Raw genomic sequence first — 288,358 nt, 5'->3', positions numbered from 1 at the left:
GATGCTTGTGGATGTCTGATGCTTGTGGATGTCTGAGGCTTGTGGATGTCTGATGCTTGTGGATGTCTGATGCTTGTGGATGTCTGATGCTTGTGGATGTCTGATGCTTGTGGATGTCTGATGCTTGTGGATGTCTGATGCTTGTGATGCTTGTGGATGTCTGATGCTTGTGATGCTTGTGGATGTCTGATGCTTGTGGATGTCTGTTGCTTGTGGATGTCTGTTGCTTGTGGATGTCTGATGCTTGTGGATGTCTGATGCTTGTGGATGTCTGATGCTTGTGGATGTCTGATGCTTGTGATGCTTGTGGATGTCTGATGCTTGTGGATGTCTGATGCTTGTGGATGTCTGATGCTTGAGGATGTCTGATGCTAAGCATGTCTGATGCTTGTGGATGTCTGATGCTAAGCATGTCTGATGCTTGTGGATGTCTGATGCTTGTGGATGTCTGATGCTTGTGGATGTCTGATGCTTGTGGATGTCTGTTGCTTGTGGATGTCTGATGCTTGTGGATGTCTGATGCTTGTGGATGTCTGTTGCTTGTGGATGTCTGTTGCTTGTGGATGTCTGTTGCTTGTGGATGTCTGATGCTAAGCATGTCTGATGCTAAGCATGTCTGATGCTTGTGGATGTCTGATGCTAAGCATGTCTGATGCGTGTGGATGTCTGATGCTTGTGGATGTCTGATGCTTGTGGATGTCTGATGCTTGTGGATGTCTGCTGCTTGTGGATGTCTCATGCTTGTGGATGTCTCATGCTTGTGGATGTCTCATGCTTGTGGATGTCTGATGCTTGTGGATGTCTGATGCTTGTGGATGTCTGATGCTTGTGGATGTCTGATGCTTGTGATGCTTGTGGATGTCTGATGCTTGTGGATGTCTGATGCTTGTGATGCTTGTGGATGTCTGATGCTTGTGGATGCCTGCCGCTTGTGGATGCCTGATGCTTGTGGATGTCTGCTGCTTGTGATGCTTGTGGATGTCTGATGCTTGTGGATGTCTGATGCTTGTGGATGTCTGATGCTTGTGGATGTCTGATGCTTGTGGCTGTCTGATGCTTGTGGATGTGTGATGCTTGTGGATGTCTGTTGCTTGTGGATGTCTGTTGCTTGTGGATGTCTGATGCTTGTGGATGTCTGATGCTTGTGGATGTCTGATGCTTGTGGATGTCTGATGCTTGTGGATGTCTGATGCTTGTGGATGTCTGATGCTTGTGGATGTCTGTTGCTTGTGGATGTCTGACGCTTGTGGATGCCTGCCGCTTGTGGATGCCTGATGCTTGTGGATGTCTGCTGCGTGTGATGCTTGTGGATGTCTGATGCTTGTGGATGTCTGATGCTTGTGGATGTCTGATGCTTGTGATGCTTGTGGATGTCTGATGCTTGTGGATGTCTGATGCTTGTGGATGTCTGATGCTTGTGGATGTGTGATGCTTGTGGATGTCTGATGCTTGTGGATGTGTGATGCTTGTGGATGTCTGTTGCTTGTGGATGTCTGTTGCTTGTGGATGTCTGATGCTTGTGGATGTCTGATGCTTGTGGATGTCTGTTTCTTGTGGATGTCTGATGCTTGTGGATGTCTGATGCTTGTGGATGTCTGATGCTTGTGGATGTCTGATGCTTGTGGATGTCTGATGCTTGTGGATGTCTGTTGCTTGTGGATGTCTGTTGCTTGTGGATGTCTGATGCTAAGCATGTCTGATGCTTGTGGATGTCTGATGCTTGTGGATGTCTGATGCTTGTGGATGTCTGATGCTTGTGGATGTCTCATGCTTGTGGATGTCTCATGCTTGTGGATGTCTGATGCTTGTCTGATGCTTGTGGATGTCTGATGCTTGTGGATGTCTGACGCTTGTGGATGCCTGCCGCTTGTGGATGCCTGATGCTTGTGGATGTCTGCTGCTTGTGATGCTTGTGGATGTCTGATGCTTGTGGATGTCTGATGCTTGTGGATGTCTGATGCTTGTGGATGTCTGATGCTTGTGGATGTCTGATGCTTGTGGATGTCTGATGCTTGTGGATGTCTGATGCTTGTGATGCTTGTGGATGTCTGATGCTTGTGGATGTCTGATGCTTGTGGATGTCTGTTGCTTGTGGATGTCTGTTGCTTGTGGATGTCTGATGCTAAGCATGTCTGATGCTTGTGGATGTCTGATGCTAAGCATGTCTGATGCTTGTGGATGTCTGATGCTTGTGGATGTCTGATGCTTGTGGATGTCTGATGCTTGTGGATGTCTGTTGCTTGTGGATGTCTGTTGCTTGTGGATGTCTGATGCTAAGCATGCCTGATGCTTGTGGATGTCTGATGCTGTGGATGTCTGATGCTTGTGGATGTCTGATGCTTGTGGATGTCTGATGCTTGTGGATGTCTGATGCTTGTGGATGTCTGATGCTTGTGGATGTCTGATGCTTGTGATGCTTGTGGATGTCTGATGCTTGTGGATGTCTGATGCTTGTGGATGTCTGATGCTTGTGGATGTCTGATGCTAAGCATGTCTGATGCTTGTGGATGTCTGATGCTAAGCATGTCTGATGCTTGTGGATGTCTGATGCTTGTGGATGTCTGATGCTTGTGGATGTCTGATGCTTGTGGATGTCTGAGGCTTGTGGATGTCTGATGCTTGTGGATGTCTGATGCTTGTGGATGTCTGATGCTTGTGATGCTTGTGGATGTCTGATGCTTGTGGATGTCTGATGCTTGTGATGCTTGTGGATGTCTGATGCGTGTGGATGTCTGATGCTTGTGGATGTCTGATGCTTGTGATGCTTGTGGATGTGTGATGCTTGTGGATGTGTGATGCTTGTGGATGTGTGATGCTTGTGGATGTCTGTTGCTTGTGGATGTCTGTTGCTTGTGGATGTCTGTTGCTTGTGGATGTCTGTTGCTTGTGGATGTCTGATGCTTGTGGATGTCTGATGCTTGTGGATGTCTGATGCTTGTGGATGTCTGATGCTTGTGGATGTCTGATGCTTGTGGATGTCTGTTGCTTGTGGATGTCTGTTGCTTGTGGATGTCTGATGCTAAGCATGTCTGATGCTTGTGGATGTCTGATGCTAAGCATGTCTGATGCTTGTGGATGTCTGATGCTTGTGGATGTCTGATGCTTGTGGATGTCTGATGCTTGTGGATGTCTGATGCTTGTGGATGTCTGCTGCTTGTGGATGTCTGCTGCTTGTGGATGTCTGCTGCTTGTGGATGTCTGCTGCTTGTGGATGTCTGCTGCTTGTGGATGTCTGATGCTTGTGGATGTCTCATGCTTGTGGATGTCTGATGCTTGTGGATGTCTGATGCTTGTGGATGTCTGATGCTTGTGATGCTTGTGGATGTCTGACGCTTGTGGATGCCTGCCGCTTGTGGATGCCTGATGCTTGTGGATGTCTGCTGCTTGTGATGCTTGTGGATGTCTGATGCTTGTGGATGTCTGATGCTTGTGGATGTCTGATGCTTGTGGATGTCTGATGCTTGTGGATGTCTGATGCTTGTGATGCTTGTGGATGTGTGATGCTTGTGGATGTCTGTTGCTTGTGGATGTCTGTTGCTTGTGGATGTCTGATGCTTGTGGATGTCTGATGCTTGTGGATGTCTGATGCTTGTGGATGTCTGATGCTTGTGGATGTCTGTTGCTTGTGGATGTCTGTTGCTTGTGGATGTCTGATGCTAAGCATATCTGATGCTTGTGGATGTCTGATGCTTGTGGATGTCTGATGCTTGTGGATGTCTGATGCTTGTGGATGTCTCATGCTTGTGGATGTCTGATGCTTGTGGATGTCTGATGCTTGTGATGCTTGTGGATGTCTGATGCTTGTGGATGTCTGATGCTTGTGATGCTTGTGGATGTCTGATGCTTGTGATGCTTGTGGATGTGTGATGCTTGTGGATGTCTGTTGCTTGTGGATGTCTGTTGCTTGTGGATGTCTGATGCTTGTGGATGTCTGATGCTTGTGGATGTCTGATGCTTGTGGATGTCTGATGCTTGTGGATGTCTGATGCTTGTGATGCTTGTGGATGTCTGATGCTTGTGGATGTCTGTTGCTTGTGGATGTCTGTTGCTTGTGGATGTCTGATGCTAAGCATGTCTGATGCTTGTGGATGTCTGATGCTAAGCATGTCTGATGCTTGTGGATGTCTGATGCTTGTGGATGTCTGATGCTTGTGGATGTCTGATGCTTGTGGATGTCTGATGCTTGTGGATGTCTGATGCTTGTGATGCTTGTGGATGTCTGACGCTTGTGGATGTCTGCCGCTTGTGGATGCCTGATGCTTGTGGATGTCTGCTGCTTGTGATGCTTGTGGATGTCTGATGCTTGTGGATGTCTGATGCTTGTGATGCTTGTGGATGTCTGATGCTTGTGGATGTCTGATGCTTGTGGATGTCTGATGCTTGTGATGCTTGTGGATGTCTGATGCTTGTGATGCTTGTGGATGTGTGATGCTTGTGGATGTCTGTTGCTTGTGGATGTCTGTTGCTTGTGGATGTCTGCTGCTTGTGAATGTCTGACGCTTGTGGATGCCTGCCGCTTGTGGATGCCTGATGCTTGTGGATGTCTGCTGCTTGTGATGCTTGTGGATGTCTGATGCTTGTGATGCTTGTGGATGTCTGATGATTGTGGATGTCTGATGCTTGTGATGCTTGTGGATGTGTGATGCTTGTGATGCTTGTGGATGTGTGATGCTTGTGGATGTCTGTTGCTTGTGGATGTCTGTTGCTTGTGGATGTCTGTTGCTTGTGGATGTCTGTTGCTTGTGGATGTCTGTTGCTTGTGGATGTCTGTTGCTTGTGGATGTCTGACGCTTGTGGATGCCCGACGCTTGTGGATGCCTGATGCTTGTGGATGTCTGCTGCTTGTGATGCTTGTGGATGTCTGATGCTTGTGGAATTCTGTTGCTTGTGGATGTCTGTTGCTTGTGGATGTCTGATGCTTGTGGATGTCTGATGCTTGTGGATGCCCGACGCTTGTGGATGCCTGATGCTTGTGGATGTCTGCTGCTTGTGATGCTTGTGGATGTCTGATGCTTGTGGATGTCTGTTGCTTGTGGATGTCTGTTGCTTGTGGATGTCTGATGCTTGTGGATGTCTGTTGCTTGTGGATGTCTGTTGCTTGTGGATGTCTGACGCTTGTGGATGCCCGACGCTTGTGGATGCCTGATGCTTGTGGATGTCTGCAGCTTGTGATGCTTGTGGATGTCTGATGCTTGTGGATGTCTGTTGCTTGTGGATGTCTGTTGCTTGTGGATGTCTGATGCTTGTGGATGTCTGATGCTTGTGGATGTCTGATGCTTGTGGATGTCTGATGCTTGTGGATGTCTGATGCTTTTGATGCTTGTGGATGTGTGATGCTTGTGGATGTCTGTTGCTTGTGGATGTCTGTTGCTTGTGGATGTCTGACGCTTGTGGATGCCTGCCGCTTGTTGATGCCTGATGCTTGTGGATGTCTGCTGCTTGTGATGCTTGTGGATGTCTGATGCTTGTGATGCTTGTGGATGTCTGATGCTTGTGGATGTCTGATGCTTGTGGATGTCTGATGCTTGTGGATGTCTGATGCTTGTGATGCTTGTGGATGTGTGATGCTTGTGGATGTCTGATGCTTGTGATGCTTGTGGATGTGTGATGTTTGTGGATATCTGTTGCTTGTGGATGTCTGTTGCTTGTGGATGTCTGATGCTTGTGGATGTCTGATGCTTGTGGATGTCTGATGCTTGTGGATGTCTGATGCTTGTGGATGTCTGATGCTTGTGGATGTCTGATGCTTGTGATGCTTGTGGATGTCTGATGCTTGTGGATGTCTGATGCTTGTGGATGTCTGATGCTTGTGGATGTCTGATGCTTGTGGATGTCTGATGCTTGTGGATGTCTGCTGCTTGTGGATGTCTGATGCTAAGCATGTCTGATGCTTGTGGATGTCTGTTGCTTGTGGATGTCTGATGCTAAGCATGTCTGATGCTTGTGGATGTCTGATGCTAAGCATGTCTGATGCTTGTGGATGTCTGATGCTTGTGGATGTCTGATGCTTGTGGATGTCTGATGCTTGTGGATGTCTGCTGCTTGTGGATGTCTGATGCTTGTGGATGTCTGATGCTTGTGGATGTCTCATGCTTGTGGATGTCTCATGCTTGTGGATGTCTCATGCTTGTGGATGTCTGATGCTTGTGGATGTCTGATGCTTGTGGATGTCTGATGCTTGTGATGCTTGTGGATGTCTGATGCTTGTGGATGTCTGATGCTTGTGGATGTCTGATGCTTGTGATGCTTGTGGATGTCTGATGCTTGTGGATGCCTGCCGCTTGTGGATGTCTGCTGCTTGTGATGCTTGTGGATGTCTGATGCTTGTGGATGTCTGATGCTTGTGGATGTCTGATGCTTGTGGATGTCTGATGCTTGTGGCTGTCTGATGCTTGTGATGCTTGTGGATGTGTGATGCTTGTGGATGTCTGTTGCTTGTGGATGTCTGTTGCTTGTGGATGTCTGATGCTTGTGGATGTCTGATGCTTGTGGATGTCTGATGCTTGTGGATGTCTGATGCTTGTGGATGTCTGATGCTTGTGGATGTCTGATGCTTGTGGATGTCTGTTGCTTGTGGATGTCTGACGCTTGTGGATGCCTGCCGCTTGTGGATGCCTGATGCTTGTGGATGTCTGCTGCGTGTGATGCTTGTGGATGTCTGATGCTTGTGGATGTCTGATGCTTGTGGATGTCTGATGCTTGTGATGCTTGTGGATGTCTGATGCTTGTGGATGTCTGATGCTTGTGATGCTTGTGGATGTCTGATGCTTGTGGATGTGTGATGCTTGTGGATGTCTGATGCTTGTGATGCTTGTGGATGTGTGATGCTTGTGGATGTCTGTTGCTTGTGGATGTCTGTTGCTTGTGGATGTCTGATGCTTGTGGATGTCTGATGCTTGTGGATGTCTGATGCTTGTGGATGTCTGTTTCTTGTGGATGTCTGATGCTTGTGGATGTCTGATGCTTGTGATGCTTGTGGATGTCTGATGCTTGTGGATGTCTGATGCTTGTGGATGTCTGTTGCTTGTGGATGTCTGTTGCTTGTGGATGTCTGTTGCTTGTGGATGTCTGATGCTAAGCATGTCTGATGCTTGTGGATGTCTGATGCTTGTGGATGTCTGATGCTTGTGGATGTCTGATGCTTGTGGATGTCTGATGCTTGTGGATGTCTCATGCTTGTGGATGTCTGATGCTTGTCTGATGCTTGTGGATGTCTGATGCTTGTGGATGTCTGACGCTTGTGGATACCTGCCGCTTGTGGATGCCTGATGCTTGTGGATGTCTGCTGCTTGTGATGCTTGTGGATGTCTGATGCTTGTGGATGTCTGATGCTTGTGGATGTCTGATGCTTGTGATGCTTGTGGATGTCTGATGCTTGTGGATGTCTGATGCTTGTGGATGTCTGATGCTTGTGATGCTTGTGGATGTCTGATGCTTGTGGATGTCTGATGCTTGTGGATGTCTGTTGCTTGTGGATGTCTGTTGCTTGTGGATGTCTGATGCTAAGCATGTCTGATGCTTGTGGATGTCTGATGCTAAGCATGTCTGATGCTTGTGGATGTCTGATGCTTGTGATGCTTGTGGATGTCTGATGCTTGTGGATGTCTGATGCTTGTGGATATCTGTTGCTTGTGGATGTCTGTTGCTTGTGGATGTCTGATGCTAAGCATGCCTGATGCTTGTGGATGTCTGATGCTGTGGATGTCTGATGCTTGTGGATGTCTGATGCTTGTGGATGTCTGATGCTTGTGGATGTCTGATGCTTGTGGATGTCTGATGCTTGTGATGCTTGTGGATGTCTGATGCTTGTGGATGTTTGATGCTTGTGGATGTCTGATGCTTGTGGATGTCTGATGCTAAGCATGTCTGATGCTTGTGGATGTCTGATGCTAAGCATGTCTGATGCTTGTGGATGTCTGATGCTTGTGGATGTCTGATGCTTGTGGATGTCTGATGCTTGTGGATGTCTGATGCTTGTGGATGTCTGATGCTTGTGGATGTCTGATGCTTGTGATGCTTGTGGATGTCTGATGCTTGTGGATGTCTGATGCTTGTGATGCTTGTGGATGTCTGATGCGTGTGGATGTCTGATGCTTGTGGATGTCTGATGCTTGTGATGCTTGTGGATGTGTGATGCTTGTGGATGTTTGATGCTTGTGGATGTCTGATGCTTGTGGATGTCTGATGCTAAGCATGTCTGATGCTTGTGGATGTCTGATGCTGTGGATGTCTGATGCTGTGGATTTCTGATGCTTGTGGATGTCTGATGCTTGTGGATGTCTGATGCTTGTGGATGTCTGATGCTTGTGGATGTCTGATGCTTGTGGATGTCTGTTTCTTGTGGATGTCTGATGCTTGTGGATGTCTGATGCTTGTGGATGTCTGATGCTTGTGGATGTCTGTTGCTTGTGGATGTCTGTTGCTTGTGGATGTCTGATGCTAAGCATGTCTGATGCTTGTGGATGTCTGATGCTAAGCATGTCTGATGCTTGTGGATGTCTGATGCTTGTGGATGTCTGATGCTTGTGGATGTCTGATGCTTGTGGATGTCTGCTGCTTGTGGATGTCTGCTGCTTGTGGATGTCTGCTGCTTGTGGATGTCTGATGCTTGTGGATGTCTGATGCTTGTGGATGTCTGATGCTTGTGATGCTTGTGGATGTCTGACGCTTGTGGATGCCTGCCGCTTGTGGATGCCTGATGCTTGTGGATGTCTGCTGCTTGTGATGCTTGTGGATGTCTGATGCTTGTGGATGTCTGATGCTTGTGGATGTCTGATGCTTGTGATGCTTGTGGATGTGTGATGCTTGTGGATGTCTGTTGCTTGTGGATGTCTGTTGCTTGTGGATGTCTGATGCTTGTGGATGTCTGATGCTTGTGGATGTCTGATGCTTGTGGATGTCTGATGCTTGTGGATGTCTGATGCTTGTGGATGTCTGTTGCTTGTGGATGTCTGTTGCTTGTGGATGTCTGTTGCTTGTGGATGTCTGATGCTAAGCATATCTGATGCTTGTGGATGTCTGATGCTTGTGGATGTCTGATGCTTGTGGATGTCTGATGCTTGTGGATGTCTGATGCTTGTGGATGTCTCATGCTTGTGGATGTCTGATGCTTGTGGATGTCTGATGCTTGTGGATGTCTGATGCTTGTGATGCTTGTGGATGTCTGACGCTTGTGGATGCCTGCCGCTTGTGGATGCCTGATGCTTGTGGATGTCTGCTGCTTGTGATGCTTGTGGATGTCTGATGCTTGTGGATGTCTGATGCTTGTGGATGTCTGATGCTTGTGGATGTCTGATGCTTGTGGATGTCTGATGCTTGTGGATGTCTGATGCTTGTGGATGTCTGATGCTTGTGATGCTTGTGGATGTCTGATGCTTGTGGATGTCTGATGCTTGTGGATGTCTGTTGCTTGTGGATGTCTGTTGCTTGTGGATGTCTGATGCTAAGCATGTCTGATGCTTGTGGATGTCTGATGCTAAGCATGTCTGATGCTTGTGGATGTCTGATGCTTGTGATGCTTGTGGATATCTGATGCTTGTGGATGTCTGATGCTTGTGGATGTCTGTTGCTTGTGGATGTCTGTTGCTTGTGGATGTCTGATGCTAAGCATGTCTGATGCTTGTGGATGTCTGATGCTGTGGATGTCTGATGCTGTGGATGTCTGATGCTTGTGGATGTCTGATGCTTGTGGATGTCTGATGCTTGTGGATGTCTGATGCTTGTGGATGTCTGATGCTTGTGGATGTCTGATGCTTGTGGATGTCTGATGCTTGTGGATATCTGATGCTTGTGGATGTCTGATGCTTGTGGATGTCTGATGCTTGTGGATGTCTGATGCTTGTGATGCTTGTGGATGTCTGATGCTTGTGATGCTTGTGGATGTCTGATGCTTGTGGATGTCTGTTGCTTGTGGATGTCTGTTGCTTGTGGATGTCTGATGCTTGTGGATGTCTGATGCTTGTGGATGTCTGATGCTTGTGGATGTCTGATGCTTGTGATGCTTGTGGATGTCTGATGCTTGTGGATGTCTGATGCTTGTGGATGTCTGATGCTTGAGGATGTCTGATGCTAAGCATGTCTGATGCTTGTGGATGTCTGATGCTAAGCATGTCTGATGCTTGTGGATGTCTGATGCTTGTGGATGTCTGATGCTTGTGGATGTCTGATGCTTGTGGATGTCTGTTGCTTGTGGATGTCTGATGCTTGTGGATGTCTGATGCTTGTGGATGTCTGATGCTTGTGGATGTCTGATGCTTGTGGATGTCTGTTGCTTGTGGATGTCTGTTGCTTGTGGATGTCTGTTGCTTGTGGATGTCTGATGCTAAGCATGTCTGATGCTAAGCATGTCTGATGCTTGTGGATGTCTGATGCTAAGCATGTCTGATGCGTGTGGATGTCTGATGCTTGTGGATGTCTGATGCTTGTGGATGTCTGATGCTTGTGGATGTCTGCTGCTTGTGGATGTCTCATGCTTGTGGATGTCTCATGCTTGTGGATGTCTCATGCTTGTGGATGTCTGATGCTTGTGGATGTCTGATGCTTGTGGATGTCTGATGCTTGTGGATGTCTGATGCTTGTGATGCTTGTGGATGTCTGATGCTTGTGGATGTCTGATGCTTGTGATGCTTGTGGATGTCTGATGCTTGTGGATGCCTGCCGCTTGTGGATGCCTGATGCTTGTGGATGTCTGCTGCTTGTGATGCTTGTGGATGTCTGATGCTTGTGGATGTCTGATGCTTGTGGATGTCTGTTGCTTGTGGATGTCTGTTGCTTGTGGATGTCTGATGCTTGTGGATGTCTGATGCTTGTGGATGTCTGATGCTTGTGGATGTCTGATGCTTGTGGATGTCTGATGCTTGTGGATGTCTGATGCTTGTGGATGTCTGTTGCTTGTGGATGTCTGACGCTTGTGGATGCCTGCCGCTTGTGGATGCCTGATGCTTGTGGATGTCTGCTGCGTGTGATGCTTGTGGATGTCTGATGCTTGTGGATGTCTGATGCTTGTGGATGTCTGATGCTTGTGATGCTTGTGGATGTCTGATGCTTGTGGATGTCTGATGCTTGTGATGCTTGTGGATGTCTGATGCTTGTGGATGTGTGATGCTTGTGGATGTCTGATGCTTGTGGATGTGTGATGCTTGTGGATGTCTGTTGCTTGTGGATGTCTGTTGCTTGTGGATGTCTGATGCTTGTGGATGTCTGATGCTTGTGGATGTCTGTTTCTTGTGGATGTCTGATGCTTGTGGATGTCTGATGCTTGTGGATGTCTGATGCTTGTGGATGTCTGATGCTTGTGGATGTCTGATGCTTGTGGATGTCTGTTGCTTGTGGATGTCTGTTGCTTGTGGATGTCTGATGCTAAGCATGTCTGATGCTTGTGGATGTCTGATGCTTGTGGATGTCTGATGCTTGTGGATGTCTGATGCTTGTGGATGTCTCATGCTTGTGGATGTCTCATGCTTGTGGATGTCTGATGCTTGTCTGATGCTTGTGGATGTCTGATGCTTGTGGATGTCTGACGCTTGTGGATGCCTGCCGCTTGTGGATGCCTGATGCTTGTGGATGTCTGCTGCTTGTGATGCTTGTGGATGTCTGATGCTTGTGGATGTCTGATGCTTGTGGATGTCTGATGCTTGTGATGCTTGTGGATGTCTGATGCTTGTGGATGTCTGATGCTTGTGGATGTCTGATGCTTGTGGATGTCTGATGCTTGTGATGCTTGTGGATGTCTGATGCTTGTGGATGTCTGATGCTTGTGGATGTCTGTTGCTTGTGGATGTCTGTTGCTTGTGGATGTCTGATGCTAAGCATGTCTGATGCTTGTGGATGTCTGATGCTAAGCATGTCTGATGCTTGTGGATGTCTGATGCTTGTGGATGTCTGATGCTTGTGGATGTCTGATGCTTGTGGATGTCTGTTGCTTGTGGATGTCTGTTGCTTGTGGATGTCTGATGCTAAGCATGCCTGATGCTTGTGGATGTCTGATGCTGTGGATGTCTGATGCTTGTGGATGTCTGATGCTTGTGGATGTCTGATGCTTGTGGATGTCTGATGCTTGTGGATGTCTGATGCTTGTAGATGTCTGATGCTTGTGATGCTTGTGGATGTCTGATGCTTGTGGATGTCTGATGCTTGTGGATGTCTGATGCTTGTGGATGTCTGATGCTAAGCATGTCTGATGCTTGTGGATGTCTGATGCTAAGCATGTCTGATGCTTGTGGATGTCTGATGCTTGTGGATGTCTGATGCTTGTGGATGTCTGAGGCTTGTGGATGTCTGATGCTTGTGGATGTCTGATGCTTGTGGATGTCTGATGCTTGTGATGCTTGTGGATGTCTGATGCTTGTGGATGTCTGATGCTTGTGATGCTTGTGGATGTCTGATGCGTGTGGATGTCTGATGCTTGTGGATGTCTGATGCTTGTGATGCTTGCGGATGTGTGATGCTTGTGGATGTGTGATGCTTGTGGATGTGTGATGCTTGTGGATGTCTGTTGCTTGTGGATGTCTGTTGCTTGTGGATGTCTGTTGCTTGTGGATGTCTGTTGCTTGTGGATGTCTGATGCTTGTGGATGTCTGATGCTTGTGGATGTCTGATGCTTGTGGATGTCTGATGCTTGTGGATGTCTGATGCTTGTGGATGTCTGATGCTTGTGGATGTCTGTTGCTTGTGGATGTCTGTTGCTTGTGGATGTCTGATGCTAAGCATGTCTGATGCTTGTGGATGTCTGATGCTAAGCATGTCTGATGCTTGTGGATGTCTGATGCTGTGGATGTCTGATGCTGTGGATGTCTGATGCTTGTGGATGTCTGATGCTTGTGGATGTCTGATGCTTGTGGATGTCTGATGCTTGTGGATGTCTGATGCTTGTGGATGTCTGATGCTTGTGGATGTCTGATGCTTGTGGATGTCTGATGCTTGTGGATGTCTGATGCTTGTGGATGTCTGATGCTTGTGGATGTCTGATGCTTGTGATGCTTGTGGATGTCTGATGCTTGTGATGCTTGTGGATGTCTGATGCTTGTGGATGTCTGTTGCTTGTGGATGTCTGTTGCTTGTGGATGTCTGATGCTTGTGGATGTCTGATGCTTGTGGATGTCTGATGCTTGTGGATGTCTGATGCTTGTGATGCTTGTGGATGTCTGATGCTTGTGGATGTCTGATGCTTGTGGATGTCTGATGCTTGAGGATGTCTGATGCTAAGCATGTCTGATGCTTGTGGATGTCTGATGCTAAGCATGTCTGATGCTTGTGGATGTCTGATGCTTGTGGATGTCTGATGCTTGTGGATGTCTGATGCTTGTGGATGTCTGTTGCTTGTGGATGTCTGTTGCTTGTGGATGTCTGATGCTTGTGGATGTCTGTTGCTTGTGGATGTCTGTTGCTTGTGGATGTCTGTTGCTTGTGGATGTCTGATGCTAAGCATGTCTGATGCTAAGCATGTCTGATGCTTGTGGATGTCTGATGCTAAGCATGTCTGATGCGTGTGGATGTCTGATGCTTGTGGATGTCTGATGCTTGTGGATGTCTGATGCTTGTGGATGTCTGCTGCTTGTGGATGTCTCATGCTTGTGGATGTCTCATGCTTGTGGATGTCTCATGCTTGTGGATGTCTGATGCTTGTGGATGTCTGATGCTTGTGGATGTCTGATGCTTGTGGATGTCTGATGCTTGTGATGCTTGTGGATGTCTGATGCTTGTGGATGTCTGATGCTTGTGATGCTTGTGGATGTCTGATGCTTGTGGATGCCTGCCGCTTGTGGATGCCTGATGCTTGTGGATGTCTGCTGCTTGTGATGCTTGTGGATGTCTGATGCTTGTGGATGTCTGATGCTTGTGGATGTCTGATGCTTGTGGATGTCTGATGCTTGTGGCTGTCTGATGCTTGTGGATGTGTGATGCTTGTGGATGTCTGTTGCTTGTGGATGTCTGTTGCTTGTGGATGTCTGATGCTTGTGGATGTCTGATGCTTGTGGATGTCTGATGCTTGTGGATGTCTGATGCTTGTGGATGTCTGATGCTTGTGGATGTCTGATGCTTGTGGATGTCTGTTGCTTGTGGATGTCTGACGCTTGTGGATGCCTGCCGCTTGTGGATGCCTGATGCTTGTGGATGTCTGCTGCGTGTGATGCTTGTGGATGTCTGATGCTTGTGGATGTCTGATGCTTGTGGATGTCTGATGCTTGTGATGCTTGTGGATGTCTGATGCTTGTGGATGTCTGATGCTTGTGATGCTTGTGGATGTCTGATGCTTGTGGATGTGTGATGCTTGTGGATGTCTGATGCTTGTGGATGTGTGATGCTTGTGGATGTCTGTTGCTTGTGGATGTCTGTTGCTTGTGGATGTCTGATGCTTGTGGATGTCTGATGCTTGTGGATGTCTGTTTCTTGTGGATGTCTGATGCTTGTGGATGTCTGATGCTTGTGGATGTCTGATGCTTGTGGATGTCTGATGCTTGTGGATGTCTGATGCTTGTGGATGTCTGTTGCTTGTGGATGTCTGTTGCTTGTGGATGTCTGATGCTAAGCATGTCTGATGCTTGTGGATGTCTGATGCTTGTGGATGTCTGATGCTTGTGGATGTCTGATGCTTGTGGATGTCTCATGCTTGTGGATGTCTCATGCTTGTGGATGTCTGATGCTTGTCTGATGCTTGTGGATGTCTGATGCTTGTGGATGTCTGACGCTTGTGGATGCCTGCCGCTTGTGGATGCCTGATGCTTGTGGATGTCTGCTGCTTGTGATGCTTGTGGATGTCTGATGCTTGTGGATGTCTGATGCTTGTGGATGTCTGATGCTTGTGATGCTTGTGGATGTCTGATGCTTGTGGATGTCTGATGCTTGTGGATGTCTGATGCTTGTGGATGTCTGATGCTTGTGATGCTTGTGGATGTCTGATGCTTGTGGATGTCTGATGCTTGTGGATGTCTGTTGCTTGTGGATGTCTGTTGCTTGTGGATGTCTGATGCTAAGCATGTCTGATGCTTGTGGATGTCTGATGCTAAGCATGTCTGATGCTTGTGGATGTCTGATGCTTGTGGATGTCTGATGCTTGTGGATGTCTGATGCTTGTGGATGTCTGTTGCTTGTGGATGTCTGTTGCTTGTGGATGTCTGATGCTAAGCATGCCTGATGCTTGTGGATGTCTGATGCTGTGGATGTCTGATGCTTGTGGATGTCTGATGCTTGTGGATGTCTGATGCTTGTGGATGTCTGATGCTTGTGGATGTCTGATGCTTGTAGATGTCTGATGCTTGTGATGCTTGTGGATGTCTGATGCTTGTGGATGTCTGATGCTTGTGGATGTCTGATGCTTGTGGATGTCTGATGCTAAGCATGTCTGATGCTTGTGGATGTCTGATGCTAAGCATGTCTGATGCTTGTGGATGTCTGATGCTTGTGGATGTCTGATGCTTGTGGATGTCTGATGCTTGTGGATGTCTGAGGCTTGTGGATGTCTGATGCTTGTGGATGTCTGATGCTTGTGGATGTCTGATGCTTGTGATGCTTGTGGATGTCTGATGCTTGTGGATGTCTGATGCTTGTGATGCTTGTGGATGTCTGATGCGTGTGGATGTCTGATGCTTGTGGATGTCTGATGCTTGTGATGCTTGTGGATGTGTGATGCTTGTGGATGTGTGATGCTTGTGGATGTGTGATGCTTGTGGATGTCTGTTGCTTGTGGATGTCTGTTGCTTGTGGATGTCTGTTGCTTGTGGATGTCTGTTGCTTGTGGATGTCTGATGCTTGTGGATGTCTGATGCTTGTGGATGTCTGATGCTTGTGGATGTCTGATGCTTGTGGATGTCTGATGCTTGTGGATGTCTGTTGCTTGTGGATGTCTGTTGCTTGTGGATGTCTGATGCTAAGCATGTCTGATGCTTGTGGATGTCTGATGCTAAGCATGTCTGATGCTTGTGGATGTCTGATGCTTGTGGATGTCTGATGCTTGTGGATGTCTGATGCTTGTGGATGTCTGATGCTTGTGGATGTCTGATGCTTGTGGATGTCTGCTGCTTGTGGATGTCTGCTGCTTGTGGATGTCTGCTGCTTGTGGATGTCTGCTGCTTGTGGATGTCTGCTGCTTGTGGATGTCTGATGCTTGTGGATGTCTCATGCTTGTGGATGTCTGATGCTTGTGGATGTCTGATGCTTGTGGATGTCTGATGCTTGTGATGCTTGTGGATGTCTGACGCTTGTGGATGCCTGCCGCTTGTGGATGCCTGATGCTTGTGGATGTCTGCTGCTTGTGATGCTTGTGGATGTCTGATGCTTGTGGATGTCTGATGCTTGTGGATGTCTGATGCTTGTGGATGTCTGATGCTTGTGGATGTCTGATGCTTGTGATGCTTGTGGATGTGTGATGCTTGTGGATGTCTGTTGCTTGTGGATGTCTGTTGCTTGTGGATGTCTGATGCTTGTGGATGTCTGATGCTTGTGGATGTCTGATGCTTGTGGATGTCTGATGCTTGTGGATGTCTGTTGCTTGTGGATGTCTGTTGCTTGTGGATGTCTGATGCTAAGCATATCTGATGCTTGTGGATGTCTGATGCTTGTGGATGTCTGATGCTTGTGGATGTCTGATGCTTGTGGATGTCTCATGCTTGTGGATGTCTGATGCTTGTGGATGTCTGATGCTTGTGGATGTCTGATGCTTGTGATGCTTGTGGATGTCTGACGCTTGTGGATGCCTGCCGCTTGTGGATGCCTGATGCTTGTGGATGTCTGCTGCTTGTGATGCTTGTGGATGTCTGATGCTTGTGGATGTCTGATGCTTGTGGATGTCTGATGCTTGTGATGCTTGTGGATGTCTGATGCTTGTGGATGTCTGATGCTTGTGGATGTCTGATGCTTGTGATGCTTGTGGATGTCTGATGCTTGTGGATGTCTGATGCTTGTGGATGTCTGTTGCTTGTGGATGTCTGTTGCTTGTGGATGTCTGATGCTAAGCATGTCTGATGCTTGTGGATGTCTGATGCTAAGCATGTCTGATGCTTGTGGATGTCTGATGCTTGTGATGCTTGTGGATGTCTGATGCTTGTGGATGTCTGATGCTTGTGGATGTCTGATGCTTGTGGATGTCTGTTGCTTGTGGATGTCTGATGCTAAGCATGTCTGATGCTTGTGGATGTCTGATGCTGTGGATGTCTGATGCTTGTGGATGTCTGATGCTTGTGGATGTCTGATGCTTGTGGATGTCTGATGCTTGTGGATGTCTGATGCTTGTGGATGTCTGATGCTTGTGGATGTCTGATGCTTGTGATGCTTGTGGATGTCTGATGCTTGTGATGCTTGTGGATGTCTGATGCTTGTGGATGTCTGTTGCTTGTGGATGTCTGTTGCTTGTGGATGTCTGATGCTTGTGGATGTCTGATGCTTGTGGATGTCTGATGCTTGTGGATGTCTGATGCTTGTGATGCTTGTGGATGTCTGATGCTTGTGGATGTCTGATGCTTGTGGATGTCTGATGCTTGAGGATGTCTGATGCTAAGCATGTCTGATGCTTGTGGATGTCTGATGCTAAGCATGTCTGATGCTTGTGGATGTCTGATGCTTGTGGATGTCTGATGCTTGTGGATGTCTGTTGCTTGTGGATGTCTGATGCTTGTGGATGTCTCATGCTTGTGGATGTCTGTTGCTTGTGGATGTCTGTTGCTTGTGGATGTCTGATGCTAAGCATGTCTGATGCTTGTGGATGTCTGATGCTAAGCATGTCTGATGCTTGTGGATGTCTGATGCTTGTGATGCTTGTGGATGTCTGATGCTTGTGGATGTCTGATGCTTGTGGATGTCTGATGCTTGTGGATGTCTGTTGCTTGTGGATGTCTGATGCTAAGCATGTCTGATGCTTGTGGATGTCTGATGCTGTGGATGTCTGATGCTTGTGGATGTCTGATGCTTGTGGATGTCTGATGCTTGTGGATGTCTGATGCTTGTGGATGTCTGATGCTTGTGGATGTCTGATGCTTGTGGATGTCTGATGCTTGTGATGCTTGTGGATGTCTGATGCTTGTGATGCTTGTGGATGTCTGATGCTTGTGGATGTCTGTTGCTTGTGGATGTCTGTTGCTTGTGGATGTCTGATGCTTGTGGATGTCTGATGCTTGTGGATGTCTGATGCTTGTGGATGTCTGATGCTTGTGATGCTTGTGGATGTCTGATGCTTGTGGATGTCTGATGCTTGTGGATGTCTGATGCTTGAGGATGTCTGATGCTAAGCATGTCTGATGCTTGTGGATGTCTGATGCTAAGCATGTCTGATGCTTGTGGATGTCTGATGCTTGTGGATGTCTGTTGCTTGTGGATGTCTGATGCTTGTGGATGTCTGATGCTTGTGGATATGTGATGCTTGTGGATGTCTGTTGCTTGTGGATGTCTGTTGCTTGTGGATGTCTGTTGCTTGTGGATGTCTGATGCTTGTGGATGTCTGATGCTTGTGGATGTCTGATGCTTGTGATGCTTGTGGATGTCTGATGCTTGTGGATGTCTGATGCTTGTGAATGTCTGATGCTTGTGGATGTCTGATGCTTGTGGATGTCTGATGCTAAGCATGTCTGATGCTTGTGGATGTCTGATGCTAAGCATGTCTGATGCTTGTGGATGTCTGATGCTTGTGGATGTCTGATGCTTGTGGATGTCTGCTGCTTGTGGATGTCTGCTGCTTGTGGATGTCTGCTGCTTGTGATGCTTGTGGATGTCTGACGCTTGTGGATGCCTGACGCTTGTGGATGCCTGACGCTTGTGGATGTCTGCTGCTTGTGATGCTTGTGGATGTCTGATGTTTGTGGATGTCTGTTGCTTGTGGATGTTTGATGCATATGGATGCTTGATGCAGATTGCATGTCTGCTGGGGTGACAGCGTCAGTACAAGTCAAGCTCTAAGTTGGTGTGTGCTGGGACGGGCAGTGTCAGAACTGGTTGCCTCGGGAAAAATACAAGTTCTCCCTGTAAATAAAGAAAGAGGAGGTGAGAAAGGAGGGTCCGGCTTGGAGCTGGGAAAGAGGCTGAAAGGGAGGGGAGAATGCATGGAGCGCATTCCAATGAAGTCTGTTGCGAGGCGTGGGGGGTGGGGGAAGGGAGCTGGCTTATGGTGTGTCTGAGCAGCCTTTGATGTGCGAGAGAGTGGCCGTGAAAGCATATGGTGTGTGTGAGCAGCCTTTGATGTGCGAGAGAGTGGCCGTGAAAGAAGTAAACAGCAGGCATGTAATTAGGGGGGAGGAGAAGTCGCGCTGGGGTGAATACCCGAGGCCAAGCTGCCCGCGGGAGGGAGGCTGAGGGAAAATACATGCAAGGCAGGCGGCTGGGGGCATGTGCACGCGCTTTTTCACGGGCACTGCAAGGAATCGCCACGATTCCTTGCAAGTTGGTTAAAGACTGTTTAAGCCCCCATAGTCTCGCAAGCTCGATGCGCATGCGCATCGACAGGCGAGACCTAAAAAGCAGTAAAAACTAGTCCAGAGGTCCACAATATTAATAAATGGCCTTGAATAATATAGCTTATATGCTACTGTAATATTAACCTAAGGTACACCAACTTTCCATACAGCGGTAACTATGGGGGTTTCAGGGACTTGCAGGTATGGCTAGACTTACTTCACTCTGTTTGGCTTGGCACTCTTGCCCATTGTTGGCCGAAGTCTGTAACAGTGGCGGTATGCAACCAAAGGGGGGTGGCAAGGCATGGGGTGGGAGAAATGAAAATAAAAAAGCACATACCTGGGTACAGCTGGCCACCGCCTCTACTCTGTCCTCTTCTATTCTGGCTCCCGGCAGCAGGAAGCATCCGTGCTCCTATACTTCCATACCCAATCACGACGCCAGCAAGTCAGCAGCGTTGTGATTTGTCTGAATGCCCTAGTTTGGCACTGAGACAGGGAATTGGAGCCTGTACATGTTCCCCACCTAGGATGTAAAACACAGCCAGGTGGAGAAAACGCTAAGTGTGAATGACTGTTTGGCTGGCCCAAGACGACCAGCCAAACAGTCATGCACACTTAGAGAGTGCCCACCACTCCTTCCCCCTGCTTGGGCCAGCCCAGCCCCGCATGAAACAAACCAACCGAGCCACTGCAGTACAGAAAAATAAAATGATAATAACATTGCGTTATCATTTTTTTTTCCTATTTGAACTGCTCAGAGTGCAGTGAGGTGACACTTTTGCGCCTTAGCAGAGAAGCTGCTGCTGGTAGGGAAAGCATGTTGATAAACCAAACACAAATGCCAAGCTCCAAAAGTGACAGATACCTCATTTCTACTTCTATGTACTATTAAAATCGAAAATGGATAGCAAGCTGCAATATCCAGTATACTAGAAATAAGTCTGCTTAGTAGCGCCCTATTGAAGAATCAGTGCGTTTTCTGATCAGATGCCAAATTTCAGGGAAACAAAGCAATTGATGGCCAATATGTGAAGGCTGTCTGGAGTGAGATGCTTGATGAGACAATAAGAGTCCCCAGGCACCTGTCTATGACGTCTGGCTATCTACCTGTTCATGGGCAGGCAAGAACATGGTTTCAACCAAGTAACCCTCAAATTATCTCTAAGGGGATCAGTAAATGAGAGCAATGTCTCAAATACTGCTTGCCCAGGCTATGGAATTTCTGTCAAAACATGTTTTAGACTCATTGGAGGGTCACTGTAATTTGAGGACTTTAACGGTCCTCCGAACCACCACTGCAAATGAGGCACTTTCTTCCATTAGGGGGGCCATGTGGTGAGTCAATCTCTGTCTAAAAGGAGATGTCAAGCCTGCTGTTATGTTGTAAATTAAGGTGTAATGCATTTATCAGTGTAATGAGGTGAAAGCAACTATCCTATTCATCATCATTATAAATATCCTTTGGTGTACCCTATTTTGACGCAAGGTCAGAGTCAAAAACAGACTGGAGCCTCTGCCTATGGGTGTGATGCATTAGAGGCACATGGTTGCGAGTCAGAGTGCATTACAGAAGGCTATGATCTTGTAATTTCATAGTGCTACATCAATTAAGCTGTCAGTCGGGATCCAACATTGGCATCAACACTGTATCCTCTACCGGTGTCGGCACCCCGTGAGGGCCTATTGTGATCTAGGCCTAGGGTGGAAGTCAATATCGAAGTTAGTACAGGCTCACTAACGGGTCCAAAGGGGACAGACTGTGCCATGGAGGACCCGCCATCAGTATCCCGATTTGAGGTCCCTGCTGATCTGTGGGGCCCAAAGATATGCCCAAGGGAGCTGGAAGCACACTGAAAAGTTGCAGTATGGTCTTTGAGGGCCTCAGTCTCCTTCTGGATCAACGACGGCCAAGGAAACTTGGAGCATGTTGGAATCAACTAAAGGTTCAACTCAATGTCCAGTGACATCAATGGAGTCCGACTGATATCTTGATACCTTGGTGCCTTCTTTGTGAAGTCGGAGTGGCTGGATTGGGTCTAGTCCTGCCTCACTTCTGCTTGGTGGCGTTTGTAGTTGGACTTTGACTTACAGGAGGATTTTGAGCCGGAAGTGGAACAGTTACAGGAATGGCCCTGTGACCGAGACTTGATCTGCAATGTGGAGTGGGATCTACATAAAGGCCATTACTATTTCTTGTGTTCAGCAACATTCAACTTTGCATCCATCTTGAATTACCTGGGGAGCATGAGGGTGCACTTAACACATAACTTCAGTTTGTGTCCTGAGACCAAGCACTACAGTCACACCTCGTGGCAGTCCATGACGGACATCTGCTTCCTGCAGTCGCGTCTCAGCTTGAATCCTGTCATTTTCAATGGGAACATCGTTCACTAGAACACTGTGGATATCTTTTGGAGGCCTCTGAAAAATTGAAGCCGAGCTCCAGATCCTCATCGGAATGCCTGGAAAGAAAGGAACTGCCATCATTGCAAAGGGTTGACTTTTAAATGCGGTTCTTCTCCTTCACTCCAGGGAGGTAGGGAGGTATGGAGTCAGGGGGAAGCTGCATGAGACCACGTAGTGTTGTCCAGAAAAACTGCTTCACAAATCTGTCTCTGGTCTGGCCCTTGGGGGGGATATTCTGAGATGAGGAATCTGTGTTTAGAGGTATTTATAAGAAGTGGGGAACTCCTCATACTGTTCTATTGAAAACAACATTTTGTTATACATCAGGGATACTGGCTCGCTGATCATCCCATTTCAAAATTAATCTCTACAATAGATCTTCACCTACATTCTGGCTTTCACCACGGTTTTTGCCTAACATCTGGACTTGCAGAGTGTCTTTCCCTGATGGTGGAGTGAGGCATCTGAAAAGGGCAGCAGAACCAGTTTACTGCCACTGCTGTTTAACATTTACTACTGTAGATTCTCATTCTGACAATAGAGCATATTTGTAGCATGAGCATCGATGAAAGTTCCCTTGCATGAAAATCAACACTCCTGTACGTACTGGACGAGGGGTCGGCCTGCCGCTAGACACGCACGCTGAAATTCGACCTTCGGTACGCCAGTGAGCGTCCATTCGGCCAATACAACTGGGGCTCTCTCTCCCTTATTATTTGGTCCCCCTGTCCTTTGCCCCTGAAGGTATACTACACATCAGTGTGATATATTTAGGGTATGGTATAATTTACATGCACCTTACGAAATTCCATGATATTTATGACAGTAAAAGGACATGAAACATGTTGACATTCTCCCTTTTAAAAACACCACCTAGTGCTGGAGTGGATCATTATATTTATAACTAGCCAGACTGTACGTATTTAACCATAAAATAGGAACCCAGTCATTGAATAGTAATTAGGTTTCTTTTAGTTATTTTTTACTGCACATTCCTTTGACCAGTCTACTCACATTTGTTTCACACACACCACCACACCTCATCCTTCACATCGGCAAAAACAAAAGAACTATGGAAAAGAGCCCCCCTGCTGGGCCCATTGGGGATTGCAATGCCGGCCCAACGAGGAGCTGCCAGAATATGGAGCAAGACACCCCTTGGGTGTGTGAGGGGCCCATAGCTCCAAAGGGAGCATATCCCCTCCCACCTGCCCTCGGGCAGCCTTTGACCTTCTCTCTTGACAGGACACTATCTGTGGGGTCATGAAAGCAGTATCTTTATCTGCCCATCCCTCCTTTTTCAGATTAATAAAAATCAACAGCTGTGAGAAAGTGCCCTCTTTTTGCATGTTTGCCCCCACTTTTTGCTGAACTGCTGATGTACTTTGATGGAGTGTGCCCTGGGCTCCTGCCAATCAGCTACCTAAGGCCTATGTTCTTTCCCTAAAACTGCATTGAAGACCAAACCCAATTGGCACTCTTTGGCCACAGGTCATTCCCTGGTAAACGGTACCACAGGTACCCAGGGCACTGTGACCAGGGAAGGCCTGTAAGGGCTCTCTCTTGTGCCACCCTTAGAGGTCATGTCCTGACTGAGTGGCTGCTTTCAGCTGCCACCACCAGACATGTTTCTGGACCCCTGGGTCGAGAGCCTGTTGCTCTCCGAGGCCTGAAACAATGCACATCCTGGGACGAGGTGCCAAGCCTCCTCCCCAAGGATGGACAGGGTGCACGAAGGGGAAGCTTCAAAGGCTTGCTGCCTTTGTGAGCTTCTCCAGGCCACATGCTGCTTCCAGCAACTGGTCCCCACTAGTTTTGACGCACAAGTTACGTACCTTCGGTAACGATATATCTGTAAGAAACAGTAGTTAGTATTAGATTCCTTACCTTAGAATACCCCCAGGCGTCAGACTGGATCTGGAAACTTTTGCGTAGCAGTACCCTTGCGTGTCGGTAGGCGTCGTCTGCGGCTCCGCGTCCGTCGTCGGCGCCGAGATGACGTCGCCAGAGTACTTAGACGCCGCCCTCGCGCGCTGACGTCAGTTCTCATACACAGCTTTTCCGCGGCAGAAAACGCCGAGCCATGATAAAAACCAACACTGGTGCCATAAAAAACTACGTCCCTAAAAGGGGATGACCTTAACCCTAGATATCGGTTCGCAGAACGGGGAAGATGGGTGGGGTGGTAAGGAATCTAATACTACCTACTGTTTCTTACAGATATATCGTTACGGAAGGATAGTAACTTGTGGATCTGAAAGAAACAGGTTAGTATTAGATTCCTTACCTTAGACTAGATACCCCAGCAATACCAACCCGGGTGGTGGGTCTGCGAACCCATGTACACCAGAAAGTCTTGGAGAACGGAACGGCAGAAAAAGCCATCTCTTCGGACTTGGCTGTCCAGGCAGTAGTGTCTTGCGAACGTGTGCAGTGAGGCCCACGTAGCTGCCTGACAGATGTCCTGCAAGGGGACTCCCCGGCCCAGGGCAGTGTAGCCGCCGTGGCCCGTGTGGAATGGGCACAAAGCCCCACAGGAGGCTCCTTTCGGGCCAAAGAGTAACAAGCCTTGATGCACAAGACGACCCATCGAGAAATGGTTCGCTTGTGCACCGCCCGTCCCTTCTTAGCGCCCACGTAACCAACAAAGAGTTGGTCATCCACCCGGAACTGGCGTGTGCGATCCAGATAGAATGAGAGCGCACGTTTTGGGTCCCGACGGTGGAGCCTCTCTTCCTCTTACGAGGTATGCGGAGGCGGAAAGAAGGTGGGCAATGTGATGGACTGCCCGATGTGGAAGGCTGTGACTACCTTGGGCAGGAAAGAGGGTCGCGTCCGCAACACAACTTTGTCCGGATGGACTGAAAGGAAAGGAGGCTTAGAGGAAAGGGTCTGGAGCTCACTCACTCTCCTGGCAGAGGTGATGGCAACCAGGAAAGCGATCTTCAGAGTAAGGAGGCGAAGAGCACAGTTATGAAGTGGGAGCGCACATCAGAAAAGTAAGAACAAGGTTCAAACCCCACTGAAGCATCACGAAAGGGACTGGAGGAAACATATGGGTGATGCCCTTTAAGAACCTATTTACAATGGGGGACTTGAACAAAGAGGGCTGATCAGGTAGCCTTAAGAAGGTGGAAATGGCCGAGAGGTAGCCCGTCAGAGTGCCCAGAGCAGAGCCCTGCTGGGCAAGTGAAAGAAGAAAGAGGAGTACCTCTGAAAGAGGGGCAGAAAGGGGATCCGCAGCCTTTGCTGTGCACCATGCCAAAAACTTGTTCCACCTGCAGGCGTATACCGATTTTGTGGAGGGACGCCTGGCTGCCAGAATGACATTACAGACTTCAGGAGGCAAGTCAAATGGCCTCAACTGCCGCCGCTCAATCTCCACACATGTAAGTGGAGACTGGACAGGTTCGGGTGGAGGACCGTCTCCTGCTGCTGCGACAGAAGGTCCTCCTGAAGAGGCAGACGAATCAGGGGATCGACAGACAGGCTGTGTAGCTCGGGATACCAGAATCTCCGTGCCCAGTCCGGAGCCACAAGGATGACTTGGGCCCGGTCGCGCCTGATTTTCTTCAGCACTCTGGGCAGAAGTGGTATAGGTGGAAAGGCGTACAATAGACCGCAACTCCACTCGCGACGAAAAGCGTCTCCGAGCGAGTGTCGCCTTGGAAATTCCAACGCGCAGAACTGATGACATTGCACGTTCTCTTCTGGCGAATAGATCTAACCAAGGCTCTCCCCACAGCTGAAAGAGGCCTTGCGCCACGTCCGAGTTCAGATGCCATTCGTGATCCATCATGCACCGACGGCTGAGTTCGTCCGCCCTGGCGTTCAGTGAACCTGCCAGGTGTTGAACCACCAGGGTCACACCCTGATGTTCTAGCCACTGCCAGAGGCGCAGAGCCTCCTGGCATAGAGTCCACGACCCCACCCTGCCCTGTTTGTTGCAGTATCACATGGCGGTGGTGTTGTCCATGAACACCTGCACTACATTCCTCCGGACATAGGGGAGGAATGCCTTCAGTGCAAGTCGGATCGCCCGCAGCTCCAGAAGGTTGATATGGAGCTGGTACTCCGCCGGAGACCAGAGGCCTCTGATCTCCGCCTCTCCCATGTGCCCTCCTCAACCCTGGAGGGACGCGTCCGTCACAACTACGTGCTCCGGTTGGGGTAGGGAGAGGGATCTGCTGCTGACCCAATCGTGGTCCGTGAGCCACCACTGCAACTGTCTTGCAGTGCCCTCCGAGATCAAGAAATGGTCGGACAAGTTGCCCTGATGCTGGGCCCACTGAAACTTCAGGTCCCACTGCAGAGCCCGCATCCGTGATGCACCAGAAGGATGCAGGAGGCCATCAGCCCCAGAAGCCGCAGCGTCAACCTGACCGAGACTCGGGATAAAGGCTGAAAGATCGGAATCAGAGCTGTTCGGGAGGATAAACCCGAAACTGGGCCGAGTCTAGAGCCGCTCCGATGAAGAGGAGCTTCTGAGAGGGGCACAGATGTGACTTCGGCACATTGATGGAGAACCCCAGCAGGTGCAGGAGGTCGGCCGTAGTCTGGAGGTGGCTGACGACTCTCTGGGGCGTGCCCGCCTTCAACAACCAGTCGTCGAGGTAGGGGAAGACTGAAACCCCTAACCTACGCAGATGAGCTGCGACCACCGCCATCACTTTCGTGAACTCCCGTGGGGCGCTGGTAAGGCCGAAGGGGAGCACAGTAAACAAAGTGCTCGTGGCCTACCGTGAACCGCAGGTAGCGCCGGTGGGCCGGCAGGACGGGGATGTGGAAATAAGCGTCCTGCAAGTCCAACGCTACCATCCAGTCTTCTGGGTCCAGGGCAGCTAAGACCTGAGCCAGCGTCAGCATCTTGAATCTTTCCTTCCGGAGGAAGCCGTTGACGTTCCGCAGGTCCAAGATAGGGCGTAGGCCCCTTTTGCCCTTCTTGGGAACCAGAAAGTAGTGGGAGTAACAACCACACCCTACTTCTGGCCCAGGAACGCGCTTGATTGCCCCCTTTGCCACGAGGGCCGTAACTTCCTCTCGCAGAAGATTCAAGTGATCCCCCGACACGCAGTGGTACTGCTGTGGCATGGCTGGAGGGGTTGCCTCGAAGGGGAGGGAGTAGCCTCTTCGGACGATTTGCAGCACCCACCTGTCTGATGTGATGTCGCGCCAGTGGAAGAGGTGATGCGAACCCTGCCCCCCACTGGCGTCTCGTGGGCCTGAAAGCTCGGACTAGGAAGGCTTTGAGGCAGATGCTGCAGGGGTGGATGTGGACTGGCCACGCCTTTGTCCCCGGGCACCGCCACGGCGGTTACCACGTCCGCCACCGCGCTGGATGTTAGTCTGCGCCCGTGGCTGGCAGGACGTGTGGGGGCGCCCCTTCCTTGGCCACGAAAGGGGCGAAAGGCAGCAGATTGCTGGCGCGGGGCCGACAGACCCAAGGACTTGGCCGTAGCCCTGGAGTCCTTAAAGCGCTCAAGCGCACTGTCTGCCTTGTCGCCAAAAAGGCGACAGCCATCAAACGGCATGTCCATAAGGATGTTTTGGACATCAGCCGAAAAGTTGGCGGACCTCTGCCAGGCATGGCGACGAATCGCCGCCGTCGTTGCCATTGCTCTACCTAGCGAGTCCGTGGTATCCAGGCCACATCTGATGGAGTACCGTGCCACATCTCGACCCTCCGCAAGGGCTTGGGCGAGTTTAGTCCGGGCCTCCTCCGGACATTGTGGCAGCACGTCCGCGACCGTGTCCCACAGAGAGTGGGTATAACGGCCCAAGAGGCACGCGGTGTTAACGGACTGCAATCCCAAACTCAGGGAGGAGAACATCTTCTTGCCATATTGCTCTTACCTCTTGGATTCCCGATCGGGGGGAGCCGTCGGGAATGTGGTCTGGGAGTTAGAGGCCTGGATAACCAGGCTCTCGGTGGTGGGGTGGGTGGACAGGAAGCAAGGGTCGCCGGGGCCGGGGTCTGGCTACGTTCCTATCTACAGGGGTACCAGTAGCGGGCCTGGACCAGGTGGCCAGAAGAACATCAAACAAGGCCTCATTAAACGGCAACAGAGGCTCCGAAGAGCTTGCCTGCGGTTTAAGGACCTCAGTGAGGAGGCTAGTCCTCATGGCCGCGACGGGGCGCTCAAGGGATGAGGCTATGGCTGCCCGCGTCAACACCACACTATAGGCTGCCCCCTCCTCCATAGCCACAGTAGGAGGGGAGACAAAACCAGTGTCTGGCGAGGTTTCCAGACCACTGGCGTCCCCTAGCTCGCCTGTCCAGTCCTGATAGAGCTGACACTCATGTGCCAGAGGGTCCTCAGACCCCTCCCAATCTGCCTCGCCACCCATCTCCTGGTATTCAGGGTCAAAAGATGGGGCCGGATCAAAGAAGTAAAAATCTCCCATCGGCGTAGATCGACGCTGCTTCGGCGCCAGAACTGGACTGAGGGGGGGACTGGGAATGGCATCGACCGTGGTCAGGCCGGGGGCGACACCCTAGCAGCCGGCGCGGTCGTAAGGTCGACCGGCGACGACCCGGATCCGGTGGAGTCCTGCGGCGCCAGGACCGAAGTCGCCGACGGCACTGGGGCCAAAGCACCCGGCCCGCTTGGGCTCCCCGTCGGGGCCGCGGGGCCCGAAGGCACCACGGAACCCGACGGAGGAGGGAGCGACCTCATGGCCGAGAGGAAGGCGTCGATCTCCTCCGGCGTCGTGTTCTGCCCAGGGACCGGCGGGTATGGAGCAGGCCGCGATACCTGCGGCTCCGACGGAGCCGCGTGGGCGGTGTCACCCGAACCCCCGGCCGCGTCGCGTGAGCGTCGGGGGGAGTCGGAAGAGCAATTTCGCCTCTTCGACTTCTTGTGCCTCTTACCTGAGGACTTGGAGCTCGAGGAGTGGTGTCGATCCTCCGAGCCGTGATGACTCCGGCCCCGCGACCGGTCCCTCGACCTCCTCCCGGACCGGGACCTCGAACGGCGCGGGGCCGACTGCCGGAGCTCGAGGCGCCCGCCTAGCCTTTGACGTCAAGGCCCAGCAGTCGGGTCACGACTTGTCTTCGTGGTCGGGCCCCAGGCAATGAAGACACCGGAGATGGGGGTCGGTAACCGACATCAGCCGGTTGCAGTCGGTGCAGGGTTTAAACCCGGGCATCCCTACCGGCACCGTCGGAGTCGTTCGACTTCGAAAAAGAAGTTTAAAAAGATCAAAAAGTTTAGTCAAAAAATGACTAAAGAGTACCACTGTTCCCGGATCGGCGCTTGCGGGCGTGGAAAAAATAGGAATGGACGTCAGCGCGCGAGGGCGGCGTATAAGTACTCCGCCGACGTCATCTCCGTGCCAACGACAGATGCTGAGCCGCAGACGACGCCTACCGATGCGCAAGGGTACTGCTACGCAAACGATTCCGAATCCAGTCTGACGCCTGGGGGTATTCTAAGGTAAGGAATCTAATACTAACCTGTTTCTTTCAGATCCCCACTTTGGGTGGGAGAATCGGTGGGAAAACCAAGAGAGGAAGGGAGGTGTGCCCACCTCTGCCAACTCCACCCCTCAAGTGGGGGATGGAAGGTGAAGCACAACTCTCAGTCCCCACCATTTTGAGAGTGAGGCATATGCCTGCCTCCCACTGAACGGTGGCATAATAGGGGGTGTACCCACCCTAGGGAAGGTACACCCATTGCTCCCAACCTTTTACCTACCTGTAACGCCATTAAATCTAGTATTTAGGAGCACCCCTGAAACTTGCTTCCTCAGACAAGAAACTACAAGAAGAAGGACCGAACAGCCGTGCCAAAGCTAACAAGAGGAAGACGCCTACTGACTTGGCCCCTGCCCTACCGGCCTGTCTCCACCTTGAACCTGCTGAAGCAAAACTCCAAGTGGTGGTTGCACCCGGAAGAACTTCCTCCCCGATCCTGCAGTGTGTTTGCAATCCGGAAACTCCCCATTGAAGGCTAGAGGGCGCCCAATGCCAAAACAGTACTGTACACCCAGCCACCCCAGTGCTGCTGAGGGTGCACCTTTTGTGCTGGGTTGACCCCCCATTTCCCTTGAGCTTTAGTCCAGGAACTTTGCTCCCACAATTCTTTGTCCTGCTCGTCAGCAGCCACCAACCGGAGGCCCACTATCACCCATTGGGCCTCAACACTCTGCACCAAGCCCCCCTAGTGCCACTGAGGTTGTAACAAGAGTGCATCCTTGACTCTGGGGCACCCCTGAGTCTATCCCCAGAATACCAACTTCCACAACCGAATACTTACCTTTGAACCGATAACCCTAAGTTCGAGGCATATGAGCTGCAGATTCTACACTTTGCATTAGATCGCCACCTGGTGTTGGGCTTGGATGATTGCATGTTGTTATTGTCTTGGAAGAAGTCTTTGTAGTCACGAGATGGGTGTCTCCTCCCTTGGACGATAGTGAGCATTAGGCATCAGCTCTATCCTTAGATTGTTTTTTTCCGCCACTGAGTTCGGATGCAACTTTTCCGCTCCGGCTCGAAAATCTACTTTTCAAAGACTTCGACGCGCAAAACTTTCTAAAAACAAACTTTAACTTCAATATACAGACTCGACCTCATCACTTCGATTCCGGTCGTCGACGCGGGTCGCTGGGCCTACCCACGTGGTGAGGCCAGCAACTCATGAAAAGGACACCATTCAAAAAATGCCCCATGGGTGGAGCAAAATTTCCACACAGCAACCATCACGAGGTGTGTAACCTGCGTTAATCACCGGAACACGACAAGTCGGGCCGCACAGCTTGTGCGTCCTTTCGATCCCGGAAGACCATTCGAGATCGGACGGCCCATCGACGCGACATGCAGAGATCAGCTCCGGAACCGGTGGATATCTTTGACGAAGGTCCATGTGTCCCTGAGGAAGATTCCGATGATCTCCAGAACGTATCTGAGGCAGACGACTCCGATGATTCCATACTATCAGGTCAACGTGTGAGTACGACTGCCCCTACCCCATCCCCAACACATAAACCAAAGGCTAAGGTCAAAACTCCGCCTTCGGGCCCAGTCGAGACCGAGACATTGCTTCGAAAGCCCCGCCATTGAGCCCGGCTCCGAAGAAAATATTAAAGCCTTCTGGTAGCTCCATACCGAGCAAACCGCACATGCCGATACTACCAGCTCCCTCGGCACCGAAACCGAAAGAAGTCCCGGTTCCGAAAAAGACTCCGAAACCGTTGACTCCTAAAGACAAGACGGCACCAAAACCAATGAAGTCTGCTTTCACCCCAAAGTCTTTGGTGCCGAAACCCACAAAGCCTGCTTCCGATACCTCCAAGCCCTCGAACCAGGCCTCAACTCCGAAAATAATACCGTCGGTGCCGAAAAGTACGCCACAGGACTATACAACAACTCCTAAGGCTAAAGACAAGCAGAAACGAGGCCCGGAGCCGAAAAAAACGGCGCAAAAAGCAATTTCTATAGAAGAAGAACTTTTTAGACCTGATCCTTTGCAAAAGAGGATATACATAGATCCAGAAACAGGACATGTTTCCACCACACAGGAAGAGGAAGTCAGATACAGCACCTACACCTCCAGTGCCTGTCAAGAAGTAGGACTCTGCCACATCTCCTATGCACCCTTCTTCTCCTGTATCTCCATCTCCTGCTCTCCCTTTAAACATCACACCTCAAACTTCTCCTCCTCATTCTCCACAACATACAACTCCTCAGGATGCTGATTATGATCAGTATAGCATGGGGGGAGGGAAAGACCCAGATGAGCCTTTTCCCTACCCAACAAGTTCACCAGACTGGGAGTATCCAAACCCACAGGATATACCAGATATTCCTGACCCACATATATATCCATTTAAACCTTCTCCTCCAGGAGACAATATTGGGTTTGGACACTTAATTAATAGGGCTGCCATCTATCACAATGTCACCATGCATTCAGAGGAGGCAGAAGAGGATTTTTTACTAGACACTTTTGAACAACCCCAAAAGTCTGTGCAAATACTGCCAATGATTAACGGAGTCATTAAACATGCCCCAGAAGCGTTTAAAGATCATGTACGAGCTAGAATCATAAACCCAAGGATAGAGAAAAAGTACAGAGCAGCTCCTGGGGATCCTGCTTACATTAAAGGACAGCTACCCTTAGACTCACAAACATCAGGCGAAGCACCACCTCCTGATAAAGAATCAAAGATCATAAATGCTTCAGGGAAAAGAATAATTGCCCAAGCTAGCAATGCATGGCGCATTGCTAACACACAGGCTCTCCTCGCAAGATACGACAGGGCTCCCTATGATCAGCTAGAGAAGCTCTTACAACATCTACCTGACCGATATAAGGCACAAGCAGATGACCTCATACAAGAGAGTAAGCTTATATCAAATGCCTCCATTAAATGTGCACTAGATGTAGCAGGCACTGCATCCAGAGCAATAAACACCAGTATCCTCCTTAGACGTCACGCGTGGCTACACATTTCAGGATTTAAGCAAGAGGTACAGACTACTATCTTAAATCAACCATTCAACCAACAACAATTGTTTGGTCCAGAAGTAGACACAGCTCTTGAAAAAATGAAAAAAGACACTGGCACAGCCAAGTCTATGGGAGCTCTGCAGTCCACCCAAGCAAGAGGCTCCTTTTGTCGCTCCTTCTACAGAGGAGGCTCCAAACAAGCTGGAGCAGACAATTCGGCTTTCTTTAAAACAAATACACAAACATCCTCTAATAAAGGATACTTTAGAGGGGGCTACAGAGGAAATAACAATAAGGGAAGAGGTCAAGGTAACAACAACAATCGATCCTCTTCCACCACTAAACAGTGACTTCCTTCAGCTCCCCCAACAGCATACCACTCCTGTAGGGGGGAGATTAACACAGTTCCTACCTGTCTGGAATTTCATCACAACAGACAAGTGGGTAAGACAGATTATTCAGTATGGTTACTGCCTAGAGCTTACAGCTACCCCACCAAATATACCACCCAGACACAGGATGGGGAGCTCATCTGCTCCACCACACAACTCAAGGAAGATGGACCGCTCAACAAAAGGTGCTCCACATCAATCACCTAGAGTTGCTGGCGATTGAACTGGCACTAAAGTCCTTCCAAGTACACATACATAACAAAGCTGTCTTAACCTCTTGGATGCTATGGGAATTCCCCTGCTGTGCTGGGATTTCGTGATCCTCATTGGTTCATGACGAGCTGGGCTCGTCATGAGCGTGCGAGGAGGCTACTGCATGACGAGCCCAGCTCGTCATGAGCGTGGAAGGGGTTAATCCGAACGGACAACATGACAGCCATGTATTACATACAGAAACAAGGAGGCACACATTCCCTGCAACTGTCCCAGCTCGCACAAAATATTTGGAGATGGGCCATTCCACAAAAGATATATCTGATTGCAGAACACCTTCCAGGAGTTTACAATCAGATGGCCGATCTGTTGAGTCGACAGACACAACAGATTCACGAATGGGAACTACATCTGCAAGTTCTTCAACCATTCTTTCACAAGTGGGGTCATCCAGACATAGACCTGTTTGCCACATACGAAAACGCAAAATGCCCAACCTTAGCCGCCAGGTTTCCACACCCGTTGTCCGAGGGCAATGCGATATGGATGAACTGGTAAGGCAGATTTGCGTACGCTTTTCCGCCAACCTTACTAATACCACTAGTGGTACGCAAGCTCAGACAACAGTCTCTCAAACTGATCCTGGTAGCTCCCACATGGGCACACCAACCGTGGTTCACCACACTGCTAGAACTCTCTCTAGTTCCACACCAAAAACTGTCTCTGACACCATCCATGCTAACGCAGAACCATGGAGACATCAGGCATCCAGATCCAAGTCAACTGAATCTGGCGATCTGGCTCCTGAAGTCTTAGAGTTTGGTTACCTTAACCTCCCACCAGACTGAATGAATATCATTAAAGAAGCCAAAAGACCTACTACTAGAGCTTGCTATGCTGCTAAATGGAAAAGATTTGCCATTTACTGCAATAATAATCAAATTGATCCTTTGGATGCTTCAATCCAAAATATTATCTGTTACCTTCTCCATTTACAAAGATGTAATCTGGCTTATTCATCTATACGTTTACATCTTGCAGCCATTGCCGCATATCTACAAAATAGACAATATATGTCGTTGTTTAGAATACCAGCAATAAAAGCTTTTATGGAAGGATTAAAACGAATTATTCCTCCTAGGTTACCACCCTCTCTAGTGTGGAACCTAAACATTGTTCTTACAAGGCTCATGGGACCCCTTTTGAACCTTTACACAAATGTGAATTACAATTTCTCACATGGAAAACAGCTTTCCTTGCTGCTATTTCCTCTCTTAGAAGAGTTAGTGAGATTCAAGCTTTCACTATACAAGAACCATTCTTACAATTACACCGTAACAAGGTGGTTCTAAGAACTAATCCTAAATTCCTTCCTAAAGTAATTACTCCTTTTCATGTAAACCAATCTGTTGAGTTACCAGTGTTTTTTCAAAACCCAGACTCTGTTGCAGAGAGAGCTTTACACACACTAGATGTCAAAAGAGCTCTTCTCTATTACATCGATAGGACCAAGTCCTTTCGCAAAACAAAGCAACTATTTGTAGCTTTCTCTCCACCACATAAAGACAACCCCATTTCTAAATCAGGAATTGCAAGGTGGATTGTTAAATGTATACAAATATGCTATCACAAAGCAAAACACACATTAACAGTTCATCCTAGAGCGCACTCCACACTTAAACTAGGAGCCTCCATGGCTTTCTTAGGAAACATTCCCCTAGAAGACATCTGCAAGGCAGCAACATGGTCAACAACACACACCTTCACTAAACACTATTGTGTTGATGTGCAAGCCAAGCAGCAAGCTGCAGTAATGTAATGTAAAAAATATTTGTAAAGCGCAACTAACACCTGGCGGTTTCTTGGCGCTCAAGCATGGGGAGACAGACAGTCCGCAGGGCGAAGAGCGTTAATTGTAAGCATTACAAAACAAATGAGTTATAAGAAGAGACCTGAAACGGGTGTAGGGGGAAGCAAGTCCTATGCCTAAAGGGAGTGTATTCCAGAGGGAAGGAGCAAGGAATGAGAATCTCAGTCATCCCGGTTTCTTACGTTTAAAAAACGGGACCTTAAGTAGGGCCAGGTGGGAAGAACGGAGGTTGCGGGAGGGAACATATGGGTGCAATAGTGAAGAGGTAAAAGACAGGCCCATGCCGGCCAGGGACTTAAAAATAGTGCAACCTAATTTGAATTTACAGCGCTCAGAGACGGGAAGCCAGTGGAGGGATTTTAGCAAAGGACGGACGTGATGGTGCATAGGTTGATGGTAGATAAGACGTGCGGCCTGATTCTGGACAAGTTGCAGCCTCTTGGATGGATGGATGGATGGATGGATGGATGGATGGATGGGTTTTTATATAGCGCAATATCACCGCCAGGTCTCAAAGCGCTTTGCATTGGGAACCCGTCCTGGTTTTTCCCTGTGAGATAGCCCCTTACTGGGTATCCCCAAGGTGAAAGCCAGGCATCCCGCCGCGGGGGGCCGTAGTGGAGATTAAGCAAGCTATTGCCCAGAGTTGCAGAGTGTGAACCTGTGATTCGAGTAGGCACCGAAGCGAGAATTACCGAGTCCGTGGACATTTTGGGCTCAAGACCCTGCCGGGAATTGAACCCTGGTCCCGGGTCTGATCTCAGCGTCCGGGTCTGCCTCCTCTAACCAGTGAGCCACACTTCTCCACTCCAGCCTCTTCAGTTGGTAGGCCGGAATGCCAACATAGAGGGAGTTGGCGTAGTCTATCCTAGAGATGACTAAAGCTAGCAAAACCAAGGTAAGAGCCTCAGTGGTCAGGAAACGAGCAATTTCGAATTTTCCGTAACTGAAAGAAACTGGAGGAGACTACAGCATTGATCTGGGGTTTCATCGTGAGGTCGTTACTGATGATAACCCTCAGACTTTTTGCTGAGTCGACTGGACTGGGGGGGGGAAGGCCCAACCTCGCGGGCCAAAAGATGGATTTCCATGGGTTAGCAGCCCCCCCGACAAGGACCAACTCTGTCTTGTCGGGGTTAAGTTTGAGGTGGTTCACCCCCATCCAGTCACTGATGTGACAGAGGGTAGACTGAAAATTGTCAATGGACTGGTCCGAGGCGTTGATGTCAAAGACCAGCTGGATGTCATCCGCGTAATTAAACGCGGTGACATTGCTACCTCGTAAGGATCGAATAAGGGGGGTCAGGTATAAATTAAAAAGGAGAGGGGATAAGGAGGAACCCTGCGGGACGCCACATGTCAGCCCGACCCTAACAGCAGAAAACTGAGAAAGCCGAACCGCCTGGTGGCGGTTGCTCAGAATGGAGCGAACCCAGTCAAGGGCGGTACCCTGAATGCCAGCCTCCCTGACACGGTCGACCAGAAAATCATGGTCGACCGTGTCAAAGGCGGCCGACAAATCCAGGAGCACCAAAGCCTGACTGATGTTAGAGTCCGCCCCTCTCCGCAGTTTCTCCATGACTGAAAGTATAACTGACTCCGTAGAATGGGCGGGTCGAAAACCGGCCTGTTGGGAGTCGAGGAATTGTGAGTGTTCAATGAATGAGCTCAGGGTGTTAGTGACATGAGACTCAAGAACTTTGCTGAGGTAGGGAAGGAGGGAAATGGGCCGAAAAGAACAAGTTACTTACCTTCGGTAACAATATATCTGTAAGAAACAGTAGTTAGTATTAGATTCCTTACCTTAGAATATCCCCAGGCGTCAGTCTGGATCCGGAAACTTTTGCGTAGCAGTACCCCTGCGCGTCGGTAGGCGTCGTCTGCAGGCGTCTCCTGCGGCTCCGCGTCCGTCGTCGGCGTCGTGCGCCGTGATGACGTCGCTGGAGTATATAGACGCCGCCTCCGCGCGCTGACGTCAGTTCTTTGTACATAGCTTTTCCGCGCCAGAACACGCAGAGCCATGTGAGAACCAACACTGGTGCCATTTGAAACTAGGGCCCTGAAAGGGAAGTCCTTAACCCTAGGTATCAGTTCGCAGAACGGGGAGGATGGGCGGGGCGGTAAGGAATCTAATACTAACAACTGTTTCTTACAGATATATCGTTACCGAAGGTAAGTAACTTGTTCATCTGAAAGAAACAGGTTAGTATTAGATTCCTTACCTTAGAATAGATACCCCAGCAATACCAACCCCGGTGATGGGTCTGCGAACCAATACAATCCTACACCAGAAAGTCCTGGAGGACCGAACGGCCAAAGAAGCCATCCCTGCGGACTTGACTGTCCAGGCAGTAGTGCCTCGCAAAGGTGTGCAGCGAGGCCCACGTAGCCGCCTGGCAAATGTCCTGCAAAGGGACTCCCCGGCCCAGGGCAGTAGTAGCCGCCGTGGCCCGAGTGGAATGGGCCCTCAGCCCAACAGGAGGCTCCTTCCGAGCCAAAGAGTAGCACGCTTTGATGCACAGAACGACCCACTGAGAGATGGTCTGTTTATGTACCGCCCGTCCCTTCTTCACACCCACGTAGCCAACAAACAGTTGGTCATCCACCCGGAACTGGCGTGTGCGATCCATATAAAATGAAAGCGCACGTTTTGGGTCCAGACGATGGAGCCGCTCTTCATCCTTTGAAGGATGCGGAGGCGGGAAGAAGGAGGGTAAGGTGATGGACTGCCCGATGTGAAAAGCAGAGACTACTTTGGGCAGGAAAGACGGTCTAGTTCTCAGAACCACCTTGTCTGGATGAATGGACATGAAAGGAGGTTTGACAGAAAGAGCCTGGAGCTCACTCACTCTCCTGGCAGAGGTGATGGCAACCAGGAAGGCCGTCTTTAAAGTCAGGAGACGGAGAGGACAGGAATGAAGTGGCTCGAAGGGAGCACACATCAAGAAGGTCAGAACCAGGTTCAAGTCCCACTGAGGCATCACAAACGGAACAGGTGGATACATGTGTGTGATGCCCTTCAAGAATCTTGTCACAATAGGGGACTTGAACAAAGAAGGTTGATCAGGCAGCCTCAGAAAGGCCGAAAGGGCAGAAAGGTAGCCCTTGATAGTGCCCAGAGCAGAGCCCTGCCGGGCAAGAGAAAGAACAAAGAGGAGAACCTCAGAAAGAGGGGCAGAAAGAGGATCCACAGCCTTTGCTGTGCACCATGCCACAAATCTGTTCCACCGGCAGGCGTATACCGACTTCGTGGAGGGACGCCTGGCTGCCAGAATCACATCACAGACTTCAGGAGGCAAGTCGAATGGCCTCAACTGTCGCCGCTCAATCTCCACGCATGGAGGTGGAGGCTGGACAGGTTCGGGTGGAGGACCGTCCCCTGCTGCTGCGACAGAAGGTCCTCCTGAAGGGGCAGGCGGATCGGGGGACCGACTGACATGCTGAGTAGCTCGGGATACCAGTATCTTCGAGCCCAGTCCGGAGCCACAAGGATGACTTGGGCCCGGTCGCGCCTGATCTTCTTCAGCACTCTGGGCAGAAGCGGTATAGGCGGAAAGGCGTATAACAGACCGCAACTCCACTCGCGCCGAAAGGCGTCGCCGTGCGAGTGCCGTCTTGGAAACTCCAACGCGCAGAACTGATGACATTGCGCGTTCTCTTCTGTGGCGAATAGATCTAACCAAGGCTCTCCCCATCGCAGAAAGAGGCCTTGCGCCACGTCCGAGTTCAGACGCCATTCGTGATCCATCGAGCACCGACGGCTGAGTTCGTCCGCCCTGGCGTTCAGAGAACCTGCCAGGTGTTGAACCGTCAGAGTCACGCCCTGACGTTCCAGCCATTGCCAGAGACGCAGGGCCTCCTGGCAAAGGGTCCACGACCCCACCCCGCCTTGTTTGTTGCAGTACCACATGGCGGTGGTGTTGTCCGTGAACACCTGCACTACACTCCCGTTGACAAAGGGGAGGAATGCCTTCAGTGCCAGACGAATCGCCCGTAGCTCCAACAGGTTTATATGGATACGGGACTCCGCCGGAGACCAGAGGCCTCTGATCTCCGCCTCTCCCAAGTGGCCTCCCCAGCCCTGGAGGGACGCGTCCGTCACAACTACGTGCTCCGGCTGGGGAAGGGAGAGGGATCTGCCGCTGACCCAATCGCGGTCCGTAAGCCACCACTGCAGTTGTCTCGCAGTGCCCTCCGAGATCAAGACATGGTCGGACAAGTTGCCCTGATGCTGGGCCCACTGAAACTTCAGGTCCCACTGCAGAGCCCGCATCCGCCACCGGGCGTGATGCACCAGAAGGATGCAGGAAGCCATCAGCCCCAGCAGCCGCAGCGTCAACCTGACCGAAACCCGGGATAACGGCTGGAAGATGGGAATCAAAGCCTGTATATCCCGGACCCGCCGTTCCGGTGGATAGACCCGAAACTGCGCCGAGTCGAGAACCGCTCCGATGAAAAGGAGCTTTTGGGAGGGACACAGGTGTGATTTCGGCACATTGATGGAAAACCCCAGCCCATGCAGGAGGTCTGCCGGCATCTGAAGGTGGTGGACGACCGTCTGGGGCGAGCCCGCCTTCAACAACCAGTCGTCTAGATAGGGGAAGACTGAAACCCCTGATCTGCGCAGATGGGCTGCGACCACCGCCATCACCTTTGTGAACACCCGTGGGGCGCTTGTAAGGCCGAAGGGGAGCACGATAAACTGAAAATGCTCCTGGCCTACCGTGAACCACAGGTAACGCCGGTGGGCCGGCAGGACAGGGATGTGAAAATACGCATCCTGCAAGTCCAACGCTACCATCCAGTCTTGCGGGTCTAGAGCAGCCAAGACCTGAGCCAATGTCAACATCTTGAACTTCTCCTTCCGGAGGAAGCCGTTGACGTCCCTTAGGTCCAAGATAGGACGCAGGCCCCCTTTGTCCTTCTTGGGTACCAGAAAGTAGTGGGAATAGCAACCACACCCTACTTCTGGCCCAGGAACGCGCTCGATGGCCCCCTTGGCCAAGAGGGCCGTAACTTCCTCCTGCAGAAGTGTCAAGTGGTCCCCCGACACACGGTGGTTCTGCGGTGGCATGGCTGGAGGAGTGGTCTCGAAGGGGAGGGAGTAGCCCCTTCGGACGAGCTGCAGCACCCACCTGTCCGATGTTATCGTGCGCCAGTGGGAGAGGTGATGGCGAACCCTGCCACCCACCGGCGTCACATGGGCCTGAAAGCACGGACTAGGAGGATTTAGAGGCGGACGCTGCGGGGAGAGGTGTGATCTGACCTCGCCGCTGTCCCCGACCGCCACCACGGCGGTTCCCACGGCCGCCGCCGCGTTGAGAAGTCTGTTGCGGCGCGTGGCTGGCAGCACGTGTGGGACCGCCCCTTCCGTGGCCACGAAAGGAGCGAAACGAACCTGTCTGCTGGCGCTGGGTCGAGAGACCCAAGGACTTGGCCGTGACCCTGGAGTCCTTGAAGCGTTCCAGCGCGTGGTCCGCTTTGTCGCCAAACAGGCGACTGCCATCAAACGGCATGTCCATCAATGCAGACTGGACATCTGCCGAGAAATTGGCGGATCTCAGCCAGGCGTGGCGACGAATCGCCACCGTCGTGGACATCGCCCTGCCCAGTGAGTCGGTCGTATCAAGACCACACCGTATGGAGTATCTTGCTGCGTCTCGGCCTTCAATCATAGCCTTGCCGAGCTTAGCCCGTACCTCCTGCGGGCATTCAGGCAGCAGTTCCGCGACCGTATCCCACAGAGAGTGGGTGTAGCGGCCCAAGAGGCACGCGGTGTTGCAAGACCGCAGTCCCAGACTCAGGGACGAAAAGACCTTCTTACCATACTGGTCGTACCTCTTAGATTCCCGGTCGGGCGGGGCCGACGGGAATGCGGTCTGGGAAGTCGAGGCCTGGATCACCAGGCTCTCAGGGGTGGGATGGGTGGACAAGAACTTCGGGTCATCCGTACACGGACGGTGGCGTCTGGCCACGTTCCTATCAACAGGCGAACCTGAAGCGGGCCTGGACCACGTGCCCAAAAGAACGTCAGTTAAGGCCTCATTGAACGGCAGCAGTGGCTCCTGTGGGCATGACTGCGGTTTGAGTACCTCAGTGAGGATGTTAGTCCTCACGGCCGCGACGGGGAGCTCAAGGTGTAAGGCCTTGGCAGCCCTCATCAACACCACTGCCCCCTCCTCCGTAGCCACGGTAGGAGGCGAGACAAAGCCAGGGTTGGGGGAGTCATCCAGACCACTGGCGTCACCCAAGTCACCTGTCCAGTCCACATCGTACTGACACTCGCGGGTCAGAGGGTCCTCAGACCCCTCCCACTCCTCTCCGCAATCTACATCCTCACCATATTCGGAGTCAACAATGTAGACCGGCTCCCCGGGGTCAACAGGCCCCATCGGCGTCGGGTTCGACTCCGCGGCCGGAGTCGGAGAGGGAATGGGGGCGGCGCCGCCCGGAGCCGGCGCCGGAGCGCCGGCCGGAGACGGCGCCGGAGACCCGGCGCCGCGGGTTGCCCCGATGGAATCGGCGCCGGAGAGGCCGATTGACCAGCCGGCGTCGACCCTGAAGGTCCCTGCGGCGCCGGGGCCGGAGCCGCCGGCGACGTCGGGGCCGGAGCACCCGACGGCGTCGAGGCAGGAGCACCCGAACCGCTAGGACCCCCGGACGGGACCACCGGGCCCGCAGGCGCCGTAGGCCCCGTCGGAGGAGACAGTGCCCTCATGGCCATGAGGAACGTCTCTATCTCCTCGGGCGGGAGACAGTGCCCTCATGGCCATGAGGAACGTCTCTATCTCCTCGGGCGACGCGCCCTGCCCAGGGACCGCAGGGTATGGAGCAGGCCGCGTTGGCGACTCACGCGGAGCCGCGGGGCCACCCGAACCCCCGGCCGCATCGCGCGAGCGTCGGGGGGAGTCGGGGGTACGATGACGACGCCCCGACTTCTTATGCTTCCTACCTGAGGAACCAGAGGAATGGTGACGACTCCCGGAGTGCTCGTGACGGCTCCGCGACCGCTCCCTCGATCGCTCCCTAGACCTCCGTCCGGACCGGGACCGCTCCCGACGCGGGGCCGACACCCGGAGCTCGAGTAGCTTGCGGGACCGCTCCCATCTAGCTTTAGTCGTCAAGGCCCGGCAATCGACGCAGGCGTCCACGTCGTTGTCCGGGCCCAGGCACCGGAGGCAGAGTCGGTGATGATCCGTGACCGACATCGTGCGGTCACAGTCGTCACAGTTCTTAAAACCGGGCATCCTACCGGCACCTTAAGAGTAACAGAAAGATTTAAAAAAACTTTGGTCAAAGACCGGAGTACTGCTCTTCGGATCTGCGCTAACTGGCGCGGAAAAAAGAAGAACTGACGTCAGCGCGCGGAGGCGGCGTCTATATACTCCAGCGACGTCATCACGGCGCACGACGCCGACGACGGACGCGGAGCCGCAGGAGACGCCGCCTACCGACGCGCAGGGGTACTGCTACGCAAAAGTTTCCGGATCCAGACTGACGCCTGGGGATATTCTAAGGTAAGGAATCTAATACTAACCTGTTTCTTTCAGATTTACTCAATCAATCAATCAATCACAGCATTTATATAGCGCACTACTCACCCGGAGGGTCTCAAGGCGCTAGGGGAGGGGGGGTCTGCTACTGCTCGAACAGCCAGGTCTTGAGCTGTTTCCTGAAGGTGAGGTGGTCCTGGGTCCGGCAGAGGTGGTTCGGGATGGAGTTCCAAGTCTTGGCAGCCAGGTAGGAGAAGGACCTTCCTCCTGTGGTGGCTCTTCGGATGCGGAGGACGGCGGCGAGGGCGTGGCCGGTCGATCGAAGTTGGCGTGTGGGAGCGTAGAAGTTGAGGCGGCTGTTGAGGTATCCTGGGCCTTGGGTCTGCCGTGGGTTTTTTAAGAATGGGCACAACCTCTGCAACTTTAAATGAGCTGGGAACCAGGCCAGAGGAGAGAGAATTATTCAAGAGCGCCAAAGGGGGGGGTAGGACAGGCTGTGAAAGCCTCGCGGAGGATCAGCAATCAGTGGGGGATCCAGAGGCAACCTTATTTAAGAGACCTAGGAACTCCTCCTCCGAAATTGGAGGGACATGAGTCAGCCGCTGAGGGTTAGGAGAAGGCAAGAAGGAATCAAACCTAGGGGAGTTGGGCGGGGCCAAGGATGAAATGCTATTTTTAATATTAGCAATTTTATCCACAAAAAACTGGTTGAGGGAATCGCAGAGCGCACGGGAAGGGAGAGGTTTAATGGTAACCCTGTCTGGGTGTGACAGCTCCTCCACAATGGAGAAGATATCTTTGGTTTTGGTGGCCGAGTCGACAATCTTTTTAGAGAAATAGGAGGTCTTTGCTTGTAAGACCGCTGATTTATACTCTTTAAGCAGGGTCATAAACCGCAGCTTCGTGTCAGGAGTATAGCCTCGTCGCCAACGACGCTCAGCCTGCCTGAGTCCAAGCTTTAGGACTTTAAGGTCCTCAGTGAACCACCTTTGTGCGTCGTGGAGGCGCTTAAGTTTGATCTGTCTAAAAGGGGCAACGACGTCACTGGCTGATTCAAGCCAGCACGTTAGGGCAGAGGCTTGGGTATCAATAGAATCGGAATTGGGGGAGGGGGGGTAGAGGTTCTGAGTAGGGTAACAAATCTGCTAATGTTGGCCCTATTCCAGTTCCGGGCCGAGAGGTTACCTTCCAAAGCCCTACTAGGGCAGGAGGTAACCATGAAAGAAAAGGAGATTATGGAATGATCTGACCATAGGCAGGGAGAAATGAGAGGAACAGAAATATCCAGGTTGGAAGTCCAGACCTGGTCCAGGACGTGACCTTTAATGTGAGTCGCTGAGTTTATATGTTGAAGGCAATTCATGCCGGATAAAAGATCAGAAAATGTAACAGAACAGGCACTCTCCTTCCCATCGAAGGGCCAGTAATTGAAATCTCCCAAGACTAAGATTTTTGAATTATTAATAACTAATTGAGAGAGCAGGTCACCGAACATAGTCGGGAAATTGGGCATGGACTGAGGGGGGCGGTAGGCTAGAACACAAATGAGAGGTGTCGCTGGGGATTCCAATCTCAGCAGTAGGCCAAGCTGTCCTTAAAACTCTCTTTCAAACTACTGCAACAGACTCAGGTGACCACCGCTAGGGGAGACACTGCTGCACAATCGATGCGATGTGTAGAATCTGCGGCTCATATGCCTCGAATGGAAAATGCTACTTACCAGTATGCATCTGTTCTTGGCATGCAGAGCTGCAGATTTTTACACGCCCTCCCGCCTCCCTGGGACCTGTATCTGTTCCAGTTTTATCTTAATTAGATATACACGCATGGACATCCTTTCCTTCTTTCTACTGACTCCGTCATTTCCCATCATGGCGAAAACCAATCTAAGGATGGACCCGATGCCCATGTGCACTATCGTCCAAGGGAGGAGTCACCGATTTGGTGACTACAAAGACTTCTTCCAAGATGACAACAACATGCAATCATCTGAGCCCAACACCAGGTGGCGATCTAATGCAAAGTGTAGAATCTGCAGCTCTACATGCCAAGAACAGATGCATACTGGTAATTAGTATTTTCCTTTCCTCCATAGAATAACATTGACTGTTTAAAATCGGTGAAAAGTTTCTAATTGTGGAGTTGGAAAATCTATGAAACCCTTTAAAACTGTAATTAAATAACAAAAATGCTTTTACTTACCTGTTTCCAGAAAATGTCCCAGTGTGGTATCCAGGTATACTGCACTGTGTAAGAAAAGTAATCTGTAAAGTAATCTACTTGACATTCTACTAAAAAGCCAATACAAAGTATGTGTACAGTATTTCAAAGCACTGCATTACTAGTAGCTCTACTGTAATCAAATCAAAGTACATAAACAATTGCAAATCAAACTGTTTACAACCTGTATTATTACTGCAAAGTACTTATCACTTACCTGTGTCATGCTTGCTTGGTTCTAGGAAATAAAACAACTAAAATAATATTTTTACACAAAACCAATTGGTCTGAAGTTCAGTCTTAACGAGTGTGTGATATCATTTGCTGATTGAGTGTGTACAACACATGCTTAACACTGCCCTCTGATAAAGCCTTACTGTTCGACCACACTACCACAAATAGAGAGTAAGGTGCTATCTCTTTTTACCTCTGCTTACCTTTGGGGTTTCACTGGACTCTGTGCACACTATACCTCACTTTGGTACAATATATACAGAGCCAGCTTCCTACAACAACTCATCCATGGTGCCACAGAACGCATTACAAGGGCACGTCCAGGAGAGAAGCATATGTGGCTTATACTGTGTTCACACAACCATATCCACCAAGCATGTGAGGGGAAGCTCATCTGGACTTTCCTTGAAGAAAAAAACTTCTGGTGTGATTTTACCCAGTCAAAGAGTTCATACTTGGTCAAAACATCAGTGCAACAAGATGGTCACGCTCTCAGTTAATCTTGTTTAACAGACATCGCAAAAAAACACAAGGAATGAGGCAGGACTTTGGCCTTTATTAATACTTTAAAAAAATGCAAAGAACAAGTCAACTCTTAAATTTACACACAAACCAACAAAAATATATATATATATAAACAAAGCTTTCGACGACTGCTGCAGCAGGTCATTCTCTGACATATTGATTATCAAGTTCCCACAGTTTTCTTAAGGCCCAGGTTTCTTTCTGCTCCAAAACGAACCTCCATACTTAACGACACAGCTCCTACCTGAGGAGATGCCATCACACAAGCTCCAACCAAGATAGCCCCATTGCCAAAAGATACAGCAGTTTCTGTGGCCCAGTTTGTTTCTGCTTTCAGTTGTTTTACACCTGGTCGTGTTTAGAAATAGCACAGGGATTCTGGTCTTTTCTAGTTGATTTGTTGATGTTAATCTATTTGATGTAAATGTCACAATGATCCCCACCACAACACGTGGCCTATAGGTCATCAGCACAGAAGGGCATGCACACTTTAGGCATCCCTGACAATGATGAGGTGAAGCTGGATGGTGAAGGTCTATGCTATACACCCCTCAACCTTCAAAGTGGATATGGGAGCGAGTTTGACACCGTACTGTTGGGGAAACAATGTGTCTGGTCTGAAATGGTGTGTCCCTCACTAAACCTGGACTGTCCCTATCAATTGATGCTCTGACGCAAATCCTCAGCTCACTTCCCCAGTACACAAACTCTAAAACGTTAGCGCAGGAAAGGACAGGGCCAAAAGTCGTTCCTGCATCCTCTCATAGGCAGGACTGGCCTGGGCCAACCTTAAAGGATGTTTCTGTGGAAAAGGAGTAATTTTGTATCAGAACCTCTAGAATCTCTTTCAAACAGGTGGGAGATTTGAGACCCGTCACCCCAGCCGGGCCCTGCAATCCGTGTTTACCAAGGACACGTAGGGGCTTATTTACAAGTCCCTTGTCCTGCCGGTACATCACTTTTTCCATATTAAAAGTGAACCACTGGTGACACAAGGGGCTTGTAAAAAAGCCCCATAGTGTTTAAGATGTCAAGACCCACTTCTACGACAGTTTTAGAACTGTTCCCAATTCAGCCGCTAGATAGCAGGAGCATGCTAAACATGCAATTCCATAACCAGTGGCGTAGCTAGGCACTTGGCCTCTAATGGCGGTCCCTGCCGTTGCTGCCCTGCGGCTGCGCTGAAGAGCAGGGGGAGGGGGGTGGGGTTGGTGGGTTTGCTGGACAAATTTTCTGCATTTTCCATCCCCGCAGCAAACTCATGTAAGAGTGGGAGGCATTCTGCCACCCCCAAAACCTGTGCCAACTGGGGCGCCTCGCACCCCTCTTCCCTCCTTTCTACGCCACTGTCCACAACACATTCTGGGCAAAAGATTTTGGGTTCCTTTGAACAAAGGCTTTCATATGGGAAAGAGAATGGTGTGGTATGATTACGCTTAAGTAGCTTACTACCACGACATGGATCTGGGATGGGTAGCAAACCACTGCGTGGGAGACCGGTGTGGTTGCTAATCTCTGAAGGCAAATGGGGCTTTTTTGCCCTAACTCCTGTCACATCTTTGATGAAGGACCAGAAACCTGTCTTTCCTCAGTCCTGGGAATATTTAAATCACAGTGAATCTGGTGGAAAAGAAAAGTCCCTAAGAGCAACAGCGTCACTGGCAAGTAACCGGGTGCTTCCTGTGAAACCACTCGAGGTAGCCCTTTGGGACACAACAGGGTGGAGTCTGAAGGACTGCCGCAGTTTCCACATGAACACCTTTATGTATCCCCTGAAACATGTTTTGCAAGGAGCTGTCAGGTACGCACAGGGCATGCATGGGGTCAGAATAACACGTGTACGCAGTCTCTGAAGGGTGCCGAGATACCCTTCAGAATCCATGGATACAAGCTGATCTAATACAGTCAGAATAGGTCTGCATCAGTGATCAACTTACAGGACAGCCCTGTAACCGTGTGTTTCTCCAGTGGTGCTGCCTTTTTCGGATTCACAAGCGGTTCATTTTTAGCTGATGACAACATACCAAGGAGGGAGAGCTAGCACACACATCAGAGGTTCTCCTTTCCTGTGTTTTATAAACAAGGAAGAAAGTCAAATCTGAAACGGGGTTGCTTCCGCACAGGCTGTTTTCAGGTGTGGACTGACTTGCATCTGCTCTGAGCTTCTGGCCGGAAGCTCCCATTTCTGCCTGTGCCCTTATCCCGCCGGGATGGGTGAACGATACTTGCAAACAGATATATTAGTATTGTCTGTCTTGATGTTGAATGTTGTCTTATTTTTGTATCTACACAAAATGTCTGGTGATTGTGCCTCAATAAACATGTGGTTGCCACACTGGTGTGACAGGACGCTCTATCTTGTCAGTGCATGGCCCTGGTGTAAATTAAACCAACTGGGAGTGAAGACGGAGGGATTATTGGTGATGTGGGAGAGAGTGACTGGAAAGGTGGGCAACCATGCGGAGGGGGCGTGGTCAAATAATATGGAGGAGCAGCAGACTTTGGAGGGTGAAATGCACTTAAGGGAGTCCGCTTTGGGTGGGAGTGTGGTGGCAGCAAATCTAGGAGTGGCAGCATTCCATTTAGGAGAGTGGTATGATACCAATATGACTGCCAAAATGATGGCAACTTTGAATACAATCAACAAACTTATTTACAAAGAGAACAGAAATAGACATCTGTAAATTCTTAGCAGCCAGGAACTCCCTCCGTCTCCCACCATGTGGCTTCATGCAGGTCCCTGTGATGAGAGAGCAGGCTGAGACTGCCACTGGCCTTCTAAAGGTAGTCAGGAGCCCCCAGGCCCCCCTTCACGGTGCCCTTTCTGTGGCAGGGAGTTTCAGCTCTCTCTCCCTCTTGCAGATCTGCTTTGTGCTGTGTTTGAGTCCCATCTTCTTGCTGGACGGTCATACTGCGGATCCCGGCAGCAACCCCTGCTTGCGCTCTCTCCTGGGGCAAAGCGGTGGTCTCGAGAAGAAGGGAACTGGGTAGGTAGGGCAATGGGGACTGGTAGGTCTTTGGGGGACAAGGAAAAGGTGTGTTGCTTTTTAATTTCTCAGATCAATGTATTTCTCTCCCTGCAAAATGGGGGAAAAGGTGAAAAATCATTTCATCATTATTGACTATTAGTATTATCATAATTACATTTTAACCGGTCACACCACAATTACACCACATCATTGTTAATCTTCCTAGATATATCCTGTAGACACACTTAAATTCAAAAGACTTGCTGATATGTTAACTGACTAGCAGTTAGTCGTTAGATTGCACATCTAAAGTTTATTTTGAAGTATTCCAATGCATTTACTCATCTCCTGTTCGTTGTACTAATGCAGCCGTTTATTTCATGTTGTTTTATTAACTGTGTATTACAAAAAGGGGGGGAGAAGAGGGGCCAAGGAGCTAATCAAGGTCCAGTGTCCATGCTCCTAATGTCTTACATAATATCAAAGGGAACAGTGTTCCCCCCTTTGATATTTTATTAACTGTGCCCTTTAATGCAAAATATTACTTTCATATCATCACTGAGCTCATGGAAAGGAAAACGATACTCACCGGTAACCGCAGTTTTGCAATTTGACACTATTCTAGGATCGCATGTTGGGCATTAATATGTTATCTTAGTAGTTGCATCCAGGAAAACATGTTGAGAAAAAAAAGGTTGATTTCGACAAGGCAAAGTTTATGCGACTCTCAATCAATATTTACTGTAAGCCGAATGGCCCTCAAGATCTGGCTGTTCGAATAAGCCTCTGGGGCCAGCAATCGCCTAGATACCCTGTCGAGGGATTAGCTGCGCTTTATAAATCCTGATTGATTGATTGATTGATTGATTGACGATGCCCGATGCCCAGCCATGTGGCTATCACATTACGTTTCTATTTTTTTGATCGTGCTAGGAAGCAAGCTTCAAGCTCAAATTTTTATGGTGCTGTGTAGTCTGTTAATATTTCTTCCATTCTTCTCACAGATCTTGAACACTCGATAAGGTAGGTAATACTCCTTAACTTCACTGCTAAGGCAGACATGGTTGTGCTTCGGTCTAAAATGACTTCAATCTGTAAAACCATTTGTTACAAGTAACTCTATTCCTTTACAGCATGAATCCATTCTAGATTTGCAAGAGGCACGTTGATTGCAAAGCAGCCACACTAGTTGGCAGGCTTGCATCAAGTCACAGTAATAGCAAACCGATATATTAGTATTGTTTGCCCTGATGTTGGATGTTACCTTATTTGGTTTTCCACACAAAAATGTCTAGTGATCATGTGCCTCAATAAACATGTGGTTGCCGTGCATATATCTAACAGACACACGTTTTCATGAGAAATACCATCCTGTTGAACTTGGTTGTCAAAAAAGTAATGTTTCGTGAACAGGCTCCAGCCTGACAGATGTTAAGGACATGCACTCCATATGTCAATGCAGTAGTAGCAGCTTTAGCCTTGGTGGAATGGGCTCTCAGGTCTGCTTTTTAGCCAGTGCGTTGCAGATCTTAATGCAAAGGACTGTCCATCTCAACATAGTCCTCTTCTGTGCAGCCTTCCTTTTCTTTGCATCAGAAAACCCCACAAAAAAGCTGATTGTTCATCCAATGTTCCTTAGTATGATTGATGTAAAAGTTTAAATCTCTTCCGGGGTCCAACCTATGAAGCCTTTCCTTCAGTTTTGAGGGGCGCAGCAGGACAAAGTTGGCTGGGAGAGTGATGGACTGCCCAACATGGAAAGGAGTCATGAAATTCGGCAATAAGGCCGCACAAGTCCTCAGCACCAGCTTGTTCAGAAGAAAAAGTGGTGTAGGGCAGTTGTGCCTATAGAGCCTGGAGTTCACCCACACGACAAGCTTAAATGATTGCCATTAGGAAGACTGTCTTTAAGCTCAGAAAATGCATTAAAAAATCTGTGCATTGGCTCTAAGGGAATAGACAGGAGAAATGTCAAGACCTAGTTAAGGTCTCACTGTGGCAACACAAACAGTTTAGAAGGGAACACGTGCGTTAAACCTTTAATAAACTTAAACAAGGCTGGTTGGTGCGGCAAACGCAAAAAGGCCAAAAGGACAAACAAATAATCTTTAATAATGGCCACTGCAAGTCCTTGCTGGGCCAAAGACAAAACAAGCAATTAAACATCTTGGTCGGCCACAAATTTGTTCCCGTGCCCAGCGTATATGGACTTCATACATGGAAGCTTGGCAGCAAGGATGCCATCCACAACCTCGGATGGTAGATTGAACGCAGTCAACTGCTGCTGCTCAGTCTCCAAGCATGGAGCACTAGATTTTGGAGGTTTGGGTGCAGGACTCTGCCCTGCTGCTATGACAGAGATCCTCCTGAAGTGGTAGTCTGGTCAGGGGACAGAGGCTCATCCCCAAAAGTTCAGAGTAGCACAATTGGCTGGGGCCAATCCTAAGCTGCTTAGATGACTTGAGCCAGGTTGGAGTTAATCTTCTCCAGAACTCATAGCAGGAAAAGCAGAGGCAGGAAAGTGAACACTCCAGCAGGCAGGCATCTCCAATCAATGGTTTTTGTGAGAACTGCAAACGATTTGTCTGACTGCATTTTTGGCGGTCGTGAAAGGTCTAGCTAGGGTTCTTCTAACTGTTGGAAGATGCCCTGTGCCAGCTTGGTATGCAGATGGCATTCATGATTTGCCAGCTGCCCTGGCTCAGCTTGCCCAACCTGGCATTCAAGGATCAGGCCAGATGGTTAATGATCAGTGAGATGCTCTGACAATCCAGCCACCTCCAGAGGCGTTGAACCTCTTTACACAGGACCCAGAACCCAACTTCACCCTGCTTGTTGCAGTACCACATGGTGGTGATGTTGTCCGTGAGAACCTGCACCAACCTTCCCTTGATGGATAGCAGGAAGCCCTTCAGTGCCAGATAAATTGCCTATAACTCTAACTGAATGACATGGAGCCAGGTTTCTGCTGGAGACCAGAGTCCTTTGATCTAAACTTCACCCAAATGGCCTCCCCAACCCATCAGTGGCACATTCATCACCACTGTCCGCTCCGGTTGAGGACGAGAGAGGGATCCGCTACTGGTCCAACTGCGGTAAGTAACCCCCACTGCAGTTTGCCTGCAGTCTCCTCCGAAACCTTGATGGCATTTGTCATGTTCCCTAGGTGCTGGGCCAACTGGGACTTCAGGTTCCACTGTAGACCGCATATGCCACCTGGCATAGTCAACTTTACCTGGCATAGTCAACTGGCAGGCTGAAGGAGGCTACAGGCCAAGAATCCTCTGAGCTGCCTTCATCGAGATCCAGGTCCAACATCTGGATCATAGCCCAAATATCCTGGTCTCATTGCAAGGGAGAGAAGGCACAGAACTGCACAATGTCAAAGACCGCTCCTATACAGGGAAGAATCCGTGAAGGAGTCGAGTATGACACTGGTTTGTTGATAGAGAACCCCAACGATGTCAGGAAGTTCACTGCTGTCTGGAGGTGGTCCGCCACCGACAGTGGTGAGCCTGCCTTCAACAGCCAATTATTGAGGTCAAAGAAGACTGGTATTCCAAAACTCCAAAGGTGGGTGGGGACCACTGCAATCACTTTCGTGAACACCTAAGGGGTACTAGTGAGGCCAAAGAGGAGCAGGGCAAACTGGAAATGTTCATGGTCTACCTTGAACAGCAGATAACTTCTGTGGGACTACATGACATACAAATGTGTTCTGCAGGTCCAAGGCCACCATCAAGTTGCCTTGATCTAGGGCAGACAGAACTTGGGCCAGCATGAGCATTCTGAATTTGTCTTTATGTAGGGAGGCTTTTAGAGGGTGAAGATCTAAGATATGCCAACGCCTCCATCCTACTTTGGCACAAGGAAATAATGAGGGTAACCAGCCGCCCCAAATTCCGAGTCTGTAATCCTCTTGATGGCTTCTTTGAAGCTCTCACACCTTTGTAGGAGAAAGGTGAGGGAGGGCAGAAAGAAACAGTAGGGCTTAACCATGATGAATGGTTTGAAGGACCCATCTGTCGGATGTGATTGACGGCCACCCTAGAAAATAGTACTGATTTAACCTCCCAAAGGGTCACAGTATGCCACTGATGGCAAACTGAAGCAGCTTGGAGGGTATTGCCACCGAGAAGGGGGGACTGATGCCCTTGGTGACCTTCATGTTGCCTGCCAGATCCACTTCCCTCACTTCAAAAAAAAAATTGCTGACTGCAGTGGGGGCTATGCAAACCTGTGTTGCCTGTACAGCTACCCCAAACCTGTGTTGCCTGTACACCTACCCCCCTGAAGTAGTCCCAGAGTTTCCTAAACGTATGAGGAAACTGACAGCAGCAGAAAGACCAAGTGAGTGTGCTGTGGCCCTACTCCCTTTACAACATTTTAATGCAGAATCAGCTTTCTCGTCAAATAGGTGTGAGCCATCGAAAGTCATATCCTCTAGTGAGGGTTGCCCTTCTCCCAAAAAAACTTTAGATCGCGTCCTCTATTGGTGATGGAGCACCCCATTGGGACCAACCACTCTGCCGAGACAATCAGTAGTATTAAGGCCAGCATGAATCACGTATTTGACCGCGTCTTCACCATCTTTAATGGTTTGAGCCAAGGAGGCCCTAAGGTCTTCTGGGACTGGCAAGATCTCATCATTGGATATGTCCCAGAGGGGGTGCTTATATCGCCCTAAAAACAAACAGCACTGATTGGCCTCAACATTAGTTTTCCAAACACCTCAATCCTCTTCATAGGGAATGAATTGCGGTTAACGTTGCTGGTAGAAGCCAGAACCACCAGACACTCTGGAGTGAAATGCTGTTGTAAGGGAAATCTATGGCATCTATCTACCTGCCTATTCATCAGCGGGCAAGAACAGGGCATAGATAAAGTGACCATTAAGGTATCAGTAAAGGCTTCATTGAGCTGTAACAAGGGCTCAGTTGACGCTGCCCCAGCTGCTCTGTAAGGACATTTGCCTTGACTTCAGCAGAAGGCAGTTCTGGATCCAGGACATCGAATTACCACAGCAAAGGAAGCACTCCCTTCTCTTCCGGAGCCAAGAAGCGGATTCAACTCTGTATCAGGGCAGATATCAAGCCCACTGGGCACCTGTAACTCCATGGAGAGACTATCATCATACTGTGGGGGTGAATCATCTCCAGGGAAACATCCTTTACAATGGAACCGTTACAACGCGGTACCGTTACAACGCAGGATTTACAACGAAAGTCGTTACAACGACTTTCGCTGGAGGGCGCTCTAGGATTGGGGATAGTTTAAATTACTATCCAACACCTTTCCTACTATCCACGGGGACTGGAGTTGGAATAGTAAATTAAACTATTCACTATCAAGCGCCCCCCAACGCAAGTCGTTGTAACGACTTGCGTTGTTAAACCTGCGTCGTAAAGGTACATATTGTAACAGTACGCGTTGTACCGTCATACATCCTCATCTCCATCCCCACCATCATCATCTTTGGGTGGTAGCAAGGTCTGGTCAGAATTGGAGACAAAAAGACAATGGAGCCTCCGAGGATGCCTCCATGGTAGTGGAAACTTAGAATTAGACTCAGGTTTTATGATGACCAGGTGCCCCGTAATTGATTCAGAGAATGACTTCAGTCGGAATTGAGTCAAAGCCAGTTTGGGATAAGATATTTGAGTCAGCGCTGATGGCATCACCACCTGCATTGATTAAGGATGGACCGATGCAGGTCTTGGAGCTGGTGTGGAAGTCTACATCAGAGTAGGTGTAGAACCAGTGATGTGTTCATTGGGTTCCGATGGAGACAAGGATGGATCCACTAGTGGTAATCTGACTGAGGGCCCTTCCGGATTCTTGGAGTGTGAATGTGCACCAGAGGTGGCTGGAAGAAGGCCAAAGATATGCAGGGTAGCCTTCTTAATGGCTGCAGCATTACTGATGGCTTAAGGAACTCGGGCATATTGGGATCACTTGCAGAATTAGCTCTTCAATCGGAGATCAGGAGTGAGCTCAAGGGGCACTTTGAAGTCCTTGCGACTTCTATTTTGATAAAGCTGCATGATGAGGTTGAGTTCACTTAGTTTCTTATGCTTCCACTTGGATTTTGACTTACTGGAGGTCTTTTACCGCAAATAAGACTTCTTGTGGGTGCGGCCTTGGAAGTGAGAATCCATCTGTGCATTAGACTTGGAGCAACAGTGGGACTTACTCGACGCCCATGACTTAGTCCTGCGTTCGGCGATTGCTTCGAGTCTCGAATCACCTTCAGGCGCACTGTTCGCACAACTTGGAATTGTGTACCGAGCCCAAACATCAAGACACACCTAATGCAGGTTCATAACTGTCTCTTTTCTGCATTCACAGCCCGTAGTTGTAGGAGTGGGCATAGTTTCCTTGCACACTGGCATTCATTTTTGGGAGTCGTCGAAAGACTGACAAAAGTGGGAGTGGTGCTCTGGAACCACATTCGAAAGGGCAGAAAGAAAGGAACTGGCATTGGCACACAGCTGTGGTACTTAGCAGCTCCGCTCTGTTACTTACAGAGAAGAATGGAAAAATGTTTCCTGGTTCCGTCTAGAAGAGCCAGGGGAATAATCAAAAGGCGAGGAATCTGCAGTTAGACATACCCATCAGAAAAAAAACCTCTCCTGTTTAGTTTAAGCCACTTCTTTAACTGTAAATATGTTGGCCTAATTATTTCTTCCATTGTTTGGATGTTAACTGTAAATGCCAATGGCTACAAACATTGTATTCCCTTGATTGTGATGTTCTGAAATTTATTAAAATATTCATTTTCAAAAATCAGTCATTTAGCTTGGGGTACACATACACAGGCTCTCTGTGTAAATATGCTACCACCAATTGATAATCACAACAGGTAAAACAACGTAAAACAAGGAATCTATCATATTTGCTGCTACCATAAATAGCAGGAACATTCGCCGGTTTGGATGCTTGGTAGGTTGTGAAGTAATCTCCTACTTTTAGCAGTGAGATAACATTCTACTGCTTTATTATGAATTAGTCCTGGCATGTTTTAATGTGCTTTCTTCTTTTTGCTAGTGAAGTAAACACATTAAACTAATTTTCTTGCTTGCTTAAGATAACTCTTCAATATGGTTAAAGTCTTGTCAGATCTGTCACCCAGCCATTCTATAATCTTATCATTTGCTTACAAAATAGGAAATAACTGCATTTCCTCATCTAAAGCATGCAGTTGTCCTTAGTTACATCTGAGCTTCTATCGCCGGCTTGTGGGGTGTCAATGTGCCTGGGATATGCTAGCTTCAGCCCTTCTATCTCTATAACTCTGGCTAAGGCTCCTTTCTCAAAGGGGTTATCTTTGGGACAGTGAACTAGACTGACCTTGCACGATGAATGGTTAACACTGTTAAGTGGGAGACCTTTTATGGGGTGGAATCCTTTATGGTGGAGTGTCACCTCTCTAAGAATGTTTTTCTGATGCAGTGACGCCAAGGATCTTGCTATTGTTTATGATTTGCCGGTTATACCCTAAGGTACATGCCCTCAAAGGCCATATTAATGATCTGGGCCAGTAGTTTAGGTTTCAATCCTATTACAGAGAACCACAACTCTATAGGAGTCCAGCCCAAATGGCTAGGCCACACCCACTCTGAATGGCTATACAGGCATCCTTATACGGTAGATGCCTTGTTGGGTGATACAGGTGCCCACCACTATCTTCCTTTCTTTGATAATAATGTGAGCCTTCCTCCAGTGCACTTCTGGGAGTTATCTTCCCACTGTAGCACTAAGCAGCCCCAGGCAACTCTCTCTCACATCTAATCTTTTACTCCTCTTATAATGTGGTATACTGTTAGTTAGACTTGAGTTAACTAACCTCATTCACGCTGTAGTACGGGTTCCCATTTATTTATTTATGGGCTTGTAACGCGCCGGAATCACACCCGAAGGTGTATCTCCGCGCAGTGCTGTTGAGTGAACAGGTCCAACTGGCCCTAATTCTAAAATAGAGTTGTCTTAAGACCTTTCCTGAAGGCTTGATGACTCGAGCACTGTCTAAGGGAAAGGGGAAGGTTGTTCCACAAACGAGGTCCCATAACAGAAAGAGCGCGACCTCCCTGTCTGGTCTTATTGTGTCGTGGAATCTGTAGTAACAGCTGATTGCTAGACCTCAAGTTACGGGAAGGGCGGTGGTGGACACATTTTTCGGCCAGATAGTGCGGCCCTAAATTATGAAGACTTGTGCACCACACAACAGATCTTAAATTCCACCCGTTTCCGGATGGGGAGCCAGTGGAGCACTTTGAGAAGGGGCAAGGAAGGTGTTCTGGGGGGGGGCATTGATCACCAGGCGTGCCGCGGTGTTCTGTACAACCTGAAGTTTGTTGAGCACTCCTTCATTGGCTGCTAAAAGTAGGCCATTGCAATAGTCCAGGCGACTCAGTACGAGGGCCTGGACCAAGGTCTTTCTAGTGCCGTCAGGGAGAAGAGGAAACACTTTCCGAAGGAGGCTGATGACATGGAAGCAGGATCCCGCCGTGATGTTGGCATGGTGAGCAAGGGTGAGGTCGTGGTCTAGACGGACCCCCAGATTTTTCACCACTTGTTTGGGGGAAGGGGCTTTTCCCAGACTTGTGGGCCACCAGTCAGGGGTCCACAAGATTTTTGCCTCTCCAAACAGCATGACTTCCGACTTTCCCACATTGCACTGGAGAAAGTTCCTGGCCATCCAGCTGGCGATCGCAGTCATGCCGTTAGAGAAAGCTTGCCTTATCTCCGGGGTGAAGGTTTTAAAGGTAAACAGCAGCTGCGTGTCATCAGCGTAAGAGATGGGTAAAAACCCAAAAGACCTCATGATGTCGGCCAGGGAAGAGACATAAACATTAAACAGCGTAGGGCTGAGACAGGAGCCCTGCGGGACTCCTCTAGTAATGTTGGTAGAAGTGGAACTGAAGGGGCCCATATTAACCTTCTGGGTACGCTCTGCAAGAAAGCTGGTGAACCAAGCCAGGGCAGATTTGTCTATGCCGATCTCCTTTAGTCTGGTTAGGAGAATGGCATGGGATATGGTGTCGAATGCTGCGGACAAGTCCAACAGCACCAACACCACAGACAAACCCCTATCCAGAGACATGCGTATAGCATCCGTGACAGAAAGAAGAGCCGTCTCGGTACTATACCTAGGTCTGAACCCTGACTGAGAGTGGTCCAGACAGCCGGTCTGCTCAATGAAGCTGGAAAGGTGGTGGTTGACATGTTTCTCCATCAATTTGCCGACAAACGGCAAAAGGGAGATAGGCCTCAAGTTGGTCATGTCCGACCAAGGGATGGAGGTGTTTTTCCTGATGGGCTTGACCATGGCCTTTTTCCACTCCAGAGGGACCAATCCTTCAGAAAGAGAACGATTAATCACCATCTGAATGGTGGGACTGAGAACATTCCCAATAAGATGCATGACACGGGCGGGTACAGGGTCCACTGGGCTGCCCGATTTAATTGTCCCAATCAAAGAGTTGACCTGATCCAGGCTGATCTCAGGAATAGAGGACAGTACAGAAGGGCTAGGTCCGACTGTTCCGAGCTGAAGGCTGGGAGAGGGATCATTGATATCAACCGAAGTGATGGATTGAGCAATATTTTGATAAATTGCATCGATTTTATTGGCAAAAAACCCAGCAGTATCATCACACAGTTTTTGGGATAACGTCTCTGGGGTGTCACACGCAATGGGCTTGGTGAATGTACAGAGAACCTGGTACAGTAATTTAGAATCATTACCTGCCTCAGATAGTTGGGAAACAATGTGATTTTTGCGGGCGGCTCTGATATTCCTATGATAGAGTCTCAAGGCCGAATGGTAGCGAGCTTTGTCAGCTACATTCTGCGAGCTTCTCCAGGTCTTCTCCAACTTCCTGCATGCTTTCTTTTCAGCACGCAGCGAGTCAGAATACCAAGGTTCCTGCCTGCGGTTAGACTGCTGGTTGCAGAGTCTTAGAGGGGCAATGAGGTTGACCGCAGAGTTCAAGGCGGCATTATATTTAGAAAGGGCCATGTCAGGGGTATCAGAGGGAGAAAAGTCAGGAGGGATAAAAGCAGTTTTAAAAGTATCTGCGGACACCTTGTGCCACTGCCTGCGCCATAACAGGAGGGGAGCAGGATGAGGGTGTACCTCGGTGAGGTTGGGGAGGGAGAAATTGATCACAAAGTGGTCGGTCCACTCCACCTGTATGGGATGATAACAGGTCAGAGTGTGCGAGTTAGACAAAATTAAGTCAAGAGTGTGACCGGCGCGATGGGTCGGGCCCTGGTTACACTGTTTGAAGCCCAGAGCAGATAAATCAGCCAGCAGGTTATGGGCTACTACATTGTCAAGCAGTTCGCTGTGGATATTAAAATCTCCAAGGAGTATAAAATTAGTCCCTATACTAATGTGTGGGGCCAGCGTCTCCAAAATGTCTAATTCTGTCAGGTAAAACATTTGGAGACACATTTACATGCCCCTTGCACGGCTGGTGCGTCACGGTGCAGTGTGGTGCCCTATATTTACAAGGATATGTAACGCCACCCTGCGTGGCTTTTCATGGCCTTGTAAAATACAGCCCCTTTTTCACGCAGGACTTTGCATGAAAGGGGCGTTCCCTGGGTGTTGCTGTGGGTGTTCCCACGCAACACCCATCAATTCTGCCGCATTCCTAGATTTGCAACGTTTCGTAAACTTAGGAATGTGTCAGAATCCTACGCCTCGACAGGGGAGGCGCAATGAGGCAAAATACTTTTATGTCTCTTCGGCATTCTGCAGCACACATCTAAAGTTGAATACACCTCTTGTGATTGTTTTTGTGCAGGAAGGTGTCCCTTCCTGCAGAAAAAAAACATCCCGGTAACGCAGGCACCCTTGCACCATTGTGCAAGGGTGCCTGCGTTAGCGCATGGTGGCCAATTGGGCGCTAGCACAGGGGAGAGCTCATGGATACGTCATATTGTTGTAAATAAGACATATGCCTGTGCCCCGAAAGTATTGCAGCGCAGAGCAGCCAATTGACTTGCAGCACCGTGCTGCGCTACTTCGTAGTAAATATGACCCATGGTCCTTTGGTGCAGGGTTGTGTATAACATCTACTCTTTTTGTCGCTCATAGAACCACCACTGCTTTTTAAATTTGTCTTCAGCTGGTTGTCGAACCAGGTTGTAATGGTTAACGGTTGTGTTTGTTCCTCAGCCTTGGACTATGCGTATCGACAATAAAGAGGAGTGCTCTTCTTCGAATGGTGACCCTGATACGATGGCCACTTTCTGTATTAAGTACTGTAAGTGCTCATTGCATCAGGGCCACTTCCTGTATTACACTATTGCTGATGCAAATGCAACAGGGTCGCTTTCTGTATGAAATTATTGTAGATGCCAATAGCATCAGGTGCCGACTGTCCAGATGGGTTCTGTCATCTTTTCAGATCTGCTGATAATCCTTTTCTACATCATACTCTTCATTGGAGCGCTGAGGCTATTCTTTGTCAAGTTTTGTCTAATTCGCAATGAAGATAATTTAAAGGTGTTTATACTTGTATTACAGGTGCGCCTGACTATCCTGAAGCCATCATCTGGCGATATTTATTTAGATGTGATAAGATTCTAATGCCCTTCCTAATGCTAATGTTGTCATTTTTCATAAGCATGATTGTAGTGTCTATTTGGCATTGAACACAGTCATGGTTAGGTCTTACGTGCCGTTTTAGCTGTCTGATGATAACAAACCTATTGTATCCAATAGAGACTTAGAATTGGCTTTGTGACTCTTGCTCATGGTTCGATGGTGTAGGATCACCATGTTTTTTATTGTATCCTTCCACTGCTGATTTCAAACTGCGCACCGCTGTGCATGAGGGACTATTTTCTCTCACCCCTGAGTCTCGTTCTGCTGTTCCCCTCCTTTTTACCTCTGTGTTTTTTTAATAAAGCATGTGCCCCCACTCAGCGCCCACATGCCCCTGGCCCCTCGCGACAATAGCCACTTTAAAATCATTTTTAATCCACTTCAAGATTGCCTGGCCATGTATGGGTGTGTGCATTTGCTAAGCAGTCATCATGGTATTATAAGTAAACCATTCCAAGATAGCTGCTACGTGAGTGCAGGCATGGCGACATCTTTGAATGTTGTGTCATGGACAATACCTCTTGTCTTTGCCAATGCTCATTCATAATTCCATAGAAGACAGATGGCACTGAATGATCGTCAGGGTGCAGGGAGTATCTTTTTATCGTTTCTGCATTCCTCTCAGAGACGATTTACAAATCTTTCCGCTTTAGTTTGAGTGCTTCTTTTCATTACCTACCTCTAAACTGTTTTGACATAAGGTTTTTATTTCGGTACTGGGTCTACCAAATCAGTCTTATACTTCAAAGCTGATGATGCAAGCCTGGCACATTGTTCTCTAACATTTTTTTTTTGTATATTCAATCTTTTTTATATAAAAGAATAGCCTTTACTGCATGGGTCATTGCGGGTTTCTTGTCGAAGACAGTGAATTGTGCAAGAGAAGATGCCACTCGAAACCCAGTGACTTGCTGGAGTAATTCTGCCTGATTTGCTATGAAAATATACTGTAAATTAACAATTGTGCAGACAATTTTCTAGCAAAGTTAAGTCAATAGTCATACTTGAATGATCCGCCAATTGGGGAGGCAAACAATACAACAAATTATCGGACTGCTGGAGTTTTGTCCGGCATTTTTTTGCCAACATTTTGCTAAAGATGTATTTGAATTGGTTCACCTCGTACCTCTCTGGTAGAAACCAATTTGTTCAGATGGAATCTTTCATACCCTATCAATACTTGTCTCATTTGGAGTTCCAGATGATTGTTGTATTATTGCTCCCATTATGTTTACATCGCACATGGAACCCTTTGGAGTACTTCTTACCCAACAAAACATTGCTATATCCACCAACATGCCACCGTAGAGTGTCATCAGCTAAGTATGTCTTCAAACTCAGAGCCTGGGTCCCATTCAAACCTGAATATGTAGCGCATATCTCAAACTCAACCGAAGACTGCTTTTGTCCTCATAAACAGAGGAACCACCTCATGCAGAACTGGCTCGACAGCCAGGATCTAGCTGGCTTCTAGCTTCTTACATCATTCAGGAAATCCCTGACCTTTCTCACGACTCTTTATTATTTGATTCAAGCTTAGTTTACTGCACAAGCATTAAGCCATTCCTCATGGCTATTAAATATTTGAACAGCAGCCCAGATCCTGGTTTTGTCACATATTGACACAGGTCTACCAGAATCCTCTTTGACACTGATTAAAGCCATTTTAAGGTCGAGCCTAGCTTTGCAGCGTATGCGCTGCTCGCTTTGCGAGACATATTGTAGTAGGGACAGATGTGTAAGTGCCGTGGAAACCACGCCCATATTTTTCTTTGGCTGGCATCATCGTCCATGGTAAATGCTGGCTTCCGATTGATAATGAGGCTTCTTGGTCCCACCTTGTTACTGCCCTGTCTCCTTTTGTGACCGCCCATCAGGACTGTATCTTTTACTGTTTCTGAACTCGGGAGCTTTCATTACCAGCTCCGAGAACTATTTACTTGACTTCATTAGAGACACAGCCCGCACAGGTACTGGCGGCCGCTTCTTAACATAATTTGCATTTCGCTTTCTCTTTTTGTTTTTTAATTTCAAACATTTTACGAAGCGCTGCACCCGCTTCAGGGACACCGCGCTCAGTTTATTATTATTTTTTTCTCCCCCCCTGCGCAAGCACTCCGCTGTCCATGCATTTTTGCACCCCCGCCCGCACTCCGCTGTCCGTGCATTTTCGCACCATTGTCCGTGCATTTTCACACACCCCCACCCGCACTCCTCTGTCCGTGCATTTTTGCACCCCGCCTGCACTCTGTTCTCCTTGCATTTTCGCACAATGCTCTCTTCTGCACAGCCAGCTGTAAGTCCAGCAGGTGTGTTCCAGCTCCAGAAATGTGCTCTCACCACTCTTTCCGATGTTGTAGCACAGAAGGGAGGCTCTGGGATAGTTTCACAGCTGCTTGGCTTAACTATTTTTTTTAAACTGAGATATTTTTAACAGTTGCATACTTCCTTAAAGAGATCTGGTTCAAGGACCTGTCTGCTTGTTCTGGTGGTATGCGACAGGAAGTGTGTCAAGTTAAGTAAATACATTTCCATTTTGCAGGTTATTTCCATCAGCCAGTCAGAATTAACCTGGGTCCATAATCTTAAAAACTGTTGGAAATTAGTCGCCAGAAAATCTATGTTGAGGCCATTGTGAAGAATGTTGTATCAAAATGTTCCCACGCAGTGTTGTGTCTTGGTCTGTTTTATGAATAAACAATTTCCCCTTTTTGTCACAGAAACAATGTAAATTAAGTTTATTGAAACCATTTGTGTGCAGTAATTTGTACTTTTATATTGCCTGTCAAGACGTGTTGTTTTAGCTCTTGCTGCTAAGGTTTATTTAACTTTCTTGTCAAGTTATTTTCTTTTGCTCATTTAATCGCATGTTTTCCAGGGCTTTTGTGCAAATGTCACAAAACCTTTGATGTAAACAATAGCAATTCTTTCGACGCACTTTTTTTGCAATATATATTTGCAACAAAGGTTTTTTGTTCCTTCTACAACATATTTAGTTTTTTTGCTGTGGAGGAGAAACCTATAAAATGTTCCTTTCCCATCCCTGCTATTTATTTTTCTGTGTTTTTATTTTACACCATAAATTGTGTGCTGTCGGATCCTAGTGTACCCTTGGGAAACATCCTTTACGACGCAACTATTACCCCGCACTACCATTACAACGCAGGGATTACAACGAAAGTCGTTACGACTTTCGCTGGAGGGCCGCTGTTGGATAGGGAATAGTTTAATTTTCTATCCAACACCTTCCCTACTATCCACGGGGACTGGAGTTGGAATCGAAAATTTAACTATTCCACTATCCAGCGCCCCCCCAACGCAAGTCGGTGTAACGACTTGCGTTGTAATCCCCGCGTTGTAATGGCATGCGGGGTAAAAGCATGCGTTGTACTGACATACAAACCGTACAATTTCAATATTGTGATAAATATATTGTATTGCCTGAGTTTATCTCTTTCTTCCAGAAGAGTTCAGCCAAAGAAACACAATTGAGTTTCCTCCTGCTTTAGTATGCCACTGCATAGCGTGAAAGAAAACACAAATGCAAAAAAGATAACGCATTTTTGATGATTTTATTTTTGTTGTCTTACAATTTTTAGGTCCTGGCGAGGAAATAGCATTATCCTTTTTTACAAGCCTCTTTTAATAAAAGAAATAGAAAATAAATACATGTTTGCAAACAAAGAGGGGCTTTGGGTCAGCTCTCTTCATTTATTGGTTGTTCACCAGTCATTCAGATTGTTTGCAACCATGACATCATACAGAACATTGGCTCTCTCAGACTGAATGACGGCCATTTTTTCCCTAATTAAATGTAAGAAAAAACAAGTACCAGTGCTGATGAGCCAATGCCGTTTTCCTTCAATTTTTATCGAAGTAAATCAAATCTAATAGTACCTTTTCCTTGTGCCAATAAGAATCATATTTTCCTGTTTTTTTCATTTAGTTTGGCACATGCTTGCAGTAAAAAAAAAATTCACTTGCTTAAGTCTAAGCTCTTGGCTTTGTCAGTGCTTGTTTTTCTTGTGTGATAAATTCCCTGGTTTCTTCCATAGCCTTTCAAGATTGCAACTGACTTTTGTTCCCGTAGGCTTTTGAGAAGCATCAAGGCAAATATTGGGGGTTCTGGGTGAAAGCTGCCCATCACCTTCGGTGACCAAGAACACCAGTTGTAATAGACAGAACTTCTCAACCCCATTCCTTTACGGAACAAGCACTACTAGACATGACCAGGTAGTGCAAGGGGGCAAAAACACACACAGGTGCAGCGTCTTCTGGATTTTAAACTGTTCTGTTGGCAGAATTATGGCGTTCACAGCAGCTGGCTTGAGTGGGTGGTACCGAATTATCCACACCTTCTAAAATTCTCAGGCAATGCTACAAGGCCATACTCGTGCCAAGGGGGGGTCTATACAAATCTGTGACATACCATGTTCATGTAAACTTCCCACAGTCGTGCTGAACACTGAGCCAAGAACGTTTTGCTCTAAGTCACTTTGTTTAAAAGGGGGCAAGCCTTCAGGATTATCAATGCTGCCGCCTGTGGGGAAAACCTGGCCTCTTTGAGCAAACCGGTGACTACATGGGTTCTTCCACCATGTATGTCTGCATCCCTGATCTACATGGAACCAAGGCCTTTCCTGGTAGGAGTTCAACATAGTGACATTAAACACCTGGTAAGCCGTCTTTGAGGTTCTCGGCATAGTTTCCTTCTATAAGCGATGGACCGCTTTGTAGGTTCCAGTCCACTTAGACTGTATTTTAACAATTGCTCCTCCTGCTCTGTATTAATATAGGGAGCCCTGCCACTCTGCCTACACCAGATGCATTGTAACTTTCTGGCTGCACAGAGGTGAGCCACAGAAAAACAGGTAAGATGTAACCTTGTACTTAAGTTCAACATGTTGGGATACTCCGGGGTGTTTTTTCTCTGGTTGGGTAATGTTCTTCCTCAAGCCACTCTGTTCTTTTGGGGTCACTCATTATAAGCTAATACCGGTTGGTGGAAAACGTTCCCTTACTGCTTTCCCATCCTTTTTCCAAAATAACAGAGCAAGGTATCTAGGCCTATGGTGATTATAATTGTGGCTGACATTTTGGAACTTTTTGTGTAGCCGAGGCTGTCGGTGTAGCTAATCCTTCTCTTTAGGCTCTTTGTATGTGGCTACCCAGTTGCTGCTCGGTGAATGTGTGAGAATGTTTATTGTAACCCAAGGTCTCTGCACATCAGGTGCAGAGGAAAGTTTGTGTGACAGTTGCGTTACCGATTTCACAGTTTTCTTGCATGTACTCCATGCTCCACTGCCGTAAGTGTGAGATGGGCTTGGTGTGGTTCGACCAAGATTTGACAGTGGTAGTGGCAGGTATGGGAGTTGTGATTGCATTAGAGGCACCAAACAACCTATGATGAGCGGTCTCTGCCCTTAGCACTCACGGTAGGGTTGTGCTCTTTTATCTTCTGATGTGCACTAGTAGGAGTCTTGAGAAATGTGCCGAAAGGAAGGAGCAGTGAGTGTGCACTTTGTGCTGCCTGGGAAATAATTGGTTAACTGTGCACTCTATTTCAGGAACGAGTGCCTTTCAAGTACTGGGGTTTTTACAGTGGACCACTTTATCATGTTCTAGCATGACTCTAGTGTGTGTGGAACAAAACATAAATAAAAGGCATTGTCATTTACAATGCCAAGAGCTCCAACTCGTGTAAATGCAAGACCTATTGCATTGCAAATGCTTGTTTATGCAACAGCTCCTATAATCACAAAACAAAGACGTTCTCTACTAACTAAGCACAAGCAGAACCAACAAAACAAGAGGCACTATCAAACAATGACCTTCAACCGTGATTAATGATGTTTTCAGATCTGCTTGTGAGAGGCCCTATAGAAAATCCACTTAGACGCCATAATAATGGAACTTAGCCCTATACAGACAAGTACAGCATAATCTAACTAGTTAACTTCTGACTGTTTAAAAAATAAGCTGCATTCAAATAGACACTAACAAAATAGTTGCACAACAAAATACAATCAGCCACTTGCCCAGTAAGCTGCCATCAAAGCTAGGTAATTACTGTTACTATCACTTGGGTGGAACAAATGCTTTTATGTCATGTCAAGCATGCAGAATTGATTACACCAATGCAGAACAGTGTCAAGGAAATTGTAACACATAAAAATGCCCTCTCTGCCTGCTCTTACTGGAATACTATGTTACCCCGATCCCCACACAAAGGTGGACTGGGCAGACTGTAAGCATCGAGATGTTCTGAAAGGCAGCACGAGGCAGAGTCAATCACATCTAAGGGTAACACCAGCTCCCCAACGTACCATGTCACTTGAGGGTCTTTTCTCTCCGTTGGATCCTTGAAGAAGTTCTGCTTCCTCAGGCAGTCTGTCCGTTTTCATTTCCACTACAATATCGTCTTTCTGGTCATCTGGGGTCGTTCTAGGGAGCACAGGAAAACTCCATTTAATAATTTGTTTTGGAGGTCTGAGGTATCCCACCTTCTTAACAGGTGGCAGCAGCTTTAATGGAAAACATCCATTACAACGTAGTCATTACTTCGCACTGCTTTTAAAACGCAACTCTTACAATGCAACTGCCTTTACAACGCAAGCCATTACAACGCATGCCACTACAACGCATGCCATTACAACGCATTATAAGGTACGTAATGGAGATTTTTTTTTTGTTTTAGGGTGGGAATGGGTTTTGGGGTAGATGGGAATAGTCATTTTTACCCCTACACTATCCAACACTTTCCCTTCTGTCGAACTCACTGGAGTGGGAATAGTAATTGTTACCCCTACACTATCCAGCACTTAACGTACTGTTGCCCTAAAAGTATTATGCCTTGTAATGGTATGTATTGTAATGGAATGCGTTGCAGTGGTAGCTTTAAAAAATGCGTTGTAATGGCATGTGTTGTAAAATCATGTGATGTAAAGGTCGTTGTGATGTAAAAAACGTGTTGCAAAAGCATGCCTTGTAATTGTTTGTGTTGTAACTTCATATATTCACTTTAATGGCCATTGCTATGTAAAATTTACAGAAATAAAAAATATTAAGGGCCCAATTACTAGTTTGGCAGTCCTGGAGCGAGCCACCATGCCACGCCCTGCCCAAGGATCGCCAAAAAGGGCCGCCACCCACCAGCCAGATAATCTGTTTTTAGTGATCTGGTGTGGCGAGGCAGTCCTGCAGCGGTGCCTATTCAAAGGCTCCTATATCTGCCTTAAAAGGCACTGCCACGGGACCACCACAGCATGTTCCAGCACGGCATGGACTGCGAAGTCCATGCCGTGCTGGAACTAGGGGTGCATACACACAGGGGGCAAACCATGTGCCCCCCTGCATGCACCCTTGCATAGGGCACAAAGGGGCCCTGTAGGGCACCCATTACTTCAGGAAGAACCTCCATGACACCGCTGGTGGTCCTGAAACTTGTACTATGCATGGCGGTACCGCTGAGCCACTGCCAGCATATTGAGAGCCTAAGACCACCAGGGAATGCAGTTCCCTGGCGGTTGCAGCACTGTAATGGCAGTCCAACCGCCAAAGTTGTATTATAGCGGTTGTACCGCCGGTGCGACTGTGGCTGGGCCACCATGCCTCCGCAAGTGTGGCAGTCCTCGGACTGTTAGACTCTTTATCAGGCCCCAAGACACACTAAATAAGGACATTGACCAGGACATTGCAACAGAGTCCCGGGCACACGTTTAAATAATAAATGCACAATTTGTTTTTCTCTTATTTGTGGTACAGTAAGCTGTGGTCGACACCAGTAGGTTCTTATTTGAATTTTATAGTCCTTTGTAAAATAAAGGAAAACACAACCAGCCAACACGTGTTTTGTCATCTAGGAATAATCCCATGACTCTTCAGGGCTGTTCGGGAAGGTGTTCGACAGTACGAGATCGCTGTACCGGTGATAATTCCAACCCGGTTAGCACGGGTGTAGGGAGCACAGTATTGGTGGAAGTAACTTGGATGGTGCAAGAATAAGAGAAACAGGGAGGATGGGTAGGTTGCAAGCCCCCTTCGCCAGATACAACAAGAGAGAGCGGGCGGGTACGTCCGTTCGGTGGGTGGTCCTATGTCCGAAATGGTGCATGTAGAACTTGAACCAACAGGAGTAAGTAGGCGGGTGCGTCCGTCTTACGGAGGATCCGAAGTCCGTGGTGGCAGGGGAGTATGTGAAGGACCCGGTTCGCTTTCTGGTTGAGGGCCAACCATCCCTTCCCAAGTGTGGCAGTCCTCGGACCGTTAGACTCTTAATCAGGCCCCAAAACTCTCTCAATAAGGACATTGACCAGGACATTGTCCAACACATTCAGCCCTAGCCATATTCAGGCAATGACTACACTGAAAAACCCTGTGTATCAGCAGGTGATTCCATAAATAGCGACACGCAGAAAGGATTTGTGACCTCCTCCTGACATGATGGCCTTGGAGATGTGCCGTCTTTTGGGTGTATCCACAATTCTCACCCAGAGAAGAAAGGTTCTAACATCTTGGATTGGGGCACAGGGAAGCATTGTGGGATTGTTTAGTGCCAAACCCCCAGGAAGTAATGTAAGAGTGGGCAGTGTTATCCATGGCAATTTGACTCCTATTGATTAAGGAGTACTTCCTACCCACAAACTTGAGACGGCATAAAGAGGCACCCCTGAATCAGCGGCGGCCGGCAGCGGGAGTACCTGCAGGGCGGTGACGTGGGGAGGGGGAGGGGCAGGGTGGGAGGTAGTAATGTATGGATTACGGAGCTTCTCAGGTAAGTAAACATTTAAATAAATAAAACGAATTTCATTAGAGTCCCCAAATGCGATGCAGTGCGCGCAACGAAATTTGTTTTATTTATTTAAATGTTTACTTACCTGTCAAACTCTGTAATCCATACATTACCACTCCCCACCCTGCCCCTCCCCCTCCCCACGTCACCGCCCTGCAGATACTCCCACTGCCGGCCGTGGCTGCCCTGAATACTCTCTGAAGAACACTGCTGGACCTGTGGAAAGAAGAAGAAACCTGCTGAATCCAAGGACTAGAACTCAGAAGAAGGACTGAGCCTGATGTTTTAGTTGTGAAGAGAAACCCCAAGGGCTGGGCCTGCTCCCACTTGAACCCAGGACATAAGAGTGGACTCCAAGGGCTAGTTAGCTAGCCTCCTGTTAAGCTCCAGGAACACATATGCTGCATGAAATCTGCAACAAAGAAGAGTCCAGCTGACCAGTTCCAAATGGATTTGCCTGTTGGTTACTTCTGGGAGATTGAGTCCAAGCTCAACAAACGGTGGCCAAAAGGTCCTGGACCCTTGACTAGTGTTAGTGTGTACTCTCTCCTCCTCAATATTGCAAGAGTGGAACTTTTTCAGTAAAGAACCAGAGGCTACAGAGAGGTGCTGCTGAACCGCAGCTGCCGATATTGCTTGTTGGATTCAACTAGCTTGTTTGCCCCCTCTGAAAGCAGCTCGACTTCCAGAAAAGTCCCAACATGAATGATTTCATCAGGACCAATAACGATTGTATTGCTGTCTTTCTGACAGTTCGGGCTGGACTGTTCCCATGAGTCACAGGGTGAGACTAATTTGCATATGGCCATGTTTGACCTGGGGTGGCAGAGTGGGCTAAAGAACGGTGATGGATTAAACCCAGATCTGTTGACTGGGTGTGAGTGTTTGATTGGTTCAGATGCTCCGTCCATCACCACGCCCTTTTGTACGTCTTTCTCGCCCAGCTGGAATCCTGCCCCACTTTTGAGGAATTCCTCCAGAAAAAACGACAAAGTTACAGTTCTGTGGGCAGGTTTCTCCTACACAAATGTGGCGGCTATCCCATCTGCTATATTACAAGTGCATTATATCCAAAGGCACTTGTAATATGGCTCACGGGAAATCCATCATATTTGTGACAGAGTAGCCCATCCACTAAACTCTAAATCAGGCCTTAAGTCACAAGGTAAACTTTTTACCGGGACGAACCTGGTCTCTGTATCTGATCTGCACTCCATTATGGTCCTCCTTAACTTTTGACTTTGACCCAGTCTAGCATGACCAGATACCTGCAGTTGGTGCTTTGAGCTTTTTGGTGCCATAATTTTTTTTTTATTCATACCTTCGGTTCCTCTGATACCATTTGAGTCATTTTGATGTCAGTTTGTTCATTTCTATTGTGTTGTGTTTTCAACGTATTAACTGATTTGGTATTGATAAATTCTTTACATTTGTTGCCTTTGAGTTAAAACTGACTGCTCTGTACCAGAGCTACCCAGGACTGAGCTAATGTTTACCTTAAAGTAACCTACCTGGGCCTGACATGGAATAGTTTCATTTTTACTTGGTGGGGTCCACAACCACCTCAACTAATTATCCACTTTCTAAAACTATGTGTATGGAAGTTGCAGAATATACAAACCTGCAGCAACTCTTTCCTAGCACATGCACCATCCGGAGCCCAATGAGGGGCATTCAAAGCACCTTCGAGAAGTAGGTGTGGCTAGGGGACTTTACTAGTTTTGGGAAGCTCACAACATCTGATGTCATGGCCAATGGTGTTGCTATCAATGGAAGTGCGCTGGTGTTAAGGAAGCTTGCTACACCTCCGTTCCTAACCTCTCCCAGCAGGAGAGGCTATTGGAATGGCAGTCTATTGGGTCCAGGGTAGCTCAGGGCACCTTAACTCCCACCCCTAACTGCAAGAGGCCCTAATGGGAATGGTGCATTGGATGACTAGCTGCTCACTGCCCCAGCAATCACTACGAATTTCATCTGGAGGTGATGTTGGAAAGGCAGAGCTCTGGGTGAGGAGAAGCCTATCTCAGTAGGAGATTTTGTTTCCAAAGGTGGAGTTTTAGCAGGGCTAGTGTAAGGAGGGATGGGATGAAGCTTAATAAACATGTAACTGTTTCCAGTCGCAACAGGAGGCGCTGAACACAGGAACATCACGTAGCACCCACCTTGATCTCAACACTGAATGCTGGTGGCTGAACCGTGACCACCTGTACACTGGAAGTGTATACACCGGAAGTGTATACACCGGAAGTGTCTGCCATTTTCCCCAGGATGTACTCACATGTTCTGCTTTCCAGAGCGGCCACAGGCTATTTTGCCTTTCTTGTACAGGAAATAGAGGACGGCACCAAGAATGGCGAGCAGCAGGATACAGACGATGATCACCACAATAAGGACGCCCCTGCTCTCCGCCTTCTTCAGCTCTACAAAATACATGGGTAGAAGTCAGCACCTCAGAGCCATAAAAAATAAACATGGGCAGTGAACAAATGAACAGAAGCTTTGATAAGCATCACCAGAAGTTGACTGCCTTCCGATGGCGATGGGTTACTAGCCCATTGGTACAGGCCTGAGGGTGAAGACAGGCTGGGGATAGGGATGCCGTAGGTGCTCATTAGGCATGGGCGGAACGCTTAATTATTCTATCCACAGATGGATGGATCCACCATTTTCTTCCTCTTAAAAATATTTATTTTATTGAACAGAAAGTGTACTAGAGAGAAAAATGATGAATACTCCACCTACGGCTATATATGGTTACCAAACACTTGTATATTTAACCTACAACGACATGAGTAATTATTGCATGCATAGGTCGGGAATGTTTCTTACCCAATTAGTTGTAGCCTACAGCTATGCATATGGCAAAATCACACAATTTTTTTCACATATACCACTGCCAGTTTTTTTTTTAATCTGCCCAGTGGATTTAAAAGCTGCTGGTCGTTGGCTGTAGCAGGACAGGTGAGGTGGGTGTGAGCAGCTGAGAGGGTAGAAGCATTTGGGAGTTTGGCTGGTTGAGGGGAAACAGCACTGGGGTAGGGTGCCAGCTCTGTGAGATGCAGTACTCACCTTTCCGGATGCTCCCCTCTAAAATGTACAGATGAAACGAAAGTCGAAAGAGGAATAAATGAGATGGAAAAACATACTCTTCCCCATGTCTCCACCAATACCCATTACAGGTATCAATCAGAATTCCCACTCCCCTTCCTGCCACAGTGCTTCGAAGCCAGTGGGCAGGCGTTTGCTTGCAGGACTCCCTAGATGCTGGCTGAGCTTGGCCTCTTACCTGTATAAGTGACAGTGGGAGACGTGACGATTGTTGGTGGTGGTGATGGTGATGGTGTAGTTGCAATAACAACCCCTATGGGAACAAAAGAAACATACTGTAGGTGTATGGACCCAAAGATGGGGATGCATGGAACACAACTTTGTAAGACTAAATGGGCGGAAACGAAAACATATGACAAAGAAACTCAATAACAAAATGGCACATTCCTCTGCGAAATGCGCAAGGACAAGCTGTAACAGTGACGTAGGATCAACTCCACATGATGGGAATGCAAAAGAACAACAAACGCTCAAAGATGCAGACTGTCACATTGTCAGTGGCACGATTTTGAACCAAAACAAAACTCGTTCACAACATGAAACCACCTACAACACAAAAACTACAAATAAAGTGAAGCTCATGAGCACGGACCACTATGAAATGATGCCACAAACATCATGTACTACAACAGCTCACTGTGCACCTTGCTACACACACCTGTCCCTACTGTTCATGAAGTCACACACACACAGGCATGAAGATAGAATCCTGTCCTCCTTCCCTACATAGATTATACTCCCATTTGAAAACAAGGCGGAATGCATTTTTTGCCAGAATTTTTCTTGGATTCTCTCTGGATCGTACCGTCTGTCTTATCTTACACATGGACAAGGTGGCAAAGTCAACACATTTTTATCTTTATCCCTTTCCAGAGAGACCAAAAGAAGACTGGACTGCAGTGGATGCTCCAGTTATATCCGGACTGGATTTGGGAATACTATATGTGCAGGGTCCACTCTATCCCCTATTGCACCTCCTAAGCACTTAAAGAAGCGCTCCATTCATCAGCAAGTTTGTTCACTACTATCTCAGTAGAATTTATTAACATCACCTCATACTGCGTAATCTCTGATGGCTTTCTGCCATGCCTAAGATTCCATTGATACTCAGCGGCCTGGCAAATAACAGGCCATTTTCCTTTTTCAATAACTACTTCAAGATAGGGTCTGATTACCAGTTTGGCGGGCAGGGTTACTCTGTCACAAACGTGACGGATTCCATTATATCCTACGCAACTTGTAATAATGCGGATGGGATATCTATCATGTTTGTGATGGAGTATCCCATCTGCCAAACGTGTAATCAAGCCTTTAGTTAGACTCCAGACACTAGAGTTGGGAAACTTAATTCCAAAGATAAACTATGATTCTCAGATAGGTTTTATCAAGGGAAGTTCTCAGCCAGGGTTCAGCAAGGATATTCCTATGTGTGATCTTTCTTAGATCTAAATGTATTTCATAATCACAATTGGATGTGGTGTGTTTAGGTGCTGAAAACTTGTCATCTGTTTTTCTTTTTGATGAAAAATACTCATGAAATTCGGCTTTCCCCAGTGTTTAGAAATGAATGTCCAAGCTACATAGTGTAAACGCCTCTTTTGTATGAGCAAACCCCAAATTTTGGACTGATGCTACTGGTGTTTCCACTCTGAAGTGCAGTGGGCCCTGCTGACCAGGAACCCAAGAGTGTGCTCTGATCCCTCAAAAAAACCTACAATTGGGTAACACCTAATTGGCATATTTAACTTCCTACAAGCCCTTAGCATATGGTACTCTGTGCACCGAGGGCCTGTAAGTTACATGTCACTAGCGGACTGCAGCACTTATTGTGCCATAACTACAATGATAAAGTGAAAGCATGACTCTAGGCCATCTTTTGACCTGTCAATGCAACTTGGTAAAATAGCCCTTTGCCAGGCCTAAACCTTCCATTTTAACATTTATAAGTCATGTTGGGTTTATGTTTTACCTGTCCTGATAGTAAAAAGTTGCTAATGTTGTTTTCACTGTAGCAAGGGCGTGCATTCCCCTTGATTAACATGGGATACACTTTTACATTTTTATACTTTTACATTTCCTAGTGCTAACTTCTGTTTGAGAATATCAAAAGTTATCAAATTAATTGCCACATTAAATTCGAATTATTGTTAAAGTCGGATTTAAAGTATCTAATAATAGAAATAAGTCTCCACTTTCTTGCCCAAAGGTTCTCAAAGCTGTTTCTGAATAAACCAGCTGCCGTTGCCTGCTGCCGTCTAGCCAGAAGGCGTGAATTGTTCCCAGGAAAGAATAACAAAGGGCCTTGTTGGTGTAAGGAGGTGTGATTTCCTCTTGACAGGATGACCGGGGGCTGTGCCCACAGATTTTTAGCTATAAAGGGATACCTGCCTAACACAGGCAAGTGCGAGTCACTATTTTTATTTTTTTATTTGGTAGTTTTGTATAGCGCAACAGCTGCTTCAACAAAGAGGCGTCCTGGTGCTTGTAGCCATGTCAACAGAGTGCAGAAGCTAGGCCCTAGGAAATAGAAGCGTTTTAATTGCTTTACGGAAGGACAGAAGGCAGTCTAGACGGCGGATCTGCATAGGGAGGGAATTCCATAGTATAGCGGCAAGGTACCGAAAGGACCGACCCCCAGCTCTAAGGCGCTTCACCCGGGGGAACGTAGCCAGGAAATGCTCGGCCGAGCGCAACTGGCGTGTGGGTACATAGGGAATCAGCAGATTAGACAAAATCTCAGGGGAAGACAATTTTAAAATTTTGAAGGTCAGACAGAGTGCCTTAAATTGAATCCTTTGAGGCACAGGCAGCCAGTGCAGGCGCCGCAATGCGCCCGTCGCAGAGCACGTTCTAGGGAGCCGCAGAAGAACTCGGGCAGCTGAGTTCTGGACCCTTAAAAGGCGCGTAACTTTCGCCTTGTTGGCTCCCAGTGGAAGTGAATTAGCGTAGTCCAACCTAGACAGAATAGTTGCTTGGACTATCAGCTGGCGGGTGGGAGGGTCAAAGAAGCCTAGCATAGGTCGCAGACCCCGGAGGAGACCGAAGCAGGTGCCAGCGATCTTCTTGGTATGCTCTTGGAAATCAAGATTAGAGTCGAACCAGACCCCTAAGTTTTTTACAACCGACTTAGGGGTGGGGGCACTGCCGATAGAATCCGGCCACCAATGTTTGCTCCAGAGCCCCTTGCCTTTCCCCACCAGCAGCACCTCTGACTTGTTGGCATTGAGTTGCAGGCAATTGGTGGTCATCCACTGCACGACCGCTGCAAGGCCAGCCTGAAAATGCGCAGCACCCCGAGTATGGTCTTCAGAGAGGGACACCACCAGCTGCGTATCATCGGCGTATGAAATCATGGTCAAACCATAGTCCCTTGCTACAGCCGTCAGTGTTTGAACATAGAGGTTAAACAGGACCGGGCTTAATGCCGAGCCCTGAGGAGCCCCCTGCTTGATGGCATGAGCATGAGAGAGGAAAGGGGGGGCCGCAACCTTAAATGATCTGTCAGATAGAAAGGAACGGAACCACTCCAGGGCCGGACCTACCACCCCCACCTCCTCCAAGCGGCGCAGGAGGATCTTATGGGAGACCGTGTCGAACGCTGCGCTGAGGTCGAGCAGGATGAGAGCCGCAGTCTGTCCCTCATCCAGGATGGTCCGTAGATGTTCACACACTGCTACAAGCGTGGTCTCGGTGCTATTGCCTGGCGGGACCCGTTCTGGGAGCGATCTAAGGTGCCAATGTTGCTCAGGTGGCCAGAAAGAATGTTGTTAGCGTGAGCTTCAGCAATTTTTGCGACCCAGGGTAGCAGGGATATGGGATGAAAGTTTTCCGGTTTAGTTGGGTCCAGAGTGGGGTTTTTCAGCAAGGGGACCACCGTCGCTATTTTCCAAGGCGTGGGCACTACTGCCGTGGTAAAAGAAGAATTTATGATCGGACGTACAGGTGACAATAAAACAGATAGAGCATCTCTGAATTGGGCAGGCTTCATGGGATCAGTAGGGGAACCAGATTTGACCCTCTTACTTAAAGTAAAGAATTTGTCATGGGAGATAGGGGGGATAGCTGCTAGGATAGTGGTGGGCCGAAGGATAGCAGTGGTAGCAGAGTCCGTAGGAACAGTGGCAAAGGATTTATAAATAATTTAAACTTTTTGAACAAAGAAAGTGGCTAGGTCCTCGCATTGTTGTTCAGGCATGATCCACGCAGTAGAGGGATCTTTCCTAGTTTTAAAATCATTGAGTATTTTAAAGATACTTTTGACAGGATTGTTGCTGGCCTTAATCTCATTGGCGAGAAAGGCCGAACAAGCCTGATGTATGGCCTTGTGATAACATTTAATCGCATCCTGATATAGCTATTTTGCCCCAGGGTCGTAGGCCCTTCTCCATGTGCGTTCTAGCTTTTACAGAAGCTGCGCGAAGCAGCCAAGGAGTCATCAAACCAGGGATTAGACTTCGAACCCTTAGACCCTTAGCCTATCCTTTCCTTTATCTAGGTAGATGGGCTAGCATCTGTTGGAGAGGGACAACTTGTTACAAAACTGGTTTACAATGCAGAGTTGCTCATTTGACTGGATACCCCTCAGGGGCATGCTAATCCCCCAGGAAGTAATGCAAGAATGGGTAGGGTTTGCCATGGGAAATGTTAACCTCATTGGTTAGGTAATCCTCCCTACCCACAAACTCAGGACTGGCATAAAAGTGGCACCCCTGGATACCAGCCTCGGAACACTGCTGTACTCGGAAAGAACAGAAGAAGGACTGGACCTGCTGAACCTGTTGACCTCAGCAAGAAAGGCTGCACCAAGGAGGGGTGTACCTGCTGAACCAAAGACAGTACTTCATAAAGAGGATTGCTACAGCTGTTAAACTCCGAAAGAGATCCGTGTCCTGGATCTGCTCTCACTTGTGCCAAGGACCAGAGAGCGGACTCCAAGGACTAGTTGGTTAGCCTCCTGCTGAGCACCAGGAACAGGAAACCCACCTTTTCAAGATCCCAGCTGACCAGGTACAACTGGAACCGTGGTGAGGCCACTGGTACATTCTAGGAAATTGAATCCTAGCCTCACAAGGCACTCTAGAAGGTCCCGGGTATGAGACTGGCACTAGGGTGTACTCTTTACCTGGAAAGAACTGCAACTGAGGAGCCTAGAACTCAAAGATAGCAGTTTTTGACAAAGAACCGGAGGTTACAACAGAATAGCTACACAGCACCACATCAACCCTTTCTTTGCCTTTCAACGTCAGGATTTACCCGCTGAAATGTTCTGCTGGTTTGTGGGTAGCGTTGAACTCCCGTTGAGAAGCAAGGCTCCCACCGGACCGCTGGACCTTGCCTGTGCACCAACATTGAGCACCACACTGGGTCACAGAGTACTCCACCAACGAGCCCAGTTAATGAAGCAAAGAACCCAAAAAGTTTCTCAGTGCGAAGGTAAAAGCTTGACCGGGTCCAACCTCTACATCTGACCTGCGCTCCATTGTGTTTTGCCTGAAACTTTGCTTTTGCCCTGGACCCCCAAATTCGAGGTTTATAGACTATCGCTACGACTGACTATTAGTGATTTATGAAACGTTTTGAGAGAAAAGGAGTGATTTATTAAACCGTTTGAAAATTTTAACTCCGGTTCTATTCGTCAGATGTTTGTCATTTTGGTTTCTGTTTAAAGATAAAAATCTATAATATTTTTCATAAATTGATGTGGGATTTTTATTGTGTTGGGTTTTCTATGTAGTACTGTTTTGGTACTGATATATCCTTTACACTTCTTTCCGTTGAATTAAGCCTGATGGCTCTGTGCCACAGCAACCGAGGACTGAGCTAAGGTTTAAATTAAAGTAACCTAATTGGACCTGATAAAAAGTAAGGACTTAACTTTATTACTTGGGGAGGTCTCCCAACAACTCCAACTAATAACACAGGAACATTGGTGGCTATGTAGGTATGCAGCTCACCCAAACCAAGTATTCTTAAATTAACCAAAATGTCAGCCAATCTACCACAAAATCCTGCTGATAAACGGGTGCTCAAAGGGGGAAGGGTTACAACCAAAAATTCCTTAAATTGGACAAAGTCTGCACAGTACATATGATCTGTGAGCACTCTGAGAGTGTCAAAGGTATGAAGTTCTGTAAGGTCTCCTTGTGCTATATTAACAGGATTTTTTTTAGCTTGTGTCCTTGATAAACAAGTTCATCCCAACTCTAGCCAATACGTGTTTAGAATTGTACATCTAATGAGTTTTCTATCATATCCTCGCTTAAGGAATCTCTGTTCAACATCCTTGAGATTACTAGTTTCTCCTGGATACCCATATATTTGAAATGCAAAGAAATTAGCCTTGCTGCAGCAGATGTCTCAATATTCATTCAGCATTTCTTACTCATCTTGTATATGGTGATGTAGCCCTGGGATTGTTTTTAGTTAACACATTATTACTCATAATTTTTGATTTTGTTTACTTTATACTTCACCTAATTTATTGATGGTGAATATAACATGAAGATTTGACTCATGACTGCTAAGTGTGTCAATATTTGATTGGTGGCCACTGCGGAAGATTAGTCGATGATTTTTTAATTATTTGGACCGGACTGGATGGTGAACTTTTAGAATTTGTTGCATATTTAAATACGAATGCGTACAACATGCACTTTACTCTGAAATATATATCTGTGAGGGAATTACCAGTTTTTAGATGTAGAATTTTGCATAAGTGACTTTATATTACATGGTAGGATATTTCGTAAGGACACATCATGCAATTCACTCTGACATGCATTTAATTCACACCCTAGGAGTCAACTAACCACAATTCCGTTGAAATAAATGGTTCGGGCTAAGAGAAACTGTAACAAGGACACTGACTCCATAGTAATTTCAAGGACATTGGACAGAGATTCCCTAACAGAGGATATGATAGACAACTAAGTAGGGCTGCAATTCTGAAAGCGAAGAATCTTGATAGGAGTGTCACACTGCGGGAGAAAACTCACAAACGTCATGGTAACACAGACATAATCAGACTTATTACATTGTATGGCTCTGATGCCAGTAAACTTAGTATAATCCTAAATAAACACTGGCACTCGTTGACAGAGGATATAATGGTTAATGAATTTGTTCCACATCATCCTAGTATCAGATATCGGCTATTTCAATATTTTGCCTATTTTCATTGGTTGGTTAGGATGTTTCGTATCCTGTTTGATCACTTGAATAATGTGTTGTTTTGATTTGGTAATTTGGGATGGCCAATAGCCTTATTGTTTTCTTAACATAGGCTGACGCTGGTATATTTAATTTTCTTTTATGGCATGGTATGGTTGCTGCTGCAGTTTATACTATGACCAGAATAAGTAAATTTTTATCAGCTTCTTTCCATAATGTAATAGATTATGTTTACTTTCACCCATAATTTGTATGGATTCTGTCCATGTTCCTCTTTTCTGTGCATCTGCTCCATGGAGGACTACATGATGATGATTCAACTTTATATTCACTGTTCTATGATCCTTTACAAGATAGTGGATGAGTATTTAGTAAGTTTTGTACACCTGAATACTGTGTGAATTGGTTCAAACTCTTGGTTCAATTAACTTGTTAAAAGATGAGGAGTGACTTTGGTGAATCATATGCAGTATTGCGGTGACCACTTTTTACTGTTTGGTTAACACATTTCTTACCGTTATTTGTAGTTTGACCCATGCCAAGATGGCCGAATCCTCCCTATTTGTTTTTTTATTAGTGACTATAATACACCTTTCAATCTTGTTGATACTGGTAATATAAAATACCCAAAATGGCAAATACTGGCATGTACTGCTTGTTGATTGGTGACTATATGTATTCCCCATTCAATTGTGCTTACCTACCTTGACTAGATGGAAATGGCACTGATGTAGAATGTCGAGGCACGTACACGTGTGAAGCATAAGTGTATTTGGAAAACTCTCCCATTGGTGAGTTTTCTTTACCATATTGGGGGGATACTTCATATGAGCGAATTTGGGCACTTTAGTGAATTTTTTTGCAATATTGGTTCTCACAATTCATTTACGATATTGCATTACGATGGTTACGGTAACTACCAGCATAATCGAAATAACAAGTAATTAGCCTTGCTTCACTATACAACTCAATATTCATTTGAGTTCTTCCAACATGAGTATTTATTGCTCATCTTTAATTTGCTAATGTGGCCCCGAGATTTTGTGTTTAGTTAACACGTTATAGCTCAATTTTCAGCAGATTATTTGTCATTTTCTTGTTTTGTTTACTTCATCACTTCACTACATTTAATGATGGTGAATATAACATGAGGATTTGCCTTGTGACCAATGAGTGCGTTAATATTTGTATGATGCTCACTGGGTAGCAGTGAATCTAACCCTTCTTTTGTTGTGTTATGTTAGTATGATTTGCTTGGCGCTCCGTGCTTATGGTAGCAGTGCTGACATATTTATATTTGACCACTTGCTCAGTAGTGGGTGTTGATTTTTCAACAGATGCAGATATTGTCAGACTCCTCTGAAGATTTGTTGGTTTGAGATTGCAAGTAGGACAGGTGAGCTTTTGTGTACACATCCCAAAGCATGTCTCTTTAACAGCTTAGCACCTTCACTTAGGGTTTTCTTTTTTAGGTATAATTTTTCGCTACAGATTTTGGTGTTGACATTTCTGGTGTGTCACAATGAGTGGATCAATGTAGAAGAACTTTGATGTTTATAGGATTTTGTTTTTTGTATCTCTTATACATAGATACATAAAAAGAGTATTGTTTTCAGTTCCTCCCCATTTGATACCTCTCTTTTCTTCTTAATTAATGTAACGTTGCCGGTGGTCCACATTAGTGGTTTTCTTTTGTCATTTCATTATTCTATTTATTCATTCTAGCGCTAAGGAACCCGAAGGGAAATCTGACCAGCGACAAAATACATGCTGGCTAGAACTGTCATGAGTGTATCAAGGACACAATCTAACAATATCCTGTAAACAAAGCACAAGATGACTTTACTAAACCTCAAACCTTTGGCTCTTTTGAAGTGTATGGGGACCATGTACATTAATATTCCGTGCTCTCAGGTGTAGAAATGTGACTGCTTATGTATTTACTAGTATAATTACAGATATATTTAACTTAAAGCATGGAACGCTTCAAGGCGGACCTTTTTCTTCAATCATATTTGATCTTTTGGTAAAGCCTTCTTCAGTTTCTCTTAGAGGGAATGACCTTATTATAGTTTCTGTGCATGGCGAGAATGAATTTAAAGTCTCCAGCAGGCAATATTGTTCTGCTTTTATTGAGCAAAAGAAACTATTAGGTCTTACTTTGCAACCCATGGGGACATATAGACAGATATGGGTGAAAATGGCCAATGGGGAATTAAGTATCTAAGAAATAAATTGTAAATGACTTGAACCTGATAACACAAATGAATTCCCATAAAGTGTTTTTTTCTAGAATCAAAAGCCATTAGTGCAATAAAGACAAATATTGCATCCACGACTACTGTTGTGTCAAAGGCCATTATTGAGCCAGACTGTTACTCCAACAAAGACCATTTTTACACCATCGATCACTGCTGTTGTGAAGACAATAACTTGATCAAAGATCATTGCAGTGTCGAAGATCACTGCTGCATCAGAAACCTTTTTGTCATCAGAGACAAGCCTCAAGGATTAAGACCACTGTTGCCAAAAAGGCCATCACTGTGTTAAAGACCTTTCCAGGGGCTCCGTATACCTCCAGCTGATGCTCCTGTTAAGCACTGCCTAGTCTATAAGGAACTGGCGAGAAGCTTCTTTGAAGCTCCACTCCCTTAGCTGATTGGGTTATGATGGTATTGGCTGAAAAGAGATGAAACTCTCTGCCCAGCTCTGAAGTGTGCTCAAAAGACTGCACTTTGCTCTGCAGAAAAGAGACAACTACACTTTCTACCATGTTTAGAGGTAGGAGAACATCTAGGCTTTGATTCCTACCATAAAGCTTTGAAGACTGTTTTGTATTCTAAACCAGAATGAACCCAGAAAGCCATCACCACACTAGGAAGCAAGGTATGTGGCAGAGATGCCACACAAAGCCTGAAAACGCTATGACCGAATTTAGCATAACGAAAAAAAACTCATATGCAGTGGTCCTATAGTCCACTGGAGGCCATCAAAGAGGGCTCGTCTTCCCAGTCCAACACATCATAAGAGAACGAGAGACATCAGTCAACATGACAACTGCTTATCATGAAACCTTCGAAAACAGCAGCACAGTCCTCAAAACCTTCTAAGAACCAGTGCCATTGTTCTTACAAAGAAACTATCAATTCCTTTTCTAACCTGGAGAATTTAATTCCAACCACTTGCCCTCTCGAGTAAAATGCAGTACCGGGCAGGATGAGGCACCTAATATGAGGCATATCCTTCCTTAATCAGAGAATACCTATGCAAAGGGTCAAGAGCCACCAGATACCCAGATACCCTGATAAGAGAAGGTCATCAGCAGTAACCACATGTACAACTACCCAGTCGGATACAAATATGAAAGAGCCACAAAATAAAGAGGTGACAAAACAAGAAGGTAGCGACCAAAGTGTACATACTAGCCATGCGAGACCTATGCAGCTGTACATCTCGGAGAGAAGATGATTCAGGGAATTGGGTAGAGAAGTGAATGAGGTATGCAAAGGAAGACCTTGGCACCCAGTGCAGTAATATGGTTAAGAGACTTTTACCTCACCCGACCCTGGCCACAATTCAAAGCAATGTCTCAATCACTTAGCTGTAATGTATGCAGTGAAAACTATTTTCTCGACCAGGTGTTGCAGCAGCTGTAGAAACTCAAATCTCATGCGCTTCAGATTCTGATATAAGATTTGATATCAAGAGGAAGCTGCCTGGGGAGAATGTTTTATGGGAGACTCATCTTACCACTGTAAACGGTAAGCAATAACTGTTTCGGAAGGAGTGATGGGAGAGTTTTTGAAGGCCCACTGGCAAGTAGCAGATGGGCTAGTTTGCCTGCAGATAGCACGCCCTCATGTAATTTCAAGAATCCGCAGAGCAGTGCGTTTCATGCTAGACTTTGTGCACACTCCGTTTTTGCCACTGTTGATACTACCACACAGCGTGCAACTGATCTCCATACACACAGCAGCCACTCACTTGCATGCTAACAATCACAAGAGGAATATGAGAGGCTAGCACAGACAATCACTGTCACGTCTACATGGCATAGTTTTGGTGGGCTGCCCACTTACGTTACAGCCAGAAGAGGCCGAGGCAGGAAAGAAAGAAAAATGGTTACCAGACAGAACTCTTGAACAGAAGCACTACACCTTGAGAGAGCTTTAGAGTCTATCAGAGAACATCTGATGTGTCTTTTTTATTCCTCTGAACCAATGTACTCCCAAATAACTGTAATGTGGCATCAATTGAGTTTGAAAGGCTAAGAAGATGCTCTCTCTCTCAGAAGCTTTTGGGGCATTCCAGAACAATGAACAGGCCTGAAGGTACCAATTCTCCTCAAATAATTATAGTAAAAATGGAGACACAGTAAGATCTACAGGTAAGGGGATGGGTAGACTAAAGCACAAGTTACTACTTGTGTAACGATATATCTGTAAGAGACATTAGTTAGTGATAGATTCCTTACCTTAGAATATCCCCAGGCGTCAGACTGGATCCAGAAATGTTTTGCGTAGCTGTACCCTTGCGCGTCGGTAGGCGTCGTCTGCGGCTCCTCGTCCGTCGTTGGCGCTGTGATGACGTCGTCGGAGTACTTAGACGCCGCCTCCGCGTGCTGACGTCAGTTCTTAGACACAGCTTTTCCGTGCCAGAAGCGCTGAGCCATGTTAAAAACCAACACTGGTGCCATTGAAACTAGGGCCCTGAAAGGGGATGACCTTAACCCTAGATATTGGTTCGCAGAACGGGGAGGATGGGTGGGTCGGTAAGGAATCTATCACTAACTAATGTCTCTTACAGATATATTGTTACACAAGTAGTAACTTGTGCATCTGAAAGAGACACCTTAGTGATAGATTCCTTACCTTAAAATAGATACCCCAGCAATACCAACCCCGGTGGTGGGTCTGTGAACCAATAATCATACCAGAAAGTCCTGGAGGACGGAACGGCCAAAGAAGCCATCCCTCCGGACTTGACTGTCCAGGCAATAGTGTCTTGCAAACGTGTGCAGCGAGGCCCACGTAGATGCCTGGCAAATGTGCTGCAAGGGCACTCCCCGGCCCAGGGCAGTTGTAGTCGCCGTGGCCCGAGTGGAATGAGCCCGCAATCCAACAGGGGGCTCCTTTTTTTTTTTTTTTTTTTTGGGGCTCCTTTTTAGCCAAGGAGTAACATGCCTGGATACACAAGATGATCCACCGAGAGTTGGTCCGCTTATGCACCGCCTTTCCCTTCTTAGCGCCCACGTAACCAACAAAGAGTTGGTCATCCACCCGGAACTGGCATGTGCGATCCAGATAGAATGAGAGCGCACGTTTTGGGTCCAGACGGTGGAGCCTCTCTTCCTCTTTCGAGGGATGCGGAGGTGGAAAGAAGGTGGGCAAAGTGATGGAAGGCCGTGACAACCTTGGGCAGGAAAGATGGCTTAGTCCGCAACACAACCTTGTCCGGATGGACAGAAAGGAAAGGGGGTTTAAATGAAAGAGCCTGGAGCTCACTCACTCTCCTGGCAGAGGTGATGGCTACCAGGAAAGCAGTCTTCAGAGTAAGAAGGCGGAGAGGGCAGTTGTGAAGTGGCTCAAAGGGAGCGCACATCAGAAATGTAAGAACAAGGTTCAAGTCCCACTGAGGCATCACAAACAGAACAGGAGGGAATGTGTGTGTGATGCCTTTCAGAAAACAATTTATAATAGGGGACTTGAACAAAGAAGGTTGATCAGGCAGCCTTAGAAAGGCTGAAAGGGCAGAAAGGTAGCCCTTGACAGTGCCCAGAGCAGAGCCCTGCTGGGCGAGATAAAGAAGGAAGAGAAGAACCTCAGAAAGAGGGGCAGAAAGTGGATTCACAGCCTTTGCTGTGCACCATGCCACAAATCTATTCCACCTGCAGGCGTATACCGATTTTGTGGAGGGACGCCTGGCTGCCAGAATGACATTACAGACTTCAGGAGGCAAGTCAAATGGCCTCAACTGTCGCCGCTCAATCTCCAATCTCCAAGCATGGAGGTGGAGACTGGACAGGTTCGGGTGGAGGACCGTCCCCTGCTGCTGCGACAGAAGGTCCTCCTGAAGAGGCAGACGAACCGGGGGATCGACTGATAAACTGAGTAGCTCTGGATACCAGTACCTTCGTGCCCAGTCCGGAGCCACAAGGATGACTTGGGCCCGGTCGCGCTTGATCTTCTTCAGCACTCTGGGCAGAAGTGGTATAGGCGGAAAGACGTACAACAGACCGCAACTCCACTCGCGACGAAAAGCGTCTCCGAGCGAGTGCCGCCTTGGAAATTCCAACACGCAGAACTGATGACATTGCACGTTCTCTTCTGTGGCGAATAGATCTAACCAAGGCTCTCCCCACTGCTGAAAGAGGCCTTGCGCCACGTCCGAGTTCAGACGCCATTTGTGATCCATCATGCACCGACGGCTGAGCTCGTCCGCCCTGGTGTTCAGAGAACCTGCCAGGTGTTGAACCACCAGGGTCACGCCCTGATGTTCCAGCCACTGCCAGAGGCGCCGAGCCTCCTGGCAAAGGGTCCACGATCCCACCCCGCCCTGTTTGTTGCAGTACCACATGGAGGTGGTGTTGTCCATGAACACCTGCACTACAATCCCCCGGACAGAGGGGAGGAATGCCTTCAGTGCTAGACGAATCGCCCGCAGCTCCAAAAGGTTGATATGGAGCTGGGACTCCATCGGAGACCAGAGGCCTCTGATCTCCGCCTCTCCCATGTGGCCTCCCCAGCCCTGGAGGGACGCGTCTGTCACAACTACGTGCTCCGGTTGGGGAAGGGAGAGGGATCTGCCGCTGACCCAATCGCGGTCCATGAACCACCACTGCAGCTGTCTCGCAGTGCCCTCCGAGATCAGGTCATGGTAGGAGAGGTTGCCCTGATGCTGGGCCCACTGACACTTCAGGTCCTACTGCAGAGCCCGCATCCGCTACCGGGCGTGATGCACCAGAAGGATGCAGGAGGCCATCAGCCCCAGAAGCCGCAGCGTCAACCTGACCGAGATCCGGGATAAAGGCTGAAAGAGTGGAATCAGAGCCTGAATATCGCCAACCCGCTGTTCGGGAGGATAAACACGAAACTGCGCCGAGTCGAGAACCGCTCCGATGAAGAGGAGCTTCTGAGCGGGGCACAGGTGTGACGTCGGCACATTGATGGAGAACCCCAGCTGGTGCAGGAGGTCTGCCGTCGTCTGGAGGTGGCTGACGACTGTCTGGGGCGAGCCCGCCTTCAACAACCAGTCGTCGAGGTAGGGGAAGACTGAAACCCCTAACCTGCGCAGATGAGCTGCGACCACCGCCCTCACCTTTGTGAACACCCGTGGGGCGCTGGTAAGGCTGAAGGGGAGCACGGTAAACTGAAAGTGCTCGTAGCCAACCGTGAACCGCAGGTAGCGCCGGTGGGCCGGCAGGATGGGGATGTGGAAATAAGCGTCCTGCAAGTCCAACGCTACCATCCAGTCTTTTGGGTCCAGAGCAGCTAGGACCTGAGCTAGTGTCAGCATTTTGAACTTCTCCTTCCGGAGGAAGCCGTTGACGTTCCGTAGGTCCAAGATAGGGCGTAGGCCCCCTTTGCCCTTCTTGGGAACCAGAAAGTAGAGGGAGTAACAACCACACCCTACTTCTGGCCCAGGAACGCGCTCAATGGTCCCCTTGGCCAAGAGGGCCGTAACTTCCTCCTGCAGAAGTCGCAAATGATCCCCCGATACGCGGTGGTATTGCGGTGGCATGGCTGGAGGAGTCGCCTCGAAGGGGAGGGAGTAGCCCCTTCGGACAATTTGCAGCACCCACCAGTCCGATGTGACAGTGCGCCAGTGGAGGAGGTGATGGCGAACCCTGCCCCCCACTGGCGTCACATGAGCCTGAAAGCACCGACTAGGAGGGTTTTGAGGCGGATGCTGCGGGGGAGGGTGTGGACTGTCCTCGCCGTTGTCCCTGACCGCCGCCACGGCGGTTTCCACGGCCGCCACCGCGTTGGGTATTACTCTGCGGTGCGTGGCTGTCAGCACGTGTGGGTACACCCCTTCCTTGGCCGCGAAAGGCACCCGCTAAAGGCCCAAGGACGTGGCCGTAGCCCTGGAGTCCTTAAAGCGCTCAAGCGCATGGTCTGCCTTGTCGCCAAAAAGGCGCCGGCAATCAAACGGCATGTCCATGAGTGTGTTCTGGACATCAGCCGAGAAGTTGGCGGACCTCAACCAGGCGTGGCGACGAATCGCCACCGTCGTTGCCATCACTCTGCCCAGTGAGTCGGTGGTATCCAGTCTACACCGAATAGAATAACGTGCCGCATCTCGGCCTTCCCAATGGCTTGGCCGAGTTTAGCCCGTACCTCCAACGGGCATTCTGGCAGCACTTCCGTGACCATGTCCCACAGGGAGTGGGTGTAGCGGCCCAAGAAGCAGGCGGTGTTGGAAGACCGCAGTCCCAGACTTAGGGAGGAGAATACCTTCTTGCCGTATTGCTCGTACCTCTTGGATTCCCTGTCAGGCGGAGCCGACGGGAACGCGGTCTGGGAATTGGAGGCCTGAATGACCAGGCTCTCAGGGGTGGGGTGGTTGGACAGGAAACAAGGGTCGCCCGGGGCCAGGCGGTGGCGTCTGGCCACGTTCCTATCTACAGGTGAACCTGTAGCGGGCCTGGACCAAGTGCCCAAAAGAACGTCGGACAAGGCCTCATTAAACGACAGCAGAGGCTCAGCCGAGCTTGACTGCGGTTTAAGGACCTCAGTGAGGAGGTTAGTCCTCACGGCCGCGACGGGGAGTTCAAGGCCCAGGACCTTGGCCGCCCGCGCCAGCACCACACTGTAAGTAGCCCCCTCCTCCGTAGCCACGGTAGGAGGTGAGACAATACCAGTGTCTGGCGAGGTATCCAGACCACTGGCATCCCCAAGTCCACCTGTCCAGTCCTCCTGGGACTGACACTCCCGTGTCAGAGGGTCCTCAGACCCCTCCCAATCCTCCTCATAAACCATCTCCTGGTACTCAGGGGGGTCAAATGACGGGGCCGGCTCATGAAAGATGAACTCTCCGAACGGCGAAGGAAGCGGCGCCGGAGCCGGATCGAGGGAGGCATTGGGGACGGCGCCGCCCGAAGACGGCGCTGGGGGTGACACCTGAGGGACCGGCGCCGGGGAGGTCATTAGGTCCACCGGCGACGACCCGGATCTGGAACCGGATCCAGTGGGGGCCTGCGGCGCCGAGGCCGAAGCACTCGTCGGGGTCAGAGCCCCCGACCCGCTAGGGCCCCCAGACGGGTCCGCTGGGCCCAAAGGCACCGCGGAGCCCGTCGGAGAAGAGAGGGACCTCATGGCCATGAGGAAACGCTCGATCTCCCCGGGCGCCGCGCGCGGCCCAGGGACCGGAGGGTATGAGGCCGGACGGGACGCCTGCGACTCCGACGGAGCCGCGTGGGCGATGCCACCTGAACACCCGGCCGCATCGAGCGAGTGTCGGGGGGAGTCGGAAGAGCGATGACGTCTCTTCGACTTCTTGTGCTTACCTGACGACTTCGACCCTGAGAAGTGATGTCGACTCCCGGAGCTACGATGGCTCCGCTCCCGCGACCGGTCCCTCGACCTCGCGGGGCCGACTGCCGGAGTTCGAGTCGCTTGCTGGACCGCTCCCGCCTAGCTTTCGAAGTCAGGGCCCGGCAGTCAGAACAGGTCTGGTCGTCGTGGTCGACGCCGACACAGTGGAGACACCGACGGGTAGGGTCGGTGACCGACATCAGTCGGTCGCAATCCTCACAGGGCTTAAAACCTGGCATCCCTACCGGCACCGCTCGGAGTCGAAGACTCGAAAAGAGTGATCAAAAGAGATCAAAAAGTTTAGTAAAAAAAGACTAAGGTACCACTTTTTCCGGATCTGCGCTGCTGGCGCGGAAAAAAGAAGAAGTGACGTCAGCACGCGGAGGCGGCGTCTAAGTACTCCGACGACGTCATCACGCCGCCTACGACGGACGCGGAGCCTCAGACGACGCCTACCGACGCGCAAGGGTACTGCTACGCAAAAAATTTCCGGATCCAGTCTGACGCCTGGGGATATTCTAAGGTAAGGAATCTATCACTAACGTGTCTCTTTCAGATTGGGCTCTTCTCTGGCATTTCATGCTAGGAGTCAATTAAAACAGTGACATCCTAATTTGATATATCTAATGGGTCCAGCTCTTTAACAAGCATGCTCTGGTATTTGCTGTTTCTTCGACACTGCTGTCTTTTACTGCCTTAATTTAGATTGAAACCAGTGAGCTACAGGTGAAGGCCGTCACTGAGCCATTCAGTAACTAACTTGAGAGACAGAGTAAGATGCCTCATAATACTGACAACATAACCTTGTGGTCCCAAAACGGTGGTTTTCCTTTAATATTGACTGCAGGCTTGGAGGAAGGTGGTGGCCTTCTAACAATGACCTTGGGATCACAAATGGCTGCTCCCTTTAATACTGAACAGCTATGCATTTAAAATAGAAGATGCTCTCCCTTTGACACTAACCTTCAGCAGAGGGTGGTGTTAACTTGATCTTGGGGATACGCGGAGTGTGCAATCTCCCTTTACTCTGATCATGGGGTCAGCAATCCTCCTGTCCTTTTAATAGTACCTTTGTGGTTTGCTTGTGTGCTGTCCCTTTTCCACTAAACTTAAGGTCTGCACAGGAGGGGCCCATTGTGTAAGAATTATATCTTTAAAGATATTTAAACGGGCGAGGCTGCAGCTTAGCAAGATAGGTGAGTGTCCCTAGTCTCTCCTAATCTCAAATTTGTCTTTTTACTCTTCATATGACAGGCTGCTTACTTGATTCCAGGCGGAGGGTCTGGCTGCTGCTACCCAGGCTGTTGGAAGCATTGCAGGTCACACCGGACTCAAGCAGCTCACTCGTGGCCAGCACACTGAGCTGGCTGGACACGCGGTCAGACTCCTGGCTGTGTATCTGTCGTCAGAGAGGGGAAGCAGAAAAATAGATATGAGAGATGAAGGGCATTGAAAACATGAGAGGAGACAGATAATAGAGAACAAGCATTGGCTCAGGACACAGGTCCACTTTCAGTGTGTCCAGGCAAGTAAATAGTGTTTCTTCGTGCCTGGGGTTACATGATTTAGTGAGAAGTCAGACCTGTTGGCTTTGTCTTGTCAAATCAAAAGATGTGTAATGTGTGTGTTAAATCTACCATAATCAAAATAACATACCTCAAGGAATATGGCTAACTTTACAAAACGTATGTACTCATCAAATGACCACCAGGAAATGTATTAAATGCTCCTGAAGATACTACTTTTGGAGTATGGTATTGTTTAACCACAGGTTGCTTAACCGCATGCGTGCGGGCGGAATTCCGCCCGTACGCTGGGATTTACTCATTCCCATGTTTCATGACGAGCTGGGCTCGTCATGAGCGTGCGAGGAGGCTACCTCATGACGAGCCCAGCTCGTCATGAGCGTCGAAGGGGTTAAAATACTTGAAAGGACTGCTTTGGACAAGGTTTTACCAAAACTGCTTTGCAGTAACTCCTCCATTTCCATGCACAGCTTTGCTCTCAACTTGGGTCCTCTCACTGCCTTTACCATTAGAGTAATATGTGCTGTGACGCACGTGACCAGAATGGACATACATCACATAGTTAAAGTCCAGGAGTTGTAACATTTATTCTGCAGTCACTTTTGTGTTTGCGATCAGAATAGCATGACCCCAAGATCTCTGCCTGAACTCCTAGAAAATGGCAGCTTTTGTGACTGATCTGCAAGACTTCAGGCTGCTATTTTTCAATATGGCCCTTCCAATCAGCAAAAAATGAATCCAATCAAGCTCAAACTCAAGTCCTGTAAAATGTATTATACAATGCATACTCCAGTGAAGAATGTAAAAAAGAAAACCTGCTTTCTCTTCAGAATAATAAATGAGTGAGATAAAGGGCTGAATGCGATCAAACTGTGATGCCTGGTTGGACTTTTAAGATGTAACATATTCTCTCTTGCACTGCAAAGGAAACACTCCAAAAAGGTTGAATGATACAACAAAGAGCAAATATCACAAGGCGAGAAATGTTTACTGTTTGAAGACATTCTATGAATGTTTCCATAAGCGTAGTGACCTGAGCTCTATTAGAACATTGTGCTTTATAGCAAGATCTAAAAAGGAGATAGTGTGAGAGGGAGATGGAGGACGGGATAGCATAGTGAGAAAAAGAGAGAGAAGTGAGTAGAGAGAAGTGAGCAAAGAAGGCAAAAAAGATAAATCAGGGCGTAGAGGATCATGCACAATAATAGGAAAGGATAGATGCCACTGGTGGTATGTGAGACAATGGAAGAAAGAGGCTAGAGAGAGGAAGAGAGAAGGGGCTTTAAAAAGACAGCCAGGGAAACAGAAGAATGGGTAAGAGTTATATTGAGAGTAATCGAGAAATGAGAAAAATAAAGGACAGATACAGAATTTCATATGGAGAATAGATTAGAAGATGACAAGACACATGAAAACACTATTGTGGTGTAGGTGGAAATGAACTCTGAAAGGAGATGTGAGTGTGATGCGAAGGGAGTCAAAAAGAGGGTGATGGAGATGGTGTAAGTACCACAGAGCCGTCTGTGTCCCACGTGATGACCGGTACTGGGTGTCCGAAGGCCTCGCATGTTAAGTTCACCATTTCGTTCTTGTACACCTGCACCTCCTGCTGCTTCATCAACACCTGCGGCTTCCCTATGGGACAATAATCCATTAATACAGTGACCCCTCAACTCATAAAACAATGACCTTGGAACCCAGCAATATGATTCTAATCCTTGACCTTAGTTAATCAGCATTTTATCAGCACAGTGTGCGTGGTGCATCTGCCCCTCACACTCTAACAGATCACGCACATGCACTGCAACGTATGCCTTTATATTAGGAGCATGCAATAAAGTCTCAAGAAGCTCATCCTACAGTTCGCGTATAGACCTTCGACATCCAACATTCTTCCAATGACACCCCTGTCAACAAGGGCCTAGGACTAAATGTTCCCTTGTCAGGGGTAAGAAGCGCTATATAAATGCTCCATTATAATACATTCCATTGTAAACCCAGTAGTGAACCTTAAACTCGGAAGTGATCCTTAAACTCAGACAACCACACTTGTATCCTTGCTCCTATCTTCCCCTCTAAATCCTTCAAGACAGCTATATCCGTTTCTCAATCATGCACTCGTTACTTTCATATCCGCCTCACCAAAAAGGCCAATTTGAGCCGCACGTTTGCTGACTAGTTCTCGATGAACCTCATGCTTTCCTTGAGAAATACATTCCTCAGTGATTTTAATACGGACCCAGGCAACAATAACTGCAAAAACTTTATATTTCTCGAAAATATATTTTAAGTTCATGGTCTTCATCAACACTCCTTACACCAGACACACTTGAAACATCACATAGTTTCCAACCCAGCTTATCATCACTGGAAACAGAGTTGTCTGACCACTTCCTAATTGTGTTCAAATAAGCATCCCTCATAGTCTTACAAGGGTCAGAGCTTTCAGGCAGAAACAAGTATTTATCAAGCAAGGGACTGAAAGAGACCCAGTGAACCACACTGTCAAACCAGACCATCACCATCTTTTCTGAGAACTGGAGTGAAGTACGCAACACCTCTCTTTTCATATGTATTTTTCCAGACTCCCTATAATATGGACAAATCACGCTAATCCTAAAGAAACCATAACCAGAATCTATGATCAAATTATAGAGCCACAACCAACCTCCCATGGCTTAGAAACACAATCCAAAAATGAGTATATATACAGCTAATTGCCTCTTAAAATTTGAAAAACATCTATCTTGCGACCAATCACGATTCCATAAGCGGTGTATTGTAGAGATAGCTACGCTTGAAATTCTGGGCAACATTTATAGGTTGTTGAATGAAGGTAATTCATGCCTTTTGTTACGGTTAGCTCCTAAGGTGGCATTCAACACAGCGAACACTAATCTCTTTTGTCAGTAACGGAACATGAGATTGGGGACCAGAGAACAGTGCTCAGTTGGTTCAACACTTATCTCTAACACTGATCCCAAATGGTACAAATTGGCTGCAACACTGCCACATCCACATTGCTGTCCTTTGGGGTACCTCAGGGTTTAGTCTTAGCACCTATAGTCTTCAATATGTATGTTAAAGCGACAACATCTGTTTGTGAAGGCAATGGATTATCATTGCACCAGTATGCTAATAATATGCAGGTATACATAAAATTGATATAATCGCCTGCAGTATCCTACAAGGCTATAGCTTGGCTCCAATGCGTTCCAACATTTACATAGCACTGCTGAAGGAGCTACTAAAAGGGATAGATTTTGAAATCCACCAATTTGCCTACAAGACTCTGCTTGGAACCTAACTCCTTACAAGATATTCACATTTTGAAAAAAAACCTGTTTAGGCAAATTGCAAGATTGGGCAGCCAACAAACGCCTCAGACTCAATCCACAGAAAACCAAATTCAACTAGCACCCACACAAACTGAACGAAGGCTGACTAAAGGAAAGTCAGTCAACCGGTTTCAACCCACTCCTTTGTCTTTTGTCTGATGTAAAACCTCTGGACATCTGGCTGAACAACCCCTATCCCATTCGTTTGTAAACCTTTTAATGCACTTTACTATCCTCACCCAAACTATCTAGGTTCTGTTATACAAATCTCTGGAGGTTGCAAACTCCTAAGAAGCAGAGACTTCTTGAGGCTTGAATACAAGAATATGAAAGCCTAACTAGCCAATCCTGTAGCAGCTCCTATCCACTGCAACTCGGTCCCTCCTGAAATGAGATTGTAGGACGACCTCCTAACTTTCTGTACAGTGCTAAAAGTTTACCTTTTTAACTGCGCTACCTGACTGAAAGCCATACTGCAAATGTAACTCCTGCAGCAAACGTAACTCCAGTAATGAACTTAATTACAACATTTGTCCTATTCCCTGCTACTCTCCTCCCCTTCACTACCTCCTTGTCTTCAGTCCTCCTTTCCTTCCTCCTCTTGCTCATACCATCCCCACCTTTTACACTTGTCTCCCTCTTCTCAATCTTTTTTTACAACCCAATCTACATTGGCCTTCCCCCTCCCTGTACTTTACACCCCTTCTATCCCACCTCTTCATTCATCCCCCAGTCTACCATGCCCCTATCTCCCCCATACCCATCAAGACACCATGTTTTCCCCAACTTACGCTCCTATCCCTCGTTTACGATAGTTCTTCACTCACATTTTTCAGTCGGTTTCTGCCCTATCAAATGTCCTTCACACTTCCTATAAACCCACACTTCTTCCCAGCTGGTTCTCGTACAGCTACTTTGGAATTGCTCTTTGCTAATCTATCCACACCCTCTTCTTTCCAACTTCCTCTGATGCATTTTGTTTATGGTTCTACTATTGGTGATTTATGTTCCTCTGAATATTCTAATGCATTTTGAGACCTTGTCTCCTATAGTTAATTCCCAGTAAATTGTGCTGACATGATCTGGTAGAGTGGTGCTGAAGAAAAATGTATAATAAAATAAATCAATCTTCGAAAAGGGCTCAATAAACTGTAAACGTTGACGACAAGTATCTATCTGTAAAAATCCCCAAAAATTCTTCTCACCTAAATCCAAAACTATCTTTGACCCTGAACAGCTTAAGGAACTAAGGTCTACAGATTTCGTACCTGTTGTCTGCCCCACAGCGATCTTCCCAGGTTTTATGCTTAAAATGTCTCTTTAGATGATCCTTAATATAAATAGAGTCCCAAAAGCTGCAAATTTCCTTCTACAGGCTCTAAGAAAAAATTAAACCTTTTCTGACATATAACCTATGACTCAAATCTGCAACACATTTCCTGATTTGTGTCCAGACTTTGGAAATGCAGTTCTGGCCATGCTCACTCCACAAATCGCCAGCTTTAATGCCACTGCAAGACCTGTCTCCTCTTCAACACAACATGATTACATATACCCCATTCTCACTGCACACATATAGATGGCTCTTCATCTCAGCCCGCCACCTTACAACAGAAACCTACTTAAAATCTCCAGTGGCAATTAAGGCCTATGACGCAAGAACACCCTCTTCTAGAAGGGCCCCAATTTAGAACATCCAATGCCCAGCATCAGCCATTCTTAGTGGCTTCCACCACATTTTGGCACTCTCGACCAAAGGTCTTGAGACTAAACGCAAATGTAATATCTTTCCTTTAACAGTTAAAGACTCACCTTTAGGTTATTGTTCCACAATATTCACCCCACTAAGCCTTGCACCCACTAAGCCGTGCACCTTCTTGTGTATGCTACTGGTTTGTTTAATTGCACTGAAGATTGATGATTGCTGTGATGGTACTTGTAATACATTTCTTCAACTGTAAACGCGTATGTGCTCTTGACTAATGGATGCTTTAAAATTCATAAAAAAAAAAAAACCTTGGACTCAGATGCTGATGGTCAGCGTTGACAATAGCATACATGAAAACATTTTAGAAGAGGAAAGTGGGAGATTTTGGAAAATAATCGGGAGAATGTATGTCTCCCATTGACTTATACCAAGGTTTGAATCGGGTGTGTTGTCATGTACTTGAAAGTGTGCTGTGGCAGGACCAGATATCAGAAATGCAGGTATGTTTTTCCCCTTAACTGTCAGTAGCACAGAGAAAGCGCTATGGTAGGCAGACAGAACGTGGCAATAATGCTGTGTCCTGGCCTGCAGAAGCAGGGTACTAGCAGTGAATACTACAAGTCTCATTAGACCAGTCCCAATCAGCTGAAATGCTGAGGAATCGGGTTTTCGAATGAAGGTATCGGGGGCAGGAGACTAGCCTTGAAATCGGTAGGGTTGTCATGTATACAACAGTCCCACGCCCACGCTTTTAGCCAATGAACACTAATCTCTGGAAATTAGACACTCCCTCGGACCCTGTTAACCAGACAATGATTTCTGATCTCAGCAAGCAGATTCTAACCCCTGATCACAATAAACAGGCAATTAAACATGAACTAAATAGAGGCGCTTGAACTCTGATTCTGACTATCACCCCAACACCCCAAAAGCTGGCTAGGGAACACTGCCTCAGACACAAGATCCTTACTGCATATTTTAGCATTTTGACTTTAACCCCTAGTCAGTGTATTGAACCTTAAAAAGTAGCTGATAATCCCGGATCGAAAACGCAGATCATGTCCTCTGATATTAGATACTGAGTATGACTCCAAACCAGACCATGATCCTGGACTTAAATTCTTAAACCGCACCCCAAGATTCAGACAGTGCACCACGACTATTTATGTAGCTATTGATGACGGAGCGCAGGGAGCAAATTATTGGATCCTGACTTTTGAAAAAAGTGGTGTCCTATGAACTCAGCAACCACATCCAAACCCAGACTACATAACCCAACCAGAGATTTTTCAATTTAGATGCACATAACTCACATTGTGAAGAAAACAATGACCTCTGAATTCAGCAACCATGAACCTCTGACCGTGGAATCCAGATTCTGATCTTGGAAACAATGACCACAGACCATGACCTGTGACCTTAGGAACCACATAATGAAGTATAACTCAAGAATAGTAATACTCCTTCTGTTTTCGCACGCTGAATTTCCACCTCTGACTTTGGGAATTGTAACCACAACCCATCTTGAAACCTGTAACCTTTCAGTAGACTCCTCAGCCATCTTCAAATTAAACTTTCTACCAAGACATGTTTCAGCCAACTCAAGACAGCCCGCAACCCCTCTCCCGTAAAACCTCCCCCTTTCCAGACCTCCTTCACTTCTGCACATACCTTTGACTAAGATGTCGATGTCTGCTGAACTGTTGAGACCTGGGACCTCTGGTATAGAAACCAGACAGCTGTATCTGCCACCCATTTCATATGTCATGTTACTGAGACTCAGCTCAGGCCCCGGCATTTCAATCTTCTCCTTCTCCTTCTAGAGAGAGAAAGATGCAAGATGAGAGGTAGATCCTAAATACCAGGAGCTATGGAGCTGTCCTGCCTAGAGGGGTGAAACTCAGATTGAGTAGAGCATCATTTGGAAGAGTGAGAAGGCAAAAAAGCAAAGGTCAATCACAGAAACAGCATCAAGATAAGAAATGGTCTCACACAGGTATCATCTACATGAGATAAAAAACTGTCAATCCTACTGTCTGTCAATCTCTCTGTGTTTTGCATGGGCAGTATCATAAATGATTATAGGATAAAGTGGAATAACAAAAAAGGTACTTATCCGAAGAACAATTACTTACCTTCAGTAATGATCTTTCTGGTGGATACTCCAGCTACCAGAACACCCTAACCTCTTAAACCTACTCCACCTCTCATACTATATTCAGAAACCTTGAAATATATCTCCCGAGCCGACAAGTGCTGGACAGCTCTGACTCAACTCTGGTGCCTTTCAACAACCATATAAGGTGCCACCTGGTGCTGTGATGCCGGTTCCAATCTTTTTTCCATGCCCTATGCAGAAATTAGACTAATGGGCTGATTTCAATTTTGGTGGATGGGCTGTACTGCGTCAGGGCGAAGGAGTAAATTACTCCATTGCCTGGATGGAGTACCTGCCTACCAAATTTTGAAATGACCATCAGCCTACTGAACATTTCACCCATTGACAGGAACCACTGTCAAGGCGGTTCCTGCCAATGTATTAAAACTATGCTGAACTGCTCCGTCAGGCGAGAGGGAGCCGTACTGTAAAGTTGCAAAACGTTATTTATTTTCAAAAACGGAACCCCAAAGTAAATTTATGATTTCTGAAAATAAAAACAATCGACACGTCCTCACCATGGGAGTCATCTCCTTTGGAGGGGGCATTTTAAGTTTTTTTTACTGCTCCTTACCACCAGGTTTTTCCTGGTGGTCATGGATGGTGAAACACAACTATATGTCTGCCCATCTAAAATGGAAGGGCAGCCATATAGCCATTTCTCTGATGGTCCTTACCCTGTTGGGCCACCAGAGAAGTTTGGTTGCAGTGGAGACGGAGTAGGAAATCTTTGGATGTATCCTCATTATTACACTAGAATTGTACATTGTAATGTACTGTTCCTGTAATGTGAATGCCTGTATTTTGTATTGGCACATAGAGATGTTATCTGATGGTGATGGTCTAGATGGATCTATCTACTTCCTCTTGAGGAGAATCAGTGTCAGTATCCTCCCTATGTATCTTCTCCTGACCCTGGGTGTCAAAATACACCTCCTCACCCTTGTGGTGTGGGTACCTAATTTATTCTTCCCCCAATTCCTGTTCTGCTTTTACTTCTTGTGGTGTTACTGCCTCCTATCTAGGCATATTTATGCCCTGGGGATTAGGAATGCTATACTCCTTTAATTAGTCCTAGAACGTTTTCTTATTTTCGATTCATAGGTTCAATTTCAGCCTCCAAAACCCCCTTCTTCCTCTTGAAGTCAACAATACTGGAGGTTTTCTTGTCTTCCCCGGCCTTTTCCTTCCTGAGTGCCTGTGACTCTTTCTCACTTCGAGCTCAGTCATCCTCTGAAGTTGAGGCGATGCCTTTTGGCAGGTCCATACAATAGCTTTTTTTGACATCTTAGGTTGGAAAGTGTCTCGACCTCTTTCGACTGCAAGTTATTACGGCAGTGAGGTCTTCCTCTACTTCAACATCATCTTTTTCAGAGAAACCAATCTCCTCTATGGATGTAGGGTTTCTCCTTTATCTTTCTAGTTCAGACATTCCTGCAATATCTCCTTGCGTCCAACGAGTAGTTAGCACTTTGTTCCTGTGAGTCAGATTTATGTTTAAAAAGGGAACAAACTTAACAGTTGTTGGACTTATGGTCCCTCAGCAGGCAGAACATGCATACTAGATGTTTGTCATTTAAGGTGACTTTCCTATAGCAGTTTGGGCAAAATTTGAAGATTGTGCTCATACTTCAAGATGGTATAGAGGAATCTCAGGGGTCCTTTCTTCTTCAAATATCAGTCTTAGCCTAAGTTGAAGTACCCCGAAAAAGACCCTAAATATCTGATCCAGCATCAACAGTGTTCTCTCAAATTTTTCGGCAGCCATCTGATTTCTGACAAACTTCCAAGCACTTTCTTCGGAGCTCCCTCCTGTTCCAACGAACTCACCGGTGGAACAAATGGAATATAAAATGGTGATCACGCAATGAGGCATTGTGAGATTACGGTCGGCATCATGCTCAGGTTCCACCTATGTCGATATCAACAAAGTACAGAAATTTGTTTGTAAGATGACGCATCTGGAGCTCCTAGATAACGGAATTATGCACAGCATGTGAATCTAGAAGAGACTTCACACTGCAAAACTGGTTTGTCCCAAGCAGCTAAAATGGGGTCCTTAAAAGCCTCACTGAAGGGCAATAAGAGCTTTGAGGAGCAGGCTGAAGAATTTCTTTAAGGACATTAGCCTTATTCTCCTCATCAGGCAGGGAACATCCACAATCTCAGCTGCCTTGAACAGGACTACAATAAAGGAAGCAATGCCATCTTTGTGAGGACTAGAAGGACATTCCATGTAAACTCTGCATTTTGTGGGACCAGGTGAAAACGTCCGATCTATATTACTTCTGTTGCCCTCATCATAATAGACAAATGATGCATTTGAACAAAATCAGAAGGCAACTCAAACATTACATCCATGAGTGCAAAGCATTGCACACGGTGAAAGGCCCCAGTTCTGAAACTGCCCTTTTTAGAAAGTTTCCATTTTTTTGCCCTAACTATTTGGTACCTGCTGTCAGTGTCCTCGGTCACATGACTGTGAATGGCTCTGCTGTTGGGGTTTGTGTATTCCTGCCAGACAGTGAGACAAATGGGATAGGGTGTAGGCAAGATGGGACATCCTACCAGGATGGCTGGCGGCGGAGTTGTTCTCTGTCCCACTTAAACTTCAAAGGGCTTGCCTCCGGAACACACAAAGTAACCCGACACCAACCATTTGTCATCCCAAACTTCTTAGAGCCTTGGTAGGGGAAAGAAGAACCTTCCAAACCCAGATGTGGGGGAAGCCTGGATGGCTCCCCACTTCAAAGGCTGGCACCCGGTATAACTGTTGAACCCTCAAAATAATTCTTTAGTACGATCCGGGACTTGTGGGAAACTTCAGAGGGACTGCCTAGACCCCCAGAAGACTGCACTACTGCTCCCAGAGGACCGCCCTGCTGCTTAAGAGCCTGCCTTGCTGCTTAAAGGAGAACTGGTCCATCTCATTAAACCCAGGACGACCAGAGGTGACTCTAAGGGCTGGTTCACTGGCCTCCTGTGTGAGATACAGGGACATACCAAGCTACAGAAACCTTGCTCCCTTTACCTGGCATCTGCTAGAGTGAGTCCTAAATCTCCCCAAGTGGTGCGTCCAGGTCTTGGACCCTTGAAAGTAATGCTAGTGTTGCTGCTCCTGCCGAACCTTTAAACATGGGACTTAAAAAAAAAAGTCGCCCAAAACAAAAATGTCACCAAAAGTGCCCTGAGAACTGACAGACAACCGGGATCTACCAACTAACCAATCCGCTCAATGTGCGTCGCAGTTGGCCATTCTTAGTGGTAGTGTGACATCTAGTATTTCCTTTGTTTCTCTTCCTCTGTGCTAATGTGGAATGTGACAAACAGAATGTACTATGTTAGGAATGTTGAAGTATTCCAGGTTTGGCAGTTACTGTATTGCTGTTTGTGGATGAGGTGCATTAAACCCAACGTGCTTATATCAAGATCCTGTTCTGGAGTATTTATTTATATGTGGTAAACACCACATTATTATGGCGACGATCGGAAAACAACACCTCAACACAAGGAGTGGATTTGGATTCTCTGTGTAGACTTCGTGGAAAAGGCGATCCTCCCCAGCGGCGGTTTAATAAAAGAGAAATTGGTATTTCTCCAGCGGCTGAAAGCGGATGGAAATGTCACTACTGAAATAAGTCAAAGAACTCACGGTGAGGTGTATGGAGGGAGGAGTTGTGAGATGTTAGTCTGGTTGAGCGAGTTTGGCAGAGGAGTGTTCGAACGCTGAGCGGAGAAGCACGTTCGCCATTCAGCGGTCTTCCTGCGTTTCAGCTGTGCGTTTCAAGCACGCAACGCGGTGACGTTTTTCTGCTCATCCAGCGGGTGCCCTACGTTTCAGCTGTGCATTCCAGGCACGCTACACGGTGACTCTTCCTGCTCATTCCGGGATATCCCTGTGGTACAGCTGTGCGTTGCAGACAGTTGACCCAGTGGTGTTCAGAAGTCTAGCTACATCCAGTGGAGCACATTTACAGCTGGTATTTTATTTGACTTGCAGTGCAGTGACACTTGTGGAATTAAGTCACACAGTAGTGTGTTTTTATTTATTTTCATTTTTTTTTTGAGACACTAATTCTAGAGAATTTTTTTAGTTTGTTGGTTTTCTTTTTCACACGGACATTGATGATGTGTGGAAAATTAAAAGGACTATTTACTGGAATTTTAGAAATCTGAAGTTTACAATATATATTTTTTTAAAGGTAGGATAATATTTCATGTAACATTAGTAATGGACAGTGTCTTCATTATTTAAGTGTCTTAGTTTGATTCTAATTTTTTAATTTTAAAGATAGCGCCCAATAATGGAATATTACAGAGTATTATTGTTTTAGGCTGAAATATATATATATATATATATATATATATATATATATATATATATATATATATATATATATATATATATATATATGGTTGTGGTGCATAGTAGTATAAGTCGTGGTAGATGCAGAATGTAACTCAGCCTCCATTTTTTTTAACGAGTGCAGGAGAACCTAATGTAAAGTGGCAGAAATGGAAGACAATTTTTGTGAATTATGCCAGAGTTTGTGGCACTAATTTGAGTGCAGAACGGAAACACTCTTTACTTTTACATTGTCTTGGAGGTGAGGGTCAAGAAGTGTTGGAGCATCTTCCCGAACTGAGTGCAGCAGACTCGAGAAATTTGAATGAATATGAGATTTGCATTCTTCAATTGGATCGGCATTATCTTCCAGGCTTGAGTACAATAATGGAAAGGTATCATTTTGGGTTAAGAGAGCAAAAGAAGGATGAGACTGTGGAAGATTTTCTGTCTGCCTTGAGGAAACTGGCATCTTCATGTAAGTTTGGTCCTGCATTAGAGGAAAGAATAAAGGACCAACTCGTTCTGAAGTGCGCACATGATGACATAAGAAAGGAACTTTGGTTGAAGGACAAACCTCCCTTGGATGAGGTAATTGTAATAGCTAAACAGGTAGAACATATGACTAAATGTGTAGATGAACTCAGTTCTGTGAAAAAGAAAGATGTGATAGTTGAAACTAAAACTGAAGAAGTAATTTGTCAAGTAAAAAAGAAAATTCAGTTGTTGAAGAAAGTTTGAATATTGCACCTACTAGTGTGAAAAGTTTTTCAGGTGGTGGTAAGTTTTCTTGTTTTAGATGTGGTCATTTTGGTAATTTGGCAAATTCACCTTCTTGTCCTGCGTTACGTTTTCAGTGTAACACCTGTGGACGTAAGGGGCATTTTGCTAAGTTTTTCAAAAGCAAAGTATCTAAAACAGAAGTGGTTGGGAGCAAGAAATAATAATAATAATAATAATCCACATTTGTATAGCGCACAATCACCCGTTAGGGTCTCTAGGCGCTGGGGGCCGTCGGGAAGATTAAGCAAGCTATTGCCCAGAGTCACATGGTGCTGGGCTAACCTGCCGCCGGAGCCGGGGATCGAACCCTGATCCCCAGATTCCAGCGTCAGTCGCCCTGGCCGCGGCGCCACACCTCTTCCCCTGAAGAAACAACCTGAAGTGAAGATAGTTACTTTCTAGATAAGTGAAGGAAAGGTTGAACATCCTTCACATCTGGTGAATATAGAAGGTGTTCCGTTAAAGTTTAAATTTGATTCTTGTTCACATCTAACCATGACGAGAGAAGACATGTTTGAACAGCATTTGTCTGGTAGAGTGAGTCTGATGGGATGTGATGTTTCTCCTTTAGGTTATGGGGGTGTACCGATTAACATGTCAGGTTGTTTTACTTCAAGAATAAAACTTGGAGGGAAAAGCATTACAGGGAAGGTTTATGTGGCCAAGAATGGTGATGCTCTTATGGGATGGGCGCATCAATGTTTACTTGATGTACGTTTGAACCCTAATGCGGATCCCCAGGTGGAAGTTCTTAAAGTGAATGATTTGGGGGTGATGCTTAGTGAGGAATACAGGGATGTTTTCTCAGACAATTTGGGTTGTCTTAAGGGTTATAAACATCAAATTAAATTGAGATATAATGCTGTTCCTGTTACGGCCAAAGTCAGGAGAATTCTCATTAATGAACAACAAAGTGTGCTAAATGAAATTGACAAGTTGATCAAATTGGGTGTTATTGTTCCAGTTGAAGCTACGGAATGGTTGTCACCCGTGGTGGTTGCTAAAAAAGCCAATGGCGATATTCGTTTATGCATAGATCTTCGTTCGTTAAATAAAGAAGTTATTGTTCACAGGTTTCCGCTGCCCAATATATATGAGATGATTAGTACTTTGGGTGGCGCCAAGTTCTTTACGATCCTGGACTTGGCGTCAGCTTACAATCAAGTCGTGCTAGATAATGACTCTCAGGGGCTGACAGCTTTTATAACTCCTATGGGTACTTACAAGTTTTGTAGGATGCCGTTTGGCCTCATATCGGCTGCATCTGTGTTCCAACGCATCATGTCAAGGGTTCTTAAAGGTTTGCATGGGGTGAAATGCTATCAAGATGATTTACTTATCTTTGGTAACACTGATGAAGAGCATTTGGTGCGTGTTAAAGCTGTATTGGAAAGATTACGTGAAGCTGGCTTGACTCTAAAAAAGGAGAAATGTAAATTTGGTGTTGAGGAGGTCAATTATCTTGGGCATAGGATAACTGGGGAAGGTGTTTTTCCCAAGAAGGAACTTGTAGATACGATAGTCAATATGGCTGTACCGCTTAACAAGGATGAATTGCTTTCATTCCTTGGCTTGGTAGAATTTTATAGTAAGTTTAATCCGGATTATGCAAAGAAGAGTTTTCATTTGAGGAAACTTACTGTAAAGAACTGTGTATTTCAATGGACAGATGAATGTGAGGAGCAATTTGAATTGATGAAAGATGAACTTAACAATGTTTCTTCTCTTCAGGCATTTGATCCCTGTGATCCCACGTTCATAATGACAGACGCAAGTGAGAAGGGTTTGGGTGCCATTTTATTCCAAAAGAAGCAAGGGAAAGACTGTTGGATCTAATGTGCATCTAGGTGACTCAGGGGTTCTGAACGCAATTATTCCGTTATTGAAAAGGAATCATTGGCGATTTTTTGGGCTTTAAGGAAGTTTAAGAATTTGATTTGGGGCATTAGTGTCAAGGTTTTCTCTGATCATAAACCGTTGAAGGAGGTTTTTTTGAAGAAGGGTCTTGATGCCATCTCTTCAAGAATAATGAAATGGATAATTGGGATGTATGACGTTACAACGCATACTTTTACAACGCCTACCTTTATATCGCAAGTTTTACAACGCATACCATTACAACGCATAATGCTTTTGGGCGCTGGATAGTGAATAGTTTAATTTACTATTCCAACTCCAGTCCCCGTGGATAGTAGGGAAGGTGTTGGATAGTACATTAAACCTATTTCCTATCCTAGAGCGACCCCAGCGCTATGCGTTGTAATGGTTTGCGTTGTAAAAGTTGCGTTGTAATGGTAGTTCGTTGTAAAGGTTTCGTTGTAAAGGCTGTATACCGGATAATTGCTTTACAAGAATTCAATTTTGAAGTAGATTACATTCCAGGCGTGGTTAACAAATCAGCTGATTGTTTGTCTAGATTAGTTAAGGTAGATGAGTGTTTTTGTGATGATGAGTTTTTAGAGGAGGATGTAGTTAATGTTTGTGAAATCACACAAGGTGTGGTTAGTGAGATGGTCTGGAAGGATGAATTAGAGAAAGATGGTGAGGTAAAAAAAGTAATACAGATGTTGAAAGATAAGACTAGACTAGATAAACCCTGGTCACTCGTGAGTGATGAGCTTTCTGTTTTGGATGGCTTTTTGGCTAGAGGCACTAAATTGGTTCCTCCAGAGGGAATAAGGAGAAGATTGCTGGATTTTGCACATAGTGGTCATCTTGGTATTGTTAAAACCAAAGAATTGTTGAGGCAACAGTTTTGGTGGCCTGCGATGGACTTAAATATAGAGAGAATGGTTTGAGAGTGCTCTAATGATTTCAAGTGTTTTTGAGTGATTGAGGTATAGTTCACAAAAGGTCTTCTATTTTTCATCTTGAAACAAATGGTGCTTTTGAGAGGGTAAACAAAACGTTAAAGGAAAGTATACAGCTTGCTCGTGCCAATGGTTTGTGTTGGAAAAAAACACTTCAAGACAGAATCAGTGCTTATAGTTTTGCTCCTCATATGACTACTGGCAAGTCTCCCTTTGAACTGTTTAAAAGTAGAATTCCCAACACATTGATGTGTCCTGGTTGGATGAAGTTAAATAAGGGTTTTGTGGACAATAGAGTAGAAGATTGGAGGAATAGAAAAATTGCAAAAGAAGTTGAAAGAAAGTTACGTTTTGATGAAAGGAAGAATACAAAACATCTTAGTTTAAATGTTGGTGACATGGTAAGAAATAGAGCTCCCATGGGAACAAAACCTTGGTCTAAATATACTAATGTTAGACCTGTGGTTAAGATATTTAAAAATGCTATCAAAACCAGTGATGGGAGAATTTGGAACAAGAGCCGTGTGTTTGTTGTCAATGGTGATGAATCTTCTGGTTTTGATAAATTGTCATCGAAAGGGAAATTACATAATTCTGTTTCATTTCCTAATGGTGTTCCTCATACTCCCAATGTGATCCGAGGAACAAGTCAAAGAGTTCGTAGACCTCATGTTTATATGAAAGATTATATTTAAACTTTTTGTTCCTTTTCTTCTGTTCGTCATTTTATTTTAAAATGTTGTTGTTTATATTGTATTGTTATTTTGTGTTGTGCAGAGGAAGATGTGTGACATCTAGTATTTCCTTTGTTTCTCTTCCTCTGTGCTAATGTGGAATGTGACAAACAGAATGTACTATGTTAGGAATGTTGAAGTATTCCAGGTTTGGCAGTTACTGTATGGCTGTTTGTGGATGAGGTGCATTAAACCCAACGTGCTTATATCAAGATCCTGTTCTGGAGTATTTATTTATATGTGGTAAACACCACAGGAAGCTCCAGCTACATTCTTCTCTGCAGCAGCAAATCCTGCTCAGCCGGACCTTCCAGTGAAGGTATGAGGCCTATGGAGCCCTATTTGGCTACAGCTTGCAGCTTCGTCCCACTGGAGAGTTTCAACTTCCAAATAGGTGACTAGGTTTTAAGGTAAAAATCTTCACTGTGGCTTCGTCTCTTGGTTCCCTGATAGCGCTGACGCCTCCTCGGACACAGATGCTGCATTGCCCTGCTGAACTCTACCTTCCCAGCAACTTTTCTTCAAAAAAAATGTTTAAGTCCAAAAGTTAACAGAGTCCAGGCCCAATCCCCCTTGAGTATCCGACTGGCTCTTCATCGTGGTCAGCCTTAACTTTTAACTTTGCTCCAGTTTTGCGCAACCACATACCCATGGTTGGCTTTGATCTTTTAGGTGCTTTTGTGCACTAAAAACGTTAAAAAAAATATATCTCCAATTTTGCTGATAGGATTTATTTGCTTTTGCTGTGATTTTATTCATTAAAATTTACTCTATTTGTTTCTAAATTGGTTTAGGATTTTTCTTGAGTTGTCACTTTATTACTATTTGTGTGCTGCGAAAATACTGCACACAGTGCCTCTAAGTTAAGCCTAAATGCTTTTGCGCTAAGCAACAGAGGGTTAAGCATAGGTTAATGTTGTTGCTTTTGTAGATGTCAAGAACTGTGGTTGTTGTTTCAATAATTATTATTTGAAAGTTTTATATAGCGCAAACCAGACCCTTGTGGGTATCAGAGCGCTTTACAGGGTAGGTGTCAAAGTTACATAAATACAAAGAAAATAACATAGGTTCAATGCTGGTCAATGATAGTATAAACTTCCTAACATAGCTACATGAGAATAAGGTACATAACCAAACATTCAATGTATATCAAGCAAAATATAGATACAGTATCCAAGACCTAGTTGGACAATAGACAATAAAATAGGTTTTTCACCCTCCTCAACCAATAGCCCGATTTCTTACAGGCTCACAAGTTGTTTCGCCTAAATTCACATGCATCATCCTGCAGAAATTACTGGCAAATTTCAATTCTCATGTGGATTTCTCAATAAGCAGCACCAGCTACCTCATGTAAAATGCTGAATGGTGCATGGGAAATACACACACGAAGCGAGACAAAAAAAAGACAGGTGATGGTTGATAGGAATTTGTTTAATAAGCACATGCTGAGGACTGCCTTTCTTCTCACTCTATGTCTCCTAGAAGGATTATGCACACCATGTCTCTAGGATGTCTAGTTTTAAAAAAATTCCTGCAAGTGACTCCATGTTAGCTACCTGGAGTAACTGATTTTGGGAAGGTGCAGGTGAAAGCATATTTCTCTTTCCCAACTACTTCAGGAAATCAAAACATCTTTGTTACCTATTTACTCGGGGACCTCAGGGAATGTAGTCGGACATGTCATTCTTTGCTGACCCAGGTTAGAACTAGATCCGCAGAGATTCTCGTTCAAAGGAGCTACTGTGTTTGATTTGTTCATCCACTTCCTAAGCAATGGGTCACTCCTAAATTGCCATTTTTAATGTACCCGTTTCCCTGCAACCAATCGTTTTGCAGGCAAACGGCAAGTTTACAATTGTTTCTGACCATTAACAAAAGATCAAAAAGATATGGCCAAATTGTTGTCATTCGCCATCACCCCAGATTGGGATAAACCCATAATAAGTCCAGAAGCGAAAAAATCATAGGGTATTTAGATAAAATATTAAAGTTTGGTGGTGTCATAAACAGATATGCCCTGGAATGTACAAGTGTTGTGCTTTCAATACTTGTAGTAGGCCCCAGTGGTTTACCTGTTGGGAGATGGCTACACAAGACTGGGGAGACCTGGCTGACTCTCTTCCTCCGCTGTTTGGAGATCCCAGTCCGGAGCCCTTTGTGGGTGGTGCAATTGACTGCAGTGTGGAGTCTTTATGGATGGTTCTTTCCCCTGTCACTTACACCCCGGAGTGGAGACCTTGGGACTCTCACGACTCAGGATATACCTACCATCATCGTTCCTTTGAGGATGGCTGGCACTCCCCCCAACAAACCATCTCTTGCAGTAGTACACGACAACGACAGGGGTTGCTACAGTGAGAATTTTTACTATGGCTAAAGATAAGAACCCTAAACCGCCTCGCCAAAGCAAAATTGATATACACACTAAGGTGGTTGATCCTCCCCTTGATGACTCTGTGGCTATCTCAATGCCTGATAATGCAGCCCTACTAGTGGCGATTCAAACATCCAGAACGGACCTAGAATCCAGGATTGGTGAAGTCCAGCCCGAGGTGTCAATTCTGAGGCAAGATCTCCGAAATGTTGCAGGCCGCATGACTGTCGCAGAGGAAAGGGTGTCTGAGATGGAAGATACAACGCATTCCCTTGGGAAGAATCTGGCGGGGTGAAGGCGATCACAAAAGGCCAAGTGTGGAAGGTCGATGAGTCTCAGAATCAGGCATGACCCAACAATTTGATTTGGTGGCCTTACCAGAGGGGGACGATGATTTTAACATGGCTGGTTGCCTTGGGCAGTGGCTACATGCCACCTTCATGGCTGATAACTTTCCACCTGTTTTGTTATCGAACGGGCACACAGAGCGCTTGCTGGTCGGCCGCCACCTGGTGGTCCTACGTTGGATTATTGCACGATTTTGGAATTTCCAGGATCACAATGGGATCGAAAGGCAAAGCAGAAAGGGAGATCAAGCACAACCCATCCACTATCATGTTGTTCCCCAACTACTCTAGGAGGTGCAGAAGTAGAGGAAGACGTTTAACGCAGTGACAGACAAACTGCAGTTGATGCAGCTGCTGTACATGTTGCCTTTCCCTGCCAAATTGACAGCATTATTCGAGGACAAAGCCTATTTCTTCCTTATGCCTGGCACTCACTGAGGGAGACACCACAGCCTCGGCTGACACAGAGACAGCAGAGTGAGACTGCTGGCTGTGGAGGGCTGGGGGCCAGACCTAAACTTTGGTCCTCGACACATAAGAGGAAGGTCAAGACAGGGAAATGGTGGGGTCAAACCCTCACGAGGTGCCACTGGTGGCCAAGTTGGTGGTGAGAGGGCAACAGACTCAAAGAGAGAGGTGCCATTGTGGGGGATCCAGCCTTCCTTGACAGGTGGTGATGACGCAACTGCCCAGCAGACAAAGGAAGAAGACCTGGGCCGTGGCTCTGATGGTGCAGTATCTAACCCTGAACTGGTGCACAGAGAACTTGGTGATCCTGTGGACTCTTGATGTTGTTGGAATCTGGTAGGGTCCCAGGGGCGACTTGTTAGGGTCTAACAGAGCTGTACTATTTGGTGCGAGTCTGCGGCCTGCTAGGGGAGGACTCCCCCGGTTTAGTGTGATTGGTGTGTTTAGTGTGTGTGGTGTGTGTTGGGTGAGATAGGAATGTGATTGTGGGATTTAAGTTAAGTTTGTATTGATTGTTGTTTGTAGGAGGGCGGACGGGCGACAGACCTCTGGATGTTTGTATGCGAGTTGTTATGTTTGGTTTGCTGGGGGCAGATGCTCGCTATGACTGGTGGATTATGCACAATCGCATTGCGTTTGTGCATAATGATATTACCATTCCCAATATTCTATAATGTTCCACAGGAACCACTGTTTCTGCTTATAATATATGTACCCTGGTTCCGTTGTGAGTAGGGTTACCTTGTAACTATTTTTTGGCTGCTTGTAAAAATAGGCGCATGGTGGAAGAGATTGAAGGACTTGAGCACCAATTGCAAACCTAAGAATCCACACATCCACTACTCTGCAGATTCTCTGGTAACTGGAGGTGGAGCGTACGGAATATCGGGACTTAGCCCAGGGTGAGACTTGGAGTTCTCAACTAGCCACCCACAAAGTGTGTATGATACTGGTGATAAGGCAGGCAAACTGCTGGCGTGGCTCAGCAGAAAAAGGCAGAGGTGCACTGGGTTGGCACCATCAAGGCCATCCTAGGTAAGTCCTACTCGATGAGCAACCAAATAGTGGGGGAGGTCGCCCAATATCATGCAGTTTTACGGGGCGTGCGCGCTGCCAGGAGCGGACTGAATCTGGTATTTTCTTGCATCAGTGGCCACTTTGGTTCACTCAGCTGAGGACCGTGTAGATCTTTAGCGGGAATTAGACCTCTCCGAAGTGCAGGCTGACATCATGAAACTTAAACCTAGAAGGATCCCTGGGCCCAACAGTTTCCCGGTTGAATTCTACAAAAGATACTGGCACATTAGGACCCCATCTCCTGAATATGTTTAGTGAGCTGAGGAGCCGAGGGGCACTGCCACCAGATATCCAATGTGCTACAATAATCACAATTTCCAAGGAGTGCAAGTACAGAATCAGCTGCGATTCGTCCTGCCTGATTTCATTCTTAAATGGAGAGGCTAACATGTCTGCCCTATCCTGGCTACTAGGTTGATTAAAGTTATAGCTTCATTGATCCATGGAGATCAGTCCATCTTAATTTCTGGCAGATCCACCAGCCTCAACTTGCACTGATTACATGACTGGCTGACGGAGGTACGTGGTAGGAAGATGCCCCATGTTTTCTAACGTTGGACGAAGAGAAAGCATTTGATGCTATGCAATGGTCTTATCTACAAAAAACACTGGTGAAATTTCATTTTGGTCCTAGACTTAGGTAGTGGGTGACACTATTATATTAAGCCCCGATGGCTGCAGTGGGAGTGAATAGAGTCCTCTCGAATGGTCCTCTTGAATGCATTCCCGATTGTGCGAGGGACCAGGCAGGTGCCCCTTGTCCTCTCTCCTTTAAGCTCTCACACTGGTACCACTTGCATGCATGATCTCACTCATCCTGATTGTTGGGGATTCCGGGTCTCCGAATCCTGCCCTCTGGAAGAGACAACCTCTCTCTAAATGGACGATATCCTCCTATATGCCATGGAACCACATACCTACTGCAGGTAACTTTTTTTTGCACAATAGAGTCATTTGGTGGATACCTGGGGAACGCAGTAAATTGGAGGAAATCCGTGCTTTTCACACCATTTGACCCCAACTGATGTTGTTGCCCTGTCGGGTAGACTACATGTTGAAATGATTCGTTTTAAATACCTAAGCATTCAGGTCACGCCTGGTAGAGATCTATGTTTGGCTGCAAACCTTCGGAAGGTATATTTACCTTCTGGCGGGATGCGGAGCACTGACGTGGGCTACCCTCGGATATTCAGGAGAGGGCTGCCATTTTAAGATGATTACACTCCCCAAGCTGCTGCATAGGCTCCAAATCTGAAAGAAACACATTAGTGATAGGTTCCTTACCTTAGAATTTCCCCAGGCGTCAGACTGGATCCGGAAAATTTTCGTCAGCAGTACCCCTGGGCGTCGGTAGGCGTCGTCGTGCGGCTCTGCGTGCATCGCTGGCGTCATAGTCGCCGAGATGACGTTGCTGGAGCTATTTAGACACGCCCACGTGCGCTGACATCAGTTCTTTCTTTTTCCGTGTCAGCAAACGCAGATCCGGAGAGAGCGGTACCCCCAGTCAATTTTTCACTGAGTTATTTTTGAGACCTTTGTCTCTGTTTTTTGAGTCTTTGACTCCTGGTGTATAGGGATGCCCGGTTTTGAGTCTTGCGCGGCTTTGTCCCCGCACGATGTCGGTGACAGACCCACAACGGGAGTGTCTCTACTGCCTGGGGCATGACCGCGACTGAGTCGTGCCCCGAATGCCGGGCCATGGCTCCAAAAACTTTGCGGGAGCGGTCCCGAAAGTTGCTAGAGGCCCGGGAGTAGGCTCCGTGCCATTCATGGTCCCGGTACCCTGGGAGGTCGAGGGACCGGTCGCGGAGCCACCACCATCATTCGACAAAGTCTTCGCACTCAGAGTCAGGTAAGGTGATGCACAAGAAGTCGAAGAAGCGTCATCGCTCTTCGCCTTCCCCATGTCTGTCGTGTGAAACGGCTGAGGGTGCAGGTGGTGCCACCCCTGCGGCTCTGGCAGAGCCTGCGCAGTTGCAGATGGCCTACACGCCCTTCCCGGGTCTGTTGGCGACTCCGGCACAGCAACAGAACTTTCTGTCAGCCATGGCCCGCCCTTGTGGCCCATCGGCCCCCCCCGACTTGGGGTCCTCACTACTCTTCGCCGCCGGTCCGACATCAACGATGATTCAGGTCTCGAAGCCGCAAGAGCCCCATGGAGCCATGCATTGATCTCAGCCAATGTCGGGTGGCCACATACGACCTCCACGACATCGACATCTATGGCACCGCCACCTGCATCGACCAGCTCCCTGGCTGACGCCGTCCCCGGCTTCCACCCTGACATGGAGACAGCGCCGGACCGGTGTCGCTCGACGCCGATGGAAAATTTCTATCCCTTTCTCCATCCGCCTCCGTCTTTTCCACCTGCCTGGCAGGTTGGGGAGGACGGGGAGGACTAGGAGGGTCTGAAGACCCTCTTGCAGCCCAATGCGAGTTAGACCCGGACTGGGAAGAGGATTTGGAGGACGCAGGTGAGCTGGATTTTACTCCAGAACCTGGCGCACTGTCTTCTTCTTCCGTGGTTATGGAGGAGGGTGGTACATATTCTGTGGTGTTGCGTAAGGCAGCTGCGGCTCTCCACCTCGAGCTCCCTATGGTGGCGGTCAGGACTAACCTCCTGACAGAAGTGCTTCGGCTGGCGTCTTCCTCTACGGAGCCGCTGTTTCCGTTCAACTATGCACTTTCAGACGTCCTTTTGGGCACCTGGTCCAGGCCCAACTCAGGGGCTCCTGTTGATAGGTACGTGGCCCGACGCCATCGCCCGGCCCCAGGTGACCCCATTTTCCTCTCCCAACACCCTACCCCTGAGAGCTTGGTTGTCCAAGCTTCTGCATCCCCAAGCGCATTCCTTTCCGCACCACCGGACAGGGAATCCAAGAAACTGGAGCTGCTTGGGAAGAAAATTTTCACTTTCGCCAGTTCAGGGCTGCGGTCTGTGAACACTGCATGCTTCTTGGGCAGTTATTCCCACTCTGTGTAGGATACGGTGGCGCAAGTGCAGCCTCAATGTCCGGAGGAGGCCCAGACGGTGCTCTCACAAGCTATTGCTGAGGGGAGAAACGCAGCCAAGTTCACAATTCGTTGTGGACTTGCTACCGGCGACTCGCTGGGCAGGGCGATTTCCACGACAGTGGCGCTACGCCGCCACGCCTGGCTGAGGACAACTAGCTTTTCCGGGGATGCCCAGAACACTCTGATGGACATGCCCTTTGATGGCACTCCCCTTTTTGGCGACAAGGTAGATACTGCGTTGGAGCGTTTTAAGGGCTCAGGGGCTACGGCCAAGTCCTTAGGCCTTCGGCCACGCGCACGCCTTCCGCTTCTTCTTTTCTCTCCTTTTGTAGCCAAGGAAGGGGTGCCCAAACACGTTTGTTTCAGAACCATAGGTTTGCAAAGCAACAGTCTCAGTGCAGCCGCGGATGTGGGACCCGCAGTGGTTAGTCATGAGGCCAGCGGGCGGGTCAGTCCACCACCTCCCCTGCCGCCACTGCCTCCAAACCTTCCTAGTCAGGTGTTTCAGGCCCACCAAATGCCAGTTGGTGGCAGGGTTCGCCATCACCTCCCTCGCTGGCGCACTATCACCTCGGACAGGTTGGTTTTGCAGATAGTCCGAAGGGGTTACTCCCTCCACTTCGAGACTACCCCTCCAGCCATGCCACAACTGTGCCACCGCATGTCGGGAGATCACTTGTAACTTTTCCAGCAGGAAGGTGCGGCCCTCTTGGCCAAGGGGGCCATCGAGCGTGTTCCGATGCCAGAAGTAGGTTGTGATTGTTACTCCCACTACTCCTTGGTTCCAAAGAAGAAGGGCCTGCGTCCCATCTTAGACCTTCGGAACAACAATCGCTTCCTCCGGAAGGAGAAGTTCAAGATGCTCACACTTGCTCAGGTCCTGTCTGCCCTAGACTGGATGGTGGCGTTGGACTTGCAGGACGCTTATTTTCATTTCCCCGTCCTACCAGCCCACCGGCGTTACCTACGGTTCACGGTAGGCCACAAGCACTTTCAGTTCACCATGCTCTCCTTTCGCCTTACCAGCGCCCCTCGGGTGTTCACGAAAGCGATGGCGGTGGTCACAGCTCATCTGCGCAGATCAGGGGTTTCAGTCTTCCCCTATCTCGACGACTGGTTGTTGAAGGTCGGCTCGCCCAAGGCAGTTGTGTCTCACCTCCAGACTACGGCCTACCTCTTGCATTTGCGGGGTTCTCCATCAACGTGCCGAAGTCATACCTGATTCCCTCTGAGAAGCTCCTCTTTATCGGAGCAGTTCTGGACACGGCGCAGTTTCGGGTTTATCCTCCCTATCAGCGAGTCCTTGACATTCGGGCTATGATTCCGATCTTTCTGCCCTTGTCCTGGGTTTCGGTCAGGATGACCTTGAGGCTGCTGGGTCTCATGGCCTCCTGCATCCTGCTAACCAATCATGCCAGATGGCATATGCCGGCTCTGCTGTCGGACCTGAAGTTCCAGTGGGCGCACCATCAAGGGGACCGGTCCGAGCACGTCCAGGTATCAGAGGGCACTGCACAACAGTTGCAGTGGTGGATCACGAACCAACATTGGGTCAGCGGCAGATCCCGCTCCCTTCCCCAACTGGAGCACACAGTGGTGACAGATGCATACCTCCTGGGATGGGGCGGCCATATGAGAGAGGCAGAGATCAGAGGACTCTGGTCTCCGGCGGAGTCCAGGCTCTATATCAACCTACTGGAACTCCGGGCGATCCTACTTGCATCGAAGGCATTCCTTCCCGCTGACAAGGGGAGAGTAGTGCAGGTGTTCACAGAAAACACCACCGCCATGTGGTATTGCAACAAGCAGGGTGGGGTCGTGGACCCTATGTCAGGAGGCTCTGCGTATCTGGACATGGCTGGAACGTCAAGGCATTTCCTTGACTGTTCAACGCTTGGCAGGTTCTTTGAACGACACGGCGGACGAAGTCAGCCGCAGGTGCATGATGAACCACGAATGGCCTCTTCACTCGGAGGTGGCGGAGAGCCTTGGTTAGATCTATTCGCCACTGAAGAGAATGCGCAATGTCATCTCTTCTGCGCGTTGGAATTTCCAAGGCGGCACTCGCTTGACAACGCTTTTCGTCACGAGTGGAGCTGCGGTCTATTGTATGCCTTTCCGCCTATACCACTTTTACCCAGAGTGCTGAAGAAGATCAGGCGCGACCGGGCCCAAGTCATTCTTGGCTCGGACTGGGCTTGAAGAGTTTGGTATCCCTAGCTACTCAGTTTGAGCATGGATCTTTCGATCCGACTGCCTCTTCAGGAGGCTCTTCTGTCGCAGCAGCAGGGGACAGTCCTCTACCCGAACCAGTCCAGCCTCCACCTACATGCGTGGAGATTGAGCGGCGACAGTTGATTCCATTTGACTTTCCTAGCTCTTCATTGTAAGCCTCCCTTTCTTTGCACTTGTCCTTCCTTCTTGCCAAAGGTTGTCACTGCCTTCCACATCGGGCAAACTATCACCTTGCCCACTTTCTTTCTGCCTCCGCACCCTTCCAGAGAGGAAGAGAGGCTCCACCGTCTGGACCCAAAACATGTACGTTCATTCTACCTGAATCGCACACAACATTCAACAGACGCCCACGAGGGAAAATTAAATAAATACATTTCCCTTGTCGTCTGTCTAAATCCCCCCCACCCGGCCCCACCGTTCACCAGGACACGGGTGTAAACAAGGCTAATCAGATCAAATCTGAAATATAATGACGAATATGTAGTGTTGTCATTAAAAAGAGTAGATTGCTCCAAAAAATGTTTAGATGCAGCCACCAATTTATATAATGCTTAAAACTAATGGTGGCTCAATGTGTTGAATGCAGCATTGGAAATTGCGTTATGTTATTTATTGTGTGTGAGCCTCAGAGATCCTACCAATGTTGGGGTGCTTGACTAATAACGTTGCATGGGGAAATGGTGCCTGCTGCTGACATTGTAAGTGAGTGGCAGTGACGGAGATTGGATGAGGTGGAAGCCACGATTGAGCTGACCACTAATGTATAAAAAAAACAAAATAACAAGAAAATTATGTTTTGGTATATGGTTTAAAAAAGTACTGCCAAAAATCTTAATCTGTGGACAGGATAGGTGGTGCTGCACATCAGTCAAGTATATTTTAGTTATTTTAAGCACACTCAGAAATAATGTTAGCAATTTGAATGCTTTAATATTCTTAAAGTATGGTGAAGAATCCCCTCAGTGGGACTATGCAGTGCGAAAAAGCATAGCATTTCTGCTGGTAGGCAAGGCCTGCTTTGCACAGAAACCGCATTTTCCAAACTTTTCACTGCAGAGCAACAGATGTAGATTCTATAATGTTAGCACATTATAATAACATTCATCACCCTGCAATGTCAAAATACTACGGTCCTCATTACGAATTACCGTAATAGGGTGAATATTTCTCACACTTGGTAAACACCATTACCACAGGGTATGGCTTTTACCATGTGTGGAAAAGACTTCCTATTCTGAGTTTTTGCAGGGAAAATTAAGCATAACATATAGCATTGTTTTTTAACACACACAACTAAGCATGTTTTGCCTTTTTTCGGGTAGTTTTCCCCCCTCTAAATCTGAGCAAGTTTGACCTGCCAGAATACTGCAAAAGTGTCATAATTATCACAAAATCCTCGCAGGTTCCCAACTTCCCGGAGTGTATCACTGCCCCACATGGGGTTTCCTTTGTTAGAGCCTCATCCCACTTTACAAGTTGTAAAGTTCTGTCCTGGGTCCGGGCAGCTGTCAGAGTGTGTTGTGGAAGCGAGTTCCGGCTCCCGTGTGAGGCTATTGTTACACACATTATCATGTTTGAAACGTGGATCTCTTTTGGTCACTAAATGTTGCCAAACACCGTACATCCTCAGAGTGGGCTGCCTGAGGGTGCTCCTTGTGAGCCATATGTGAAACAAGACAGTCTAAGGTCAGACCAAGAAAAGGAGTGATCTTAAAGGGTGTGGGTGAGACCGTTACGTTTTTAATAAGTTTCACATTTTAAGTAATTGCCTATAAATTGTTTTTCTTTCTTTCACCAGTTCTGAAATTATAATGTATAATTCAATGGGTGTGAATTAGCTGAAAGTGGGTCATAAATGCAAAGTTGTTGGAAACGGACCAACACAAAATGGTTGGCCCAGGGCCCCCAAAATCCTTAGGATGTCCCCATCTATTTGAACACATGCAGATGTCTAACAATCACTTTCCTCTACCCCATAGAGTTAATTATCCCCAATCTCATACAGAAAGAGGCACTCCTGTCCCTTTCCAAAGACACACGAAGCAGGGCATGCAGTATGTGCTCTGCTTCAGTTCCCATCTTACCCTTTTCCATTCGTATTCCCTCGGCAAGGAACCACCGGCATTGCAGTGAACGACTATATCTTGCCCCAGCATCACTTCCACAGGTGACTCGGGGGATATTTCAACGGGTTCAAGATCTAGAGCGGGAAAAAAGTTATGAAGACAGTGCAGTTGTCTCAGAGCCTTTGGAATCTACCCATCTTCTTCCAACCAGCGATTATCCCTGGGTACCACAATCTGAATAACCACCCATTGAACTCATTCACTATTCATTCACAGTTATTGATAGCACTGACTCCCATTACTCCCCTGATCTAATTACGTATGGTCCCCACTCCAGCCACCATCCCCATGACATCCATGTGCCTCTCACTTTGTTGTCACTTCCATCCCAGGCACCCACTGTGATATTACACTTCCATACACTCCCCTCTGCATTACTCCATTCTCATGCGCGTCACTTTCCCCTCGTCCCAATACCACAAGACACTTCCAAGGGCAGAGTGGAGACTCTATCCTTAGCCCCAACCCATGCTCCTACCAGTCCCCTATCATTGCCCCATCATGCTTCCCGCATCCCAGATATGCTCCTCCCCCTCCTGCAACGCTCCTCCCACTTACAGTTCACAGAGATCTCCAAGTCAGCTTTAATGTCTGTTTCAGGGTTATTTAAATCGAAGGTTCTGCATCTGTACCGTCCGCTCTGCTCCTTCTTCACATTTTCCAGGACAAGATATTCACCGGTAACATCTTCAATGTCTTCCTCCTCATCTTCACCATCCTTAGACTCCTATGGATACCAAGAAGTTGCTCCTTTTTACATGATTTACATACATTATGATACATGCAGCCTTAGTAAGCATGCATGCAATTTTAAGTTTCTTAGCAAGTACTACAATGCAAACATGTATCTGAGCTTGAAGTTGGTGAGAACAGGTAGAAAATAAGAGGGGCAAAGAGTAAAAGTAAAGGAAACTGCTTACATAGATGCATTTGTTATTCTTTGCACAAGTGGGATAGGAGGATGAATGTATTATTCGGGTATGTTAGACTCAACATGCGAAACTTGCCATTTTATTGTTCTTGATTTGCCGCGTCTATCCTGGAATTAGAGCTCAAAATGAAGGGGGTACTCATCCTAGAAGGATTTGGATGTGTGTAACAAGTATGGACAATTTTAGAAATGTACGTTGCCCTTGACACAAGTTGATTAATTTTGTCACACATTTGTGTGTTATGTCATGATGGAGGGTCTGATTTTGCATTCGACAGACTGTACTCCATGCTATAGGTAAAGCGGAGGACACCATCACCTCCGGCATCCTTACGGACTACCGTCAATCAAATTTAGAGATGACCCCAAACCAGCTGTCATCTCTGTTTATTGAAAGGAACTGTGACAGCGGTTCCTTTCAATGTACTTAGGGGTTTATTTACAAGCCCATTGTGCCTCCAGTGCGTTACTTTTTTTTGATGGACAGGCGGCGCAATGGACTTGCCCATATTTACAAGGTCACATAAAGTCACCCTGCATTACTTTTCATGGCTTGTAAATATGGGCCCCTTTTACACATTACTCTGCGCGAAGTACGAGTTACTTACCTTCGATAACGATGTATCTGGTAGAGACGATTCTAGCCAGAGATTCCTTCAGGTAGAATTACTCCCAGACATGAGACTGGATCTGGAAACATTTTTGCAACAGTATCTCTGCGCGCCGGGTGGGGCGGGATGACATCGCGCGACTCCGCCCAGGCGTCGTCCGCGCACGTGACCTCAGCGAGGTCACATAAAAACCGCCCGAGCGTGCCTACGTCAGTTTTCTTCGGGGAACTTTTCCGCACCACAACGTGGAACCACTAGATAATAAACTGTGGAAGCATGGGAACAGTGTGTGAAAAACAGAAAATGTGGAAAGAAACGGTGACTAACTACACCACACAGTAGTGTCACACCACAGAACCCAAGGCAGGGAAAGAAAAGGGAGAAGAAGAGAGCAGAGCCCTGCGCCACCACCCTGCCAGCACATAGACAGCCTCCCACCTCTGTGCCCCGGAGGCAAGGAACATGCATAAGGACATGGTACACGTAGGAAACCCACCACCCCCATCCTGAGCAAGGAAGGGGACCAGTCCCACAACAGACAGGGACAACAAACCTCCAAGCCACCCCAACATAAAGGGCAACACCCACAAGGGACAAGGGCAAGACATGGCCAGAGACCCTTTATTCAGAGGATAGGTATGGAAGGAAGGGAGGGGAGGAAGGACACGGATAGGAGCAATCTCCCCCCAAACCTGGGGTAGCCAAAGTAGCAGGGCACTGAAACATCGGAACTCCACCCTCCAAGAATCAAAGGAGGAACGAACCGCCCCCAGACTAAGCCACTCTTCAAGAACAAGGAGGCACCCATATGAGGTACAGCCTCCCACCGGTAAGCGAGTACCGAAGACCAACCTAAGGGTCCTCGCAGAATAGGGGAGGAAGGGCGGGCCGTGAAGGAATCTGCGGCTAGAATTGTCTCTACCAGATACATTCTTACCGAAGTTAAGTAACTCGTACATCTGATAGAGACTACTAGCCGCAGATTGCTTCACATAGAATAGATACCCTAGCAATACCCCCAGGGAAGGAGGGTCTGCGGAAGGACCCCACCAGCCAATACAGAACAGGTGGCCCCACAGGGAACCAGATCTGTGGACCAGGTAGAACCTCGTCCCTGCCAGGGAAGGGGGAACCCCCCCAAGCAGACCCCCACCGACCCCAAAAAGGATGTAGGAGGGAGAAGAAGGCTGAAGAGGAACCAAGGGCCAGGACAGAGGGGCCAAAGCACCTCACTGCCCCACAAGGCAACACAGCTTCCGGCCAATGCCAAGACAAGAAGGGAGGAAGAAGAAGAAGTAGAAGCCTAGAAGACCCAAGGAAGTGAGGGAAAAGAAGGCGTACTTACTCCTGGTGGAGAACAACCTGCCAACCAGAACAGCGCTGGCAGTCAAAAGCCTCCAGAAGCAAGAAGAACAGCCCAAGGCCCTAGGAAAGCTGAGTAGGCAGCGCCTGGCAAGGGAGAACATAGGATCATCCCAGACCTCAGGGCAGGAGCAAGGAGAGGAGGAGATGCCCGGGCACACCACTACGAGTGGCCGCGTACACAACCTCAAGGAGCAAAGCAACCCACACAACGTCATGGAGGACAGACAGCCTGGAAGTCAGAAGGAGCCGAAGAATGAGGGACCTGCCGCTCTTCCGATGAACACCTCTGCCTCAGGAAGGTCGGGGAGCCGCCCTTCGACGCCGGTGAAAAAACCACCACACGGCGACCAGTCACCGGGGATGACGACACCAAAATACAGCCTGCCTCCGGAGAAGGAGTGTCTGAAGACGAACTGCGCGGAGCTGTAGAGTCCGCCACCTGAGGCAGGTTGTCGGCACCATCTGGCGTCGCCGGACAAGGGTCCTCCAAGTCACCCCGCACCAGAGACCGGAGTGGAGCTAGAGTCGGCCCGGCCCCAGCCGAGGTAGCCACCTGCGTGGGGGAACGAGACGGGCCTGGAGAGTGACACGAAGCCCTCTGCCAGAATGAGGCGGAGATCGCTCGGCAACCCATGTGGCGATGCCAGGGAAGATCTAACCTCCGACTTGCCCTCCGTCGAGGCAGCCGCCTGTAGGGAGGGAAGAGAGGTCCTCTCCCGGCCTTGACCTGGAGCGGGACGAGGAGGGTCCACCGTCCCCTGTGGCTCCGCACGGTCCTGCCGGCGCCATAGCGGCGTCACCTCTGCCTTAGACAGGACCACCTTGTCAAAGGACCGAGAGGGGCTCGAGGATGCGACCCGAGCCCCGGGGACCTCCCGCGACACCACAGGGACTCCCGCAGGAGTTTGCAGTGAGGCAGAGACGCCGTGGCCTGAAGGAGGTCCCCCAGAGGGGCCGCAAACCAACAGCACCACATCCTCCAAGCCTGGATTCGAACCAGTGGTTGCCGGGGCTGGAGCCACCGGCGATGCCACGGAGGGCCCTGTGCAAGGCGTGGGGTCCACCGACGCCCCAAAAGGGGACGGAGGAGGAGACACCAGCAAGGCCTGCAAAGCCGCCGTGTATGTCTCCATTTGGACTCTCGACGCCCCAACACCAGGAAACGGTAGATAGGAAGACACGCGGGGCGCATCACCCGCGGAGAGTCCGAGAGTCCACGCCCCCCGCAGGCCAGAAATTAGCCCCCGGGGACAAACTGAGACACTTACCCACCGAGGAGGGACGCTCACGTGACATTGGAGAAGGGCGAGGACGACGACCACGGCCGAACCTGAAGCCATCCTCCGAAGCAGACCGAGGGGAGGACGTCGACCTGGAGAGACGTGCCGAGAGATTTTTCATGCGGCGCTCCCGCTGCAACTTCGGCTTCAACTGTTGACAGGCCTCACAGTCTGTGGTGCCGTGATCCTCCCCCAGACACCACCTACAAATGAGGTGCGGGCCCGTCGCCGAGATAAGACGCCCACAAAATGTCCAAGTTTTGAAGCCCGAAGGCATTGGCACACTGTTCCACCAAAAAAAATGGAGAAAAAAGGGGCCCGAAACAGGCCTGTAGCAAGGACCGGATCCGCGTTGCACGCGGAAAATGAAAAAACTGACGTAGGCAAGCCGGGGCGGGTCTTATGTGACCTGGCTGAAATCACGTGCATGGACGACGCCTGGGCGGAGTCGCGTGATGTCGTCGCGCCTCCCCCCCCCGGCGCGCAGGGATGCTGTGGCAATAAAGTTTCCCGATCCAGTCTCACGCCTGAGAGTAACTCAACGTGAAGGAATCTGCGGCTAGTAGTCTCTATTAGATAGGGATGTTCCATGGGTGTTGCTGTGGAAACTGAAGCATTCCCAGATTTACAAAATTTTCTAAACCTTGGAATGCGTCAGAATCCTACACCTCCCCAAGGGAGGCATAAGGAGGCACAACCATGAGAAATGCTTTTGTTTATTCTTGTTTTCTCCTCTTTCTGTGTGTGTTGCGTCAGTCCCTCCCTCGGATGCCTCTGACCGCTGGATCGTAATCCGGCGGTCGGACCACTTCAATGGATGTCGGTGGGCTCACCAGCGACGGCCTTTCAGCAGCGGGCTCACCACCGCCTTCCTTTCAGTAGCGGGCTCACCAACATCGTAATTAGGGCCTAAGTCTCATTTACAGAGCATGCCTGGAATATGTGGAAATTATTTACTTCTAAAGTTTAGGATAGGTCTTGTTATCCTCCTGAGACCAACCTGCACACACCAGCAGCCCTACCCAAACACATTTTAGATCCACCCTGATAACCACTAGTGAATCATTGTGGTTTTCTGGCTCCAGGATCCGCAAATCAAGCTGCGTTCTAAGATGTTGGGGAACTCCTTTAGACTGTTAGCATGCCCATGTGCTCTGAGCTGTTCCCATTATAAAAAAAAATTACATTCACAAAAGGCTAGGGTGGGATCCTAGGCCAGCAACATCAGCAGAATAAGTGCAGCACAATGTTAATACTCCTAGCACTGAATGCATAGGTGTAAAGTTCCATAGCACAGTGCTGCCCGCAGTAATGATAAAATAGGCCATGTGTCCTAGTTAGTGTGTCAATCAATCAATCAATCAATCAATCAAAGCATTTATATAGCGCACTAATCACCCGGAGGGTCTCAAGGCGCTGGGGGGGGAGAGGGTACGCTACTGCTCGAACAGCCAGGTCTTGAGCTGCTTCCTGAAGGCGAGGTGGTCCTGGGTCAGGCGGAGGTGGGTCGGAAGGGAGTTCCAAGTCTTGGCGGCTAGGTAGGAGAAGGACCTTCCTCCTGTGGTGGCTCTTCGGATGCGGGGGACGGCGGCGAGGGCGTGGCTGGTCGATCGAAGTTGGCCTTTGGGAGCGTAGAAGTTGAGGCGGCTGTTGAGGTATCCTGGGCCTTGGTTGTGTAGGGCTTTGTGTGCGTGGGTGAGGAGCCGGAAGGTGATTCTTTTGTTGACCGGGAGCCAGTGCAGGTCTCTCAGGTGTCCGGAGATGTGGCTGCGGCGGGGGATGTCCAGGATGAGTCGTGCTGAGGTGTTCTGGATCCGCTGGAGTTTCTTCTGGAGTTTGGCGGTGGTTCCGGCGTAGAGGGAGTTGCCGTAGTCCAGACGGCTGGTGACGAGGGCCTGGGTGACCGTCTTTCTGGTCTCGGTCGGGATCCATCGGAAGATCTTACGTAGCATGCGCAGGATGTTGAAGCACGACGAGGAGACGGCGTTGACCTGTCTGGTCATGGACAGGGAGGAGTCCAGGATGAAGCCCAGGTTGCGTGCGTGGTCTGTGGGTTTGGGTGCGCTGCCCAGGGCGGGGGGCCACCAGGAGTCGTCCCAGGCGGAGGGTGATGATCCCAGGATGAGGACTTCCGTCTTGTCCGAGTTCAGTTTCAGGCGGCTGTTCGACATCCATTTGGCTACGTCTGTCATCCCTTCATGCAGGTTGGCTTTGGCTGTGGCGGGGTCGTTGGTGAGGGAGAGGATCAGCTGGGTGTCGTCGGCGTAGGAGATGATGTTGAGGTTGTGCTGGCGTGCGATGGCTGCGAGGGGGCTCATGTAGACGTTGAAGAGTGTTGGGCTGAGCGAGGAGCCTTGAGGAACGCCGCAGATGTCACACCATGCACCAATCTTTCATCAGAGCCTCAAAAATGCTTCGTAACCCATTCGTAATTGAATAAAATACCCTAGTTCAAAGTTCATTGCGCAAACCCTCATCTACGAAACATTGTAACTTGGGAGGCTGCAATAGAGGAACTTATATATTTTTATTAAAAAATATAAAAATAAAAGAAGTATTACTATTTTTTAACTTATTTGATAATTGAAAACGTTGGGGAAATACCTTTTCTGGAAAAAAACTGTTTTTTACAGTATTTTTGGAAGACACTGTTGATTACATATTCTGCCACCTCCTCCACCCAGTTCTGCCAAGTCTATGAATGTGCTCCTATTGCGTTAAATAACCTGACACTGGTTTCATTCATGTTCTCAAGATGTTTTCATCTCTTCATAAATCATCTGTGTTGATCCTCAACAATCCGGTGGTGAGGACAAGCAGCCATGGAAGGTTTCGCTGCTTGGTTCACTGGTGGGAACGAAGATGCCAAGAACTCATGGAGAAGGGTTAATTACAAAATGATTTTTTTGTTGATCCCTCCATTTGTCTACATTTCAAGAACCTTCTCATAGCAATAAGAAAGAGCATGTACTTGTCTGTGTTGGACAAAGGGGCAAGAGAGATGACAGAGACTTCTCTTAGCATCTACTCTCTTTTATACGATCTACCAAAGAGGACATCTCAGTCGGTATCTCCATGGTTGTGCAGGGTGACGCAGCCCCAAATAAAAAATCTTCCTTTCTTCACTTCAGATACCAAAGCAGTCATGGCGTCCCCTTTATGAACAAGTACTCCTGTTGTATTCAGTGGTTAAAATGATTCTTTGACTACAAAGATGAACTTTCTCTTAAAGTTCTCAAGCTCATCAGAGGGAATCTGTATGTTACCTATTACTTTTCTAACTAGGTTGAAGATTGCAAGTCTGCAGCAAGTGTGAAATGGATCTCTTACAGAACCACAGAGAGTAAAGGAACACAATGCTGTTGCCAGAAGCATACGGGTGAAGAATAACTGGCGCACCACGCCCTTCTTATCGGTTGCGTTTTCGGACTAGCTAATGACCAGACAAGGATTTCCTGAAAACCACTGTGCCTTGCCCTGATCTGTAGGTTTTTACTTAAATACAATTGAAATGTTATAAACAAAAGCCATGACCTGCATCTATTTACATAAAAAAATATATTGGTTATCTGTCAGATATGTTGGTTATTGATGCAAGTCTGCTCTATTTGCCCTTTATCTCGGAATGAGATTACCATTTCTGTGGGGAGGTCAGGGCGCTTCCCCGCATATTTATGGGCCGCAAAAGTGCCAATTTGTATATGGATAATGTTCATTGACTCACTCTGTTCTGTATGAAGCTTTTGTTTAATAAAAATAATTTTTATAGATAAAATTCCATTTCTTACCTGTCGTTCTGAGAATAACACTGTGGGTCAATTTCACAAAGTCACTTGCGCCTGTGTATTGAACGTACGTGTGCAAATTCACGTTTGAAATTCACAACATGTGAATTTCTCACCAATAAAGGGACTTAGTTGTACATAATGTTACCCCGGTATTGTGTATTACTGTACATTAGTAACTCCCCAGAGGTAGATACTGAGCGCTCCAGAGTGAAGGTGCCCTGGAACATTTGTGTGCATCCACAAACAAACATTTTTGGTTGGCTTTCGCATATTACTTAACAGACCATTCCTGCCCTGGACACAGGCGGAGATTAACTCTCCCAAGGACAAGAAAGAATCTGTATGTAGTGTGAGAATGGAAGGGAAACACCCCCAAAGTGGTGGGTTTTAGGGGAAGGGGGCTCCTCATGGGAAAAATAGTATTCTTGCAGAGAAAACATAATAATCAAACTGCAATTCCACCGGTGATAAGGCACTTTTTTAGTCACAGTGGTGAACTGTGCTCAGTTATGAATTCAGAATCTAGGACCCTAGTGTAATTTTTCCGATTCATGCCCATATATAGGTATAAATTACCCGATCCTTATATAGGCATAGAAATCATTACCATATTTAGACTGAGCCTATGCAGCCCAAATAAGGCATGGCTACTTCCACTTAGTTCCGAGAATCAACAACGATTTCTTAGAAAAACCCGCCTTCAGCAGCTAGGGACTTTCCCTTGCCTGAATACTAATTTATCTAGGAAATCATGGAGTTTTCAAAGAACTGAGTCTTTGATGACGTTATTATGTCCAATCATACATCAAACTTCAAGGTATAAATATGCCTACATTTGCCCAGACAAACACACAGTGATTTGGAGCAGTTCGACTATCTACTTGCCACGACGCGCCCTGCAGCAGCAAGTGCCGTAGGAAGCCGACCCTCCAGATGACGCACTGAGAGACGCTGTCTTTTCTCTTGCCGAGAAATCCAGCTCCAGTGTTTCCAGGCTACCCTTGCGGGTTGCTGGGATATCGAGTCCTGAGAGAGAGATACAAGACCTCCTTCATTCTAAAACCAAGGTACGGAGCTGATTAGACCCTTAGAGAATTCTTGGAATAGATTCTTGGCAAAGAATACAAAACTTAAGCTACACCTCACTTACTTCTTCCCTTGCACTAGACTTAGGTTAAGTACACCGGGGTAGGCGTATTTTAGAAGCACCAGTTGAGTACTTTAGTCATTATTTATCACTGTATGTATTTTATGTATTTAAGGTATTTTATGGCTTAGAAACCATGTCATGCTTTTACAGTATTATTTTATAATACTCTTCGTGCTGTACGCATTGTACTTTATAACCAGTATTACGATTGTAGCAGTACATTTCTTATGCTTGAGAAAGAAGACTGTAAATACTTTTTATTGAAAACGTCCGTCTCTATTTCTCAGCACCTCTGGTGAAACGAAGCATGCACGATTGACTGAGTAAAATAGCTATCTATTGTTTCCGCGACTGAGATTGATTTCTTATTCTTGGGAAACAAATTGTCATGTTTATGCGGTTGTCAGAAACTAATCCCTTCTTGTGAATTCGAGAAAGTTTCTAGTGACCTCTGAGCTAGCTGGCACTCACAATTAAGTTTAATATATTCGGTAGAGACCTAGTCGACAGCAGTCCTACGTCTAAACTACAGGATAAATTATTCCAAAGCACAGAGCCTATTGGGAATATAGGAACTACACTACACGAGGACAAAGAAAACATTCCCAATCCTCATTGAGGAGCAACAGAGCCTGTCGTTTTTGCCACATTTTTCCACGAAATGACAAAATACATGGACTGGAGGGTTGTGTAAGTGGGGTGAAAAGCGCCTGAGATGGCAGTGCACAATGAAGTGTGGATGTGCTCTCTTGGCAGGCGTGCAGTGCAAGCAGTCTGGGTGAATTGTTTAATACATTCTGCAGTAAGCTGTAAGGAGGCTGCTAAGGTGTGTCACTTTATTGGTGTTTGCCAAGCACACATTGTGCCACTGGCATGGCTTGGGAGTGCTTGCAGCTGTCCTTAGTCTTTCCACATGGAGTGAGGGCTCCCATGGCAGAACGGATATGAAGCATGCATTTTATGATGGGAGAAGTATCATAGAAGGGCTCTAAGCAAATGGCAATGTGGCAAATGTCACAGAGGCCTCTAAGCAATACCAGTATTGCATATGGCACAGGGGCAACTAAGCAACAGCTGAGTGACATATGTCACAAGGGCCAGTAAGCAATAGCAGTGTGTCACTGGGGCCTGTAAGCAATAGCTGTGTGGCATATGTCACTGGGGTCTGTAAGCAAAAGCAGTGTGTCACTGGGGCCTGTAAGCAATAGTAGTGTGTCACTGTGGCCTGTACGCAATAGCAGTGTGGCATATGTCACTGGGGCCTGTAAGCAATAGCAGTGTGGCATATGTCACTGGGGCCTGTAAGCAATAGCAGTGGGCCATATGTCACTGGGGCCTGTAAGCAATAGCAGTGTGGCATATGTCACTGGGGCCTGTAAGCAATAGCAGTGTGTCACTGGGGCCTGTAAGCAATAGCAGTGTGTCACTGGGGCCTGTAAGCAATAGCAGTGTGTCACTGGGGCCTGTAAGCAATAGCAGTGTGGAATATGTAACTGGGGCCTGTAAGCAATAGCAGTGTGGCATATGTCACTGGGGCCAGTAAGCAATAGCAGTGTGTCACTGGGGCCTGTAAGCAATAGTAGTGTGTCACTTGGGCCTGTAAGCAATAGCAGTGTGTCACTGGGGCCTGTAAGCTATAGCAGTGTGGCATATGTCACTGGGGCCTGTAAGCAATAGTAGTGTGTCATATGTCACTGGGGCCAGTAAGCAATAGCAGTGTGTCACTGGGGCCTGTAAGCAATAGCAGTGTGTCACTGGGGCCTCTAAGCAATGGCAGTGTGTCACGGGGGCCTGTAAGCAATAGCAGTGTGGCATATGTCACTGGGGCCTGTAAGCAAATGCAGTGTGGGATATGTAAGCAATAGCAGTGTGTGATATGTCACAGGGAGCCTGAAATCAATAGCAGTGAGGTATTTGAGGTGTGGGTGTAAGCAGTGCATGTGACTCAAAAAGGGTTGGGAGTGTAAATGAGATTTGTGTGGAGAGGGATGAGGTGGAATTGGTGGGTGGGTATGTAGGTAGTGTGTAGTCTGCGTGTGTCTGAGCAGTGTGTGATGCAGATGTATAAGCATTTTGAGGTAGGCTTATAAGGGTTTTGTGAGATGGGTGGGCAATCAATCTCTGAGGCAGTTGTGTAAGCATCGTGCGAAGTCCAAGTGTAAACAGTGCATCAGGTGGGGGTGCAAATACTGGTGCACGTAAAATGTGACATGTGGGCAAGGATGTGTGAGGCAGGTAAGTAAGCAGTTTGAGAGGCGGGTTAAAGCGTGTATGTTGGCTGAGTAAGCATGTTTGAGGCTGGTGTGGAAGCAGTTTGTGCGATGGAAATGCAGGGTGTAAAGTGGGCTGATAGTGGGAAAGGTGTATGGAATAAAATGATTAGGGCCTTAAAAGTAGGAATGAAGAAATGTGCTGTACCAGGAACTCTATCCACAAATAATGTGTGTGAAAGAGAAATAAAAGCAGAGATTCTGGTGGGACATTTTTCTGTGTTTACCTTTGCACAGGCACTGTGCGTAGACTCATCTGTGTATGTGAATACTCGTGCAGGCTGTGCGCACACACACACATACACGGTAGATTGTTCACTGTCTTGACAGACACCTGTTCTTGGACATATGTGCATGTGTGTATCACGGCTGGACTGGGAACTGAAAGTACCACTAGTTGAAAGCACCACTCCCGCCTCGCCGCTGCAGCTTTTGTGACAGTGGGCCGATATTGCAACTATGCTGCAAAACCGCCCTCCCTAACAAGAACGACCTCCCAGGGGTCCAAAACCGGCCCCCAACCTGGCGGCCCACCAGGAAAACGCCTGATGCCCGCTTCGGCCAATCCGGCCCTGGTGTGTATGCATGCCCTTGTCTTATACGTGCCTTTCCCTTACACACTCACCCAGACTCGGTGAAATGAATATTGTGGGGCAGGATTGCCATCACCTTCACAAACCATGGTCACAGTGTCCCCTTCTTTCACCGGCTCCTGGGGAGACTCCATGGTGAGGGTTACCGTCTCTGTTGGGTCTGGAGGAGTAGGAAAAAGAACGAATAAAGGCCCAAGCAACTCACAACCGTATATTCAAAATACATTGTTGTTGATTTATTACACTGTGTTTGATACCACTTAAACATGAACCAGGACACATACATTGGTGCACATGCACAGAGGGTCACAAGCACCTATGCCTGCTTAAACACTCTGGGCCTCATTTACGATGATTAGGTGTAGGGCAGCGCTGCAAGTCTTTTTGCTACAAATCGAAAGGGCAGGAAGCACCATATTTACGAGTTACTGTGCATTCCTGTCCTTTCAGCCAGTGCACATTATGGTATCTAGCGCCAACACAGACACCTTTGCACCATGGTGCAAGGGTGTCTGCGTTGTTGGCAGGATTGTTTTTATGCAGAAAGGGACACCTTCCTGCCCAAAAAAAAAATCAATGGAGGCATTTTCCTCTTTCTATGTGTGCTGCAGAAAGCCATGGATTGCTTTTGTCCAGTAAGGTGTCCCTTCCTGCATAAAAACAGGGGCACCTTCCTGCATAAAAACAATCCAGAGAGGCATTTTCCTCTTTCCATGGAAAGTGGAAAAAAATGTGTAGAAATAAAAATATTTCTCCATGTTACACCTGACCTGGGCAGTCGTAAGATTTTGGCGCTGCCCCAGGCAGAGCCAGCCTTTGCTAAGATGGCACCCTGGGCGTGGGCAGAGCGAAATGTGATGCCCTTGCTGATGGTAGTGAATTAAATGAGGCAGCAGGGAGTCCCTTTTGTGTTAACTGGTCAGTACCTGGATGAGCAGGGACTGGCCCCTGAACACAAGCATCCCCGGACATCCCCCAGCTGACCTAAATCACCTATAACTTAGCTGCCTCATGCAGATGATGGTTTTGTTAATCTGGGTTAGAGGGAGAAAGGAGGGCAAGGAAGGGGGCTATATGGGGCCATATGATAATGAAGGACTAAGACCACTTTAAACTTTCAAATCAGATAGAAACGAACAGACAGGGACAAGGACAAGGCTGGAGCAAGATGAGAAGGACACTTTTCTTCTTTTTTTTTTTTTTTGTAAACCTTTATTTGTACAAAAAGGAAATACAAATCTGGGCCTACAACCAGACCGGCCGGCCACGATACAATAGAGCAATCCAAAAAAATACAGAAGAAAAATATACAGATACAATCAGGATAATATGCAGTCAATACAGTTCGAAAAAGGAAGGGGGGGGGGAGAATCTGGACGGCCCACAAACAGGAAGAAGGAAGGTTAATTTTTATAATATTACAATAAGGAGTATAACAGGCTCGGATACAGTATAAATGAATCCAGGTTCCCAGAGCAAACTATTAGCCATAAGAAAACTAAAGGGGCAGCAATGCGGAAAATTATCACTACAGTCTACATCAGTACGAAAGCAGATGCGGTTAATTCAAATCAACATACAAGTAGACTCATCGTGTGCACCTCTACCACCCAATAGCACAGCAGAGATAGGACGATGGAACCGGAACACTAACATCACTAAAGCCAACCCGTCATACTAACCCTAGGGAGAGAGAGAAAGAGAAGGGGAGGGGAAAGAAAAGGGGGAAAAAGAAAAATACAGACTGAAAGAGAAGAGCGCCGCGCCGAGACAAGCATCCCGTGGTAAGGACACAGAAAGAGCAGGAGTATTAGCAACAAGGAAGGGATGGGAGTCGGCACTGAAACGCAGCATAGCCACAAAAGGAGGGAAGCAGCAATCCAGACCCCATCCCTATAATACCACGGGAGGCAGGGACAGCCGCGGCTCTCCTATAAAGGGATACAAAAGGGCCATAGAACAAAGGAAAATAAACCGGGAAAGAAAACCCATCCCACCCATCCCACCCAGCACCCCTGCAGAAGGCTACGGCCTACCCCCCCAGCAGCGTGCCTGTCGCCCTAATCCCGAACCCGAAATGTAGGAAACACGAAAGAGAAAAAGAATAAGGAGACAAAAAGAAGAATAAGAAGACAAAAAAGATGTGAGGGAGGAGTGAAGAAGTAAAAACAAAATGGTCGGCCTCAGCCCTCCGCCCAACCAGTCAATCGTAATACGTGTAGACGAAAGCGATACAACTCGAGCATCATAAAACGTACAAGGGGGTCACCCACCGCACTATGCACACGGGAAAGCTCGCCATGGATATGTATACCAGCAATCCACCGGAAGCAATGTATCTCACCCCAGGCCTTCCTTAGCTACATGCAACTCCCACCATACGACAGCGAGAAGCGAACAATTCGGTGCAAGGCAATCACACGAACAAAAAATAGTCCGATGAAGACGTAGGCCAGGGTGGGCAATCCATAAGCAAAAGATCAAAAGTCCGGGTATACAGTGCAAGTGTCCCAACAATGTTAACAGGGGCAGGAAAAGACAGGAGTTCAGTCTCGCCGCTCGGGAAAGCGGGGGTTCCCCTGCAGAGCAGAAACACAACCTCATCAAGGCAAATAGATGTAGCAAGCCATCATGTTTCTCGGACACTCGAGTAGGATCCGACCCCAGAACGACATCCGGGCCCCCAAACTCCAAACAGTGAGGCGCAGGAGGTTCAGAAGTCAATCGTTCGCATACCTGTCGACGGCCAGTGGCAGTAGTTCTCAGCGCGGCCGAGGGGGGTGAGGCAGAAGCATCACCGAGACGAGAGGGGACCGTGAGAGACCGGCCCTCTAAGATGGTGGCGGACCGCACCGATACCCCAGAGGCAATGGGGGTCAAGGCCGCATGCAAGGACCGCAGTGCTTCCAGAACGTCACCGATTGTAGGCTCGCGCACACATGTCCAGGCCCCCGTGCAGTCCAGTAGTCCAGGTCCGCCGTCCGGAGGATATCCACGGTCTATCTCGATGGCCGCCATTTTGTGGATTCAGGCTCGTCACCACCTCCCACGACTCCCGGATCAGGGCCTCAGATGCGGACCTCCACAGAAACCAAGGGGGTGCCGCTATGGCAGCCTTGGTGCAGAAAGGAGAGCCGCCAAAGTCGGGTTGCAGCCTGCAATACCTTTGGCGTGGTCGAAGAGCAGATCCCGGGCGCGAGGCTCCAGGATGGACGGACGGACGGAGCCGCGGCAGGGGGGCCCCCTTCACACGAGCAGCCCTCGGTGCACCGTGCCCCACACCAGCTCCACGGCCGCCAAGGCAAGTCCGGATCAGGACCACCGGAATGTTCGCACAACGGTCTCCCGCCAGCGGCTCACGCTCTCGGCCGGGGCCGACGCGTACAACAATGCCAGGCTGGGTCCAATAGGCGAGGCCCCGGCTTCATCACCGCGGAGGCCCTGGTTCCTCAGGGGGCACAACTTCGGAGTCGCGGCACGTAGGAGCCTCCAGGTCAGACGGTGAGTAAGAGCAACACGTTGCGTTTCAATCTCTGCTCGAGTGCATCGTCCCGGGGCAGGATATATGGCAGGATTTGCGAGTCAGGCCGGAAGGCTGACGGAGCCGAGCTACAGAGCGACCATTACGATCGCGAGCTTGGCTCCTCCCCCGAGAAGGACACTGTTGTAGGCATAACGTTATTGCACACAGCTCCATGCGTCCCTCAGAATTTTGGTGCACTGGGCCTGGGCCCAGCTCACCCATGCTAAAGGCCGGCCCTGGCCACAGGTTTACGTGATTAAGTAAACCTTGGGTAGCGTCAAAATCCATGGGCGTTGCATGGGAACACACATCGCAATGCCCATGGAACACCTCCTTGACGCAGAGTAAGGCAAGGCAGCGACTTGCGCCTCTTTGTCTAACTCCATATCTATGAGCCATGTATAGTGGCTTTGCGTCGCATCATAGATATGACTGAGAGGCTTGCGCAGCCGGAGCGTAAAAAAAAGTGACGCTCGGGCAGCACAAGCCTATCATAAATAAGCCCCACAATAACAACCTAAATATACAATTAAATCCCCAAAACACGCGGAGTCCTGTAAACCTAAATCCGCTGTGACTGTCGAAGTGCACAAATATAAATCACAAGTCAACAAACGAGGCATGAGGCGACAGACCTATGATGAAAGCCTGGCTGTGCGTCACCTATTGAGTTGGAACTTCTCATATTAAGGGCATGCCTTCAAACTAAAGGACATCCAGAAAAACACACATTGGTGAAAGCTTTTGAGCTCGAAGTAGTCCGCACTTTTAAAACAGCATCCCTTGAGGCCTACAGCTTTATGTGTACACAACCGACTGATGGTGGACTGGGGTCTCTGGCAAAATGAATCCATGCCACGACGAGTACATTCGTGCAATTTGGTAATTCGTGTGCACGGTGAAAGCTTTGTCTATGGGACGACAGTGTCCTCTAGTGTCGTTGTGACGTACCTGCATCTATTTATGTACCGCATAACATTCTGTTTCTGGGAAATTCAGTATTCAAACAGAAATGGACGGGAGACACCTGAACTTGCACTTTTCTGTGAAGGAGGATAGGACCTGTGTTTTCATTTGGTGCTTTCGTCAAATTATATGGCTAACTTAAAAGACAACTCGACGTTTTATTTTCTGCGTACCGATACATTATCCCACTGTTTTCCTGAAGCTTTTCATACGGATATGATTGTGACTTTTGAAAACAAGAGTTTATTTTCTTCGGAAATAATCTTACTATTTTGGTTGAAGCCTGAAACAAAGGACGCTCCGTCTGCTAATGCCTTCAAACGCTACTGAAGATTGCCTAACTCTGGCGAGGGGTGCGCAGAGGTTACGCGGTTGGTGCTTCTCTTCCACTGGATGAAGTGGAGCTCTGCCAGTGCTTAAATTGGAAAACGGTAAGTGCCGGGGGCCAAAGCGTTGGCTAGAAGCCCGGCGCTATCAACGGTCGGGGTGCCGAATACCAAGGCTGCAGCCTAGTCTGGGTTTACCTCATGCTCTTTAATTCGCGACCCAGCTCTCCCTGTCTCTACGTCTCAGGTTTGCAGGTTCCTGCCTTCTGCCTTTGTGACGGCTTTTCCATCTTGCTCTTCCTCAGTTTGGCCTCATTGTTTGCCTTTCACTCTCTTGCTCTGGGAGAAAGTTCGATGAGGAAAAATAAGTGCGCCAAAAATGAGTGCCGATGGACCCTGCCTGCAACGGCGGCTCAACACAAGGACTGATCTGGGTTTTATTGTAAAGAGAGGTCGATCCAGCAGAACGTTCCGAAGGTTGAAAGATGCAGCCCTCGAACGCTCGTGCCTGTGCTGCATCAACAACCAAGAAGGTAATAAAATCGCAAATCCTTTTTCTATTTTCCAAGAATTAACGTCTTCTCATATAAACCAGCACAGTTCCATTTCTAAAAGCAATTCCAATAACGAAACCCGGTACATCATCAAAGGCGTAGATGTTAAAAATAATTCTTTCCAATCCTCAACAAAAAATGTTAGGATGCGCTTTATCAGACCATAAACGTACAACAGTATAACACTCTGTGGCTTACATCGGTAAAGCTGAACTTCTTCCTTCAATAATAACGAGAGAATCCGAAGGCACATTCAACTTTCAAAGTCTAGAAATAGATTAAAATCCAAAATCTTGAAATAAATTAAAATCCGCGTGGATCCTTCCTCGGATTATGTCGCCATTATTGTAAAGAGAGGTTGATCCAATAATCTTGATTAAACTCCTTTATTAGATGGCATAACCCGGTACAGAAGAAGTGCGGCGCAGCCACTCACAGCTCTCTCGCAACGGTATGAGGCTCCTGTGCCTCTCATTCTAAACTGACCAATACCCCATACATTTAATTCATAACACTACCGACAACTCATCGCGAGTCGTGCTCGAGCCAGAAACCATCATGGCTCGGGACACAACTCGAGACACAACAGGTTTCACTCAGCTTGTTGTTACTGTGCCAAGTGGCACACTGCTATACAGAGTATCAATCGCAACGTCCTCAATGCCCAGAATCCCCCTCTCTTGTGCATACAAAGACCCACAATTAAACAAAGATGTTTTTGTACTTACCACGCAGACAAACCCCACCCTTGACCAGTACAGTTAATCGTTCTTAAAACAAGTCTTTATTACACTCACAGAGCCACACCTACGCTCGGGCACACTGAAACATTAATTATAAATAACCTACCACGTGGACAACACGCCTTCCCATCATCACATCAGGCGGTATTGCCCCTTATAACAGTGTACTCCGAAGATTGTCCAACGCCAGATATGTGCAAGGGACGTCAGCGAACCGATCGGCGACCTCGCCTCTGCCACTGCGAACCACGTGTGAGAGACCGTCACCTCCAAGCACCTAAACAACCAGCACAAAGACATCCCCTGGATGGCCATCCAAGGAGGACTGCCAGTGAGAGCCTCAACCGATACAGGTCCTGCCCGAGAGGGTGCACCGCAGATGAGACAACCTACCATCTCTTCTGGGAGTGCGTGTATGGACAGGACCTGCTGAAAGCCCTAGGCACTGAGGCATGGAGCTTAGGACCTGGATACCTACATTGTGCATCACCGCGGACTCAGCGATGTAAGGTCTGTTCCCAGGGACACATGCACCAAGGGGACATCCAGGACTGCTGGAGGCTCCTATGCTGTTTTAGAGATGTTCTTCCATTTTCCAGAAACCGCCTGGTAGTAGGGAAGAAAGAGACATTGATCCTGCAGTACCGATAGATGATCCACAGCCTCCTGCGAGACTAAGCTGCACTGTATGGATCAGATGAAGACTGCGACAACAAAACCTGAGGACCCAAAGGGGTCCCCTTGTACCCTTACACAAGGGGTGGCCCAGAGGGGCTATTAACCTCTTTGTCCTTTTTTTCTTTAACCCGGGGACCGAATGGCAACAGGGTAGAGGAGAAGACAGATGAAAACAGGTGGAGTACATTTAGTTATTTACTGTAATGTATTTGACTGAAATGACCTTTTCCCTTCACAGGAAAAAGTTCAATGGGATAGCTTGTACTTGTTGTCAAGTTCGTTACCAATGACTTACGAATAACAAGGATTGAAAATGCAATAGGTCTCGCCTTTGATGAAGTTAAAGCCATTTGCTTTGTAATGGTATTGTATAGCAAAGCAAATGGCTTTAACATAATGAAAGGGGAGACCTATTGCATTTTAATGCTTGTTCCTCAGTGGTACCTGTCTCTGTCCTGTGTTTCCCCTCAGTGGTATGGCAGGGGTATTAATAAATAAATAAAAACAGCCCACAAGACCAGAAAATAGGCCCACAACAACACACAATATTCTGTAAGGCCAGCCCCTTTGCAACTGCTAGTTTGCCCATAGGGCAGCCCAACCGGTGCCCCCTCAGTGGTGGCTGACCCTGGCCTGTCTTCCTCCCCTCACTGGTAGCCAACACTCACTTCCAGAGCTGTCTCTCCCTAGCCATCTCTCTTTAGGTTTCCGTGCTCTGTCTCTTCCTGTCATTACTCTTGTCCTGTCGTTTGTCACAGGTAGGTCCAGTGAGCAGCAGACCTCGGTGGTGACAGTGAATGTGAGTGAGACAGCTGCTGTCTAGGCCTTGGGCTCGGCTGCCTCCGGGTAGCGCAGCTGGAGCTCAGCGCTGTCTGCTGGGCACGTGTTCGCCCAGTGCACCCTGTGTGCTCTCTGAGTACTGTGCTTCCGGCACAGCCCCGGGGAACCACTCTTCGACAAGGCCTGTCTGTGTGTGAATGGCAGTGGGTGCTCTTTCGGGGAGGGGCTCGCTCACAGTAGGGAGCGCTTCCACTCCAGGGGAGCACTGACAGCAGGGGCTCTCTCGTGGGATGGACGCGCTGAACCTGACACGAAGAAGAGTGCTGCAGGACATGACTTACACTATTAAACAGGAACAGACTGACAGCAGGGCCCTTCCCAAAGAGAGGGGGTCTGACTGAGGGTGCTGTCACGGCAATAGGAACACTGGCATAGAGTGCTGTCTTAGGAAGAGGAACGCTGACACTATCAAATGATGGCAAACCCAAACAGTAGCACTGACGCAGACAGGGAGGCACGAACAGAGAGTGCTGTCACAGAGAGGGAGATGCTAACAGAGTGCTGTCACAGAGAGGGAGACACTAACAGAGTGCTGTCACAGAGAAGGCGACACTAACTGAGAGTGCTGTCAGAGTGCGGTCACAGAGATGGAGACACTAACAGAGAGGGCTGTCACAGAGAGGGAGACACTAAAAGAGAGTACAGTCACAGAGAGGGAGACACTAACAGAGAGTGCAGTCACAGAGAGGGAGACACTAACACAGAGTGCTGTCACAGAGAGGGAGACACTAACAGAGAGTGCTGTCACACAGAGAGAGAGAGGCTCTAACAGAGTGCTGTCACGGGTGGGAAGCCCTGAGTTCAGGGGGTGCTCTCGCCAGAGGGAGCATGAGCGTTTGGGGGCAGCACCCTCAGAGAGTGCTATTGCAGGCAGGGGAGTACCGACAGAGAGCACGAGTCCTCTCAAAGTAAACAAAGCAACTTTCTAGAGTGTTTTCTTGGAATTTCTACCAATTTTCTTTACTCTGGATGGCGCCATAAGTTGGCAGGGTATGCTCAGACGTGAGTCCCTTGCTCACTTTGCCACTGGATTCAAGCAAGCCTGGCTGAAGACGGCTGAAATGCCAATAACCGGTCCTAGGAAGCTTGTTTCCGGTCCAGGGAAGACATGGCTTGGCAGTTCGGGCTGGACTGTTCCCATGAGTCACAGGGTCAGACTGATTTGCATATGGCCATGTTTTAACTGGGATGGCAGAGTGGGCTAAAGAACGGTGATGGATTAAACCCAGATCTTTTGAGTGGGTGTGAGTGTTTGATTGGTTCAGATGCTCCGTCCATCACCACCCCCTTTTGTACCGCTTTGTTCGCCATAAGTTGGCAGTTTATGCTCAGACGTGAGTCCCTTGCTCACTTTGCCATAGGGTTCAAGCAAGCCCGGCTGAAGGCGGCTGAAATGCCAGAAACCGGTCCTAGGAAGCTTGTTTCCGGTCCAGGGAAGGCATGGCTTGGCAGTTCGGGCTGGACTGTTCCCATGAGTCACAGGGTCAGACTGATTTGCATATGGCCATGTCTGAACTGGGGTGGCAGAGTGGGCTAAAGAACGGTGATGGATTAAACCTAGATCTTTTGACTGGGTGTGAGTGTTTGATTGGTTCTGATGCTCCGTCCATCACCACCCCCTTTTGTACCGCTTTGTTCGCCATAAGTTGGCAGTTTATGCTCAGACGTGAGTCCCTTGCTCACTTTGCCATAGGGTTCAAGCAAGCCCGGCTGAAGGCGGCTGAAATGCCAGAAACCGGTCCTAGGAAGCTTGTTTCCGGTCCAGGGAAGACATGGCTTGGCAGTTCGGGCTGGACTGTTCCCATGAGTCACAGGGTCAGACTGATTTGCATATGGCCATGTTTTAACTGGGATGGCAGAGTGGGCTAAAGAACGGTGATGGATTAAACCCAGATCTTTTGAGTGGGTGTGAGTGTTTGATTGGTTCAGATGCTCCGTCCATCACCACCCCCTTTTGTACCGCTTTGTTCGCCATAAGTTGGCAGTTTATGCTCAGACGTGAGTCCCTTGCTCACTTTGCCATAGGGTTCAAGCAAGCCCGGCTGAAGGCGGCTGAAATGCCAGAAACCGGTCCTAGGAAGCTTGTTTCCGGTCCAGGGAAGGCATGGCTTGGCAGTTCGGGCTGGACTGTTCCCATGAGTCACAGGGTCAGACTGATTTGCATATGGCCATGTCTGAACTGGGGTGGCAGAGTGGGCTAAAGAACGGTGATGGATTAAACCTAGATCTTTTGACTGGGTGTGAGTGTTTGATTGGTTCAGATGCTCCGTCCATCATCACCCCCTTTTGTACCCCTTTAAGAGTAGGGGCACTGACGGCATCTGTGGAGAGTGGGAGCAATGCGGTCTAGAGTGCGTTTTCATGGAACTGCTACCAATTTTCTCTACTCTGGATGGTCCCTTGAAGAGTCTGGGCACTGACGTCATCTGTGGAGAGTCGGAGCAGTGCGGCAGGTGGCACCCTGGTAGGGTGCTAACGCAGTGTCTGGGGTAGAGTCCGATAACTCCAAAAACCTCCCGGACGGACAGTGCGACAGTTACGCATTTGTAACCCTCAGCCTGACGCTGTCCCTGAACAAGCGCCCTTGGCTACAACGGTCTTCCTCCCCAGCTGGAAGCCGGAACGCCTACTCCGAGACTGCTGATGCTGTGTAGGATCCCCGGGAGCTTCTGTGATGATCTGGAGCCGAGGAGGGGAGGAGAGAAACTGAAAGCGTGCCATACGTGCGTGATGATTTGGAGCCGACTGGGCGAGAGTGGGAAAATGTGTAATGTGCGCATTGTGCTTAAAGGTGAGCTGACTCAGAGACTGCTGACGCGTCCACATCTCCTGTCCGTCCGTACGCGTGCACATCTCCTGTCCCCCTTCGGCAGAAAATCGACGACAACAGATCTCGCTACGGGAGCAGCGCATGCGCTGCGTCGCTAGGCGAGACCTAAAAAGGACTTTGTGGAAGGTGACAATTGATGTATCTGAGCCAGAAACAAGGCCCTGACAAGAGAAAAAAAAACTGTTGCACTATGTTTCTGCATTCTCTCGCCTGTGACTTGGCACACTATCCTCACACTGCCTTTTATTTTACCCATGGCCTGCCACACTTGCCCCGTCACAGTCTCAATTCTGGCCTCACACATTCTTGCATAAACTTCTCTTACATGTTGTGTTGTACATTCAACCATCAGCTCCTGTCTTACCTTCCCTGCCCTCCTGCCTGTGGCACGTACACTCTTTCCTCACCCCCTCTCAACAGTGCCTTGTCACACACTTGGGCATGTCTCACACGGTGTTGCGCCCAATCTTTCCTCCCTCTCTGCTGGTGGCTGTACTTACAGTACACTGTGATGTTGACCCGGTCGGACTCCATCATGCGGTCCATGCCCGGCATCCGGAAGTTCACCTCACAGTAGAACTGCGCCTCACGGTCCTGCTTGTGCACCGGTGCGTAGAGGGCACTGCTGACGGTGAACAGTCCGCTCGACTCCGTTGTGATGACGGTGGTAATATGGATCTCTGTGAGGGGAAAAGGCAAAGTTCACGGAGCGAGAAGAGGAGGGATGGATGAAAGCAGGGCGGTAAATGGGCAGATAAAATCTGGAACTGGTTGTCAGCACTTCTCAACACTGCTGCAACACATTTACTGGAACAGTACCAGCACTTCTCAACACTACTGCAACACATTTACTGGAACAGTACCAGCACTTCTGAACACTGCTGCAACACATTTACTGGAACAGTACCAGCACTTCTCAACACTACTGCAACACATTTACTGGACAGTACCAGCACTTCTCAACACTGCTGCAACACATTTAACGGGACAGTACCACCACTTCTCAACACTGCTGCAACACATTTAACGGGACAGTACCAGCACTTCTCAACACTGCTGCAACACATTTAACGGGACAGTACCAGCACTTCTCAACACTACTGCAACACATTTACTGGACAGTACCAGCACTTCTCAACACTTCTGCAACACAATTAATGGGACAGTACCAGCACTTCTCAATACTGCTGCAACACATTTAACGGGACAGTACCAGCACTTCTCAACACTGCTGCAACACATTTAACGGGACAGTACCAGCACTTCTCAACACTGCTGCAACACATTTAACGGGACAGTACCAGCACTTCTCAACACTACTGCAACACATTTACTGGACAGTACCAGCACTTCTCAACACTGCTGCAACACATTTAACGGGACAGTACCAGCACTTCTCAACACTGCTGCAACACATTTAACGTGACAGTACCAGCACTTCTCAACACTGCTGCAACACATTTAACGGGACAGTACCAGCACTTCTCAACACTGCTGCAACACATTTAACGGGACAGTACCAGCACTTCTCAACACTACTGCAACACATTTACTGGACAGTACCAGCACTTCTCAACACTGCTGCAACACATTTAACGGGACAGTACCAGCACTTCTCAACACTACTGCAACACATTTACTGGACAGTACCAGCACTTCTCAACACTACTGCAACACATTTACTGGACAGTACCAGCACTTCTCAACACTGCTGCAACACATTTAACGGGACAGTACCAGCACTTCTCAACACTACTGCTACACATTTACTGGACAGTACCAGCACTTCTCAAGGTCAAACACTAAACATGTTCTCAAAATAGTAGCACATCCCCTGCCCCTCCCTCTCCCCGGGTGTGTGCCACCAACAGCGTCTGTCCTGATGGTACCTACTTTCGTTTTGCTGCAGGGGGGTCCGACCCTTGTACCAGGTGATGTTAGGGGCTGGAAAGCCATTCCTGGTCGAGCAATCGGCGATCTGAAAGAAAGAGAGGGGTGGGCGTAAATGCACGCTGCTTCTTTTCATGAGGGCTCAGGGCATGCTGCAGTGTAAGCTGAGCTTCCTACAGCAGTGCCAGCCAGTGCTATAAGACGCCTCTGAGGTGAGCTTCCTCCAGCACTGCCTGCCTAATGTGTGAGAGTCCAGCTGTTTCCGCTTCCTCTCTTCCTCACTGCACTGTGCAGGTCCCAGCTCCCTCAGCATTGACAGGTCAGTGTTGTAATAACCTAGCCGTGCGAACTTACCCCAGGCCAGAAGTGCCCTAGCAGTGATATAGGACCTCTTCTTGCACTGCTATTTTGATCCCGCATTATGAGCGTCTTTCAGCAGTGCCTAGTCAGTGACAGAAGAGCCCAGCAGTGCGAGCTTCCTCCAGCAGTGCCCTGCAGTTCTACAGGATCCCACCGCTGTTAGCTAGCGCCATTACAGTTCTACAGGATCCCACCTCTGTTAGCTAGCGTCATTACAGTTCTACAGGATCCCACCTCTGTTAGCTAGTGCCATTACAGCGCTATAGGATCCCACCGCTGTTAGCTAGTGCCATTACAGCGCTATAGGATCCCACCGCTGTTAGCTAGCGCCATTACAGTTCTACAGGATCCCACCTCTGTTAGCTAGCGCCATTACAGTTCTACAGGATCACACCTGTTAGCTAGTGCCATTACAGCGCTATAGGATCCCACCGCTGTTAGCTAGTGCCATTACAGCGCTATAGGATCCCACCGCTGTTAGCTAGCGCCATTACAGCGCTATAGGATCCCACCTCTGTTAGCTAGCGCCATTACAGTTCTACAGGATCACACCTGTTAGCTAGTGCCATTACAGCGCTATAGGATCCCACCGCTGTTAGCTAGTGCCATTACAGCGCTATAGGATCCCACCTCTGTTAGCTAGCGCCATTACAGTTCTACAGGATCACACCTGTTAGCTAGTGCCATTACAGCGCTATAGGATCCCACCGCTGTTAGCTAGTGCCATTACAGCGCTATAGGATCCCACCGCTGTTAGCTAGCGCCATTACAGTTCTACAGGATCCCACCTCTGTTAGCTAGCGCCATTACAGTTCTACAGGATCACACCTGTTAGCTAGTGCCATTACAGCGCTATAGGATCCCACCGCTGTTAGCTAGTGCCATTACAGCGCTATAGGATCCCACCGCTGTTAGCTAGTGCCATTACAGCGCTATAGGATCCCACCGCTGTTAGCTAGCGCCATTACAGCGCTATAGGATCCCACCTCTGTTAGCTAGCGCCATTACAGTTCTACAGGATCACACCTGTTAGCTAGTGCCATTACAGCGCTATAGGATCCCACCGCTGTTAGCTAGTGCCATTACAGCGCTATAGGATCCCACCGCTGTTAGCTAGTGCCATTACAGCGCTATAGGATCCCACCGCTGTTAGCTAGCACCATTACAGCGCTACAGGATCCCACCGCTGTTAGCTAGTGCCATTACAGCGCTATAGGATCCCACCGCTGTTAGCTAGCGCCATTACAGTTCTACAGGATCCCACCTCTGTTAGCTAGCGCCATTACAGTTCTACAGGATCCCACCTCTGTTAGCTAGTGCCATTACAGCGCTATAGGATCCCACCGCTGTTAGCTAGTGCCATTACAGCGCTATAGGATCCCACCGCTGTTAGCTAGTGCCATTACAGCGCTATAGGATCCCACCGCTGTTAGCTAGCGCCATCACAGCGCTACAGGATCCCACCGCTGTTAGCTAGTGCCATTACAGCGCTATAGGATCCCACCGCTGTTAGCTAGTGCCATTACAGTGCTACAGGATCCCACCTCTATTAGGTAGTGCCATTACAGTGGTACAGGATCCCCCCGCTGTTAGCTTCCTCAGCAGTGTGGTACCTTTAGAATTGCCCTTGCAGTGCTGTAGAATCCCACCACTGTTAATTTCCTTCAGCAGTGCACCTGCAGTGCTATAGAATCCCCCAGTATTCGCTTCCCCTGGGCACCCTTCAGCAGTACCCTTGCAGTGCTACAGAATTACACTGCCTTTAGCTTCACCCAGCAGAGTGAGCTTTCTTCAGCAGTGCTCTTGCAGTGCTGTAGAATCCCACCGCTGTTCGCTTCCTCCAGCAGTGTGAGCTTCCCCCAGCAGTGCGCTTGCAGTGCTATAGAATCCTCCCAGTATTAACTTTCTCCTGCAGTGTGGGCTCCCTTCAGCAGTGCCCTTTGCAGTGCTATAGAATCCCAACACCTTCAGATTCCCCCAGAAGTGTGAGCTTTCTCCAGCAGTGTTCTTGCAGTGCTGTAGAATCCCACCACTGTTAGCTTCCCTCAGCAGTGTGAGTGTCCTTCAGCAGTGCCCTTGCAGTGCTACAGAATCCCACAGCTGTACGTTTCCGCCAGCAGTGCTCTTGCAGTGCTGTAGAATCCCAACACTGTTAGCTTCCTCCAGCAGTGTGAGGTTCCTTCAGCAGTGCTCTTGCAGTGGTGTAGAATCCCAACACTGTTAGCTTCCCTCAGCAGTGTGAGTGTCCTTCAACAGTGCCCTCGCATTGCTACAGAATCCCACCGCTGTACGTTTCCGCCAGCAGTGTGAGCTTCCCCTAGCTGTGCACTTGCAGTGCTATAGAATCCCCCCAGTATTCACTTTCTCCTGCAGTGTGGGCTCCTTTCAGCAGTGCCACAGAATCCTAACACCTTTAGCTTTCCGCAGCAGTGTGAGCTTCCTTCAGCAGTGCCAGGTCACTCAGTGTTACAAGACCCGTGTCTGCAGTGTGTGCATCCTCCAGCAGTGCCCAGCCAGCGCTGTAGTTCCCAAGCAATGTGAGCTTTTTAACCAGTTTATCAAGTTACATTTTACCTTTTCGTCTGGTTCGTCTGTGACAAGCATGCCAACCGTGTTTGGCTTTATCACAGGCGGCTCTGGAGCTTCTGGAAAAAAACAGACAACTCAAGGTTACCTCAAGAACCGGAAGATACAGAAAGAGTGGTGAAAGGCAACAAGGCATGCCAGCTAAAATCCAGGTAGAGGGAGGTAGTGGCACAAGAGGAAACACCAAAAACAACAGAACCAAGAAGAAACAACATAAGGAAATCTAGTAACGGAGAAAAAAGGAACAAAGGGAGACAGAGGGGTCAGGGGCAAAGGAAGAGGGGGGAAAGACCGCAATTGGTGGCATACTGAGAGGTAAGAAAGTAAAGAGTGAAATGGAAGTAGGAATGGAGATGAAAAGGAAGGAAGGAGAAGACGAGGGAAGAGAGGACATCAGTCAATAAGAACAGAAACATTGCATGCGAGGTTAGAAGTGCAAACACTACACACTATCTAAGGAAACAGAATTTAGGGCTCTGTACAGTATAATGACGGTGAAATATGCATAACGTGACTGTAATAGAGGCATTCTCACAGTTTTTTTTCTCTTAAATCTGTTTATTCACATGTATGTACATTTAAGCAGCACAAACAGCGAAGAAGAAAAGGACAGAGCTATCACAGCAATGCCCTTAAACAATCACTGAAAAAAATCTGCAGCAGTTTGGTGTAGCACCTCGCCCCACAGAAGGAATGATCCACTTACTAAATTTGCTAAAGTGAAATTAGCTACTTTGTAAGTGCTGTCTCTATTTATTGGAAGCCTTTGCATTGTACAGCGAATTTTGACAATGGAATTTATGGCTATATAACAACCTTGACAACCTTACAGAAGCTGCCCCCCTAGGCTATTCTCGAATATGTCGCGTGCAGAAAGTTAGGGCAGCAGTTTTGGTTAAAAAATGTCAATTTTCAACAATAATTCCCCAACTTCATTATTCTAGTCCTAATTCAAAGTGAAGGTTTGCTAAAGCCAGCCTCATCTGAACTTTGAGAGAGGTAATTCTTCAGTGCTTTAAATGGGCAGGTTCTCACAGGTACTGAGTACCTGCACTTCTTTAATTTTGAAGGGGGAGTACCAGCACTTACAAAGAAAGGGTGCAATACTTTGAATTAAAAAAAAAAAGTTTGTATTGTATTTTTATTTTACAAAACTTAGCATGGACTACAAACAAGCATCAGGGCAACATCATTACATATCACAGTAATCTGCAATAACTTGAATTATGAAAATCAGGCATTTGTATGATGGTAATATTCAGGATTACTCTAACAACGGGTTTGATCATGACAAAGAGCAAGTGTATATGCAGTGAAAGCCCTTTGCAGTTTAGAAGTGCCATATTTTAAGACTGCTTACAACTGCAGTGAACAGAACTGGAAAGAAAGGAAGGAACCCTGCACTCGCTCAACGTGACAGAGGGAATGCCATGAGTTGCAGCCCCACAGGGGGCGCCCCTGGGGTCCCATAGGCCATCCGTATGTAGTGGTAGATCAGCAACTACCACCCTGGACATGTATGATAGTGTGGGGAAGAGCGGGAAGGGGGGGTCAAGGGGAGTGGTCTACATCTGGTGAACCCCCAGAGTTTTTTCTGAAGCGCATCCCAGGTATCAGAAATTGGATACTAACGGAGACCCTTCACCTCTTCCCTAAGCATCGCCACTCTCTCTGCCTGCACCCACGCCACCACGGATAAGGGTGCAATACATTTAATGAGAGAGTACCAGAACTTCTCAGTGGCAATCAGGTGCTCTGAGATGTTGAATATCTGCACTTTTACATTTCCATTTCAACCACGGATGCAGGGGAAATAAACAACCAGAGAAACCCCTCTATACCTTCATTGATTGTTAATATGCTAGACACCAGAAGTGCCAAGGTTAACACTCTCAAAGGTAGCTCAAAGTGAATACCAACGACAAAACACCAAAATCTACCTGTTCATGAACTCCAAGGGCCTACACTAGGACCCACCTACCAGTAAACACCAAGGCCAAGACTTAAATATCCATATGGCAGTGCCAAGGCTAAAATACTCGAACCCAGCTGTCAGTAAACTCAATAGACAAGACACCAGAACGTACTTGGAAATGAAAACCAAGGACAAACCACCTCCTAGTGAACTTCACAGGCAAGGCATTAGAACCCATCTCAAACTGAACACTACGGACAAGACACAAGAACCTACCTGGCAGTGACTCTCAAGTACAAAAGAAAAGAACCTAGCTTCAAGTAAACACCATGGACAAGACATCAGAAACAATTTGGCAGAGAACTTTGAAGACAATGAACGAGATCTTGACAGGCAATGAAAACCAAGAAGACACCAGAACCCAGCTGGGAGTGAACATCACAAACGACACCAGAAATCACCTAGCAGTTAAGGCCAAGGATGAGACACCCGAACGCGCCTGATGCTGACTGTGAAAGACAAGGCACCAGAACACTTATAGAGCTGAATATCAAAGACAAGATACGAACTGGCAGCAAACACCAAGGACATGACTCAATAACTCAATGGACAATAAACGAGAAGAACAAAACACCCAAAACCCACTTGCAGTGAACACTCACAACATGATATTAGTCCACATGGCTGCGAACGCCACAGACAAGCAATATGAAACAACCTCAACAACAAAGACAAGATATCAGAGTCTATTTGGCAGCAAAGACAAAATACAGGACACCCAAATTCCCTGCAACCGAAGAGCAAGGCCGAGGCAGCAGAACATACCTGGCTACGACCCCAAAGATAAGATACTAGTAATCACTTGAAAATATTCCTCTCCCACTTTGGAAATGTTGATTCTCTTATCCGTACTTTGCCTCTCCTTCCATTTTTCTGTCATGCCATGCAGACCCTATTGGTGGTCTCTGTTCCATGATCGATCCATCCGCCAGCCGGTGTGGTCTGAGCATTTTGGGGAGGATCTTTCTATTTTCAAGGCTCTTCCCTCATTACATCATCCGTTGAGCCAGTTACCTACCTTCAGTAAGGCTCTTTGTGGTGGATACTCTATTCAGCTCCAGATTCCTCACCTTAGAATATCTCCCAGGCACCACACTGGATCTGGAGAAATATTCATAACAGTGCTCCTAGGCACGCAGTTCCACAATGGCTTCATACAACCAAGGAAGTGACAGAGCAGAATTGCATTTAAATCCCACTTCTGTGTGATGACATACATTTGTTGTCCTTTCCTTTTCCAAGTCCTCAGATGTGATGTGCTGCCTAATCCAGTGTTTCAAACAGTCTGTTGAATACTAACTTTGAACCTTTTAAGATATTAAAAGGAGGCCACTCCACAGAATGGGCAGGTGGGGGCTGTGAGGAATCTGCGACTAGATATGAGTATTTACCTGAGTGTTGCTAAAGGTAAGTAACTTGTCCTTTACATGGAAACTTCTAACCACAGATACTTTACCTTAGAATAAATACCAAGGGAGTACCTCCCCAAGATGGAGGGTCTGTGGAGTGGGCTTAGGCCATTGCAAATCCTTGCTGGGTTAAAGACAACACAAATAAATGAGAATCCACCAGGTTTGCTTGCGAAGGATCAGGGTCTCAGGCTCCCCACCAGGTTACAAATTAGTCCCAGTGCGCTGCATAAATGGATTTCGTGGAGGGTGTCTGGTGGCAAGAATGACATCCATCTCTACAGTGGCAAGTCAAATGCAGTCAATTGCCCCTGCTCACTTTACACGCCTGGGGTGTACATTACATAGATTCGGGTAGAGGACCCTGCCCTGTTGCTGAGACAGGAGATCCTTGCAGAGTTGCTGCCTGATTGGATGACAGATGCCCAAGCCTAAGAATCGTGGGCACTACACTCTCTTCGCCCAATGAACAGAAGGTTGCACAAAGCTAAGAGGACAAGAAGCCTCAGAGCCACCCTCACCATGATCCAAGCTTGAAGCATCTGAATCATATACACATTTCCTGGACTCACTGATGTGGAGTAAAATTCTTGAACTCCACTGTTTCAAAGATTACCCCAATGGATTAAAGCATTCGGCAAAGGATTCTGGTGGGACTTTGGCATGTATTTGGTAAAACCCCAACATTTCAAAAGTTCTGCCTTCGTCCAGAGGTGGTCCTGGAATGACTGTGATGAGCCCAACTTCAGCAGCCAGTCATCGAGCAGGAGGATGGATAGATGCTCTTTAGAAATGTGTTCGGGTATGAGAGGGATATTGGGCAGGAAGGACTGAAAAGGGAGGGCATAGCCTTTTTGAACAATGTGCCAGACCCATCTGTCGGATGTGATGGACCGTCAAACAAGGAAGATCATTTTGGATTGTGCTTTCCACTGGTTGGGCTTGCGCCACTAAGGGCCAGCTAAAGTGGTTTGTTGGGCATTGTAGCAGGGGAGGAGGAGATGGAAGCCCTAAGGTAGCCCACACTTTACCTACCAGATGCACAGCTCTGGTCTTAAAAGGTCTGGGCTTGGAGCCTCACCGGTGTGTGTAAGCTGTCTCTGTATATACGCCAGCCCTCTGGAATAGCCCCTACCTGCTTTGACCTGGTGTCTAAAGCAAAGCATGTACATCACCGGAGGACACTGTGGAGCATATGAAGGCATGTCTATGAAGGGTAAGAATAGAGCCAACCATTCTGCCAAGGTACCCAGACTTGCTTGGAAATTATACTTAGTAGGATCCTTCCCAAGTATCTTCGGAGGTAGCAAGGTACTAAAGTTCTTCAGGGACTGCCGGCAAGATCTCAAGTGTCTCAAGCGGTATGTGTGTGCCAGCCCAACAGACAGATTGCGTTTATAGATGTGAGTGCCAGACTAGTGGAAGAAAGCACTGTTTTGGCATGGGCATCAAGCCTTTTGGCTTGTCTATCCAAAGGAGTGGTTGAAAACTATTTTGGATTCATAGTACTGGTTGAGGCCTATACAATAAGAATCTCTTGAGTGGGGTGCTTGGCAATAATGTGTGTGTCACCAGCATATCATTTCTGTCAAAACATTTGTTCTCGTCTCAATGGAGGGCATCTGTAATTCTAAAATGTGGCTGTCCTCCAAACCGCCTCTGGGAATGAGGAACTTTCTTCCATTGGCAGCCTATGCTGTGAGTCAAGCTCTCTCTCATGGGAGGTAAAAAGTCCACTGACATTTTATAAGTTCTGGTATAAGGCACCATTAGTGGTGTGCGGATGCTCTCCTCCAGACCATCATCAGTATTCTAGGATTGCACCCTTCTCTGAGACAGAATCAGAGTCAGAGTCAAAAAGATAATGGAGCCTCTGTTGATAGTTCTTATGCAGTAGATGTACAAGACAGGATTAGAATCATGGCTGTGCCTGTAACCTTGCTGCACAACATTGATCAAGCTCGGTCAAACATCGGCTCAAGGTCCTACACGAGTGTCGGCAGAGAATTAACCTCTGACACCGGCGTTCGGGTAGAGGGACCTGGCATGGATCGTAGAGCCAGAGTAGAAGTCTGTAATGAAGTTGGTACAGGTGCAGTAACAACTCCCAAGGAGACAAATCCGACTGGAGACTCCTGCAGTTCTGTGGGTCCCAAAGAGGTGACATAAGCAGCTGAAATCACACAGAAAATTTGCAGCATGGCCTCTTTGAAGGCCTCTATCTGCTGAGGGGCTGATGGCAGCCCACAAAACTCAACTCAGTGCACATCTGAATCAACTGAGGGATCAGCTCCACTGCCAGTGACCTCGATAGAAAGTGACTGACATTTCAACATCCTTGCGCCTTCTCTTTCAAGTCAGAGTGCCAGGATGGAAATGAGTCCTACTTCTCCTTTTTATGATTTCATTTGGACTGGAGGGCTTTGAGTGGAAAATGGAGCAGACGCGGGGGCAGCAATGGGACTTGGACGGTGCCCATGGCTTGTAGCGGAAGCGGGGTCTGCGTGAGGACAGCAACATCTTTTTGTGTTCAGTGACATACAACTTTGCCTCCCGGTCTCAAACCACCTTTGGGTGCATTAAAGTGCATTTGCCACACAACTTTGAGTCATGTCCTGAGCCCAGGTACTAAAGGTACACCTAGACTGGATCTGTGACCAAACTTTGCTTCCTGCAGTCATGGCATGATTTGAATCCTGTTCCTTTCAGTGGCAACATTGTTTCCTGGCACACTATAAAAAAGTTTGAAATCGGCAGAGAAACACAGAACAAAAGGTACTGATATCACAGTCAAGGGGTGGTGCTTATATACAGCTCCGTATGGAACCAATGTCAAGCCCCACAATGCCACCGAGGGTGCACAAGAGTACTAAAAAATTCTCCAGACCCAGCCTGGCAGCTGGGGGAAATTCTAAGGGGAGGAATCTGCGGTTAGAAATATCCATCAGGAGTCCTATATTCAGCTCCACAGCACTTTAGAATAGTCTTGGGGTTACATTAAGCAGGTTTCAAGAAACCAGCATAACGTAAGAAAAAAATTGAGGAAGGAAATTGAAGATGACAGACAAAAAGAAAGGTACAACAAATGAAAGAAAAAGACAGAAGGGGGAAGAATGTAGAACGTCTGAGAAAGATTGGAATGTGTCAGGAAAAAAGAAGACAATAGGACTGCTTATCAATAGTCTAGACTAGTACATAACTGAGTACTTAAATTAACAAACCAGACAGGCCTCTCTATAGAAACTAAGGTGATAATGTTCCTTGTGTGGGGATTTTTGCAGTTGCAGCTGAATGTAAGCTTCCTCCTTTCAGTGGTGCTCAGTGTGCGCTATTGGTCCCAGTTTAAGAGCTTCCCTCACCAGTCCCATGTCTACACTGCAGACCCTCAGCAGTCTGAGCTTCCTGAAGCTTGTGATCTGCTACTGCACTAGCACCAGAAGTGCGAGCCGCCTCCAGCTGTGTTTCGACAACCCTATAATCCTTCAGCAGGGTGATCTTCCTCCTGCAGTGCCCTGCCAGTGTTTTACTCCCCCACCAGTGTGAGCTTATTCCTGCAGTGCCCTGCCAGTGCTTTACTCCCCCACCAGTGTGAGCTTCCTCCTGCAGTGCCCTGTCAGTGCTTTACTCCCCCACCAGTGTGATCTTCCTCCTGCAGTGCCCTGCCAGTGCTTTACTCCCCCACCAGTGTGAGCTTATTCCTGCAGTGCCCTGCCAGTGCTTTACTCCCCCACCAGTGTGAGCTTCCTCCTGCAGTGCCCTGTCAGTGCTTTACTCCCCCACCAGTGTGAGCTTCCTCCTGCAGTGCCCTGTCAGTGCTTTACTCCCCCACCAGTGTGAGTTTCCTCCTGCAGTGCCCTGCCAGTGCTTTACTCCCCCACCAGTGTGAGTTTCCTCCTGCAGTGCCCTGTCAGTGCTTTACTCCCCCACCAGTGTGAGCTTCCTCCTGCAGTGCCCTGTCAGTGCTTTACTCCCCCACCAGTGTGAGTTTCCTCCTGCAGTGCCCTGCCAGTGCTTTACTCCCCCACCAGTGTGAGCTTATTCCTGCAGTGCCCTGTCAATGCTTTACTCCCCCACTAGTTTGAGTTTCCTCCTGCAGTGCCCTGTCAGTGCTTTAGTCCCCCGCCAGTGTGAGCTTATTCCTGCAGTGCCCTGTCAGTGCTTTACTTCCCCACCAGTGTGAGTTTCCTCCTGCAGTGCCCTGTCAGTGCTTTAGTCCCCCGCCAGTGTGAGCTTATTCCTGCAGTGCCCTGTCAATGCTTTACTCCCCCACTAGTTTGAGTTTCCTCCTGCAGTGCCCTGTCAGTGCTTTAGTCCCCCGCCAGTGTGAGCTTATTCCTGCAGTGCCCTGTCAGTGCTTTACTTCCCCACCAGTGTGAGTTTCCTCCTGCAGTGCCCTGTCAGTGCTTTAGTCCCCCGCCAGTGTGAGCTTATTCCTGCAGTGCCCTGTCAATGCTTTACTCCCCCACTAGTTTGAGTTTCCTCCTGCAGTGCCCTGTCAGTGCTTTAGTCCCCCACCAGTGTGAGCTTATTCCTGCAGTGCCCTGTCAATGCTTTACTCCCCCACTAGTTTGAGTTTCCTCCTGCAGTGCCCTGTCAGTGCTTTAGTCCCCCACCAGTGTGAGCTTATTCCTGCAGTGCCCTGTCAGTGCTTTACTCCCCCACCAGTGCGAGTTTCCTCCTGCAGTGCCCTGTCAATGCTTTACTCCCCCACCAGTGTGAGCTTCTTCCTACAGTGCCCTGTCAGTGCTTTACTCCCCAGCCAGTGTGAGTTTCCTCCTGCAGTGCCCTGTCAGTGCTTTACTCCCCCACCAGTGTGAGTTTCCTCCTGCAGTGCCCTGTCAGTGCTTTACTCCCCCACCAGTGTGAGTTTCCTCCTGCAGTGCCCTGTCAATGCTTTACTCCCCCACCAGTGTGAGTTTCCTCCTGCAGTGCCCTGTCAGTGCTTTACTCCTGCACTAGTGTGAGCTTCCTCCTGCAGTGTCCTGCCAAACTAACAGCCCCCCCCCCGCCAATGTGAACTTTCTCCAGCAGTGCCCACGCTGTTTAGAACCAAGGACTGTTAGATATCACCATTCAGTGTCTATGATAAGAGTTATGTGTGTATATGAACTGTTTGTTGGGCCTTTTTAGGCATGACATCAAACTGTTGATAAACCGAAACTGAAACAGTGTCTTGGAGAGTGGACCTGGCACCCACTGTAGACCTGGGACCCCATGAAATGTCCCCAGGAAACTTACTGAACACCCGCAGCTCAGTCCGGCCCTCTGCAAAGCCAACCACGCCAGCGCCAATCTGGCAGACGAAGGTCCGCTCGTCTTGTACGGTCACCTCGCGGATGACCAACGTGAAGTTTGGTAGGACCGTGATTCGATCCTTATACTCAGTGTCCAGTATGGATGTGCTGTCAGGACCCATGTCTGGGCCCATGTAGGAGATCTTCGTGCGTCCATTTTTCTCCTGCAGAGACAAGAATAAGGAAGTCAATTGCCTTCCAGGGGGCACTTTCTAAATTCTGTATCTTTTCCTGCAGCCCCTCACAGCTCAACTCCTGTCCAATGCCCCACCTTTCATCATTGCCTATTCTTCTCACATCCACCAGAGGTCAAATGTCTTTCCGAAAACTTAGGAGATTCCCTGAAAATCCCCATCAACCTTGGTCACCAACCTACAAGAGGCACTACTTCGATGTAATCAGGGATTATGGACCCCCACACATGCCGCCTACTCTACAATAGGGCACCAATCACACCCAAGCTTGTATTAGAAGCGCAGCCAAAAATCAAATATTCAGGTTTAGTAGCATACACTTGTATTTACCCGCTCAAAGCTGCAATTTTGAAATATAGCCACACATAAGTTAACTTTAACTCAGAATACCCACTTTATAAAGTGTAGCAAACTAGTGATGCCTTGGTTTGTTTTTGGCTGACTAGAAAGGTTAAAGTTTGATGGTTCAACTGATGACAATAATATGAGCAACTGAAAAATGTGGGCACAGTAGGCTCTTTAGTTCTAAAAACAGTATATCAGTTTCCGTCAGTTACTTGACCCATTGACCAATTCTTCTGTATTTTGCCGAATGTTTGACTCACACATTTCCATGTTCAATGTTGATGGCTGACTCTTCAATGTTTGGTTAAATTACTCACCAGCTTACTAGTTTCTCTATCTTTAGCTAAAGGCCTTACCTACCACTTCTGGTAAGCTTCTTTTAGGCACTGTTCAGTGCTTGGCACAGTACTATAGCACTCTCTGCAGCCCTCACTTGCTGCATTTTTCATGCCACTTTCCACTCAGCACTTGGGCGTGCCGTGCCCCAGGTCTGTGATGTTTCCTCCCAGTCCTCCCACAGAACCCGTCCCTCCACCACTTCTCGTTCAGCGCCCACGGACTTACAAGGGCTTGGAACCCGTGCCAGTGTTCCCTGCCCCTTCCGTTCGCCCAATTCAGACCTGACACAGATTCGCTGGCAGTTATGTTCTGCCCTCTACTAGCCCACTGTACTTAGTAAGACATGTGGCAGTAGTTTTCTGCCCTTTCCTCCCCCTCAGTCTTTGCATCGATCTAGTGATAGAGGTTTTCTACCCCATATCTCTGCCTATCCCACAGTACTTACACAGGCCAGTGGCAGTAGTTTTGTATCCTTTCCCTGAGGCCCCTTCTGCCCGCACTTACTCAGAATAAGTGGAAGTAGTTGTCTGCCCTTTTTGTCTGTGCCAACCTCAAAGAATTTACTCTGACCAGTGCTAGTCATTTTCTGCCCCTTTCCTATGGGCTTTTCCCTCACTACTCTACATACATCTATTGACAGTATTTTCCTGCCAATCCCCTTCACCTGCCCCACAATACTCACACTGACCAGTGGCAGTAGTATTCCTTCCCTCCACATTTCTTCTGCCCCCACACACTTCCTTTACTTACAAAGAACCAGTGCTGGTACGTGTAGTTGGATGGCTCCGAGATGTTGAAACTGCAGTCGATGCGGGCAGTGCCTCCTTCCTTCACCTCCACCTCATCTGGCACCGAGATCAAAACCTTGCCAGTCACACCTGGGCAACCACAGAGAGAAAAAGGAGGTCAACAGAAGCAGGGCAGGAGTGTAAGAAAGTGAGCAGAGGAGGAGGCGGGGACATAGAGGATGGAAAAGAGGGGCAGATCTATCAGGAGGGGTGACTGAGGACATGGCATGTGTGGGAATAGGTGACTGAGGACATAGCATGTGTGGAGATAGGTGACTGAGGACATAGCGTGTGTGGAGATAGGTGACTGAGGACATAGCATGTGTGGAGATAGGTGACTGAGGACATAGCGTGTGTGGAGATAGGTGACTGAGGACATAGCATGTTTGGAGATAGGTGACTGAGGACATAGCGTGTGTGGAGATAGGTGACGGAGGACATAGTGTGTGTGGAGATAGGTGACTGAAGATGTAGCCTGTGTGGAGATAGGTGAGTGAGGACGTAGCGTGTGTGGAGATAGGTGACAGGACATAGCGTGTGTGGAGATAGGTGACTGAGGATGTAGCGTGTGTGGAGATAGGTGACTGAGGACATAGCGTGTGTGGAGATAGGTGACTGAGGACATAGCATGTGTGGAGATAGGTGACTGAGGACATAGCGTGTGAGGAGATAGGTGACTGAGGACATAGCATGTGTGGAGATAGGTGACTGAGGATGTAGCGTGTGAGGAGATAGGTGACTGAGGACATAGCATGTGTGGAGATAGGTGACTGAGGACATAGCATGTGTGGAGATAGGTGACTGAGGATGTAGCGTGTGTGGAGATAGGTGACTGAGGACGTAGCATGTGTGGAGATAGGTGACTGAGGATGTAGCGTGTGTGGAAATAGGTGACTGAGGATGTAGCGTGTGTGGAAATAGGTGACTGAGGATGTAGCGTGTGTGGAGATAGGTGACTGAGGACGGGAAACATCCTTTACAACGAAACTTTTTCCACGCAGTACCTTTACAACGCAGGAATTACAACACAAGTCGTTACAACGACTTGCGCTGGAGGGCGCTGTAGGATAGGGAATAGTTTAATTTACTATCCAAAACCTTCCCTACTATCCACGGGGACTGTAGTTGGAATAGTAAATTAAACTATTCACTATCCAGCGCCCCCCAACGCAAGTCGTTGTAACGACTTGCATTGTAAAACCTGCGTTGTAAAGGCATGCGTGGAAAAAGCATGCGTTATAACGACATACATCCCTGAGGACATAGTGTGTGGAGATAGGTGACTGAGGACCTGGTGTGTGTCTGGAGATAGGTGACTGAGGACATGGCGTGTGTGGGGATAGGCCAGTAGGGAATCAGAAGACCGATGGAGCAGATGGAAAGTGCAAGAGGCAGGCAGAAGACTTCAACAGTGGAAGGGGAGGGTCAGTCGGAAAGGAGAGATTATGACAATAAACAAGGAACAATGGGCTTGTTTTAAACTTTTGGGGATGGAGTAATGTCCATCAGGGCAATGGAGAAAGAACACAGATTCCCTGTGCCTGAGTTAGTGCTAATCCAGCCCACTCAGGCCAATCCCCATGCTGCTTTCATGCTTGAGAGCAGCGCAGGGTTTGGACAGGGCGCCTGTGATGCCAGAATCTGGAAGCAGAGAAGCGAGAGCCAGCTGGCAGCACCAGGTAAATCTTTAAAAAAAAAAATATTACTATTAAACACCCCGTGCACTCCCCCCACACCCTCTCTGCCCCCCTACGTCCCCTCCACCCGCCCACCACTCTATCTGTGCCGGCTGCCACTGCCTTAGTGAAAAATGGACCCACAATACCCCTCTGCAGAACTTCAACAAAGTATTTCACCACAAAATCAGGACACGCGCAGAAGCAGTGCATAAGAAAAAGGAAAAAAATATATTACGTTGTATGGCTTGAGCCAATTCTACATCAACATGGATTAGACCATCTGCTAGTGGTATATCAGGACAAATATGTAATTATATAAAGGTATATCACCACCCACAATCTTTATTCGATCCTCATATGATCATAAAAGAAATCATATAGCCGATAGTATAAAACATGTAAATGCGTTACGGATTTAAAATACATATAAATAACCGATGCCCTCTGCCGTACGGCACGCCGAATCAAAGTTGCAGTTAAAAAGCAAATCCTCACCATTGACCGCGACTGCAGAAATGCTAGAGCAGCCCTACCATATTTGCTATTGTCCTGTTTTAGAAGAGGTAAAATGTACAATTCTCTTCATGATGAATAAAACTTACAAAAAAACATACAGCGCAACGTGCATTGTACAGACCTGCCATCACATGAACATGGCAGTTAATTAGCAATTATAGGTATATCAAAACAATAACCTTTCAGGCTTAGTGTGTAACTCGGCATGGAGAGATCTGTGCTAATCCTATGCTTAAGAGCTTTGCTAGAAAAACAGACATTTGAGGTGAGCAGGTTGAGAGCGTCGCTGGTGTTGTGGGGTGCTCTACACAGGCGATGCTTTCCACCTAAACTTGGGAACTACCCAGTTTTCTGCTTCTTTTTTGCATACATACACACTTATATATATACATACATATATATATATATATATATATACACACACACACACACACACTGTTAGATGCCTCCATACAACGACTGTCAAGCACCCTCACACATAAGACTCAAAGGCATGCAAACAGAAACCGGAGCATGCCGAAACACAGGCAACATTGCACAGCCACACATGCAGCAAGAGACACACACACTCAGCACTAGACACCCTGCACCCTCAGATGACCAGATAGCTACAGTAAGATCCCCCTTTTAGATAGCCACACACCAACCAGACTGATGCATACACACATCAGACAAACACCCACCATACACTCACACAAACTTAGGACACCCACCATAAAATGCCCAAACTCCAACATACTTTTGCCAGGCACTCGTCTTATGGAATGTCCTGTGCATTATCTCCCTGAGACCCCTATGCACATTCTTTTCTTGTGCTTGCTCCTTTCTTCTTTCAACTCCTGTGACAAGACCTAGACTGGATCTTCTTGTTAGTATTTTTCACATCTTCCTGATCTGCCACTTAAGCCTAAAGTGACACCATCCATCATCAAATGCCAACACAACACAATCAGACAGCAACATATCCACCTTCAAACACCTGTACAACACCGTTAGATACTCACACACAGTAATCACACACCCACATAAACCATTAAATTCCCTCTTCTCATGAGAGGCGCACGACGAGGATACTGAGGCTTTCATATCGAGCTACAAAACCATCGCCTCTAGAATATCAACTACCACTATATCATGTACATATGCATAGGTATAGATGTATTATTCTTAATTCCACATTCACGTGCCCTGATAATATGCCCAGGCAGAAGTGGAGAAATATGTGGAAATTGAAAAAACAAGCACAACCAAGACAAAGGTGTACCATGAAAAGCTGTACAAAGCGATAAAGCTGCCATGACCATAGCAGTACACTTCAGTGTAGCACTCACAAAAGAGAGAATCAAATACCAACCAGGATACTCTCTACGACATGGCAGCACACTCCGCAGAGAGGGCACTTGCCAGCGTAAGCGGACATCAAGGCAGCACATACAACCAAAAAAAGAATGGTAAACAGTGCTCCAAATGAGCAGCTAAATCATGCTAGCTATCTCTAGTACTGTTAGCAAGTCAGGGACCCATTGGCTAACCTCAAACTATCTAAAGGCTGCCTGAGAATAGACTGACTGATACCTGGGGAACAGGGGCCACACTCTTGGTGTAAGCTGTGGCTCAGTTCCCATGAGAGAAATCGAATACCTAAAAAGCCAGAGCAGAGATCTGTAAAGAATTCTGGACTTACAACAAGGCTGTGGAATTCCAATGATGCCAAGGACAAATTTGTGTCCAGGACAAGTTCTCATGTTTGTTTTGTTTTCTGGGCCAGTAAGTCCAGTCCCTTTCTGCACAACCCTGTGGCTGCCAGTTTGCAGTTTCCTAGTATGGTTCTATGAAGGAGGTTTGTTATTTGTATACATATGCAAGAGTTTTAATTTTTTTATATTTTATTCATTGATGCTAACTCTTTGTTAACAGGTTGAGAACTCCAATGAAATCAAGTGAGCTCTACCTGCATTACTGATAGTGGTTCTAGTAGAACGAGGCAGCCATTCTAACTAAATATATTATCAAAGACTGCATGAAGTGTGACAAAGGGATGGGTATCCCCTGGCTCTCTGGAGTTTATCAGAGCCTATGCAGTGTCAATAGAGGCAGTATCTTTATAAACCCCAGAGAGACAGAAACCTTGGACAAGAAAGAACTAAGAAGTGCCCTTTACTCACTATGTACCCAAGATAGACTGGTGCTAGATTCAAAGAAATCACTCGTTTTTGATTACATGTCCCGTGAGCGGTGTTGTCTCCCCTTACCAGATTATTTATTGTTATCGATGAGTAATTGGGACAGGAGCCTCTTATTCCATCTCAGAGCAGGGACAATTAAATTTGCATTATGTTTTCCTTTTGGCTATAACCCGCAACTCGCTTTACTACCGTGCCCATGCGACGGGATAAGTGGCCAATCTATTATTAATTTTTTGTTTTTCTGCAAATACTATGCAAAGTACAGTAAGGGGTTTCTCCAGCCATTTTTTAAAAAGAGCAGGCCGGTTAGTTTGGAGTTTGCCTACTCGAGTATGTTGTCTTTGAGCAATGTAGAGCTCGTTTTTCGCCCCAGCACTTTTTTGAGGGTTGCCACCCGGGCACGTAAGTCAATGCTAGCACCCTGAGCCCCACATGCACTGAAGGACATATTTTATAATTGCTGCTAATGGTTTTATTGTCCTTTCCTCCCTTAATGGAATGGACGGGACAATGTAATTGCTGCTAATAGATCTATTGTTTTAGCCTTGATTGTATCATACTGTGTTTTATAAATTGTTATTTATTTGTTTATATTGTTACTTTTCTCCTGTTACCAATATTGCTATTGTACTTTTATGGATATGATGTATATCCGAATAAAGTTATAAACTGAACCGAACTGGTTCTAGTATAAAAATATGTGGGCGTGCTACAATTTGAGGTACAAAAGGGGGTGGTGATGGTTCTGATGCTCCGTCCATCACCACCCCCTTTTGTACAGCTTTGGCCGCCATAAGTGTGGCAGGGTATGCTCGGACGTGAGTCCCTTGCTCACTTTGCCACTGGATTCAAGCAAGCCGGGCTGAAGACGGCTGGAATGCCAGAAACCGGTCCTCGGAAGCTTGTTTCCGGTCCAGGGAAGGCATGGCTTGGCAGTTCGGGCTGGACAGTTCCCAAGAGGCACAGGGTCAGACTGATTTGCATATAGCCATGTCTGAACTGGGGTGGCAGAGTGGGCTAAAGAATGGTGATGGATCAAACCCAGATCTTTTGACTGGGTGTGACTGTTTGATTGGTTCTGATGCTCCGTCCATCACCACCCCCTTTTGTATCACTTTGGCCGCCATAAGTGTGGCAGGGTATGCTCAGACGTGAGTCCCTTGCTCACTTTGCCACTGGATTCAAGCAAGCCGGGCTGAAGACGGCTGGAATGCCAGAAACCGGTCCTCGGAAGCTTGTTTCCGGTCCAGGGAAGGCATGGCTTGGCAGTTCGGGCTGGACTGTTCCCATGAGGCACAGGGTCAGACTGATTTGCATATAGCCATGTCTGAACTGGGGTGGCAGAGTGGGCTAAAGAATGGTGATGGATCAAACCCAGATCTTTTGACTGGGTGTGAGTGTTTGATTGGTTCTGATGCTCCGTCCATCACCACCCCCTTTTGTACCGCTTTGGCCGCCATAAGTGTGGCAGGGTATGCTCAGACGTGAGTCCCTTGCTCACTTTGCCACTGGATTCAAGCAAGCCGGGCTGAAGACGGCTGGAATGCCAGAAACCGGTCCTCGGAAGCTTGTTTCCGGTCCAGGGAAGGCATGGCTTGGCAGTTCGGGCTGGACTGTTCCCATGAGGCACAGGGTCAGACTGATTTGCATATAGCCATGTCTGAACTGGGGTGGCAGAGTGGGCTAAAGAATGGTGATGGATCAAACCCAGATCTTTTAACTGGGTGTGAGTGTTTGATTGGTTCTGATGCTCCGTCCATCACCACCCCCTTTTGTAACAATTTGAGGGCATTTATAAAAGTTCAAATGCTCCCCGATTTATACAAATACATGCACAAGCATGAAAGCAACATTAGAGAATATTCCCTTTAGAAAGAAACCGCACAAAAAAAATTGAAACTTGGAGAAAAAACGTTTTGCGAAACAATTGTCCACCTTTAAATAACAATGTCTTTTAGGTGTCATTTAGTCAAATCTGCCTGACACATACCAATATATATCTTTTAAGTTTAATGCTGGAGAATACCTTGAAGGGCAACGTTATGAGCATCATGTAAATAAATTATGGCCCCAATTCTGAAAAGAAAGCCACAAAAATGCAACCATAGTAGATCCATGTGCTTGCACTGGTGGAGATTTACAACTTTCAGGAACTCACAAGTGTTTACAGATGTAGGCCTGGGAACCATGTTCCTCATTTATGAATTCCACTTTTGCATGAGCATAAATACATGTATATATTAGCTCATGCAAAAATAGGAACCCCAGGAGAGGTGCAAAAACACAAATGTTAATTTTTTGTGTATCTGAACGAATCTCATTACTACCTATAATTTTGCCCCCAAAAAGCCTCTAGAGGTAAGTGGAGAATTGATTTTTACCAAGTGCCCAAACAAACTTTCCAAGCAGCTCTTTTAAGAACAAGTACGTTGTCTAAAATACGTTTTGTTTACAGCCTTGGCTCCAGGCCACAAACTTTCAGTAGAAGACAGACTGCTCAACTGCTGGGCCTGCAGTGTTTCTCCAAGCCGCACACAGCACAGCACACTTTGTCCTGGGACCCCCCTCTCCTCACAGACTTAAGGGGATATCCTCCTGCCCCACTCCTTCAGCAGACCTGTCTCTCTCTCTCTCCTTTTCAGCAAGAGCTCCAACCCAAGTCTAGCGGCTGCTGGCCCGTGAGATATGTTTTCCAGAATGCCTTATCTAGTATACCCCTGTTGAGTGTGAGAAGAGCAGTCTTGAGATCTATGAATACTTTACAGGAACAACTTTAAATAACAAACATTGGCAAAGGCAATAGGTGTCATATTTGGGACCTATTGGCTTTGCCAAGGATTTTAGCAATGTAAAATATGCGATGTATATACATTACATTGCATATTTTACATTAGTAAAGACTTTGAATTTGTTAACATTTGTAAACTATCTTTGCTGTAGTGCAATTTTGTATTAGAATAGGTATGTGCTAAGTATTGGCAAAGCCAAAAGGTCCCGGCGCTAAAAGGCTGAGCTATTGGGTTTTCCAATGCTTGTAAAGTATGTGAGCTGGATTGCATTTCAGGGGTCTGTGTCAGTTCTGGTTGTGGGGAGTGTTCATAATGCGGAGCAACTGAGAGTTCTGAAACTGAGGCTGAAGGCGTTGTGAGTTAGCGGGCCCGAAGAGTATTCCTATTACATGCTTGTTTAATTCTTGGCCTCTCTCCAGTATTTACATTATTATAGTCACCTGTGTATCATTTGTAATTATCAGTGTTACCTTTTTACAACAAAATCATTGTTGTTACTCAGTTATATCAAACTGCTAACAATGAGTCGCAAAGCCAATGTGTCTGGCTCGTTTTGGAACTTTTTTTGGTGTGAGATGTATGGATGCAATAGCAGAAAACTCACAACGTGGCAACTAAAAGCTGGTTAAGCAGCAGGCTGTGTAAAGCACGGGATGGTAGTTCACATGTTTTAAGTCCTGTCCATAATCACTTATGCAATGCCTACTTTAGAGACGGGAACCTCACTGCATAGGCTTTTGTCTACACACAGCTACAAGCTGTTTGATAGGCAAGACCTAAGATTGTAATATTGTAAAACTGTGGAAACCTTGGAGTCAGATCTAAAACTTGCATAGCAAAAGGAAAGAGGGATCGTTTTGCTATTCTGTGGCACTCACTCTCCAGCATCTCCTGTGGGACACGAGCACAGCTGGTGATACACATCAGAGGGGAGGGGGGGGGCACCCTGACCCACTCACAGGAGATGGTGTTATCTCGACTTGCTACTTATTACGAAGCTCTATATAGTAGTAGGAGAGGGGAAGCGGAAGAGGACATAGAGGAGTATTTAGAGGGAACCTGCCTGCCGCGGTTAGAGGAGGAAGACGCTGACAGGTTGGGACAGGATATCACTTTGGCTGAAGTACGTCGGGCACTTAAACACATGGCCCGGAACAAGATGCCGGGACCTGATGGGCTGCCCGTTGAATTCTACGCTCAATACATTGATAAACTGGCTCCCGCCTTATTAGAGGTTTATCAGGAGGCGGGGGCGGAGGGTCGCCTCCCAGGTTCGATGCGTGAGGCCTTGATAATTCCCCTTCTGAAACCGGGATGCCCAGCGGTGGACGTGGCCTCATATCGGCCTTTATCCATGCTGTCGGTGGATTACAAAATCTTGAGCCGCATACTGGCGACCCGGTTACTGCCGCACATGACGTCGCTGGTTCACATGGACCAGGCGGACTTTATTCCCATGAGATGCACGGCTACGAACATTCGCCGCTTTCTCAGAGTTCTGGCAGAAAATCAGGCCGATGAGAGCTCTGCGGCGGTGCTCTCTGTGGCTATAGAGAAGGCGTTTGACAGCCTGGAATGGGCCTTCCTCTGCAGAGTTCAGGACAGATTCGGACTGGGTGACAGATTCGTGAACTGGACGAAGGTGTTGTACTCTTCGGCCGCGGCAAGGGTGAAACTGGGCGAGGTGATCTCTGGTCAATATCCAATCCTGAGAGGCACGAGACAGGGGTGCTCGCTGTCACTCCTGTTGTTTGCACTGGCGATCGAACCCATGGCAGCACAGGCGAGGCTGGGGCGGTTATATAATGGACTGATGCATCGGGGTAGCCCACACTACATCTCTCTGTATGCTGATGATCTGCTCCTCTTCCTTCGGGAGGTCGATGTAGATCTACAGGGAGCGACTACTATGCTGTCCAGTTTTGGGAGGGTCTCCGGTCTTCGGGTGAACTGGCCCAAGACATGCCTCTTCCCAACGAGACGAAATCTATCTCCACCTGCTGCGCTGGGAAACATCAAGTGGGAATCGGCGTGCATCACCTATTTAGGGGTCCGGATTTATCATACGGACCAAGATTTGCTCGAGGGTAACATAGGCCGGTGTATTAGAGCTTTGAAAAACTGTATGGAGTTCTGGGCGATGCTTCCTCTGTCGGTAATGGGCAGAGTGGCATTGCTTAAGATGGTGGCCTCCCCAGGCTCCTATATTATATCCGTACACTGCTGATCTGGCTCCCACCGAGAATCTTTAAGGAACTAAGATCGCTGATAGGGAGTTTCATCTGGGGCAGCGGTAGACGACGAATAGCCCTGGCAACGCTGATGAAACCCGGATCGGAAGGTGGCCTGGCAGTGCCGGACTTTGAACTCTATTATCTGGCGGCCCAAATGCAGGTTTTAACGCAAAACATAGCACAGGAATATCGGGGCCCGGAACAAGGCTGGGGAAAAGGAATCCCACGTCATGTGCAGGCCTATATAGTTCTGCAGCAAAAGCTCGACCTGCGAGACTTGACAGGGGAAGAACGGACCCTGAGACTTTGCTGGAACAGGACGCAGCGAAAAGCAGGGACTCCTCGCCCGTATGCACCGGAGATCCTCCTGGGCATGCTGACAGCGCAGTCGCATGGTGGGGACTGGACCCCGCTGGCGAATTGGGAGCGGATGGGTGTCCAGGTAGTGGGAGACCTGTATGTGAACCAGGAGCTGGTGCCCTTCCCGATGCTGCAAGAAATGTATGGGCTCCCAGAGGGGGACTTCTTGCTTCATGCTGCGGTCACCACCGCAATCCAAAAGCACTGGAAAACGGGGAAAATGAAACCGGTGATGACCCTTGCTTGCCAGTATACTGTGATGGCGGCGGGTACAGTTAAGGCGGTGACCTGCCTCCAATCCCGGCTGCTCCGGGAGGGCATGCGTCCCTTAGATGCTCTTAAAGCGAAATGGGAAGACAGCATAGGTCGGCCAATACCGGATGCTACTTGGGCACAAATCCTTAAACCAGCATGGAAGGCAGTAGAAACGCTCGTTTCCAACTAATCCAGTACTTTGTGTTGCATAGGGCCTATCTAACACCGGGGAAGATCCGGAAGTACTTCCAGGTCCGGGACGTGGCGTGCCCGAGATGTCGGGAAGAGGATGTTGAGCTAGAACACATGCTATGGCATTGCCCACGCATGGAGGGCTACTGGGAGGAAGTAGGGGAGTTGTTGAATGCGGTCACGGACAGACAATTCGATTTTGACATGGCCGCCTGCTTGCTGCACTGGTTTCCACACACGGCCAAGACCAAGTTAACTAGCAAATTTATTGATTTAGGGCTTTTGCTGGCAAAACGCGAAATTACCTGGCATTGAAAGGCAGCCGAGGGTCCGTCGTTTGGACGGTGGAGGAGAGAATTCTGCAAATGGGCAAGTTGCGAAAGTGTGGTGAGGCTCAGGCAGGCCACCCGCTCAGGTAATGACAAAGCGCTGGAGGCGGCTCGGTCATGGGAGGCCTTGGTCCTATCTTTGAAGGACCAACAGTTGACAGAAGATGAGGAGTAGGTTTCACATCCATGTGATCATCACATATAACACGTAGTTTTGCTAGCCCATTGATAACTTAGTGGAGACACATTAAACGACCCTGTAAGCGCCCACACCATCATTTACGTGAGGGGGGGGGTACTGAGAGGGAGGGGGGAGCTGAATGGAATAGCAAGGTAGATAACTCAGTGTTAGCTCCCAGGGGTAGTTCTAGTTTGTCTGTTGGGACATTAGGAGTAAAAGAAAAGCAGATGCAAGAATCCTTTGTTGGCCGGACAAGGTCATGGTACTATGTAGTACACACGCACACCACAATTCTGATTATTGCCGCCCGACCTCCGGGTTGTGGGCTAAATGGCTGTGTAATCCGAATTTCATTGTCTCATCGATAATGAACGATGATTGTATAGCTGTTGACCGGCGTAAATGTGTAAAAGAATATCTGCAATAAAAATATATTTTCAAAAAAAATAAAATCGGGGGGGGGGGGGGGCATGCACTTTAGTGTCACCTCCTCTACTGTGATACTTCTGGTCATGAGTGTAGGTCCTGGGTTTGTTGCTGCCACTGTACCTCTTTAGAAGTGGAGCAGCAGTATGTGTTCTTTGGCAAAGTTGATCCAAAAGTCGTGTGGGTCATTTGCTTCATGGTGAAACAGGACTAAATATCCTCAGTTTCCATGGGAGTCCAGCTCAGAAGGAGAAACCACAGGTGACAGACAACAATGTGAAGGGGGTTACCCAATACAGAGGGCAGGGGGCAGAATCAAAGAGGACATGGGTGAGGGAAAGTAACAGGAGGAAAGAAAAACAACACGGAGGGCAGGGCAGAAGCAACACAGGGGTAGGTGAGGGGTAAGCAACACAAAGGATGTGTCAGAGGGTAACAAACTAACGAGGAGAGAGCAACGTAGAGCATGAGGGGGGAAAAAGAAAATGGGAAAGAGAGCAATGGGAGCCGCACACAAACAAGAGAGAGAGCAAAACACAGAGCGAAGGGGGGGGGAGCACACTATGGAGACAGCTGGAAATATAAAGGCGCTTTTGTGGATTGTTTAAACATAAAAAAGGAACACCTGAAAAGGAGCAAAGGAAGCTAACCAGTAATGTACCAATGCTTAAGGGAATGGACAAACACAAGAAAAGGAAGGAATGTTCCAACAAGTGAAAGAATAAGAAGAAAGCAAATTAGAGTGACAATGAAGCCAATCAATGGTAAGTAATGGGCGGACCCTAAGACCACTGTCAGCAAACAATACGTCTTGCAACAGACAGAACATTCGCTGTCTAGTAGTCGAGAAATAACAAGCAGACACAATTAAATTACCACTTAACTAGCCCCAGAACTGTAGGCAAAACAAATAGAGGTTTTAAAAGTTAATATAAAAAATAAATACAATGAAAAAGCAAACTTTGAGCCAGCTTGTCACTGATGAGAAAGAACTATGTTTAGGTGGATGTCAACAGTCTACACAGACTTTGTGCAATCACTCAAAGTGAAGTGAGCCAATGAGAAAGTGGGCTGGACCACTACCAAAAGCAGTATGCTGTAGTGCACTGATACTCAAAGCAAGGCCCACGGACCATCCTGACCTTTACATGCGGGTGCACTGATAATCAAAGTAAGGCTCGCGGGCCATCCTGACCTTTACATGCGGGTGCACTGATACTCAAAGTAAGGCCTGCGGGCCGTCCTGACCTTTACATGCGGTCCCCTGGTCAACAGGAGCACTGGACTGCTGTTTACTCAACTCGGCACAAACATTAAAATGATGTTAAATAAACAGGCAAACATGTATTTAAAGGTTAAGTCAAGTTAAAGAAAGTAAGTAGGGTGTCCTGCACTGCTTAACGTAAGAAACACCTTCATTTTTAAAGATATCTTGCAGCATAAGTGTAAAAATATGATAACGTCTCTTCAAAATTCAAAAAGTGTATTTCATTAACACGCAGAACTGTTTTACCTTAGTACATTAGATTATATCAGTGCATTGCAGAGTATTTTTTAAAGGAATAGTTTTCAAACATGAATTTAGAAATATTAATTCTTCAACTACCCTCGGCCCCCCACCCTGACAACAATGGCAATAGTGAGCTAAGAGGTAAATCAGTTGTTATGTGGACTCAGTGGCCTGTGTTCCTATTATACAAGAACAACATTATAGTTTGTTAAATTATATACTGGAGGAAGCTTTGTACAGCACACACCCTGAAGGTTTTTCAAGGTTCTCTTATATGTAATTATGAAGAAAAAGAAGGGAAAGCAAAATAAAACAATTACTATGGTTACACTATTTGGTCAAGCGTTGAAGCTGGGATTAATCTCAGTTTTTCTGGTTTCACAATGTGCAATTCAGCCTCCAAATGTATATGCTTTGCTTCCCCTACACCCATGTTACTGACAATCCTTCCCCAGTCCCAGACCATCACCCTGTGGCATCAGTGAGGCCCTCGGCCACATCACAGTCCAAACATTTTGGCCCCATGAAAAATGTCTGCAAGTATCCATGCTGTAGGGGGTGGAAGTAAATGTGAATGACAATTTAACTGACCAATGGATGAAAGCCGGCTAACCAAAAGCCCCTTTGCATGTACATTATGTGGGAATTTCTAGAAAAACAATAGTCTGTACACAGCTAAAGCTGTTTCAAAGGCCAGACCAGGCCGTTCTTTTTAACGCACCTGATATGCAACTTTATTCAGGTGCCTGTATGTGCCAGTACTGTGATTTCTGTCACCATTTTTGGTTAACATGCTCTGGGGCATATGTACAAACCCCTATCGCTTTATATCGATGTTGTGGTGGTGATAAGGGCTGCATCTTATTTACGAGGCAGCGTTAAGCCACTTAACGTGGCTTAACGCTGCCTTGTAAATAAGGCCCCCTTTCACGCTATGGTTAGTGTGAAAGGGGAGGGCAGTGGGTTTTGCAGTGGGCATTCCACAGCAACACCCATTTATTTTGATGCTGCCCTCTATGTACAATGGTGGTGTACATAAGAGGCAACGCCAAAATTAAGACCAGGTAAATAAAACCTGGTCTTAAGTTGGCGAAATGAGGAGAAATGCATTATTTTACCTCGTTTTTGCTTTTTCCATGTGTGCTGCCTTGTGCATCCGGGATTATGTCATAAATATGTATGATGATTTGCGGGTTACTGTCTTAATATCTATTTACAGTGTTAGACACAGTTTGGGGGAGCACAGAACAGATGAGATGCTGGGCCTCCACCGTGCTGGTTGGGGTCATTTGCCACTGGTGTCCTGGGGTCTGTCCTACTGTGGCTCTGTAACTTGGTCCGTCGGTCGCAGGCTTCTCATGAACATAGTGTGGGGAGCAAAACCTCAGAACTCAACCATCTATCAACTGACACATTAACTCTAGATCCAGTCCGGTACATGTCATTTTGGAAAAGAAATTGCTTTTAATCAGACAGCAGAACTAAATATCACACAATCCAGTGGGAATGAAGAGTCACAGGCTTGAATTAGGTTAATGTGCAGAGTACATTCCCCAGTTCAAAGGTTCAATCATTTAACTTTGTTCTTACCCCTGTGATGCTTTCAGGTAGAAACAGTCTTAACTCCTTGCATTTGCAAAAGTACGTTGCAGTTCCTCTTTCCTGACCGTAGGTGGGGACCAACCGTACTTACATGCTGCTACTGTAGCTTTTGCAGGGGAGGTCAGTCACTGCCAGCGTCTTTAGCCTGTGCAGCCTCCCTGAAACAGAGATGAGTAACCTGATTACACCTTTTTGCAGTGATCTGGCTTCTTCAACGATTACAGACCACTTCTTGTTGGCGCGGTCTGCTTCGACGACGAGGCAGTTGGCACCTATTAACAGGCCTGTGCAGGTGGAGACCAGGACATGGTAGACACAGTTCACCACTGTACAACGGAAGACGGATCTCAGAAGTAAGGCAATTGCAGCCCACCTCCTGGCTACTGTAGACGTACCCCCCCTTCAAAGTAGTTGCAGCCTATCTCCAGGCCGGTGCAGATGTATGTTGCTGGAAATTGCAACCTACCTAGGCCTATTAGTTCTCTGTTAGCGACATCGTAGCTTTTCACTGCAATAGTACCAAATCGTCACCAACAAAAGCAGCCAGAGGGGAACAGGGGAAATTGAAACATCTATAGTATTTTGGTGCCGTTCTCAACTGGAACCACAGAGACAGATCAGGAAACCAACTGCACAAAAGGTCTCTCCTGAAGCTGCTCTCTCTGGCTGTTCTGTAGACCAGGAACATGCTGAGCTTCTTCTCATGGATTGTCTCCTGCAAGGCCAAGAATGCTTCTTCCCTGTCTCAGAAGGCAGTCAGGCTTCTAGGCAATGAGCAGATTCCCAGCTCCTCCAGCAGGAAGTGCAGACTTCAGGTAATGTCCCCCACCTCTAGGAGGCTGTCTGTCAGGCAGACACCAACCCTGGTCACACAGCAATTCTTCAAGTACTCTACGAAGCGCTCCCTTACTTGGTCGTGAAGAACTTCGAACAGGAACAAAGTGAGGTGGTTTGGTTCCCAAGTTTAAACACATCTTCCAGACAGGGGATGTGGATCCACTGACTCAACCTTCAGAAAGGGTTTGGGTTGGTTCTCTTTTAAGGTGTCCTTCTCTGGCTGCACAACAGACCCAATATTTGTGTAAAGTGATGCTTCTCACAGCAGATGGCAATGGGGTGTATCCAAGCAAAACACGGAAATGTGTGAGGTTCTTAAACCTGCCTGTAAACAGCCTTTCGGAACACTAGTCAGGTGTAGACAAAAAGGCAGTCCGAACATAGAACGTCGCCACCCTGCACAACAGAAACTGCAATCCCTCCCCTCCCTTCTACCATCAACCTAATGACAGTGATTAGGAAGAACAAATCAGCAGCACTCTGCGTACAAAGTCTTCACTGAATTTCTATAGATAGCCCTGTCTCCATCCTCCTCACTTAAGTGTCTGGATCACCATCCTGCAGCCACTGTCCAGGCAATTCACTTCCACTGTCTGGGGAAGCTGTCCTCATCCCCCGACTTGTGCCCTGTCAAACCAGAGGCATCCAATATATGGATTGCACTGGCTTCAGTACACTCACACTCTTAATACTATGCTGACAGCACACATGGATTTAACGCCCATACTGGATGACAGCGCACGTTTCTGAGTCTCACAGAACAATTGAACATTTCATTAGAGGTGTTCTCCCTTCATACATTTAAACTGTATTCCCAAATCAATTACAAAACACACTATTAATTCCGTGCTTAACCCAGGACAGGGACAAAGGTCTACTATCTCTATGAGGACGTGCTTGGTGCACCCCTCCAGGTCACACTCACAAGCCAGGTCCTGAATCTATCATTGTCGGAGACAGGTCGAGACCACGGGCACATCAGTAGATTAGCGTAACACTAAAGCCAAAATTAAAGGACAGATTCACAAGCAGTCGGGCACTCAGGGCAGGGGAACATACCTGAATGCATACACAGGCATTCCTGTTCCAACATCCATCATGTCCATTTCCACTGTCTTCCTGTCATCATTCATGTCCAGTACTTCTGGTTTGTGCCCTGGACTCTACCGGCCTTATTCTGGAGTTTGCCAGGTTGCGGAGGCCCTGTGTGGCTGCCTGCTGCTCACTCAAAGAATTTTGCAGGGGTTTATCGCTTATGCTGTATGGTGCAATTTAGTACTGCCAGGGGCGACCGGTGCAGGTAAGAGTGGTGGAGCAGGGATTGGATGAGTAAGTCTACAGACAACTGAATTGGGAAACAAAATTAAAATATAAAGAGCACAAGTTAAGTGGTTTTAATTATTTTTTATTTAGTTTCGCTATTCAGTAGTCTGTCGACTTACTCCACCCCCCTACCCGCCCCACTGCGCTTGAGAACTGCATTAAGTTCCCTGGCTTTTAAATATTCTGGCATAAAGTCTAACTCCTCTCACACTTTGAGGAACTTGTGGTGATTGAAGAGTACGATCCAATCTCATTCCCTGATGGGTTAGCGTGAAGGGCCAGCTGGACACCCCTCACGAGATGTCAGACCTACGCGTGGTGATGTCTCAGCATGCAAAGAACTTCGGTGTCAGCGGAAGTGTCTCCTCTGCTAATCTATCGGGATGCTCATCTTTAATAATAGAAAGCAGCCATGCGATGTGCGCATAGATTAGCGGTGTTATCAATATGTATATAGTCCTGTCGCCACGTGGATGAAGATAGTGATGACATTTGTACATAGTGCAAAACAAGACCTTGCACATGATGTTGAGGGAGTTGTGATAATGTTGTGCGCAGCTAGATGTGAAAACATATTTAGTTTCAGAGAAACTAATCCAACATTGTCACGCAAGCAAATATTTGTAAAAAGTCACAGCTGAAAATGTTATTTGTGAGGACAATGTAAGAAATAGGCTGCTTCGCTACATGGGCCTAACTCTGGAAACTAACAAGACTACTTCGATACTTCTACTGTTGTCATGTTGCTGACTCTGAGCCTCTCTATCTTTGCGCCTTCCCGGCCTTTAGCATTTTTACTGTATAACTTCTAATCTGCTGGCATTCTTCCTGTGTTTCCAGCTTTCAGGATTTGACGCTTCACCCCACCTTCATTTGGTGAAAAGAAATGGAGGAATAACTCCTTGTGAACTCAGTATTTGTGTAAATGTAAATGTAGGTGTACTTATATAGCACAAACCTGTCACCCAAAGGGCATCCTGGCGCTTGCTTAGGGAACCCGTCCTGGTATTCCCCTGTGAGAAACCCCGGCAGGGTGTCCACAAGGTGAAAGCCAGGCATCCCGCCACGAGGGGCCGTAGTGGAGATTAAGCAAGCTATTGCCCAGAGTTGCAGAGTGTGACCCCGTGATTCGAGTAGGCACCGGAGCGAGAATTGTCGAGTCCGTGGAATTTTTGAGCCCGAGACCTGCCGAGGCGGGGAATCGAACCCTGGTCCACGGTCGATCTCAGCTTCCGGGTCTGCCGCCTCTAACCACTGAGCCACGCTTCTCCTTGTAAGGGAGTCATTCCTATTAATATGCAGCTGGTTCATCACACCCATTTTCTGTTTCTCTATGCATTTCACTTCCCTTTGCTTTCTTCTTTTCTTAATAATGACATGTTATCAATCAATTCTGCACTAATTACTTACATTATGCCTTTATGTATTTTGTAAAGTGGTGTGGATAAAAGTGCTTTAGCTAGTACACTCAAATGATAAATATGAGCGTGCATACTGTGCTTAAATTTAGTGAAAAAAGTTTTGAACAATTTGTACTTTAATTAGTTCTGCAAAGCAATTCACATATAGTTGGGCTCAAACAAGCTCTGGCAAAGCCAATAGGTTTCGCTTATGCGAGACCTATTGCCGTTGTCAATGTTTTTTTTTTTTAGAACTGCTCAACAGCACAGACTGCTGTGCAACATGGTTTTGCTGATTTTTTTGCGTCATATATATTGACAGGAAGTGTGGCACAAGCTCTCTTTCACAGGCATGTGCGCGCATTCATACCTGCACTCAAACGCTCTTGTGGAACAGTCACACATCCATCCACTTGCCCTCTCGCAGAGGGTGAAGTATCAATTAATTCACACATGTCAACATATAATGATGAATTCCATATTGTACTCTATCGATTCATCTATTGTGCAATCGTCTTCAGACTGCTGCAAATATTTTTAGTAGCTCTTTCTCTCTCTCTCACATGTGCACTCACCACTAAGCCTTTATTTGGATGCGATACGCCCATGCTTGTGTTCACACTATACATACCTATGTGCAGACAGGATGCCTCACACACACGAGCATTCAATCAATCAATCAATCAGGTCATTTATAGAGCGCACTACTCACCCGTAGGGTCTCAAGGCGCTGGGGTGGGGGGGGGGTGCCGTTACTGCTCGAACAGCCAGGTCTTGAGCTTCTTCCTGAAGGAGAGGTGGTCTTGGGTCAGGCGCAGGTCGGTTGGGAGTGAGTTCCAGGTCTTGGCGGCCAGGTAGGAGAAGGACCTTCCTCCTGTTGTCGCTCTTCGGATGCGGGGGACGGCGGCGAGGGCGTGGCTGGTTGATCTGAGGAGGCGCTTGGGAGTGTAGAAGTTGATCCGGTTGTTGAGGTAGCTCGGGCCTTGGTCGTGTAGGGCTTTGTGCGCGTGGGTGAGGAGACGGAAGGTGATTCTCTTGTTGACCGGGAGCCAATGCAGGTCTCTCAGGTGTCCGGAGATGTGGCTGCGTCGGGGGATGTCGAGGATGAGTCTGGCCGAGGCGTTCTGGATCCGCTGGAGTCTTTTCTGGAGCTTGGCGGTGGTTCCGGCGTAGAGGGCGTTGCCGTAGTCCAGTCGGCTGGTGACGAGGGCCTGGGTGACCGTCTTCCTCGTCTCGGTGGGGATCCACCGGAAGATCTTACGTAGCATGCGCAGGATGTTGAAGCAGGACGAGGAGACGGCGTTTACTTGTCTGGTCATGGAGAGGGAGGAGTCCAGGATGAAGCCTAGGTTGCGTGCGTGGTCCGTCGGTTTGGGTGCGGTGCCCAGGGCGGGGGGCCACCAGGAATCGTCCCAGGCGGAGGGCGAGGAGCCCAGGATGAGGACCTCCGTCTTGTCCGAGTTCAATTTCAGGCGGCTGGTCGTCATCCATTCGGCTACCTCTCTCATCCCTTCGTGTAGGTTGGATCTGGCGGTGGCGGGGTCGTTGGTCAGGGAGAGGATCAGCTGGGTGTCGTCGGCGTAGGAGATTATGCTGAGGTTGTGATGGCGTGCGATGGCCGCGAGGGGGCTCATGTAGACGTTGAAGAGGGTGGGGCTCAGTGAGGATCCTTGAGGGACGCCGCAGATGACTTTGGTGGCCTCTGACTTGTACGGTGGTAGGCGGACTCTCTGTGTTCTTCCGTCGAGGAAGGAGGTGATCCATTCCAGTGCCTTGTCCTGGATTCCGATGTTGCCGAGGCGCTGTACTAGGGTGCGGTGGCAGACGGTGTCGAAAGCCGCGGAGAGGTCCAGGAGGATGAGGGCCGCTGTTTCTCCGTTGTCCATCAGAGTTCGTATGTCATCGGTGGCAGCGATGAGGGCGGTCTCGGTGCTGTGGTTCGCTCGGAAGCCAGACTGTGAGGGGTCGAGGGATCCATTCGTCTCGAGGAAGGCGGCCAGCTGTTTGTTGACGGTCTTCTCGATGACTTTGGCCGGGAACGGGAGGAGCGAGATGGGACGGTAGTTCTTGAGGTCGGTGGGATCTGCTGTGGGTTTCTTGAGGAGAGCGCTGAGTTCGGCGTGCTTCCAGCTCTCGGGGAAGGTGGCGGTGTCGAAGGAGGTGTTGATGATGTCCCGCAGGTTGGGTGCGATGACAGCGTCGGCCTTGTTGAAGACGTGGTGAGGGATGGGGTCAGTCGGAGATCCGGAGTGGATGGAGTTCATTGTGCGGATGGTGTCTTCGGTGCTGATCGGAGTCCAGGTGCGGAGGGTGGTGGTGGGTGGCGTTGTTGTGGTTGTGGCTTGCGTTGGTTGGTTGCTGAAGCTGTTGTGTATGTCCGCGATCTTGTTGTGGAAGTAGGAGGCGAGGGAGTTGCAGAGGTCTTGCGACGGGGTGATGTCATTGTTTCCGGCGTTGGGGTTGGAGAGCTCTTTGACGATGTTGAAGAGTTCCTTGCTGTTGTGTGCGTTGTTGTCCAGCCGGTCCTTGTATGTATTTTTCTTGGTGGCGCGGATCAGTTGGTGGTGTTTCCGGGTGGCGAGCTTGAGGGTGGTCATGTTGTCCGTAGTTGGTTCCCTTCTCCAGACTTTCTCGAGGGCTCGACAGTTCTTCTTGGAGCTCTTGAGTTCGTCGGTGAACCATGGTGTTTTTCTGCTGCAGGGTCTGCTGGGCGGGGTTCTCAGAGGGGCGAGTTCGTCCGCGCCGTTGTTGATCCACTTTGTGAGGTTGTCGGCGGCCTGGCTGGGGTTCGCTGAGCTGGCGGGGGGGTGCTGGCTCAGGGAGGCGGAGAGCTGGTCGGCTGTGATCTTGTTCCAGCTTCTTCGGGCAACCTGTTGCTGGTGGTGGTGGACCGTCGTTCTTTTGAAGCTGAAGTGGACGCAGCTGTGGTCCGTCCAGTGGAGTCCTGTTGCGTGGCTGAAGGTGACGTCTTTGCTGGATGAGAAGACGGCGTCGAGTGTGTGTCCGGCGAGGTGGGTGGGGGTGGTCACCAGTTGCTTGAGTCCGAGGTTGGCGAGGTTGTCGAGCAGGCTGATGGTGTTACGGTCGCTGTTGTTCTCCAGGTGGAAGTTGAGGTCCCCCAGGAGGATGTAGTCGGCGGAGGGGAGTGCATGCGGGCTGACGAAGTCGGCGATGTCCTGGCTGAATCGTGTGCGTGGACCCGGGGGTCGGTAGATCAGGGTGCCTCTGAGGGTGGTCTTCGGGTTGGTGTGGATCTGGAAGTGCAGGTGTTCAGCGGTGGTTAGGGTGTCGTCGGTGTTGGTCGTGATGCGGATGGTGTCTCTGTGGATGATGGCGATGCCTCCTCCCGTCAGGTTGGCGGTGCGGTCCCTCCGGATTCACTCATTCTGATCTCTACATAACCAACACAGAGGTATAATGCTTACAGACTATAACACAGTAACAAACACACGGTCACACTTGCATGCACTCAGCCCACAACATACATGCACAACCCCCACAACACTGATGCCAGTGGTGTACACGTGTGTGTAGTCACAAATTGTGCACCCCTCACACAAACAAATTCATGCAAGATCAATACGTACAGTCAATCCGCCTAACCCCTACTTGCGGCCACAACATATGCACACATAAGAACAACACAGATGAAGGGAGGAAGGATTTCTGGCAGCTACAACATAAGCAGGCACACGATAGTAGTGTACACTTCTATGCAATCACAACACATGTGCCCCCCAACGGTAATTAAAACAAATACAGGCAATCACTGTACACATGTATGCAGCCACACAGGATGCACATTTCATTTATCCACCATCAACATAAACTCAGTCAGGCAGTGTTCACTTGTATGTAGCCACAACCTTTGCACACACAGGGCCTCATTTACGAGGCCCCTAGAGGCACTTTCACACCGCCAGAGCATCACTGTTTTGATGCTCCGGTGGCGCAATGTACCGCACCATATTTACAAGTCCACGCAAAGACACTTTACGCTGCTTTTCATGGCCTTGTAAATATGTGCTTCTTTCTGCGTGTAAGGGGCAATCCTTGGGTGTTGCTGAGGGTGTTCCCACAAAACACCCATGGAATCTGAGGCATTCTCAGATTTATGAGTAATCATAAATGAGGGAATGCATCAGACTCTAACGCCACCCCAGGGGAGGCAATCGGGAGGAGCAGCAAGAAGAAATATCCTTATTTCTCCTCATGTTTTCCTCTTTTAATGCACACATAGAAAGAGGAAAACACCTCTTGTGAGTGGTTTGGTGAAGGAAGGTGTCCGTTCCTGTGCAAAAATAATCACCCCTACAACACAGACTCCCTTGCACCATGGCACAAGGGTGCATGCCTTGGCGCATGCAGCCCATTGCGCGTCAGCTCAGGGGAAAAGGACAGGAATGCGCTGTATCTCATAGATAGGGCACATTCCTGCCCTTTTCTTATGACGCTGGGCAACGCGGCAAGATTCCTTGTGCCACTGCCCTGCGCCAAAACCTCATAAATGAGACCCACAGTGTTCTCAGTCACACCCATGTAACGTAGACTTTTTTTTAACAGTCACAATAATAAGCCACAGGAACACAGCAAGCCCGTGCCTTGTATTTTATTAGTTCACAAAGTGTGGCGCACTCAGGAAAGAAGTGGATTGTACCACCACGTGCAGTGCCAGATACAGCTTCCACTGTCGCGATGTTGACAGTCTTACTCTAGGAAGAAACACGTGCAGTGTGTAGGAAGAGAAAAGTGTTGCATTCAAACTTAACTAACCAACAGGTGTTTGCACAATCTACTACACCGAGTTTTCGGCTAAGGCGGAAGAGCGTCGCCCAACTGCCTTGAAGCAGTAAAAACAAGCATTTGCAATGCAATAGGTCTCGCATTAGGAAAGTTTGAGCTATGGGTATTGCAATGACAAATTTTTTATTTATGTGTTGGTTTTGAAAATAGATAAATTAATAGCTTTGTCATTTACAATGGCAATAGTTATAACTTTCGCAAATGTGACACCTATAGCATTTGTAATGCAATATGTGTTGTATTTACGTGACTTAGATGTATTGATATTACAAATACGTCGGTAAACCTGTCACTGAAACATCCAAACAAATACACCACGAGAAGACGAGGCATTTTTTCCAAATGAGCAAGTAATGTTTGAATGAAAGGTGTCCAAACTATCTGCCATGATTACTAATAGGAGCAGAAATGCAGAACACAACATATATTTAGGCTAAGAAATGCATGGAAATGGAATCAAAAGTAGGAACAAGCTATGCAGTAACTTTCAAGAAATATAAAATATCAAGCATGGGTCTCTGAAACTCGAGGTTTTGTTGTTTTCCCACCAGGCAGTGTAGAAGTCCGGTGGGAAGCGCTGCCAGTGCTGTCCCTTTCACAGTGCAGCAGTCCTGCTGACAAGGGAGGGGCAGCCCAACTAAACGCACTGCAGTACTGCATGGCCCCTGTATCTTTACAGAGCACGTCAACTCTGCGCTGCCACTGTAAATGTAAATTTATGTTCCTCACCACGGTTGTTGAACCTTGAGAGGTGCACCGCCCACACTTCTGACGTCACCCTTGTTCTCAAGTAGTAGTTACTCATTGAGATACTGCTCTGAAATTTTGAGACGCTGAGTCACTTATAATTGAGAGAATGGCAGTTCTGCAGAACATAATACCAACCCAATAAACACAACAGCCCATGTTTGCAAATGTGGGCCACTTTGTTAGCTATGTCGATTACTAATGGGGGCCACTTTCTATTTAGTGACTAGACCTATGTTTTGTGTCCCAGTCCGACTTTGCGAAGACCTGTTGAATGGATCTGTCACTCTTCCTCATCAAATAAACTCTGTAGCTGAAATGTGTTTTCTATTGCTGCGAACGCTTGAGCTTTTCAAAAACTGAGATTCAGTCACTCCTCGGAAATTGTAATTTTCCGGAAATATAAGCAGTCACACGAGGGAACAATCGATCCAGTTCGCCTGCTTCCCATGCCAAAGATGCACTTGCGTGCAAGGCAGATGTCTGCGTCAGGCGTCGCGGTTACCTGAGGTGAACCTTGCCTCTCGCATTACAAAATGGATTGGACCCATGGGACCGTGATAACGGAGGCGGGTGCCAATGTGCTTAGTGCGTAATTATGTTTATTGTGGCTTATTTACAGGAACACTGATTCCTAACACACCTGTGTAAACACCACCAGAGCGCAATTTACACATCTGTGAAAGGCGCTCACTGCAATCCCAATCTTACTACATTTACCATCACAGCCGGGTGGCTCCGAGTGTCACGCATTTTAGCCACGCCCATTCCCAAGTGAAAAGTAGTTCTGAACGGGCAAAGTCACTGATGGCTGATTCCCAAATGCAGCCCTGTGAGTTCAAACGCGGCACCATGATTACACCCGCCTACGGCTATTTATAACACCTAACTCTTGGAACGATGAAGGAACTACAGAGCGAGGGCTGTGTCCTACTGGGAGGTACGGCTGAGAGGAGCAGCAAAAAATCACCATTGCGGCCCAGGGCGGGGATGGCAACCAGGAAGGGGGGAACCAGGAAGTCAGGCATCCTTGCCCGTGACATGGGCGGGGCCTGTGATGCGGCCGGAAGAGGCTGGTGTGCTCGTTCTTGCGGGGCTCCCATGAGGAAGGGAGAGCCCCGTGGTAGCGGTTGTAGTTCTCACAAGTCCTGGGTCACAGGAGGGGCCCAGGTGAAGTGGAGAGGCGAGTTTTGTTCCTGCAGGGGCTCACGTATGGTGAGGGAGCCCCTACAGGGTGTCGCCTTAGAACCCCGCGAGAATGCCGCCAAGAAGACAGGAAACAGAGTCCGCACAGCAGCCTGGTGAGTGGGTCTGCATGCTGGTCCTGAGCGGTCCCGCCGTTGCGGGCCACTCCACCCATGCATATTTTATTATTTTATGCACATTTTATTATAATCGCCACTGAGCTGACACTTCTTGGCCATTTGGTGTGTTTGACACCTTGAGGAAGGAAGACAGGAGATGGGAACATCGCGTGACTACGTGGTGAACGCGCGCGTGCCCCAGTCCGGCCTGCAGCCTGCGCGTGCCCATCTCCTGTCTCCTTGAAAGCATAGCCGGTGACTATAGGTCTCGCAGGCGAGACAGCGCTTCGCGCTGTCATCGCCAGGTGCGAGACCTAAAAATAAAAACATAAAATGATAATAACGTAACCTTATTATCATTTTATTTTGTCCTCCTGCTGCTGCAGCTTTGCGTGGCCTGGCAGGGCTGCAGAGCAGGGGAAGAGTGGTAGAACCCTCCAAAGTGGGAAATGACTGTTTGGGCAGCCCTCTCAGGTTGCCCAAAACAGTCATACACACTTTCCCTGTTCTTCAAGCAGGCTGCACTAAAGACTGCATGGAGAACTTGCCCAGGCCCCCACTCCCTGACTGAGTGCGGAACCACGGTGCTCAGACCAATCACAATGTTTCATTGCAGCGTTGTGATTGGTCAGTGTTTCCTGGTGTCCAAGATGGAGAAGAGCAGGAGCGGCGCCGTGGGACCCAGCAGCAAGGTAAGTGTATTTTTTAACTTTTTATTTTACATTGTGTCCTGCAAGCGCCCTACTTACCCCATCACCTTCCCCGCAACCTGCGACCTTTGCCGGCCGCCACTTGGACATGGCGAATGATACACAATACCTAGCAAAGGGAATGCATTAAACACCCTCTAAAATTGTCTCCTCCACCAGGGATTTACCACACCCAGTGGCTCGAGTGCCCTCTTTTCTTAAATCAGAGTTTACAAAACTGCTCAAAGCCTACAAATAAAACAAGCCACAGGAGGGAGGTAAGCTACACAAGGGAGTGGGTGGAGGGCGGGGCAACACTGCAGAGACATGCACTTTTCCAGAGTGCAGGTCCAAAAGTTTGAGGCAAGGCAAGAGCTTTTGGCTTTTTCATTTGCTGAAGAATTTTTCTATGGATTGTGGCAAGAATTGTTAAATTGGTTACCCTGTGGCTGGAAAGAATTAATATGACGAAATTATGAAATTGGAACAATAAAAAAAAGAAAAGAAACTTCACAATTTGGAAAAGAGTGTTATTGATATGGACATTTATTTATGCTAGCGTTGCTCAGGTTTGGAAAGTGTGTCTGCGCTTTAGGATAGACTTGTGTCTATCTGTATTTACAACTTTTGGTATTGGTTGTATTCTTACCTTTGAGCATATGCTAGCTTGGAATACTGAGAAAATGTGTACACTATTTTGCGCACTTATCCCCTACTCCCAAATGTTCTTGTGAAGTACAGCACAAGGTGCACTAGGGCCCACTTGTGTCAGCTTAAGAAACTAAACTTGTGCTTGTTCCGGTCTCGTCCACTGCCAGGAGTAATGGTGGATAAGTAGTCATTGTCAAGGGCGAGATGCTCAGTTGGTGCTAGGGACACCGCTGGGAGGGCAGTGCCTCTCAGTAATTGTTCTACTGATCATAGTGCTTAATTTATAAAAGGTTAAGTGCCAGGGCCCTCGTCAGGAGCCTATTGAAGCTTGCTCCACCCACTGCCCGACCAGTGCTGTCAATGACAATTCAGACTGTTTCAGGCCCCTAAAACTATAAGAATGGCTTGGGAGGCAGCTATTAGTCATTTTGATATATATTATATTAATAATAAACAGTTGTTTTACTCATCTCGTAAATTAGACAGACAGCGCCACCGTGTGGCAGCTGTTGTAAGTGCCGGCGTTGACAATTAAGTGCCAGTGACGAGCACCGAAACCCACTGTTTCACATTAAGCACCGAGGGGAAGATTTACAAGCCCCTTGCGCCACTCTTACGTCACTTTCCCCATGTAAAAATTGACGCAAAAGTGGCGCAAGGGGCTTGTAAATCTGCCCCCGAGTTCGCAGCAGCAGACAAGACAGCTCAGAGTAACTTGTGGTGAATGGCCCGAATACATCATCTCTCAAGTCGTGGCCTATCTCCTCACGTTTCTAACTGCTCCTTCCCCATGCCACGCCTCCTATCTGAAAAGGAAGCCAAAACATCCCCACTTTATGTGCAAGCTTCGCATCATCTTCCTGAAACTTACATGACCACCAGGATGGACTTGAACGAGGAGGTATTTTGTACAAATACCTTACACTTCAAAACAGTGTTGTTTACTTAAATTATTTAAATCTGACTTTGTATGTATGTATGTGGACACGCACTAACAAAATGCTTAGGGGTTTCAGTTTCTTATTATTTCCTGATGCAAGTTGGATTGGTTAATAATAAAAAAAGGTCGTGCTAAAGTGTTGTTTTAAAGAGGGTGACAGAAGCAACAAGGAGAGCAGAGATTGAGGCAACAATGAGGGCAGGGATGAGGGGGAAGGATCCCAGAGGTCGGGGTCAGAAGCAACATGGACGGTGGTGGAAGAAGTGGCAGAGAGCAACATAGAAAGGGGGGAGAAGCGCACAGGGGCAAGCACAACACGGAGTGGTGTGGAGGAGTAGCACATAGGTGAGAGCAACATGGAGCAGGGTAGAAGGGACGAAGAAATGTACACGAGGGAGACAGCAGGAAAACACTTGCACTCTCATGGAATACTTCACCAAAGAGAAAAAAAAGGAGTTTCTGAAAAGTAAGCAGTGAAAGGACACAAGTAATGCTGCCATGCTGCAGGGGAGGGACAAACACAAGAAGAGGAAGGAAAAGTCAACACAACCAGTCTTCGAAGCAGGAATAACAGAGTTTGTAAGTTGCTTTATCAAAAACATACCACGGAATGCATTAATGTTTTCTTATTCCCACTGCACAGCAATTAAATTGTAAAGGCAATCAAATATGAGGTATATGTGAATGTGAATCAGCCCAGCGAGTCTTTGCCCTAGGGTTCACAGTATTGTATCATAGAGTTCCTTCTCAACTTTTACGTATTGATTACGTATGTTCAGTGAAAGGGAGTTGGGGTTAGGGCAGGGAGAATAGTGTGGTGGTTGAGGTAGTAAGGGTGGAAGTGAGGTGGTAAGGCTGGTGAGAGTGGTGGTGAGGATGGTGGTAAGATGGTGGTAGTGGTTAGGGTGGTGGTGGTAGTTAGGATGAGGATGGTTAGGGTGGTGGTATTGGTAGGGTAGTGATGGTAGTAGAGTGGTGGTGGTGGTGAGAGTGGTGGTGGTAGATTGGTGGTGGTTAAGGTGGTGGTGTTAGTTAGGGTAGACTGGTGGTGGTTAGCGTAGCGGTTGTTATGGTTGGGTGGTGGTTAATAGGGAAGGGTGGTGGTGATTAGACTATGGTGGTGGTGGTTTGAGTGTTGGTGCGGTGGTTGTAGAGGTATGGGAAGATAATGGTTGTAGTGTGGTGGTGAGAGTAAGAAGGGTGTTGGTGGTAGTATGGCGACTGTGGTGCAGTGATGATGGTGGAAGGGTGGTGGCAATGGTTAGGGTAAGGTTGTAATGGTGGTAGTAGTGTGGTGGTTGTGGCTACAGTAGGGTGTTGATTAAGCTAGGGTAGTAGTGCTGGTTAGGGTCGTGGTGGTTGTGGGTTGAGTGGTGATAGGGTGGTGATAGTGGTGGTTTTAGTGATAGTAGGGTGGTGGGAATAGGGGTATATTGGTGGTAGGGTGGTTGTGAAGCTAGTGGTTAGAGTGGTGATGGTTATAGTGGTGAGGGTGGTGGTCACAGTGGTGGCGGGAGGGTGGTGGTGTGCTAGTGATAGGGTGGTGATGGGAGGGTGTTGGTGATGGTGGTAAGGGAGGGGGTTAAGGTAGGAAAGTGGTGGATATGGTGGCATAATGGTGCTGGGGGTAGGGTGGCAGGGTGGTGGTCATATGGTGGTGTATGTGGTGGTAGAGTGTAAGTGCTAGGGTGGTGTGGTGGTGGTACTATGGTGGTAAAGTGGTGGCAGTAGAGTGGTAGTACACATACTTTCACCGGAGGTGGCAAGGAAACAACCAACCACAAGTACAGAAAGAAAGGAAAAAGTAACCCAACCCCAGCAACCTCAGAAGGGAAAAAACGAAGGAAGCGAAAGTGAAACAAGCACACACTGACTAATTAGGAGTGGTAATTATTCCATCCAATAGTAAGAAATGGGCAAGCTCAAGTGACAGCACATGCGTTGTCTCAGGTGAGACCTAAAAAGGAAAAAACCATGTGCGCAGCATAGAGGCTGGTAGAGGTACTTACATGTTTTCTTAAAATAGAAACTTTCATAGAAAATTCCCCCCTATCAATACGCGTTTTCTTTTTCAATTAATTATGCATAGCTATATTTCATGAATAAGACATGCACACATCTATCGTACAATTTTAGATCTCTCATCGCTCTGTACCAAGGAGAAGCACTAGCCCACAATATTGCATCAAATTTAACAAGCATTAGCAAATCCAGTTGATACTGTCTATGTGACCAAATGGTTTTGCCATGGCTTTTAAAGCAAAATGCTTTTTCCCAATGTTGAAAAATAAGAAAAACAGATATTGCAAACCTTGCATGACCATGTGCACGTCAAGTTATACAGCTGTATCTTTCATTAGGCACGGCTGCATGCATGATGACGTATACATGTGCATGTTTTGTCGTCATAAAGTAAAGTAAAGTAAAGTCCACATTTGTAAAGCGCACAATCACCCGTAAGGGTCTCTAGGCGCTGGGGGCCGTCGGGAAGATTAAGCGAGCTATTGCCCAGAGTCACATGGTGCTGGGCAAACCTGCCGCCGGAGCCGGGGATCGAACCGTGGTCCCCAGATTCCAGCGTCAGTCGCCCTGGCCGCGGCGCCACACCTCTCCCACCATACGTGCATCTACTGAATTACCCGGGCTCCATTTAATTTATTTTTTCCTTACTGATCCTAGATGGCGGTCACCAGTTGGAGAGATAAATAAAAAATAATTTTCTATTGTGCAAAAGCGAGTTTGTGAAAAGCCCAGCTGCCCGGAAGTCAATCGGTGCTGTTGGACCCTCCAAAAAAGGAAAAGTCACTATTTTAGGGACCATGAGGGATGAAGAAGCAATGAAGGAGCAGGGGAGGTAGAGGTCAAAAAGGGGAAGCAACAAGTTGTGTGCGGGAGAGTAACAAACATGGAGGTGTTAAATGAAAACTAAAGAAAACAAGCATTGAAAATGCAATAGGTCTCGCAATAGAAGAGTTTGACATTTTTCGTTTTGCATATAGATGAGTGGTGTTGCGTGGATGAGTGGCGTTGCGTGGGTGAGTGGCGTTGCGTGGGTGAGTGGCGTTGTGTGGGTGAGTGGCGTTGCGTGGGTGAGTGGCGTTGCGTGGGTGAGCGGCGTTGCGTGGATGAGCGGCGTTGCGTGGCTGAGCGGCGTTGCGTGGCTGAGTGGCGTTGCGTGGCTGAGTGGCGTTGCGTGGCTGAGTGGCGTTGCGTGGCTGAGTGGCGTTGCGTGGGTGAGTGGCGTTGCGTGGGTGAGTGGCGTTGCGTGGGTGAGTGGCGTTGCGTGGGTGAGTGGCGTTGCGTGGGTGAGTGGCGTTGCGTGTGTGTGTGGCGTTGCGTGTGTGTGTGGCGTTGCGTGTGTGTGTGGCGTTGCGTGTGTGTGTGGCGTTGCGTGTGTGTGTGGCGTTGCGTGTGTGTGTGGCGTTGCGTGGGTGAGTGGCGTTGCGTGGGTGAGTGGCGTTGCGTGGGTGAGTGGCGTTGCGTGGGTGAGTGGCGTTGCGTGGGTGAGTGGCGTTGCGTGTGTGAGTGGCGTTGCGTGTGTGAGTGGCGTTGCGTGTGTGAGTGGCGTTGCGTGTGTGAGTGGCGTTGCGTGTGTGAGTGGCGTTGCGTGTGTGTGTGGCGTTGCGTGTGTGTGTGGCGTTGCGTGTGTGTGTGGCGTTGCGTGGGTGAGTGGCGTTGCGTGGGTGAGTGGCGTTGCGTGGGTGAGTGGCGTTGCGTGGGTGAGTGGCGTTGCGTGGGTGAGTGGCGTTGCGTGGGTGAGTGGCGTTGCGTGGGTGAGTGGCGTTGCGTGGTTGAGTGGCGTTGCGTGTGTGAGTGGCGTTGCATGTGTGAGTGGCGTTGCATGTGTGAGTGGCGTTGCATGTGTGAGTGGCGTTGCATGTGTGAGTGGCGTTGCATGTGTGTGTGGCGTTGCGTGTGTGTGTGGCGTTGCGTGTGTGAGTGGCGTTGCGTGTGTGAGTGGCGTTGCGTGTGTGAGTGGCGTTGCGTGGCTGAGTGGCGTTGCGTGGCTGAGTGGCGTTGCGTGGCTGAGTGGCGTTGCGTGGCTGAGTGGCGTTGCGTGGCTGAGTGGCGTTGCGTGGGTGAGTGGCGTTGCGTGGTTGAGTGGCGTTGCGTGTGTGAGTGGCGTTGCGTGGTTGAGTGGCGTTGCATGTGTGAGTGGCGTTGCATGTGTGAGTGGCGTTGCATGTGTGAGTGGCGTTGCATGTGTGTGTGGCGTTGCGTGTGTGTGTGGCGTTGCGTGTGTGGCGTTGCGTGTGTGAGTGGCGTTGCGTGTGTGAGTGGCGTTGCGTGTGTGAGTGGCGTTGCGTGTGTGAGTGGTGTTGCGTGGGTGAGTGGCGTTGCGTGGGTGAGTGGCGTTGCGTGGGTGAGTGGCGTTGCGTGGGTGAGTGGCGTTGCATGGGTGAGTGGCGTTGCGTGGGTGAGTGAATGGTTAGCTGTTGCTTATGCGACGTATAGCACTTAATACTAAAGTAGGCAGACCTTCTTAGCCTTTGTGAGAATAATAGCAAAATAAAAATAAAAACCAGATCAAGTCAAGGACGCAAACGGCACCATGCTATTGTTTATTTACTCAGATGATTTGCATAAAAATGTAACTTGTGAGCACGTTTCTCTAACTCTCCAATAATCCCATTACAACACTTTGTACAAATGAGATTGGGACTCATCCTTCCGAAGTCGAGAAAAATGTGCAACGCTGTGTTGAAGTTAATTTTTTTAATTAACAAAATGCAAATAATGTGGAGAGATTTCAAGTGATTCAGGAATGGGCGCCCTTGTAAAGAGAAAGTACGGCCGGCCTGGGCAGTGATAGGGGAGGAGGGAGGAGAAATGCGAGTCACGGCAGCAGCAGCCTTTGATGTGCCTGCCGGCCGGCCGTGAATAATTAGGGGGTGAGAAATGCGCTCGGAGGGCTGCCTTTGATGTGGTAATGCGAGGCAGGCAGGCAGGCGGCTGGTGGCATTGTGCACGCGCTTTTTAGGGCTTGCGCAAGCGCAATGACCTAAAAAGCACATGCACTTGAAGGAATCGCCAGTGGAATCGCCAGTGGATAAACACTGGATAAGCCCCTATAGAGCTTCGCCAGCTATGCGCTGAAGCGCATCAGCAGGCGAGCCCTAAAAAAGAGGGTGGAAGGGCGCAACACTAGCGCGTCTTATCCAACAGGAAACGCAACATACAAGTGAGACACAGCAAGTGGGGACAACAAGTGGACATTGAATTTGGGGGGTGGGGGGTAAGCAGCAGGCCAGGGAGACACCTTGAAAACAAATGAATTCTCATGAAGTTCTTATAAAAAAATCTAAGAAGTTCCCTTAATGTGAGCTGCGGGGGGATACAAATCAGCAAATCAAGGAAATGGTGAAACGGCCTGCTCCATGGTAGGAACAAACACAAGAAGAGGAAGGCAAGTCCTCAAAAAGAACCAAGCAAATGACGGTGACTATTAAGCCAACAAGTGGTGAACAATGGGTGGGCACTGCAAGGCATTTTATCTACAGACAGCTACAAGCAGCATGGTAAGTGAGGCCTATAAACCAAGTGACTGGTTCAGAGTTGGGTGGTTAATATGGTTATAACTTGCACGGTTACTTGTCTCAATCTCGGGCGGTAACTCGGTGTGTTTATGGAAGGGCTGCAAACATCTCTGTGCAGGCCGCAGGTCAAAGATGTCAGTCTCATCAAAGACAGCGGGTAAGTAAATGCCTGAGCTGTGGAGACTTGTGGGTAACTAAGAGATCCCCCTGTTTTTAAACAGCCTGCACCCCGGGGTTCCCAGCCCCCGGCGCGGGCTGTGCGTCTGAGCGCTGGTTAATGGATGCTGTGGCATGGATAAAGCGCTCCGAAACCACAGCGGCCATCGATCGGCGCCTGCCCAGAGGACTCTTCGCAAAGCGCTAATGGGAACAGTGATGGTAAACGCTGTAATTCCCAACAAACAAACAACATCGTGCGGAAGCGGGAGGGGAGGCGGCCTCGCTGCAGAGGGAGGTTGTCCAGGAGGGTTCTGCCACCTCGCAATGGCCGCTATCTTATCTTTGCTTCATATCACCGCATGCTCCGCCACTGAGTCACCTTCCGTCGGGCCCGGACTCAGGGAATGAGTTAGGGCTGATTGGTGTCTAGGGTAGGGCAACAGCCCACCCTCTCAGCCCACAACCTGCTCCTTCCAAAACCTTGTGGATGACTCGACCCTTCCACTATCCCATCCCCTTCACACCTGCAGGCAGCTGCGCGCCCAGGCCCGGACTGGCCGTAGCGGGCACCGGGAAATCCCCCGGTGCGCTGCACGGGTGGGTGCCGGTTTGGGCCCCTGGGGGCCGATTTTGTTACAGGGCCATTTTTGCAGCATAGCTGCAAAATCGGCCCTGTAACAAAATTGGCCGAAAACCGGTCCTGGCAAGAGCTCGGCAGCACCCCCAAACCCCGGAGGGGGGGGTTGGGTCTGGCCGAGCACTTTGCCAGGGCCGGTTTTGGTTCCCAGTCCGGCCCTGTGCGCGCCCCCTACTGACACCAGACATCCAGGGGCGTGGCTCGGACAGTAAAATGGAAAGGGGGGGGGGGGCGTGCAGGAAGCACTAAGTGGTTTAAGGGGCAGTGGGACGAAGATTGGTAGGGGTATTAAGTGATGGAAAGCACAGCATGTTGTAAACTTACTAACACCACACCATAACCGATTGAAAACACTTATACCCAACCATTCTACCAGCAAATACCTTTATTAGGGGGTGTAATACCCCAAACATCTGAAGCTACGACCCTGCAGGCTGCAGACATCCTGGCTCACAATGTAACAACGGGATATCCCTCCCCCACCCCTCCCAGACTTCTCTGCCTCAGTGTGCACCCCTCCATTCTCCCCCCACTAGCCTGAGTCACCGAGTAGCACAAGCCCCCTCCCTCGCAGACAGCCCTGACTCCGTGCACCTGTCAGTGTTCAGGACACCCTCCCCTCTGCAGACACCAGGCAGCCTGGCTCACAGGGCACCACAGCCCCCCTCCAACCCCCACACCCTACAGATCTGAGGCAGACTGGCTAGCAGTGTACCCAGCTCCCTCATAGGGCCGTCAGACAGCTTCACTCATAAACAATGGACGACAGCGCCCTCATACAGGTTTCAGAGAGCCTGGCTCAGAGTACCACCGAGCTCACAGTGCACCACAGAACCCGTCAAATAGACAGCAGGCAGCCTGGATCACATAAAAGTAATCTTAAGATTCATTTTTACGTAGACACGTTGAATCATAAAGATGTTGCATTGTCATTCTGAATATATGTGTAAATATAAGGCCTGTCTTTTTCTTTTTTGAAGGAGCATTAGGCTCCACGCCTTGTATACACAGGGCCTCATTGATAAGGCCATTGCGCCGCACCTGCGTCACTTTTTTTTGTAAATGAGGCCCCCAGAGTATAACTTGCACTAATCCTGCCCCCTGTAATCACTGGTAGGGCTATCGCCCATTCAGGTTTTTCTGCCATTACATCTGTTTCACAATAGTATTGTATTGCCCTGGCCTGTATGTATGTATAGTTTATTGTACACCTTGAACCAGGCTCCGCTGACTTTGAATATACACCCACATTCATGTCTGCTATGGCCATAGATCTTGGTAGGCCTCGATCGTGCTATACAATCTGCAAAATAAACTAGGTAAATAAAAATAAACAATGAACGCCCATCACACAATCTAATACCTGTGTAATTGCTTCGCTCTTCATTTTTCCACACCCTACTACGAAACTTCACCTATGATCTAAACTATACTATTTGGTGGAACAGCTGTAGCCCTCTTGTTTTTAGGCAAAAACTACGCAGCTTTTCAATTTGAGATAATAAGCAAACCAGTACAGCAAATGAAGAAGAAAAAAATAACCTCCGACAGCACCCAGCATTATCCAGTTTAATTGGCTGGCCGTGCCCACCCGGGGCGTAATCCACTTCAGGAGCGTAATAAAAGCGCGCGACGTGATTTGATCCCGCGCGCGGCCAGGGGGATAATGTGGCGCCGATTGCAGCGCCAGCTGCCAAGTGACGCCAGAGGGGGCGCGCGCAGTGAGTCAGCTGCCAGCTAAGCGGGAACGGTAAACGCACCGAGCTAGGGAAAAAGAAGCCTTCGAGGGCAACGCAGCAGCTAGCCTACTATCCTAATGATACAACACCGCCACACCTGGTGTCTATCGAATCACTTAGCACTTCGAAAGCAGCGCTAGACTTGAATCTTCTGACATAAACCCTTATTACGAGGCGAGCAGAACGGAATTACCTCATGGAATTATTTCTACTCCTCCTAATTCCAAGTGGGTCCGTTTTTCCACACTCAGTGGGTGAACCAGGCTCGATTTTACTGAGGGTTAATGATTGCTCAGAGTAAAATCACAACGTTTGTCTGCAATAGCAGTCAAACCTCAGTCCCCAGAAATTATTTGCCCTTTTCATTCCTCAAATGCCCCGTTTCCCTCCTCACCCCCAACCTACCCAGAGGTCCATACATTTTCCACCTGCTTAAAGCAAGTGTCACTGGTATGCATTAAACCCTGCAGCAACCGGAATTCCGTGTGGTTATACGACAGAAATAAATGAGTCCCACACAGTAATTCTCTATTCCCCCGGGGAGTGACTTCTAATTGCATGATACTGAGGTGGATTTACTTGACGTAATGGTAAAGTTACATGCAGTTTCCACGTGACCCCAAGTACTGTGCTACTCGGAATGAGGGTCAAAGTAGGGACGCACAAGTGCTCTTCCACATCCTCTACCATAGTGAGACCTCAAAACACTCCTGTGAGGTTGGTTGTAGTCCAACCATGAGGCCCGGGCTCCTCCATCACCCGTTTAGACTTACTGAATCTCCCAAATGTATTTCACCTCAATATCTTGGGAATCGCAGGGGGACCCGGAGAATTGGACTCTGGAGTATTAGGTAAGCCTCAGTGAGTTCTCGGAACTCTGCGAAGTGCAAAAAAACCTCTGCAGCGCTACGCAAAGCTCCGCGAGCAGCAGAGTGCGTTAGATAAATGCAGTTCGCAGTGATTTTCAGTGCCAGGTGCTTGTCAGCACTGTGCAATCACCGTCAATGGCATCATGCACAGCGCAAGCAGGCACTGCTTCCTTTCTGCCGCTCAAGTAGATTTTTACTTGAGAGGCAGCTTTCTCAAAGTGAACAGACGGTTCCTCAACGCAAGCAGGAGCGAGCATACGTGACCATTCGCAATAAGAAATCTGACCGCCCGCGTTGAGAAATCTTGCCAGGAGGTTGATTTTCCATGCTCGTGCGCGCCAACTTGATGTTGACGATCGCGAATGGGGAAAAATCTCGCTGGGAGGTGAATTTTCCTCACTCGCCAACTTGACGTTGACGAACGTGAGCGAGGAAATAAACTCCGCTACGTGAAGCAGAGTTTTCGGGACTCCGCGAGCTCCACGTAACGCAGTGTGGAAAACTCCGCAAACTCCGTGAGCGGAGCGGAGTTCACTGCCCAGACTTAGTATTAGGATTAAGACCAAAAGAAGACAGGCAGAACTAGACTAGTTTTAGGCAGACGAGGAATTGGGCCAGGCCAGGAGGAGCGAATATAATACCAGGACTTGACGGACTACCACAAACAGCAAGATCAGGGCCAGGTCTCGAACCAGGAGGACCAAGGAAACCAGAAGAACCATGGCTAGGAGGATCAAGAAGCAGGACAAGAGGATGAGGAGGACCACCGAGGCCAGGAAGAGGAGGACACATGGCTAGGGGTATCAGGACCAGGAAGAACAGGATGAGGGCCCAAAGAATGAAGATCTATGAAAAGGAGCAGCATGGCCAAGATCAGCAGAAAGAAGCCCTAGGAATTATTATTATTATTGCAGTTTTATATAGCGCGTAGTTACCCTGGAGCATCCCAGCGCTTATTCAGAACCGAAGTGACAATCACGTGCATTCAGGGTCAGCAGTTGACAAAAAGATGTGTTTTCAGAAGTTTGCGAAAACGAAGGAGACAAGTCTCAGAGCGCAAACTTAGGGGAAGTGAATTCCAAAGTACAGCAATATTCACCGAGAATCTTCTTACCCCTGTACGTGCCTTTTTAACATTAGGAGTCTTAAGCAGGTGTTTTTGATTTGAACGTAAGGTTCTGCTGGCCTTATAGGGTGTAACTAAGCTCTGCAGAACAGGAGGACCTGTACCCTGCAAAATTTTGTGCGCGAGACAGAGGGATTTAAATTTCACCCTTTCACGCATCGGCAACCAATGCAGTGCCCTCAGTGCAGGTTTAGCCGACCGCGACATGGGGATGTTTTTAAGTAGCCGTGCTGCAGCATTTTGAATTTGTTGTAATTTATTCAAAGTTGCTTCAGGGGCACCCAGATAGATAGCGTTGCTATAATCCAGTCTTGGTATAATCAGCCCCTGAATCAAAAGCTTCCGAGATAGCGATGGAAGGAGGGGCAGAACTTTGAGCATGGACCGGAGAAGACCAAAACAGACACCTGCCATTTAGTAGCCTGAGTCCTGAAGGAGAGATCTTGCTCCAACCATATCCCAAGACTCTTGATCTCCTCCTTGGGATTCGGAGGAGAGCCCATGCAGCTGGGCCAGACTGTCGAGGGAAGTGAGGATCCTTTGTGCCCCAACAGCATGATTTCGGTCTTTGAACCGTTCAGCTTTAATGCAGACTCACCCATCCAGATGTGAACTTTGGATAGGCAAGAGTACAGCATGTCAGGACTTTCAGAGGCCTGGGAAAGGGCGATCACCAACTGGGTATCGTCGGCGTAGCTCACGATTTTGATGTTAAATAGAGCAACCATATCCTCCAAGGGGGCCATATACACATTAAACAATGTGGGACTCAGGGAGGAGCCCTGCGGTACCCCACATTGGAGGTGGATGGGTGCCGAACGTGTGCTACCTTCCCATACCTGGTAGGTCTGGTCACTAAGAAATGACCGAAGCCATTTCAGTGCAATCCCCGTCACCCCGTCATCGGACAGCCGTTGAAGTAACACTTGATGATTAACAGTGTCAAAAGCCGCACTGAGGTCCAGGAGGATCACTGCCACTGATCCTCCTGAATCTAAAATGCTTCTCGCTTCTTCAACGACTGCCAGTAGGGCGGTGTCAGTGCCTTGGCCTGGACGAAATCCAGTTTGCGAGCTTCTCAATAGGCCATTGGACTCCAGGAATGTTAGATAGATGAAAATTTACCAACTTTTCCGTGATTTTACTAAGCCCAGAAAGTAAAGAAATTGGCCTATAGTTCGCTATGTCGAGAGGATCTAAGTTGGGTTTTTTCAGGAGAGCTTTTACTACTGCTCCCTTCCAGTTCGGTGGAACAACCCCAGACCCCAAAGAGGCATTGATCAATTCAGTTAAAGTTTTAGCGATGGAGGAGCCAACCTGTTTTAGAATCCTCATGGGAACAGGAAGTTAGATAGATGAAAATTTATCAACTTTTCAGTGATTTTACTAAGCCCAGAAAGTAAAGAAATTGGCCTATAGTTCGCTATGTCGAGAGGATCTAAGTTGGGTTTTTTCAGGAGAGCTTTTACTACTGCTCCCTTCCAGTTCGGTGGAACAACCCCAGACCCCAAAGAGGCATTGATCAATTCAGTTAAAGTTTTAGCGATGGAGGAGCCAACCTGTTTTAGAATCCTCATGGGAACTAAATCACGAGGAGAACCACTCTTAATGGTAGCCAAAGCCTTAAGGACCTCATCAGCCGATACTGGTCCAAAAGCTTCTAGATTGACAGGGGGACTCCCTAATTCACTACTAGGCTCTGCTCTCATGTTCATCTGGGGCAGGGTACTTAAGATATTTACTATTTTTGTATGGAAATAGTCTGCTAAGTCTTTGCATTTTCCTTCTAGGTTATCTGTAGCTGCGGACGGCTCTGGAACCCTCAACAGTTCCTTGACCACTAAAAAGGTTTCCCTGGAGGAATTAGAAGCGTTCTTAATTCTCTCCTCGAGGAACTGGGCTTTGGCGCACCGAAGAGCGAGTTTGTATGCCCTTATCGCCACGCGATATTCAGCCTTGCTAGCCTCCTCCCAGTTCTTCCTCCAGGCACGTTCAAGCTTTTTACAACCCCTCCTAAGAGCTCTCAACTCCGACGTATACCAGGGAGCAGAGCTCGTTCTCTTCTCTCTCCTGCCTGCAGATCTTATTGGAAGAACAAAGTCAAGTGCACTGGTCAGCCATCTGCTGAAGTCTGCCTCTGCCAATACTGGGTTCGAAACCGGAGAGGGGCGCGAACCCTCAAGTCTCAGAGTCAGATTCTCCACCGACAGTCTTGACCAAGGTCTTTCGGAGGTGCTGACACTAGGAGAAGGAATACTGACAACCTCTATTTGCCAGATAAAGGGAATCAGTAGATGGTCAGTCCACGGAAGTGGGATTGGAGTGAAAGCTTTCATAGCGGCAACGTTAGTAAAAATCGGGTCAAGCAAGTGACCCTTGTTGTGAGTGGCCCCTGAGTTGATGCGATCGACCTCATATGCTTTTAGATCGCATTGAAGATCAGCCACCAACCGGTCCGCCGGGTCCTCGAAATGAAGATTGAAATCTCCCAGCATGATGAAGTTGGTCGCCGAGGCGGCCAGAACCGTCACGGTTTCCATCAGGGAGTTAACAAAATTCCCAGTGCCTCCTGGGGGACGATACACCAATATCCCGGACACCGCCACCGTAGGTGAAATTTGCAGTGAGAACTTACAGCTCTCACAGTCCGACACCCCACCATTCTGAGCCCTGCACACCAAGGAATCCCTATAAAGAATGGCGATACCCTCTCCCCGGCCTGCTGTCATATCATGAAAATAAAGTAAAAATCCAGGGGGGAGGGCTTTCACGATATCCACCTCTGAGCCTGGTGTAAGCCATGTTTCCGTTACAAACAGGATATCTAACTTATGATCTTGTATGAGGAGATTAATTTCAAGTGAATGCCTCGGGAGGAATCTACAATTCAGTAAGGCCATTCGAAGTGGATTCCTTACCGCGGGTTGCTCAGATGAACCGCATAATCCGCAGCGTGAGAAGGGTTCGGTTCCTCTGTGCACATACGTACAGGAAGATTTTTTTGTGCGGCGCATCCGTAAAAGCTCTCTACGAGAGTAGGTGATAGTAGCCCCAACATGAATGAGCATAGGATCTGGCCCTAAGCCCATCTGGGCCCGGACGGGCACAGACGGGCACAGACGTGCACAGACGGGCTGGACTCTGGCGTGACTCCGGCGGGAGTCCGGCGAGCCCGCTGCGCGTGACCGCTGCGCGTTGACATAACCGTATTAAATGCAGGTCTAGCGTCCTTGTGACGACTAGACCGATGTCCAAAATGGCGCCGCCAGGCGTCTTCAGTCCCTCCAAGATGTCCGCCAAGATGAAAAAGCTTGAAAAAGGGGCCCGCAAAATGCGGTGAGATTCCAATTATAATGCAGGCAAGTGGGCCACTATTAAAACAGGGGCAAGGCAAACGAAAACAGTAAATAAAATAACAAAAACGGGAGTATTAAAAGTTAAGCGCTGTGTGCTTCGCAAAACGCGCTAATAAGCGCTGAACGCTCTGATAGCACGCTCACATCACCAGTCAGCTCTAAACAACTGATCGCCTCGCACACTCGCCTTAAATGCAGGTCTAGCGTCCTTGTGGCGACTAGACCGATGTCCAAAATGGCGCCGCCAGGCGTCTTCAGTCCCTCCAAGATGTCCGCCAAGATGAAAAAGCTTGAAAAAGGGGCCCACAAAATGCGGTGAGATTCCAATTATAATGCAGGCAAGTGGGCCACTATTAAAATCAGGGGCAAGGCAAACGAAAACAGTAAATAAAATAACAAAAACGAGAGTATTAAAAGTTAAGCGCTGTGAGCTTTGCAAAAACGCGCTAATAAGCGCTGAACGCTCTGATAGCACGCTCACATTACCAGTCAGCTCTAAATGGTAAAGGGACCAGGAAAGCACCAGGAGAAAATACAAGAGGACCAGGAGGAAGAGGACCCTAAAGAGAAGGACGACAACCTATTTGAGTATGATGAGGATGAGCAGAAGGGAGAGGCAGATGACCAGGAGAAGAAGGGTCAAGAAGAGCATGCCGGTTTTATTTCTGTTAAACCAAAAGGGCCAGGAGGAGAAGGCTCCATATATATAAGGCCACAACCTCAGGTACAGAGGCCAGACCTCTTATAAATGATTCTTTGTTATGCTTCTAAGCCTGTTGCCCGTTTGGCATGCCACACTATTCAACTCGCTTGAAGTACTGATTAACCTCCACAGCTGTCTAAAAAATACATTATTTCTATGACTAATTATGTTTTACTATTGCATTCTTCTCCTTCACATTGTCTTCGAGTGCAGTTTGTCAAAAATAACACTAACGCTGTTATTGGCTCACCTCCTGACACTGCCTTTAAGACTCCGCACCTCATTACTCACCTGTCATGACTCCGCCCTTCATGACTTTGAACCTCTTGCCTCCCCCATATGATACTACACCCCTCATAACTCCATCTCTTTCTCCTGCACCCAATTTATGTGACCCCTGAGACAACTTTTTCCATTTCCACTAGTTTGTAGCATAACGTTTATTCATTTGAAGTCTTAAGAGGTGGTTGCCCAAAATCTTTTGGTATCCCCCACTTTTTCTTCAATGCCGCTTTATATGCTTGTGATTAGAGCACACATTTAGTAACTAAAAACCTATCTTGAGAAGGGAGGAGAACTATAGAAGACCGCCCTACTCGCCACCACGGACGACATCCACACACTCCTCAACCAAGGACACACTGCAGCCTTGATCCTGCTCGACCTCTCTGCCGCCTTTGATATGGACTCCCACTGCACTCTCACCTCTAGACTCCACGATGCCGGCATACATGGGACCGCCCTCGACTGGCTCTGCTCTTTCCTCACGGCAGGACCCAAAGAATCAGACTTCCTCCCTTTCTCTCCAAACCTACAGAGATCAGCTGCGGAGGACCCCAAGGATCATCGCTCAGCCCCAAGCTCTTCAACATCTACATGGCGCCCCTCGCCACCATTGTCAGACAGCATGGACTCAGCATAGTATCGTACGCCGACGACACCCAGCTCATCCTCAACATCACCAAGGACCACCTCACCACCAGTCTCAGCTTCCAGGAAGGAATGAAGGATGTCACAACCTGGATGAGCAGCAGCTGCCTGAAGCTCAACTTGTAGAAGACAGAAGTCCTCGTCCTCGGACTCTCTCCTTCTGCATGGGACAACACCTGGTGGCCCACCGCCCTCGGCAGTCCTCCCACACCCAAAGACCACATCCGGAACCTCTGCATCATACTCGACATCTCCCTCTCCATGACCCGACAGATCAACACCGTTGCCTCCACCTGCTTCAACACACTCACCATCCTTCGCAAGACTTTCAAATGGATTCCCCCCGAATCAAGAAAGGCTATCACCCAGGCATTCACAACCAGCAGATTAGACTACAGAAACGCCCTCTACGCCCGGATCAACAAATCTCTGCTCCAAAAGCTCCAGACTATACAGAACACTGCAGCCAGACTCGTCCTCGACATCCCTGGACACGAACACATCACCACACATCTGCGTCACCTTCACTGACTTCCTGTCGAGTAGAGAGTACATTTCAAGATACTCATCCATGCATTCAAATGCCTCCACAACATCGGACCCCAATATCTCAACGAAAGAATCGCCTTCCACGTACCCAAGAGAAACATCCGATCCGCCGACTTCACCCTTGCCGAAACCCCGCGCATCTGCAGAGCCAGAACAAGTGGAAGAGCCTTCTCCTATGTCACAGCAAAGACCTGGAATGAGCTCACGATCAACATCAGACACACACCCACTCTGCGCATCTTCAGGAAGACCCTCAAGACCTGGCTGTTCGACTTATCAGAGCTGCTGCCCCCCCAATCGCCTTGCACGCTTCACAATTCCCTGATTGAGTGATAGATTGCTAAGGACAAAACTTTTTGGACTCAATGGTGCAGGAGGTCTTCTTGTTTCAGCCACCTGGAACCAACATTAAAGAGTCTTTAGTAGGACTTGGTAGGTTTGGGTCACCATCATGAGGTTGGGTTAGACTTCACACCTGGCAGCTCTGTCCAAGTGGCCCTCAATCACCGTTTGGCTAGATATGCATAACGTCTGCATATACAGCTCACAAATGCTCTCATGTCTTTTCTGCTGCCTTTAGCCTGTCTTGACTTTTCACCCAACATGGCTTCGCATACTGGCACTTGTTCCCATACTTGTTATATAGCCACAAAACTAAAAGTCACACTATGTAAAGCACAATTGGCTAACAGCCAGCAGTCACTCAAGGAGTATAAGCTGACATGAGGACTACTGCAGCACTGTGATTGGACAGAATTGTGTGCTGCTCTGCTTTAGATTTAGAACCAAGACTGGCGAAGGGATGTCTGGCCGTGGGTCTGAGATCATAGACATAGACAAAAGACTCCTTTCAGTCACAGCAAATAAAACAAGCATTTACAATGCAATGGTCTCGGCATTATTAAAGGTAGAGCTATTGGCATTGCTCATGACATTTTTTTTCATTTAAAAAAAAAATACGGGGGCGTGGCCAAGATGGCGGAGTGAACGGACGTGTTCCTCCTGAGCTCCCGCGTCCGCCTAGGCCCCGAGCCTTGAATTTACGCCTTTCTCCCCCCTAATCGGCCCGGAGGTCCGGGTGCGATCAGGAGAGCGTCGGAGCGCAGCTGAGTGGTGCTCCGGTTCCTTCACCGTTCGCGGAGTCGAGTGCGGTGAACCCGACTGCTGGTACCCCGAGCGACGGCGGCGGAGCGGCCCCGACTGGAAGCCCGGCTGTCGGTGACGCAGACCCTGGGGGCTGCGGAGGGAGACCTGCTGCGACGGAATCGCCCGCAGGGATACCGAAGGTGCCGGTGGCCCAGGACCGAGGTGAGCTGAGCGGTCCGTGGACGGGGCGGCGGGCTCCGGTACGCCCCCAGGGCTAATCGAGACCGCGGCTGCGGCCGGGCTGGGAGAAGACGCAGGCCGGGACCGCTGGTGAGGCTGCACAGGTGCAACAGCGGGCACTGGCGGATGCTCAGGAGGGGCGCGGAGGAACTTTGGCGACCCGCTGGCGCAGTGTGCACGGACTTCATGGTCGCTGACCGGTTCCCCGGTAGTGAGGAGGGCTCGGTCCCGGACCGGGAACTACGCGAGGCCGCGGCTGCGGCCTAGCAGGGGACACTCGACGGCGGAGGGCGCCAGTGAGGCGGCGCCAGCGGAGTAGCGGGTCCTGTCGGGCTGGTGACCGGCGATCGGCGGCCTGCCCCGAGAACTGCAGTGGTCCTGGTCGGGGGTAACAAGGCCGGATTGTGGTGGAGCCGGGCCCCAGGCGTTAGTTCCCCCCGCGATCAGGCGGAAGCGCCCCGGGGTGACGAAGAGAGTACAGAGCGACCAGGGGCATTGCGGATAGACCGCAGGAAGAGCCAGAGCTTGCGGAGCACGACACCGGCATGGAGCTGGCGCCGCTGCGACACTGGGCCTAAGGACCAAGCCAGACCAGGGGCGCTGCCCAGGAGAGCGGTGCGGGGCTGGGAGAGGCCCCTCTCGAGTGCTCGGCTGCCGGGAGCGGAGGATCCTCGGCGCCCTGCGGATCACGCCTGGGGGCCGGAGTGGTGCGGGTTGGAGCATCGGCGTCGGGCTGCCTGGAGCCGGGCCCTGGACGGAACTTTCCCCTCTCCCCACGAACTCAGCGGAAGAGGTGAGGTGTGGGCTGGGTGAGTGCATGGGGAAGCGGAACCCCCAGAGGAGCTACAGACTGCCATAAGTGGAGCGCAAAGTTGGCGATATATCGCACCAGGGTGGCCGGGGGTACACGACAGCACCTGATACCCGGTGCACAACTGGGAAGAAGGAGTGACCTGGGGACGGCAACTGGGTGGCACCGGGCTCTCACTGAGTGGACGACTGCCGGGGGCCCGACCTTGAGTCGAGGAAGCCATCAGGGACAGGCCTACGTAGCGGAAGCTCTCGAGGGCTCACGCCAGGGATTAGAGCTTGGTCGGGGGACGGATTGACCGGGACCTGCCATAGTTTACTCAAGAGCTGCGGAGCAGAGAGGAAGATGGCTGGGCAGAAGGGCGGCAAAGGCAGCAACCGCACGCTCACAGAAATGCTCAATAAACCACCAAGCAAAGGAGACAAGACCTCGACGCAGTCGGGAGGCGCATGCGGATCTCAAGGGGGGAGCAGCGGAGAACCCCCGGTCACCAGATCTTTTTTAGAATCCCTCTTCGGGACACTGAGAGACGACTTTCAGGAGTTGAAAAAGGAAGTGGCAGGTGAAGTACGAGAATTGCGCAGAGAGGTGGATGGACTCGGGGAGAGGGTGGAGGCGGTTGAGAGCTCAACGCAAAGACAGGACGAGGAGATTACGCACTTGCAGCAGGAGGTACTCCGCCTCAGGGACCAACACATAGACCTTCAACTGCATAATGAGGATCTGGAAAACAGATCAAGACGGAACAACATTAGAGTCCGGGGAGTGCCGTCCACAGAAGAGACCTCCGGCATAGTGGCCTATTTGCAGGACCTGTTCCGCACTGTCCTTGGCGAACCTGCGGATTTCCCCGTCAAGATAGATAGAGCTCACAGAGTAGGTCCGCAACGGCGCGCAACTGGGCCGCCGCCAGATGTCTTGGCTTTCCTTCCTGACTTCCCGCTGAAGGAGCGGATTATGTACGAAGCAAGGAAGAAACAGACGATAGCATTTAGGGGTCATCAAGTAGCGCTGTATCAAGACCTCGCTGCGACCACGCTCCAGAAGCGCAGGGCATTCAAGATTGCAACGGACTTCCTGAGGCAGAACGACACGCCCTACTCCTGGGGGCACCCTTTTCGCCTCATATTCCGGTGGAATGAAGAGTCGCACCAGCTGCGATCTCTTCAAGATGTCTGCGAGGTACTAGGGATCACCGCAGAGGCAGAGGCATCGTCCACGCCACGGAGGAGGAGGAATTCTACTGATGGAGGCTGGCGGAGAGTCTCGAGACACAGGACACTGAGAGCCTCACATAGACCGGCTTCGCCCACAATCAGATCTGGGATGGCGGACGCACTTCGAACAGCAGCCGAGTCCTCGGTGGTTGAGGAAGAAGTGGCGCTTACCGCATAACATGTCTCCGGGGGGAGATTGACATTGCATTACTGACGGAGCTGGCTTTGGGGGGGGGGGGTGGGCGCGGGAAGGCGAGGGAGGGGTGCTGGTGGCAAGTCGCCCACGAAGGTAATTCACCACGGACTTGTCCGAGAGGGGCAGGCCTGGGACTAATTGGACTACAGACGGTTGGTAAGGATGGGTTGGAGGGTTCATGTTGGGGTTACGGGGGAGGGACTGCGGGGATCGGGGAGTTGGGGTTCGGGGGCCTTGGGATCCGGGAGGGGGGAGTTCGGGGAAGCTCTGTCTGGTGTTGCTGTTATGTTCGCTCGGCTTAGCCAGACCTCACGGGCCGATCCGAGGGCAGGATTGGCACTTGCTGCTTTTGCTTGTCAGGTGCTGGAAGGTTGCATTAATCTGGTATGGCAGGATTGAAAGTAGTGACTTTGAATGTGAAAGGGCTAAACAATCCCACGAAACGTAGGGCGGTTCTCTCCTTGTTAGAGGCCTCACAGGCAGACATTTGTCTGCTGCAAGAAACGCACTTGCTGGTTGGTGACTGTCACAGGTTACGGTCCCGTTCCTTCCCCACACAGTTCTTTTCCTCCAACACCACTAAAACGGCAGGAGTAGCTATATTGGTCTCTAATTCCTTTAGGGGTGAGGTGCTACACAAATTAGCTGAGCAAAAGGGGAGACTGCTGGCGTACAGATTTAAGTTGGGGCCTTTGCAATTCACGGTGGGGTCGGTTTACTGCCCGAATGAGCGTCAGGAACATTTCCTCCACACTACACTGATGGATGTCACAGCATCTCCCGACAGGCATCTCATTCTGGGAGGGGACCTGAACCTGGTGTTTGATTCCTCACTAGATAGATCAGCGCAGCGCTTCCCACAGACCGGGGAATTGTCGTCCACTATGAAAACACATTTAGCTGACCTCGATATGCACGATCTTTGGAGAGGATTTCACCCCACAGATAGGGATTATTCTTATTTCTCGCACGCACACAAAACATATGCACGGCTGGATTATCTGCTGGTCTCTGGCCCGGTTCGTGACATGGCCACTGCCTCTGAGGTAGGGGTCATCTCCCTATCAGATCACGCACCGGTCTCGGGGACCTTCCTGCCCCCGTCGACCCCGGTTCAGCGCGGAGTCTGGCGTCTGCGAGACACCCTTCTACACAAAAAAGTAGTGGTGCAGCGTATCACTGAGGCAGTGACTGACTTTCAACTGCGTAACTCTAACCCCGACACCACATTGGCGACTCAATGGGGAGCGCTTAAGGCGGTTCTACGGGGAGAATTTATAACAATATCGGCAGCCGAAAATAAGGAGAGGAAAGTTAAACGGGAGGAACTCACGCACAAGGTCAGGGAATTAGAGCAGGTGCATCGACGAACGGGGGCTCCTAGAATTTGGAAGCAACTAAAGGCGGCGAGGAAACTCCTGTCGTCTCTGGACCTAGACAGAGCTGAATATGCGGCTCTTCGTCTGAAGCACGCATATTACACGGGAGGGGATCGCTGTGGCAGGTTATTGGCAGCTAAGCTCAGAATCGCACACCAATGCCGTCGAGTCAAAGAACTTGCGGTGCCAGGTGAGCGCACAGTCACAGAAGACGTCGAAATAGCTGAAGCTTTTCGACAGTTCTACTCTGAGCTCTATGCGGAGGACGGCGCGACCACTGGGGACCCTGATGAATATCTGGACTCAGTGACTCTCCCGTCCCTAGCTCCAATACAGACTGACTACCTAGACCGAGAGATTAGGATAGAAGAGGTTATTACGGCGATCGCTAGGCTGAAACTCGGGAAGGCTCCGGGACCAGATGGATACACCACCCTCTTCTATAGGACATTTTGCACTACCTTGGCTCCAATATTGACCAAGCTGTTTAACTCTTTCGACTGCCCCGGTGCTATCCCACAGGATCTTCTGCATGCCACGGTATCAGTTATACCAAAACCAGGGAAGGACAGAGCTCAGTGTGGCTCGTATAGGCCGATTTCCCTCCTAAACGTTGACCTTAAAATCTACACGGGGATCCTGGCTGCGAGGCTGGCACAGTATCTCCCTGGGCTGATTGAACCGGACCAGTCCGGCTTTGTACCCGGCAGGCAAACGGTGGATAATACCAAGCGTTTGGTGCACGTACTGGAGAAAGCTTCGCGGATCCCTGGAGAAAGGATGCTCCTCTCGGTCGACGCCGAGAAAGCGTTTGACCGGGTGCACTGGCCGTATCTTGAGCGGGTGATGGCTCGAATGGGCATAGGGGAGAAATTTAGGTGCATGGTCTTTAATTGTTATAAGTTCCCGTCGGCGACGGTGCGTGTCAATGGCTGTGGATCGAAACGCTTTTATATTGAGCGCGGCACGAGGCAGGGATGCCCGCTATCTCCTCTACTCTTCGCTCTCTATATGGAGCCCTTTGCCCAGAGAGTGAGACAAAATCCAGATGCTACGGGAGTGCGTATGGGGGGCTATACCCACACGGTTAGCTTATATGCAGACGATGTCATTTTTGCACTAGAGGATCCGCAGAGGGCTTTACCCGCGTGTGTGGGAGAGCTCGAGGCTTTCGCGAGGACGGCCGGGTTTAAGATGAATCTGGGAAAATCCACGGCGTTAGATATCTCCCTGACACCTGGGACGAGACGAGATTTGCAGGGGCGTTACCCACTAAGATGGTCACGGGAACACGTGCCTTATTTAGGTATCCTACTGGCTCCCACATTGTCAGCGATGGTGGCGGTTAATTACGAGGTGTTAGGCAAGAAGGTGAAGGAGGAACTGGGGAGGTGGAATAAGGGGACGATATCGTGGCTAGGCAGGATAGCGGCGCTGAAGATGACAGTGCTACCACAGATCCTATATCTCTTCCGGGCACTTCCGCTGCAGCCCCCTAAAGGCTGGATACGGATGATGCAGACTGCTCTATCCCACTTCGTTTGGCAAGGCCGTAAACCCCGAATGAAGAGAGCATTGACGACTCTAGCACCGGAAGCGGGTGGATTGGGAGTCCCTGACCTTCACAAATACTTCCAGGCGTCACAGTTGAGGTACTTGGTGGAATGGAGCAGATGGGAGTCGGATAAGCACTGGCTCTTCCAGGATCAGGCAGTGGCGGGCCGGCCATTGCAGGAAATACCATTCCTGCGCAGACAACACAGGCCCCCAAATCTCTACGCCTCCTATGTTACTAGGGTGCCGCTGAGGGTGTGGGATGCCACTAGTGAACTATTCGAGCTTACCTCGTTCCCTTCTCCGTTCACTCCTATTGTGAACAATCCAGACTTCACGCCAGGGACGGAACCGGGTGCCTTTGCGCACTGGCGTGAGAAAGGCTGCAGAGCGCTTTTTCATGTGTACGGGAGGGAGGGGATCCTCCCCTTTGAGGACCTTAAAGAGAGTTACCAGCTGGCCGAGGCGGATAGGATGCGATATTGGCAAGTCAGACACTGGGCACTACAACCGCAGGTGCGGGACGCGGCGGACAGGGACTTGTTCCCTTACGAGCGATGGATGGCGACGCGTACATCGGATGCAAAACTCATATCGGATCTGTATACAATGCTACAGCCTCCACCCACACACATATATAATCCTGGTAGGGAGAGATGGAACAGGGAATTGGGGAGAACGCTCAGCCACAAGGAATGGGAACAAATCTCATACCGAGCGCGACATTCTGCATATCATGTGGGGCTCACAGAAACCTTCACCAAGGTGTCAACGTACTGGTATCGCACTCCCGAACGCTTGCACGAAATGAACAGGCTCATAGACACTACATGTTGGCGCGCTTGTGGGCACACTGGGACACTGACGCATATCTTATGGGACTGCCCACTGATACAGGACTACTGGAAGGAGGTGATCGATGAAATTGATAAATGTTTTGGGATAGAGCTACCTCGTTTCCCGGCCTATACTCTACTGGGCCTGCCTAATGCCTTAATGTTCCCATTGAAATCCCGGAGAGGGAGACACATAGCCATTGCTTTGGGCTCAGCTGTGCAGAACATTCTAATACACTGGCGCACTTCCACTGTTCCCTCGATCACAGGTTGGCTGCACAGGCTGTGGCACGTACTGGGCATGGAGAAAATTTCGCTTACACTGGCTGGGGAGGTCGACCAATTCACTGAGTTGTGGCAACCATTCCATACTTTACTAGCTGCTGAATTCAGGGAGCTTACGTGCCCTAGATACCTGAGACTCCTTAGGCTTACACCACCGATCACTTGAACGGCCAGTAGGGAGTGAGAGGGCCGGGTACGCATGTTGGGTAAATAACAGGAGGGGCTTGTGAGTTTCTGAGATCTTCTTTGCAGAACACCGGACGGGGAGTTGGGGGTGAGGGAAGGGGTGGGCATGAGGGACTGTTGGGGTAGTTTGTTATACTAAATGTAAGGTACAGAGGGATTGTTATTTGCTTTCTGGTCGACACTCGAATGCAATGCCCGAGGACGCCACCCATGGCGGCTCTTGCCTAGCAAGGACTGTAGAACTCTGCAGGTGGCGGGGAGCTCTGGAGACAGCATCAATTTTTCACGCTAGGAACTGTCTATTATCGCCTGATTTTCTTTTTCTTGTTTTACATTGCTGTACCACTGTACTTCCTTAATAAAATACTTAAACCTAAAAAAAAAAATACATGGTATTGTCATTTACAATGGCAATAGGTGAGCATTAGAGAGTAGTAGAGAGTATTTGCGGACACAGAGCCACACACACACACACACACACACAGAGCCGCGCACACACACACAGACAGAGCCGCACACACACAGACAGAGCCGCGCACACACACACACACACAGACAGAGCCACGCACACACACACACACACACACAGACAGAGCCACGCACACACACACAGACAGAGCCACGCACACACACACAGACAGAGCCACGCACACACACACAGACAGAGCCACGCTTACACACACACACACACAGAGCCACGCATACACACAGACAGAGCCACGCACACACACAGACAGAGCCACGCAAACACAGATAGAGCTAGGCACACACAGACAGAGCCAGGCACACACAGACAGAGCCAGGCACACACAGACAGAGCCACACACACACACAGACAGAGCCACCCACCCACACAGACAGAGGCACGCACCCACACAGACAGAGCCACGCACCCACACAGACAGAGCCACGCACCCACACAGACAGAGCCACGCACACACAGGCACAGAAAAAACGGGATGACAAGCAGGGAACAGAGGCACAGAAAAAACGGGGAACAGAGGCAGAGAAAAAACGGGATGACAAGCAGGGAACAGGAGTAAGAAGCAGACTAGAGAGCTTCATGGAAGGAGTAAGACAAAGGCAGTGGGCACACCAGGAGTAAGATGCAGACTAGAGAGCTTTGTGGAGGGAGTAAGACTTGGATTAAAACCTGGGATGACGAGGCAAAGTATGGGCTCATAACAGTAGTCTCTGAGTGGAACAGTGGTGTCACAGCAGGAGCATGCACACTGGCAGGCAGGATCTATCCATGTCGAGGCAGGAGAAAACAAAAGCACACATTCGAAAGGAAAATCTGAAATTCTGGAGGAAAGGTTATTATTTGATGAGGAATAAGGTGTTTGTCAGAAAACACTTCTCAGGATAGCAACGGGTAGGTGTGAGGGAGAGCAAAGAGCAGTTAAAGGACATAAGCGGTCTAAACCATGGACACTCCAAGACGCGAAGAAACATACAAAGGGTCCAAACCACAGAGAGATTCTGAGGAAGAGAGAAGCAAAAGAGACCCAAGGCACAGTGAGAGACTATGGGACAGGGAGAGACATGCACGAGATCAAACAACATAAAGGCTCCAGGATAGAGAGAGACGCAGTGAGTGGCTCAAACCACAGAGAAAGAAGCAGAAAAGACACAAGCAATGAGAGAACATCAAGTAAACTGAGAGGTACGAGACAAGCACACACAGACAGACACCATGACCGGGGGAGACTCAGGAGGGGTCCAAGCCATAGAGACGTTGAGGCAAAGACATCAGCGTACGAGTTACAAGACATAGAGCTGACCGACCCACTGAAGTGCCAGAGACACCAAGAGGGAAGACACAAGCACACACCGCCCCCGCAAGCACTGACTCGTAATGGCGACGCCGACCCCGCGCCCCCTGGCCCCCAGTACTCACGATGGTGACGCTGGCCTTCAGATATAAACTGTTCCCTCTCACTGGGCTGGCGGGCAGGCAGTCTGTCTGTCAGTCTCTCTGAGGCGGCTGCCAGGCTTTCACTCCTGTGCTTTTAGGGAGGGCTAGAGGAGAGACCTTGGCACCAGCGCTACAGGGCTCTACGCCGATTCTCTCACCGAGGCCAGGCAGGTGAACAGAAGCATTGGGTGCGGTAAATCCGGCTAACGTCATTGTTTACATTGTCTGTGGCTCCGGATTCACCAAGTGAATTATCTGCGGATTGCTACCCAGCGGGGAGCGCTTGGCGCTGGGTTGAAGAAGGGGCTTTGGAATTCCAAGAATAGCGAAAGCGGAGTCGCCCAGAGGGAGCATTCAGGGAGCCTGTGACAGAGAGACGTATGCGAGGGAGGGCATGAGGATGAGCGCGTCCTGGTCTGGTGACTCCAGAGACACGGAGTGCAGCTGAGAGACATGTGACCTGGGTGGGAGAGTCGGGGTACGGTGCCAGCCAATGCAGCAGTGCCATCAGGAACCGAGCTGGCATTGGCACGGCTCCATGAGGGTTCAATAAGCGCATGTGCCAAGATTTGAGACCAGCCGTCTTGGCAGTCCAGGGCTATGTACATTGGCACGGTTTTGTTGACCTGGTAACTAAAGATTTCAGGTGCGGGGAGACAGCAGAGCTTTCCCACTGCGGTCAGGGTGAGGTGCTGAGATAGGGAGGGGCTCGGAGCTGGGAAGTGATGCTGAGATGGGGGAGAGATTCACAGGAGGCTGAGTTCTGCAGGGTGTACACTGTTCAAGTGGCAGGCACAGAGTTAGGAAGTTGGCCGAATAGAGGAATATTGCTGAGCTCAGAGTCTGGGGAGGGGCACAGTCCTGTGGGTACATGTGGGTGAACCGAAACATATACAGGGGAAGCTGGACCAGGGCCTGCCGGACTATGAGATCTCATACACGAGCCCAGCCCTAAAACTATTTGACATGTAAATCATGCAAAAACGTCGGGTAAAAATATGATAACGTCTCCTCACAGTGTATTTTTATACCAAGCGGTAGCGTTTCACTGTAGCACATTATTTTTTAGCACTGCATTACTCATTAAAGAAGAGGTGGGAAGAGATGGCGCAGGAGGAGGACACCAGGGGAGGGATCGTGAAAGAGCCCCGTCCCTTTCAGACTGGCGGCGTGTTTTTTCATGATGGCGTCACAGCGAGAAAGAAACGAAAAAACACTCCACCCAATTCGCAAAAGACGGGGCTTAAACGGAGTGACGCCCCTCTCCTCCAATGGCTGGCCAGCATTTACGAGGCCAGCCAATGGAGAAGAGGGGCAGGTTCAAGCCCCCTAACTAAAAATCATTAAATCTTCGGACCGAACTGCGCAAGCGCAGCCTACGGTCCTCGACCTAAAAACTACATGAACACCGGGAACGTGGAGGTACCAAGAAACTTCCTATGGGCGTGGCACCAGTATTGGTTGTTGGGACAGAATACATACAGAAAACTTGGAGAAAGCCAAAAAGGGTACGTTTTAAACGCATCGAACTAAGGGAGGATTAGAGGTGATAAACTGCACTGCAGGGTCCTGGGCTGGTTAAGTCAATAGGTTCAAGCTACTGAGGTCTTTTCTAGTGTCAAGCAGAGGCTTTGTGAGGAACTGTGAATGAACAAGGCCATAGGTTGTGCCTCTTGGTGCTTGTTCAAGTGATGTTACTCAACTGTACTTAGCGTGAGGGGTGTAAGAGCGCTATGAGGACACCTTTTCTCTGTACACTCAGCATACAGACTTGCTAAGGTACAAGGTGCTGCCGTGTGTCATACATTATCAGCACTCTTCACACAGCCATCCAGTGAAAAGGCATATTTACGGGTGAACAGTAAGATGCTCTGGAAGCCTTACACAGAATGGGGTTTCCAGCGTGCTTGTTTTTTAATCCACGCTGAGTCCATTTCATCTTTTGTGCCCTCCTCAGGGGCAGTGGCCACCAAAGGGGTTGTCGTTAAACTCCCATAGGTGAGGTTTTAGTCCAGTCCTGTCCATGGTTAAGCTCCCTCCCTCAGTGCTTAGCAAAAAAAAAAAAAAAGTGCCCAGGCTCTAGTCAGGAGGCCACTACAGCTGGCACCACACATTGCCCGTTATGCTGCCAATGCTAGTAACAACATGACTACTAATCGTCACACTCCTACAAATATGTGAATTCTGAACTATTTCCGGCTCCAAAGCTGTAAGAAGTGCTTGGGTGGCAATAACTAACTGTTGTTGTGGCCATGTCTAAATTAGCCTGACAGCGCCACCTTGTGGCAGACTGCCACAAGCCCCGGCATTGGCAATCAGGTGCTTGTGCCGAGCACCGGAAAGCACCAGCTCAAATTAAGCACTTCCCTCACTCTTACTTTCTTCTCTTTCCCCACCTTATCACATACTGGAAATTAATCATAGGTTTGCAGGTCTAGCTAGTAAGTAGGCTCATATAGGGCAGAACGTGCAGTGCTGTTGACCAAACAGCTATAACGACTACAAAAAGCTTCAATCATCTTGACCTGATAATACTTGACTGACTGGACTTGTCCGATGGAAAGGTACTACTGGGCTAGCGGTCGGTGGAAGGGCAGGTAGGCTGAGGGATTTGAAATTGCAATGTATGCCTAGTATTATAGCCTGCTCCCAGAGGCTGTAGCAGTTGTTAAAGGCCCTCTTCCCTAGTCATAGGTCTGAAGTTAGACTCATCCCTACTTTAACCCCTTCTTTAACACTCCGGTTTGAATAAATGAATGATAAACATGCAGAACTCATCACCACTTACTGAATTTCTTCTAGGTCATTTTTTCGTTGATGGAGTGGCAGCTTGATAATTAGAACTGCTGGGTTTCAAGACTTTTCCCCAAAGATTAATTAAGTTTTCTTTAATACAGGGATTTCCAACATAGGTAGATGAGGGACGGATTCACGCTGGATTTTCCAAGAAAGATAAGTTTCCAAACAGTGACTCTAGATGTAAACTATTTAGAGACAGTCAGAGTTTATCCTTAAATTCTCATAGATCCAGCCCTCTTGGGCCCATGGCAACTGCCCTAATGTCAATGCTTAAAGGGCGTTTTCTTTCGCAGATGAGAGCAAAGGAACATTGAGTCAGGGTGGCCATAACATTTCTCTTGTGTCATAAAAAGTACACTAGGGTTTTGGTTCTTGTAATGGTGGGGTGCATCTGAGAAGACCCCTGCTCCGGTTCGTACTCACCATCTGAAGCTATTATGCAGCACAGAGTGAACTTCGCATGAAGGGGCCTGTGTCCCATGGAGTACCTCTTCCCAAGCCTACGTCATGTTACATGCTGTATGTAGCTTACATGCTTTATAACCTTTTAATGCTCAGATTTGTTCGGAATCGTATATGTGCTCTCGCATCTTTCTTAGTAATCGTCTACATGAAGAATCAAGCCTAGACGTGATGAAGGGTTCAGAGAGTAGCCATCACCATCATGAAACGTTATTTTCAATCACAAAGATCTCAGAAAGTACATCTCAATATATACAATACCATCATAGAGTGGCATAAAGCACTCCCACTAGAAGTAACCAGGCTAGAGCAAGGCTCAAGGAGCTCTGTGGCGTTACAAGACGTTTACATGGGGTGGGCTCTGATGAACCCAAGATGGCTCACCAGATCCCATTTACCCAGTGTTTTAAGTGGGTTGGGTACTGCTGGTGCTCAGCACCGGCAGTTCTAAAAAGCAGGTGCCAAGATGGGTCCCTATCGAGCTCTCCATTTTTGCCTTCACCCTCAGGAGGAAAAAAAAATCTGAGCTCTGTAGCAGTCACTTCACTGCCTTTGAGGTAGCTCCAAAGAGACATGTTATAGTTCTTTCAAAGTCTCATCATTTCAGAACAAAATCATTTGCAATAATATATACAACAAACCCATAGTTGTTGCTTATTTGTGTTATGCCACTAAGAATCACTGGCAAAGCCAATAGTCCTGGCTTGTTGTAGGTGTAGTCAGTGCTTTAAATGGATATAAGCGCAGGTACTCATTAAAATAGAGGTGTGGCAAGTGGGTGGGGCTAGGGGCGGGGCTAAGGACAAGATATGATCATACATATTGACTTTTGGACCAGTTGCAGCACATATCAAAACACACGAGAAATGCGTTTAAGTAAAAAAAAGCAAAAAAAGATTAACTCGTTATACATAATGAAAGCCCTGATGGCACTTTCACCCGAATGGTCGCTGTGCACCTGATTGACAGTGCAGGGTCTGTCTAGAGTCCTTGTCCTGTTAATCACAGCATGAAACAAGCCCTCTCAAACCCCTGCGGTTTGGGGACATTCAAATAGACTCTGCTGGAATCTTCATTTAACTATAATGGGTGAAGAGGGTCCTCAGGCGCTCATACAAATTTACACCAATAAATCTAGTATTCTACAATTACACATATCCTGCGGTGCATTCAAAGAGGGAGAACATCCACCCTAATTCCCCTAATTTTCAATCAAAGATTGAACAAGCGTTTTACAATTTCTGAAGCACACGCAAATTATAACAAGACAGTACAATAATATGAAAGAACAAAAAATTTGTTTTGTTGGGCTTGTCCGGTCTTTTTTTTACAAGATCTTCCATTCCCTTATGCCAATGCGTTTCGTCGTCTATGGGTATGAACCCTACGACTTCCTCAGGGCTTAATAAATTACTCCAGAATCATCTCTCTCTATCAATTCAATCTTGATTCCAAATAAGAGTTTCTTTGTAAAATAACTTGAAGTCTTAAATATAAACCCAAATCGCGACCCCGTAGGTACCGCGGAATATCCAAAACACTCAAGCCGTCAATGTTCCAATACTAATTTATTCAATCTTTGCATCCCAAATTTTGTCGAAAAAGTGTTAGCAATAAAGGCAAATGGTCCCACTTGTGCAATAAACAAGCAAATCTAAGTCTAAGTGAGTATAAACTGTGGACAGGAACGGAAACTATAATTCCAATAGTTCAAACAGGTCCCTGAAGTACGGGGCAACCTGTTACAAAGTATCCTCGTGCAGCACCCGGATAAGGCGCCTTACCCATAGACGACGAAACGCGTTGGCGTAAGGGAATGGAAGACCCTGCTGGAATCTTCACCAGCAACTCTGCAAAAGGCTACTTCACGGCTCGGTTAATTACATGCTCCTCGGAAGCAGAGCGGAACCTACCCTGCACTGGAGGAGAAACCTAACCTGCGCCTGCGGTGCTTTGGATCATGGTACCGGTACTCTCCCTGGCTACATAGGAAGTGCCAGTACTGACGGCAAAAAAAATCAGAAGTGCTGGTACTCACTCCCAGCCCATTTAAAGCACTGGGTGTAATGTTACTTGTTGCATCATATCTGGATGCAATGACAGAAGCAGCAAATTACCAGTCAGGCGGCACACTAAACTAAGCACAGATTTTCAGCTTAAGGATTTTAAGCCATGCCCTTTATTAGATGGGCCACGCCCCTTTGAGAGACCACCATGTTTTTTCATCCCACTTAAAGCCCTGCAATAAATGTAGGAGTACTTCATCCGTCATACTAGCCGCATGAGTGTTGGCTCATCCACTTCAAAGTCGTATTTTTCCTCCCCCCCACCCTCCCCCCCTCCCTTTCCTCCCTCAACTGCTTGGTGTAATGATTATTCACTAACAATTTGGCAAAAGAACTTCCAAGTGTAATTGTGCTGAACTGTAATGCGAAACCAGAGCTACAGGATCCCTTCGAAACAGCAGCACAGCCTCAAACAGATCGATGCGGTGCAAATCACACAACATTCAGAATTAATTTAAAGCCCCTCCAGCTGTTCTCCAAACATTGCAGCCTTTTATTGCATTTCCAGCTCGCTTGCTGTCCAAGTTAATGCTTCAGGACGCACCGCTCTTTCTCCCAGCCAAACTCACTATGATGTGATAGATTACAAGACTGAAAGCAGGAAGTGGAGAGAAAACACTCTGCCCAAAGTCACGTTTGTGTAACTGAATATCCAAGTGCGGGAAGCCTCGGCTCAGTCTAACCAATCAAAAGCGCGCTCGCCAGATTCCACGCCCACCACCATCAGCGCCTCTAAAACAGAAGACCATTGACTTAAATAACTGCCCTAACTCCTTCCCAACAGCTGTAAACCGCACTCTCCCCTCCACACCCACCCCCTCTCCCCGTCGCAGCCCGCAGCCCGCAGCCCGCACCCCCCACTGCTACAAGCCTATCCGTCCAATAAATAACTCTGAATTGCAAAAACACTTTAAAAGGGAAGAAAGGAATATCAGAACTCGCCTGTAACAAGATATTACAGTCAAGTTTGTGATACTCCCCTGATGGCAAATCTAGTATGATTGCTATGGTCACGACAATTACGGGATAATACAGCGCTCTCTGAATAATAATAACTCATATCTACCCGAGCAGATTTCCTTCCGCTCTAGTGGCTGTAATATCGCTAGGCTCTTCTGACTGGATTTCACAGTCTTGTTTGCTGCTCGCTGTATGAGGCTTGATTTTTCCCTTGGACAGTCTCTGCTACAGAGAGGGTTGGTCTGCCGTTGAAGGGTTGCTGGAAAGGTTTCCAAAGCCTCGCTAATATCCACCATTTCTCCTTTACATTCTTTCATCCACCATTCAGGCGTTCACCATTCTACCGGTAAGCCCATTCATATCCAAATCAATCCATCCATCTACGAACCCATCCATTCACACTTTCACTCATCCATCTCTTATCCACCCTCTCACCAATGCATCCATCCATCCTTTCATTCATCCATCCAAGCTTTCACTCATCCACCCTTTCGTTCAATCCATCCTCTCTCTCCATCCATCTATCCTCCTTTCACTCATCCATCCACCCTTTCACTAAACCATCCATCCTGTCACTCACTCATCCATCCATTTACCCTTTCCTTCATCCATCTAGCCTTTCACTCACTGATCCATCCATTCTTTCACTCACTCATCTATCCACTCTTTCATCCACCCATCCATCCTCCCTTTCACTCATCCATCCTTTCTATCACTCACCCACCCCCCTTTTATCCATCTACAATCTTTCACTCATCCATCCTTTATCTCACCCATCCATCCTTTCACCTATCCATCCATCCTTCCTTTCATCATCCATCTATTCACCCTTTCACTCACCAATTCATACTTCCATCCATCCATGCATCCACCCCCTTCACTCATCCATCCTTTCTATCACTCACCCATCCCTCTTTTATCCATCCATGCATTATTTCACTCATCTGTCCATCTCTCCACCCTTTCCTCTATCCACCCACCCTCCCTTTCACTCATCCATCCTTAGACCCTTCCTTTAATTCGTTCATCATTCCAGCCTTCCCCTCACCCATTAATCCACAGTTTCACTCATGCATCTCTCCATCCATCTATACTTTCACTTACTCACCTTTATCTGCCGAGCTGCAGACAGAACAGGCCCATCAAGAACTTCACCCCACCCTGTGTAGCTGCTAGAGTTGAGGGTTCACAGCTTCCCAGAAACCATCCTTTCACTCTTTCATCCAATCTTTCGCTCATCCATCTATCCACCCTTTCATCCAATCTATCCCCCTTTCACTCCACCCATCCATCCATCCCATCTATCATCCATCCATCCTTTAGGGAAGAGGTGTGGTGCAGTGGCCAGGGCGACTGACTCCGAAACCCAGGGGCTCACAGTTCGATCCCTGGCGCCTGCGTCAAAAATGCCCAGCACCATGTGACTCTGGGCAATAGCTTGCTTAATCTTCCAGACGGCCCCCAGCGCCTTGACACCTTCGGGTAATTGTTTGTGCTTTACAAATACTGGACATTTTACTCACCCCCATACTTCCATTCACTCATGCGCCATACTTTCATCATTCATCTACTCTCTCATCCATCCATTCACTCTCCCTTTCATTTATCCATTCATCCACCATCCCTTTCATTCATCCATCCACCCTTTCACTTATCCGCCCATCCACCCTTTCACTCATCCGTCCATTCACCCTTTTTTCCATCAAACTCACTCTCTTTCACTTATCCATGAATTCTCCCACTCATCCATTCTTACATCCATCCTTTCACTCATTCAACCATCTACCCGTCCCCCTCTCACTCACACACCCATGCATCCTTCCACGTTATTTACGAGCATTGGTCTGCCGAGTTGCAGACAGAAGAGGCCCATCGAGAGCTCCGCCCCCACTGTAAGTGCTAAAGCAGGGATTCACCACGCCCCTGACACTAAACACTGTTGGAGAACGCTGAAAGTGAAAGTTAGTGCCTGTGAGTTTGAATGTGATGCTCTTATTTCTTAATTCATATACCCTTTTCTTTATAAATGATAGCAAATTAAATGAGCGTTATCCAGGGCTTTAAGCGGACAGGGTCCTGCCAGTGCTCAGCACAAAGACTATCAAAACCTGGCTATTTCCAACAATATCTGCCTAATCCCGGCCTACCACATACCAGTCACCACTCCCATTGCAGCTTAGTGCCAAGACGCCTCGGCAATAGTTGCGCTTTATAAATGCTTTCATTCATTCATTCATAAAGAGCAGGTGCTGAGACGAGTCTCTATCGGGCTCTCCAATTTAGCCCTCAGGGTGAACAAAAGAAAATCCTAACTCTAGCAGTACCATCTTCACTGCCTTTGATGGAACTTCAAAGAGACTCGGGATAGCTCTTTCACGGTCTCCTCATTTAAGAACTGAAGCATTTTCACTATTCTATACCATGAAGTCATAGTTGCTGCTTATTTATCTTATGCAACTAACAACCATAGAAAAAGACAATAGTCCTGGCTTGTTGTAAGTGTAATGTTACTTGTTGTATCATATATCTGGATGCAGTGACAGAAGCAGCAAATTACCAGTCAGGCGGCAGACTAGGCTAGAGAAGGGGTTGGAGCCCAAGTCTGGCATGTGACACGTGTCACTCTGTCATGTGGCATATGCCACATCTGATGTGACATATGCCATAGATTTTCTACTTGGTCTTTCATTATTATCAGTTGAGCATTTCCAAAGGACTATGTTTCACTCTGCTAAAATAAATAAATTGTTAAAAAAAATAAAAATATTATTAAAAAATAATTTCCAGAGGTGGGGTTTGAACCCTGTTCAAAACTCACTCAAAGCCCCTGCACATACACAGTGAGCCACCTACTCTGCTGAAAGTTCCCCAGCCAAAGGTATCTATGTCATAGAATAAGGTTGTCAGTCCTTCCTCTATTTCAATTGTCTTTGGACTGTAGATACCAGAAATCTTCTCTCGATTTACATTCTTTAAATACAAATAGCCCTTCCTTTCATACAGTCTGCCACTAGCCCCATGCATTTCCAATTCTTACACAATCATCCCCAAATTCTCATTCCACTAAATAAGTGATTTCTTTCATAGCAAACCTGTCCCCCCTATCCACGTGCCACACAGCATGCCATTATCAATGCCTGACATGCACTATGAGTAAGGAGGCCATAGTTCTCCCAGATACTGCTAGGGGGTCATTTACAAAGGCACAGCTTTCATTTGTGGAATTTAGAAATAAAATTTAAAAAAAAAAAAAAACGATTTTCCCCACCTGGGGTTTGAACCCTGGTCAAAACTCACTCAAAGCTCCTGCACATACACAGTGGGCCACGTACTCTGCTGAAAGTTCCCTAGCCAAAGGTATCTATGTCATAGAATAAGGTTGTCAGCCCTTCCTCTATTTCAATTGTCTTTGGACTGTAGATACCAGAAATCTTCTCTCGATTTACATTCTTTAAATACAAATAGCCCTTCCTTTCATACAGTCTGCCACTAGCCCCATGCATTTCCAATTCTTACACAATCATCCCCAAATTCTCATTCCACTAAATAAGTGATTTCTTTCATAGCAAACCTGTCCCCCCTATCCACGTGCCACACAGCATGCCATTATCAATGCCTGACATGCACTATGAGTAAGGAGGCCATAGTTCTCCTAGATACTGCTAGGGGGTCATTTACAAAGGCACAGCTTTCATTTGTGGAATTTAGAAATAAAATAAAAAAAATAAAAAAATGATTTTCCTCACCTGGGGTTTGAACCCTGGTCAAAACTCACTCAAAGCCCCTGCACATACACAGTGAGCCACATACTCTGCTGTAAGTTCCCCAGCCAAAGGTATCTATGTCATAGAATAAGGTTGTCAGTCCTTCCTCTATTTCTATTGTCTTTGGACTGTAGATACCAGAAATCTTCTCTCGTTTTACATTCTTTAAATACAAATAGCCCTTCCTTTCATACAGTCTGCCACTAGCCCCATGCATTTCCAATTCTTACACAATCATCCCTAAATTCTCATTCCACTAAATAAGTGATTTCTTTCATAGCAAACCTGTCCCCCCTATCCACGTGCCACACACGATGCCATTATCAATGCCTGACATGCACTATGAGTAAGGAGGCCATATTTCTCCCAGATACTGCTAGGGGGTCATTTACAAAGGCACAGCTTTCATTTGTGGAATTTAGAAATAAAAAAAAAAAAACATTTTCCCCACCTGGGGTTTGAACCCTGGTCAAAACTCTCTCAAAGCCCCTGCACATACACAGTGAGCCACCTACTCTGCTGAAAGTTCCCCAGCCAAAGGTATCTATGTCATAGAATAAGGTTGTCAGTCCTTCCTCTATTTCTATTGTCTTTGGACTGTAGATACCAGAAATCTTCTCTCGATTTACATTCTTTAAATACAAATAGCCCTTCCTTTCATACAGTCTGCCACTAGCCCCATGCATTTCCAATTCTTACACAATCATCCCTAAATTCTCATTCCACTAAATAAGTGATTTCTTTCATAGCAAACCTGTCCCCCCTATCCACGTGCCACACAGGATGCCATTATCAATGCCTGACATGCACTATGAGTAAGGAGGCCATAGTTCTCCCAGATACTGCTAGGGGGTCATTTACAAAGGCACAGCTTTCATTTGTGGAATTTAGAAATAAAATAAAAATTAAAAAAAAAACATTTTCCCCACCTGGGGTTTGAACCCTGGTCAAAACTCACTCAAAGCCCCTGCACATACACAGTGAGCCACGTACTCTGCTGAAAGTTCCCCAGCCAAAGGTATCTATGTCATAGAATAAGGTTGTCAGTCCTTCCTCTATTTCTATTGTCTTTGGACTGTAGACACCAGAAATCTTCTCTCGATTTACATTCTTTAAATACAAATAGCCCTTCCTTTCATACAGTCTGCCACTAGCCCCATGCATTTCCAATTCTTACACAATCATCCCCAAATTCTCATTCCACTAAATAAGTGATTTCTTTCATAGCAAACCTGTCCCCCCTATCCACATGCCACACAGCATGGCATCATCAATGCCTCACATGCACTATGACTAAGGAGGCCATAGTTCTCCCAGACACTGCTAGGGGGTGATTTACAAAGATATAAAAGGATGTCGTCAGCTTAGAGCGAAATGCGATCCTCAAACTCCGGGGTCCAGCTGATACCACTCATCGAGGGCTGCCAACGCAGCCAGGCAGCGAGCGGTTCCAAGGCCATAGCAAAGAGGAGAGGGGACAACGGGCATCCCTGTCGCGTGCCTCTCCCCAGTACAAAGGGGCCAGAGACTTTGCCATTCACCACTACCTGGGCCAGCGGCTCCTTGTATAACAGTTTTACCCATCTGTTAAATCCCAGGCCGAAACTAAACTTTGCCAGCGCGGCCCAAAGGTATGGCCACTCCACCGTATCGAAGGCCATCATTGCATCCAGGGATGCCAAGATGGCCGGCTCACGTATGGACGCCACTCTCGCGAGGACTCCATGGAGACGCCGCAGGTTCAGTGTGGTATTGCGATGTGGAATAAAGCCGGACTCATCAGGATGGACTAAATCACCAATGACTGTTATCAGGCGATTCGCCAGGACCTTAGCCAGAATCTTAGGCTCGGCGTTCAAAAGTGAAATGGGCCTATAGGATGTACAATGTTCTCGCGGCTTTCCCTCTTTGTGGATAACTGCAATGGTTGCGAGCCTTTGATCACGGGGGAGGAGGCCCGCATCATGCGATTCAAGAAACATAGCCCGGCGTTATGGCGCTATCTTGTCGGGTCTTAGTTTGTACAGTTCAATAGGGAGCCCGTTTGGTCCCATCACTTTGACTGAACGCACTGAACGGATCGCCAGCGCAATCTCATCAGCAGTCAGTACAGCATCGATCAATTCCCTGTCTTCGTCAGCTAGGCGGGGTAAAGCTATGTCTCGCAACAACAAGTGCGAGTCAGTCAAAAGTAACTTTATTTCGATTGAATTTACAATCATAAAAAGTGCATTTAAAAACGAATATTTACAACAGTATAAAAAATTCCATTTGCTCATTAATTACTAAAGAAAGCGGAGCGCTATTGCTTCAAAACAATAAGAAATCGTTCAAGTTCAACTAAACACTGACACTCTATGCACAAATATATTATCACAGTAGTCATTTGCGCGGAAATAAAGTCTTAAGGAGCAGTGGTTAGTAATTGGGAATGGATTTTCAAGCAGGTTTTGAGGTAGCAGGCTACAGTTTTGGCAACATACGGGGTGTCTAAGTATTGAAGTGCCAAAAGAGCCGGTCTGCATCTTCTCAATCCTAAGTGCCGGAGAAGTGGGACCAGCCAACGTTTCCGCGGGGTCTCATAAAGACTGCAGAAGAAGGTTACATGCAGGGTTGACTGGCGAGTATGACCATCACATGGACAGTTAGCTATTTCACGTGACCAATCAGAGGGCACAGGCAGTGAGACAAGGCGATAAAATACATCAAACCGAAATCTGGTTAAAACATATCTCTCATAATTAGACAAAAAAAAAGACAGATAAGGTTGAATGCCATAGGAGGATTGAATCATCGTTAAATGAACATTTGACTTTTTACCAAGTTCTGAACACAAACGTAAATTGCTTAAATGGGCGACACATAGTTTTTTCAAAGTTTTTCTAGGTATAGCCAATAGAGATTCAGGGTCAGTGAAATATGCAGGGCAATTCAGATCATTCAAAAATTTAAAAACATATAACAGCCAGGGAATCTTTTTCCAATAGGTCAGTGTGAGACAGTCAGATATTAGTGACCTAGTAAGATGAAATTGCTCCTGAGTCCATATACGATGCCATAGGAGAATCGGCTGGTACCTAATGATGTCAGTTAGATACTCCCAGCCGAGCTCCATATGGGTGCCGTAAGTAGGAGCACTTCGGGGAAGGGCTAATATATATTTCAAAAAGTCATTTTCGATAATTTGAAGCTCATCTGCGGGCGTATAGCCCCATACACCAGCCCCGTACGTGGCCACGCTCATGCATTTAGCTTGGTAGATCTTCAAAATCACAGCAGGGGCGGGCTTGCCCAGTTTCCTTGAGAATGAAGTCAACGCCGATGTTGTGCGTTGAAACTGCAATTTCTTGCTGGAAGTGGCAGGTTTCCAGGACAGATGCTTATCAATGAGAATACCTAGATAAGGGTAGGTGTTAGCAGTTTCTAACCTGGTCTTCTCAATAAAAGGAGATTTGCATTTTTGGGCTTTCTTGCCAATATTCATAACAAAAGTCTTGGACTTATTAACTTAAAGTCCAAGAGAAAGCATGAATTGGCAGTATTTATCTAGTTGAATCTGTAGTTGGTTAGGTGTCCTTGCTAGGATGACAGAATCGTCTGCATATAATAATGCAGGGATTGGGCGGGTGTTTATGCAGGGGAGATCTTTACTATCAACTAGCATCGCTTGCTCCAGTCCATTAGTGTAGATGTTAAATAAGAATGGAGCAAGGACGCAACCCTGCCTAACGCCTTTTGCAATGTTAAAGGATTCAGAAAGCTCCCCTTTGATGCCGTATCTCACACAAGCTTTTGCATCCGAGTATAACTCTCGGAGGAAATTCAGCAGTGCAAGATCTATGCCCAGATTACTCAAGATCGCCCATAGCTTGGAATGAATTACGCAGTCGAATGCGGAACTCAAGTCCACATAGACTAGGTAAAGATTACCGCCTTTGGCCCAGGCGTATTTACCCATAAGCAGAGTCAGGTTTAAGGCCTGTTCTACAGTGCCCAGACCCTCCTGGAAACCAAACTGTAAGTCGGTTAAGATCTTATTCTCTGTGGCCCAGTCCCGTAGTCGTTCCAGAATTAATCTGCCGGCGACCTTGCCCAGAGAATCCAAGAGGGAGATGGGCCTGTAGCAGGCTGGGTTGTCCCGTTCTCCCTTTTTAAATATGGGTAGGAGCACAGAAGTGGACCAAGAATCAATAAGGCCGATCTGAGTCACTGCGGACATGACCTGCGTAACAATTGGGGACCATAAGTCTATGTTGCTAACAAAGATGTCTAAGGGGACCCCATCAGGACCGGGCGCTTTACCGGTCTTTGAGGAGGTCAGCGCCGCGGTCACCTCCACTAGATCGAAGTGGAGGTCAATAGGGTAGATATTGTTACTAGTGACAGCTGCCGCCTCTAGTCTAGGAGCCTCAGTTGTCAAGGTGGGGTCCCCGAAGATCTGCGAGTAGTGTGCTACCCATTTATCAGCGGGTACTGCCACGTCAAGATGCCGTACAGCAGTTGCATCAGCTAGGAAAGGGGCCTTAACTGTTCTCCAAAACAGGGTACAGTACTTGCTTAGTGTGCTCTGGTGTAGTTGGGCCCAGAGATTATTTTTTATTTCCCGTTTACGGGATTTTTGTGCCATCTTATAGTTTTTTCTTAAAGACGCAATTAGGGGCTGGTCCCTGACTTGATTGTGTAGAGCGTTTTTTAGTGCACGCTGGGCTTTACGGCAATGGGAATCAAACCACCCACTGGAATCCTTATCGTTATCGTGAGTCTTATGTTGGCGAGTAAGCTCTTGTCTGATGGCTTCTAAGATTTTAACGAAGCTAGAGAGGATCAGCTGAGGGGATGATGACATCTCCAAACAGTGATAGATTAAGGGAAGGGTTCTTTGGATGATCTTGCTAGTGGCCTCTGAGGGATTGATCATCGACCATTTGAGAGTATAGCCATTAATTTTACTCATCTACAGGGAATGCTGCGTTAAGAGGCTTGTTTTTGGACAGGCTGAGGATGGGGTATTTAATACTATAGTGGTGCTGTTTGAGTAGTGATCGCTTGAGGGATCGGTACCAGTTGTAAAGTGTTTCAATCGGTTGTTTAAAGATTGGGAACATAAGATAAAATCAATAATTGTGCTAAATCCTCTACCGTGAAAAGTCGTCTTGAACTCAACAGCAGGACTCACTAAAATGTTCGCGAATTCAAGTTCTAGAGCAAAAATACAGTTATTTAAAGCGTCACCAACACTACTGTGGGCGAAGTGGGCCAGGGGGGCGTCGTGCTCGTCTTGGAGCCCACAAATACCTTTGTTATAGTTGTTACACAAATAAACATTGAAATCCCCACCCCACACAACATGGCATTGTAGCTGTTGGTTCTTGGCTTTCTGATCTTGTAAATATAAAGTGATTTCCAACAAAGATTTTACACAGTCACCAGGCGTGGAATTATTGTACATATTGATGAAATAATAACAAGAACTATTGTCTGGAACTAATTTGAGAATTTGAAAGATTGGAAAGACTAACGGGACTTCCGTGGTCGTAAAAAGGAATTAAGTTGGAAATGTAAATGGCTAAGCCACCCTTGGGTCTTCCATGAGTGGAGGGTATGGCCGGAAGATGGAATGTTTTGAAGCCCTGGATGTGAATAGGATCAATTGCCCAGGTTTCTTGAAGGCAGATTAGCTTATATTTATTGGTCACTTCTAGCCAGGACTGGAGATGGATTTTGGATCTAAGGCCAGCTACGTTCCAGTATATGACTGGAAGATCCTGGGTTGATGAAAAAATAGGGTTTGAAAACTGAGGTTCAGCAGAGGAATGTGGGGGTTGGGACAAGGACTGAGTGGTTGGGACGGAAAGGGAGAGGGTAGGTTTTGGATCACTGAGTTGAAGAATAATAGGTTGTTGGCTCAGAGGTGAGTCAACTGGGGTAGCTGACAAAGTGTGACACAAATCCTGGTGAGTAGAAGTTGACGGCTGTTGGGTCAAGGGTTGCTGGGGAGGACAAGACTCAGGCTGGGTACCAGACAGGGGTGGCAAAATAGAGCCGACCGTCCGAGTGCTCTTACAGGAGTGTTTGGGGTTGGGCGGAACATTGTTGGGGCCACTGTCTGAGATGGGTAGAGTTGGTGGTCAGTCCACCATATCCAAACAGTCATATCTATTGGATAATGGTGGGCCTCTCCAGTTGTTAAAGTTGTTAAAGTGGCCTGGTGGTGGATTGCTAAAACCGTACCCAGACCACTGGTCTCGATCTCTAATCCCACCCCAGTTCCCTACCCTCGTCCAGGACCACGGAGGACCAGCGTTACGTCGTGTAGTCGGGGGATAGAAGTACGACAGATTGTGAGTGGCTATCCCTTCAGTAGAGGTATGATCACCCCAGGAGCAGATATGCTCAACTGTATTGGGATCTGCAAAGTTTACTATAACGCAGTCGCCCTGGATGTTTTTCGGTTCGTTGCCTAGCCAAGGCACTCTGCGCACTGTAGTAACTCTGTTGTCCATAAAGATTGGAAGAGGTCTGTTGCTGGACAACCAGTATATTACTTTGTTTTTTAAAGACCATACCGGTTCGTCTTGGTTTGGGGAGAGTTCCGGAACACCAGTCATTATTACTACATATGGAGAAGCCTCGGGTGGGAGATGAATAGGGGGAGTCCTTCTCTTACGGTTTTTCGGAATGGTATTGAATCCAGTAGAGTTTTTGGGATGGGTGGGGGCAGGAGTGGGGGCTGCGGTGGTAGAAAGGGAAGAAAGAGGATTTAAATGGGTAGATGATGTTGGGTTGGGATTGGTTGCAGAATGTGACGGTAAGGGATTAGTGGATTTGGGAGGTGGTTGCGGCTTGTTTGTAGGTGTTAAAGAATGTTTTTGAGTAGGCTTCTCTGGGGCTTTTTCTTTGTTGGTGTTGGGATTCTGCGCAGAGGTTACAGGCTTTGATGTTTTTACGTTTAAAGTAGTGGGCCTACCTTGCGCCAAGTTGGAATCCTTCTTGTTTCCCTTACTTTGGTTTAGTCCTAGAGACAGTTGAGTTAGTTGGGACTGAACCAAGTGTAGAGCCTTTTCAATTGGTTCCAAGTGGGATTTAAATAAATCTCCAATTCTGGTAAGCAGTAAGCTATCGTTGCTACATGTGTTAGTTGTAAGGTTACCATTTTCCATGTCTCCTCCACTGTCATAGCTACTGGAGCTAGTACAGCTGATATTCGGGTTAACAGAGATAGGATCCACTGCTTGTGCACTTGACAGTGAAGGAGAATGGTGGGGGGTTGAAGGGTTAAAGATTTGCGGGGGAGGATCAGAGACTGAAGGAGTTGCAAGGATAGTTGTAGAAGAAGGAATGGTGGAGTGGTGGGACTTAGTAGTTGCCTTCTTCTTCAATTTTTTGGGAATTGCTCCTTCTCGTATACCCCTGGCTATTGGGGAGGAGGGGGGATTATCTGGTTGGGTAACAAAAATAACTGGAGATTTTTCAAGAGAGAAATGGGATTCGGAAAGATCTAGGGATGCAGATAGGTCCACTGTGCGGGGGACGGTGTGCATTTCTGCATGTGCTGTCACTGGAGGGGGCAGATCAACAGGACGAAGTGGGGTTTTTGCAGTGGCCAGTAAGCCCATTGAAGAGCGTCTGTCAATCATCAGGTCCTGTGAGATCCTCCGGTCCAATAGAATGATACCCTGCTCAATGGCATCGTTAGCTTTCGTTATAAATTGGTCTATTGGCCCAATGACCTCAGCTGCAGATTGAGCCTGCTTTTTAACAGTATTCCTGGTGGTTCTCGGACACATTGTACCATAAGGATCGTAACAGTAGTAAGGTACAATGAAACTTCTAAGGCCAAATAGCAAAAACTGGCGGGACCTAAATAGATGTTTTGTCAGTGGCAAAATATAAAAGCAAACTGAAAATAGGGTGGCCCAGTCCAGTCCTGCCCGGTGTTGAACGGGCTTAAACGGGCCCGCCCTTGGCCCGGGCTTCGCCTGCGCTTCGCCCCGCGCGCGTCCCGCGGTGCGTTTGGGTCTGTTCAATTTATGGTGAGCTAGTTAGGGGGCGTGGCCGCCGGGGGAAGAGGCACCAGCTGTTAGGTGTAGAGGCTGCTGGTCCTCGCAGTCCCCCGGTGGAGCCAACAGGTAGCCTCAAGGTCTAGTGCACGCTGGGAGCGTGCAGGCTGTCCGCCGATTGCGGAGAAGCTCCCACCAGCGGCGCGACCTTTCCTGTGCAGATTTGGTGTTGCAAAGCGCCCTCCGAGTTCAGCGTTCAGGTATCCTCCTTGTTGGCAAGTAGAGTTTAAGCAAATGAGCGGCAAATGCGAGTCCTCTTCGGGTCTGTCCGATACGGGAGAATAAACCCCCTGAAAATATTCTGCGAAGCGTTCCACTATTTCCACTGGGTCAGTAACTCTCATACCACTCTGACTTTCAATCACCGGAACCACCCGACTCGCTCTCTCCTTCTTGTCCAGCCATGCAATCAATTTACCTGCCTTATCCCCAACATCATACAAATGCCCCTGCTGCTCTCTACTCATGGATCTGGCAGCGTCAGTGACCAGTGCTTTATAATCACTCTGTTTGAGACTAAGAGCATGAAATTTCTCCTGAGTAACATCATGTTCCAAATCTTCTTCCAACTCGTCTTTTTCGGATTCAAGTCGGATTACTTCTTCATGTTTACTCCTCTTGGCACAGGAAATCAACGACAAAGCCTGCCCACGGATAACTGTTTTGAAAGCCCCCCAAAGTGAAACAGCAGAAGACACTGACCCCAAGTTTTCAAGTAAATAGTGCTCTATAGACTTAACCAATGCTGCACGGGTCCTAGGGTTGCGGAGGTACCATGGGTTTATGGGAGCTAACCTCCCTTCTGCTCCAACACCAGTATCCAACACCATGAGTAGCGGGTAGTGATCTGAAATGCCACGAGGCAGATGTCTAACCTCCTTAACCATCATGGCCTGCGCCGCTGGCATCAGAACATAATCAAGCCTAGAGAGGCTGCCATGTGCCCCGGAGTGGAAGGTGTATTGTGTCTGCCCAGGGTGTAGCAAGCGCCGACAATCTACTAATCCCAAAGTGTCCATAAGCCTACTCAGCCAAGCCTTTGATCCCGGCAGGTCCCTAGGTGGATAACGATCTTCCCTCCCACAAACAACCGAAATAAAGTCACCACCCACTATCAGGAATCCTTCCGGGAGATTCAGAAATACTTTACCGATATCTTCAAATGTGGACTATTGCAGACCAGGTGGGACATAAACAGACATTAGAAGTATGGTCTTTACCTCCCATCTGCCCACTATTACTGCATAACGTCCCCTGTCATCATAAATCACCTCGTCAATTTCCAAGGGGAGGGAGGCTCTGATCATTACCCCCACCCCGAGACCCGGAGGTGAAGCCCGAATGAGCGACAAGACGATAACCTCGTCTGCTCATGGATGAGCAGGAATTTTCTATAAGGTGTGTCTCTTGTAGCAGGACCACATCTGGTGACATTCTCTTGAGTAGTTGGAGAACCACCCTTCTTTTAATTCTGTCCCCGAGACCATTGACATTCCATGACATTAGTCTCAACCCCCTATCCCCCATCCCAATAGTGCCCACCACCCCATCCCAGAGAAAGACGCATCACCAGCGGACAATAAGCAAACGATACGGCACCTTGTGTTAAACCAAATCAAACCCCAACACCCAACCCCCGCCCCCCAACCAGAAAACCAAGCATCTACCCCCCTCCCTGCATTCTGCGTCTGACCCATCAGCCACCCCAACTTGCAGTGTGCCTGTCGCCCCATTCACTAACTAGTCTACAAAAAGAAACCCCAGAGGAGGACGAGTCCCTGTCCCTCCCGCCACCTCGTAGAAGCAGCAAAACATATTTATACATACGATATGCGACCCCCAGCAGTACACTATGCAATAGTTCAGTGAACCTAGTCAATATTCCTTATTCTTGCGCCGATCCGCCGTCTTCCGTACCCCCAGAGCGGTCTGCTGGATCTCTTCTCACGGGCAGAGTGTCAAGCCAGTCACTATCCACATCTGGGCGGTCAAAGAAAAAGGCCTTGTCCTCATATTCGACCCGCAACCGTGCAGGGAAGAGCATAGCGTACTTCAAATCCATGTCTCGCATCCGCCTTTTTACTCCTTGAAAGGCCAATCGTTGTTTTTGGACAGATTGAGTGACGTCCGGGTAGAAGCTCACTGTAGTATTCTCAAACTTGACGGGTCCACCCACTCTCGAGGCCTGCAAAATAGCGTCTCTATCGCGGAAGTTGAAAATCCTAGCGATAATAGGACTTGGTGGGGCACCCGGCTTCGGCCTCCCGCCCGGCACTCTGTGCGCCCGTTCCACCACGAAGAATTTACTCAAGCCTTTGGGGGCAAGATGATTGAGGGCCAGATCTTCCACAAAAAGATCCGTTGCGGTTTCTTCTGATTTTTCAGGAATACCAATAATGCGTATGTTATTCCGCCTTGCACGCCTTTCGGAATCCTCCAATCGGCGGGCAAACTGTTCGTTGGCAGTTTGCAAATTACGGACCTCCGTTTGCAAGTCAGAAACGTCGGTAGTGAGACTGGCTGTGGGCAAATCTAGGGATTTTACCTTCTCGTTCGTTTTGTAGAGGTCCGCCCTGATTAAGGTGACATTCACAGCCACGGTATCCAACTTTAAAGCCAGAGCCTCGTATTGTTGTCCGATTGAAGTTTTCATGCCAGCAATGGCGCCCATGACGACTTGAAGGCTCAATTCCTCTGGGTCTTCAAAAGTCACATTCGCCCCTCTGGTAGTTTTAGGGATGGTACCGGGTGATCCCCTGGGCTGGGTGAATCGTTCGATACTATCCGCCTGCGTCACACTGCCCCTGCCGGTGATCTTGGTCTTCCGCCGGTCTCCGTCTTGCTTGCCCGCCATATTGGGTTCTGTGCCCCGGAGGGCCCTGTGCGACCTGGTGTCAATATCCGCACTTCGTAGCCCACTAGAATTCAAATGTTCAGGTTGTGTAGCAGGGTTTCCGTTCTCCCACAGAACTGTGCATAGAGATCTAGAACCTCAGTGAGTTAGGATGATCCAAAACTCATCTCAGTATAAGAAATCCCCTTACCTAGCTAGCTACAGTGTCTCATGGATCATTATAAAATGATCCATGTCTTAGACAAACCAGAACATGATCTTTAGAATACCTCAGGAATCGTGGAACACATGAACACTCTTTCGTTATATAATCATTTCAAACCAAAACTGAGAGTCAAAGAACACACGTGCAAGTTTGAAATATTTATTATTCAATGCAAAGTTCTCAAACGCAGTATCTTGTATAATACCAAAATGCAGATTATAAAAATCAGAGTTAGCAGCATAGTCACTAATCCATAGTAAGCAAACGGTGATAGCATGTTACAATGCAAAATCTATAGAAATCTATATCACCTATATTTCGCGCACCCTATTTAGCATATTATTTTATATCTAAGAAGGTCTCATTCGGGCTTTAGCAGGGCGGACCCATACCTCTAAATGTCAGTAGGAGTAGATCACATCAACAGCTACCAGCTCTCTTCATGCGCAGCACCAATTGTCTACGTTCATTCCGTGTAACTCTATCTTAAACCCGCGTAGAGCCCAAAATGTTGGCATCAACATTATTTGTGTTATGTCTAATGTGGTGCGAGGATCAGGCCTCCCAGCAACCTTGTGTTAGGTTATTCTTAGAGTGTGCAGCTCTCAGTGTGCAGACAGTTGTACCAAGTGTACCAGGCAAAGCTGATAGCATAGTAATAACATATTATTCTCAAATAAATCACCTCACCGCTTCTAGGGTGAAAGCGACAACAACAAGTAGGTGTCGTGTGCAAAACTGAAGCCGAAGGAAAAATGGCTGTTTAAACATGTAATACACTCATGCTAACTTAACGCAATATATGTAACGAAGTATCCATATGACAGTTGAGAAAGGGTTTCTCCCGGTCCGCACCAAGTACTTGCGGTAGATACACTGCAGAGTGAAGCGCCCAGCGGAGGCCGATGATCAATCTGTCGATAACACCCTCGCTCACCAGTGAGGTCTCAAAAACGAAACCGAAAGTTGACCAGGGGCATCGATCCCACTGCAGCTAGCCGTTGTTCTTCAACTACTGCCTGGGTATTGGTGCCACTTGAGCTCCATGCCCTTCCACCCCTGTGGGCCAGAAAGTTGCGATCGGTGTAATTCATTTTCCCAATGTCCAAATCGATTTTGGAAAGCAGCTAGTGCCTCTGCCGGGTCTGCACTTCAATATTCCATCCGAATAATCCGGATTCGTTTCAGTATATATGTAGGAGGCAGCGAGGGTCTCGGGAGCTCTTAGCTCACGCGGCCATCTCGGATGCTCGCGAAGCTTTTCCCCATGTACCAATCTTAACTGAAGACATTAACCCTCCAACGCATTCAGGTGAAATTGTGTACGTGGCAGCCCAACAGCTGTGTTAATTAAACACAGCTCATCATTACATACCCCTCTTTGCTACCTGACTCGCAGCATGGTACACTGTATGAATCTACTCTTAACAGTTGACGTCTCACAAAAAGATATATGCTTTAATAATTCCAAAAATCCGATAATGTAACCAGCAATCCTCCAAACTCCCAATCTGAGATAACATTCAAAACAATCCTGGGTGGTGCGCTGCAAACTGCTATACTTTAGAGTACAGTCCTCGTTTCTAGCGTCTCAGGGGCTCCCCATGCGCAGGCAACATACAATATAGTTGGGGCAAACTTCATATGTTAACTCAGCAATATTTCACAAATCAGCAATAAAATATACGTTTCAGTCGTACCGGTTCCCTCATGTATTTCAGTGTTCAACACAGTATTGAGAAAATACTGTGGATTAGTAACAGCGTGCATCCCAGGTGTCTACGCGTCTAGCAACAGCATTCCCCCACAAATACACCCCAATACCTCAATTTATAGTCCATACAAATGCAGGAGCTTGCAGCGTTTATGCAATCAAGTACGCCGTCTGCTGGTTGACATCCACTTTTCCTACTGAATCCTGCGAATTCTGTAGGCCATATATCTGTTCGTAATCACTAGACATGTCTCATTGGCTGGATTTAGATGCATTCTCTTCATCGGGGAACCCCTGATCTCTGCAACTGCCTGCATGGTGTCTTGCTGTCAGCTCAGGATCAGCTCCGAGCGTGGACCCACAAGTGGCAAAGGCGGTGTCATTATTCTCGTATAACGTTACTCTCTCCGCCAGTTGCGAAAAGGGCCTTTCAGTTTCGGTAGCCTTGTTGTTGTGGCCATGTCCCGAGGCCCCACATTGGTGAAGGTTTCCAGCCAGTCCTCCGCCTGATGCTGATAAGGCTGGCCCGCTATTAGCACGTATTCTCAGAGATTACCCCCCACATCCCCTGATCCATGAGATAACCACTAGCGCTGGGGATACCCTGAATATACAATGGGATATAAATGCAGCATTTTGTGAATATTGCCAAGACTTGTAACAGTCCCCCCCCCCCACCATTGGTGGAAGACCCCTTGATGCCATTTTGAACAGGCGCACAGTTCCCACAATTTAAAAAAAACAGCGCAAGACGCTCTATCTGGCACTATCACAAGGTCTGAAATCAAGGCAGCCATCAGGAGCCTCCCTCAAAACAAGGACCCAGGTCTGGACGGCCTCCCGTCCGAATTCAATGCCACGTTTGCGGATACTCTTGTGCCACAACTAGAGAAACTGTGTAATGCTGCGCTGTTCTCGGGGTCATTGCCACCCACCATGAGACAGGCACTCTTAATGTCTCTCTCCAAACCAGCACGCCAGGCAATGTATCTTTCAGAGTTCCCCCCAACTATCTCTAATCACTACAGACTACAATCTATTCAGTAAAGTACTGGCTGGCTGCCTACTTCCATATTTACACAACCTAATCCAACCAGATCAATGTGGGTTTGTACCAGTGCAGTGCACTTCACTTAACATCAGCAGGTTTTACCATGTTATGACTGCAACCCCCAAGGAGAGAGCCCACGCAGGTTGTATCACCTTGAATCTGAGACAGGCATTCAATATGCTCATATTGGACTACATATTCCCTGCACTTGAACTATTTGGCATCCCGCCGGGTTATTTAATGTGGGTCAGGCTCCTGTACAAGGACCCCAGGGCAAGGGCCCGTACAGGGCGACATATCTCGGAGGAGTACCCGGTTTGAAAAGGCACACGGCAGGGTTGCACACTGTCTCCTCTGTTGTTTGTGCTGGCCCTGGAGCCTTAGCCCTTAGGGTACGGTTATCGCCTGTACAACCGGCCGTACGTATCGGCCAAACAACACACATTATCTCCGCATACACGGATGACATCATTCTGTATGCTTAAGACCTCACCTCTCTATCACTGGCCACAGGCATTTTTTATGCTTTTGCGTTGCTTTCGGGCATCAGAATTAATGTCAGTATGTATTATGCCTTTTTTCCCGGCAAGGGGATTGCCCAGAGACGGTTCAGTTTGGCCCTCATTCTTTAAAAGTCGCAGCACATACTTTAAAATATCGGGGTATACAGATTTATCGCTCAACACCAAACCTCATTGACGTTAACCTAGGTAAGGCTATGCGCTCGCTACACTCACATGTAACCTTCTGGTCCTCCCTACTGCTATCATAGATGGGCCGAGTGGCAATTTCGACAATGGGAGCCCTCCCCTTGCTACTGTATTTCTTAACCAATTTGCCGGTTGTGATCCCGACCCTGCTGCTTAACTATGAACATTACTCTTTCCGTTTTGATTTGGGGAAGTGGCCACCGCAGAGTAGGACTGAGTAAGCTGCAACTGGACACTGATAAAGGGGACTAGGTTACAGTGGCTCTCAGATTGGCTGTCAGGGCGTAACTTACATTAAATTAAATTATTCACCTGCCGATGTGGATCGCGGACGGGTTCCTACTCTGATCCTACCAGAGGCTAAGATTCCGACCGATGCTCGCTGCTTTTACGCACAGCTCTCATTTATTATAAATAATCCACACACTACACACGTGGCTGCCTCCCTTACTCTGACACCATACCACTACTTGGGATCCTGACCCCAAATGGCCTCCTCACTAAACTGAGACTGCTCCCCTGGGCTGAAGGCGGTTTAGCTAGAGTGGGAGACCTATTTCACAACAGCACATTTATGGAACACGACAATTTTGTCTGGAGCAAAGGAGTCACGGATGCATTAGATTTACTACATGCCACACTTCTGCAATATGTAAAGAAACATTTGTCCCCCCACAGGGAGAAACCTCCCCACCATGAAATGGTCTTCATAACCTACCTGATAGTGAATGGCCGACACCTCACCAACTGGCTTTACAGAGGCATAACTAACCAAACTAGAATTTCACAGAATGTTTTAAGCAACAAATGCACCGAAGACTTGGGTACAGACATGATGTATGGGGACTGGAGCAGGTCCTTGGCATACCCTTTGAGAATCCCACGGAATGCCAAATTCAACTTCATTCAATACATTTTTTTGCAGAGGGCATATCTCACCCTGCACCTTCTGCAGCGTATCTTCCCAGCCACACAGCACTGCTGTCCTAGATGTAAAATATAAGATGCTAACCTGCTATGTATGTTATGTCAATGCACCGTGATTATGTCTTACTGGTTAGAATTGTTATCACTGATATCAGCTGTGGTTGGTGTCCCCATTCCGCGTACTCCTGCAGTATTCCTTTTGGGATTGATGCGGCTCCATAAGGCGCAGAAAGAACAACTTCGGTTTATAGACTTGCCTCTACTCCTGACTAAGCAATCCATTACGATGAGGTGGAGGTCGGCTGGTCCCCCACAGCTTCATGGCTGCCATGGGGTAGTGGTGTAATGAAGCGGGTCAGAGAGTGCTGCTATCCGCCTGGAGGAAGACCTGGGTTTGTGAACAAAAAATATCTCTTTAGACTGTGTCAGTATCCTGGAGTCGTTGAAGGCTCTGGCCCCGCTGCCATTGCATGTAGCTCGAAATTAGCACCTGTCCTATTATATACAGCATCGCCGTACAATCCCCTCCCCACTCGCCACCCCGCTCCCGCCTCCCAGCTGCTCCTCCCTCGCTACGCCCTCGCCACTATCTACTTATGACAGATGCATTTACGCGCAGCGGGCGCGCCCTAAGCGCGCCAAAGGCGCACCAAAGGTGAGCCCGTCTACGTCCATCCGCGCCTTGACCGCGCCTAGCGGAAGACCCCCTGGCCCCCGCAAAAACCACTCCACCCGCCTAACGTACGATGTCGCAACCCTCTCTGCACTTAACACCGGCCGACTACCCGACTGCCACCGAGCCGCCCCAGGACGCACCCATGGACCCTTCACCTGCCAATCCTGCAAGTTCTGCTGCATCAGGACCCACACTGCAACCACTACCGCCAAACAGAGCCCAAACAACAACCACCTAAAGTGGATCCTGCTCAACACGCGCTCGGTCCCCAAACACGCCATTGAACTATGGAACCTACTCAACACCACATCACCGGACGTTGCCTTTCTTACAGAAACCTGGATGAACGCCTCATCAGCGCCCGACATCTCCGTAGCCATCCCGGATGGATACAAGATCATCCGAAAGGACCGCATCAACCAAACAGGAGGAGGTATCGCCATCGTTCACAAGAACTCCATCCGCATCACGACCAGCTCCGACGACACCCTCACAGCTGCCGAACACCTTCACTTCCAGATACACACCGACCCCAAGACCACACTTAGAGGCACCCTCATCTACAGACCACCAGGACCCCGCACACAATTCAGCGAAGACATCACCGACTTTATCAGCCCACACGCCCTCCCCTCCGAGGACTACATTCTCCTAGGGGACCTCAACTTCCACCTGTAGAAGAGCAACGACAGCAACACCACCACCCTTCTGGACAACCTCGCTAATCTCGGACTCAAACAACTGGTAAACACCCCCACCACCACGCTGGACACACGCTGGACCCAATCGTCTCCTCCAGCAAGCACGTTTCCTTCAACCACGCCACAGGACTCCACTGGACAGACCACAGCTGTGTCCACTTCAACTTTAGAAAGACCACGACCCACCACCACCCACAACAAGTCCCCCGCAGAAACTGGAACATAATTACCACCGACCAACTCACCACATCGCTAAACCAAAACCCTCCCGCCAAATCATCGGACCCAAATCAAGCAGCCGTCAATCTCGCACAATGGATCACCCACTGCGCTGACGAATTAGCACCCCTGAAAAACCATCACAACAACAAAGGTAGCAAAAAAGCCTCCTTGTTCAATGACGACCTCAAGAACTCCAAAAAGAACTGCCGCACCCTCGAGAAAACGTGGCGAAAAAACCCAACCACAGACAACATGACCGCCCTCAAGGACGCCACCCGCAAAGACCACCAGCTGATCCGATCCTCCAAGAAATCAGCATTCCAGGATCGAATCGACAACAACGCCCACAACAGCAAGGAACTCTTTAGCATCGTCAAATAGTTTACCAATCCCAGCGCCGTCTCCAGCGACATCACTCCCTCTCAAGACCTCTGCGACTCACAAGCATCATTCTTCCACAGCAAAATCGCTGACATACATAACATCTTCGGCGACCAGTCCACCCCCCTTACTACTGAACTGAAGCCCCCCACCACCACCCTTTGCACCTGGAACCCGATCAGCACCGAAGACACCATCCGCTTGATGAACTCCATACACTCCGGATCACCAACCGACCCATGCCCCCACATCTTCAACAAGGCTGACTCCATCAACTGCTCCCTCAACACCGCCACCTTCCAGGAAAGCTGGAAACATGCCGAACTCAGTGCCCTACTAAAGAAACCTACAGCAGACCCCACTGAACTTAAGAACTACCGCACCATCTCGCTCCTCTCTTTCCCTGCCAAATTCATAGAAAGCCTGTATGAGCCCATTTTACTTCTTATTTATCTCATATTCAAATTTTTTAATTTTTATTTAATGCGTTTGAAATAAGGAAAAGGTTTTTTTTTCATCTTTCTGAAGTGTTTTTCAGTGCCCCTATTTTAAACAAAAAAATCTTAAAATCAAAAGATAGCTCGTCTGGGATTTGACCCAGGACCTCTCACACGCAAAGCAAGAATCATACCCCTAGACCAACATGCCACTGGGAAGTTCATTTACCAATAGGGTTTAGATGTCTGTACACGTAGAGCTCGTGCTCTATATTTTCGCACCAGTTATGCACATTGCACTGGAAGTGGCAAAAATTAGATCTTGTTGAGGGAAGATGGTTTAAGGCACAAACAGTGACTTCTTTTAGAAAATGTTCACGTCCTTTTATTTCAAACGATTTACAACAAGAAGACATTAATTTAAAAAAAAAAATGGATTACACTCATTTCCCTTGCACGAGGTTGTTTCAAATTTGTGAATAGAATATAGTAAGTTTGTTACATTTATAAGATGCAAAACAGAAGTATCTGATAATGAGCAGAGATGTCAACGAGCGGAAGCCCGAGTGGGATCCGGCTGCACACCGACTGCACTTCCGATTATCACTCGTTGAAACCGGTGCACAGTGACAGACAGACAGGAGGTGGCGCTACGGAGACAACATTGAATATCGAAAAGGAGAGCAATTAGCGAATTCCAAGCTTAAAGAGCTTGCAAAGATTATTGCTACTAGGAGCGTTGGCCTTTAAGAACAAAAATAGAAATCATAGATGTAAAAAAAAGTAAAATAAACAAACCGCCTGGGGACTTGAACCCTGGTCCCTCAGATTAATAGCCTGATGCTCTACCGACTGAGCTATCCAGGCTCATTTGAAAATTGGCAGGCTTGTAATTATATATGGAAAAAAAAATGGCGTCCCCACACTGCTGTTTTCTTTGTTTCATAGTTTTCCTCTGTTTCCTGAGCCCTTCAGATCAATCCAGACAGGATCCATCAGAGAGTTTCACACTCCGAGTGTCTCCCCCGCACTGTGCTCACCACGCATTCTGCCTGCAGAATGAAGGAGCTGTTTGCATGCCATCACATTCACATAACATTAGTGGAAGAGCTCGAGTGCTCCTATGTGCGACTGCTTGTGAGTAGAGTGTGCACATGCATAAGTGTGACTGCTCGTGAGTGGAGTGTGCGACTGCTCGTGAGTGGAGTTTGCGCTTGAATTTGTGTAACTGCTTGTGAGTGGAGTGTGTGCGACTGCTCGTGAGTCGAGTGTGCATGTGTGTGACTGCTATTGAGTGGAGTTTGTGCTTGCATGTGTGTGACTGCTTGTTGGAAATGGCCCTGTTTGCAGGGTTATCCCCAAATATTTAGATTTTTCCTCCTATTATTTCCTGACCTGTGTGCATTGGTTTTAGGACTATGGGCACTTAACCACTCCAAATCAGTGATAAAGTATGCTCTCTGTGTAAACTGTGTTATGGATTGGTTTTATCATGATTGGCTATTTGATTCATGTGTCAGTCCCTAGTAAAGTGCACTGCGAGTGCCAGGGCATATAAATCAAATGCTGTTGGTGGGCTGCAGCACTGGATTGTGCCACCCACGCAAACAGCATGTAAAGTGTAACTCTGGCCTGCCATTGCGTAGCCTGTCCACAGCCTAGGGCTGCCATGTCGAATTGGCAAGTGCACACACTTGCAAGTCCCTAAACCTTCCCTTTTCTACATGTAAGTCGCCTCGAGGTAGGTCCAATGTACCCCCATGGGCAGGGTGCACTGTATGTGAAAGGTAGGACATGCGCTGGTGTGTGTGGCATGTCCTGATTGTGAATTTAATTTATTTTTATTTATTTTAAAAGTTTTATAGAGCGCGAACAAGATCCTTACGGATATCAGAGCTCTTTACATACAGAATGGGATAAAAAGGCAAGGAGTAATAATTAAACAAAACATTTTGTGCAAAGATGAGCAAATTGTTACAAAAAAAGAAACAAGGTAAGGTAGCAACGGTGCATAGGTGGTCAATATACATAGTCACAGGAGGAAGAGTACTGAGTTACGAGATTACATTAGTCAAAGTTCAGGTAACTTTAGCTAATAGGAGAGATTTTACTTCTTTTTTGAAGGATGCCAAGGATGAGATAAGTCTGATTTCTGGAGGGAGGGCATTCCAGATCCTGGGCGCCATCCCTGAGAAGGAGCATTTATAAGTTTTTTCTTGTGAAATCTCTGAGGTTTCAAAAGAAGATTGTCTGCACTTCTTGTCACTCTTGAGCCACCCGAGATTGTCAGTTTCTGAGCGAGGTAGCTGGGGGAGTTATGGTGTATAACCTTGTGGGTCATGCAGGTGATTTTCAGATGTATTCTAGCTTCGTAAGGCAGCCAGTTCAAAGCTTTTAGATCAGGAGAAATGTGTGAAAGTTTTTTTGAGCCCGTGATTAGTCTGTCTGCAGCATTAATAGAGGCTTTTATTGGTGCGGTTGTCGATATGGGGAGAACACAGAGGGCAACACTTCCATAATCCACTCGAGGGATGACTAGGGCTTGGACTGCAGTTCTGAAGTCATTGAGAGGAAGGAAAGTTTTCAATTTCCGCAATGTGTTGATTTTGAAATTAGCTCCCTTCGTTGCATTGCTGATGTGATGATGCATATTGAGATTGCAGTCAAGGGTTATGCCTAAAGATTTCGCTGAGTCCACAATAGTAGGTTGAACGTTGAGTGCAATGAGATGGTTAAGCCAGGACTGAGTGAGGGGGACTTTGGTGGGAGGCGCTATTAGGAGGAATTCCGTTTTTTGAAGGTTAAGTTTGAGGTGACTCTCTGCCAGCCAAGTCTGTATGTTCCTAAGCGTTGTGTATTTTGATGTCATCAAGGGTGTGTATTTTAAGGTAGAGCTGGGTATTGTCTGCGTACATGTGAAATTGAACATTAGATGCTTGAAGTAGTGCGGTAAGTGGTTCCATGAGTATATTGAACAGAGATGGGGAGAGGGAGGATCCTTGAGGGACACCCAGTGTTACAGGAACTGGTGTGGACATAGTATTGTTAATCTTGAATTTCGCTGGGGACGCACTGAGGTAGTGCTTGATCCTTGTGTGCACCACCCCATTGCTACAGCCTGGTCCTGCTGGATGGCAGATCGGGAGCGGAATGGCAGTGACCTGAAGAGTGACCAGAAGGCGCGCTACTGAGCGGAGGTACCCGTATACGATCCTTGGTGCTCCCCTGCGGTGGTCGCTGAGTGCCTGGTCTGCTGGCTCTGCGTAAGGACAGGATGTCGAAATCCACTCAGCCTAATAGTATCACACAGTATACAACCCAGCGTCTGCCGTCGCAACGGATTACGGGGCAGAGAGGTCAAGAGGAGTGCGCGGATGTGCCGGCGGAGCCTTCCCGGGCGGAGTTGCTGAAGGCCATACAGGGCTCCCATTCTGCGCTGGAGCGGCAGATAGAGACTGTATCGCTTGATGTCAACCTTCTGCGAACGGATCTTCGCATAGTGGCGGATAAGGTATCGGTGGCTTCCCTCCAGAAGACAGTCATGCAACTCACCTCTATGAAGCACGCATTGGAACGAAAAGCTGAGGACGCGGAGGGTAGGGCGCGCCGCAGCAACATTAGAGTCCTGGGTGTGCCGGAGCGATTGGAGGCGGGGAATGCCGAGCGCTTCCTGGAGGACTGGATTCAGACTCAACTGTGCCCGCATGGGCTATCAAATGTATTTGGCATCGAACGAGCGCATAGGGCCATGGTACCCCCGCACCCGGGGGAGCCTCCGAGGGCATTGATTGCGAAGATCCTGAACTATATAGTCCGGGATTGCATTCTGAAGGCGGCGAGGTAGACGGAGTCTCTCACCATTGACAACAGCCACATATGCATCTATCCTGATTACACCCAACAGGTGCAAGAGCAGCGAAAGTCCTACCTGGGAGTCAAGCAGAAGCTCCAGGAGATGAAGCTACAACATATGCTGTTATATCCGGCCAAGGTCAAGGTGATATCTCAGGGCCGGGCACATTTCTTCGAATAGCCCGCTGAGGTGTGGGAGTGGCAGGAGATACAGGGGTGACGACATGCCCACGGGAGAGTGAGGGGGGCCCCGTGAGACCTGGGGGAACCATCCCCAGAGACAACGATGCGGAAGGCGGAGCCGTTGGGACCTTCCTTGGCAAGGGATGGTCCAGAGTCCTCGGGCGCATCCGCCCCTGGGGACGTGTTGGTTCCAGATACCCTGCAGGACATTGTGCCAGGTACAGACTCTACGGCTCCGGTGATCCCAGAGACTGGAATGTCTGAACTGCTGCAGGGGACGGCTCTGTCGTAAGGTACTGTTGGAGTGAAGAGTGTTGTGCTCTGCTGCAGGGGGCTTTAGTGCTGGGCCTTGAGTTTGTATGAGGTACCTGGGAGCCGTGCTGTTCGAGCTTGAATGACGGAGAGGAGCGTAGGACCTGTATCCCGTTGGAACGACCTTATGTGGCGGTGTCTGTCTTTATTTTGGCTGGGGAGGGCCCTGCTTTGGGACTGATGCCGGCGGCCAAGCCCAGGTTCATTCCTGTACGTCTGGGTCCCATGGGGAGCTAGAAGGGGGGTGGGTGGTGTTTGGTTGGGTGTGTGTGTGTGTGTGTATTGGATGGGACGAATAGGGTGGCTGTGTACATCCTGGCACCAGCAGGGGGAGGGCAGGATAGCGTGTTTTGTTGTTGCTGTCATCTTGCTCGTGGGTGGGGGTGGGGGTAGATGTTATGGGGGGGTTGTGGGGTTGGGGGGGCTTGGGGTGTTGGTGGGGTTGGGAGGGGAAATTGTTGCTGGCATCGAGAGTACTGTGTTTCTGTTATTTGAATGGCTGATCAGATGGGCTAGGTCCCCCGGCCTGGATGCTGGTTGGGCCCGTGGGTGGCGGAACACGCCGTTTGTAATATATGTCCAGGTTGGGCGTGATCTCCTGTCATGGGGTTTAAATTCTTAACTTGGAACGTGCGTGGATTGGGCACTTGCACTAAAAGATACAGGGTCCTTTCATTCCTCCAACGCCATGGCGTCTCCATTGCGTGCCTCCAGGAGACCCACTTGAACGAAGAGGGTGCCCAGAAGCTGTCCTAAAAATGGCGGCCCAGATGTTTCATTCATCCTATTCTAGGTGGCACCTGGGGTTCCCTGTGCCATGATTGTGTAACAATAATAAATGCATGGGGCTAGTGGCAGACTGTATGAAAGGAAGGGCTATTTGTATTTAAAGAATGTAAATCGAGAGAAGATTTCTGGTATCTACAGTCCAAAGACAATAGAAATAGAGGAAGGACTGACAACCTTATTCTATGACATAGATACCTTTGGCTGGGGAACTTTCAGCAGAGTACGTGGCTCACTGTGTGTGTGCAGGGGCTTTGAGTGAGTTTTGACCAGGGTTTAAACCCCAGGTGGGGAAAATCGTTTTTTTTTATTTTTTTTTTTTATTTCTAAATTCCACAAATGAAAGCTGTGCCTTTGTAAATGACCCCCTAGCAGTATCTGGGAGAACTATGGCCTCCTTACTCATAGTGCATGTCAGGCATTGATAATGGCATCCTGTGTGGCACGTGGATAGGGGGGACAGGTTTGCTATGAAAGAAATCACTTATTTAGTGGAATGAGAATTTAGGGATGATTGTGTAAGAATTGGAAATGCATGGGGCTAGTGGCAGACTGTATGAAAGGAAGGGCTATTTGTATTTAAAGAATGTAAATCGAGAGAAGATTTCTGGTATCTACAGTCCAAAGACAATTGAAATAGAGGAAGGACTGACAACCTTATTCTATAACATAGATACCTTTGGCTGGGGAACTTTCAGCAGAGTAAGTGGCTCACTGTGTATGTGCAGGGGCTTTGAGTGAGTTTTGACCAGGGTTCAAACCCCAGGTGGGGGAAATCGGTTTTTTTTTTTATTTTATTTCTAAATTCCACAAATGAAAGCTGTGCCTTTGTAAATGACCCCCTAGCAGTATCTGGGAGAACTATGGCCTCCTTACTCATAGTGCATGTCAGGCATTGATAATGGCATGCTGTGTGGTACGTGGATAGGGGGGACAGGTTTGCTATGAAAGAAATCACTTATTTAGTGGAATGAGAATTTGGGGATGATTGTGTAAGAATTGGAAATGCATGGGGCTAGTGGCAGACTGTATGAAAGGAAGGGCTATTTGTATTTAAAGAATGTAAAACGAGAGAAGATTTCTGGTATCTACAGTCCAAAGACAATAGAAATAGAGGAAGGACTGACAACCTTATTCTATGACATAGATACCTTTGGCTGGGGAACTTTCAGCAGAGTAAGTAGCTCACTGTTAATGTACAGGGGCTTTGAGTGAGTTTTGACCAGGGTTCAAACCCCACCTCGGGAAATTATTTTTTAATATTATTTTTATTTTTTTAAACAATTTATTTATTTTAGCAGAGTGAAACATAGTCCTTTGGAAATGCTCAACTGATAATAATGAAAGACCAAGTAGAAAATCTATGGCATATGTCACATCAGATGTGGCATATGCCACATGACAGAGTGACACGTGTCACATGCCAGACTTGGGCTCCAACCCTTACTGCTAGGCTAATCACAGATTTTAAACTTGAGTATTTTTAAACCATGCCCCTGATTTACATCGGCCACGCCCCTTTGGGAGACTCCCCTCAGTTTTTTCATCCGAGTTAAAGCCCTTGCGTTACATTATTCTGGGTGGGCAATGCCTTCACAAATGGGAGGTGGGCAAATATGCTACTTCTGTTCACTAACTCCCACAGAAGGAGAAGGAAAAATACGCACGCGGCCCCTAATGGAAGTAAAGTACACGTGACTCAGTGACGCCAATTCTGACGAATATGTTTTGATACCAACGCTTGCTTATCTGAGAGGCGATGGGCCAGGCGCCAGCTCTCACCAGCAGTAGGCATGGCCAGATAAGTGTACTGACCAGCAGAGGGCGCTGTTCAGAAACCAGCATTGACTTGCATAGAGTGTGATACTAACATCGGCGCTAACCAGCAGAAAGCATGGTTGCAGCACCAGCACTGACCAGCAGGTGACGTGTAGGGCTGGATGTCCTTTGTGTGGTGTGTGTCCATGCGACAACCTGCTCCTCATTTTAACACTGTTGCGTCTGCCAGAGATCTGTGTCACAAGTCTCCGGCACTGTACTGTAATTTGTGTTGCTCACACACAGTGTTGTGCCTTGCCAGGTGCTGATAGGTGTATACCCCGAGTGCTGCTCTTTTTAATGTGAGTTGCTATCACCCCCTAAGACTGGGCCGTGATCATGCTGACAGTCAGCAGCAGCTCATTATAGTAGTGGGAATGCAGGCCTTTTTTCTTGCACCCGTGGGGAAACTGCTTTCTGACTTGGTCTCATAAATCTGTGTAGTATGTCATGACTAAAAATAATTAAGTGCCAGGGCTCTAGTCAGGGGCCTCTGCAGCTTGCACCACCCATTGGCACTGCCAGTGGTGCCAATGACAGTACCTACACAACAACACCTATATTAGTGTGACAATTCAGACTATTCCAGGCCCCCTAAGCTATAAAAATAGCTTGGGCGGCAGGTATTAGTTGTTTTTAATGCATACTGAACTAATACATTATTGCTGGTCTGCTCATCTCTGAATTATACAAACAGCGTCACCATGTGGCAGCCGTCATAAGTGCTGGTGCTGATAATTAAGTGCAGGTACAGAGCACCGGAAATCACCGGCTCAAATTAAACACAAGCATGCAGGAGTACACGAGATGTGGGTTATGCCCTGAGCTCAGATCTCAATTATTTGTATGAACTTCTTAACTTTGTGGGAATTCTAATTTGAGTTCAGTGTAGTCAGTGCTGCTGCTCCCTTTCTGACTGCCTCCTTTGTAGATTATTTTGGAAAGCCAAATGCAACTGCTTGGCTTAATTTCAACACCAAGAGTAAAGGAGCAGGAAATATATTTGTTTCTCTCTGGGCCTGGTCCAAGCGAGGTCCAGCATGTCAGCTCACAGCCTGACAGCAGAAACCCCTAAACAAACAAGAGATCAAAAGCCTGACCTAGGCCGCACCGCACACCATATACAGGGTACGTAGTTGTGTATCCCCATAAGCTGTTTACAAGATCAGTGTTGGTCAATTAACAGTGTGGGAATGTGAGGTCTTCAGTTCTCATGAAGCCAGGTCAATTGATGTGGTAGGGTATGGTGAGAGTAGCTGTACCCGTCCCCAAGGTCAGTTTAAGCTGTGGTTGCAAAACTCCAGGTGGAATTATAAAGAACACTGTTTAACGGGATCATTCACAGCCCTGGTAGGAAAAGCATTGGTAAGCAAACGACTGCCTGGCTTCAGTAATCCTAGACATAGCCTAGGCCTCAGAGCGCAGGAATGGGCACATTCGCCATTTTGTTTTCCCTTGTGGGGATGCTGCCAATACTGCATGTTATTATTTAAACAAGACAAGAGACCCCAAGGCGCAATATGCTAAGGACCATGGGTAGGTACTTTATTTCAGAGACAGGGGTCCTTAGACAAAGAAACATTTAAGGAAAATGAATATAGACCAAAATGGAACTATACTTTTGGGGAAATGTCCAGCCGGACAATTTATTACCATAATAAAAGATAGTCATAAAACAAGGAAACACTGCGTGTGATAGAAGCGGGACACCAGCCGATGTCCGACTAACACACTGAGAGAACATACATAAGAAGGAAGTAGTAGGCAATAGCAGATCATCTGATTATTGTAAATCATACAACAGACAATCTATAACATACACATATGCATGAAAAGTATATATCAACTATGCATTTAGTGCATTCAGGTCGACGACGTTTCGAACCACAAACAATATCGGTTCATCCTCAGGACAAAGGGTAATTGCCTTAAGAGTACACATTTGCAGTAGTCCCACGATTGAATGATACTAAAAAAAGTGGGGAGGGTTCAGCCCAAGAAACAATATTCGACAGTATTCATGGAGTGTGTCCAAGGGTTGGCTGAAATCACCAGGGAAAATGCCCTCGTTGTCAGGGTCTGGGAATGCAGTCGGCAAGTCCACAATGGGAGTCCTTGCAGGCACGAAAATACTGTATTTTCGTGCCTGCAAGGACTCCCATTGTGGACTTGCCGACTGCATTGCCAGACCCTGACAACGAGGGCATTTTCCCTGGTGATTTCAGCCAACCCTTGGACACACTCCATGAATACTGTCGAATATTGTTTCTTGGGCTGAACCCTCCCCACTTTTTTTAGTATCATTCAATCGTGGGACTACTGCAAATGTGTACTCTTAAGGCAATTACCCTTTGTCCTGAGGATGAACCGATATTGTTTGTGGTTCGAAACGTCGTCGACCTGAATGCACTAAATGCATAGTTGATATATACTTTTCATGCATATGTGTATGTTATAGATTGTCTGTTGTATGATTTACAATAATCAGATGATCTGCTATTGCCTACTACTTCCTTCTTATGTATGTTCTCTCAGTGTGTTAGTCGGACATCGGCTGGTGTCCCGCTTCTATCACACGCAGTGTTTCCTTGTTTTATGACTATCTTTTATTATGGTAATAAATTGTCCGGCTGGACATTTCCCCAAAAGTATAGCTCCATTTTGGTCTATATTCATTTTCCTTAAATGTTTCTTTGTCTAAGGACCTCTGTCTCTGAAATAAAAAGCCAATACTGCATGTGGCATTAGGATTCAGAGTGGCCCGCAGTGTGTGATGCTGAACAGAGCCACTAATCAGTTTTCTTCATGTGTGGCACGAATCACTATGAGGTAGTTTAAAATTGGTGGCGTGGAGGTGGGCTGTAGCGGATAGCCGAGCGGTGTCAGCAGATTGGAAGCACCTCACCTGTGCTTGGTGACGAGATCATCAGGTGCTGAACTGTGGTAAGTGGCGGAGCGGAACCAGTACCGGGGTCGCAGTAGGTGCTCCTGTGACAATACTTTCTGTAGGTCATAGACAGGGGCCGTGGGTGAAAGCGATTATGTGGCTAAAGGTGGTCGGCGCCTCTGGGACACAGGCACGTCCACTACACAAAGCAGTGATACAGGCAAGTGAGATTTTATATTGGGACCCCCATTGGGTACAGTGCATTATACCTCCTATCAGTCTATCATTGCTGTGTGCAATAGCGGGGCGGTTTGCGGTAATGAGAGCCACCATTTTGTATACCTGCATTTGGCCTGTGCATCGGAAGCTTTTCACTCGTGTACAGCGACCTGTCCACTGGTTGCAGGCTTGTGGTAAGTGATGGCGGGATACAGGGTCAGAGATCTCTTTGGAAGGGCTGACTGCGCTATTGCGGTGACATGAGTCGTAGACCGTAGGGAGCGGCCATGGATAATAGCGGTTATGTGGCCATGGATCGAGCAGCGACTTTGGATCACGGCACAGCACTTCTCCGCTTAACTATGCAGGCTAGTGAGTGTTCTCCAAGAGCGCCCCTAGTTGGGGTCAGCACATTGTGCATCCTACCTTACAATTGCTTATGTACGTCAGCTCAGGGCGCTGGGAGCCGCCATATTTGCTTTCCTTACTTGGGAGTGGTGAGGAGTCCAATCCGGTATAATCCACCGGTCTAATGCCTTGATTTTCACCACATCTCAACTCCTGGTGCTTAGTTTGCCTCTGTGGGTTTGCATCAGGCATCTGCTGGGTAGATTTTGCTCCGAAGCACTCGAAACTGCAGGGTCGGGCATGGAGCAGTCAAGTTAAGCTGCCATCTTGCTCGGGCTGAGGCCGTGCACCCCAAAGGGTCCAGTTCTGACGCAGTACCAACCCAACAACTGTGCAGTTCTGTTCCCAGCTATGCCTTAATGCAGAAATCTCCAAGCTGTGGGGCGGGGTTCCGTAGAAGGGCATTCATTGACTATCGGACAGCACATCACCACCACTGTGGTAACATTAGGTTGAGAATCGCACTTACTGGCCATGTGGACTTTAATATTTTGAAAAAAATGTATAAAAATCTGATGGTTCATGTTCATAAGGTTCTTGTATGTCTTTGATTTAATTCATACAAGGATTCCATTTTCAGGTCTGACGTTTCACTATTTATTACAATGCAAGTTAATTTGTGAAGACAATTAAAAAGTGAAACATGAAAATGGAATGCATGTATGTATTAAAAGCACACAAACAAATTCTCATAAGTAGGTGAAACCAGCAGAATCTTATACTTTGTTATGTCTCGCCTGGGGCTGCACATGCACTGTTGCTTGCGACCATCTATTTCTTTTGGTCTGCCTATTACCTACCATTGGTTGGCTTCATAGTCACTCTCATTTCCTTGCTTCTCATTGGTCAGTACCTCCAGTTTCACTTTCTTCTTGTGTGCCTTCTTCCCTTCAATTCAGCATGGACCATGTACTGATTGATTTGTTTATAGGTGCCAATCCACTGTTTACTTTCTTCCCCCCCCCCCCCCGTGCTTATTGCCATTGTACCTCTTGCCCTTTTGCTTGTTTTTTTTCCTGAAGGACTCGGTGAGAGTGCATATTTTATCCAGCTGTCTCCCTTCAATGCTTCTCTACCCTCATTTCGCTCTCAGGCACAGTAAGCTTCTGTGCAACCTCTACGCTTCACATTACTGTCTAACCCGTACTTCTGTGTTGCTGTCTAGTGTGCGTCTGTTTTGGTTACATACAGCACGTGCGTCTGTTTTTTGTTTTTGTAACATATCGCAAACTATCCTCAAGGGCATTGGAGCGCTTTCTGTGAGGACTGGTTACATCAAATAAGGTCAGATTTATTTATACAGCACGGGGAGATTAAGTGATGTTCCCAGGATCACAGGGTGTTGAGCTGACGCTGGGACTCTAACCTGGTTACTCAGTTCCAAAATCGGCAGCCCTAACTGTAACACTGTGTCCTCCAGTCATTCCCCCCCGTCCCCCATTTACAGTTAAGCCAGATCAATGGAAGGGCTCTTTGATGGGCGTGCAAGACTCACACTGCACCTACAGCCAATGCAGGAGTGTATTTATTTGGCAAAGAAGGGGGAAATGAAATGCCATGATTCATACGTCAACCAGATCCTGCCATTAGCCTGCTTTATGTGTGTTAGAGAGGCTTCTGCTGCAATAAAAAAATATTCTCTTTAAAAACATTCCACTATTTGTTGGTACTAGATGTATGTGGCAACTATCAAATCTAACCTTTAAAACATATTATATATGTTTTCATACAAACCTTGGCTAGAGATAATTTAATTCCACTGCTCCTGCAAAAGTAATGAAGCTCTCCGTCTCCATACGTATTTAGTGATCCATCTGGATTTGGAGAAATGTAGAACTGGAAATAATGATGGCTTTAATGTAAATTCAGAATTTAAAATTCGATGACGTGTTTGTTTGTTCTATAGTCTAATATTAAGCGTAACTTGTTGGAAATTAAGTATTGTACAATGCCTACTCGCTACTGAAGGGATATAGTGCAAACAGGTACGCACATCATTTACCTCTGGTTTACCTTTGATGCCCCTGGAACTGCCCCCACTACCAAAGGTCACAGGGGCCAATAATGAAGTTTTAGAAATATTAAGCTCACTTGGCTTTTACCATACTGTAATATACAATAACAGACCATACCTTATTTACAATACCATACAATACAAGTTGAGAACATGCCATACAATGCAGGCCATGCTAAACCATACTATACAATCAGGTCATACCATACTTTTCCACACTATACAAAGACAGGTTATACCTTACCATACAATGACAAGCCATACCATACCATACTATACAATGACAGGCCATACCATACCATACTAAACCATACCCTACCATTCTATAAAAAGGCAGGCCATATTATTCCATACCTTGCCATACAATACAATGCTATGCTATGCTATGGTGACTTGTATAGCGCACGGCTGCCTCAGCAAAGGGGCGTCCCGGCGCTGCGGAAGGACAGTGTACAGTGAGGTGGAGACGCTAAGGACGAAACTATTGTTGGAAGAGGTGTGTTTTGATAGCCTTTCTGAAGACTAGGAGATCTTGAATCCCACGGATAGCTTCAGGGAGACTATTCCATAGCTTGGCCGCTAGGAAACTGAAAGAGCGGCCGCCCACTCTAGCCAGTCTGGTGCGGGGGATAGTCGCAAGATGCTGCCCCTCTGACCGGAGCGATCTCCTAGGGATGTACTCTGACAGGAGTGGGCGAAGCATTGGGGGGGAGGAGGTTTTAAGGATTTTGAAAGCGAGGCACAGTGCTTTGAACTGGACCCTTTTGCCCACCGGGAGCCAGTGCAGTTTCTTCAAGGTTCCCGATACTGAGGAATGGCGCGGGAGACCAACCAGAGCCCTGGCGGCCGCATTCTGAACTCTTTGCAGTCTAGTAATTTCAGCTAGATTAGCCCCTAATAGAAGGGAGCTCGCATAGTCCAGTCTGGAAAGAATGGTCGCCTGGACGATAAGTTGGCGAGTGCGGCAGTCGAAGAACTTCAGAATGGGCCTGATGTTACGCAGGACGCCAAAGCATGTGGCGGCAACTATTTTGGTGTGGTGCGTGAACTTTAAAGCAGAGTCCACCCAAACTCCCAGGTTTTTGACACATTCCTTAGGCGTAGGGGGTGGGCCTAGCACATCCGGCCACCAGTTGTCACCCCAGGACGAAGTGTTTTTGCCCAAGAGGAGAATCTCCGTTTTCCCGGCATTTAATTGAAGAAAATTCGCCGTCATCCAGTTGGTGATGTCAGTGAGTGTCTGTTTGAAGTGTTGAGCCTCCAGACCACTGTTGTCATTAAGTGCCACCACCAACTGGGTATCGTCAGCGTAGGATACCAGGGCAAGTCCATTTCTTCTAGCTACCTCTGCCAGGGGGCGGACATATACATTGAACAGGGTAGGGCTCAGGGAAGAGCCCTGCGGCACTCCCTGTCCAATGTTATGTTCCTCAGAGATGTAAGGAGGGCTAGAGACTCTAAAAGACCTGTTGAGAAGGAAGTCTCTAAACCATCCCAGAGCTGACCCAGTGATCCCAATTTCCTCCAGTCTCGCCAAGAGGACCTCGTGTGACACCGTGTCGAAGGCAGCACTAAGGTCCAACAGGACCAGTGCTGCCGTGCCTCCGGTGTCCAGGATGGTACGGAGGTCCTCTGAAACACTGAGCAAGGCGGTCTCGGTGCTATGACCGGCTCTAAACAATGACAGATCATACCATGCAATACTATGCATTGTCAGGCCACGCCATACTATACCGTACTGTACAATGACAGGCCATACCATACTATACAATGACAGGCATTACCACACCACACCATTCTATAATATGACAGGACATATCATACTATACAATGACAGGCCTTACCACACCATACAACATAACTAAAAAAACATAGACAAAGACAACAGATCTGGTATAGGGAAACCCTATTGGTTTTGCCAATGCTTGTTTCTCAACAAAATCAAGGTTTATAGAGCAGTAAGTGTGGTACCCAGTCTAATGCTACCTCAGTGGCAGCTCGACGGCCTGCTGTACATTGTAGCGCACATTTCGAACACTAATTCGCAGCGGGTGGCACCTAGCAATTGGGCACCTACGTCACAAACGAAGAATACTAGATTATTGATAGGTGTGTTGTTGACAGAGCAAGCAATGCTTAATTGATCTTAGATGGAGAGAAGGGTAGGGTGGCGGAGGCGCCAGGCTCTCGCCTAGTGGAGCCTTTATGATACCCTTGAGGAATATAGACAACAAACACCGTGCGGAAAAGAGTGCTCTGCTTTTAGTGGAAGAAAGCAGAGTGACAGTCAGCCAATCTGCAATGGGACGTCTGTACTCTCCCCCATAATTTTGATAAAAGATCGAATGTGGATATTCTTGGAATTTTAGGGAAAGCGAGCTGGCAATAGAAGGTTGTCATTGGTGTATCTGATTGCTATTTTTTAAAGGAATTTCTGAATATACCTGGCATGTTTGACTTATTAAATAGGTTCAGAACTTCCAGTTTTATACGAAAAAAAATGCAAGAATATGTTTTTCATTATGGGTGGACATGTGATTTTTTTTAAATTTATTTTGGAGGGTGGATGAGGATGAGCATGAAAAAGTATGAAGACCAGTGTCTCAATGTCGTTTTCATAAACGATTAAAAACTGACCTGGCTCTCAAGAAAAAAAAAGTGCTGATTCAGCACGGGGCCACAAACGCGCCAAACAACACGAGTCCCATTAACCTAAAAGCCAGGTAATGGGTAGCGGGATTAGTGATCAGGGGAGAGTTCTGTACATTATTGATGAGATGACGACAAGGAAAAGCCACGGCTGAACATTCTGATAGCAGACCTAAACAAGCAGCCGAGACACAAAAACATTGCCCATCAGGTTTCCCGCCCTTCCGCCTCCTCCAGCCGGTTCATCAAACATTCATTCACACTTCCAAAAACCTTCACAGAAATTATATTTAGCATCAGGAGTCCGAGAATGCGCTTTGCCTTCCTGCCGGTGGGTCTATCCCAGAATCCTCTCTGTCTCCCATTGAACAACTGCTGTCCAGCTGTCCTCCCCAGTTCCCACCATATCCCAGAATGCTTTTGGAACCTCTTGGGTAGGTTTGTAGCCAGTCCCCTTGGGTTTATACTGGAAAGGGCCGCTGTACTAGAATTCCCACCGGTCTCCTTTTAAAATAGGCTATCCAGGACTACCATGAGTCCACTCCTGGGGCCGTCTGTCCCAGAATCATCGCTTTGCCTTGGAAGGAGGCTAATCCGGAACCCCCTCTGTCCCCTGCTGGATGGGACCCTCTCTGGCCCTTTAAGAATGAATCTGCCTTGCTCATCTGTTTAACTTCTCTGACTCTGCCGCCCTTATTTGCTCTTTGTAGTCAACTGTATTCTCATGTGCATCTTGTATTGCATGGATTTTGCCGGAATCGCATGGATTTCTGAATGTATGCTTCTGTTTTACTCCTAACTAATAAAAACTACTTGAACTAAAAAGAATGAATCTATGCCATATTCCTCGGTGCTCTTTGCGCAAAAGCCCCCCACGGCATTAGTTTTTATACCCAGAGTCCATTCGGCTTTATAGTGAATGGGGTATCCCAGAATGACCTCTGTCCGCTATAGTACATGGTTATTTCAGAATCATCTCTCTTGCTTTATGGGGATATCCCAGAATATCCTGTATCCTCTGCTGGGTGGTGCTGTCTCCAAGCCGGCTTTCACCTACAATTAATGGCTCTATCCCAGAACCCCCTTGGGCCCGTAGTAGAAGGGGCTGTCCTGAGAACCGGACATGTCCCTAAATGGATGGATTTATAGGAACACTGCCCTCGATTTAAAATGGTATGGGGCTATCACAGGATTTTCTCTGTCCTAAACTAAAGGCAGCTGTCCCAGAATGAGTTTAATCTCATTATAGATTAAACATTCCCAGCATTCTGTCTGTCCACCAATGAATGGGTATCGAGCACAATGCTCCCAATCCACTACTCGAGTGGCATCCTAGAAGCTGCTCTCATCCACCGGAAGGGTCTATCACAGAGTTGCCCTACTTCATACAAGATGACACTATTCTAGAATCCTCCCTAATCTCCATATGAGAGGGCTGTCCAGAGTCCCCCCGACCCCATAAAAAATGGGCTTATCCCAGAATCCTCTGAAGCTCCTACAGAATGGGGCAATCGCAGGATCCTTTTTCAAAAATACACTATCAGGATTTTTTCTAAATCCTCAGTCACACACTGGGAAACGATATTCCTAAATCCATCTAATCCACCGGAATGTTGTGTCCCGCAAGCTACACTGCTGTTTCACAGTCCTCTATGTTCCCACTACTAGAGGCTGCAGGTATAAATTCACTCATGATCTTTGGGCAAAGCAAGGACTGTGGAAATCCCCTGCACTTGACCAATGTGGGATGGTTAACACAAACCCTTACAGAATTTAGGTGAGAACAGGAAGCTAACATGACACCAGGGCAGCTATCCGCTGACTCGGTCAAATGAGGATTTCGCCGCTGCCTTAGGCACGTGGATGGTGGACCTCAGTGACCGTCTCTGATCCTTAGGCAAAGCCAGAGACTTCAGAAAAATAAACGGACCACCTTTAATAGGGTTTTCACAAGTCTAGTTTGGAAGCTCTCCTAGGTATGGAACGTTTATGGGTGGACACTCACACTAATGAACTTTCTCAGCAATTCCATGGGTTCTGAACTGATACACAGCGACAAATAATAATTATGCACCTTTGACTGTGTGGCTTTCTGATATATCGAGCGCACCTCATACCCTTTCTTCTTTGGGCCATATTTGATGCATTTGTGTGGGGTGAAAAAAACATGCCCAACTGCTGAGTCACTTAGATATACCAAAAATGGGCTGGAGCCTTCATCAGTGGCCTTTGTTTTCAGTTCTTCTGATGGGTGCACAGAACACAAAAGCTTCTCACCACATACCTTGCTCACCAATGAGCTGCCCAAACCCTCAGCCATTGATAATGTGCATATGATCCACTGTGTTCCACTCAGATGCATCAAAAAAGGCCTGAAGTCTGACTGTAGACATGTGTTCAGCATGCGTGAGTCGTGGTCAAACTGCAGCTGTGGCCATGTAGAGCTGTTGACCATGTGTACGCTATCTACAGTGCACTGCGGAAATACATCAAACAAGATCTTTGAATACATGTGCGTGGCGCACATAGTGCACACTCTCTGAGCCGGGACCATATCTACCACTCACATATAGTGCAGCCAGGGGACCCACCAGGTGCTGGACTAGATAAGGAAAACTCTTCTGCCACAGTCCAGTGTACCGGCAGGTGGTGCCATCGGTATTCCACCATAATACGGAATCAAAATTGGGACACACACATTTTGTCTCAAAAATACTGTGATGTCATCAGGGGCAATGTTTCAATGGAAATCTTGGGATGATGATTTACAGGGAAGAGCCGCTATGTTCAAAATTATTCCCCTCCCAAAGTTCCTGTATGCCATGCAGAAGACCAATTACCCGATCCCTGATGCTGTCTTTACTAAGTTGGAAGGCGAAACGCGTTTCTCGCTATGGGGCAGTAAACACCTTAGAATAGCCCTTTCCGCTCTCCACCGCAATACCTATAATGGATGTTACGTCCTACTACTGGGTAGTTCACCTGGTGGCGGTAAACAACTGGGCATTCGCCAGTCAAGTCCATTCCACTTACAAGCTGGAACGCGACCAGTCTAGTCTACTAGTAATTCCTATTGTCACTTTTTATATGGAAAAAGGGACTCTCCGATTACTGCTGCCAGCCACTCAGGTGTAAATCAAATGATTAAACTTGGATTGCTTTCAGAAATCACAAATCATTCCTGTTCCAATAGACAGGCATTAATCCCCACTGACACACAACACCTGCGTCACCCACCAACTGGGGATGTACTATACCTACAACTCAGTTTGCCCATATTCAGCCCACAGCCATCAGGTGTTGATCTTATCTAAAATACCCACAGAAAGGGCCGCTTGAATTAGGTGACATGGCAAGACGAAATTATGTGGAAGAGTTGACTAAATTATGCAGCTAGAAAAGGTAAATTAGGTGGCTTAATGTGACACCTTTTGTGATAGCATTGTTTTGTTATATTATGTTTGCACGTTATCATAGTCTGAGCAGAGGTTCACCTCATTAGTACCACTTTAAAACCAAATATAGCAATATGCAATTGAACGATGACCAGTCATTTTTTGCAAATGGTCTTCGACTGCGTGGCACCACATGCCACTAAATGCTTAGCAACTTTTATATTTGTTTGGGCTAAAAGACATTTTTTGCTTAAAACCCTCAAATTATACATCAGATGGTGGATTATGTGGCAAATGCAGCAAATCCATAATTAAACGGAAAATGCATAACTCCAGTGGCCCTGCCCACAGCATACTAATAAAATACATCAAACAAGACATGTTGCCTATGTGTGTGGGCTGTGTTGAACACACGGTGGTTGCCCCCGGTGCAAACCCATAGGCATGCATGGCATCTCTCATACCATATACACCCCACCTGCTGATACCCTGCGCGTGCTACGGAATCACACCAAACAACGTCTGCAGCCCTTGACTGTGGACAGTGAATAGCTTGCACCACTTAGGAACCACAGTGAAAACCTGTGGCCCTGCAATGTGTGTACCAATCCATAATGCAAAATGAAGAACCTCCCTGCATAAGGTGGCGAGTATCCCCCGACACTACTATATCTCACAGACATTCATAGGCCTTCAGCTTAAAGGGGACCCACTGAGAGTCTCCTTCGCGCCCCTCGAGTATGGTCACTCTTCAGACTGTTGTCTTTTGATATCACCTCTCAATGGGACTTGCAAATCATGGATGGTGTATTTACAGTAGGTAAAATTATCAATGTTAGCTTAGGCATCATTGGTAATGTGCTCATTTGCATATTTCTACCCTTTTGGATTCCTTCTTTACTCAAATGTCTCTGGAAATGGTGCTCATTTGCATTACAGACCCATCATGATTCAGAAATATCTAGCAGGCCTGCAAATCCAATGAACGCAAATAAACTATTTAAAAACATTTTTAAAAACAATTCTCTGCGAGTTGGTGGTGATGCCCAGTCTACGTGTGTGACAAAGAAGGCCATGTGTGGCTACCATACATACACCTACAGTTAGCAGTAGCTAGAATGGTGCAGTTCCAGAAACATTTTAGCTAGCCAATCAGATTCTCAGTTTGGGACCTAACGTCCGGAAAACCAAGCAATTGTACTGCACTGTGACAGGAGTGCATCAATTGCAATGCAGTTTACTTTTTTTAGGTAGTGGAAACTCGACCCGAAGGTACTGGAGCACCTTACATTAAGCACATTACACAAGGAGATATTCATTTTTAGGTTGCAGCCTACCAGATAGAGACATCATGGGGACATTCAGAAAGTTGAGCTAGGAATACATTCCACCCGTTGATTACCATTGGCTTTGTGGTTTGTAACTCACATTTTCTGGATTTCTATTTGCTAGCTTTATTTGGTTTAGGCTCTCCAGGTTCAGTTTGTCCATCCCGTTGCCTAAAACATGTTTAACCGCATGCGTGCGGGCGGAATTCCGCTCGTACGCTGAGATTTTTTAAATCGCACTTTAAGTGACGAGCTGGGCTCGTCATGAGCGTGCGAGGAGGCTAAGCCATGAAGAGCCCAGCTCGTCATCAGCGTCGAAGGGGTTAATGTATTCTTCCACAAACTCTTTTTCTGTAAAGAGGCCTTTAAATCTTGTTCTTATCTTGTCAATGTTGCTGTGCATTCAAAGACCAAGTTCAAATGTCAGGCACTGTCTTCGGAGGGTGCTTGTTTACTTTTCTTTCTCTGGCTTCAAAGTGAGAAGAATTATGTGAAAATCTTGCTGGACTTTGAGGGTAGGAAAAAGTTTTTTCTAGAACCAAACATTTAAATGTACTGTGTAAGTATTTCACAATATAACACAAATAAAGAAATGTATTTTGTTATTTCTGAAGTGTGTTGGAAACAATACTTTAATATGATCCAAACAAAGCATTACACTAGGTGATGCAATTTCCACACATTTTCTGGTGTACTGTGTAGTTTTAGTAGTAAAACTGCATGTCTATGCAAATGTAATGGTCATTTCAATTGAAAATGTGTTGTCTGCAATAGCAGTGCACTACCATACCATGCATACTGCACTCTACGATACTCCACTCTACACCACTCCACACCACTGCACTCTATTCTGCACCACTCCACTTTACACCACTCTACGCCACTGCACTATGCACCACTCTACTCTATGCCACTGCACTCTATGTCACTTCATGGTATGCCTCTCTACTCTACCCTGTACCACTCTACTCTATGTCAATGCACTCTTTGCCACTCTACATGACTCTACACTCTACGCCACTGCACTGAATGCCAATACACTCTACGCCAATGCACTTTACTCTGTAACACTCAACTCTCTGCTACTGCATTCTACGTCACTCCACTGTATGCCACTCTAATCTACTCTGCACCACTGCACTCTATGCCACTACTCTACACCACTGTACTCTACACCATTACACTCTATGCAACTGCACTCTACCCTGCACCACTCCACACAAAGACATTTCACTCTACTCTGAAACAATCTACTCTACTGCACTTTCTGCCACTCTACTCTAACCAATGCACTCTACACAACTGTACTTTATGTCACTGCACTCTACTCTGCATCACTGTACTTTACACCACTGCTCTCTACACCACTCTAGTGCACTCTACTCCACTGCAGTCTGACACCCCTCTAAAACACTGCACTCTCCACCACTAAACAATACGCCACTCTACTCTTTAATACTCCATACTACTCCACTCTATGCCACTGCACTCCATAGCATTATACTCTACTCTGCACCACTCTATGCTACTCTACTCTGCACCACTCTACGTCACTGCACTCTTATGTTACCCGACTCTACTCTGCGCCATTGCCCTCTGCATCACTCGCTCTATGCCACTCTACTCTGCACCACTCTATGCCACTGCACTCTACTATGCACAATTCTAATTTACGTCACTGCATTCAACGACGCTACATTGTATGCGGCTAATTTCAATGCCACTGCACTCTATGCCACTATACTCTGCAACACTCTACGCCAGTGCACTCTACACCAGTCCACTCCACTCTATGCCACTCCAGTGTATGCCACTCCAATACAAAACACTCTCTGCCACGCCACACCACTCTACTCCACTCTCTGCGATTCCACTCTACGATACTCCACGCACCTCTCCTCTATGCCACTGCCTTTTAGCCATGGTGAACAGCAGCCATGCTGGAGCTCAACATGGCTAACACATTGGCAACGCCAATAGCTCTTGCATAGGCAAGGCCTATTGGCTTTGCCAATGCTTGTTTTTTGTAGGCACAGGGAGATTAAGTGATTTGCTTAGAATCACAGGATATTGAGGAGAGGCCAAAACTCGAACCGCTTCCCCAGTTCCAAAGTCGGCAGCTCTGGCCCTTACGCCACTACTTCTCCTTTCCTGCTCCACAAATCCAAGCTCTGAGTGACCAAAATGTTCATTCTGAGATTTTAGTAGTCCGTGTTTTATGCAACGGAAGGAATCCTAGGGCCGGAGACGGGCTGGTGTACCCTGGGACGAGTGCCCAGTCTGACGCCTGTCCTCAGGCACGCTGAACTTTCTGCGTTAAGAGGGGGTTAGTTACGAGGCCGACAGGCATCTCCCGTCGGGAGGGGTCTGGCAGCCAGCCACCGGCTGAGACCGGCCCTGCCGGACCCTGGCACAGCTCGTCGGGCGATGGGGACCAGGAATTTGCAGCATTTCCTTTCGGTGCGATAGCTCCTGCCGCTCCTTCCTGGCACGAGGGCTGCGGCCATCCATTTCCCCGTCATGCACCTGTGCCTCGCTCCGGAACCGACCCCCACTTCCGGTGCCCTGGTGTGCCCAGGTATAGCAGGAATGGCTCAGAGTCTCGGGGATGTGATATGAAAGGGCACAGATGGAGAAATCCGAAGGAGTGTCCTCACCTCTGACTAAATGGGACGTAGCTTCCATCGGTGCAGCAGGTGCAGTGGCACCGGGGCCCAGAGGCTTGAGAGGCCCACTGAACCCTGATTATTGCTGTATTGAATAACATCAACAAAGGGGGCATTACCTCCCTTGCAGTATGACCCCTGACACACTACTGCGTGATTTAACGTGACGGACTGACCACAGAACAGGACATCTTGTCCACATCAGGCTCCTCGCCTATCCGGTGCCCACTGCCCTTCTCCCTGAGCCCTCGCACTGCCCTATTCCATGATATAGTCTCGCTTTCATTCATTCCAGTAGTTTCAGACAGCCCTGGTGCACCGCCTCTCGCACCCCAACCCGGACGGTTCTGGTTTTATCGACATGACGGTGATGAGAGCTAATTTGACGCATCAGGATTCGACTTGAGACTCCGGGTTAAATAAAGGTCTCTGCATCGGGTATATCCACCCCTTGTACAGTCAGAATGTGACTGAAACCTTTGTCCTACATTACAAGTCAAACACACCCAGATCTCTGCTGCTGATGCCTCAACCCGTTGAACTACCTTGCAAGGCAAGTCAGGCCTCCTCTTCCTCCTCTCTGAAGCAGCTTAAACCCCTGACCGGTCTCACAGAGAGTACACCTGTGCGGGTTATATACGACCTCTGCGTCGGCACACTGGTTGTGTATTTCCACCTGCAGGGAGTACGCTGCAGGTCAGGCATAAGTCAATAGCAGGTATAGTGACAGCATCCCACTGAGCTGTCTCATGGGATTCAATCCTATATAGGCCGGGTCCTAGAACTGATTAAATTGTGCGGAGAAGGCGGGGCCACAAAACAAAAGAAAACGTCATTGGGCGACGAAGAGGCTTCTGTTCACGATGACTTACATCTCTAATGGGGAGTTTTGGACGGCGTGGGGGTAGGGGGGATGACAGGATGGAGACGCAGATCTTCCCTTTCTATAGGGACAGTGTCGGGAGGGGGCAAGCCACACAAGTGACTCTATTCAGACTGCACCCAACATGCCAACTTCCCGACTTTCAGGAAGTTCAGCGAAGTCCATTTCTGAAGCACACACAAAGCCTTTAACAATCCCAGTCCTTCATAGCCCCCCTCCCCTCCACGGGGGCGGGGGTCAGAATGTGCGACAGCCGGACAAGCACCACTACAATCCGCACTGTCAAAATGAGAGCCCTTGGGGGCAGTGACGTAGCAAGAGGGCCGTGGGCCCTTGTGCAAGCAGGGCCCCCCACCACACTTCCCGACGAACGCTGCTTGGTTAGCAAAGGGCGGCAGTAATCAGGATTCAGAGGGCATCTGGGCACCGGTACAACTGCACCTGCTGCACCATTGATAGTTAGGGGAAGCGCGCTATCCAGCAGGAACTGGTCAACTTAGAGACTGCCTCACAGCTTCACAACAGTGGCCCTCTGTCCCAGAAAAGCAAGAGACGGCACCCCAGATACGAAACACCACCCCCACCCCTGGAATGGCCCTGTAATTTCACAATACGGGCGGGGGGGGCCCCAGGGCAAAGAACACCCGGACAATCTCCACGTCCACCCTCTCGTGAGATGGGTGCACCGTACACACCGGAGCTGGACACACGCACAGTAAATGCCACAGCCCCAGCTCAATGCCCCACACTGGCAACCGACGGCAGCTATGAGCTGGGAGAGCAACCAGCCGACCCCCTCTTCCGAGTCATACCTGCACTGAACCCCACTTTGAACCCCATCACCCCGCCCCTCTTTCGAGGGATGCCAGAATCTGCCACAGCATCACAGCACGGGCTTTGTGCCACTTGAGAGAAAGCAGAACCCTGGAGCCGGGGGCTCGCAGCCGACACCCCCATAATCCTGCATCCACGAAGGGGTGCCGGCGCCCCACCTTTTGTTACCAAGAGCTGCGACACACTCACGTCTCTGCCCTACTGCAGAAAACAGCACCCCAGAACCAGTGCTTAATTTGAGCCGGTGGGGCACTTATTATCCCTTCAGATATTTACCGAGAGAAAACACACAGATCAGAAAGATGGAGAAAGGCGCCAACAGCGTAATGGAGGAAGAAAGCAGGAACTTTCAAGTGGGAGATAAATGGACAGGGAGCGTCTGTTAGTCCTAAAAACTACCGTGTGCATCTTTAACTATCAGCCTAGGTAATCGGCGCGCTGAACATTTCTGGGCTGGCCTTTGGGTACCGGCACTTTTTGTTTTACAAATTAAGCACTGCAGAGCTACTGCCCCTCCCACTATTGCCCCCCCTCAAGAGATACATGGACTCGGGCCCGTCCTGTCAGGCTCTGAGAACCTGCACTTTGTTTGCCCTGGACAGTCCGAGAACCACTCTGTATCCCGCAACAGCTGCCCCAGAGAGTTCAGACACGCCTCACAGGTGGGACACACTTCGCCCCTAAGAGAAATCTGAACCCCCAAAGCTAGGATTTGCCTACACATGACGTCATTGGCTTGCACTCCCACATAAGGAAAATGAACAGGTACAGGGAAATCCCTTGTCTCGAAGACAATAGCTTTAAATTCGGATTGTTCTCCCAGAAAAGAAAGGGCAGCCTTTTCTGGACTTAGACTTTTATGTACAAAACAGTAGTGCTGTGCAGGAATGTGAAGCGTTACAGAAAGGTGGCATGGGAATGGATATATAGTTGTGTGGAAGCAAAGAACTGAGGAATATGGGTGTAGGTTAAAAGGTCAGGTGACAGTTGCACAGTAAAGCCAGACATAATAATCCATATAGGTTGATGACTGCTCTCCTCCCATCTGATCTGTGCTGCTGCCAGCGAAAAACACCATACAGTATCTAGTTATCTAAGACACTTTAACAGAATTACAAGTCATAATTGAGCCCCTGAAAGTTCAACGTCAGGCAGCTGGATAAATGAACAGTTCGCCTGTTCCATCGCCAAATTTCATGGCTATATGTGGCGCATCAGGTGGCCGGAAAGTTGTGAATCTGCACTGACACTTTATAGGGATTGTCCCATCAATTTAATTACAAAGTTGTTACAATTATGTACTGTATATCTTTTTTTTTTATATATTGTATTGCAATTTTTTTAATTAGTTGATGTTTGTTTTATCCAATGCTTTTAACTTCTTAAACAATAGTTGATGTATTTTCCCCAGAGTTATACAGCGCCGGGACGCCCCGTTGCTGGGGCAGCTGTGCGCTTTACAAGTATACTACATTTACATTTACATTTTACATATCCAATTAGGAAATCATTATTGTATGGTAATTTGTGATGAGCCATGATGGAGGAAACTGGTATGCCATGTTGCAGAAATAAAGTATTTTGGTATGGTAATAAAGATTATGACCACAGCTGTGTGAGAGCAAGCACTTTTGTGGGGAAGCACACAACTTCTGTCCCATCAAAACGTGCACTCCTGGCTCCCAACATGTAGGCAGAGCCAAAGTCCCTCTCCTGGCGATTCTCATATAATTGTCTGGCAACAGATGCGCTATCAGGCCAGACCATGAAAAATTAACCAACAGATCCTATCTTTTCCATTCAATAGCCCTCCTCTAATATCTCCCTGTGAGTCAACTCACGGGGTGTAAGCGAAACTGCTGCACTAAAGTGGAATATGGCAACCAAGCAACCACAGTGAAACAGACATTAACTCCTTCGATGCTGATGACGGAACCGCTCCATCATCAGCTGCGGTGGCGCTGTGCTGATGATGGAGTGGTTCCGTCATGGCCAGCTCGCCTGCGCAGCGCGGATTCCGCGCCTGCGCTGGGCGTTCCATTGAGCGGGCGGGGCCATGACGGAACCACTCCGTCATGAGCACAGCTCAACCGAGGCTGGTGACGGAGCGGTTCCGTCACCAGCATGGGTGCGGCCGCCCCGCCCCCTTAGCGCTGCGGCGGAATAGCCGCCGCAGCTAAGGTGTTAAGATACACAGTAACACCGTCACACCTGCATACACCAGTGCATTAAACAATGATAAACTAACATTATTAGAACACATGCACAAAGTATGATACCGACACCGATCGGGACTTAAACATTCATGGACAATCTAAACTTAAAAAATCATTTTAAAAAAACTGGAAAATCCTCAATATTGGCCCTTTATTGTGATTGTGCTACTGAATATTGACAACAAGGGCACTGTGGCGTACTAATATCGAGGACAGAATATCAAGGGTAAAAATATCCAAAAGTAAGTGCATATAGACAGATGTACTATTCTTAACTCTACATCTACATACGTTGAAGATTTACGTACTGTGTAGTTACATATCTGTGGAGTTAGGTAAAGAAAATCTAGAACTTACTTGTCGAAATTATATTTTCAATATTCTTTCCTTGATATGCTGTCCCATTGATATTGTTGATTCGAATTTCAGGGGGCAGCCGGTAAAGTTGTTGGCTTTTGATGCAATATAGGCTAGGTCCTGATGAAAGCACTAAACTATTAAAAGTGCCAATCCCTGCTGTCAAAATGGTTTCCGACTGGGGTTTACCATGGCAAAGAGGGATATAGCTAAGGATTGGAAGGCTCTGATGCCACTTTCGTTGTCGGTCTGGAAGAGGGACTTTTGCATGGATAGGCATGGAACTTCCGATCTTTATGGCAAGGGGCTGCCTGCAAAATAACATTTTAAAATTTGGAAGCAGTGGGTGGATTATCGGGGTCTGCTGCTGGAGCCGGTCGATGCAGGGGGGCTCCTCAATCCAGTCTAATATCATTAAACGGGTGTGTGATGTGATGTCCTTACAATCGATATGTGTACAGGTGCGAGTGTCAATGAGGTAGGGTCACGACTAGATCATGGCAGGGGGCGGTTGGTGCGACTGGAGGGGGAGGCTGTTTGGGGGGGTTCTTGAAGGTACATTTTCATTTGTATTGCCCTTTCCTCATCCTTGTCCTTTTATTGACAAAAAGAAAATCAAAGTCATAATGTTGTGTATTGATTATGCAGATGTCTCTGGGGTTCAGAGCCCTGCTCTATATGTGTCCTTTGATGAATAACATTTGTTTTAAAAAAATGGTTTCCGACGCCTGGTGTCAACACATTTTTCATTGCTATTGCCCGTCTCCTCAAATGCCACTCCCCAGATAGACCTGCACCCCACAAACACAGATGACCAACCCCCAGAGATACCTAAAGCCTTATTTTCACCCTGAAACATAGTGGTAACCCCACAGCTGGCCCCTACTCGGATCCCCGGTGAGTTTAATTCTTCCCAGTCTGAAACTAGGGTGGCTTGAGCAATCAATGTCTTTCCTACTTTCAGGTGACTTGTATAGCGAGGAGCCCACCAGTGACTAACATGTTTGGTAAGGTATGTCCCTAGCTTTCACAGGGAGGCTTATTCATGAATCTCTAGTGTTATATAACTGCCTCCCAAAAAAACCCCTACCTCTTGAGCTAAGATAAATGTGTCACTGCCTTTCTTCCAGCCTCCATATATTGACTGTTGCATTGGAGCAGGGCGACCCAAAGAGCCACAGAGATCTTCCAGGGATAGTGAGGAAAAACAGATACTCATACTTTAATGCAAGTATTGATCTAAAAATTCTATATGCAACATCTAGCCTTGTCCTCAGACATACAAATCACAGTAAAAGACTTAAGAAAAATGCAAATAATATAGTGTTAGCAAAGACTTCCAACAGGTGATCGGGTCCTGGGGGAAGGCAGTAAAGGAAAATAACAGTTTAAAGTCTCTCTAAAATATAATTAAATGCTACACCGCCCTCCGGTTGCAGAACACAAGCAACCACCAGCAACCTAACCTTAACACGCACAGCCTCTTCTACCAACTGCAATTGAATCACTGCATGCCACTGCGCCAACCCACCATGGCGGTCATCCTTGAGGCAATGTTCCAACCCATCACAACTCGCCCAAACAGCTATGTTCTCCTAGATCTGGTGAACACATTAAACAACCAGGTCACTTCATCTTGGGCCACAGCAGGCATCTCAGGGGCAGGAAGAGTGCTACCAAATCCTTCCTTCTCTATAAGTTGTATGAAAGAAGAACACATGACTAAACCACTAACGCCTCTACAATGCTGGCTGAACAACGAATGTTTCTGAACAACGCATTCCTTTACCATGCAATTTCATGGCAAAGACATGACTGGTAAAGGGTAATGGATCCAGGGCTCGAGTCGGGGTACCACGCGGGTGGACGGCGTTCCCCCACTTATTTTACCGGGGGGACGCCATCCCCCCTGCCAAACAGCTGGACTTCACTCTTTGGCCTCTCTGGGACGAGGACCTCGGCACACTTCGTGACGTCACTTCCTGTCATGATGTCACTTCCGGTGACAGCGTCCCACCACTTCTTTTTTTACGACTTGTGCCCTGAATGGATGGTAAGGATCACAGCCCAGCCCCCCCGCCCTGAGTCTTAAAAAGGACCCCAACCTCAAGTCCTAAAAACTACCCTGACCCCCATCAGCCCTAAAAACTACCCAAATCCCCTCTGAGCTGTAAAAACTACCCCGACCCCCTGACAGAGACCTAAAAACAACGTCAACCCCCGAGCCCTAAATACTCCCCCAGCCCTCCTGAGCCCTAAAAACGACCCTGACCCCTAAAAACTACCCCAGCCCTCAGAAACTACCCCACACATTCAAAACCCGGCCCTAGCCCCACTTACCAGATCATGTCTTCTCCTGATCCTTCCCCTTCCTGTGTTCGCCCATCCCAGCATCTAGACTGCGCATTGCCTTAACAACGCATATGCTTGGTTAAGGTATATGTGTGGTTAAGGCAAGCGTGGTTCCACTTGCTGGGAAACGGCACGTGTGGCTCAGCCCGCATTGCGAAGGCCGTTTCCCTCTCTATAGCAACTCCCCTGCCTACTCTGAGGGTCCTCGGTCCTCTACAACGCCACGCCCTGTCTCCTAGCCACGCTCCCTGACATCATCAACATCCTCTCATTTGGTGAACCCAAAATAGAAAGGACACTCCAAACCGAACAACACCTTGACTTCAAACTACTTGTTTCAACTTTGCAGACAAAACAGCCATCACTGCGACCACAACAGAAATCCACGTTGACAGCATAAAGCAACATGCTTTCATTATATTCCTCTGTTGACTTTGGTGGTGCATTTCTGTCTCACTCACACAGCTATTAGCTCACGGACGTCTCTGAAAGCACCTTTTGTAGATCCTCATGAACTACCCCATGGTTTCCTACTTCTTTTTAGCACAATGTATGCAAGGCTCTGAGGGGAGTTTGTTTCTTCTCAAAAACCGGTGAGTGTTTGCCATTCTCTGCACAGTAAATCCTCCAAGGCACCTTCAAAATAAGCCAAAATGACCACTCCAGCACTAATCCCTAATAAACCGGACAGTTGCAACAGACTACCGCAGACATCCGAACTGAGCCTTCTGGCACCAGCTTCAAGATATTGGCAGGTGGAATTAAGAACACACACCTTCCTCTCACAGGTCCCTGACTACAAATCACCCAAAAAACAATGAACACACCTGCACTGAACTGCACAAAATGAAATACTAATAACTGCCTTCATTTTACTGCTAAAAGTTTCAACTGTTAATATTTCGTTCATTTTATGTTTATCTTAATGTTATGTTCAGCAGTTGTTATGTAGCACCTCTCTGAGCCCCCAGCGCTTTCCTTGCAGACGTTTGTGGGTTTCCTCATGGCGGGTCATCTATGACTGCAGGTGTGATAGCAAACAAGGCCCCCACCAGGGTGTCAGGGCCAACTTTAGCACTGGTGGCGCCCCGTACGACAATGGTTGTTTTTGCTCACAATGACCACCTCCACCATGGATTCCCTCACTACCATCCTTTAACAGTGCCCCTTAAGTCTCCATTACCACCCTCTCTCACATGCATTTCTTTTATAGCGCCACTCATACCTGAGTAGGGTGTCAGAGCACTTTACATCACACACGCATTACACAGACAAAGAAGAATAATCATACGTTTGTAAATCAGTATACAGCAGTGGTCCTAAAAAAAATTATGCAACGCCCCTGCTTGGACAAAAAATCATTGGGCCCCAACCTCAAAATGTTTTCACAATTATTCTATGAAGTCGGCAACGTTTAAATATGTCTAGGTTTATTTAAACATCAAAGTTAAGAACTGTACCACTTGACAACAACCAAATGTGCAACCAAGGTCTCGACATGTCTACTCTAGGTCCCAATTACCCCGTTAACACAGTTTCTGTTCTGCCCAATTCAAGAATTTTCAAAGAACGAGGAGATTCTCTAGAGTGATCTGTAAGAGCGGAAGAGAGAACGTAATCAGAGCCGGACTGGGAACCCAAAGCAGCCCTGGCAAATTTTGTCAGATCACCCCCCTATATGGAGCATATCGAGCGAGCCTGACCACTACAAGGAGGATTTGGGGGGTACGCCCCCCAAGAAAATTTGGGAACAAATGGCAACAAGCATTTACAATGCAATGGTTTTGCCTTTGTTAAAGTTAGAGCTATTGGCATTGCTCTTGACACTCTGAAGCTCCACTCTGAAGCTCCACTCTGCACTCTGAAGCTCCACTCTGCACTCTGAAGCTCCACTCTGAAGCTCCACTCTGAAGCTCCACTCTGAAGCTCCACTCTGAAGCTCCACTCTGAAGCTCCACTCTGAAGCTCCACTCTGAAGCTCCACTCTGAAGCTCCACTCTGAAGCTCCACTCTGAAGCTCCACTCTGAAGCTCCACTCTGCACTCTGAAGCTCCACTCTGAAGCTCCACTCTGAAGCTCCACTCTGAAGCTCCACTCTGAAGCTCCACTCTGAAGCTCCACTCTGAAGCTCCACTCTGCACTCTGAAGCTCCACTCTGCACTCTGAAGCTCCACTCTGCACTCTGAAGCTGCACTCTGAAGCTCCACTCTGCACTCTGAAGCTGCACTCTGAAGCTCCACTCTGCACTCTGAAGCTCCACTCTGCACTCTGAAGCTCCACTCTGCACTCTGAAGCTCCACTCTGCACTCTGAAGCTCCACTCTGAAGCTCCACTCTGAAGCTCCACTCTGAAGCTCCACTCTGAAGCTCCACTCTGAAGCTCCACTCTGAAGCTCCACTCTGAAGCTCCACTCTGAAGCTCCACTCTGAAGCTCCACTCTGAAGCTCCACTCTGAAGCTCCACTCTGAAGCTCCACTCTGCACTCTGAAGCTGCACTCTGAAGCTCCACTCTGCAGCTCCACTCTGCACTCTGAAGCTCCACTCTGCAGCTCCACTCTGCACTCTGAAGCTCCACTCTGCAGCTCCACTCTGCACTCTGAAGCTCCACTCTGAAGCTCCACTCTGAAGCTCCACTCTGAAGCTCCACTCTGAAGCTCCACTCTGAAGCTCCACTCTGAAGCTCCACGCTCCACTCTGAAGCTCCACTCTGAAGCTCCACGCTCCACTCTGAAGCTCCACTCTGAAGCTCCACGCTCCACTCTGAAGCTCCACTCTGAAGCTCCACTCTGAAGCTCCACTCTGAAGCTCCACTCTGAAGCTCCACTCTGAAGCTCCACTCTGAAGCTCCACTCTGAAGCTCCACTCTGAAGCTCCACTCTGAAGCTCCACTCTGCACTCTGAAGCTCCACTCTGCACTCTGAAGCTCCACTCTGCACTCTGAAGCTCCACTCTGCACTCTGAAGCTCCACTCTGATGCTCCACTCTGAATCTGCACTCTGATGCTCCACTCTGAATCTGCACTCTGATGCTCCACTCTGATGCTCCACTCTGATGCTCCACTCTGATGCTCCACTCTGATGCTCCACTCTGATGCTCCACTCTGATGCTCCACTCTGATGCTCCACTCTGATGCTCCACTCTGATGCTCCACTCTGAAGCTCCACTCTGAAGCTCCACTCTGAAGCTCCACTCTGAAGCTCCACTCTGAAGCTCCACTCTGAAGCTCCACTCTGAAGCTCCACTCTGAAGCTCCACTCTGAAGCTCCACTCTGAAGCTCCACTCTGAAGCTCCACTCTGAAGCTCCACTCTGAAGCTCCACTCTGAAGCTCCACTCTGAAGCCCACTCTGAAGCTCCACTCTGAAGTCTCCACTCTGATGCTCCACTCTGAAGCTCCACTCTGAAGCTCCACTCTGAAGCTCCACTCTGAAGCTCCACTCTGAAGCTCCACTCTGAAGCTCCACTCTGATGCTCCACTCTGATGCTCCACTCTGATGCTCCACTCTGATGCTCCACTCTGATGCTCCACTCTGATGCTCCACTCTGATGCTCCACTCTGATGCTCCACTCTGATGCTCCACTCTGATGCTCCACTCTGATGCTCCACTCTGATGCTCCACTCTGATGCTCCACTCTGATGCTCCACTCTGATGCTCCACTCTGAAGCTCCACTCTGAAGCTCCACTCTGAAGCTCCACTCTGAAGCTCCACTCTGCACTCTGAAGCTCCACTCTGAAGCTCCACTCTGCACTCTGAAGCTCCACTCTGAAGCTCCACTCTGCACTCTGAAGCTCCACTCTGAAGCTCCACTCTGCACTCTGAAGCTCCACTCTGAAGCTCCACTCTGCACTCTGAAGCTCCACTCCTGAAGCTCGCCTCTGAAGCTCCACTCTGAAGCTCCACTCTGCACTCTGAAGCTCCACTCTGAAGCTCCACTCTGAAGCTCCACTCTGAAGCTCCACTCTGAAGCTCCACTCTGAAGCTCCACTCTGAAGCTCCACTCTGAAGCTCCACTCTGAAGCTCCACTCTGAAGCTCCACTCTGAAGCTCCACTCTGAAGCTCCACTCTGAAGCTCCACTCTGAAGCTCCACTCTGAAGCTCCACTCTGAAGCTCCACTCTGATGCTCCACTCTGATGCTCCACTCTGAAGCTCCACTCTGAAGCTCCACTCTGATGCTCCACTCTGAAGCTCCACTCTGAAGCTCCACGCTCCACTCTGAAGCTCCACTGAAGCTCCACGCTCCACTCTGAAGCTCCACTCTGAAGCTCCACTCTGAAGCTCCACTCTGAAGCTCCACTCTGAAGCTCCACTCTGAAGCTCCACTCTGAAGCTCCACTCTGAAGCTCCACTCTGAAGCTCCACTCTGAAGCTCCACTCTGAAGCTCCACTCTGAAGCTCCACTCTGCACTCTGAAGCTCCACTCTGCACTCTGAAGCTCCACTCTGCACTCTGAAGCTCCACTCTGCACTCTGAAGCTCCACTCTGCACTCTGAAGCTCCACTCTGCACTCTGAAGCTCCACTCTGCAGCTCCACTCTGCACTCTGAAGCTCCACTCTGCAGCTCCACTCTGCACTCTGAAGCTCCACTCTGCACTCTGAAGCTCCACTCTGCAGCTCCACTCTGCACTCTGCAGCTCCACTCTGCACTCTGAAGCTCCACTCTGCACTCTGAAGCTCCACTCTGCAGCTCCACTCTGCACTCTGAAGCTCCACTCTGCACTCTGAATCTGCACTCTGAAGCTCCACTCTGCACTCTGAAGCTCCACTCTGCACTCTGAAGCTCCACTCTGAAGCTCCACTCTGAAGCTCCACTCTGAAGCTCCACTCTGAAGCTCCACTCTGAAGCTCCACTCTGAAGCTCCACTCTGAAGCTCCACTCTGAAGCTCCACTCTGAAGCTCCACTCTGCACTCTGAAGCTCCACTCTGCACTCTGAAGCTCCACTCTGCACTCTGAAGCTCCACTCTGCACTCTGAAGCTCCACTCTGCACTCTGAAGCTCCACTCTGCACTCTGAAGCTCCACTCTGAAGCTCCACTCTGCACTCTGAAGCTCCACTCTGAAGCTCCACTCTGCACTCTGAAGCTCCACTCTGCACTCTGAAGCTCCACTCTGCACTCTGAAGCTCCACTCTGAAGCTCCACTCTGCACTCTGAAGCTCCACTCTGAAGCTCCACTCTGCACTCTGAAGCTCCACTCTGAAGCTCCACTCTGCACTCTGAAGCTCCACTCTGAAGCTCCACTCTGCACTCTGAAGCTCCACTCTGAAGCTCCACTCTGCACTCTGAAGCTCCACTCTGAAGCTCCACTCTGCACTCTGAAGCTCCACTCTGAAGCTCCACTCTGCACTCTGAAGCTCCACTCTGAAGCTCCACTCTGCACTCTGAAGCTCCACTCTGAAGCTCCACTCTGCACTCTGAAGCTCCACTCTGAATCTGCACTCTGAAGCTCCACTCTGCACTCTGAAGCTCCACTCTGAATCTGCACTCTGAAGCTCCACTCTGAAGCTCCACTCTGAAGCTCCACTCTGAAGCTCCACTCTGAAGCTCCACTCTGAAGCTCCACTCTGAAGCTCCACTCTGAAGCTCCACTCTGAAGCTCCACTCTGAAGCTCCACTCTGAAGCTCCACTCTGAAGCTCCACTCTGAAGCTCCACTCTGAAGCTCCACTCTGCACTCTGAAGCTCCACTCTGCACTCTGAAGCTCCACTCTGAATCTGCACTCTGAAGCTCCACTCTGCACTCTGAAGCTCCACTCTGCACTCTGAAGCTCCACTCTGAAGCTCCACTCTGAAGCTCCACTCTGAAGCTCCACTCTGAAGCTCCACTCTGAAGCTCCACTCTGAAGCTCCACTCTGAAGCTCCACTCTGAAGCTCCACTCTGAAGCTCCACTCTGAAGCTCCACTCTGAAGCTCCACTCTGAAGCTCCACTCTGCACTCTGAAGCTCCACTGAAGCTACACACCGCGCAGGGCAGCTCTGGATGCTGATGCGAGAGGCCAGCTGGGAGGCGCGCTGCTCGTCTTCCTGCTCGTGCTGACTCGGAGAGAAAACTTGTTTTCATTGGGAGAGCGGCCTTCAAAGACCCGGTCACTGCGCCTCTCCGAGTGTTTAGCTTGGGATAAAATGGGCGCAGTGTTGTGGTGATGACAGTAGAGCAAGGGAGGTGCCGGCAATGCCGGACCAGACTCGGGGGCGTTCCCGGCGTCGCGTGACGTCGGCAAAAGGCAAAGAATGTCAGGAACGCCCCCGTGTCTGGTCCGGCATTGACGGACAGGCCCCTCGTCCAATGGCAAGGCTCCGTTTACGGAGCCAGCCAATCAATGACGAGGGCCGACCCAAAGCACCCTACAGTTCTCAACAGGATTTCGCCTGCGCGAAAAGCTGCGCAGAGCGCAGCTTTCGCTAGGCAAAACCTAAAAAGGATGCATTCAACAAGACACTTTTCATTATATATTCCATTGTATTTGTTTTTAAAGCATAGTAAACAATGACCTTACAGTACACCAGGATACAACAATCTCTGTTGGGGCTCTTCAATGATTCCCTCACTATCACCCTCCAACAGTCCCTCTTATCTCCCGATGGCCCATTTCACATGTATTTCATTTGTTTTATAGCACCTCTCATACAAGTGTAGGATGTCAGAGCATTTTACATCACAAACACATACAGAGGCAATGAATCATATATGTCTAAATCAGTGTATAGAACATGTTACATAAAACAAAGGGGACTAGAAGGTGTAAGATTCACGTCATCCATACTGATGGGCATTTTAAGGGTGCTTGGTCTGGGGAAGTACAAACCCAGGATTCAGAACGTAACACTGTGGTTAGGGTTGCCTTTACTAATAAGAATGTATTTATATCAAACAAACCTGTTTAGCTAAATTAGTATAATCAAAGACTGGGACAAAAAAACATAACTTTCTAACTTACATTACGATTGTAACTTATGAACTGCACAGAAACAAAAGGATCTCTGTGACAAAAGCAGAAACCCACTGAGCGATGCACAAAAAATACTGTGCTGTGATCTGCATTGTACACGCTCTTTGCAGCAGGCACATTAACCCTCTGCACTACCTTAGATCAGCCAAAGCCGCCACTATACAAAAACACCCATCTCTTTCCAGCAGGTACATTAATCACCAGAGTTTCATGGCACTTTTATTGTTGCCTGAAAACTGTTAGATACACAAGGAACTCTGCAGTGCTTTTAAAACTGCAGCACTGCTACAAAACCAGCTCCCAGTAACTAAACTGGCTCCGCAGGAACAAAAGCAGCCGCCCTATCCTTCCAGCCTCCCAGGGAAACGCCCGATGCACAGTATGGCCAGTTTGGCCTTGAATGGAAAGACGACCAGGCAAGCTTCTGTCACATAGAGAACAGGTAGCGCATGTGCAAGTATGACACAGTTATCAGCAGTGCAAGGTTTCCACACACCACACATACAGAAGTAAAGCACAGCACTGGCGTAGCTAGAGAGAAAGAGAGAACGTATTTACAACAGACATCAGGAGTGAAAGCTTCCTTCCTACGCCAACCAGGTATAACTGGGGTAGAGACAGATTCTCTCACACACAACAGGCACAGCAAAGTCAGCAGCAGGGCAAGCTTCCCCTCCAGCACATAAAACATTGACCTAATAAAGCCGAGTTAATCCACTAAAAAGCGCCACCCCCTGCCCTCCTTGACTGCTAGCTAGCTAGGGCAGATAGCCGTTCACGCGAGCACTTCAAGGCGCTTGGGTGGACCTCAGGGATGGGTCTGGTGCTAATGAAAGGTGTTGAATGGAAAGGACAGGGATCTCAAGTGGTACCAGCTGGTGGTGGATCCTCGGACACCCCACCCCAACAGGGCCAACTCTTCACAATGTCCACCAATGGCTGCTCCCCAAACTGCCCGCTACACCTGCTTCTAACACTGCCCATCAGTGATGCCAGCTGGTGAGACTGTCCAACAAACTACAATGCAAGCTTTCCATACTGCCCACCAGGACCAGATAGTCACACTGCCCATCAGATACAACTCCTCACGTTGCCCACCAACACCTGCTACTCATCCTACTTACACGCTGTACTAGCTCCTCATACTGCCCAACAGTGCCAACTTGTCACACTGGCCACCAGTGCCACCTCCTCCCTTTTCCAGCTAATGCATCCTGCTCATAATTCCCAAAACAATACTAGCTTCCCATACTGCCCGCCAGGGCCACCTTCTCATGCCAGTGCCAACTCCTCACACTGCCCACCAATTCCTGCCCATCACGCTCTTTAACAATAATGCCTTCCCATACTGCACTCCAGTGTGAACTCATCGCATTGGCGGATCAGTACCACCTCCTGGTTCTGCCCACCAATGCCTGCTCCTCATTCCGTCCAACAATACTAGCTTCCCATACTGCCCACCAGGGCCACCTTCTCACGCTATGAGTATGACCTCCTCACACTGCCCACCAATGCCTGCCCATCACACTCTCCAACAATAGTTCCTTCCCACACTGTCAACCAGCGCAAACTCATCACTTTGGCCATCAGTACCACCTGCTCATTCTGCCCATCAATGCCTGCTCCTCGTGCCACCCAACAATACTAACTTCCCATAATCCCTACCAGAACTAGTTCCTCACACTGCCCACCAGTGCCAGCTACTGACACTGTCCAACAATACTAACTTCCCATAATCCCTACCAGAACGAGTTCCTCACACTGCCCACCAGTGCCAGCTACTGACACTGTCCAACAATTCTAGCTTTTGATACTGCCCACCTGAGCCAGCTCCTCACACTGCCCACCAGTGCCAGCTTCTGACACTGTCCAACAATTCTAGCTTCCCATTCTGCCCACCTGGGCCAGCTCCTCCCACTGCCCACCAGTGCCAGGTCTGGAAACTGTCCAACAATTCTAGCCTCCCATTCTGCCCACCAATGCCAACGCCTCACACTGCCCACCTGTGCCAGATACGCGTGCTACCACCAGTGCAGGCTCCAGACAATGACCGCCAACGCCTGCTACTCACAGTGCCCACTGGTGCTAGTCCTCGAAGTGCCCCCCACCCGCTCAAAGTGCCCCCTGGTGCACATCAAACCAGCTCAGGATCGAGAGGGAAGCTCAGACTCACTGCTTGTGGCAGCCACTGTCAAAACCCAAGGCACAAAGAACAAACGCACACCTCCAACGGAACACCAATTGTGTAGGTATTAATTGTATGATTGAAAACCTTCATTTGAGCCGCAGAAATGTCTACTGAGCTAAAGGTACCCTTTGAAGAAATCTTATAACAATCCACCTAATACAGGGTTGAGTTCCGCGGGATTGACTGGGGCTTTCAATGTTTAGTCAATAAAAAGAGTAACAACACACCTGGTTCTTACAGCGCTCCGAAGCTGCGATGCCGTGGCCTCGGGCGCTGAACAGTAAACACGGGATTTCGTTGATTAAAGGGAGCAGCAGTGCACGTGGAAACAACCGCAGCAGGCACATCCCATTTTATACTGAACCTCAAAGGATATAGGATTTTTTATACTTTTCAAAAGTCTACAACGTGAAAATAAATGATACGTCAACATTACCCGAGATTATTTTCTTCTGAAGCCAATGGTAGCTTCAAGTAATAAATTCATGATTTTGTTAAACAAGGAGCGGCTGCTTGGGGAAAACCACAAGCTGCTGCGAGGGGAGCTTAGAGCTTCTCCATTCCCACATCAACACCAGACAATTAGCCGCCCTGCTTTGTGTATGAACTGTCAGCCCTTTCCACTGAATTAAGACTGGCCAGCTCACTGCATGTGATGTGCTGGATAAACACGGAACCATCAGATAACGATGGAAACACTTCCAGGCCCATGAGTCGGTCTGCCTCTTCCACGCCCACCCCGCAGGGCCGGACTGGCCATTCTACCACCTGGCATTTCCCTGGTGGGCCGCAGGCATGTAGGATACTTTTCATTTCTGGGCTGCCTGCCGTGACCTACCCATACCACCAAGGCCTCCATTCGAGCTGCGGCCACTTGCAATGTGGGTCTGATGTGAACACATTTGCCTGGGATGATTTTAATTTTGCCACCTAGGAGTGTCCAAGGCGGGTCCAGGCGGACAAAAGCCCTTCAGTTTTCAGGATAGGCAGTGACTACATAATTTCCATTTAGATTCATTGTATGTCAATTACTCTCATGTGGATGGGCTGATGTCTATCATAGACTCAACTGGTGGCCCGCGGCTAGGCCTGGGCGGAGTTCGCGGAGAAGTGACCAAAAACTTCCACGCACTACATGGAGTTCAGCAAGCAGCAAAGTGCGTTAGGTCGCGCCGTCCACGCTGATTTTTAGCACCAGGTGTTTGTCCCGGGGTGGAAAATCAGTACAAATGGCACCAAACACATCACATTGCAAGAGGGTGCTGCCTATGTTCTACTCGAGCAACAGCTTCCTCAGCACGAGCGGAAGGTTTTTCAAACGCGAGCCGTAGTGGCCATCCGCGACCGCCCACGTTCAAAAATCTCACTGGAAAGTGGTCTGGGGTAGGATTTTCTTTGCTCGACAACTTAACGCGAACTTGAGTGAGGAGATATTTGGAAGTGCACCTGCTATGCAGAACAGGACAACCCTGCAAACGATGGGAGCAGAATTTCATGCCCAGGCTACAGCCCACATGGGTCTGTAGCTGACAGTTCTGGCCCTACTGTTTCCTGGCTTGAAGAAGTAATGGAAGAGGGAACAGAAACGGCAGGTGCCTTACCCTTGTATTTCAATGTAGTCATTGAAGCTAAGGGTGACATTTCTGGGTCCAAGCCAACAGGGCACCATGACTCTAGTTCTGGACATTTGTTAGACAGCCTAATGTGTTTTGGGAGTAGTTGCCTTGGCTTGCCTCTATTAAATCTCACTGGACTGACATCACTGATATCAATGTTTTGTAGCCGAACATGTAACATGGTGTCCTGGACCAAAGTGGCGAGCCTAGAGATGGGATGTCCAGCCTAAATCTGGGAGGGCTGGGTCCATACTCCATTTTCAGGACATTCACTTACCTGAAATGCCATTGTGGTAACTGCGCTGCATGTGGAGATCCTGCTAATGTGGGGGTGGAACCATCCCGAAAGGCACTCTGTGCTGAACACCCAGGTGACAGAAACCCCAGTCCATGACGAGGTGCCCAGAGTGGGAATAGGAGAAGGTAGACACTTGGTGAAAGGAGATTTTGCTAGCTTGGGTTTGTTTTTAGCTAAACTGTGCTATACTCTCTCCTGTATGTTCCTTTTCGCCCTCAAACGACCAGTGCTGTTTGCCTGTTGAAAATAAACAGAAGGAAGACTCAAAGTCACACCCGAACTCCTTGTGAATGACAGGAAGCCAGGCTGTGAAAGCAGAGGCGTAGCTAGGATGCATTGGAAGAATGGAACCAGCCCCATCCCCTGGGATTGTAAGAACATACAGCCACTAATTCTGGTGAAGAGGGCCTGTCAAACCCCTGTGCCCCGGTACCTCTGCACCTGCTGCACCACTGATTGATAGGCACCAAGCGTGTATATGGAGTGGAAAAGGGAAATCAGCTGATGGGACTGGCAAACCCTCAGGAAAATACCTCTTTCTCTCCACAAAAGGGGACAGCAACAACCCCCATGCCTTCATAACACTAAAGAAGTAATTCACAAGCTTCTTATGTTTCTGTTGGCGCTCTGATGATGACCCCAGATATGCAATATTAAACCGAAACCAGTCGACCATGGTAATGTCACAATAACTTCTCCCAAATGGTATCCTACCATAATATCCTGGGCATCGTATTGAAGACCAAAACACCGAGGAGGTAAGTGCATATAGATAGGTATTGATTTACTATTTTAACTCCACTTCCACAATACCTTGAAAGGGGGTGGGGTGATAGGTATATGTGGAATCCATTAACTCGGTATTTACCTCCATGAACTTCCCTTGTTCTTATTGTGGTCCTCGTGGGTTATTGATTGTCAGTCAGCTGTCTCCTAGCTGACTGCACGAAATGTCAACCCCAGGCACCGAGAGAACAGAAAGGATGATTCACCTGCGTGTAAACCATCAGCCAGCGATGGTGTTTAAGCCGAGGCATAGCTCTGCTGCCTATGACTGAACTTGGAAATATATTTTATTTTAAATATGTACTTTTATGTGTTTTTTTTTTACAAATTATGGAAACCGAATAAAGATTGATTGATTGACTGACTGGGCCGCCACGTTCATTGGCTGCGTCTTGAGAGACTCTTAAGCCAAGACGCGGTGATTATACCAACAACGGAACACAAACAATCAATGCAAACAGACACAAGCCATTTCCAGCTCTCCTCCGGAATCCGCCCACAGCCCGGTTGGCATCACAAACACACTAGAATGCACGGAATACTCATAACGGAGGCAACCACCAACAGCATCGTGCACAGCACCCCTCCATCGTAAACTGGAGCCCCCACAATCACCAATACAACAGCCAACCACGGCTCAGAATGTACAGCCTGGTAAGACACGCCATCTCTGCGAGTAAACACCGTGCCACCTGAACACGCCTGGATGCAAATACAGCCACTGCCAGCAGAACGGAGCCTTATGCCCAGAGATCCCCACATGCAGCAAATACCCAAGCAAAGATAACACGAATGAGTGCTGCAAATACAGGTGAAAATGTACAGCCTTCGTGCTGCAAGTGCAACCGCGTTGCAAATACACATACATGATCCAAGTACCTACCACAGCAAACCTCCACTTACATGCTGCAAATACCCCAACAAATACACCCCCAACATCCTGCCCTCCGTAAGCACAATAATGCTGCAAATATCCCAAGACTGCACATACACATTCAGCATACCACAAATACCAGAACATAACAGGTGCATACTGATTGCGCTGGAAAAATGTAACAGTGCAAACACACCCTTGGCATTGCAAATACCATGAACTGCAGATACAACCATGAAACGGTGCAAAATCACCCTATGGAAATACAAAACGTGGAGGATTCACATACGCAACGTTGAAGATACACAACACACCCAGCCTACTGTAAATACTCAGTACAGCAAATGCAGTCCAGTTATGCTGCAAATGCCTCTATGCAAAAACACCCCAAGCACGCACAAATAACCAACAGGTGGAAATACCCAAAACACATGCTGGCAATGTTCAGCACTATAAATGCACATCCTACATTCTCCAGACAAATGGCAACGCACTGGAAATACCACAACATCGCAAAGTCCCAATCACTGCAAATGTTCTGCTCTGAAAATTCTCCCCACACCATAAGGGTCAGTACTGCACATATCAGAACACTGCAAATCCATCAATCACTATAACTCCCGTAACAGTAAGTAGAATGCCCCCAAACTGCAAATAAGCCACTACAAATGTCCCCAGCGCTGTACATGCAACGCACTGCCAACACTCAAAAGGTGCAATTGTCTCAACATTGCAATTGCCCCTGTCCTAAAACGCACCGCCCTAGGGGCGGCAAATCAGCCAGGTCAGTAACTCCCTGCCCACCACTGCACATGCTCCAGTACTAGAAACACCAGCAGTGTAAACGAAACGCCCACCACGGCGAATGGTCCACGCTGCAAATAAACATCGCACGTCTTGCAATTCTTCCACCTCGGTAGGCGCGCACCTGCATACTCAAGGAGACCGTTACAGCAAACGAACCCCCGCGCGCGCTCAACGGCAGCTGGGCGAGATCTGATAGGGCGCCCCCGGGGACTCACCGTCGCCGGAGCCCAGCAGGAGCAGGGGCAGCAGGAGGCGGGAGCAGAGCGCGAGCCTAGACATCTTCACCGCGCGAGGCAGGGAGAGAAGTGAGGAGGCTGGGCGCGAGCTAGCAGGGGCCGTGACGTCAGGGGAGGAGGGGTGGGGGAGAGGGACCGAGGGGAGGACAGTAGAGGGAAGGAAGCAGGGCAGGAGAAGGAGGGAAGGGACGAGGATGGAGGGTGGGAAGAGAAGAGAAAGGATGAGAGGAAGATAGCAAAGGGAAGGGAGGGAAGGGAGCAGAGCGGAAAAGAGGGGGAAAACTGAAATGAGAGGGAGGGAGATGGAAGGAAACAGGACAGAAGACGTAGTTTGATTAGGAGAAGAAGGGACCGACAAAGAAAGCAAGGAAGAAGAGAAAAGCGTGTAGGGGGGTGCAGGGGTAATGAGCAAGAACGAAGGAATTGTAGCGACCAGAAACAGGAGTGGGGGTGGGGCGAAGAGGAGGGGATGGACGGGTACCCAAGGTGGAGGGATTGCAAGAAAGGAGAGGAATGAATAACACAGAGTGAAGGAGAGGACATAAAAAAATGGGAAGGCAAAGAAAACTAAAAGAGGGGAAGAGACAGGGAAGCAAGCGAAGAAAAGAGAGCAGGTAGAAGGAATGAGGGAGGCTGAGAAAGAGGGAAGGTAGAAGGTGGGAAGGGAGGAATGGGAAACACAGAAGGGGGTAAGAGAAGAATGAAGCGTACTAAAGATGAGGGAAAATGAGAGAAAAAGAAGCGGAAGAGAGAAAGGAAGACATGAAGCTGGGAGAAGAGGAAATGGATTAATAGTGGTCGATGGATAATTGGGGAAGGTGGGGGCTCTCGGTAGCAAGAGAGGAGGATGGATGGTCGAGAGCGGAAGTGAATTCAAATTTTTCTATTTTATTCTCTTCTCCTTTTTTCCTTCCCTTATCCTTTTTAGGTGCAAGGGTCTTTGTCTTGGCTTAAGGTATCCTGAAAGAGATATGTTAATCTTTATGTTTTCAAATGTATTCCATGCCTTGTTCTTAACTTATTCCATTCTCTTCTTAACTTTAGTAGAAATAGTATTAGGCTGCTAAAGCCATCAAACTAGAATTGGTGAATATGATTCATAGGACTATAGATTACTAGAACGGGTATAGCCTGGGGTTTATGTTTTGTCCTTAATTATTCTTTTAGTAAAATTTTCCATTCATGCGGGGAGGACTCAGGGGGGGCATGGTGGGGCTTCCAGACGGACGCTACACCCCTGGTGATGCAGCCAGGTAACCTCCAAGGTTGGTGGGGGGTTGGGGGCGGGGGGGTGGGTCTTGGGGTGGGGGGGAGAATGGGAATGACGGACAGGTTATCAAAATGTATGTAAAAAAAGAATAGGGAAACGCACGCAGGGTTTAGAGGAAATTTGAAGGAAGGGGTCAACAGCTTTGGCACTCTTACATCGGCAGTATGGCCAGGATAAAAATAATATCTTTGAATATATCTGGTCTAAACGATCTTAAAAAGAGACAAACAGTGGCAATAGGCCTACAAAACTGGGGAGCAAATATTGTATGCATGCAAGAGACTCATATCAAAGGAGCACAGAGCCATATTTTGAATACACTAGGGTATACATTGGTGTGTGCTACCTCACAAGGGGCTAAGACGCGGGGGGTCGCCATCTTGGCTAAAGGGAGTGGTATGTGTTTAGTAAATCCAAAACTGACAAATTTGGCCGCTGGGCTATCACCGAATGCAACTATCAAACAGGCCAAAAAATGACAATCTGTGCTATTTATTGGAGTAACTTAGACAATCCTGGGGTCATTGACGAGGTCTCCAACAAACTTTCACACGGGTCTCATCCGCTCCTGGTTTGTGGGGATCTCAACATAAATCTCCCATCCAATTGGTCTCTGAAGGATGACTGGGTTTATAAAGGGCGAAAACCAAAGGAATTTCGTGCTATCAAGAATCTATGTTTAGCACATGGGCTTGTGGACAGCTGGCAGACTTCCAATACTAATAGCAGTGATTTAGGCTACACTTATTACTCCAATCCACACCGTACACACGTCAGATTAGACTATATGTTTATATCAAACTCGCTTAGTCAGGACTGTCAAACTGTGAAATTGACCCGTGTATTATCAGATCATAATCCCCTTCTTTGTACTTTAACTACTAGATTGGCTAAACTAGAACCAACACCTTGGACATTTGAAAAAGCCCTATTGAATGACCCCCAATATTGTCTCCATATGAAAGATTGGATCCCCAAATTTCTAGTAGAGAATATTAACAGCACCTCAATAGAAATTGTATGGGACGCTTTAAAAGCCGGGATTCGGGGCGAGACCATGCTATTCTCACTCAGATCAAACAAGCAGGAGAAGGAGGAGATACAGAGGTTACAGGATAAACTCACGATAGCGGAAGTAGATCTTGTTAGAGCTACCAGCGATGGTGATCCAACTGGGGATATCTCGTGCAGCTTAGGCCAAGTAGCAGTTGCTAAAGCAGCAATTACTAATATCTTTACAGACAAAGCAATTCAGAAAGCCACTGCACGAAAAGAACTAGTATATGAAGTAAACGAACAAGTGGGTCATCAACTAGCGATGCGAATGCGGCAACAAACTAATGTTAACATAATTAGGGAGATTAAAGATCCAGTGGCAGGACAACTAAAAGGCCCAGAATTAATCAGGGAAGCCTTTTGTCAGTTTTATACAGAACTATACTCTGAAGATGGCAGTGGGGACATAGCCGAATGGAAAGGTACCTAAAGAACTGTGAAAGTGGCAGCCTTGAGGAAAACGTACAGCAGGCTCTAGAGCACGGGTACTCATAGTACGGCCCGCGGGCCGGTGGTGGCCCGGCAAGCCTTCCGTGGCGGCCCGCGGACCATGAGACATCCTACCCGGGTTTTCAGAGTGTCTGCAAACACTCTGCTGCTCTGTGGGGGCCTGCTGATTCAATCGAGTGAGGCCAGAGTGGAGCTGCAGGGGCGCTAAGAGGAGGAGAATTCAAATGCAAATGGTCTGTGAAGTGCTGTGAAGTGCTCGGGTGGGGGCTGTGTGTCTGTGCGCGCTGGGGAAGCTGGCTGGGGAAGCTGTCTCAGCCCGTGACAGAGGGAGAGGGAGGGAAAGGGAGACCTAGAAATGGAGACAGAGAAAGGGACGAGAGCGACCGAGGGAGATGGAGTGAGGGAAGGGTATCCTAACCACGGAGATGCCTGTGTCCTAGCTGCATTGCTCTCTCCTCCTGTGAAGTGCTGTGAAGTGCTAGGGTGGGGGCTGTGTGTCTGTGCGCGCTGGGGAAGCTGTCTCAGCCTGGTGACATACAGGCAGGATTAGATGACAGAGGGTGACAGAGGGAGGGACAGAGACAGAGGGAGGGAGGGAAAGGGAGGGAAGACAGAGACAGAGGGAGAGGGAGGGAAAGGGAGACCGAGAAATGGAGACTGAGAAAGGGAGGAGGGCGATCGAGGGAGATGGAGTGAGGGAGATGGAGTGAGGGAAGGGGAGTGAGGGAAGGGGAGTGAGGGAAGGGGAGTGAGGGAAGGGGAGGGAGGGAAGGCAAAGGAGTGAGGGAAGGGGAGTGAGGGAAGGGGAGTGAGGGAAGGGTAGTGAGGGAAGGGAGTGAGGGAAGGGAGTGAGAGAAGGGAGTGAGGGAAGGGAAGAGACTGAGGGAAGGGGAGGGAGGGAAGGGAGTGAGGGAAGGGAGTGAGGGAAGGGGGTGAGGGAAGGGGAGTGAGGAAGGGGAGTGAGGAAGGGGAGTGAGGAAGGGGAGGGAGGGAGGGAGAGAGGGGAGGGAGAGAGGGTGAGGGAAGGGGAGTGAGGGAGGGAGAGAGGGTGAGGGAAGGGGAGTGAGGGAGGGAGAGGGAATAGGGGGAAGGAGAGAGGGAGAGGGAGTGATACAGTCAGAGTGAGTGAGACAGAGGGAGACTGGGGAGGGGGAGAGGGAGATAGAGGGATGGAGGGAGGGAGGCAGAGAGAGAGAGAGAGAGAGAGAGAGAGATAGGGGGAGGGAGAGGGAAAGAGAGAGAGGTGTGTATGCCAGGTCTTGTAGCTCAGTGGACGAAGGCGTCTGCTGCAGGGACCTGTGTTCAACCTCATGGTCACAGTTTTTTTGTTGCTCTAGCCCCGCCCCCTCCCCCACTGATCCCGCCCCCACCGGTGCGGCCCTCGGACACATACCACACTGTAACTTTGGCCCCCGAGAGAAAGTTTGTGAGTACCCATGCTCTAGAGGAAACTCCTAGTATGGAGGAGATGCTAACAGCTGTCAAGAGTCTCCCGAAAGGGAAGGCAACAGGACTTGATAGTATCCCCTCAGAGTTCTATAATACATTTATAGATCAAATCAAGCATATACTGATTGACTTGATTATTCATATCTTCTTTGGGGGTCAACCACCTAGTTCCTGGTCCAGGGCTAAAATTGTGATCTCTGCCAAAAAAGGGAAGCCCCCCCATAGCTTTTATAAACGCCGATTCCAAAATATGTTAAAAAATATTGGCAAACCGGGTAGCACCAATTATACAAAAAGTAGTTGCCAGTAGCCAACATGGTTTTGTTCCCGGGAGGTCAACAATAAATCATATCCAGAGGGTTATCACGCTTTATGATGGAACAGGAACTGCAGGAAACCCTATGGCCCTAATCCTTCTGGATGCAGAGGAGGCCTTTGATAGCGTTTCCTGGCAGTTTCTCTGGAGAGCAATGGCAATGATGGGATTTCGAACAGGGTTTATTCAGGCTACACAAAAAATGTATGTTAATCCTAAGGCTGTAGTGTCCGTTAATGGAAGCTTAACTAAGGAATTCCTTATATCCAGAGGTACTCGCCAGGGCTGCCCTTGCTCGCCATTGCTCTTTGCAATATACATAGACTCTTTTATTCACTACCTGGAAAAAAAATGACAACATTGCAACTATCATATCACAGGGACACGCTACAAAAACGTTAGCATATGGTGATGATATTGCTATAGTCACCCCAGATCCTGTAGGTGCAATGCTGAACATCGAGGCCGAGGCGGTGAAATTTGGACTTGTCTCTGGCTATGCACTCAATCAGGGGAAGACACAAATTGTTTTAAATCAAAAGATTGTGATGGACGACCCTAGAGTAGTAAAGGGAGCAACTTACCTGGGGGTTATCATCTCCTCAAACCTGGAGGAAGTTGTGGATATTAATGTCAAGCCAATGCTGAACTCAATGCATAAGGACTTACGACGCCTAGATAACCTTCATCTGTCCATCATTGGGAGAGCAAACGCAATCAAAATGGTGTTTTTTCCAAAAATATTATATTTATTTAGGGCAATTTGTTTGGAATTCTCTAACCAGTGGCTTACCTCAATTGAACGTACATCTAGATTTATATGGGCATATGCACAACCCCGGCGAGCATATAAATATCTCACCCTTCCTAAAGATAGAGGTGGGCTAGCTCTTCCTGATCTGAGAAGATATTACTGGTCATGTGTATTACTTTATAGTAAGGAACTACTACAAGAGGGGGAGAACACAGAAGATCATACAGTATCGATTTTCCAGCTGCTTGTTGGAAATTCAAGTAATGGTTATCTATAGAGGCATATTCATGACAGTTATCACAAGAAGGTCAAATTTAAGACTCTCTATAGCTGTTTTAAAGTCTGGAAGGCCGTAAGAGAAGCATTTGGGATAGGACAAATCTCACATTACACACCGATATGGAACAATCCAATTCTTCCACCAATGGTTTTCAAGGACAATTGTGTAAGCAAATGGCATAGAATAGGAATTATACAATTAGGGGACATGTTTACAACACAGGGGATTAAATCTTTTGAAGCTTTGAAGGAAGAATACAGCTTAGACTGGCGGGATTTCTTTAAATACCTCAAAATCAGGGATTTTTTAACTCGCAAACCTGGGGCCAGGACATTGGGGGAAGAATCTACGCTAGTAGAGATGATCATACACTCTAAAAATCATACTATAGGTGGAGTTTATGCGTTGCTGTTGACCATATTCCCGGACAACCTAGAGAAAACATCAATGAAGTGGCAAAGCAAACTTGAGATTTCAAACAAAGGTTTTCTACACACCTATCAGCTAGCCAAACTATTCTGATCTCCACTAAACTTCAGGCACAATTCTACAAAACCTGTTTTTTTCTTTATTATACACCTGACAAGATTGCAAAATGGGGAACCGGCAAAGGGACCTGTTGGCCGAGATGCAACTCACCTAAAGCCGATTCCATACATATCTTTGCCTCTTGCCCTGGGTTAATTTCTTTAAAGCAAGACATAGAGAGGTTCTTATCATCCGTTCTTCATAGAAAGGTGACTTTGTCAAAAGACGCAATGGTACTTGGGGCAGACGAAGCAGATAACATTGAAAGTGGCCAAGAGTTCATATTTGTAGCGATGGCTGTCCTGCGGTTATGCCTAGCTTCCGCTTGGCTCGACCCGTTAGCGCCCTATTTCCAGCAGTGGCTAGCTAAGCTATTGGCGGTACATAATATTGAGATAGCCATTTATCAACGGAAAGGTAATCAGCGGCGCAAAAGGGGTATGAAAATGTGGACCCCTCTTACACAATGGCGGGATTCACAAACATAATCTAATGTACCTACAAGGCTGTAATGTATATAGGACTTTGCTTTTAAGTTTGGTTTATGCAATGATGGGTTAAACAAAAAGGAAAAAATAATGTAATGCTCATGACGTTAATGTGCGTATGCTTACCTGTCTGTCATACGGGGGTTTGGGGGGGGGGAATAAATGTAAAACCATGAATAAAAACATTTAATAAAAAAAAAGAGAGCGGAAGTGAGGCAAAAGAGAGCAGCCAGGGGAAGTGAAGCGCGCAGCCAGGAAACTAGTTTAGGGGACAGAACCGAGGTAGACATAAAGCGGTACACATACACCTGAGGTAACCTGCTTAAGGGCACGTAACTACGGATGCTCGGCCAGGGCCGGCTTTAGGCTCACGGAGGCCCTGAGCAGGGAGTGTAGGTAGGGGGCCCGAGGCCGCCAAATCCTTGCCAGGGGCCGCCACGCAAATATGTATCTAAGGATATATATTGGCGTGGCGGCCCCTGGGGTTTGGCGGCCCTGTGCAGGTGCACAGCTTGCACATGCCTTAGGCCGGCCCTTGCTCGGCGACACATATGCACACCGACAGGAGTACAAACGCTTCATACACATCTGCAAACCCGCCAGGATTTAAATAAACCAAAGGTGCACACAGATACAAACGCTCACTTAACACAGGTACTCTCATACACTACAAGCACACCAGAAAAGGTAGTACTTAATGGCACACTTACATAGGGGTCTACAGGCAGGCATGCACACGTTTACAAATAGATACTTTCTTATACAGGTGCATACATCTGCAGAGGTACACTAATGCAGGACCAGACTTATACGGAGACAAACACAAAGGAACGGACAGACACGTGCTCACTGTTGCTCATGCACTTTGCAAGTGCCCAAACACGTTTACACACACCTGTCCGACCATCTATGTTTAAATCGATAAAAAAAATGGCGTGTTTATGTAGGTCCACACACTGAATGTGGCCACAGATACTCTGTTTTTGTCAGACCAGCCCCCATAGCATTGCGCCTGACCACTTCAAGGGGGGTAAGGGGTGTTCTGCCCACCAGAAAATTATTTGGGAACAAATGGCAAAAAATGGTGCATTCTGCAACACATTTTTCATTACATATTCCAGAGCATTAGTATTTAAAACTTAATAAATAATGACCTTACTGAGCACCAGGTAACAGCAATCTTTTTTGGGGTCTTCAATGATTCCCTCACTATCAGCCTCCAAAAGTGCGTCTCATCTCCCCATAACCCATATCTTACATGTATTTCATTTGTTTTATAGCACCTCTCGAACAAGTGCAGGGTGTCAGAGCATTTTACATCACAAACAGATACAGAGACAATGAATCATACATGTGTAAATCAGTGTATAGGAAATGTTACATAAGGCAAATGGGACTGACTACAAGGTGTAGTATTCACTTCATCCATGCGGGTAGACATTTTTTTACGAGTGCTTATCTGGGGACGCACAAACTCAGGATTCAGAACATAACACAGTGGTTAGGGTTGACTTTACTAATACACATTTATTTCCACCCAAAAAACCCTTTTTAACAAAATTAGGATAATGAAAGACTGGGACAAAACACAATATAACTTTATAACCTAGATTACAATTGTAACTTATGAACTGCATAGTAACAAAAGGATCTCTGTAACAAAAGCAGTAACCCACTGAGCTATGCATTTAAACTCAGTGGGCTGCTATACAATTCATGGGAGAGCATAGCCCCTCTCAGCTGAGCAGCTTTCACTATTTATTCGCACTTCTGACAGACTGGTTTTACTATTTAACTATGGCTTGTAGCCTAACTGCTAGAGCTGCTGACCCCAGTCATGAAGAAGCAGGTTTGAATCCTGGCGTCTGCTCAACATCTTGTGATTCTAGGCACACCGTGCGTCAACAAATGAAGTGTAACAATCAGCAACTCGTGTCAAGTGCTGGAATGCCCTTGGGCCAAGTTCCTACCGTGTAAAACGGCAACAAATTTAACTTGTGAGCATGCCTGCTATACTTTTTATTTCACAGCATATCTCAGCTGCTTACTTATCCTATCTGCGTACCAGCACTTCTCAGACAGACAGTTTTACTGTTTATGTACCACATTTCGCAGAGAGTATACTTTTTATTCTCAGACTGTCCATGTATTTTCCAGCAGAGCTGGTCCACTTTTGATGGGCAGCAGTTTGTTTACCAGGAGGGTATAATACTGTTTATCAGACTATAACACCGGTTCTCTGAGAACAACTGTATTTTAAGTGCCGCAGCACTTCTCAAGAGGAAGCTGCGGCGGCTGTCTTTAAAGCTGGGGAACCAGGTTTGAGTCTGGCGGGAGGCTCAAATACCGTGTGTTTCTGGGCACATCACTTAATCTCCCTGGGCCTCATTTATGAAAAGTGACGCTTCGCTGCGTGAAAACAGCGATGCGTCACTTTTCACTGCGACCCCTATGATGCGTCATATTTACAGTATGACGCATCATAGCGCAAGGAGTTACAGATACGTCAGTATTTCTGACGTATCTGTATGACGCAAAAGTGACGCATTGCTGGAGTGTGTCACAAAAGTGACGCAACTCCAGCAATGTGTCCTTTCACATGGGGCAAGCCCCATGTGAAAGGACCTGCGTCAGTCTTACACCTGCTGTGAGGCAGGCGTAAGAAACCCTTTCTTGCGTCAAAACGCCCCCCTTGCATACATTATACCTGGCGCGGGTATAATGTGGCGCAGGGGTTTACAAAGTGACGCATCTACCTAGATGCGTCACTTTGTAAATATGGTGCAACAAGGCACATTTTTTACGCTGCTGGTGCGTCACAAAAAGTGACTCACTGGCGGCGTAAAAGTGACGCACGGCCTCATAAATGAGGCCCCCTGTGCCTAAAAACGAATGTGTCTGTAATGCAACTGGCACTCATGTAAAGCGCTCTGATACCTACAGGTCAAGTTCGCGCTATATAAAAGTGACAAAAAAGCCACCCATATTTATCGTCCTGGCACTCTGCCCTTTACGTCCACAGTCACCAGAAGCCATGCGCGCAACACCCTTTGGGCTCACTGGGCTTAAGCCCCCCTCCCTCCCCCCCCTTTCTCCCCGTCGTGTGAGTCAGCCCGGGCAGAGACAGCTTCGGGGGCTCAGGCGACAATCTAATTGCAGCCGCACCCGAGTACTTGACAGGTCTTTAAAAGACCATCTACTTGTAAACGAGGCTGTTGTTGTGTTTTCACCCCATCTTACAGCCACTCTGTCTATGGTTCGAAGAATTAGCCCCCCCCCCCGAAATATTTTTCAGCCTCCCCGAAATTTGGCTCTAGTTGCCCGCCTGCCAGAAGCCATGGTGGTGTTGGCAGCCGTCAGGGGGGCGGGGCGTTGATTTCTCAGGAGCGCAGCTCGTTGTCTCTGGTGGGGAGTGCGCGCGGGGGAGAGAAGGCCGAAAGATTTTGTAAATTCCAGGTTGTGCCTTGGCAGACAAGCCCCCAGTGTGCCTGGCAGCAGAGATGGGAGGCGGAGCCTCTGAGAGACAATTGCCAGATTAGCAA

The 288,358-nt window shown here is 48.1% G+C and overlaps 1 protein-coding gene across 2 annotated transcripts; it reads right to left on the bottom strand.

Moving 5' to 3' along the window:
- Positions 1-45,197: 45,197 nt before the first annotated feature.
- Positions 45,198-278,325, bottom strand: MCAM (melanoma cell adhesion molecule). 2 transcript variants are annotated; one of them, XM_078682178.1, is made up of 17 exons: positions 278,205-278,325; positions 155,018-155,145; positions 153,334-153,553; positions 144,700-144,770; positions 141,769-141,853; positions 140,376-140,555; positions 129,448-129,575; positions 117,986-118,154; positions 117,386-117,501; positions 96,624-96,771; positions 91,417-91,541; positions 89,644-89,779; positions 71,853-71,927; positions 71,636-71,653; positions 70,845-70,986; positions 66,102-66,219; positions 45,198-48,263 (listed from the first exon to the last, which is right to left on the bottom strand). In XM_078682178.1, the coding sequence occupies exons 1-17, from the start codon at positions 278,266-278,268 to the stop codon at positions 48,234-48,236; spliced, it is 1,953 nt and encodes a 650-aa protein (XP_078538304.1). In that variant the 5' UTR covers positions 278,269-278,325; the 3' UTR covers positions 45,198-48,233. The 2 variants fall into 2 exon arrangements, with proteins under 2 accessions (XP_078538304.1, XP_078538305.1); XM_078682179.1 differs by lacking the exon at positions 71,636-71,653.
- Positions 278,326-288,358: the final 10,033 nt, after the last annotated feature.

The sequence above is a fragment of the Lissotriton helveticus genome, chromosome 3_1 (assembly GCF_964261635.1).
Source record: "Lissotriton helveticus chromosome 3_1, aLisHel1.1, whole genome shotgun sequence".
NCBI lineage: Eukaryota > Metazoa > Chordata > Amphibia > Caudata > Salamandridae > Lissotriton > Lissotriton helveticus.
This window is presented reverse-complemented; position numbering and strand designations above follow the sequence as displayed.

Bases quoted from the DNA above. Each gene is read 5' to 3' on its own strand.
- MCAM (XM_078682178.1), bottom strand. From the start codon at position 278,268: ATGTCTAGGCTCGCGCTCTGCTCCCGCCTCCTGCTGCCCCTGCTCCTG. The intron at 155,146-278,204 runs GTGAGTCCCCGG...GTGGTTGCCCAG, and splicing joins CCTGCTGGGCTCCGGCGACG to GTGTGACTGGCAAGGTTTTG. The intron at 140,556-141,768 runs GTAGGTACCATC...TTCCCCTCACAG, and splicing joins CCCCCTGCAGCAAAACGAAA to AGATCCATATTACCACCGTC.